The sequence below is a fragment of the Microcaecilia unicolor genome, chromosome 7 (genome assembly GCF_901765095.1).
Source record: "Microcaecilia unicolor chromosome 7, aMicUni1.1, whole genome shotgun sequence".
NCBI lineage: Eukaryota > Metazoa > Chordata > Amphibia > Gymnophiona > Siphonopidae > Microcaecilia > Microcaecilia unicolor.
The window spans coordinates 53,886,593-54,174,950 of NC_044037.1; the positions used below are offsets into that span (position 1 = coordinate 53,886,593).

Below are 288,358 nucleotides of genomic sequence, written 5' to 3' on the forward strand. Positions count from 1 at the left end.
TTTATCTATGTGTTCCATAAGTTTATTCTTATAATAGGTTCAACTATTTTACCAGGCATTGATATCAGGCTTACCAATCTGTAATTTTCCCTTATCACTACTGGAACCCTTTTAAAAAATTGACATTACATTGGCCATCCTCCAATCTTCAGGTACTAATAGCAGATCAGCAATGTCCATGTTTGAGTTCTTTCAGTACCCGTGGATGAATGCCATCCAGGTCCAGGTGATTTAACTCTGTTGCTCTGTAAGGTAGACCTTTTTAGCTGTGGTCAGCTGTAGTTAGATGTGATCCTCTTATCACACATTTTTATTGTATTTTGCTTTTTGAATTTTGCTCATTCCTTTCCATGGAAGCTCAAGGTGAGTTACACCCAGGTACAGAAGCACTTTCCTACCCACAGAGGGCTTACAGTCTTAAGGCTGGATTCATGAGTTCTCACTCATGAGCTCAGTATTCAAGAGGTTGTCACAAGCTGCCTAGAAGTAGTTCCAGTCTCAAAATGCATTGCAACTCAATCTGCCTTGGGTCAATTAGCATTGTTGCATCCAAACTGAAGGGCTATGGCAGCTACTAGCTAGGGGTGAAGGAGGTAGTGTACTGGCTTCTTGTGTTTGTTAAATGAAGAAGCACCAGGACAGATCACATGCAGTGTCCTACATAAAGTCTCCAAGTAAGACCAAAAAATGAAGAGAAAAAACAAGGAATAAGAAAGACCAACAGAGGTAAGAGAAAGACAGAGGAGTCAAGCTAATATTCTGGAGAAATGTAGGTAGAATGACTGCTTTAGAATATTGCAGAGTAGTAAAAGTGCAATTTTATTACTCAGCTCAGTACTAGGAAATTTAGAGAAGGCTCCCACACTGACATTGCCAATGACCATCCTTTCATTTGTTGGTGCTCATCACTGAGAGTCATCAGCGGTAGCCATTATCACCTTAGGACTTCGAATTTGAAAGCTTCAGAGGAAAACGTTGTACAGAGGAAAGCAGGTATGCTTTGAAATACAGACTACAAATTCTTCCTATTACCCAACTCTATTTTAAACTTTTTAAAACTTTTCAAAATTTTCCGACGGACATGTTTCCAGCTTCGATTGAGGAGACGGAACCTTGATACAGCACTATGTGCGAAACATGAATTCATGTCGGATTATATGTCTCCGCGATGAACGTTCGTTATGAGTGAGATTATAGAAAATATGAAGAAAAAAGCTCAGTTCAAGCTAAGCACAATTTTGAACATTGGATTAAGTTAAGTCGTTTGAAAATTTTGAAAAAAAAGTTTTAAAAAAGTTTAAAAATATGGATCAAATGACGAATACATGCCCACCATAAGACAGTGCATGGCTCACAACTAAAGCCAAAATGGTGGTGACATGAGAATCTGATAGATCCTAATCTCTATGTCCCTTAAAGATTGTATAAGTACTGTTTAAAGATATAAGTGGAGTTGGGTAATAGGAAGAATTTGTATGTGAGGAACCCCCTCCTTTAATGACTTTTGGGATACTGTGGAAGTTGAAATACAGACTAAGCATCTATAGTTTTGTTTACTTAATGGGGGAAAGCCTTAGTAAATCTGACCCTAAGTTACTGAAGGAAAAAAGTATGTACAATGATGTATTCACAAATAAATCAAAAACACAATGAGCATCCTACCATTGCAAAGGAACATACATAATGAAGGACAGCAGTATTTCTTCAAATTAAAGTTCAGTGCTTTCACTAGAAGCTTGTTAATCAGCTGTTCAGAAAATCTATGATGGCATAATCTGCCATAATCAAGTGCTTAAGGTACGCTTCATACTCACAATGTTCTCTACAAGCTAAAGTCTATTTGAACACTTCACTTATTGTTTGCTAGGGAATAAAAGTACACAAAGTCTGTCTTAAAATGTTTGTGTCATTCAGTCAGTTTAAAGCAAGTATTTATTTATTTTATTTATTTATTGCATTTGTATCCCACATTTTCCCACCTTTTTGCGGGTACAGTGTGGCTTACAATTACTATAATCTCAGGCTGTATATAGTATTGATCAGTTCAGGGCATGATTATATAGAAGAGCCCTGTATAATATGAAGATTTAGATGGACACAATTAAGAAGAAAGGAAGCAACAAGTTATCGAGTGCCAGCTAGAAGCAGTGCGTATTAGCACATTTCTGTTATCTCACTTCTCCTGGTCCCTTACGAAAACAATGCAGAATTGAGAGTGTTAAAGCCTGCTTCTGCCATGTTTTCTTGCTGTTTGGACAGGCTGCAGAGTGGTCAGACCTGCCTCTAGGGAGGTGAGATACTGGAAGTTTGTATGTTTGCTCAATTCAGAGAACCAAAATGGAGAGAGTTAAGTTTAGCTGCAGAATCTGGTTTCTCCCGTCTGTGAAGGAGCTGGACCTGAGTGCCTGCCTGGCTTTGTGGGGCTCTTAACAAGAGAGACAATTCCCCACCCTAGGGATGCAGCAGCCATTCTTCTTCCACTTCTCTGGCCCTGCACAACCCTCACTGCTATATCAGGGACTATGTGTCACACTGCAGCACCATGGGTACCTACAGCAAGTGCCCAGCTCCTCTGTGAAGAGTGGCAGCCTGAGCAGTTTCCCAATCCTGCCACATCCAGTTCTGCCATCCGCACAGCAAATGGGATGGTGTGAGAGAAAAGACAAGGCCAAAAATCAGCAGCAGTGGCAACATAACATATAACAGCTGCTACTCTGACAGTCAAGGCTGCCAAGCACCCCAGTGTAACAGTCAGTAGCAGAATGGCTGGCACTGTGCACACCTCACACTGACAAACTCAACCTATAACTTCCTCATGCATGTGTACTCACACACACCTTCCAACTCAGAAAAGCACTGGCTTACAAGCCTCTCGAGCATGCACATATAATACAAACAGATGGACAAAGCCTCCATAATAGGCACTTTTGCTTGTTGCAAAGTACGCCAAAGAACAGGCTAGGACATGTGAATTATTAAAAGGAAAAAAAAAATCAAATGTCACATCCATTTAAAATTTATTTACACAAACTAAATATGCTACAAAGCTTTCTGTCCACTTAACAGGGATTCAATTAATCACTTCCCATCTAAACATTGCTAAATCAGCAACAAGTACAAAAGTTAGCAAAAGCGTTCTTTTTATATTCCACAAATGGAAAATGAAAACATCCTACAAGTGACTCAAAACAAAATTTATGATATAAATCTTTCCAAATTTATATTTGTACAGTACAAAAACTTCCATCTCATTGCATATAAGTATTACATTTGGTCTGCCATCATTGTGTGGCATTAAAAATTCCTGAAGTATTCTTTTAAAGGGACCTGAGACAATGGATGTTGAAATGGACCCTACTTCCCTAAACAGTCCATTCTGAAACTAGAGTTACCAGATCAACATGTTTGGAATATGTACAAATGTTGGAGTTTACACAGCTTTATAATACTATTCTAATCTGTCCATAGATAGTAATTTATTAGTATAACTGTTATACATCTGAAGTACAAAATGCAATGGTTTGCACTACACTGAAAAAAAAGAGGGGCTTTTTATGATTAGGCTGCAGCTGCAAATCAAAGCATAAATATATCATCACATTCATCACAATTACTAATCATAAAATGAACCATCTGTCTTGGACAGGTGAGCCCTTCAAAAAAAATCCATACAAAGAATTGTCATCTTTAGCTACAAATTAATACACTTTATAGTTATAAGAGAAGCTACAAGATTAGATATATGTAACCATTTAAAAACATTTTATCTGCATGATTACAATGGGTAGATCATGCCCTCTTCAAATGTTTATTTCTCATTATGATATATGTGTGTGTAAAATATATAATAAAAGGACCCCTGAGTGTTCTATTTTTTTAAACACAAGCAGGAAGCAAGCATCAGTATACATTTAAACACACATAAATCATAATCATATATCATAATGAGAGATAAACATTTAAAGAGGGCATGATTATATATACTAGTGGAACCATGCCCATTTCCTCAACAATGAAATGGGCCCTAGGAAGGCTGTCATGTAAGCTTTCTTTTTCTCTCTCCCCTGCCCTCCCCTCCATGTCCAGCGATTCTTCCCTCCCCTCCATGTCCAGCGATTCTCCTCTTCCCTGCCCTCCCATCAGTGTCCTGTGATTCTCTCCTCTACTGTCCTCCCATCCCATCCATGTCCTTCAATTCTCCTCTGCCCTGTCCTCCCCTTCCCTCCCCTCGATGTCCTGCGATTCTCTCCTCCCCTCGATTTGTACCTGAAAGTTCTCTGGCTGGTTGGCGCTGGCTTCCATTCCATTCGTAACATCCCTCCTGACATCAGCTCACCTCCAGCATTCCCTTCCCTCTCACTGTTCCGCCCTCTGATGTCATTACGTCTTGATGTGAGGACGGGACAGTGAGGAGGAATGGAACGCTGGAGGCTGGCTGACGTCAGGAGATGTTACAAACCCAGGGAGCCAGACATGGAACATTAGAGGTGCAAATTATTATATAGGATAGGATAGGATATATATACAGTGCAATCCGCTTAAGCGCAAGGGTCTGGGTTCAAAGAAATACATGCAGTTACCCGGAGTGTGCACTTAACCATTGTGACAAAAAGAAGCTTGACATCTGATAAACATATGTACAGTACTGTTTATTATACGTACAGTATACAGTCTCCGTTAACTGATATAAGTACATAAGTAATGCCACACTGGGAAAAGAACAAGGGTCCATCGAGCCCAGAATCCTGTCCACGACAGTGGCCAATCCAGGCCAAGGGCACCTGGCAAGCTTCCCAAACGTACAAACATTCTATACATGTTATTCCCGGAATTGTGGATTTTTCCCAAGTCCATTTAGTAGCGGTTTATGGACTTGTCCTTTAGGAAACCATCTAACCCCTTTTTAAACTCTGCCAAGCTAAACGCCTTCACCACATTCTCCGGCAACGAATTCCAGAGTTTAATTACGCGTTGGGTGAAGAAAGATTTTCTCCGATTGGTTTTAAATTTACTACACTGTAGTTTCATCTCATGCCCCCTAGTCCTAGTATTTTTGGAAAGCGTGAACAGACGATTCACATCCACCTGTTCCACTCCACTCATTATTTTATATACCTCTATCATGTCTCCCCTCAGCCGTCTCTTCTCCAAGCTGAAAAGCCCTAGCCTCCTTAGTCTTTCTTCATAGGGAACATAGTAACACAGTAACATAGTAGATCATGGCAGAAAAAGACCTGCACGGTCCATCCAGTCTGACCAACAAGATAAACTCATATGTGCTACTTTTTGTGTATACCTTTCCTTGATTTTATCTGCCATTTTCAGGGCACAGACCATAGAAGTCTTGCCCAGCACTAGCCCCGCCTCACACCACCGGCTCTGCCACCCAATCTCCACTAAGCTTCCGAGGATCCATTCCTTCTAAACAGGATTCCTTTATGTTTATCCCACGCATGTTTGAATTCCGCTACCGTTTTCATATCCACCACCTCCCGCGGGAAGGCATTCCAAGTATCCACCACTCTCTCTGTGAAAAAATTCTTCCTGACATATTTCTTGAGTCTACCCCCCTGCAATTTCATTTCATGTCCTCTCGTTCTACCGCCTTCCCATCTCCGGAAAAGGTTCCTTTGCGGATTAATACCTTTCAAATATTTGAACATCTGTTTCATATCACCCTTGTTTCTCCTTTCCTCCAAGGTATACATGTTCAGGTCAGCAAGTCTCTCCTCATATGTCTTGTAACGTAAATCCCATACCATTCTTGTAGCTTTTCTTTGCACCGCTTCAATTCTTTTTACATCCTTAGCAAGATACAGCCTTCAAAACTGAACACAATACTCCAGGTGGGGCCTCACCAACGACTTAAACAGGGGCATTAAAACCTCTTTTCTTCTGCTGGTCACACCTCTCTCTATACAGCCTAGCAACCTTCTAGCTACGGCCACCGCCTTGTCACTTTTGTCGCCTTCAGATCCTCAGATACTATCACCCCAAAATCCCTCTCTCTGTCCGTACATATCAGACTCTCACCACCTAACACATACGTCTCCCGTGGATATCTACACCCTAAGTGCATCACTTTGCATTTCTTCACATTGAATGCAATACAAAAGTTGTCCCATCCCAGCAATCATTTTAGTCGCCCTTCGCTGCACCTTTTCCAATTCCACTATATCTTTCTTGAGGTGCAGCGACCAGAATTGAACACAATACTCAAGGTGCGGTCGCACCATGGAGCGATATAATGGCATTATAACATCCTCACACCTGTTTTCCATACCTTTCCTAATAATACCCAACATTCTAGTTGCTTTCCAAGCTGCAGCCACACACTGAGCAGAAGGTTTCAGTGTATTATCGACGATGACACCCAGATCCCTTTCTTGGTCTGTAACTCCTAACGTGGAACCTTGCATGACGTAGCTATAATTCGGGTTCTTTTTTCCCACATGCATCACTTTGCACTTGCTCACATTAAACGTCATCTGCCATTTAGCCGCCCAGTCTCCCAGTCTCGTAAGGTCCTTCTGTAATTTTTCACAATCCTGTCGCGAGTTAACAACTTTGAATAACTTTGTGTCATCAGCAAATTTAACTGATGTTAGGCTTACTTGAAGTAATCAGTCATAGTCCGCTGTACACTCTTGTCAGCATGTGCCTCACTGCTCATTTCATCATCTGTTTCATCATCAGCCGTTGCCTGCATGTAGGTGCATATCTGAACATCAGTGCTGTCGTCAGCTGTTTGTAGATCATAATCAACAGCTACGTAGTGATGAAACTCCTCTTCAGTAACACAGGCTGGGTTGTCAATAGCCTGTTCATCTGACGCGTTTGCAGCAGCTGCATCTTTCTTGTCCCTCTCCACATCCCCAACAAAGCTTACCTGCTTGTAGCAGTTCACAATGGTTGCCTGTGTAACATGATTCCAGGCTTCTTTCTGCATATGTAGGGAATCCAACAGTGATAGATTACGAGCCAGTTCAACAGCACGTTTATCCTTGCCAGTCTGGTCATCCATAATGCTCATCGCACGACGTAGCACAAGAACCCAATAATATTGTTTGAAATTGGCTATTATGCCCTGATCCATAGGTTGGATCAGAGAGGTAGTGTTTGGTAGCAGGAAGACCACCTTGACGTTAGACAGCCTGACATCATCACTGTGTGCAGAACAATTATCACAAAGCAACAAAATCTGAAGCTTTTGTGCCCGCATTCTAGTGTCTAACTTCTTTAGCCACTGCTTCCAAATTTCCCCAGTCATCCATGAATTTGCGTTAGCTTCATATGACACAGGAAGTCGCTTAACATTCTTGAAGCAACTGGACTGTTTGCTCTTTCCAATGACGAGTGGTTTCAACTTCTCACTCCCATCCATATTGCAGCAGAGGAGGATCATCAGTCGGTCCTTCGACGTTTTACCTCCTGTAGTTTCGGCTTGTTTGAATGCAAGTATTCCATCAGGAATCGCTCGCCAGTAGAGACCATTTTCATCAGCATTGAAAATGTCACAAGGTGCAAACTCATTCAAGATGGTAGGAAGAACCGAAACAACCCAATTTTCAGCACCAAATTCATCAGCGTCTTGTTTTTCACTATGCTGTTTCTTGAATTTTATGTTGTTCCTCTCCTTCCATCTTTCCAACCATCCAACGGTGGCTTTGAATTCAGTTAGTCCAAGACTTTCAGCTAGCTGATTAGCTTTCTCCATAAGCAGTGGACCACTGACAGGAAACTGTCTGCTCCTGACTTGAGAAAACCACCGAAGAAAAGCATCTTCTACCTCCTCAGCTTTTCCCGCCTGTTTCCGTTGTGGATTTGTAATGTTTTGCCAGTCTTCCAGAAGCTGGTCTTTCTGCTTCAAGATACGTAAACTTTGACTGGGATTGACACCATATTCTTTAGCAATAGAATCTTGACTTTGTTTGTTTTCTAATTTTTTAAGAACTTCTATTCGTTCAGCCAGTGTTAAAGTCTTACATTTGCGCGATGACGACGACCACAGTGTACACTCTAACAACATTCTTCTACTTATTCTGCCTGTGGCAGTTAAAGGGGCAGTAAATTTGAAATCTCGTTGGTTGTCACACGCCAATCAGCTTCCATATTCCATGCACGCGCTTATGTGGAGTCTTTCCTGAAGAGGAGCAGTCTTAAACCATGCATATAAGCCAATCTTGCACTTATCAGTGGTGTGCTAAATCAAAGTTTGTCCCCATAGAAATTCATGGCGCCAAAAACGGGACCAAAGTACAGCATGCAGTTAAACAAAGCATGCGCTTATCCGACATGCACTTAAATGGAGTGCACTGTATATAGATAGATAGATAGATAGATAGATAGATAGATAGATAGATAGATAGATAGATAGATACAGTGATACCTCTGTTTTCGTCGATAATCTGTCCGAAAACAATCAGCAAAATCTGAAACCGACGAAAACCGAGGCAATTATTGAAACAACGCCACACTGAGCAGGAGAACACGTGTTTTCGCAAAATTAGCAGCAAGGTCACGTGGGCACGCCAACAAAATCTGAGACAAATTTTTCCCAGAAAAAATCAACGAAAACCGAAACCAACGATAACCGAAGTCAACGAAAACTGAGGTATTACTGTAATTACACCATCTCCAAAGCCGCATAAGCACCTACGTGCATAGACGATTACCGCACGGTTATCGCTTGAGACCTTATCGCTAAGTCAATGGCTGGCAGTAAGGTCTCAGACCAAAAATGGACACAACAATTTTTTTGTCTTGTCACACATCCATTTTCGGCAAAAATTTTAAAAAGGCCTTTTTCACAGGCGCACTGAAAAATGGATCTGCATGCGCCCAAAACACGCGCAGCCCATTTTTCAGTACACCTTAGAAAAAGGACCCCCCCCCCAAGACTGCACTATCAATCCTAGAAAAAAAAACACCTTTTCATACATTATAAAGCGCTATGAGCTTGTCTTGAAAATCCTGTCTGCAAAAATGTGTACGGTAATACTCACAAAGAGGTCCTTTTACTATGCTGTGGTAAAAAGTGGCCTTAATGTGCCCTTATACTGGTTTTTCCTGTGCACTAAGGTAATTTTTGCCACACTAGTAAAATGGCCAATTTTCCAAATTTTGTATTAATGGCCATGTGCTAATTTTCTCAAAAAGTCTGACTATATCAAGTGTTTGTTACAGGAGGAAAAAGCCTCAAGAAGCTCAAAAGGTTGCTAAGAGCAACTTGAGCAGGACTGCTTCATCATCGGCTTTGAAACGGCCTTAAAAAATGTTGGATTATTTGTAGTAAATAATTAGCAGATTTTTATACACACAGCTTCAGCTTTAGAAATGTTAATTTCTTTTCTTCATCTCTCTCTCATACACCCCTGAATAATTCACTGCTGAGTCACTTTAAAGTTGAAGTAACAAAACATCTGTTTACTCACAGTTTGTAGTTAGATTATATTCAGACAGGCTTATATATATACATAATACTATACATTTGGATTATCAGCTCTTTCCATGTGCTTAGATGGTAATGGATGCTCACACCATAGATCCTCTCAGCTTAGGAGAGATCATGAGCTCCATGTGCTGTGCCTAACCCCCACAGGAAGTTGCATGGGTGTGACCTCTCTAGGAAATTCACATCAGAGGTCACAGAGTAATCACAGAGAAAAATTGGTGACAGACAATGCATGTAAAATACAATACATTATTCCAACAAACCCCTTCTCATGCATAACTGTCATGCAATTATTAATTCACACAAAGTCCAAGCTTTATACGCAGATTCTCAAAACGTTCTCTGGGTAACGGTTTGGTCATGATGTCAGCTGTCATCTCACTGGTGTGACAATAGTGTAGACTGATGACCCCTTCTTTCGCCAACTCTCGCACGTTGTGATATTTCGTTGCGATGTGCTTGGTGCGTGACTGAACCTTGTCATTCTGTGACAGTCTGATGCAGCTCTGATTATCTTCCATTATCTGGATTGGTCTCTGTTCAGCTATTCCAAAATCCAGCAAAAGTTTTTCAATCCACATCAGTTCTCTGCATGCTTCTGATACAGCCACATATTCAGCTTCTGTAGAAGACAGACTCACAATACTTTGTTTATGACTGGCCCATGAAATTTGTACATTTCCATACATAAACACATATCCACTTGTGGATTTATAATCAGAATGATCCCCTGCCCAATCTGAATCACAGTAACATATTAGTTTTGGATTACTATTGGCTGAAATCTTTAATTTACAATCAATGGTACCTTTTAAATACCTTACCATCCTTTTAACTGCAGTCCAATCTGATTTGGTAGGTGAGCTGACCCTTCTGCTCAAAATTCCTACTGCATTTGCTATATCAGCCCTGTATGTGGTAGTTAGATATAAAAGCTTACCTATGGCTGATCTATATTGGATGTTATCTGGTAAAGGTTCTCTTACTGTTTCATCCTTCAGAAAATCAGTGATCATGGGAATGCTTACAACTTGGGCATCTTGCATACCTAAACTTTCAATAAGCTCATTTATTTTCTGCTTCTGGCTTAGAAGATAAGAACCATCATTTTGTTTCTCAATTTCTATACCAAGATAGTATGACACATTACCAAGTTCTTTTATCTCAACATTCAGGTTTAAATATTTTACAATGTCCTTGTACTCTTGCTCACTTTCGCTTGCAATGAGCAGATCATCAACAAAAGCTAAAATGTATGCATATTGTCCATTTCTGCACCTAGTGTACAAGCATTTATCTGCTTCACCTTGCTTAAATCCTAAATTTGTCAATATTTCATGCAATTTGTCATTCCAACATTTTGCACTTTGCTTTAATCCATAAAGACCTTTGTTTAATTTACACACTAGCTGTCTTTGTTTTGTATTTATGAAACCTGTTGGCTGTTCCATGTACAAGTCTTCAGTTATATCTCCATGAAGAAATGCTGTTTTCACATCAATGTGGTTGACTTGCATGCCTTTTGAGACTGCAATGCTCAGAAGTGTTCTAATTGTCGTGTGTTTCACTACAGGTGCAAACACTTCATCAAAATCTTCTCCATATTTTTGAAGATATCCCTTTGCGACTAATCTGGCTTTATACCTTTCCACTTTTCCTTGTGCATTCCTTTTTAACTTGAATACCCATTTGCATCCTATAGCTTTCTTGCCAGGAGGTAATTTTGTAAGAATCCAAGTATTATTTTTATGCAATGCATCAATTTCTTCTTGTGCAGCTTTATGCCATTCAGCAGCTTCTTCTGCTGGCATTTTCTCAATCTCATCCCATGTTAAGGGCTCTTGAGCTTCTGCTGACTTTGTTAGGTAAGACAGTCTTGGGGGTGGAACACCTTTGTTTTCCCTGGATGAGCGTCTGACAACAGGTTGGTCCGACCTTTCCGCATCCTCTAAATCTGAGAGTCCTTCTCCAATTGATTCCCCTTCTCCAACTGTACTGTCTTCTGCAATGATCCTTTCTGTGTCTGCTTCCTCTGCCTGTTCCTCGTTAGATACAGGTGAGTTGCTTTCAGACATCTGCCTTGGTATGGCATTTATATACACTGGCATGTCTATTATGGTTCTAGTTTCATATTCTGGATGATAAGGCTCATCTGGGATAATCCAGCCTTTATCAACCCTTTTGTTTTCATCAAAATATGTAACATGTCTTATGCCAACAATGCCAGTTTTCAGATTCAAAATTCTATATCCTTTGTGTCCTGGAGCATAGCCAACTAAAATGCCCCTTTCTGTTGTGGAATCCAGTTTATGCCTTCTTTGCTTTGGTACATGAGCATATGCTGTACTTCCAAATGTTCTTATGTGTGACAGGTTTGGCTTCCTACCATGCCATGTCTCATGTGGTGTGCGCTCAGCGCCTTTAGTTGGCATTCTGTTTTGTAGGTACACTGCTGTGAGAATGGCTTCCCCCCATAGTCTTTTAGGGAGATTGCTATCTGACAGCATACATCTGGTCATTTCCACAAGTGACCTAAATTTTCTCTCTGCAACAGAATTTTGCTCTGGTGTATAAGCTACTGTTGTGATATGCTGAATGCCTTCTTGTTCTAGAAATGTGCGCATGCTTTGTAAAGTGAACTCACCACCATTGTCGGTCTGAAGAACCTTTGGTTTTCTTTCAAATTTATTGCTCACCATGGCTACGTATTTCTTCAGCATGTCTGTGACTTGACTTTTTTCTTTCAGCAAATAGGCCACACAATATCTAGAGAAATCATCCAAGAATATTAGCACAAATCTGTTATTTCCCAATGATGGGATATTAAACGGTCCACATAAGTCACTGTGTATTAAGTCCAGCACTTTATTACTCCTATTTCCTGTGTATGCAGGAAATGAGGGTCTTACACCTTTTTGAGTAACACAGTCTATGCATTTCTCCATTTTACCAGCATCTGCACTTATCTGAATGCCTGTGGCAAGTTGCTTACTGTAAAGATCCTGGATCACCTTAAAATCACGATGTCCCAGGTGGCGGTGCCAGATTTCCAGACTACATTTACCATCATTCTTCCTTACTTGCGCCAGATGTGAGGCTTCACCTGAAATGCTCAGTTTATAAACATCATTATGCATAAAAGCTTCAGCATACACTTCATCATTTTTAGAGATTGTGCACTTACTGTTTTCAAAATGAATCGCAAATCCCTTCTTATCTAATGTAGATACACTAAGTATATTGCAAACTGCTTGGGGAATATACAAGACATCACTTACAGGAATTTCTTTAACTTCATTAGACACTTTGCATTTTAAGAATCCAATGCCTTTTGCTTGGATCTGAGTAGTCCCTGTGTTTGCAGTTTGAAGAATACCTTCTTCTGGACTCATTTCCTGAAAGAAATCCTTACAATTGGTTAAATGGCATGTGCTCCCCGAATCCAAAATCCAAGTACTTTCATTTGAATTATTATTTACCATAGTCAAAGATTTTTCTACCATTAGAAAGCTCTTATGTTTATCATTGTCTTTTGTACATGTCCTGCTTGGAAAGTTCTTTTGTTCCATTGGCTTAGGTGAGCTAGAGGGGGTGTTTTGTGTTTCCTTACACCATTTAGATACATGTCCCTCCTTTCCACATGAATAGCAAATCAGCTTGCGCTTGGGTGGAGTTTTCCCATAGCTCCGCCTTCCTCTGTTCTTTGCCAAGAAATTTGTTTCATTTCTCTCTGACTGTCTTTGAGAACACATCTCTTCAGAATCATTAATTATGCATTCCTGCCTCAGTTTTGATGCTGCCTGTTCAAAAGATTGCCCTTCAATGGCTTCATTTACAGACCTAAAAACATCAAACTTCTTTGATAGTGAGGTAAAAAGAAATGCTCTTTTCAATGCATCACACATGGGAATTCCAGAAAGTTCTAACTTTTGAAATGAAGACATAAGATGCATAATGTGATCATTACACTTACTTTTATCCCTTAATTTGGTTTCATTCAACTCTGCCAACCAAATTGGTTGCTGTTTTGCATATGTAGTTGCATACATAGTTCTTAGTTTATATAAAATTTCACTTGCTGTATCCTTTGCTTCCAACAATATGGCTTGTTTCTCTGAGAGAGCTTCAAAAAACATGCACTTCACATAATAGTTTGCATTGTCCCATTCAGCCATATTTTCAGCTGTTCTGTTTTGGTCTAAACATATACTTAATTTCTTTGCTTGAAGGAGACATCTGAATCTTAGTTCCCACTGCTGATAATTAAATTCAGTTAATTTAGGCACCTTGAGAGAGTAGAAAAATGGTGAATTTCCTCCCTCAGCCATTTCTTAGCCTTCTGTCTGCTGTTTAGTGTGTGGGGGGAGAGAGAGACAGACTGAATCTTTCTTTTAAAACTTAAGAGAAAAATTTGGCTTTTTCACTGCCTGGTAATATTTCTCCCTTTTTCAATTCCTGGGCTGGGCCCATAACCCTTTTGTTGGATTATTTGTAGTAAATAATTAGCAGATTTTTATACACACAGCTTCAGCTTTAGAAATGTTAATTTCTTTTCTTCATCTCTCTCTCATACACCCCTGAATAATTCACTGCTGAGTCACTTTAAAGTTGAAGTAACAAAACATCTGTTTACTCACAGTTTGTAGTTAGATTATATTCAGACAGGCTTATATATATACATAATACTATACATTTGGATTATCAGCTCTTTCCATGTGCTTAGATGGTAATGGATGCTCACACCATAGATCCTCTCAGCTTAGGAGAGATCATGAGCTCCATGTGCTGTGCCTAACCCCCACAGGAAGTTGCATGGGTGTGACCTCTCTAGGAAATTCACATCAGAGGTCACAGAGTAATCACAGAGAAAAATTGGTGACAGACAATGCATGTAAAATACAATACATTATTCCAACAAAAAAAACCTCCTAATACATTCCACCTGTTATTCAATGTTATGGAAAGGTGTTGTGTTCTATCAGTATCGTTCTAAAACTCTATCCACAACAATAATCTGACAGGCTACTTAGCCTTGAGTCGATCTTCCTCATTCTTAGCTCTTCACACTCCTCTCAATTCAACCGTAACCAAAGGTGGCCAGCGTTTTGTCACCTGCATCAGGGTTCATTGGTCATATTCTGAGTATAGAGAGAGCCTGGCGTATTTCTTCTTACTAGGAGGCATGTTTACTAAGGCACGTTAGCGTTTTTAATATGCCTTTAAAGTTAAGGTGCATTAAACACTAATGTGCCAATACATTCCTATAGGCACTTGTGAATAAACAGTGTGTTTTAAGCCTGTAAAATGTATTGGATATTTCCCTGTTTTAATTATGTCTAAAGTGTATTTCTCCTATTTGGCCAGCAGATGGTACATGTTTATGCTTAAAGCTGTTACAGGGAACTGAGGGTCCTTTTTCAAAGGTGCAGTGAAAAATGGCTTGCAGTAGTGTAGGCACAGGTTTTGTGCGCACGCCGATCCATTTTTTAGTGCGCCTGTAAAAAAGGCCTTTTTTAAAAATTTTTGCCAAAAATGGACGTGTGGCAAAATGAAAATTGCCACACGTCCATTTTGGGTCTCAGACCTTACCACCAGCCACTGACCTAGCGGTAAAGACTCACACAGTAACCGGGCGGTAATGACCTATGTGCACCAAATGCCACTTGGCACGTGTCCATTACATGCGCCCGAAAATAAAAAAAAATTTTCAGATGAGCGTATTGGACCCACACCAAAAATGAAATTACCGCAAGAGCCACACAGTAGTCAGGCGGTAACTCCATTTTGATGCGCGCAGATGCTTACGTGGTTTAGTAAAAGGGCCCCTGAGTGTTCTTTTTCTTTAACTCAAGCAGGAAGCAAGCAGCAGTATACGTTTAAAACTTGTTGACTGGGCTCTGATTGGCCTGGAGTTTGAAATTACCCACTAGTGCTGACTGTTGCTTCAGTCTTAGCCTGGCAGAAGAGAGACAGATCTTTTTGCTAAGGCTCTGTGAACAATTATATGTCCTGATCTTCCCAGGTACTGTTTAGACAGTATGCAAATGTTTTAGTTAGTTTTCTAATTGATCCATCTTTCAGTAACTTGTTACTGTTTGCCAATTGCACATTTTTATCCACTGTTCCAAGTTCTGAGACTAAACACATTTGTTTGTTCATTCTGCCTGTCTGGACTGATAAAAGAATCCTGGTGGTTTGTGTTTTATTTATTTATTTTTGTTACATTTGTACCCTGCGCTTTCCCACTCATGGCAGTCTCAATGCGGCTTACATGGGACAATGGAGGGCTAAGTGACTTGCCCAGAGTCACAAGGAGCTGCCTGTGCCTGAAGTGGGAATCAAACTCAGTTCCTCAGTTCCCCAGGACCAAAGTCCACCACCCTAACCACTAGGGTCTGCAAGTGCTTTTTGGGAACTGTGGGACCACTGGGAGTGTGGCCCCAGTAACCTAGAAATCACTGGGGATAATTTAAGTGCGGGAGACTCGCCCAGAGGTGGTTGTGACCCAGTTGGTGGGAGGGGGGTGTTAGTGTACAGAATAAACAGCAGGTGGACCTGAGCTGTGCTGGGGATAGACCCTCTAAGTGGCTGCAGGGTAACCCAGGCAGGTGGCTAGGCGTTTCATGACAGCACATTAGTGTAATACGCATCAACCATTAATGTGTGTTAAAAATGCTAACGGGCCTATAGCGCCTTTGCAAACACAGGTCTTTGTGACATATGCTGAAGGAAACTTCTCCTCTCACAGAGTTGACGATAATGAGTAAATGGAAAGTTTAATATACGCAGATTCCTATTTTTGGACATTGCAGCCAAAAAATTCAAAGTGGTGACCTCAGTCTCCAACTTATTAACCAACTGTTCCACTGCTGTGAATCTGTTCTCCTGTTCAGGTACCTTCAAAGAGAAGACCTCCATGAGGGAGCCAAGCTGTGCCAATATACCATTTAAAGATTGTTCCATTCTACTAACCATCATCACATCTCTCAAAGATAGATCAGTGGTAGTAGTCCAGATGGGCCCTTAACCACCTGTGGCAATAACAACAATGAAATAGGAAAGTAGTTTTGCCTAGGCCAAAAAGCTCCTCAGATGGTATGCCCAAGATGCTGCCCACAAGTATGCCTGAACCGCACTTCTCCTCTACTCTCCGGTAGCACTTCCTCCCTTCTTGCGCCAATGTTTTTGGCATAATATATAGATCCTAACCCTTTGTTTTAAAATAACCTTTTAAACACAAAATGCAGAGTTCTAGTGGACTGAAGCTGGAGAAAATCGGATTCTTTCTAAGCTATGTTATTGCAGCATCCCACTCAAAAATATTTGCTGATATATATACGGCTAAGTGATGTCTACCAAGATCTTTGGTTTTGGCTGATTTTAACAGGCAGATTAAATTTTTAGTGTGGGAGCAATTTTTGAGTGATTTTTTCTTACTTGCTGTCATTTGTGTTCGGTTTTACATACACTATGTACCTACAGTGGTGGAAATAAGTATTTGATCCCTTGCTGATTTTGTAAGTTTGCCCACTGACAAAGACATGAGCAGCCCATAATTGAAGGGTAGGTTATTGGTAACAGTGAGAGATAGCACATCACAAATTAAATCCGGAAAATCACATTGTGGAAAGTATATGAATTTATTTGCATTCTGCAGAGGGAAATAAGTATTTGATCCCCCACCAACCAGTAAGAGATCTGGCCCCTACAGACCAGGTAGATGCTCCAAATCAACTCGTTACCTGCATGACAGACAGCTGTCGGCAATGGTCACCTGTATGAAAGACACCTGTCCACAGACTCAGTGAATCAGTCAGACTCTAACCTCTACAAAATGGCCAAGAGCAAGGAGCTGTCTAAGGATGTCAGGGACAAGATCATACACCTGCACAAGGCTGGAATGGGCTACAAAACCATCAGTAAGACGCTGGGCGAGAAGGAGACAACTGTTGGTGCCATAGTAAGAAAATGGAAGAAGTACAAAATGACTGTCAATCGACAAAGATCTGGGGCTCCACGCAAAATCTCACCTCGTGGGGTATCCTTGATCATGAGGAAGGTTAGAAATCAGCCTACAACTACAAGGGGGGAACTTGTCAATGATCTCAAGGCAGCTGGGACCACTGTCACCACGAAAACCATTGGTAACACATTACGACATAACGGATTGCAATCCTGCAGTGCCCGCAAGGTCCCCCTGCTCCGGAAGGCACATGTGACGGCCCGTCTGAAGTTTGCCAGTGAACACCTGGATGATGCCGAGAGTGATTGGGAGAAGGTGCTGTGGTCAGATGAGACAAAAATTGAGCTCTTTGGCATGAACTCAACTCGCCGTGTTTGGAGGAAGAGAAATGCTGCCTATGACCCAAAGAACACCGTCCCCACTGTCAAGCATGGAGGTGGAAATGTTATGTTTTGGGGGTGTTTCTCTGCTAAGGGCACAGGACTACTTCACCGCATCAATGGGAGAATGGATGGGGCCATGTACCGTACAATTCTGAGTGACAACCTCCTTCCCTCCGCCAGGGCCTTAAAAATGGGTCGTGGCTGGGTCTTCCAGCACGACAATGACCCAAAACATACAGCCAAGGCAACAAAGGAGTGGCTCAGGAAGAAGCACATTAGGGTCATGGAGTGGCCTAGCCAGTCACCAGACCTTAATCCCATTGAAAACTTATGGAGGGAGCTGAAGCTGCGAGTTGCCAAGCGACAGCCCAGAACTCTTAATGATTTAGAGATGATCTGCAAAGAGGAGTGGACCAAAATTCCTCCTGACATGTGTGCAAACCTCATCATCAACTACAGAAGACGTCTGACCGCTGTGCTTGCCAACAAGGGTTTTGCCACCAAGTATTAGGTCTTGTTTGCCAGAGGGATTAAATACTTATTTCCCTCTGCAGAATGCAAATAAATTCATATACTTTCCACAATGTGATTTTCCGGATTTAATTTGTGATGTGCTATCTCTCACTGTTACCAATAACCTACCCTTCAATTATGGGCTGCTCATGTCTTTGTCAGTGGGCAAACTTACAAAATCAGCAAGGGATCAAATACTTATTTCCACCACTGTATATGTTCTATTGTACCCTGCCCAAGGTGGGCTATAAATGTTGGTCAAATAAATAAAATCATTATAAGATATATGACCATTTGTTCTACTACAATGGGCAATGATTTCAGTTTTAAAATTGAGGTGTAGTAGCTATAATGCCACTGTATATGCAAGCAGAGGTTTGTGTGTAGGTGTGTATGTGTGATCATTTATAACTCACTAGTCTACTTCTACAGATGGTGAGAAACTGGAGGGAGACTTCCAGAAAGTATATTTTTAAATAATGGCTTAGGTTGTAACACTTCCCCCTTTATTTTCTTTTCCTTCTGTGATTCGCTGTCCTCTTAGGAAAAACATCATTGTGCTATGCCACTCCTTTCCTTCTATTCTGTCCTGTCTGTAACTTATGTTTAAGGTTTTTATTCCTTGTCCTGATGTTGTTTAAATGATTATATATTTGTACTGTTATTTTACCAATTATCTACCTCACAACCAAATGTACGAGCTATAAATTCTGCAAATAAATAAATAAAATTAGCAAACACCACGTGACTCCCTATGATGTAGATTTCTGATGTTAAGCAGTACTTTGATAATTTTCTTTCAAACCAGGTAGCTACAGCCTCTCTCATTCCCTCTTGCCTCTGTACAATTTCACAAACAATTCACTTTCATTTCCATGGCTAATATGTTTTTTAAAAAATCCTTATTTTCACAGCCCAGAACAGCCTTTTACTTAGCATTTCTCTAGACCAGTCCAGACATGTGGGTCTTCTGTTTCTGAGATTCTGGATTCTCTGCAGGGTATGAAAAAAGGTGTGGCCTTGGCATTAGCAGGATCCCTGAGCATGAGTTGCCAGAGGAAAAAATCCTCCAAGGGGAGGACCCTATAATGGTTACGATAATTCTTCATGATGAGTTGGCCTCCCTAATTACTCAGGGTCTGTCAGTGCTCTGGATTTCAGATTTGGAACTGGTGGAGAGTGTGAAGTCATTGGATCCTCTGCTAGAAAAAATTAAAAAATCCAGAATCTTCGAAACAGAGGACCAATGCATCTGGACTAGTCTGGAAGGACTAAAGGAAATAAAATTAGCAGGTAAGATGTAATTGTGTGTTGTGTTTATTTCACATCAGGTGCAAAACATAAAAATGAATATGACTGAGAAACAAGATATCTCAAATGTTGGATTTAGAGTCACTGGGATTACATTTAAGAGATTGTATGTGACAATTTGATTGTTCCATTTTGCACCAAATTTAAATCTATTACCCTGCTGATCATTCACCATATCACCTGTGATAGTTTCATTGCACTATACCGTTTATAAATTAAAGTCATTAGTCAGCAACAAAAACTTGGTATTTTTTATTTTTATTTTATTTATTGTATTTGTACCCCACATTTTCCCACCTTTTTGCAGGCTCAATGTGGCTTACAGAGTATAGATATGATAACGTTGTTACATGATTTAAAAACAGTCAATCTTAAGCAGAGGTGAGAGGATTTAGATGGAAGGTGTTAGGTAAGGTCGTGTGAGAGGTGTTCTTTGGTGTACTTGGGTGGTTTAAGGAATGATTTGTTTCATTGAGGGTGACTTTTGTAGGCTTTGTTGAAGAGATGTGTTTTCAAAGCTTTGCGAAAGCTGGTTAGATTGGTCATGGTTTTCAGGGCCATGGGTAGTGCGTTCCAAGACTGTGTGCTTTTGTACGCAAAGGTAGTAGCATAAGCCTGTTTGTATTTCATTCCTTTACAGCTGGGAAAGTTCAGATTGAGGAATTTGCGGGCCGATCTTTTGGCACTTCTGGGCAGTAAGTCCACTAGGTTTAACATATAGAGTGGGGCATCTGAAAGGGCCATGGGACAGAAAATCAAGGCCCAAAGGCAAGATTTGTCAACCTTTCCATTTTAGGAGGGAGCCTCACTTTAATGGACACAATCTAGTGCCTCCTTTCTACAACTGCCTTTTATATAAAAAATATTCCAGTGGAAGAATAAAAAACTTTTTCTTCATTTCCCAATTCTTCTTAGGAGCATTCAAGTAAGGAGATTTCTAAACAAAGAGCAATTGAGAGTGAATATAAAGAAAAAGGAATTTATTAGGTTACCACAGAGTACATTGACTGGACACTAGAGAATGACACGGGGACAAAATTTGTCTCCGTCCCAGCAGGCCCTGTCTCCATCCCCACCCCGTGGGCTCTCTCTTCATCTGCAGAAGCCTTGAACACATGATTTTACATTTAAATCTTTTTATTAAAGTATAAAAAGGAATATGCTGTGCAACTGTTGTGTATAAATTACAAATAGAGAACAATAATAATGAGCAGCTATAATAACCCTCCTTCCTACCACCACCCTCTACCCTTCCAACCTCAACAATAGATGATTCCTACTACACCAAGGAATCCTAATTCACTGTTAAAATGTCCAGGGGTATAAAATACTACCTGTTCTATATGCCCTAGAAGGGAAAAATATGCCCTATAAAGCACTGTTATGGTTTTTAAATCTGTGGATAAATAAGAAGTCATCAACACTCTCAGGATTCAATCTAGCGCTCCTGTCTTCCACAGTCCTTCCTGGAATAGAAGTTGTCTTCTTAGAAGATGTGCTGGTAGCAGGATGTACAGGATTCCCCCATGCAAATTTTACTAGTTGTGGTCAGTATGTTTGCTTGTTTTTCCAAAAAATCAAAATATCTTTGTAGGCATCACTTAAACATAAACAGTCCAGTTCATTAACAGGCTTCAAAGTAGAAAATGACACAGGGACAAAGTTTGTCCCCTGTCCCCATCCCGGAGGCTCTGTGCCCATCCCCGCCCTGTCCCCGTGGGATCTGTCCCCATCCCCGCCCCTGTGGGATCTCTCCACGCCCCGTCCCCATCCCTGCGGTTCCCCGTCCCCATGTCATTCTCTACTGGAAACACATCTTTTCTTCCTTACCATTCTGCTTTTTCCTTCTCTCACTTTCATCTGGGAAAGGGCAATGCTGGAAGGATTTCCCAGGTTTTTTTTTTCTTTCATCAAACTACGGGCCCTGTTTACTAAGCCGTGCAGGCACGTTGTTTTTAGCGCATGCTAAAAATTAGCAAGTGCTAACACTAAAGACGCCCATAGGAATACAAGGGTGTCTCTAGCATTAGTTAGTGCGTGCTAAAAATGCTTGCGAATCTTAGTAAACAGGGCCCTATATTTCATGTCAATTCATTCTGCTGGGTTCTTTTTTTAGATCTGCTAATGAAACACAATGATTTTATGCTGCAGTCCAGCAGAAATCACCCCATTGAACAATATTGCAATGCAATTACACACATTTTACTATCCACTAGCCTGTTGTCCGGAGTCATTGCAAGCCTAGCCAAAATAATGACACTTGTTTAAATTAAAACTAGGGTTGCATTTTGGAGTCCCTCAAAAGCAAAGGAAGCCACTTTCTGGAATCAAGAAAGAATTGTGGGCCGTTTGAGCTCCAAATATGATGATTAGTTGCATTCACAGTTAGAAATTAAAACTCTACTACCCAGTTCATGATTTCACATATCTGTGCCTCTGTCTCTATTATTTACAATGCCACATACAGTGGGGGAAATAAGTATTTGATCCCTTGCTGATTTTGTAAGTTTGCCCACTGACAAAGACATGAGCAGCCCATAATTGAAGGGTAGGTTATTGGTAACAGTGAGAGATAGCACATCACAAATTAAATCCGGAAAATCACATTGTGGAAAGTATATGAATTTATTTGCATTCTGCAGAGGGAAATAAGTATTTGATCCCCCACCAACCAGTAAGAGATCTGGCCCCTACAGACCAGGTAGATGCTCCAAATCAACTCGTTACCTGCATGACAGACAGCTGTCGGCAATGGTCACCTGTATGAAAGACACCTGTCCACAGACTCAGTGAATCAGTCAGACTCTAACCTCTACAAAATGGCCGAGAGCAAGGAGCTGTCTAAGGATGTCAGGGACAAGATCATACACCTGCACAAGGCTGGAATGGGCTACAAAACCATCAGTAAGACGCTGGGCGAGAAGGAGACAACTGTTGGTGCCATAGTAAGAAAATGGAAGAAGTACAAAATGACTGTCAATCGACAAAGATCTGGGGCTCCACGCAAAATCTCACCTCGTGGGGTATCCTTGATCATGAGGAAGGTTAGAAATCAGCCTACAACTACAAGGGGGGAACTTGTCAATGATCTCAAGGCAGCTGGGACCACTGTCACCACGAAAACCATTGGTAACACATTACGACATAACGGATTGCAATCCTGCAGTGCCCGCAAGGTCCCCCTGCTCCGGAAGGCACATGTGACGGCCCGTCTGAAGTTTGCCAGTGAACACCTGGATGATGCCGAGAGTGATTGGGAGAAGGTGCTGTGGTCAGATGAGACAAAAATTGAGCTCTTTGGCATGAACTCAACTCGCCGTGTTTGGAGGAAGAGAAATGCTGCCTATGACCCAAAGAACACCGTCCCCACTGTCAAGCATGGAGGTGGAAATGTTATGTTTTGGGGGTGTTTCTCTGCTAAGGGCACAGGACTACTTCACCGCATCAATGGGAGAATGGATGGGGCCATGTACCGTACAATTCTGAGTGACAACCTCCTTCCCTCCGCCAGGGCCTTAAAAATGGGTCGTGGCTGGGTCTTCCAGCACGACAATGACCCAAAACATACAGCCAAGGCAACAAAGGAGTGGCTCAGGAAGAAGCACATTAGGGTCATGGAGTGGCCTAGCCAGTCACCAGACCTTAATCCCATTGAAAACTTATGGAGGGAGCTGAAGCTGCGAGTTGCCAAGCGACAGCCCAGAACTCTTAATGATTTAGAGATGATCTGCAAAGAGGAGTGGACCAAAATTCCTCCTGACATGTGTGCAAACCTCATCATCAACTACAGAAGACGTCTGACCGCTGTGCTTGCCAACAAGGGTTTTGCCACCAAGTATTAGGTCTTGTTTGCCAGAGGGATTAAATACTTATTTCCCTCTGCAGAATGCAAATAAATTCATATACTTTCCACAATGTGATTTTCCGGATTTAATTTGTGATGTGCTATCTCTCACTGTTACCAATAACCTACCCTTCAATTATCGGCTGCTCATGTCTTTGTCAGTGGGCAAACTTACAAAATCAGCAAGGGATCAAATACTTATTTCCCCCACTGTATATAAGCTGAAAAACCCGTTATTTGAGAAACCATTAAAAAAAATGTCCAGAAGTGTTACCTATATTTCTCTAATTGTAGAACATGTAAGCACTGTTTAGAAAACTGAAACACAATGGTACAATAAACTACCTACCAAGATGATGAGTTCAACATCACAACCAGCTGCTTTCACGATGGCCAATGATGCCAAAAGCCCAAAGTCAATCCAAAACAGTCACAACTCTGCTCATTTATATAACTTGTAGTTGTGCAATCTATGAGTTATCAAAACATCTTTTTGTACCCCCCAAAACTTTTTTTTTCTGGGTGTACAATTATGTAGGCAGTTCATAGTGTTTATACCTCTTCAATGCTGTCGTATCTACCCAATGAAAATATGTACTATGTTTTTACCCACTTATTCCAGCTACACTGATAACCTAAGTAGGCTCTATTCACTACTGACTTCTGCTGCAGACAGCAGACATAAAATAGGAGAAAGTTTTTCATGAATAAGGTCACACATAATGAATCCAACAATGTCAAAAGATAAAAAGGAAAAAATATTGAGAAAGATTTTAGAAATTCTTTAATTTATAGAAACATAGCCATTTTCTACTTTTAAAAGGATGAAGGTATACGATTAAGAAAATACATAAGAACGCTCAATAGCGGAAGAGAGGCTTCATAATCCATGTGACGTTCAGCCTCCTATATAGCACATTTTTGTCTATATGACAGTACGTTATTATAACTCTTTTCCCTAACCATACATTTATATTCATCTGTCTTTAAATCTATACAAGACACAGATGGGAAATAGGGCTAGCTTACATATCTATTGTAGTTTTGATACAAATAATGTTTTTAAAAATTCTTAAATAATTCTTTTTGGAAATATTCACTTTTACTTTGGGGAGTGTTCAACATCTGGTCAACATAATACCCTGAAATATAGTAGTAGGAGATGCTACAGATTCCTCTGTACCCTTTTAAATTAATGCACTTAATAGTGGGTTCACAAGTATCTAATAATGCACTTTTGCCAAACTGGCCTTATTTTTCTTAAATAAACCCTACTAGAACTATCATGATTTATCAAAGCTGCATCTTTCATATTCAAATCTTCTCAGGTTTTATTCAAGCAGGATATTTCCATATTATATATTAAGGACATATATCACCAGTCCACCAACAAAGTACAACCATTAAAAAAAAAAAGAGAAGTATTTCTTAAAATTAATATCTGAATGAAGAGAAAAAGAAAACTAAAAAAAACACACAAAGAACTACTACTACTACTACTTAGCATTTCTATAGCGCTGCCAGGGTTACGCAGCGCTGTACAAGTTTAACATGGGGAAGGACCGTCCCTGCTCAAAAGAGCTTACAATCTAAAGGTTACGAACTATGTAGTCAGTGTAGATATCATGAGTGGGGAAGGTGGTTATGCGCCAAAAGCAAGGGAGAAGAGATGGGCTTTGAGTAAGGACTTGAAGATGGGCAGGGAAGGCGCATGACGTATGGGCTTGGGAAGGCTGTTCCAGGCATATGGTGATGCGAGGCAGAAGGGGCGGAGTCTGGAGTTAGTGGTGGTGGAGAAGGGTACAGATAGGAGTGATTTGTCCTGAGAGCGGAGGTTACGGATGGGAACATTCGGGGAGAGGAGTGTAGAGAGGTACTGGGGGGCTGCAGCTTGAGTGCATTTGAAGGTTAAAAGGAGAAGCTTGAACTGTATACGGTAGCGGATCGGGAGCCAGTGAAGTTACTTGAGGAGAGGGGTGATATGAGAGTATCGGTTCACGTGGTAGATAAGACGTGCGGCAGAATTTTGGACAGATTGAAGGGGGGATAGATGGTTAAGCGGGAGGCCAGTGAGATGAAGGTTGCAATAGTCAAGACAAGAGGTGACGAGCGAGTAGACGATGAAAGAAGATGCACTGAATAAATCCCTCATGCAGAGAATGCATTAATTTCCCCAGTTCCTGTAGAAAACCTTGCCAACTAATTTACATCAAACTACATTCATCTTACACCATAGTCAAGTATTGGTTTACTTTTATAAGATGTTTTATAAATGTCATGAAGATACAACATAAAAACATCACAAGAAAGAAAAAAATTATTCTGCCATTTTGCATCGGAAGGAAAAAAAAATCCAACAGAAGCAAAGAACATGGCTATTAACCACAGGTCATTTCCAAAATCAATTAATAACCTATCTTGCAATGAACCAGAGATTAAACACTACAAAGTCTACATCTTTAGGGTACACAAAAGAGGAATCTTAGAATAAGAATTTACATGTGACTTGCTTACAGTAACAATGATGTCACAAAGTACACCTAGGAATGTCAGTATCCTAAAACGCTAAACATTCCAGTTTCCAATCAATGTTGTCTTGATAGGAATTAATTCCAGATGGAAAAAATGCTGCTTTCAATTCATAACATAAGTCAAATGGATTAACATCCACAAGAGGTTACAAGTACAACCTTCCTTAGATAAGAAGAAAGCAAATTAAGAACTTAGGGGTCAATATTCAACTGCTGACAGTGAGCGTTTTGCTCACCACCAACGGAGTTATTCCTGGATATTCAAAGTTGGGCCCTGTTCGGTTATATTTGAGCCTGCTAACACATAGCCACTTAAGTCACTATTCAGCCCTTAAGCAGCCATGGGCTAGCGCATAAAGAAAGAACGGACTTTTATGCACAAACATGGCTCCTTAATATCAGCACTTAAGCGGCCAAGCACTGACTCCAGGCTCGGAATGCCCATAACATAGCCGGCTTTGAGTTAGGAATTAATCGCGAAATTCAGCTGCACTTAGCCAGTTAAGTGCCTCTGAAAGTCAGTGGCTAGCCTCGACCAAGAGATTTAGCTGGTCAGTGGCTGGCTAAATCGCTTTAAATATTGGCCGGTTGATTTTTAGGTGAAATAATGAGTGGTTAGACTGGGAATATATGTCTATGCTGTATAAGATATGAGCTTTGTATACCATAAGAGTTTGTATTATTTGTAGTAAATTTTAGGCATGGTGTTCCCATTTATCTTTTGATTCCTTGTTGATGTTAAGTGCTAAGCTAGAAATACAAAATCAAAAAGGCTAGTTTGTGCCACTCCCTTTTCTATAAATTAGAGAATGGGCTGGCTTTTGCTGTCTAATACTGATCAATAAAATGGCCTTTGTCCCAATATATTATTTTAGTGAATAGGAAAACATTAGAAGCCTTCAGTAGGGTTTCATTTGGTCTTTCACTATGAAGCCTGTGGATAGTTTTTCATTCCTATGTCAGCCATTGACGTTTCTAGACAAAGGGAAAATACAAAGTGGCATGCTAAAGTATAAAAGATAATCATCTATACTATGTCCCAAACATCAAATGATTTCATATATATAGAATGCTTCTTATATCAGTTAATTTCCTTCAATAGCATAACTCTCTGTGATGAACAGAATTCATTCCATCTATCAACTTCATTTAAACAAAATTTTCTTTACTTTATTCGGGGATCATCAGATGCTCCTGCTGCTCTCACCATATGAATGCAGTGTTCAAACAATTGAAAAATGGTTGAGGCACAAATCCTCATTGATCAACCCGTTAAATTTTTCCTTATGCTTCTAATATTTCAATCGACTTTTTTTTTTTCAAGACAAATCCTTTTATAGTTTTCTCAGTTTTGATTACAGAATCGTAGCAGCACTTATCTTTGAGTCGGCAGCATTTTTAAACAACAGGAGAACCTCCACCAACATGGCCAGGTTTCGAATATCTTCCTCAGGGAAGAGGTTCTCTAAAAAACAAAAATCAATTATATAATCCCCAAAATTGCACTTTACTTATTTCTTCAGTGTAGTAAACATTCTACATTATATCTTGTTCATTACTTACAGCACCAGAGTAGTCATGCTCCCGTAACAGTTTAGAAAAAATGGCCGCGGCTTGTCGGCACAAGTATCTGATTAATATAGTACACAGCTGTTCACAAACTCAGTGTTTTGATTGGATCATGAAAACTATCTATCATCCAATCAAACCAAAGACCACCAGTCCAGTTCAGCGTTAAGTCCTGCAGGATATAAGGTATTTAATTGAAATATCCACTGTTCTTTAAAATTTAAGAGTTCTGTCATATCACCACCCTTCCATCCGATGGTAGATCAAGCCGGTCAGCGTGTGCTCGACTAGATGAGCACAAATCTAGAATTAAAAATCAAGTGCTGACGGCATCATTAGTGCAACATTGGATAGATTGTCAACATTTTCTTACTGACATCAAATGGAGTATTCTGGATCACATACAGTTGGGATGGGAGGGTGGTGATATGACAGAACTCTTAAATTTTAAAGAACAGTGGATATTTCAATGAAATACCTTATATCCTGCAGGATTGAACCCAGAACTGGACTGGTGGTCTTTGGTTTGATTGGATGATAGATAGTTTTCATGATCCAATCAAAACACTGAGTTTGTGAACAGCTGTGTACTATATTAATCAGATACTTGTGCCGACAAACCGCGGCCATTTTTTCTAAACTGTTACGGGAGCATGACTACTCTGGTGCTGTAAGCAATGAACAAGATATAATGTAGAAAGTTTACTACACTGAAGAAATAAGTGCAATTTTGGGGATTATACAATTGATTTTTGTTTTTTAGAGAACCTCTTCCCTGAGGAAGATATTCGAAACTTGGCCATGTTGGTGGAGGTTCTCCTGTTGTTTAAAAATGCTGCCGACTCAAAGATAAGTGCTGCTACGATTCTGTAATCAAAATTGAGAAAACTATAAAAGGATTTGTCTTGAAAAAAAAAGTCGATTGAAATATTAGAAGCATAAGGAAAAATTTAACGGGTTGATCAATGAGGATTTGTGCCTCAACCATTTTTCAATTGTTTGAACACTGCATTCATATGGTGAGAGCAGCAGGAGCATCTGATGATCCCCGAAAAAAGGAAAGAAGATTTTGTTTAAATGAAGTTGATAGATGGAATGAATTCTGTTCATCACAGAGAGTTATGCTATTGAAGGAAATTAACTGATATAAGAAGCATTCTATATATATGAAATCATTTGATGTTTGGGACATAGTATAGATGATTATATTTGAGAAGTCCCCACACATAAAATAGTGGTCAGTCTAATTGAAAGTATAAAGGATAACAATCCTCCACTCACAAACATCAAAATTCCCCGACGTCCTCAGTGAATTTAGATCCTTTGGTTGAGGCTTCTGTATTGGCCCCAGACAAACATTACAATGGCACATTTTTTTAAGATTGATGTATTCTACTAGGAAAGAAAACTGTTCTTAGCACAGACACTCCCAAGAGCTCAAACATGGTCCTTGTCAACCAAAAGCATCAGAGTAAAAACTTGTGTTATACAAAAAGGGAAATCAAGGAGGATGCTATCAAGTGTCATTGAAAAGTCCAATACCTTCCGAACAATGCACCAGGAAGGTCCACTAAGTGCTTCTGCCACCATGACTGGACATGTTAGATCTTTTCTGTTGCTTCACTGATCAACATGAACACAGTCATCAAAGGCAGCAGACTTAATTTGATGTGGGAGGAAAATTGGGAAGCATTTTAGGCTTATAAAAAATTAATTAAGAACCAATAAAATTAGCAATGGTTGTAATTTTGTGTATTACTTCACATTTGCATCATTTGATGCTACACTTTGATTAAGTAGTTCAAAATACCAATTTCCTCTTAAAGCCCTATATTACCTCATTTGGAAGCTAGCCCACCTACTAGATACAGAATCGGTTGATCATAAATGCGAGACCTTTATATCTGAATAACCCTTTGGTGCACGATGTTAACAGTAGCTACATTAATATAAGAACATAAAACAAAACAGATGCAAGCAATGGCTGCACCTGGCAATTTCTGCCCAAAATTTCATAATTTTTTTTAATAAAGTTAATGCACACATTATGACATCACATCAAAAATCTGATACATATTTACAAGGCACCAATCCTTTCTCTCTTTTACACAGATGGAGAAACACTAGAAAGCAGATCAAGACCCAAAAGCTGTTGTACCAGTGTACATAAGTACAGTTCATGAATGTTTGGCCTGGGAAGATGAAAATCATCAAGATCCTCCATTAGATAAAGAAACTGTAAACATTTTATAGCTGCCATCAGGATTGGTATTTTGTGCAAAAATTTATAATTATTACTGTATCTGAGGAATCAAATTGCCCAAAACATATAAAATACTTTAAGAAGTTGTTCCTTTGTATGATACATAAAAAAAGGGTAAAACAAAACAGAGAAAACTAAAAACAGCAACAAAAATATGATGTTGTATCAGGATAGAAGAAAGACATGCTACTTCAGTGACAATGGAAGCTCCTTTAACACAACGGAACTGCAGTGTCTTTCTCTGGGATGGATCCTATAATTTAAGGCCTAATAAATAAGGCTTGCCATGTTCAATGAAGTGTGGAAATCTGAAGTCTCAAAATAAATGCATATTGGCATCATGTTTAAGCACCAGTATTAAAGGTGAGTGGAGTCTTCCACACAATTTGCTTGGTAGATCTTCTGGTAGAATCCCTGCAGTAGAAGGCCATTTTTAAAATTCCATTTTCCCCTTTAAAACTGTCCTGAAATTCATATTTATCAATAGTTCCAACCCATGAGATGGCTGACCCTGGCCTTTTCTGTCATTTTGCGGACCCGGCCTGACCTAGAAGTACCAAGGTTCAGGGGATCCTCTATGTGCACCAAGTTATCATTATCGGAATCATCATTGTACAATACAGTTCTCCGGCCCTGGTTTCTCGTTTTAATTCGAGGTTGCTTCCTAAACCGTGCAACAAAGTCACTCTCATCTTCGTCATCTGTAATCCGTGCACGCTTTATACCAGGACCCCTGCAGGCTTCCACAGCATAGCCACCTCCTCTCCCTTTCCACCTGCCCCTCCCTCGTCCTCTCCCTCGCCCCCTTCCCCTGCCCCTTCCCCGCCCTCTCCCTCGTCCTCTTCCACTTTCAATTTTTCGTTTTGTTTTGGGTTTTGTCCGCACTGCTTTACTGTAGTCATGATCACCATCAAAGTAGTCCTGATCTGACCTAGTGTTTGATTCAGAATCTGAACTAGATCTGGATTCGGATTCACTCTTAGAGCTCAGACTGGATCTTGTATTCCCACTTTCTGAGGACGAAGGTGATTGTGGTTTTTCTTTCAATTCCTTTGCGTTCACCTGTTTTTCACTCCCCTGTTCTTCTCCTAGACTTTCATTTTCTTCTGAAACATTCAGCAACCTTCTCTTTCCATTTGCAGGGATTTCCTCAGCACCATTTGTAAGAGGTCCATTGGCGTACTCTGCTGAGATGGGGAAAAAAAAAACAAGAGATTAAATTATTTGATAGTCTTAATAATAAAAATATGTTATCATTCCTGTCACAAGAAATCCAGTTCCAGAAACCTATTTAGCATAAACTATGATATTCTACAGAAAAAGGACTTTCATACAGACCATTTTTCATCGTTACTGTTAAATTATTTTCACTTATCCTTTTTATTTGAAGTCTTTGTAACACATACCTCACCTACGTATTACGGAATCTTTAATAACAGAAAGAATGTTTCAATTGATACTATGTATACAGAATTTTAATGCCGTTTCCAAGTCCAATCAGAAGGAAACCTTGATAATGAGCTCATGAGAACTGCCACATTTTCAAATTCGTGTCTCATCTCCCTTAAGCTTGGGTAGTACACCTTAATTAACCGATCTGTTGAACTACACTCCTTATTAGTAGCCCTACATTCCTTTCTTTTCTTTGAAACTATCTTTATTTTTAAAGTACCAGTTAATGTTGACAAATCGTTTTTCGCTGAGATATAGGGAAAATAGCAAACATGACATTAGTGATAAGCACTATTTAGAAGCACTTTTTTTTTTTTACCCTACCAACTTCCTGCTGCACAATGTGGGAATCCAAAAATAACATAACAATCCCCTATCCAGTGGTAAACCAATATCAAAGCTCAACAAAACCATGGAAAATATAGTCAAACTAATATGTGAAAATGGAGAAACCCTCTGATGAATGACTCACCCATGCCACGGTCTTCAAAGTTATAACCGTTAATCAGGTGGATTTTTTAAAAATTATCTTTCATAGGGCAAATTCCAACAAAATGTGCTTAAAGTTTATTGCTCTAATGTATCTTTCACATTCAATGAGTGTAAAACTATATATATGTATAAATGTACTTATCTTCCACCACTACTCTTGCAGCAAATTTTTAAGCTTCATCAGCAACTCCAAATCGCTCCCCTTCAATGCCCGATGCTACAGGTTTCATCTCAACAATTTCCTCAGGGACTTGGGTGAGCTTTATACTTCTACGATCCTTCTCCTTGGAGTCTTACAAGTACCCACGCAACAGGGATATTATGCTTCTTGCATTGCTAATGATGTGGCCAAACAGCACTGCTTTCAGTGTTTTCCATCTTAGTACCACATCATACCGACAGGGTTATGAATTCACACATTTCTCTGAACAGCAACTCTACAAAAGCTTTCCTGCTTAAAAGCAAGTCATTCAGTCTCCATGTAGTGGTTTGTCTAATATACTCTTCCACTTGCATCTCCAAAGTAACTGGATAGTGATCAGAGAAGTGACAGGATAAGATCTCACTCTCAATAATAGATTCTGGAGCTAGGAAAGCAAGGAAAAAGTACAGTTTGGTGCTGGGGAGAAACTTATTCTAAATGTCCTCTACTCCCAGACCCTACATCAAATCAAGTAGGGCCCTTGACTCCCCTTTCCTCCCTTCCGGGGAGCTGTTACATTAATCCCTCATAGAACCCCTCCCTCTCTGCATTAGGTCCATACATGCTCGATAGCACAAATTCTACACCATTCAGAGCAAAATGCAACAACATGCATCTTCCCTTAGCATCCATCACGCTCTTGTGGATCTGCAGGGATAGGGATTTGTGAATCAAAACACAACAGTCCCAAACTTTTAGAATTATGGTAAGCAGCAGCCACCTGGCCAACCCAATTCCTTATGTCTAAGCCTAGTAAGAGAGTCTCCTGCAACAGTACTAATTAGGCCTTTTTTTTTCTTAAAGTACTGCAACAACCTTGAAGATTTGATTGGGCTGACTACTCCCCTCACGTTAAGGGTAACCACATACACTTTCAATCCTGGCATTCCAACCCCATGCAAGACGTATGTGTAAGCCAATCACACTCTGCTTTCCTCTATGATTCAACTTAGCTACGCCATGATGCTCTGCAGATTATCCCTTTTGTAACTTTCTCCTCCTGTTGTGAAACATTTTGCAAACTCATAATCCTCCTTCCAACTTGATCCTCCACATCCTCTCAACACCTCTAGTCCCCCCTCCACCCATCTGCCCCAAGCTGTTTCCCTGTTATCACTGCTACCCCCCCCCCCCCCCCCCCAAACCAGGAAAACAGGACACTGGCCACCTCCCTATGAGAATGAGACGCCCCCAGTTGGAACTCCAGGTTGGGACCCATTGTGCTCATTCTCCATTAAACCACCTCTGCCTGCCCCACTCCCCCTTTGTCAAACTAACCATGAACTTCCCCCTCCCCTTTACCAAATACCCACCAATAAACTCCCAACCTCCTCCCCCTCCCCATGTTGCTCCAAAGTCCATTTTCAAAGTCCCAAAAGTCACAGATTCAAAACTTCCACTGGTCATCCTCTCCCAGGCCCTGCAACCATGTACTGCTCCCGGTGTACAGCTATTCCTGCCCCTCTCCTTACTGCACAGTCTCTGATGATGACGCCAGCAAGAAACTCTTCACAGCCACTGCAGAGTCAAAGATGTGAGGACTGTCATTAAACTGACCATGCAGTTTAGCACAATACAGCAGTGCATAGCTCAATCCCTTGTTAACGTCAGCAAAGCTCTCCCACTGCTTTTGTAGTTCCGTAGAGAAATCATGACAAAATTTCTTCTCACCCATTCACCTGGCCACATTCATAATCATATGCTTGTCTCTGAAATTGTGTCTCCTCCCTTCTCTCACTCAAGGATGCCCAACACATGCAAGTTGTTCCGGTGTCCGTAGTTTTCCATGTCATCCTGTTTTACCATCATATGGCCACCTTCTTCTCCAGTGTCCATGCTGGTTCATTGCAATGGCAAGGGCATCCTCCACCAAGCTGACCCGGCCTTGAACATCATCAAATCTTATCGATATGTTCCTTCACCACTGTCACCAGTTCCTCGATGTTGCCCACCACTGCTGCAAACTTATAATCAATGGTTGCCATGAGTCGGCCAGTCCTTCCATGACTCCACCACTTCCAATTCCAACATTCGTGCCTACCTCCTTGGACGAGTCAGTCTTGTCACCTATCTTCCTTGTGATTTGTTTCACTCTCAGTGGTTGCTCTCCCTAGAGCACCACACTTGAGACTGCTTTTGCCACTTTCTTTGGCAACAAGTTCAGAACTTAACTATTTGACAAGTACAAATGTATTTTCTCTGATTTTTTAAAAATGCAGCAAGTAACTTCATGGCATGTCCCTCACTCTTTGTACTTTCTGAAAAAGTAAACAGTCGATTTGCGTTTACCCATTCCACCCTACTCAGGATTTTATACATCTCTATCATACCTCCCCCTCAGGTGTCTCTTCTGCAAGCTGAAAAGCCCTAACCTCTCTAGCTTTTCTTCCTGTGGTCAGCCCAAAGATCAAGAGCTGGATTTGAAAGTTAACTCAGATCTCCTAACAGTGGCCCGTTGGACTGAGGTCAACCCTCTAGATACACTCTGAAAGCAGAAGAAATTTGAGAAACACGTCTAACGAAGTTGTTAAAATGCTTTTGCTCACATTTCAACTTGCCTTTCTTTTGAAATTTTTCGGCGTTTTTGAAGGATTCCCTCCCTGCCCCCTCCTAAGGTCTTGCACTGGCATGTTTCCTTCTCCGTTTCTGATTAGTGAATCAAATATAGGGACGAGCGCTCTTCTCACCCTTCCCCTTTAGCTATTTTCCATAATGCAAAAGTATCTGTATGGTTACAAACACTTTACAAAAAAGTACAATACCTACATTTACACAAAATTCTAAAACTGTTCTTAGAGGTAATTTTCTGCTAAATGAGAAACAGGCATGTGAGAGAACTGGCATAATAAGGAGCTTATTTTTTTTTCCAAACAAAATGCACGGCATGCTACCTAATTGTTGACTTTTATTCAGATTTGAATGGTCTTTTTTTCCTGGCAAAGTCAACAATTAGGTAGCATGCCGTGCATTTTGTTTGGAAAAAAAAAATAAGCTCCTTAAAAACCTATATCTAAAATAATTCTTGAAGCTGATCCAGTTTTACTAGCAGCTAAACCGATTAATAGCTAGAATTATTAATGTACACTGCCATGTTAACATACATTATTAGTAACTGGGTCCCACCACATGAAATGAGATCTATGGTAAACTAACACACAGCCTCAGCCTACAGCAGCACATGTTAGTCATTAGCTTCAAATAGTCTGAAAGGGAAGTGATTACCTTTCACCGGTGTACTTCTGCTCCTGGAGTTTCTAGCACTTACTGGATCAGTGCTTTGTTCACTTCTGTTCTGTGCATTGGAACCAGATGATGATGGCTGGTTATCCATGTCTTCATCATTGACTGACCCACAACGCTCTTCAGTAGTATCCGAAACTAAGAATATAAAGCAGCAACGTTAGGAAATGTAAATTTTCAAGGTTTGGAAACATGGGTGAAAGACAGAAAAAAGCCTATTAAAGAACTGGTGTACCATAGCTGCTAGCCTTCATATCACACATTAAACTTGATGATGGTGATGAACTTTTAAATTAATTTAACTTTCCATTCAACTGGGTGGCAGGTTGACCACCTGGTACTATTTCTTAAAAGCAACACCTTAAAATGCACATCACTGGACAAGGTTTTTATATACAACACTCTCGCGTTAAAGAAAATGTAAAGCCAAATAACTTTCTTGTAGTTTAGTGATTTAATCCAATTTTGTGTGTTCTGGAATTGTGTCCCAATTCATGCTCACATATGTTTCTCTGTAGTCTATTAATTCAAACATTTTTTGATTAAGCAAATGATGCATAAACTCTATCCTGTCCAGTTGCAGCCTATGTAACTCAAATCTACAAGTTTTCAAGTGTGCTAAAAGGTCCGCAGTGGGCCACTGGTGCTGTTTCCTCTCCAAATCTACTAACTGGGCATGAAGACGAAGCTCGAGCTGCTCCCTAGCTCTCTTTCTCCACGCACTCCATTGAAACAAATGCCCTCTCACCACTGCTTTCACAGCATCCCACAACGTACCATCAGTAACAGTTTCACTATTGTTACAGTCTAAAAAAAGAGTGTACAACCACCCAAATATCATCACAAATCTCCGGATCACCCAGTAGGTGCTTGTTAAGCCTCCAAAAAGTTTGGCGTCTCTCTCCATAAGTACATAAGCACTGCCACGCTGGGAAAAGACCAAAGGTCCATCAAGACCAGCACTCTGTCTCCGACAGCGGCCAATCCAGGCCCCAAGAACCTGGCAAAAACCCAAAATGTAATAATGATAAATGGATTTTCTTTCAGGAATCTGTCCAGACCCCCTTTAAACTCAGCAAGGCCAGCTGCCGTCACTATCTTCTCTGGCAATGAGTTCCAGAGTCTAACTACACGCTGAGCCCCCAGTTCAAACCAAACAGGAGCATGGTCTGAGATGTGTATGCTGTCAATGTGTGAATCCGCAACTTGACCCCATAAACTTCTGTTACACTACATTACATTTGTGTGTGTATACGTATCCTGAGTATGGGAACAGAAGAAGTAAGTTTGCTGACCTGCATGTTGTAAACACCAAACATCCAAGAGATCAAACATTTTAACCAGGTGAAATAGTTGCTTCTGGGACAGCAGAACCAGCTCTAGATCCTCCCGTCAAATGATTCCCAGTTGCCCCCCAGAGTTAAATTGAAGTCCCCTCCGAAAAGCACAGTACCCTGAAACAAATCAGAAAGGGCCTCTTGCAGGGAACAAAAGAAACCCCTTGCCCCATATTGGGTGCAAATATTATTAATCAGCGTATAATGGTGACCCCCGCAACCATACTCCAATCGCTAAACTTTGCCCCAGAAGGTTCTTATAAATTCCTTCCTGAACAAAGGGAGTGCCCCATCTAATGTAGAGTGCTAGTCCACCCCATTTCTCCCCTGAGGGATCAAAATGAGTAAAGCAATCTGAATAAGCTTTAGATTGCAAGAGATGTTGGACACAATTCCGTATATGTGTTTCTTGTAACATAACCACATCCCACCTGAGACTATGTAATTTGCGAAAAACAATACTACATTTCCCTGGATTATTCATACCATTGACATTTCATGTACCCACCTGAAAACCCTGCCCCTTAATTCCACCCAAGTGTCCTCCCTTTCCCACTCTCCCCCCCAATATTCCCCTTCCGTACCCCATCAGATCCCAATGGTAGCTGGCTCTGATCCGCAGCAGCCAGCTATAAGTAGAGGAAGAAACACATCACCAGGCCACTTAAACCACCCTCATATTATCACACCCAGCTCCCAAACAGCCCAACTATACCTCCCAAAAAAATTGCCCCCCTTAACCTGAAGCCACATAAACCATACATACAATCAAACCACACTCACACAGCAGTCAAAACCATGGCCAAACACATCAGAAACAATAACAAAATTAACAACAGAGCTTCAAAAGAGCTGGAATCCAGATCCCTGGGTTCCCCTATGATCAGGAACAAAATGAGAATCCAGAAATTCCAGATCCATTGAGTCACGTAGCAGGAGATCTCCCCGTAGATGATTCATCCTTCCAGCTCTCCTGCTTAGGGCACACTGACTGCCAAGCATGATTGTTGCGGCTCCCACTGGGAGATATGGACCGGTAAATCAGTGCAGCCCAGCTCTGCAAGGGCCTCCCACTCTTCAGTAATGGTAGTTTAGCCCCCCCACCCAGTCACCAACAAGTCAAAAGGATGTAGCCAGCGATATCTTAATCCAGCCACTGTAGATATTTTGTGATCTTGCACATTTCCCTACGCTTTACAAGGGTACTCCGTGCTAAGTCATGCAAAATCACTATCTGGCAATTATCCCACTTCATTTCTCCCATAGCATGAGCTTTGCGCCAGATTCGTTCTTTAACTCCATAATCATGAAAGCAGACTATTATATCCCTTGGAGTCTTATCTCTTTGAGGCCCCAGGCTCCTATGGGCTCTATCCAGAACCACCAAACAAGTGTTTTGTTCTGTAGTGTCACTATTAGGCCCCTGCAGTAACATCTCACAAATGTCTAACAACTTGCAGGCAATTGCGATAATTTTCATCTTTGGTAAGTCTAAGGTTGCAGCGCCTGGAGCGATTGTCTAAGTTCTCCAATGCTAGTTGTAACTCCTGGCACAATTTAGTTTCGCATTGAAATTCCGATTCAAGTGATTACATTGTGTCATCAATACCATCAAGCTGACCTTCAGCCTGTTCGATTCTGTTTCCAATGTCTCACATATCAGTTTTCAGGTCAGCTACCACAGCTTTAATATCAGCCTGCACTGCCAATAATTCTGCTTTAACGTCCTTAAACCAACTGGTTATTGTGTGGGTAGAATTTTCATCTTTGCAAGGAGGTCTCCGCGTGGCTCTCTGTATGAGTCAGAGTCTGCCAGTGCCATTTGCCGGCGGGGATTGCAACCCTCTGCGATGCGGGCTGAGTCTCTCCACCATGCTCCAACACAAATTTGAATTTTTCATTTCTTACATATCAACATGATGCTCAAAAATTAACTCTACGAAGAAGAGAAGGGCAAAATCCTCTGGGGAGCTGGGAAATATAGCTTTTATCAAAGGTCCTGATGGAGCTTCCCATAACCCAGCAGTGACGTCACTTCCTCCCACTATCCAGCATCTTAAGGGAGACAGCAACTCCCACAACCAGGACCAGCCCAACCATTAGGTAAGATTAGGTGATCTAGGGCAGCATCTTTGAAGGGGGGTAGCAAACAGCAACTGCAGTCAAGGCAAAGCAATGATCTTCTAAACAAATGTGCTTGGTGGTGTGGAGATAGGAACAAATTCTAAATACAAATGCTTCCACTCAATACAAAACTACAATAGTAATGGGGGAAAAGCCTCAAAGAGCTTCCAGATCAAATATCCATCTGTCGGAGCTAAAATAGACCAACTAGTCTTCTCTTCATCATAGGCAAAAACCCCTTATGTGCGGCCCCAAAAATTCTTAATGGACCGCAATTGTCTGGTAAATTCTATTAATAATAGATTTTTTTGAAATAAAGAATTTTTATGAAAATAACGTATTAATTTCTAGAACATACTCAATGTATAATGCAATACACTTAGCTTATTGCTTGGCGTTCAATATTACTGCTGCTTCATGCTGCGCTGTTCCCTGCTTTGTTACCCTGAGCTCAATGATCTTGACAGCCACACAGACTCAAAAGAACTATCAGCCTGTACTTTTATGCACAGGGAGAGTGGGACTTTCCAAATAATACTTTTACCCAGGTAAATGGCTGTTGGAAACTGTCCTCCTTAGGTATATACTAAAATACTTATCAGGAGACTTTTTCCATATATAGAAAGATGCCCCTTAGAGGTAGTACCGCAAGACTACTGCTAAGGGTAATGGTAGCCATTTTGTAGCCCAGCTGTGAGCTTGGCAAAAAAAAAGGGGACTGGTCCTGCCTGGCCACCACAGATCACCATAGACGTTTCCCAGGTTGGTCCCGGGGGGGGACAGCATCAAAGGAAAGAGGTTTTCTGGGCAGGGCTTTTGGACTTGATGGGGTTTATGTACAGGGGTGGAGGAGTAGCTTAATGGTTAGGGCAGTGGGCTGAGATCCTGGAGAACTGGGTTTGATTCCCACTGCAGCTCCTTGTGATCCAGGGCAAGTCACTTAACACTCCATTGTCCCAGTTACAAAAAATACCTTAGAATGTGAGCCTACTGAGGATAGGAAAAGTACCCACATATAATATGTACAGTGCTCTGTATGTCTAGTAGCACTATAGAAAATGATAAGTAGTAGTAGTGGATAGGACCTGTGAAGGGCCTTCATGGGAGGATCAGATGTGTGGAGGAGGGTATCAGAATAAGTGGGCATGTTGGGCTGTGGGGGTACAAGTGAAAGGGGTGCACTGGATATGTGGAAAGGACTGCTGCCATGGAACTAAGTTTTGACAGCAGCCATGCTACTTCACTGCTGTAACACATTTATTTATTAGCACTTGATGTACCACAAGTGATTCCTGATGCGACTATGCGGTTTACAATTTCTAATACAGGTATTTCACACTGTCCCTAATGGGCTCACAATCTAAGTTATATATTGTACCTGGGGCAACTTAGGGCTAAGTGACTTGCCCAGGGTCACACGGAGCTGTAGGGGGAATTGAACCTGGTTCCCCAGGATCTCAATTCACTACTGACCGACTGGCAGCAGCGGGAATCAAACCCGGTTCCCCAGGTCCGCAACCCACTGTAGTAACCATTAGGCCACTCCTCTACTCCTACAGCGCCTCCTCTTGAAGTGGTGCTAAGTGCCGCTGTGCTTTCGGCAGTCATGACAGCTAGCATGTAGCTCCAACTTCAGTACTAGCTGTTACTGCCATCCACTCCTCCACCCACCCAGGTCATGGCCAATTCTCACCCCTACCCACATTAAGCAGCTAATGTGGCGTTTTGGAACTTGATCTTGTTTAAATGCATGGTAGAGGTTACCGTAGTTCTGCACTCGCTTCTACTGACGGTAAGAACCGCACTAGCTACTTAATGCAGCTTAGTAAAAGAACCCCTTAACTAGTAACAGCTGTGAATAAAAGTTCTTACATAATACTGTAAATTATAACGTTTTTGTTTCACTGGATAATTAAAATATTATAGGAGTAATTTTATAACCGCCCTCACTAGTAAAAAGTATGACTACCAGGAAAATGAACTACACACAGAGCCATTTGAAGATGTGTAAGAGGCGCTTTTGAGGATCAACTTGTAAGACAGTGAATTTTCCTGAGGCAGTTCTACTACTTGGAATATGAATTCATGTCAGGATTTCTACAGGTTCTTTTCTGTGGCAGCTGAGCAGATAAGTTTATTTACAAGATTTACTTTATTTGAAGATTGCCACTTATTACATTTTTGGGGGGTGAATTCAGACAAGACTAGCTGGGCACATTACAAAGCAATTTTTGATGACAAAGTAGGATGTTTTGGACTTATGATTAGAACCTACGGTAGAGTTAAATCTTTAGGCTGTTAGGTCTGCTGCTAATCTCCCTTCTGTGAAAGTCTTCACACATTTATTTATTTTTGATATTTGTTTTTGCTGATACATTAGTCATTTTTAATAAGCTGTTTTGATATTTGTTTGCAGTTATAAAATAGGCACCCTTCTAGATTTTCCACAGAAACGCAGTTATAAACTTAGCCCCATATAGGTTGTATATTTATAATTTTGCCTGACCAGAGGGTGGACTATTTTAGGAAAACCCACTTTCACGGATAACCTAACGCTTTACCTGTGGAAATGGATTTGAAATTGCCCACTATGGGGGTAATTTCATAAGAGGGAGGTTCCTATATGAAATACCCCCAAAGACACTGATTTTATAAAGACGACAGAGACCTATGTGTCCTTACAAAATAGGCTTGTACAATAACCCCTAGTAGAATACAAATTCTCCTGCATAAATTTACACCTGCTCAGAAGCTGATATTAATGTACACATATACTCTGAAAGTGCAATTCTATAATCTACACCCCCGCATTTATGCATGCATTACACAGATAAATGTAAAGAATACGTACGAGCATATGAGCACACATACCCGTATAGATGCTAGCAGGGTGCCTATGCACTATTCCATAAATACCCTCTTAACTTGCACAGCACGTTTTTGTGCAATGCAGGTGTACACAGGGGTTCAGCATGGGCAGGACATAGTCAGGGCTCCCACTTACAGAATACTGCAAATTACCATCCTGCCACACTTAGGCACCTGCAATTACACCAGCTGTATGTGTAGTGTAATGGCGGGTGCCTAATTTTCAGGCATAATGGAAAGAATTAGGACGCAAACCCATACATACGACCCATGAACAGAAAAGCAAGAGCAAAGGGTCAACCAAATAACCTCCAGCAGTCGGTAGATGGCAAGCAAATCTTACTGAAAAAGCACCATACATCAGATTACGCTTGTATTCTGTACAGGAATCTGACTCTCAGGTTCCATTATACAACAGTCGCCTACTGTGTGGTCTCAGGGTGCCTAAACACTGGCGTCCATTAAAAGAGAGTTGCCTTCTATGTGTGCATTTATATTTTGAAACTGTACCACAGCTCTGCCCAAAATATGCCTCTTGGAAAGTCACATATATTTGACAATTTTATGAGTCCTCTTCTGCAAGTAGAGTATGTTTTATATGCAAAAAATGCTCTCTAAAATTACCCTCTGCATGGGTAGATGGTATGACCTAGTGGTTAGAGGTTGATGCTAGGATTTTGGTTCTGCTACTGTCTGAGTACAGTTTGAAACAAGATGGTAGTAACCTCCAAAATGTTAGAAAATACTATACTATACTTCCTATAACTTTAACACACTTTAAAATTCTGTACTCAAGGCACTTAGGCCCCAACTTACTGCTCAACACAAAACAAAACTTTAATTTGTGTCTGAATTTTTAAAAGGGTTTCCAAAGTTTTCACTTCCTTACCTTGAGATGAGACTGATGAATTTGTCCTGGTTAATGGCAGTGAGGTATTGTGGACAGGTTTGGGCTGTACCTTGGTTTGTTTCTGCTTTCCTTTAGGACTGGAATAACAAAAATATCAAGGCATTCTAGTCAGTTAGCATAATTCATCTCCTCTTTTCTTCTAAGGGCCACATCAAGTTTTCTAAAGATACCTTGATAAAGAGCCTCATGTGGCACAGTAACAAGCCAGAAAAATGTTTGTAATAATGTTACTAGAGACTATTTTAGTAAGCACCCTATGGCTGAAGATATGGTACCTGTTTCTGAAACTGTAAAAACAAATCTGCATAATCCATTTCATACAACAAAACAGGCTGAAAATGTAAATTACTACCATTTCTAAAGACAGGAAAAAAAAAGCTGTGTATTACAAAAGTGGCTGCACTAACTAGGAAAATCAGGCAAAAGGTGGTCAAGTTGACATGCCACTATATTCTCCTGAAGTTTGAACTCAAAGTTATATGGTAGGTCAAGCTGAAAGCAGCCAGAGGTTCACCAAGTCCAATTTTGTGAATGCAGGACTGCTCTCCCAATAAGGGAATCCTGGAGCAGGGTGAAAAACACTGCAGCTGTAAGAAATCCAGCAGCAATGGAAGCAAATTCCTTCCAGGCCCAAAACCTTGCTGCTGGTTCACAATTGTTGTTGAACTAGCACTTCTTCCTAGCATGTTGCTCTAATCATTACACCCCAGTATCTTTTTGTAACAAAAACTGTGCAATTTAAATTTGTATGGATTAATGTTTTAGGCACAGTTCCTTCACTTCTAATCCTTACACACAGATCACTTTTCCACAGCACACCACTCTTTCGCCAACTCGCTAATCACACATCATCTACATTAATGTCTCTGATCCTATACTGACAACTTCCTGTTTCTTCTGTCCCCTGCTTTAGTGCATCTTCATTTTACTCAAGATGCTGCTTTTTCTACCTTGCTCCTTCTCTTTGGACCCTTGCAACCTTATAGAATCAAGTAGTGTGACAATTAAAGAAGGATTTAAAACTTTTTTTTTCTTTGGAGCGGACATGGGGGATAGACTCTTTTGTGTTTGGGGGACGGAGTGATGCATGGGGCTCTTGGCAGTACAGTAGTCCATCCTATCTCTTTCGCCTTTTTCTTGTCTTTCTTTCCCTTTGAACATTATCTTTAAAGATTTATTTAATCTGTTTTGATGATTTATAGCCACAAGTATAGAAAGCATAGTAACAAACTAAATACACTGGCCTATGTGAAATAAATTAGCAAGTAAGGAACTTCAATTAAAAACTGTTTTGTCGGGCACATTTGGGACAGAAAATGCAAGTTCTTTCTCAGCAAGTTACATAGCGTGATAGCCAATTAAATATAACAGGGAGGGAGTGGCTCAGGGACTGGACAAGCATGAGGGCAACAGCGAAAGAAGTTGGAACCTGATAACAGATGACTTCCGCTCCTGAGCCATCCACTCATTTTACAGGAAGTGACATCATTATCTAATCCTAGGATAGAGCATATAACAACAGCGTTATAGAAGAACGCTATCAGCTATACTGCTGGGTTTTCTCTTTGGATGAAAAACACTGTTCTCATATGCTGTCACAGACATTGTCACATGAAATTCACTTATCAGGATCTAGTTGACTTGTTACCTCTGGTGCGTCACAAGTTTGATGAAGAGGACTCCTAAGGAAGGCTGGGAAGCCGAAACACGGCCGGTGCCGAGTCTCACTCTACTTGTGATTGTGTATCTGCACCTAGATCCATTTGAGATTTTGATCCTATGTGTGTGTGTTATAGCTACCGATAAAAGACTTGTAAACCATCTTGGATCATCCTGGCGTCTGACTATGAAAGGTTAGCCTTACGGAAGTACATAGCCACATTCCAAATGGGGAATGCTCTTTTGGATCCCTTTCGGAGCCCAAGCAGAGCTTAAGTGGAGCTTTTAAGGGAGTGATAGAGACAGCCTGGTGAATGACACTGAACTATCCGAGAATGGGAAAGAAGAAAGATAAAGAGAGCTCCTGATACAGCTAAGGGACCAGAGCAGAAGGTGTAAAGGATTCTTTTGTTTCAACTGCAGTTAAGAGTATTCAATCAATTGATTGCTCCACTTTGGGTCCAGTGGGAGAACAGTTTGATTTGTCAACTGAGGAAGCTTCTCTTAGCCCTGTCCTCCACCTCCCAAGCTTACTCTCAGCTAAGGTTGGAAATTTTTCTTCCAGGGCTGAAGGACCTGAGATAGTGTTGTCTTCTGGGACTCAAACGAACTTGTTAAAGGAGCTATCATGAAAGTTAATATTCCCCTGGTAACTAGGAATGTTGTTTCTTAGTAGCTTAACTGGAATGGGAAAGATCTTGTGAGGGAGGTCCCAGGATTCAATGCTTTCTTAAGGATCCACAAGAACAGTGCTCCTCAAGCCAGTCCTTGGGGCAGATCCAGCCACTCAGGTTTTCAGGATATCCACAATGAATATGCATGAAAAAGATTTGCATGCACTGCCTACTGGGTATGCAAATCTATCTCACACACACTCACTGTAAATATCCTGAAAAACTGAGTGGCTTGGTGTGCCCCAGGACTGGGTTGAGAAGCACTGCACTAGGATATGGGGGAGTGAAACCAGTGGGGTTTTTTTTTTTCACATTTCCAAGAGAAGTACTGAATTTGGAAATCTGGCATATGATGGCCATAACAGAGGCAACTTTAACATCTTGTTTTACTCAGCTTTGTTCCTTTCCTGGGAGACTGTGGCTAGACTGAAGAATGTAGATATGGAATGGGACAAGATTAAGAATGAACCACAATCATTTAATGATGCTTGGATTCAGTTCAGTCCATAAACATACTCTTGCAAAAAGGAATATTTCTTTGCAAAACAGGCTTGAAAGCTTGGAAAATTTGATCCAATTTACAACTTTGCATTTCCTTAACTTCCATATTCCTGTTGATATGTTAAAGCAATATTTCAGAGATGTTTTACAGTTTGTTACTATCACTTCTGGTCATCTCTAGAGCCTTTTATGTTTAGGGCTCAATGAGGAAATGAGGAGAAGAGAGGAAGGTTTGTACTATGCAACTCTGAATTTAACTTTACAGTTGGAGACCTCCCTAGAGGAAACTAACAATAGGGCCACTCTGGTGGTCTCTTTTGTGACAGCTTCTGATAGGGACAGTGTATTTCATTTTTTTCCCTGTTATGTCACCACAAGTTTTTCATGGATATGAAACATGTATCTTTAGTGATGAGTCTGTCAAAACACAGAAGATCAGGAAGGTTTCTTCAGCTCCATCCCAGGGCATTAGTTCTCCTTAAAATTTCCCAGGAAGTGTTTTGCAAGGTGTAGGATTATGTTTTCTCAGATCTAGACATTCACAAAACAATGAATGAAGATAATTGTTAAATAGGCCTTGTTAAGGTCCAATCAGATTACTGTCTTCATGTTTACGGTATAGAAATGTAGCTCGCTCTCTTTTTTATATAATACATAGCTTGGGTTGTTTATGATACATACTTGCTATAGATTGTTCCAGGATCAGATTATGAGCTATATGACCATTGCTGGAAGGACGTGATTTGAATTGTTTGTTTCCTTTTCTGTATTTGTTTAAAAAATGTTAAAAATAAATAAAACAAACAAACAAACAAGCCCTGAGCTGCACCTGTTCCTGTAGGGGACAGTTGCAGAAAGCACCCTACCTGGAAGCTCTGCTGCTCAACTGTGAACTGCTGCTGCTTCGAAGCCGTTTTCTGTATCTTGACCTTCTCCTCATCTGCCAAAACATGGCTGCCTTGTACTCAGAGATAATATTTTTAACATACGTTTCACATAAGGCAGACAATCTTAGGGTCATGCTGTAGATCTAAAACAGGAAAAATAAAAATCCAGTTATGAATGCTTTTAATGGACTGCTTGAAGGTTTGAAGTATACATTAAAATCAATGTTCTTGTAGTGAATTCTGTGTTGTCCCACAACCAAGAGATCCGCTGGATACAGATCAGAGAATCTAGTACAATATTCTCTTAAGGTCTGATCCCTAAAAATAAAGCACTTTATCTCATTGCTAATTACTGTCTGACTGGTACATTTCTATCTGGTATAATGGTAATGCTACAGAAAATCAGGCGGAGCCATTTTTCCAGCATTTGGGTTGTTTTGAAAAGCAAGAGAGAACTGTTTCTGTTTGTAATAAAGATTATACTTTTACATTATTTCCATGCAATAATCTATCAAATGTTATGGAATTAGAATTTAATATACATTAATCAGAATTACCAGTGGTAATTTCTGGATGTATTAAAGATATTTTATAATTATTGCCAAAATCTTGCACATATCATTGGAAATATCTAACAAAATCATTATGTAAAAGTACATTTTCCAATAAAGAGTCTTCACAAAGCTGTCTCTCTAGTTATCAAAGTGGGCTACTGTTATGCAGTGGCGTAGCAAGGGGGTTGGGGGGGGGGGGGCGGGAGGGGCGGTCTGCCCCGGGTGTCAGCTCGGGAGGGGGTGCTCTCTGCCAGCTCCCCCCCCCTCGGTGAATCGACCCCCCCCCCACCTTTAAAAAGAATATCGTGAGTCGCGCCTGCCCTGCACGTACAAGAAATGTGGACCGTCGGCTCTTCTCTCGCTCTGTCCCGCCCTTGCGGAAATAGGAAGTTGCGTCAGCGGAGGGAGGGACAGAGCGAGGGAAGAGCCGACGGTCCACATTTCTTGTACGTGCAGGGCAGGCGCGACTCCCGGTATTCTTTTTAAAGGTAGGTTGCGGGAGCTGGTCGTCGGGGGGGTGTCATTGTGCTGCACCCGAGGGGGGGGGGGTGCAACGGCGAACCGCCCCGCCCCGGGTGGCAGCCCCCCCTGCTACGCCACTGCTGTTATGACATGTTATTTTACTGTTAACCCAGTTATTAGTAACTAGGTCTCACTGCATAAAATGGGACCGGTGCTAAAATAGCATGAGTCAGTGGTAGAAAAACACATCTTAACAGTAACCCATTTTGATAACTTCCCCATTAAGGTGGTTATTTTGGAAGCAGCCCCATATGTAAACGACAGCATTTAAACATTTTGAGAGACCTGGATGTTTAAATGTCACTTCACATAACAGGCCATTTACATGTGGGAAAGCAGAGTACCTCTAGAGGGCAAGGGGGCATGGGTAGGGTGGAGGGAGTGATCTGGACAAGCCTATAATACAGACATGGATTCCCTATTTCACATAGGGAATCTATGCCTTTTTAGGGATACATGGAGAAATTAGATTTTACCTACTAATTTGTTTTCCTTTAGTCCCTCAGACCAGTCCAGAATGATGGGTTATGCACTCTTACCAGCAGATGGAGACTGAGAACGCTTGACTTCTGAGTAAGCATATAACTGTCCTCTGCACTCCTCAGAGAAAGTATTTTCATAACAAAGCATATACCTGATAGTCCCAACCTCTCCCTCTGAGTGCTCCACTCTCTTATTATTTCTCCTGTTGCTGAGTTAGCTTCTCTCTTTCTTTGTGTGCTTTTTTTTTTTTTTTAATTTCCCTCAGGAAATGCAAATCAAACTAAATACCTAGCAGCATTGTCAACATCTAACATCATCTTCTTTTCTCTATACCCAACCTATATACCAGATCACGCACAACATATTTGCTAAATACACATACCCAGGGTGGGTTCTGGTCTGATCTGGAGGGACTAAAGGAAATTAGCAGGTAAGATCTAATTTCTCCTTCCTCTGCGTCCCTCCAAACCGGTCCAGAATGATGGGAAGTACTAAAGGAGTGACCATCAAGGAATGAGCCCCTGCAATCCCTACAGTAAAGACATACATACCAAAGTCCGTTATTAAATGGACTTGGGGAAAATCCACTATTTCTGGGATAAGCAGTATAAAATGTTTTGTACTTTTTTGGGATCTTGCCAGGTATTTATGATCTGGATTGGCCACTGTTGGAAACAGGATGCTGGGCTTGATGGACCTTTGGTCTTTCCCAGTATGGAAATACTTATGTACTTATGTCCGCATCCTGCCTAGCCTAAACATACACTCGATAAGGTCTCACAAAGGAATGCAAAAAGGACCAAACTGCTGCATTGCAAATCTCCTGTGGAGAAACTAGTCAACTTTCCACATACGAGGCTGCCTGTCCCCTGAGGAAATGGGCTTTCAGGGCTTCTAGCAGCAACCACCCTTTTAGAATATACGCTGATACAGTCACTTCCTTTATCCACCCAGCAATAGTCACTTTGGATGCTGCTTCACCTTGCTTCCGACCACCAAACAAAACTATGTCCATACTCACTTAATGCTCTTCTGACATCCAGTCGATGCAACTGTCGCTGCTTCTCAACTCAACTGGCCTCCCCAATACCAGAAATGCAACAGCTTGGTTAATGTGAAACACCGACATTACCTTAGAGAGGAAGAATGGCACTGGCTGAAGCACTGTCTTTTTCTTGGAAAATACCAGAAATTGCTCCCTGTACTACAAAGCCTGTAACTCTGAAATCCTCCTGACTGACAAAATAGCAACCAGAAACAGAATCTTCAGGGTGAGATCTTTAAAGGTGCACTTCATCAAGGACTCAAAGAGAGACCTCACTAGAGCTGACAGGATGAGATTTAAATCCCAATATGGAACCAATGGATGGTGAGGCAGCCAAATAAGCTTAACTCCTTCAAGAAATGTGATCACATCCAGATGTGAAGCCAAAACCTTCCATCACACCACACCCAGAAGCATACCAGCAAGGCCAGACTCCTGTCTAAACCATCCTGCAAAGCTCTTTAAGACATCCACTACAGAAGACTTCAATGGAATAACCTGGATATTCTCACATCATGTCTCAAATACACGCTACATTCTAAAAAAAAGAAAAAAAAAGTGAATCTTCTCCGTGACCTCAAGATGGTAGAAATTACCCTACATGAAAAACCTCTTCTGCAGTCATGCCCTCTCAAGAGCAAAGCTGCAAGACAAAATGAAGACAAGTCCAGCATCCTCACCAGACCCTGCACTGATAGATTTTCTGACATTGGTAACCTCAACGGGTCTCCTCCTGCTAGCCAAACCAGGTCTCCATACCAAGGTCTCCTTGGCCAAGCCAAGGCTATCAACACCACGGGATCTCTGTGGAGCTCAATCATCTGAATGATTTCATCCAGCAATGGCAACAGAGGAAACACATAATGGAGGATATTGGTCAGCCAAGGCTGAGGCTGGGCTAGGGTATTGATGCCCTCCAACCTCAACTCTCTCCAGCAACTGACAAATCTGGACACCTTCGCATTCTCAACTGACACCACTAAGTTCATCATGGGCTGGACCCAAGCATGTACTATGAGGTTGTAGGTGTACTGTCCCAGACTCCATTCCCCTGGATCCAACATATTTCTACTCAGATCTGCCTACATGGGCCACTGACAGGTCCTCAAGGAGACATTCCACCCAAGACATGAGGAAGACCACTTCCTACACTACCTGGCAACTCTGTGTCTGCCTGGGGATTCACGTAGGCCACTGCCATTGCACTGTCAGACAGTACTTGCACCGCCCTACCCTCAAACAGGATTTAAAATGATTAACGCTAGACGGCTTACCCTGTCTCCAGTCTGCTGATCAATCCACAAGTCTCTTCTGGCACCCAAAGACCCTGCACTACATGCCCTAGGCAATGGGCACCTCATCCTTTCAGACTTACTACCATGGTCACAACTGTCAACTCTGCAGGGTCCAAACACATTCCTTTCTCCAAGATGGGAGTGTAAAGCCACTACGTCAGACTGTTCCACACTCTGCCCCAGAATGGAAACCTCTTCTCTAGGCCCTGCATCTGGGGAGACCACGGATACAAGAAGTCCTCCTGGAGGAGACACATATGGGCCCTGGCCCACTGCACTATTTCCAGCATCATAGCCATGTATCCCAAAACCTACAGGTAATCCCGAGCCTATGGATTCCTTGAGTTGAGGAGACAATGAATCTGACTCAAAAATTTCTGCTCTCTGGCTGCCAGCAGAAAGACGTGTCCCTGCTGTGTGTCAAACTAGACTACCAGATAATCCATCAGCTGCAAGGCCTCAGGATGCTCTTGGCCTGATTTACCATCCAGCCCTGACTCCAAAAACTGTACTAAACAACAGGTGGACCCAGTCGTTCTCCTGAAAGAACGTCACCCAAATCAGTCAATCACCTAGACAAAAGTGAACCAGGATTTCTTTTCTTCTGAAAGCAGCCACTACAAGGACCATCACATCTTGGAGAACATGCTGGGAGCTGTTGATAGTCCAAAAGGGAGTACACAGAATTGATAATGCTGCCCACAAAACTGCAAACTAAATGAATCTGATGCCCCTGCTAAATCGTAATATGGAGAAAGGCTTCTGTTAGATCCAGGGAGGTAAGATATTCTTTTTTCCTCACTGCCATGATAACAGAATGAAGAGTTTCCATGTGAAAACTGGGAACCTTAAGAGCCCGATTCATCCTCTTCAGATCCAGAATAGGGCAAAACGTACCCTCCCTTCTTTGGGATCACAAAGTAAATAGGATATCTCCCAGTACTTCTCTCTTCCTGCAAAACTAGAATCTCAGCTTGCAGTTGAACTCACCTTCCACCTGGAATGGCAAGGAGACTCCAGAAAAGCATACCCTTTGCAGAAGACTTCAAGAACCCACTGATGATCTGGGTTCATCTCTGATAAAAAGTCTGCAACCAGAGGATGGGTTCCAAGATCTTCAATAGGACCCATGGGCCTGACCAGAAGCAACTGAATCAGCATTCAATCTGCTTCACCAGCCACTTTCAAAGGACTGTGCCTGCTGAAAAAATCTGCTCCACTGACTTCCACTAACTTTATTGGAATGATAACATCAAGCCTCCTTGAACCTAACGCTACATGAAAACCCTAGCCTAGTGGTTAGTGCAGTGGCCCGAGAACCTGGGGAAGTGGGTTCGATTCCCACTGCAGGTCTTTGTGACTCCATTGCCTCAGGTACAAAATAAGTACCTGTATATAATATGTAAACCGCTTTGATTGATATTAATGCAACTAGATACATATAGAAGTTACAACTAGAGTCTGGTTATAATTATTTAAAAAGAACTGATTAGTTCTTTCTGAAACAAATGCTTGGTAAGGCTAATTGTAGCTTTGGAAGCTTTGCTGCATATACTTATCTGATGAGCTGATGCTGTGTAGGCACTAGATAAGAAGGTGCATTTGCATTTTGTTGCAGAAGGATAACATCATGGGGGGAAAAAGCAGGTACTTAGTAAGCCCCATGCATTTAATTAATGAGAAAATACAGGAAGAGAAAGGGAAACAGATTTCACTGCTTGAGCTTTCACAAAGAAATCAGGCAAAAAAAACAATTGAACAGGCTCTTAAAATTCATACCCTTGATTTCTTATTAGGTGTATAAGCTTTGGAGTTGCTGAATATTAACCTAACATCTTTGCCAAACTCCAGAGGGTTGGTGTAATTTCCTGCTTCCACATTTGCTTTCACAGTGCTGAAGTCCATTGGTGTTTCTATGATGTCTCTATAATCCTAAAATAAGAATTTAGAGTTATTACCATCCAGGCTTCTGGTTCCTGATAGAATAGAAAACATTCTTCACTTTTGCTGCAGATACTTTAGTCTCTTACATTAAAAAGAAAGAAATTGCAACCTTCTATTATTCTACAGTTTGCTAGAAAACAAATTTGCCTGCTACATTCAATTTTGAAAATAGGGTGTAGCTTATTTTTGGATAAAAATGAAGGGGTCCTTTTACTAAGGTGGGCTAATGGATTTAGCATGGTTAGTGTGTGATAAATGATAAGACGCCTATTATATTCCTATGGGCATCTTATCAGTTAGCACATGCTAAATCTGTTAGAGCATCTTAGTAAAAGGACACTATATGTGTATCTTATCTGTAATAAATTACATTTACACTGCTGTTCATTTTTTTTTTAACTATTAGAAAAAAAAACATATAGTGTTCATGTACTTAGTTTGCTCAAACAATGAACATGGCCCCTGCAATTTATTCTGTTCATTGTAAAGGCATGCAACTGTTTAAATTTAGGGAACTTCATTTTGTCAAAGATTAAAGAAAACAAATTCTGACTATGAAACCTGGACGGGTTTTACAAGTTAATATTTCACTGAGAGAGATTTTTTATGGTATGTATCATAGTATGTTACAAGATATTGCATTTTGCAAAGGTTGGCACAATCTTAAGTAATTTTTTTTTTTTTGGCAAACCAGCAGAAAATTAATAATTTCTTAAGATCCCAGATGTAATAGACACAGGGAACTTGGATAAACAAACAACACAGTTTTAAAATTATTTCATTTATCTAAGGAATAAAGTTATCCAACACCTATATCACCCATGTGAATGCGTAATTGCCCCCTAAATTTAATAACTGATCGCATCACCTTTAGCAGCAATAACTGCAATCAAATGCTTCCTATAATTTGGTATCAGGCATTCACATCGCTGTTGAGGAATCTTAGCCCACTCTTCTTTGCAGATCTGCTATAATTCATTCACATTCATAGGTTTTTGTACATCAGGACCTGCCATAGCATCTCTATTGGGTTCAAGTCAAGATTTTGACTAGGCCAATCCTTTTGTTTCTCCTAGCCCAGGGGTAGGCAACTCCGGTCCTCTAGAGCCGCAGGCAGGTCAGGTTTTCAGGATAGCCACAATGAATATGCATGAGATAGATTTGCATACCATGGAGGTAGTGCTTGCAAATCTATCTCCTGCATATTCATTGTGGATATCCTGAAAACCTGACCTGCCTGCAGCTCTCGAGGACCGGAGTTGCCTACCCCTGTCCTAGCTAATCAGATTTAGACATGTTTTCGTGTTTTGGATTATTGCCCTGCTGCATAACCCTTCAGTAACTAAGTTTTCCAAATCCTGAGACAGCAAAGCATCCCCACACCAACACACTACCACCATCATACTTGTCTGTTGATCTGATATTCTTACTGTGCAATAATATATTTGCTTTATGCCAGAAAAAAAACAGAATCCATGTTGTTCATTGACTCGTTTGTCAATAGAACATTCCTAAAAGGCTTGGGGATCATCCAGGTGTATTTCTGTAAATGTGAGACATGCACTATTACTCTTACATAGCAGCAGTTTCCACCTTTCTACTCTCCCATGAATTTCAAGTTTCTTTATTTCTATCACAGAAATAGAGAGAGAGAGAGAGAAAGAAAATACATTATAATTAAGAAAGGGTAGGGAAAAGGAAGGCATACAGGAAGAGATCATAATAAGTGGCTAATAGCCCAATGCTCCATCCAGCAGATCCCACATTCAAGGACTATTAATCGATGGCTAGAGTCATGCAGTACGCCCATATAATTGTTGAAACAAACAGGTTTTGAGGGCTGCCTTAAAATCTGGATGTGAACGTATTAAACGCATTAATTCCAATGGGAGATTATTCCAGTAAATTGGGCCTGAATCAGAAAACATCGTTTTCCAAAAGGTAGCAAGTGTCTCATTTTTGCCCAGTCTCTTTCTTATTGTGGAGTCATGAACACAGCGGATCTTAGATGAGGTTATAGAGGCTTGCAGTTCTTTAGATGTTCTTCTGGGATCACTGCATCCTTGAAGTAATTTGGCAGGCTGGCTAATCCTGGCAAGATTCACCACTGTTCCAAGGCTTCTCCATTTGGAGATAATGGTGCTCCCTGTGATTTGGTGTTGTTCAAGAGTTATAGAAATAGTTTTGTTACCCTTTTCAGACTGATATATTTCAACAACTTTTTTTCTCATCTGTTCTAGAATTTCATTTGATCAAGGCATGGCGTTCCTGTAGAAATTTTGTGATAAACACTTCATTGTCATGGTAAGATTCAATATATAGTAGTGATGTTTAGATTCAACTGCAATCAAACCTGGCTGTAATCAACCAGCTGAATTTAATTATTGTGACAGGAACAGGTGGCGCCTTATCACAGAGTTTTCACCAGTTGGGGCGCTCTAGCTCCCTGTTTCCCTGCTAAAGTTAAGACAGACAAAGGAAAGAGTGTTTCTCCTTAAAGGTTTGACAGGCACAGGAACTGTCAGGGTAAGAGGGTCACTGCCCATCTGAGAAAAGAAAGGGGAGGAGAAAGCCTAGCTGGGAGAAATATAGAAGTAGTTTAGAAGGGGGAGGGCAGGGAAAGCCTATAAGCCCATAGGAAGCACAGCCCATATTTGGAGAGCCTGGGAGGAGTAAGGTCCCTATCCTAATTGGGCAGGTTCACTTAAGGTAGGAAGGGTTTTAAAGCCTTTACACCCACAAAAGAACTCCCTAGAGTGGAAGCAGGCAAAAGGAGAAAGGGGGGGGGGGGGGGGGGGAGAAGAATGACCCACAGCCTGACCTGGAGAGCACGGAGATAGATACCAGGAGGTACGAGAGGAAAAAGTACCTACCTTTAAGACTTTAGTCACTGGCTTTGAAATCTGCTGTTGAACTGGAACTAACAGCTGGGGGTGGAGGACAGGATTGTAAGGTGAAGTTGAGATCTGTTATATCCAGGGTAAGGTTGCTATTGGACTGAAACTCCTAAACACTTTGCCTATAAGGAGTCAGTCCAGTATTTGAGTATAGTTTCAGGAAAGCTGGTCAGATAAAGTGCCAGGCTTTCCAGCTGAAACCCAAATTTGCCAAAGAGGTGGCATTTGAGAAACTAATTTGCATAAGCCAAGAACTTAAGCACTGTCTTTTGTCTGTGTACCTTTGCCAGAGGAAGTACCTATCATAGTGACAAAGGTATTGGCTATTCTCTAGTCAGGAACAGTATTTGTTGGTAGGAGAGGCCAAAGGAGTGGTGTGCTAGAAACAAAGACTACTGATGCTGTTGGATGAATTGAATGTGTAGTCTGTCTCAGATTCCCTTTTATTAGAGGCCAGGCCCTGTCCACTGCATGGAAGGCTAGTGACCAGCCTGTACTCCCCCCAAACCCCAAGGAAGGCAGGATCTGAAACTGCACTGAAGCACTGGGGTCCCAGGGCCTCATCACATTATCAATTAAATTTGGTCAGTTGGTTAATTAAGGAGGCAGTTACTTTTTCACAATGGTGATGCACTTCCTGAAAGATTCCGCTTAACACAAGACTCTTCAACCAGGCCTTTAATAACTAACCTGTTATTCTCTCACACACACACAAGAAGTGACGCAGGCTGCACATACTGCAGCAGGACATGTTTATCCACACCTAGCCTAGCTGAGATAATATTTAATCACCTCTCTTATGTGCAACTTTCTTTAAACTAGTCCCCTTATTTTCAAACTCCTCTTACTCTCTTACCTATATGTTCCATCTTCGCTTATACCCTACGCTGTCTATTAAAATGTTTTAGTAGGTATTGTGTTGACATTTAAGTAGTATACACCATACTTTGTATTGTTATTTAAATATTTTTCCTGCTGTAATTGTCTATTGTTTATGTTTGCTTATTCTTACTACACACCACCTCGAGTGAATTCCTTCAAAAAGGCAGTAAATGAATGAATAAATATGAATGTTAGATAAATTTGTACCTTAAATAAATGAAGTAATAATTTAAAAATTGCTATATGTTTACTCACATTCAGTCTGTCTAATATTACATTTTGTATATTCTGTGATATATATGCAATAACAGGGGAAACGAGGAGGGAGGGAAAAACTTTCACACATCACTTGTCAGCAGATAAAGACCATTTAGTTTACCTTGCCTGTCCTTTTATGCCTGCCTAACGATGCTATCACAAATCTTGTTCTACCTATGGTCTTCTCTTCCTCTCTGTGCGCCTGCTGTTAAGGTCTCTTTGTGTCTATACCATGCAACTATAAATGATAATCACAATCTATATTCAACATACAGGATATGAAAAAGGATTCACAGGTTGTCTAAAGGGTTCTGAGTCCTCCCGTTCATAGATCAGATTTAACAACTCCTTGCATTGTTCTTTCCAAGCATCAGGGTTCCCTCGGAAGGGCTTTTTCCTTTGTTGCCTTACCTTGAAAGGAAATAAGAGAATGAAATGAAGTTTATAATTTCAGGTTCTGAAGGGTAATTTTATAGCAGGCTGCCTATCTTGTGCATCATAAAACATGTATAAGTTGCATCAAAATTCCCTTTTTAAATGTTAGCTTTCAGAAAGTACCTGCTTTAAGGCATGCACAGATTTGCTGGTTTCTTTAGAATTTTTACCTACAAATTTTATAAAATACTTGCAAAAGTGCAAGCCATGCCCATATCACACTCCCAGGAATGGTTGTGACTGGGTCAAAGAAACTTATGTGCAAAACAGCATGTGCATGCATAACTTTAGGTATCTATACTCCAAGTAATTTTATAAAAGGCAATTTTTATTTTTTTATTTCTTTCCAATAATTTATATCCTGCTTAATCAACGAGATCACCCTAAACAGATTATATAAAAACAGGACAAAACATGCTTGGCCCGATAATAAAAAGCACTTATTTGTACAGCAGTCTAAGTGCTTTACCAAAGGGGTGGATAGTTGGTGATATTCGGCACAAAGGCTGTCTTAACTTAAAATGCACAGCTACGTGGACAGCAGCTGAATATTGCCACTACCCGTAGAGACAGTGATGGTCACCAGGGCCCATCAATATTTGGCACCACACATCTGGATAGCAGTGCTATATTTAGATGCCGTGGCTGGCATTAAAAAAAAAAAAAAAAAAGATTATTGTGGTATTTAAATATGGACCACATAGTTCACAACATATAGGGCTAGATTTAGAAAACGGCGTTAAAAAAAAAAACAAGCGCTGAGCACTATTCTATAAACAGAATTCCATGTTGGGTGCCATTTATAGAATAGCACTTGGCATCGGTATCCACGCCCAAAAAGATTTACATTAATTGAAACCTGTGTAAAATCCTCACACCTAACTTAGGCATGGACCCCACAGAATTCTATAATTGTATGTGCATCTTCAATGAACCACCCTGACTCACCCATTCTCCTCCTATGGCCATACCCCCTTTTTAGCTGCATGCTAAAAAAATGTACACATGTATCTTTATAGAATACCACCTAGTAAGATGTGTGTGTGAATTCAATGCCAATATTTAGTGCCCAATTATTGGCACTAATTAGCTTGTTACTCAATTAAATTTCACACATAAACTGAGCGCATGCCAAATCTACAGCAAGTAGACCAAATGGACTCAACAACTGATCTAAAAATCTGAACAAAATAAAATGCTTTATAGTTCTTCCTAAAAGCTAGATATGCACTCATTTCTCCAGACATCAGCTAAGTTCCTAAAGAGAGGTCCTGCAGTAAAAAAGTAGTTGTGTAGTTTCTCGCCAACCAGGCAATCTTTAACGACAGAACAGAGACTAGTCCAAACCAGTGGAAGCAAGTTTGGCTAGTGCAGTAGGAGGGTAGATTATGCCTGACTCTGCAAGGGTTGTGAGAGGGGTGGGGAGGAGGCAACCTACAACCCTCTCTCCTTCTGCTTGCAAGGGCCCCTCAAGGACCTGTGCCAGCTAAGAACAGCAAGCAAGAATCCATAAGCTAGTGCCTGGAGCTAGGAGGTTAAAAAAAAATAGAAACCTCCTTTCTTAACTGGGGTAGAGAACCACAGCCCAGTCCCCCAGGAGCTTAAGACCCAAGGACTCAACTGTTACGGATGCAGACCATGAAGTGTGCACTGGGAAATAGGCCTAACTTACCTATTGCTCATCCCAACTTGGTTCCACTAGTTTGGACTGGTCTAGCAGGACTCAAGGAATTCCCCTTCTAGACAAAATTCTGCACAGAGATTAGAAGGCAGCTAGTAATTCACATGGTTTTCTCCCTCCCTGTGGCACACATCCTGAATTTAAATTCCTCTTTCCCTATCCTATCCCATTTCCCATGGGAACCCAACCTCAACACAAATTGCTGTCAATATTTTGTGTTACATCTCCCCCAACCATCCTAATCTGAAGCCAGTGAGGAGGAAAGCAGCAGCATGTCACACCGTGTCCTTCTTCTCAATCACTCGGGCTGACGTTAGTATTTAAACTGTGGGGCTATATGGTGTCCCCTATGGTTTAAATACTACAGTTAATCCAGGGTAGTGGAGTAGGATGTGGTCTGAAAAACAGCCACTTTCCTCCTCACTGGCTTCAGCTTAGACTCAAACTCTGTGGGTAAGGCAAAATGTTTGAAACAGTCTGTGCCACAGAGATGAAAGCAGGGTAAGAGGGGCTGTTTGTGGGATGTGCAGGGGTAGGGAAAGAGCTGGAGGAGTATGCCCTGGAAGGGCTGTACTTTGGGGGGAGGAAAGGTGTGTGTAGGGAGCAGGAGGTGGGGCGAAGAATCAGGGAATGAAGAAACAGCTGGAGGAATGCCACAGCAGGATACAGGAGAGAAAGAGAGAGAGCTGTGGGGGATGTGTGTGCAAAGTGCATATCTGAGAAAGAGAGGGATGGAGAGAAAACTGGAGAGGGTGTTGCTGAGGAACAGGTAAGGGGAAATAGAAAACTGGAGGGCTTTCACCCTGGAGAGAGGGGGCAGAGAAAACATGGTTAAATGTGAGGGGGCAAGGGGATAAAACCTACAGAGGGTTTCAAGCTATCTTGGGATTGAGACTGTTGGTAACAAGAAATGCACAGTCTGAAAGTTCATAAAGACGACAAATGGATGGAATTGAGCAAAGATAGCTTTTTAGATCAGAAGTATGAGAGCTGTGGATGCAACATCCTGAGATTTTGGTTGAATAAAGGAACTCTAACTGCAGTATGGAAATAATGGAAAGCAAACATAGTTCTGCTGTCCTTTGCAACTACACACTGATGTGAGTCTAGATTTTTTTGTGCTTGGTTCTGAGGCTGTCAGCAAGATCTCCATGCTTAGCACTTAACAGATGATGTCTTCAGCAACCTAGAGAGGGGCATGGATTCATCAGTAGTGCTCCTTGATTTGTCAATAGCCTTTGACACTACGGACCACAATATTTTACCCAATTGTCCAATGGTTCTTAGTGGTGACAGTATGATCTTGAACTAGGTTATTTCATTCTTACAGCACAGGTTCCAGCTCAAATGTGAAGTGCTACAAGGATCTGTTCATTATACCGGTGGTTTCTAATGTTTTTCATACCTCACACTAACACTACCTTGCTTTTGTCTTACCTAGAATGTAAACCGCACTGAACCCTGGAAAGAGGATATTAGCGGTATACAAGAACTGAATTGACCCAACAAAATACCACTCAGGAGAAAGACTGTGATGTAACGAATCAAAGCCCTCCAAGAGGACTTCACCAACCTGCACTCCCAAAAAGCATGATAAAGAGTATTAGAAAATTCCTCACATTTAAGACAAAGAGAAGTTGCGCCTTACCCCATGGCATGAAGCCTAGATTGTGAAACATAGTCCTAAAAGAGTACCCAATATTGACATTCCCGAAGTTCCGCATCAACTACCCACAGTTGGACATGGCGAATGCATCTCAATAGGTTCCGAAAGCAAGGCTGATAGCGCAAGTCAGCCGACCAACGATTGGCTAAGACCCCAAGATCGTGGGGAGGACAAGCAGGGAGCAAACGTCAGTGTAACAAAGAAATTGAAAGAGGATCACCTGACGGTACCTCAGAAAAGTCCTTTAATATAGTAGCAAGATCTCTACAAAGGTGTGATGAATCTAAGGATGCAATATAATGAGGAAGTTGTTGGTAGGCAGAAGAAAATCCTGGAGAAGGACTGCGACTGACTGGCAAAAGCACTAATGAGAATGGAGTGGACAGAGCACCGTTCACTGAAGAGATTGTGTATGAACAACTTGAAAATCTAAAGGTGGACAAAGCCGTGGGACAGGACGGGATCCACCCCAGGATATTGAGGGAGCTCAGAGAGGTTCTGGTGGGTCCTCTTAAAGATTTGTTTAATAAATCCTTGGAGACAGGAGAGGTTCCGTGGGACTGGAGAATGGCAGATGTGGTCCCTCTTCACAAAAGTGGTGATAGGGAAGAAGCTGGAAACTACAGGCCGGTAAGCCTCACTTCGGTTATTGGAAAAGTAATGGAAGCGATGCTGAAGGAAAGGATAGTGAATTTCCTGGAAGCCAACAAGTTGCAAGATCAGAGACAACATGATTTTACCAAAGGGAAATCGTGCGAAACGAATCTCATTGAATTCTTTGACTGGGTGGCCAGAGAATTGAATCATGGACGTGCTATAGATGTAATCTACTTAGATTTCAGCAAAGCTTTTGACACGGTTCCCCACAAGAGGCTCTTGAATAAACTTGACAGGTTGAAAATAGGACCCGACGTGGTGAACTGGATTAGGAACTGGTTGACAGACAGACGCCAGAGGGTGGTGGTTAATGGAATTCGCTCGGATGAGAGAAAGGTGAGTAGTGGAGTGCCTCAGGGATCGGTGCTGGGGCCGATTCTGTTCAATATATTTGTGAGTGACATTGCCGAAGGGTTAGAAGGTAAAGTTTGCCTTTTTGCGGATGATACTAAGATTTGTAACAGAGTGGACACCCGGGAGTGGAAAACATGAAAAAGGATCTGCAGAAGCTAGAAGATTGTCTAACGTTTGGCAATTAAAATTCAATGTGAAGAAATGCAAAGTGATGCACTTAGGGAGTAGAAATCCACGGGAGACGTATGTGTTAGGCGGTGAGAGTCTGGTATGTACAGACGGGGAGAGGGATCTAGGGTTATAGTATCTGAGGATCTGAAAGCGACGAAACAGTGTGACAAGGCGGTGGCTAGAAGGTTGCTAGGCTGTATAGAGAGAGGTATCTATTCCCCCTCAAAAGCAGGTCACCTAAACGTAAGCACCACTTGCACATTTAAATTTAAAAGAGTACTGACATTTATGTGGGTAATTCTACACTAATGCCATAAATAGCAGTAGCATGCCTAACCAGTAATCTATAATTACATGCTAAAATGGCTTAGTCTACAATTATTAGGAGGACAATCATAGAGGAGAGGCATGGGAGTATCAAAGAACGGGCCAACATTTACATGAGCTACTTACAGAATGCTATATTTAGGAACACATATGAAACAATACAGGCTATGAACTACATGCAGATAATCCACAGGAGAATACAGACCAGAATGAAAGTAGAAATACACTCTTTATTAAAATTGCCTGACGTAGCTACGTTTGGCCTCCCAGAGGCACATATTCACATCAGCCATAGACCTGAAATAAGTATATGTGCCTACAGTTAGGCACACCAATGCTGGTTTATGCTAGTATTCTATAGAACACTTATGCACGTATAACAGGTTCACTGCCAATACAAGTATGGCACTTAATTGCTGGTAAGAAAGAGAGAGTACAAACCTAACGGTCAAAACAGTAATACCAAAGGAGTGAGGGGGAAAAACAAGGAGTCAAAACTCTCAGAATATAGGCCCTTTAATATGATCAGCAGTAATATGTAAAGTGCCCGACACGGCTGTGTTTTGGCTTATATGCCTGCCTCTGAGGTAAAAAAAACTTTCCACATATAGTAGCGCAAAAAATGGTCCTGTATAGATGCATGTATACAGAACGTGGTGGGTTCTCCCAGAGACACTACGCTGAATGCAGTATGAGCTCTCTGTCTACTTGCATCATCTGTACAGGACCATTTTTTTGCACTAATGTATGCTGAAGGAAAACTTAATTGTTAGTGCCATGTTAAATAGCAAATGCACAGTTTCCAACTAAACCAGAATAGTGCAGCACATATTCTACTTGGATTAAAATATGTAATATGTAATATGCACGTGAGTAACATGTAAAATAAGTGTAAAAATATAAAATAAAATACAGGGTACATTTTGATATGAAAGATAAGAGTTTGCCTTTCTGATGCTGCTGTAAGAGAAAAACTATAAATTGGTGCACAAGTTAAAACTCTGCAAGGAAAAAGGTACACTAAGTTTACAGCAATCAATCAAAACCCAAGAAAATTGAAGATGCCTGGCAAATGATTACTTAGCTTAGGAAATGCTGTAGGAGTATTTGCTGTGATCTCACCCACCCGGTGTGCACATGAGAGCACCTTTACAGCCAACATGGACGCTGCAACCTTTCACCTATATGTCTGACTACCAACTGTGCAGAAGTCAGCATTTCAGCTTGTAATAGATTTACTGAAGCCTGCACCACCTCCAAGGTCACTCTGTATCGGGGGAGAATGCATGTCCCTGAGAGAGAGAGAGCTTACGAGATAAGACGGACAATGGAAGCTTCATACAGATGCTGGGAGTACATGGTGGGATTATTTCTGATTGGCTCCCAGAAAACGGATGGGTCGGAGAAGCGGGAACAGAAGGGGAAGAAAGTTAGTTGGCGGGAAGAACGGAAAGAACAGAAGAAAAGAAGAGGAGAGGACTTGCATTTCTGCAAGCACCTGATTTACCTGAGAGACTTACTGATAATACCTGGCAAAGCTTTTCCCCAGGTTACAGCTGTCTACAGGATCTATACTGAGTCTGTATCATCTGTTGCTGAGCAAGACAAGTGCATCACCTAAGCTCGTGGGACCTTGCTGAGACATTCAGCTGAGGTATCGGAAGGAACCTGATCTGGTGACCGGAACGGTGAGATCATAGCTTACTTCTTTCAGGCTGGGTTAGATAATTGGTCTGTGCTCGGACCCCTCAGATGCGTGACGTCAGGATTTATGATCTCTACTCGCTGTTAGCCTAGTATAAGATTTGTGTGGTAATCATTAGGATCTCGGTATTGTGTTTATCTGTCATTACAGATTAGCCAATAGGATAATCATAGTTATTCTCTATATTTTTGGTATCATTGTGCATGCAATCAGGAATTGCTGATGCTATAAGCTGATAAGGATTTTTCTATATTTTTGTATATAACCCTGTATAAATAAACTAATATATTCCATTGGTCTGTCAGTTATTTTCCATGTAGCGAATGTCGGGCGGAGGCCACACCCCCTAGACATAAGCGAGTACGTATGTAGGAATTGGCCTCTTACAAAATCTATATAACCACCTACAATGCAAGGAGTGTATTTTTAAACAGTTTCCAAATATGAGCCCCTATGGTATCACACCAGCAGTGCTTGATGCATTCTGTTACTTACTATTCTCCCCGATGATGTTCCTGGACCATCAGACTCCACGTCAACTTCTGCCACCTAAAAGAGGATTAGTAATTAAATTCAAGTACATCAATACATTACTAGCTTTACAAAAAAGAGGAATCAGAGAAGAAACGATTTCAATGTGACCAAATAAAGTCTCAAACGAGACAGCCAGGGGACTACCCCCAGACATGGAAAAGCTTGCGCATGATAGGAGAACAACAAAAAAAAAAAACAAACATCCATTCAAGATACTAAGATGATGAACCAAAGCTTTCAGTTGTCACTCCTAAAGTCAGCGTAATCAGAAGAATTACTGGAGACGATAAAGATAAATTGATGATTTATATGCTTCTATCTATGCAGATTTCCAGCCATGATATCCATTTAAGTTTAAGCACTGATTATAAATGTAAAAGTTATCCATTTATAACAGGACAGCTATTTGTGTGATCCCACTTAAAATAATGAACAGAACTTAGTTTAAAACTAGTGACTACTGGATATATATTTGCATGTGAACATCTTTCATTAATATTAAAAATGCCTTAACATGCATTAAAATATATTTATTATGTTTTAATGCTGAATTAGCCTTAATACACTAATATATTTTCCCCTAAGTGCCACCTTCAATAAGGTAACCAACTAGGACACATCACTTCTTTGTTTTGCCATTTTCTAAATTGTGATCATTTTCAGACATCAGCAGCCCTGGTTACTCTCTGTTTTGGCCTCCATCATACCCTTCAATACTAGGTATGCAATTTTTCCTAGGATAACACAATGGTATAATACCACCACTTGTGTGTCATGCTTAAGACACACAAAATATAATGAATATTACACTGACAGCAGCAAAGCAACAGAGAAACAACACTATTCAAAGATAATTACTTGTGTCTACAGAGGGTTTATGTCTAATGCTTTCAAAACTGACAACAATGCACACCGATGAGGACATAATTAGGCAGAATACATCCTGAAATTGAAAAATAAGCTTTGATCTTTTTCTGAAAGCTTTTTATTTTCTTTCAATTATATCTGTTATCAGGTACAGAAGGTCTTTGAGATTAGGAGAAATTAGGTCTTACCAGATAATTTGTTTTCCATTAGTCCTTCCCACTATTCCAGAACCTCTAGGATAGTTGTGTCCATCGACCAGCAGGTGGAAATAGAGAACTGAAAACTGAGATGAGACATATCTCTCTTGGTATCCAGTCCAGCTCCTCAGTATTTACATAGACAAGCAATAAGGATAATACTCAGAATAAACACAGCAACCTAAAAAAACTCACTAACTTAACACTAACCAGACGGGCAAACGTGTAGATCGCTCTCATCTCTGGACAACTTGTAGAGAACAAGAGATATGCAGGAAACAACCGTACAAGGTGACATTATTTGGCCCATTAATTCACACCAACTAGACATCTCAGATACATTGGGCAGGCCTCTGGAATAGTGGGAAGGACTAATGGAAAGAAATCTATCAGGGGAAGGACTAATACCAGGGAAGAATTAATTTCCCCTTCCATTATGTAGCTTCCCACTATTCCAGAACTTATGGGATGTATAAAAGCAATCCCTAGAGTGGGTGTATCTTGGCGCTGCTGCCCTGAGGACTGAAGTCCCAAAACTGGTTTCTGAGCATGCTGTAAAGTCCACCTGGTAATGCTTGGCAGTGCTGACTATGTCACCGCCTTGAAAATATTAGTCGCAGACAGTAAGCTAATCTCCGCCCAGGATGTCACTGTATGCCTCGTAGAACAATCCCACAAGGCCTAAGGAGCCTGCTTCCTCACAAGCAAATAAGCTAACTTGATAGTCTCTTTCAGCCATCAAGCAATTGTGGGCTAGGAAGCCATGAGGCCAAGTATCTGTTTACAAAAAAGCACAAACAGTCTGTCCAATTTGCGAAACTCATTTGTGACTTCTGGATATCTAATGAGGACTCTATACATATCAAGAAGCTTCAAGAAAGAATACTGAGCCTCTTCATCCTCTCTGCAAAGGACGGAAGCTCCACAGATTGGTTGAGATGAAATGCTGATACCATTTTCAGAAGGAAGGAACAGTGCACAGGAAGACCCCTGCCTCCAAAAAGTGGAGAAAGGGATCCCGACAAGAGAGCCTGAAGCTCTAAAACACTATGTGCTGATGCAACAGCCACCAGGAAAGCTGTTTTTAGCTTAACATCTTTCAAGGAGACCCTTAAGAGTGGCTCAAAAGGAGTCTTCTGCAGAGCCTGCAGGACTAAATTAAGGTTCCACTCTGGAAAGTGATGCCAGAAGCAGCCTGCTCCCCACCAGCATTGAATTATATCCAGGTAAGTCACAACAGATGTCTTCTGTAGTTGGCCCCTGAAACAGGCCAAAGCTGCAACCTGAACTTTTAGAAAATCCAACGCCTTTCTGAAGGCCTGCCAGAATAAATGCTAGGATGTGAGCGATATGAGCAGAAAAGGAAAAAGTCCACATTTAGAACACCAGCCCTTGAATGTTCTCATATCTTCGCGTACGCCATGGATATAGAGCATTTCTGCCTGAAACAAGATAGCAATGACAGAAAAAATATCCTGTCTCAACTACGCCCTTTCAATGGCTAAGCCATGAGACCAAAAGGGCACAGATCTCCCATGAGCACCGGGTCTGCGGAAGACGGAGAGGATCCCCATCCAGAAGTCAAATCCGGTCCACATACCTTGGCCTCCACGAACAATCTGGGGCTGCGAGAATTATTCAACCCCGGTGCAATATGATCCTTTTCTACACATGGCTTACCATTGGCCAAGGAGGGAAGACATACAGGAGATGCATCTTCAGCCAGGGCTGCAGTACGGCATCGATCCCATCGAGCCCAGTTCTTTCCAATGACTGAAGAATTTGGGCACTATAGCATTCCATTTTATCACTATCAAGTCCTGACGTGGAGATCCCCATTGGTCCACTATCAGCTGAAAACCTTGGCTGGATAGATCCCATTCTGCTGGGTCCAAGGAGTGCCTGCTGAGAAAGTCCACCTCCACATTCAAGGACCTAGTGATGTGAGCTGCCGACAAGCTGAGAAAATTTTTCTCCACCCAACTCATGAAGGAGGCCACCTCCACCAACACTGGACGGCTGCAGGTCCCACACTTGTTTGTTGATATAAGCCACCGCCATTGCATTGTCAGAGCAAACTCTGGCTGGGGGCACCCACTAGAAAGGGAGCAAAGTTGTGCCAGGCATTCCACACTGCCCTGATCTCCAAGTGATTTATCGACCACTGAGACTCCTGTTCCATCCATGTGCCCTGTACCAAATGAAATTGTAATAAGCTCCCCAACCCAACTTGTTAGTGTCCATTGTCACTACTTCCCGTTGTGTTATTGGAAAGGGAGCTCCAATGGTCAAATTCCTGGGTGACAACCACCATCCAAGGTCATACTTCTGTGACACCGGAGACTGGCGGCTGCGAAAAGACTCCTGTAAAGGCCACATATAAGCCCTTGCACATGGCACCACTTCCATCGCCGCAGTCATAGTCCCAGACCTTAGGCATGCCATGACTGAGACTAAGATGAATCTGCTGAACCAGCTTCAACCTCCTGCATTCTGTGAGAAAGATCCTCTCCATTGCTGTGTCAAGTGTCTTTGATGGAGCTAATCTGCTCTTCTTGAAATTTATCACCCAAACCAACAACTGCAGAAGAGTAGGATGATGCACGAATGAGTCAGTCAAGATACGGGTGAACTCTGATTCCTTGGCACTGAAGGAAGGCCACCACCATAACATTGGTAAACGTTCTTGGTGATATGGTGAGACTGAAGGGAAAAGGCCTGAACTGCAAAACGTAGAAACCTATGATGCAGCATCCGTATGGGTATATGCAAGTATGCCTTCTTGAGATAGAAGGCGGCGAGAAAGTCTCCTGCTTGAACCAAGGTGAAGGCGGGAAACTCAGGAGGCAGTGGTTTAGAACTTTGAGATCTAAGACTGGACAAATGGCATCTTTCTTCCTTGGAAAAGCTTTTCCTACATGAGCACGCAGCTGTAGAATGCACTGCCACTTGACCTGAAATCTATTTACGACCTAATCAACTTTCGAAAATCACTAAAGACTTATCTTTTCAACAAAGCATACCACAATGATCAATAACAGGAATTGTATCGCATCACCACTTACCTACTATTCTGACTGTTTTCTTTTTATAATGGATTGCTTAACTCTATTATGTTATACTTGTTCTTTATGTAATACCAATTGTTTCTTTACTCTTGAATGGCGAACGCCATGATGGAATATTGTAAGCCACATTGAGCCTGCAAATAGGTGGGAAAATGTGGGGTACAAATGCAACAAATAAATAAAGTAGACGGAGTATCTACTTTATCCCTGTTCAGCCTGGGGAACTGGAACAATGGCCTAGTGCGCCAGTAAGGAATCTAACGTTCTGAAGAATACCCAGAACCCACTGGTCTAACGTGATTTTGGCACACTTCTCCCTGAACTCCTGAGGAAGAGAAGAATGGACCGGCCTTTGCATCATTGAGAAGCTTGGGAGGCACTGTGTACTCTAGATGACCGAGAAGAGGACTTCCTATCCACACGAAAGGAAGATTGGCATGCCTGAAAGCGGGACTTCTGACCATACTGCTGACATACGAATAGCCATACTTGAGTAGTAGTAGTCAGACCAATGGTCCATCTAGCCCAGTATCCTGTTTCCAACAGTGGCTTATCCATGTCACAAGTACCTTGCAGAAACCAAAATAGTAGCAACATTCCATGCTACCAATCCCAGGGCAAGCAGTGGCTTCTCCATGTCTATCTCAATAGCAGACAATGGCCTTTTTCTCCAAGAACTTGTCCAAACATTTTTGAAACCCAGATATGCTAACTGCTGTTAGCTCATCCTCCAGCAAGAGTTCCAGAGCTTAATTGTTGAGTGAAAAAATAATTCCTATTTGTTTTAAACGTATTGTCATATAAGTTCATTGAGTGTCCCCTGGTCCTTGTACTTTTTGAAAGAGTAAAAAACTGATTCACTTCTATACCAATCAGGATTTTGTAGACATCAATCATTTCCCATCTCAGCCATCTCTTTTCCAGAACTGAAAGCAATACTCAAGGTGAGGTTGCACCATGGAACAATACAAAGGCATTATAGTATTCTCAGTCTTATTTACCATACCTTTCCAAATAATTCCTAGTATCCTATTTGCTTTTTTGGCCACTGCTGTACACTGGGCAGAAGATTTCAGTGTATTGTCTACACCACCACCTAGATCTTTTTCTTGGATGCTAACCCCCAAGGTGGACCCTAACATCAGGTAACTACAATTTATTCTTCCCAATGTGCATCACTTTGCATCTGTCCACATTAAATTTCATCTGCCATTGGAATTCCCAGTCTTCCAATTTCCTAAGGTCTTCCTGCAATTTTTCACAGTCCACATGTGTTTTTAATAACCTTGAACAGTTTTGTGTCATCTGCAAATTAAATCACCTCACTTGTCGTTCTGACTTCCAGATCATTTATAAATTTATTAAGTAGCACCTGTCCCAGCACAGATCCCTGCGGCACCCCACTATTCACCCTCTGAGAGAAATGGCCATTTAACCCTACCCTCTATTTTCTGTCCAATAACCAATTCTTAATCCGCAACAGAACATTGCCTCCTATCCCATGACTTAAATTTTCTCAGGAGTCTCTCATGAGGATTTCTGTCAAAAGCTTTCTGAAAATCTAGATACACTACACCGATCAGCTTATCTTTAATCATATGTGTATTCATGCCTTCAAAGAAATGAAGCAAATTGGTGATGCAAGCCTTTCATTGGCTGAAACCATGCTGACACTGTCTCATTAAACCATGTTTACTTATGTGTCTCATAATTTTATTCTTTAGAATTAGTTTCCTCTATTTTACTTAATGACCAAGGCCAGTACCATCTGCTGTTTTGAAATTGAGAGCCTCCTGAAAACGGATGACCAGAAGCTTTCGGCTTATCCTCCGGCAACCACTGTGGCTTAGAGTCCTCCAGTTCTTTCGCTGAGTTATTGAATCTTCTCCAAATAGCCACTTGCCCTGAAAGGGCAGTTTAACTAGACATGATTTTGATGCTGCACCCACTACCCAATGCCACAACTAGAACTGCCGACTTTGACAGCCAAAGACATACTGCAGCTCATAACCTGTAACACGTCATAAATAGTATCCGCTATGTAGGCCAACCCCATTTCCAGCTGGGCATTATGGTGCTTGTCTTGTGTTACAGGCTGCTGATGCCACTTCAGATGCTCTTGAAACAAACAAACTGCACATTGTCGCTTCAAGACCTAAAGAGGCCTCTTCAAAGGCTGGTTTCAGCAAGCTCTCTAGCTTCTTATCCTGTAGGTCTTTTATGGCAATGCCCTCTTCCACCAGCAAGGTGGTCTTAGTCACCGTCGTAGCATGGGAGTCCACCTTGGGAAGCTGCCATTTCTCTATCTGCTCTTGAACCAACAGGTAGAGGCAAGCTATGGCTCATTCTACTTTCAGCCCAACATCTGTTGAGACTCATTCTACTGTAATCAGGTCCTGAATGTCAGGATGCATTTGGAAGGACCTCCAATCCCCATGATGATCAATGAAGATGGAACTCCTGATGCAGAAGGCTCCTCAAAGGAAAACACTGCCAGTTCCCTCAGAAATAAGAGTACAGAGCTCCTCTTTATGAAACAACCTCAGTACTTTCGGGTCTTCTTCCTCCTCTAATGGCTCCCACTGCCGACTACTCCAAGCTCACAGTCTTCACAAGTCTTAACCCAGATGAGACAGAATCAGGACTGATACTCTGAGGCATATTTTCAAAGCACTTTGGGAGGCTAAGTTCCATAGGTTTCTATGGAACTTTGGGAGGCTAAGTGCTTTGAAAATGAGCTTGTCTGTCTCACACTCTCCAGTAACCCTCTTTTCTTCTATTTTAGGTTGTGCTGGAAAGGAGAGCTCTACAGGAAACAGGGGAGAGGTGAAGGGAGAGAGGTGAAGGGAGTCTACAAACTCAAGCCACCCACAAAGATCAACCGAGGACCAGTTGACCAACTGGACTAGGAGCAAATCACTCAGAACCAGAGGATGAAAAGTGTGTCCATCCACATGCTGGAGATAGAAAATACTGAGGAGCTGGACTGATGCCAAGAGAGATATGTCTCAGCTCAGTTTTCAGTTCTCTTATCTCCACCTGCTGGTTGATGGACACAACTATCCCTCAGGCTCTAGAATAGTAGGAAACAATGTAATGAAATGTCTAATTACTTTAGGTTATTTTTCCAGCAATGATTAGGTTTTCATTTTTAAAAAGTAGCATTTGCCTGTCTCTGTGAGCACGCAGCCTCCTTCTTAATGCTCAGCCTTTATAGTTATTTGTGTGGAAGTCACTTCCTGATAATTCAATTTGGTTCCCTGGCTTTAGTTAACTTAGGGTGGGATGGGGTGGTTAGGACATTACACTTTTAGGATGGAAGGTTTGGGAGTTTACTGGGGAGACTTAGAAGAGTTAGGCTCTTCCTATGTTTGCACTATAAGAACGACATTTTAAGTGGAATGTAACAGGGTTGGATATGGTTTTAATTTTTGTTAGGCTGGGATTTGAGTGGGGGTAGCGTGATGGCATGTTGGGAAGTACTGGGGGTGGGGGACATAAGGTTGTTGATGAGTTGGGAGGCAATATATCGAACAACAGTATTTACTTGAGTCTGCATGTTAGCGATTAGCCATTTCTCAAAAAGTTTTACTTTTAATCGTACATATAACGGGTAGGGAAGGGGGGATAACTTTGGGAACAGGATGGGGAGGGAGGTAATGTTATAAAAGTTTGATGACATTGTTCAACATTTGTTTCCCTTTTTTTGTTTGGGAATTTGTTGATATTTGCAGTTTTGTACAGACTCTTGAATGTCTATATTATACTTGTCATCAATAAAATATATTGAACATAAAAAGTAGCATTTTAATGTATTAAATTTGTTAATTATCACTCTTTGGGGAATGTTTTTAGCTTGCTCTTCCAAATGATGCTCGGGGTGGCTTACAGCATTTTACAATTGAGCCACAATAAAAGTCTCTGCTTCAATACAGATTACAATCTAAGGGGTAATTTTATAAACCCTAGACTTGTAACTGGCAAAATACACAAAATCCGCTATTCTATAAAAGGTGCAACTTATAGATGTACTCTGCATATTAAAAAGAGTGATGTTCTGGATGGTCTTTCCTTATATATATGTATACTGTATATGACTGAGTGGAGAAGTAGCCTAGTGGTTAGTGCAGCGGACTCTGCTTCTGGAGAACTGGGTTCAATTCTTTTGTTGTCTGAGCATTATTTTGGTCTCAGTGTCTTTTCTTTTTTTTTCTTAACTCTTTCCAGAGTCTCCTGTCTGACATTGTTCCTATGTGTCCTTGTCCCTATGCTCCCTCCATGAACAGCATCTCTGTCCATCCAGCTTCTCCCCTTTTTCTTCCTTTCCTCGTGCACTCTCTACCTCGGAACCAGCATTTTTCTCTCTCTCTCTCATTCTCTCCTGTCATGCCTGCTCCTCACTCCTTACCGCGGGGCCAGCATCTCTCCCTCTGGCACCCAGACCCACTCTCCATGGTCTGGGATAACTCTCTCTCAGCGTCTATCCCCCTCTCTCCCCCCTCCTTTTTTACTACTACTACTACTATTTAGCATTTCTATAGCGCTACAAGGCATACGCAGCGCTGTACAAACATAGAAGAAAGACAGTCCCTGCTCAAAGAGCTTACAATCTAATAGACAAAAAATAAATAAAGTAAGCAAATCAAATCAATTAATGTGAACGGGAAGGAAGAGAGGAGGGTAGGTGGAGGCGAGTGGTTACAAGTGGTTACGAGTCAAAAGCAATGTTAAAGAGGTGGGTATTCAGTCTAGATTTAAAGGTGGCCAAGGATGGGGCAAGACGTAGGGGCTCAGGAAGTTTATTCCAGGCGTAGGGTGCAGCGAGACAGAAGGCGCGAAGTCTGGAGTTGGCAGTAGTGGAGAAGGGAACAGATAAGAAGGATTTATCCATGGAGCGGAGTGCACGGGAAGGGGTGTAGGGAAGGACGAGTGTGGAGAGATACTGGGGAGCAGCAGAGTGAGTACATTTATAGGTTAGTAGAAGAAGTTTCAACAGGATGCGAAAACGGATAGGGAGCCAGTGAAGGGTCTTGAGGAGAGGGGTAGTATGAGTAAAGCGACCCTGGCGGAAGATGAGACGGGCAGCAGAGTTTTGAACTGACTGGAGAGGGGAGAGGTGACTAAGTGGGAGGCCAGCAAGAAGCAGATTGCAGTAGTCTAAACGAGAGGTGACAAGGGTGTGGATGAGGGTTTTGGTAGAGTGCTCGGAAAGAAAGGGGCGGATTTTACGGATGTTGTAAAGAAAGAAACGACAGGAGTCGCTCTTTTTCCTCACCCCTCCCCACAAGGTCCAGCATTTCTTTTACTCTCTCACCTTCACCCATCCCCATGCAGGTCCTCTAACTCTCTCTGCTACTCCCCCTATCCTGCATGGGTCTGGCATCTCCTTCTGTCCAGCTCGCCATATTTCATAAAAAATACAGCATAATTAGAAAAGATTCAAAGAAGGGCAACCAAAATGATAAAGGGGATGGAACTCCTCTCCTTTAAGGAAAGGTTAAAGAGGTTAGGGCTCCTCAGTTTGGAAAAGAGATGGCTATGGGGGGATATGACTGAGTGGAGAAGTAGCCTAGTGGTTAGTGCAGCAGACTCTGATCCTGAGGAACTGGGTTCAATTCCCACTGCAGCTCCTTGTGACTCTGGGCAAATCACTTAACCCTCCATTGTTCCAGGTACAAATAAGTACCTCTATATAATATGTAAACCACTTTGAATATAGTTGGAAAAACCACAGAAAGGCGGTATATAAGTCCCATTCCCATCCTGAGTGGTGTAGAATGGGTAGAAGTGAATCAGTTTTTACTCTTTCAAAAAGTACAATGACCAGGGGACACTCAAAGAAACTACATGGAAATACTTTTAACACAAATAGGAGGAAATCTTTTTTCACTCAAAGAATTGTTAAGCTCTAGAACTCACTGCCAGAGGATGTGGTTAGCATATCTAGGTTTTAAAAAGGTTTGGACAAGTTCCTGGAGGAAAAGTCCATAGTCTGCTATTAAGATAAACATGGGGGAAGCCACTGCTTGCCCTGGGATTGGTAGAATGGAATCTAGCTACTATATGGGATTCTGCCAGGTACTTGTGACCTGAATCAGCCACTGTTGGAAACAGGATACTAAGCTAGATGGAGCATTGCTCTGACCCAGTATGGCTATTCTTAAGTTTTTGTGTAGCCTCTCCCACTCCACTGCCTCATTGCTCTACTTCCCATTTCAAATGTCTGCCATCTTATCCATCCATTCTATATGGCCCAACCAACTCCACCACTCGTTCAAATCCAGAGCCACCTACTTCATTCCCAATAGAATGTTCACCTCCCTATCTTTTTCCAGTAATCAACATCTGGGTAGCTTCAACACAGGAAAGGAGAATGACATATTGCAAGGGTGGGAACTCTGTGAGAATTGGATTCTGACTTCTGTGAAGTGAGATAAAGATTCTTTTACTGAGGATGTGTTTTATTTACCAAAAGGACAAATGTATCTTTTAAGGAAATGCAATATTTTTAATGTACCTTTTAGCAATTGTAACAAAATGACATATTCTGTATGATGTATTCCTGAAAAAAACAGTTCTTTGTACTTTGGGCTGCGAACCCCTATATAAATGCCTTCTCTGTAAGGTGGGGGGGGGGGGGGGGGGAGTCGCTGAAAATCTTCCTCAATTTGTCTCAGCAGACTAAGGAATGTGTGATCATTTTCATGGCAACTCCATTTATGCTCCCTCACTACCCTGTTTCTTATCTGCTGCTCCTAATTTTCTATTATTTCTTATTTTTCATGTTCTTGGGTAAGAATAGACTTTGGTAATGTGAGAATCTTCTTTTGTTTATAGTTGTTTTTGGTACTTATCAGGCTGGTGGTCCTAAGAAATCAGTTGGGGAATTTGTATGGGTGAGGTGTTGGGTTTTGGTTCCGAGGCCCAGCACCAATAGGGCCAAACACCCAGAGGCAAGAGGAACCCAGGGTGGAGGATATGCCAGTGTAGGAGCACATGAACAGGTGTGCGCAGGCATGGGCAGTGCTGGGACAGACCCTCTAGGTGGCAGCAGGTTTAACCCCAGGTGGGTGCTGGGGTAGTGCTTAGGCCAGTGGTTCCCAAACCTGTTCCTGGAGGCACCCCAGCCTGTCAGGTTTTCAGGATACCCACAATGAATATTCATGAGAGAGATTTGCATGCACTGCCTCCACTGCATGCAAATCTCTCTCATGAATGTTCATTGTGGGTATCTTGAAAACCTAACTGGCTGGGGTGCTTCCAGGACCAGGTTTGGGAACCACTGGCTTAGGAAAGAGGTTGTCACAGAATGCCTAAGTACTGATCAAGATGCTATCATTAGCAGTGTTGAATTTGTAAAAAATGTTAGGCTCCACAGGATTAAAAAGTTTCTACATGCTAAAGAATGAGTTCTTCAGATAGCCAAAGGAGTGGAGGTGTGGCCTAGTGGTTAGGGTGGTGGACTTTGGCCCTGGGGAACTGAGGAACTGAGTTCAATTCCCACTTCAGGCACAGGCAGCTCCTTGTGACTCTGGGCAAGTCACTTAACCCTCCATTGCCCCATGTAAGCCGCATTGAGCCTGCCATGAGTGGGAAAGCGCGGGGTACAAATGTAACAAACAAACAACAAACAAAATCCCAGTTCCTTTCATACAGCCACTCTTACCTCTTCTTCGTCAGTGCTGCTTAGATGTTCTGCCTTCACTTTATTGTAGATCTCCAAAATATCTGAGCAACTTTGGTCCCTACAAGCCACACAACATATCAAACATAATACACTAGAAAGTCCTGAGATATTGCTTACATGAAAAACAAAAAGCAGCTATGTCTTTTTCCTTAACCTCTCCATCCCCCTCCCCCCAAAACAAAAAATAAAAGAAAGCAGTGTGCTTACCCAATATAGTGCAGTAATACATCAGTTACAATCTTGGCTGCTTTTACTATAGGACTCTCTGGCTCATTGAAAGTCCTGGCATTATGCTCAATGTATCGAACCTCCCACATCAGTGCTGAGATTCTCCTGAAATACAATCAAGGAAGTTAGGATTCCATTAGTGTGGCTACTCTGTGCACTTGTTACTCATAGTCCTCAAAATAGCAAAAAGATATAAGTAAAAAGAAAACACTGCATATATGGGGCCTATGTACCAAAGATCTTCCTCCATTTTGTATTGATAAATGCTCTCTACACAGGACCTGTAATATTTGGGAATAAATCAGTAATAGAAGCAAACAGCAAGCTGAACATTCAGAATAAATGCCAAATTTGTGGTTGCAGAAACTCATTTTATGTTCAGCTTTTTATGCTTTTCTGTTCCTGCAAATGTAGAGAATGATGCACTAAAGGCAAAAAAGTTTAATTTATTTGCATCCATTTTTATCTATAGCATGTTAAACTGCTGCTTGGCTATTACAATGAATGTAACACCTCAACAGTGATTGGGGTCTATTCAAGCAAACAATTCAATAGTGAAAAAAAAAGGATAAACTTTTTGTTGAAGGTTCTATGGCTTCCCCATCCAATTTTCTGGCTTCTTGAGTTTATGTATCACATGGCAAGTAGACCATATAGATATAGAAACCTCAGAAAGGAATCTAGTAAGAGATATCATAAGATTGTCTTATAGCAACAGGCTTGCCAAGGGTTAAATCAAATGCAAAAATGCAGATAAAACCCTCACTAAAATGTGTTACTTTTTGGTGAACAGAAAAGAACATCCTTACCTATAAAACCTATTTTCAAGTCTCTTTCTGACTGTGCTAAGGTCAGTTGGATAAGCAACTACAGTGCAATACAGTGGATAGGCACTAAGGTCCACAGGAGCAGCAAATGGGCTAGCAAAATCTAAAGAGAAAATGCAGTACAGTAGATTAGAATTGTAATATACAATACTTCAAAAGGTAGTTATAATCATCCACAATCTAGATTCTGACATATCTTCATTTTCCTTTAAATTTAAGCAGTTCTTATGTAGTTTACCTGAACTATTGGGAGCAGCCATGCTTGCAAAAACAAGTGTTATAAAGACTACCTCACTGCATCAAGATGGCATTGGAGGTGGATGTGTTGCTCACAGCTCCGTGCGCTCGGTGTTTTCTTAGCCTACCTAGAATCTCCTTGTGGGTGTTTTCATGAGGAAGAGTAAGGCGAAGCTTTGGGGAGTTCCTCCAGCCCCAGTGCAGACCCTTTTACTGGGTCAGATGACGCTGGAGAGTTGTGTAGCTCAGAGTACTAAAGTTCTATTTGAAACTTCAGCGGCATCAGCAACGGCTAAGCAAAGTATTGAAGGGGTATCGTTTAGCCCTGATCAGTGACTAGCACTGCCAAGAGAAGCACTTCCTGTGGTACTGGAGGGCAGGTGAGTTTGCTGATGGAAAAATAACTAATCTCGCTTTTTATCTAAATTGTTGCAACCTGACTTCTGGATTCATCACCATCCAATATGCATACAATGAAAGCAGTGAACCTGGAAGTTGGGCTGCAGCAAAAAAAAAAAAAAAAAAAATTGGCTCAGCCTAAAAATAAACTTAGGTCAGCAGGGCAAAAATGGGGTAGTGGGAACAAGACGTGCTGGCACATGGAACATAGATAAGGAAGTAGGGGAGGCACATGGGAGGGGGGGGGCACCAGTTCTGGGTTACACCAGAGTGCAGTCTCTCCTCAAAATAAAACTCAAAGAACTGGAATCATAGTGCAGTAAAACACATGTAGCCCTAAGGTCTCAGTTTTACAGTGTGTTCTAGCTCCAGAAAGCACTTTTCACATGCAGAAGAATCTGAAAGGCTACTTTTTAAAGCAGCTTGTTTATGCAGCAGTGAATGGAAAACAGCTAACCTTTTCAGTGTGTGTGTAGGGGGGGGGGGGGGGGGGGGGAGAGAACTTGTATGCACCATCAAAGGAATTCCCTCCCCTTGCTGCTGGGATAAGCAAGAACTAACTTACATGGTCCTGTGGTGGTGGGGAGGTTGGGGAGTTGGTAACCCATGCTATACAACCACCATTTTCTAATTTCCCAGTCCTTTCAAATTAATGAATAATGCCTACTTAATGGATCCAGTCAAATGATTGAAGGACTTGGCTAACAAGCCTCAGTAGCACCAGATCACCTTAAGAGTGGTAATAGACAGAAAATGATAAGAGATAATGAAGAAAAAGACTGCTTTTAAGAACCCAGGCACAAACCAGAGCTGTACTATTTGTCTGCAGTACAAACGTACCCCAACTAGGGCAGACTCATGAATCCATGGCTACTGTGCAAGACAAGAGGAGGATTCTAAACCAAACTATTGTGTAAGTGGATACATGGATATTACTTTGCTGGGAAATTTGGTGACTTAAAGATTGGGATAGAAGAGAATTTGTAGTTATATTGATAAATAAAGCAAACAGTAGATAATAATTTGTTTAGTTTTATATTTAATTTTTAGAGCCCTGGAGCAGTAAAAAAGAAAAACAGTAGATATTAGATACTTATCAAGTCTAAATCATTTTGCCTTAAGTCCCCTGCCTCAACCTCCCCCTCCCCGCCACCCCAACTCTCATCCACCGAAGGCACATCTCTTAATTAGCAATAATCCCAATAAAGACAAGAGGGAAATTTGTTGCCACAGGGTATTGGCCCAAAACAACTATTTATTTGCAGTTCACTGAGAAGCACACACAAATTAAAGGCACAAAATATTCAATTAATCTTAAGATCCTTTATATTTATACCTCGACACATCCGAAAAACCACTGAACACCTACCCTTCCGAAAACTGAAGACTTACCTCTTCAAACAAGCCTACCCAAATGACCCGGCCTAATTCTCAAACATAATTCCACACCACTAGTATTACCCACACTCCAACCCCTTCCCCACATCTCTTACTATTGTCTTACTCTATGTAATTACGTAATCTCTACGACACTTTGTTCCATACTTTGTTCTATACTTTGTAAGCCGCACTGAACCTGCTATCGAGCAGGAAAGAGTGGGGTATAAATGCCACAAATAAATATTTAATTTAGCATCCCTACTCCCTTAGCAAGTTTAAATAACTAAACAACTCACCAATATTATGATGCAGTCAGCAATCCAGTAGAAAGATGGGTGTTATCTGGTCTTTGTACTGAGTGTCACATATATGATTATCTCCCAGCTGGTGAGAAGTCATAAGTGTGTACTTGATGCAAAGAGCTCCTAGTTCACACAGAACATGACCAATCTCTTGAGGCTACACTAACAGACTTGGAGGAACTGAGGCTGATAGAGAGGTATACTAACTTGTTAGTCTCACTCACACACACAAGGAGTGACTCGGGCTGCACATACTGCAGCAAGACATGTTTATCTACTCCTCCATGTGCAATTTTCTTCAAATCAGTCACCTTACTTTCTAATTCTTCCTACTTTCTTACCCATCTATATGTTACAACTTTGCCTTACCCTTCACTACCAGTTATAATGTTCTATTATGTATTGTATTGACATTGCTAGTATACCATGTCATACTTTGTATTGTTTTCGAATATTTTTACTGCTGTAATTGCCTATTGCTCATGTTTGATCTATTCTTACTGTACACCGCCTTGAGTGAATTCCTTCAAAAAGGCGGTAAATAAATCCTAATAAATAAATACAGAAAGACCTACAGGGACATAGTAGAGAAGTCCCACCTCCAGCCTGGCAGCCTTTGTGATGCCTTGAAGGAAGGAGATCACATAAAAGAACAGTATCACTTTGGTGGAGAAGGAAGCGATCCTGTAGGCAGGTTCTGCCCTGTTGGGAATGAAGTATCCTCTCGCACCAAGGAATTCAATATAAATTTCTGGTCTTCACTCATAAAACAGTCTATGCAGGCTGCTCCTCTTACTTCTCTTCTTACCGCTCACCTCTTCCATTCATCCAGCAGTCCACCTCTGCATTCCACCACCAGCACTGGGCACATTTGAAACTATTAGACTCTCAGCTTTCTTTTTTGATGTACCAATTTTTTGGGATCATTTGCTACCTGTGTTTCAACTCAAATCTTTGTTTATCAAATTTAAAGCAGCCTTGAAAACCCACCTTTTCACCCTGCCCTTTGAGAATGCCTAGACTGTGCAGGGAAACATGCACATGACCCAGTTTCTGTATTCCTTCCCAGTCTTCCTCTTCTCTGTCCTCTAAGTGTTTTCCTATTTAATGCACTGCCATTCTTTTCCATTTTCAAGAGTTTGTTGTAAAACCACTTTGTGTTGCTTCAAAAAAGCCAGTATATTAAGCTCAATAAACAAAACAAACACGTTGAAAGGAAAGAGAATACTGGTAGGGATATACCACCATCTGCCTGGCCAAAACACCCTGAAAGTTGCCTCTCTTTCTACCTCTATTTTGTTCTTCTACCTACTTAACACTTTTTTTTATCACGGTTTCTGTGCAGATTCCAGTCCACTGGGTTCATAGAAGGCTCTCTCATTTTCCTGCTACTCACCCACCTCAGGTAAGACTTATCTGCTGTTTCTCATAGAATTTTCCTGTTCCTTACTCCTCCAAAGCACTCAATTACCCTCCACTGTGAACAGGCTACTTAAATATTCGCTCCTTTCACAGCAATGCACATCTTCTTGTTATATTATCTCTAATCATTTGCATATTTTTTGCATGGTGTAAATCAGGCTTACCAACTCTGATACTGCTCATCCTGATGATTCCTGCCCCCTTGGCTGTCGTTCTGAATTTGTGACTCAGCTGGGTAAAAAGGGCAGAGGCCTTGCCTTGAGATCAGATCCATATTCTTGGGTCTCATCATCACATAACTTTTAAATTGTTGTCCAGGATCCTAGGGTCTTCCTCCCGGATGCTCTCCTCTATTATCAACCACCCCCTTTTACTCTTAACTCACTGCTCAGTTTACAATCTTTTCTCTTCCCAGGCCCTTTCTCCACAACCCTTTACTGTCTTTATGACTTCAACATTCATTTTGATGAGCCATATGATTCAGCTGGATTACCTTTCCCTCGGAATTGGGCCTAATCCAACTCATCTCTTTTCTAATCACTATCACTATACAGGACAATCTCTTCAGGCTTTATTGTTATCTTCTGCCCATTACTCTGGTATTAGTAACCTATCCTCCTTTCCATTCCCATGGTCCAATCATTCTCTTATCACCTTCACCTTCCACTGGCTCTGTCCTTTACACATCACTAGACTCCCCCTTTCCCTTAAGTACTTTGACTGTAAACCGCTTAGACAATCTGCCTTGATTTGCGGTATATCAAAATAAACTGAACTTGAACATATAAATGATGAAATATTAACAAAAATTAGGGAAGCTATATTTGGCAACACTATAATAATGAGTGATTTCAATTACCAAAAATTAAAAAATGTTTGCTCCAAATATATTGATGAAATAGAAGCATTGGCACCACAAACAAACACTACCAAAAAATAAAAAAAGCGTGAAGAAAAACATCAGTGAAAAAAACCAGCAGTTCTAAAAGAAAATACTATCTGGCCACATATCCACCACTGGTTTTAAAAGAAAAAAACCTCAACATTTATCAAGTGATCTGGTAGCAGTGATCAATCTTTCAAACATAAACAAATTTATGGTGAACAGCACAAAATTCAAAACATCAAAAAAATGACTCAATAGGGGTTATTTGAAAAGAAATAGATAACAAAATTTAAAATATCTGTATGCCTCTGTATATGATCCAATGTGCAACTGCCCATGGGTGCTAGATACAGTTCTGGTTGCCCTGTCTCATAAAGGATATAGTGGAACTAGAAAGTTCAGAGAAAGGTGACAAAATGATAAAGGGAATAGAACACTTCCCTTATGAACACAGGCCAAACCAGTCAGGGGTCTTCAGCTTGGAAAAGAGATGACTGAGGGGATATGATAGAAGCTTACAAAATCAGGAGCAAGGTGGAATAGGTAAGCAGAAAACAGTTGTTCAAATTTTCAAACAACACTAAAAGGAGAGAACACGAAACTAAACCACCAAACTGAAAAATTATAGAAAGTATTTTTTCATTCATAACGAAGTTGTGGAATTTGTTGTCTGATGATATGGTCCAGGCACCTAACATGTAGGGGATGAAAAGTTATTCTGATATGTTCTTGGAGGAAAAGTCCATAAAAATGATTAGCCAGTTAGAATTGGAAAAGCCAACACTTATCCTTTGAAACGAGCTATGAGAAACTCAATTAACATTTTGAGACCTTCCTGGTACTTGTGACCTAGACTGGCCACTGTCACAGCTAGAATGCTGGGCTCAGTGCACTTTTGTCTGACTCAGAATGGCTCATCTCATGTTCTAAAGTGATACATAAGAACATAAGAGTAGCCATACTGGGTCAGACCAATGGTCCACCTAGCTCAGAATCCTGTTTTCCAAACAGTGGCCAAGACAGGTCACAAGTACCAAATCGTGGCAACACTCCATACTACAAATCCCAGGGCAAGCAGTTGCTTCCCATGTCTGCCACAATAGAAAACTATGGCCTTTACCTCCAGGAATTTGTCCAAACCTTTTTTAAACTGTATAAATATGGTACAGCCAGGAGCCCCACCGGAAGGGTGGGAGAACTAAAACCTTAGAGTTCAGGCTATTAAACACTCTGGCCAAGTCAAAATTTTATAGCTAGCATTGCTAGGAGCCTGCTGGAAAAGCATGGCCTGGCTTTTTAGCTTGGATTGAGGCCTGAATAGTCAGAAATAGAAAAGTTAGGTCAAGAAACCTGAAATCAAAATGGAAACTTTGTCACAAAATGTATTCTCTTTCTCTTGTGTCTGAGTTAGAAAAAATTGTTTATCAGAAAAACTGACACCTGCAAGGAAGCGCAGTTGTGAAAGAGGGGGAGGATTTTCCGTTGCGGTTAAGCAAGTTTTGGGTAAACAACCTTTAACATTGAAGTCAATGAAAAGCCATTGGTTTTAATACAGCCAGAAGGGTATAAAAAGGGCAGCAAATTTGGGTGTGGCTGGAGAAGTCTCAGATGCTATCCAGAGATGCTGACGGTCAGATCTGAAGTCCTATTGATGTTCCTGATTGCCTTGTACTGCTTTGGTAAGGAATAAAAGAAATTTATCTCTGCAATCTATCTTCCCCATCTTTTTCTTATACAATATTTAAAGTGGTAATTAATCTTCGGGGTAAAAATGGTTAGTAAGAGAATACCTAAATACACATATATTGGTAGGGAGTCAGATAAGCGCAATCATATTGTAGATGAAAGCCTTCTAGGAAACCTCTCTGGTACGTGGCTAGTTTGCCAACCTACTAGAGGGGGACTTCATGGGTCTATTCCACCCAAATAAAATTCAAAACCCAGATATGCTAACCGTTGTTACCACATCCTCCAGCAAAGAGTTCCAGAGCTTCTATTCGTTGAGTGAAAATATATTTCCTATTCGTTTCTAAAGTATTTCCACGTAACTTCCTCGAATGTCCCCTAGCCTTTGTACTTTTGGAACAAGTAAAAAATTGATTTACTTCTACTCATTCTACACCACTCAGTATTTTGTAGACCTCAATCATATCTCCCATCAGCCATCTTTTTTCCAAGCTGAAAAGCCCTAACCTCTTTAGTCTTTCCTCATACGAGAGGAGTTCCATCCCCTTTATCATTTTGGTCACTCTTCTTTAAACCTTTTCTAATTCCGCTATATCTTTTTTGAGATACAGCAACCAGAACTGAACGCAATACTCAAGGTGCGGACACACCATGGAGTGATAAAAAAGCATTATAGTATTTTTGGTCTTATTCATCATCCCTTTCCTAGTAATTCCTAGCATCCTGTTTGCTTTTTTGGCCACTGCCGCACACTAAGCAGAAGATTTCAGCATATTACCTATGACACCCACATCTTTTTTTTGGATGCTGATCCCCCAAGGTGGACCCTAGCATCAGGTAACTATGATTTGGATTATTTTTTTCCAATGTGCATCACTTTGCATTTGTCCACATTAAATTTCATCTGCCATTTGGATGCCCAGTCTTCCAATTTCCTAATGTCTTCCTGCAATATTTCACAGTCCGTACATGTTTTAACAGCATTGAATAGTTTTGTATCATCTGCAAATCTGATTACCTCACTCATCGTTCCGATTTCCATATCATTTATAAATATGTTAAATAGTACCAAACACATCCCTGCAGCACTCCACTGTTCACCCTCCTCCATTGAGAGAAATGACCATTTAATCCTAACCTCTGTTTTCTGTCCAATAACCAATTCCTAATCCACACCAGAACCTTGCCTCCTATCCCATGACTCCTTAATTTTCTCAGGAGTCTCTCATGAGGAACTTTATCAAAAGCTGTCTGAAAATCTAGATACACTACATCAACTGGCTCACCTTTATCCACATATTTATTCACGTCTTCAAAGAAATGAAGCAAATTGGTGAGGCAAGATTTCCCTCAGCTGAACCCATGCTGACTCTGTCCCATTAAACCATGTTTGTCTATGTGTTCCTAATTTTATTCTTTATAACAGTTTCCACCGATGTCAGGCTTACCGGACTACAATTTCCCGGATCACCCCTAGAACCCTTTTTAAAAATCGGCGTCACATTGGCCACCCTCCAATCTACAGACAATTTTAACAACAGGTTACATATTACTAACAGCAGATCACAAATATTATGCTTGAATTCTTTGAGTACCCTTGGAAATATGCCATCCGATCCAGGTGACTTACCTCATATTTTAAACTTGCACAATAAGGGCAATTTTATAAAGTTTTCTCCGCATGTAAAGGGCTATTACAGAATTGTGTTTATGTATACACGTATAAAAAGAATGTGCCTACTTTTATATGGACTGCATGTAGGCATTCTCAAAAGGGTAGTTTGGGCACAGCTATGATGTACACATGTACTTTATAAAATGTGCGTGAACTTATTTACACCTATCTTGTGGCAGGTATAAATCTGTTCAAAAGAATTTGCGCCCTACTAGGACTAGTTCTGGGTGTTTATTTTATAAAGGCACACAGTCATCTATACTGAATTTATAAACTAGAAATAAAGTAAGCACCTTTGACATTCCAAGCTTTTCAGGCTATACATTGTAATTCTATTTTATGTAGTAAGCGAGGAATTTGAGTTTAGATAATTTGTTTGAGATAATGTGGGATATAAATGTCATGAGTAAATAAAGATGGAACAAAAACCCATGCATCAAATCCTCAACTACTTATGAACAAGACAACTATCACATTACAACTGTAAGTGGCACAGAGCTGCTTTATGAAATCTAAATTAACAAGAAATACCTCACTCATATAGAACACACATGTATGCCCTTGTGCAGTGGAAAGCTGGTGGCTTATGCAGTGGAGAGCTGGTGGAAAAATTATAGGGCCTTTTTACTAAGGTGCGGTAGGCCTACCACGCAGTAAAAGAGAACTACCGTGGGATGCACTGAGGCGTCCCGTGGTAGTGTTCTGCTTAGCTTCACTAATCCCACGCTGGAATATATATATTTTTTTCCTAGTATGGGAGGAGTGTCGGGGTAGAGAGCAGGCGTGTGTCTACACTAATCAGGTAGCATGGGCACATTACCTCGTGCTACCTGATTAGCATGGGAGCCCTTACTGCCTCCTAAATAGGTGGCGGTAAAGGCTCCCAGTGGTAATGGCTATACACTAATAGGGAAATTAGAGCGTGGCCATTACAAAAAGAACCCTGAACGTGGCCATTTTACTGCTGCGCTAAAAGTAGCCACAGCACGCAGGAAACCCACATGCTGACAGCAGAGCCAGCCACTTTTTAGAGCAGCTTAGTAAAAGGACCCCTATGTGTTTAAAAGCTAGGTGTGTTCATAGGGCAAAGGTTTCAGTACGTTTGGCCTTTATTCTCAATTTTCTGACATTTGTTCAGTTCATTTCACACATTCATCTCAATAAAAAATTAGCATGGATTAAAAATGCACAACAATTACTGAATATTACACTGATTTAGAATGCACTAAATTTAAGGCATAATAATGAACCAAATGCACATTAACAAACCCACATCCCTAGTAAAAGCCCTTTAGGGGATTTGCTTTATCTTACATTAAGCTGGAGCTCATGTCCACTATCTGACATCTTTGGGTTTGATTTTGTTTTTATGAAAGTTATTCAGTTTTTTAAATGTTCAACATACCAAGTGTAAGAAGCTGATCAACCCCACGAATGACTCGCTCACACTCCTCATCTCTAGAATGAGCGCCCCATTCTCCCTCTTGGGGTTTGTATAGCAGAGCTGTCAACTCCTCAGGGGAAACAGGAACTCCTGCACCAACCTCATCAGGAAAGGCAGCTACAAACAAACATGGACATTTCCAGCTATTAGTCGAGAACATTTGTATATCTAAAAATTGCAATTACTTATTAAATATTTTCTGAAGTATTCTCACTTCCTTCTGGGATAGGCTCCATGTCCCATGGGCTCATATTTTCTCTTTCATTATTGTCCCAGCTATTAAAGGGAAATAAAGAATACATTAAATTCATGACTGCACACAGAAACATCACTTTCTCTGTGGAAGCAAAATCATTTTCATAATGTGTGAAAAATAACATATCATGTCATATCATGGATCCAAGTATGTGGATATTAGAAAGGCAATTTTAAGACAAGCCGCCTATGTGTGAAGGCAAAGAAGGTGTCTATTTTAAAGTAAAGCAGCAGAAATTACACCCAGAGTGCAGCCACAAATATTTATACCTGCTTGGAAACAGATGCAAATGTTTGTGTGTACTGTATAAACAATTTGCATAAATAATGTAAAAGTACATACCTTCTTGTTACTGCTCATACATTTACATGTTTAACCCCTGGGGTAATTTTGTAAAAGCCTCTTCACATGTGAAAAATGCCTTATAAAATTACCTCCAAAAGGTGTCTGAGCACCAATTTTTACTTCTGTAAACCTTTTTGACAATTCTTTTGGGTTGCCTAAGCAATTAATACATTTTGTAAGGAGAAATGTAATTTTACCTGTTAATATCCTTTCCTTGAATCCTTCTATACCAATCCAGATGCATGGCTTTATGCCATTCTGCCAGCAGATGGAGAGAGAAAACCACAACTTTCCAGTGACATTATCATTGCCTTTTAGAAGACGTGAATACAAGGCATTTGCTATTTTATTTCTTTATATTGCTTTGACAAAAGTTGGAAGACACCTAAAAACTCAGACCTTGACCTGGAAAAGCATGTAACTGGAGCTCACTCACTCACAGCAGCCAGAGAAAAAGCTCAAAGGCAACAAACTTCTTAAAGATGTCCTGCACATGAATTGAAAACTCATACTAAGGGCCCTGTTTACTAAGCCGCCCTAGAGGCACATCAGAATTTTTAGCGTGTAGATGACCATAATATTTCTACGGGTGTCTACACGGTTAGTGCATGCTAAATTTTAGCATAGCTTAGTAAACAGGGTCCTAAGAGTAGAGAAAGTAGGACTGAAAAGGAGTGCAGTTGAATGCAACTCTGGACTGGCGTACTAGGATTCAAAGTAAAGGAATTAATAGGTAGGATTACATTTTTCCTTCCTTATTATTCTGCTAGACCTGTCCAGAAGCATGAGATGCACCCAAGTCTTTCCTAATGAAAGTGGAAGGAAGACAGGGATGCTCTAAGAACTCTAGCTCCAAAGGAAGCCTCATCCTTGGACTGCACATCAAGCTTGTGTTTCATGAAAGAATGCAAAAAGATCCAAGAAGCTACTTTGTAGATGCACTCCAGGAAAAAGGCTCTGAGCTCCCCCTAGAAAGAAGCTTCAGACCTCATCGAATGTATTCTGACTGACTTTTCACCAAAAATGTTGAAGTTAGATCCTCTTTCACTCATCAGGCCAAAGAAAATTTGGAAACAGCCTCTCCCTTTATAGACCACTGAAAAGGATGAACAGCATGTCAGATCTCTAAAGGAATTTGTGACTTTCAGATATCCAAGAACTTTCCATTTTATGACATTCTTCATTAGAACGCTGGTAAGGAAATGACAAGATTCAAGCGAAAAAATGCAATCACCTTAGGTAAGAAGGATAGCACAGTGCATAATGTGACCGACTCCTAGAAGAAGACCAAAATTGAGGTCTCTATAAGACAAAGCCTGTAATTTCAAAATGTGCTTGTCAGGGTAGGTGACCACCAAAAAGACTGTCTTACTACTACTACTACTACTTAACATTTCTAGAGCGCTACTAGGGTTACGCAGCGCTGTACAGTTTAACAAAGAAGGACAGTCCCTGCTCAGACGAGCTTACAATCTAAAGGACGAAATGTCAAGTTGGGGTAGTCTAGATTTCCTCAATGGAGATATAATGGTTATGTGCCGAAGGCGACATCGAAGAGATGGGCTTTGAGTAAGGATTTGAAGATGGGCAGGGAGGGGGCTTGACGTATGGACTCAGGGAGTTTATTCCAACCACAGGGTGAGGCGAGGCAGAAAGGGCGGAGCCTGGAGTTGGCGGTGGTGGAGAAGGGTACTTTCCTGCTTGCTTCGCTGCCACTATTCCCCCACTTGCTGGCGCCGCTGTGTTTCCAAAATGGTGGCCAAGACTTCCCACGGTAATTTCACGGGTCTTGAGTGAAAGATCCTTCAAGAATGCTTGTCTCATAGACTCAAATGGGGAACCTACCAGAATATGGAGTATCAGACTACAGCCCCATTGGAGGGACCAAAACCCTGAAGGGAGGACGAATGTTCCCCCTCCCCCCCAATCCCAAGGTTGCAGTAGGCTTTTCCTGCCTCCCACCATCAGGAGCAGTTATCTAGCTATCAGTCCTTTCAGCTTTCTGGCCCATACTATTTGCTGGTAACCATACTGTTTCCTGCCCATATATGTATATATAGGGCTTATTCATTGCCAGAACTTGGTCACTGTAGTATCTTCAACATGTGAGTCCTGATTCTCAGAATGCTCATCTCTTGTGAAGGCTCCTTGTCCAGTTTCCCATCTTCCAGTCTACTCAGGTTAGATCCTTGCTTAAGTCCTGCCAGCACCTGAAAGTCCAATATAAGAGGAAAGTACCTCTTTCTGGAGAAAAGACCTGCAACGTCTCTGGCCTGAGCCCACTTTCAACAATGGGGTTCACACTATCACCTGAATGTTGTGACAATATTGGAGTACCCTGAAAATGACCCTAGAAACAGGAGATGGCTGCACCCTTGACTCTAAGAGAATTAAGACCTACTACAGATCCTTGTCCACCCCCCTCTAAAGGAAAATGAACTACAATGTCCATTCTCTACAGCATGACTGCCAGGTCTTTATAGGCATCCTCAAAAACATACCAAACCACACATAACCCAATATGGTGTCAGCTCTGTGGGCTTTGAACAAGGCAGGTACCACAGCTGAAAAGTAACCCCTCTTATCTTATCCAAGCAAGAGGCGGAGATGGCTTGTTAGAAAGTATGCACAAAAAAGGATCTATGTGCCTTTATACAATAAAAGCGGTAGAAATTGTGCCTACCTTGCAGACATGGACACTTACACCTACTCTCAAGCAGGTGTAAATGTCCATGCCTGGATTATGAAAGCAGGCACGTAGATTAGCGTACTTTATAATCCATATGCATACTTACAAACTCCAGTTATGTTCTACCCAATTGCCACCCCTTTACAAACGTAATGGCAAAGTACATGCTATTATGTCATAGCACATACTTTTACACTGGCTGGTATTTTGTAAGAGATATTTTACATGTGAAAAAGGTTTATAAAATTACCCTCCAAGTATGCATAAAGGGGCAGACCTCTCTCATGCCCCTTCAGCACAACGTATCTGGGTAACATAGCATCTTCACCCCACTGTCAATGATGTCACCATGTGACCAGGGCCAATAGTTTGGCAGCAGCAATGGAGCAATACAGAAGTTCTGGGCTCTCATAGAATTTGACAAGGTCCTCAGCTTAAGGTAAAGTGCTTCATGCAATGGGAACCAAAAAGTCTTCTGTTGATCCTTTGAGTAATGGCAATGTCTTCACCCTGGTGACATTACAAAGCGGGCAGGCAATTGGTCTGGTAGCAGCAATACAGCCATCCTGGGCTTTCAATTGGCTTGAAAGAGTTGCCAGCCCCAGGTAACATGATCCATGCAGTGAACAGCAGAACTCTTCTCTTCCCCCTCTCTCCTCCAACAACTTTTATAGTGCTGCCTATGTCTAGTGCACTGCCTCCAAACAGAAGACAGCCAGGGGAAGAAAGGAGGTGGAAGGTGAAAAAGAGGAAAGAGGAGGGGGCTTTTAGTTGAAGTGGAACTGACCAGCCTAAAAGGTGGGAAGCTTAACTGGAAGACTTCTCTCAGAACAGCTCAAATCATTAACCTTCTTCCACTGGCCTACAGGAAGCAGAAGTTCTGGTAGCCTGATGAGTCAGTCCCCAGAGGAAACACTCAACCAGGGAAGTCAGTCCACAAACTGAACCTTTGGAAGCCTGACAACATGCTCAACAGAGAGAGTCAGGCCACAAGCTGCTGCTCTGGAAAGCCAGTGAGACCACTCAATTAGGAGATTAAATTCAGAGGGTGGCCCTAGGCAATAGACTGGAAATGTTTCAAACTGTAGATCCAAACTAGAGCCCAAGAAGCCTCTCAATCTTGCTGCATCAGACCAGCAAATGCCACTATTTGCTACTGACAGACAGGACCAGTCCAAAGAAGCAGAATACTCATCTGCTTTTAAATCTCTTTAATTCAGCAATAATATTCTTACACAAGCCTGATGTGAATCACGTTTCGCCCTATCCATGATAATTTATATGTTGCTAAATTTGAGAAGACGTTTCTTTTAAAGCATGAGATCATGGAACAACTTTTGATTTGGAAAATACATATTGATGACATTTTTATTCTTTGGGAAGGGACAGAGGAAGATCTTTTGAAGTTTTATGGATGGACAAAATCAGTGTGATCCGAATTTGAAGTTTCAAATTACTTACGATAGAAGGGAAATTCCATTTTTAGATATTGTAATAAAAATTAATGATGGATAGATTGAAACAAGCATTTATAGAAAGCCAGTTGATGTTAATAAGGTTTTACATTTCACTAGTTGCCACAGCAAATCCTTAAAAAGACAATTTACCATACAGCCAATTTCTGCGTTTAAAGCACTTATGCACTACCGATGATGATTTTCTTGAAAAATCAACTGAGAACACTTTTTTTTTTTTTTTGTTTTTTTTAGAGAGGGGATAAACTGCTGAAGGTATTAAACAATGTTTTAATAGAACACATCAGTTAGAAAGAAATACATTATTGAAAACCAGTAAGAAAAAAACCAAGAGATAATAAAATTGTGTGCGCACTAAGGGACCCTGGTGGGAGGGCTACCGCCGGGTTTGTACACAGCAAATTGGCCCTACCGCGGTAGTTCCAGGTCTGCCACTTGCTACTTCCAGTGCTAGAAAATATTAACCCCAGAGCCCTCACCGACTCCTAAATAGGAGGTGGTAGGGCTCCAGCAGTAAATGGCCACGTGGCAATTTTTAATTACCACACGGCCATTTACTTCTTTCTTAAAAAAAAAAAAAAAACAAAGAACACTTTTACCCACAGCAGTAAAAGGTGGCCATGGTGCATGGGAATCCCATGCATCGACATCACTGCAGACCACCTTTTACTGCTGTTTGGTAAAAAGGTCCCTAAATTTTAATGACTTATCAAAGATGTAGTAAAGATTCTTAAAAAACAGTAGCACATAATTCAAAATGTGGATGCATCATGACTGTGGACTTCTGGTGGCTTTGACCTGTCTAGGAAAGGCGGTAGAGAAAGTATCTTAATAAACTATATTTAAATTTTTTTTTAAAAATCACAATTTAAAAAAATTATTGGCACCATGAACACTTCCAAATAAATCATTGCAAGTTATGGAGAAGAGTGTATAGGACATTTTCCATGTGGAAGTGTTCAATCTGCAGTGTGAATCTTAAAATTAAATGTTTTTTATCACCTATTCCTAATGAAAGATACGAGTTAAAACACCTCTCTAATTGTAGGACTGAAAATTATCTATCTATTTATTTTTATTTATTTATTTATTTGGCTTTTGCTCACACCTTTTTCAGTAGTAGCTCAAGGTGAGTTACATTCAGGTACGTTGGATATTTCTCTGTCTCAGGAGGGCTCACAATCTAAGTTTGTACCTGAGGCAATGGAGGGTTAAGTGACTTGCCCAAGATCACAAGGAGCAGCAGTGGGATTTGAACCGGCCACCTCTGGATTTCAAGTCTGTTGCTCTAACCACTAGGCGACTCCTCCATTTGCCTCTGTCAGTTGATGTATGTAAGTAAAACTGAAATGGCACTCAATAAAAGGATTATAAAACATAAAAGTGCAATTAAAAGGAGGGCTATGGATATACCCTTGGTTGTACTGTGTGACAGCAAATCATAAATTTAAGGATTGTGTTTTATTTTTATTTTAAATCTGTAAACCAACATTACCATGGAAAGGTGGGGATATTGGCAAACGTTTACTACAGGCTGAGCAACATTTTAAATTGGTCACTCTAACCCTTATGTGTCTGAATCAAGAGATGGACCTTTCTGTCTTTTTAAAATGCTGTTAATGTTGTTCTTCAATATCCTGCTGTTTTATTTATGAATTTCTGTTTATGGGTTTTCTTTTTTGAGAGATTATTTATGAGAATGTCTTTAATTATGATTTTAATTAATTTATCATGATTTGATTGTTTTTATTAATGTTCCGACCCAGGAGGGGCTGAACCAAAGACTGCAGACTACAGGCTTGCTTAAGCCTCCTGTTATGACTTTCTGCCACCCCTCGACTCCTTCCTACTTAAAGAATTGCTTTGGATCGACCCTATTTCACTTATGTTTTGACATATGTTGTTTTGTATTCAGCTCTGGATAAGTGCGGAATATAAATGTTAATAAATGAAAAAAAAAATGGAATATCTATTTAGAACACCTTTCATGTGTTAGTGGCGCAATCACTCTGCCCCTGACAGGGCAGAATGTGATTCATGTAGGGCTTGCGTAAAAGTACTATTTTTGAATTAAAGTGCTTTAATACCAGATGTGTATTCTGCTTCTTTGGACTGCCTCGTGCTGCCTGCAGACTACAGTTTCCTCTATTGTGTTCTCCTACTGACAGACAGTACAGGCATGCCTCGTATGCACTTCCTCTTAAAGACAGTGAGCGTGTCACTAAAATGCTGTGGTTTTCATCTGCTGCAGGGTGGCACAAAACCTATGCATCTGAAGTAGTCTGACAGGATGACAATGAAATAAACATATTATGCATGAAATTGAAATCAATCTTAGGTATTCTCCAACTGAGCTTCCTACATCAATAAGAACAGACAACAGAACACAAAAATATACATTCAGAATAACTCCATATTCATTTCTTGTACATCACCTACATCAGAAATCAAAAGGATCTAGCTGGGTGACTGGCAAATCATGTTGTGATTAAAAACATACATGGTCTTTTTAGCCAAATGAAAGAGGGACATTCCCAATGGTAGGCTTCGGTCTGGGGAAAAGGGAGGGGGAAGAAGACCAAGAGTATAAAGTTGTATTTTTCAATACAACTTGTATGGCTGCATAGTTTGTGGGTTACCTGCAAACTATAGACTAGTTCTCAAAAAGGGAAAGAACAAACATACTTTCCCTTTAAAAACTGTCCTGAGAAAAAGAACCTGCACTGATTGGCATCTGTTTAATTTGCGGGCACTATTGTAACAGTAAGGCATTTACGACATTTATGTAAACAGTTCAGTACTTTTACTCGTTACTGAGTACATAAGACTGAGTACTTTTGCATGTAATGAAGTATTATCTGCACTAATTTTAAGTATTTTTACCTTGTTACAATATGGTTTCAATACAAGCAACATGGCAGCTGAAGAACTCAATTTTCCTCCCCCTCCTCAACTTCAGACAGATCTGAGGCAAGGGTGTAGCTATGGGCCCACCCAATCTCAGCTCAGGCCCACCCTGTCTCTGATCAACACCAATCAGGTGACTCAGGCACCGGTTACCGAGCACAGCTGCAGCACTGGCATTAGCGCTTCGGCAACATTTAAGAGGAAGCCTCCTATGAGCTGCCTGTGCCCTCTCAGTGCATTGCAGAAGAAGTTGTTGTTTGCTGCTGCTCCTCTAGGAGACTGCATGCACCACAAAACACAGTGAGCCAGTCCCAGGAGGAACCGGTGAAGAAACTTGCAATTGGGGAGTTCTGTTCAGTTGAACTAAGGCAGACAGACAGCAGTGCCAGGGCTGGGCTCCCGAGTACAACTTAGCATGCTGCCCCCCCCCCCCCTTCCCCACATCCATGCCGGTGGTGCTGGGTAGTAATGCTGCTGTCGCTGTGCTGAGAAATCCGGCCAGTGGGCTGTCACCAGCCCCCATCCTGCCAAGTCTACAGTTCTCCCCTGGCCCTGCAGAATTACAATGACTAGAAGCCAGCTTGGGCCCCTTCTCCAGCACTGCACCAATCAGCGTTTCATCAGGGCAGCAGACTTCTTCTGTAGGAAGCTCAACTCAATAGGTTTAAAAAAAAAAGTTTTATATTTAATGTTGTTGGTGGGCTACTGGGCTTCCCACCAGTATTAAATATAAACCTTTTAACTTGGGCAGTGCAGATCCCACCCCCACCCAGACAGAAGCAAAGCCTTCTGTCCTGTGTGGGGGTGGGATTTGCACTGCCGAAGTTAAAAAAAAAAAAAGGTTTACATTTAATATTGATGGTCTTCTGGGTGGGGGTAGGCTTTGCAGTGCCCAGATTTAAAAAAAAAATGTTTTAAATTTAATGCTGGTTAATTTACTGTGTTCTCTGATGATACAACTGCATTAGTGGTATATTAAATGTAATAAACACAAACATATATATTTGTAGTCACAGTACTTTTTACTCAAAAAGTATTATATTAGGCACTTACGATTTTACTTTTACTTGAGTAAATTTTAAACGTGTTTTTCATTGTACTTTTACTTTAGTGTAAAAATATGCATTTATATTTAAGTACTTTTTTTTTTTTTAACACATCTCTCATTTTAATTTTTTTTGGCTTGTCAAGTTGGAAACCAGATATATGCAGTATCAGTACAACACATGAAGGTGTACTAGGTGCTTGGCTTGGATAGGAGAGTTGCAATTTCATTCACTGAACTCTGCAGTACTTTGACCTAACAACACTATTACCCTTAGAAATTACACAGGTTGTTTTGAAACGATAAAATTATGTGCACTATTACTTCACCCAACCTAACTTTACCTCCAAGTCTACATACATTTTCAGTTGGTAAGTACACTATTATATTACTGTCAACACTATTTATCATTTCTACAGGCTACAGGACATACATAATCCAAGCGCAAGGAGGAAAAAAAAGGGGAGGGGGGGTCCTCAGCGTCCACAAAAGAAGCAAGCACAAACCAAGGGGTGAAAGCAGAACAAAGTCCAAATGACTAGCGCAAATAAGGAGTAAGAGCGTCCAAAACGTTTATTCACAAAAAGTCAACTGACCCAAAAGACCCAGTTGACTTTTTGCAAATAAACATTTTGGACGCTCTTACTCCTTGTATGCGCTGGCCATTTGGACTTTGCTCTGCTTTCACCCCTTGGTTTGTAAAAGACATACACAACACTGCCTCTCTTGAACAGATTGTAAACTCCACTGTACTCGCAAACAGGTGTATATGTGCAAACAGGTTAGGATGTTTCATTTATTATGGAGATAGTTAAAAACAACATATACGTATGAAGAGTAGAATATGTAGTTAGATTTAAAAGCTTCTTCAAAACGATTACCGTATTTTTCGGACTATAAGACGCACCGGACCACAAGACGCACCTAGGTTTTAGAGGAGGGAAATAGGAAAAAAAATTTTTTTCCTTTTTCCCTCCTCTAAAACCTAGGTGCTCCGGTGCGTCTTGTCCGAGTTTGGGATCGCCCTCCCCTACTCACGTCAGCGATGTTCCCTGGTGGTCTAGTGACGTCGGGGCAGGAAAGAGCCCCCTCTTTCCTGCCCAGCGCGCTGCTCTCCGTCCTCCTCCGTCCTCCTGTATGCTGCCTGACGGTCTCGGCGATATTCAAAATGGCCGCCAAGAGTCTCGGCAGCCATTTTGAATCTCGCCGAGACCGTCAGGCAGCATACAGGAGGACGGAGGAGGACGGAGAGCAGCGCGCTGGGCAGAAAAGAGGGGGCTCTTTCCTGCCCCGACGTCACTAGACCACCAGGGAACATCGCTGACGTGAGTAGGGGAGGGCGATCCCGAACTCGGGGGGAGGGCGATCTGGAATCGCTACCTTCGGACTATAAGACGCACCCCCCCATTTTCCTCCCAAATTTTGGGGGAAAAAAGTGTGTCTTATAGTCCGAAAAATACGGTAGTTTTTAGACTGCATTTGAATAGGGCTAGAAAGGGATAATGTACCCACTCAGGAAAGGTATTCCAGGTGTACAATGCATTAAGTTGAAAAGAATGGAGAGAAGGGCACAGATAAGAATGACTTAATTTGATGAGTGGAGTTCCCAAAGGTAGGTAATGAGGAGATGCAGAATGAACACACTTTTAGGCAAGTAAGAGAAGTTTGAGGATATGTGAAAAAGATCAGGGTCAATAAAATGACTTGAGAAAGAAGGGTTATATGGAATGCACCCATGCTGTAGATTCCCACACATACTTGTATATGCAGAAAAAGAAGGCAACTTTCTGACAATCAATTTACCTGGGTAAATGGCTTTTGAAAACCAGCCACCCAGTGCTGCTCTCCTTTCTCTGCCCACAGGTGCACAATATGTGGATACACTTGTATTCATATAAGCGTTACGTACATTTTCAAACTGAAATTTTCCAGTTAACTTTTTTTTTTTTTTAATTCACAGCAAACTGCATGCATGGAAGAGTACGCATACTCTGCATCAGCACAAGTTACTCAAAATTACCCCAAATATGTCTTAATGGCCCTTCATCAAGCAAATTTTAAAGCAACAGCTTTTAGATGGCCAATTTTTGAAATTTTCACTTCAACTTGGAGGGACAGATGGGACAGGAATTATGTATGTTTCAGAGTGTTCTAACATTAACATCTGGTGGAAGCAGTATGAATGATGGGCTGCAGGTTTTCACTGCAATCAAGGTGCTTCTTACTGAACGCTGTAGCACTGGAAGTAACTGTCTGGATACTCCGGCTGGAATGGTTGCTGGCTTTCAACTGTCCCAAACCACCAGGCATCATCAATTATGCTGCGAAAGGTATCCCCTGTAAGAAGAGAAACAGCATAATTCTACAATAGAAGTCCTGCTTCCAAAGTTATCAATTAATGAACCCTGCGGAACTTAAAACAAACAAAAAAAGGAATTGTACAAAAATCACTTGGATGTGCTCTAGTAACAAAAGAGCAAATTCATTTTTTTATGGCTCTAACTCGGAATACATCAGAACAAGAAGAAGCCACACAAACACCTCACCAACAAAGCACTATGTAACAAAATAGAAAAACATTACAAACAAATCATATGAACATTTTTATCTTTTGTGCAATAGTAAAACAGTATTTGTTTTTCAAGTTTGGACTAGGTCCAGAAGTTTTCTTGGAAAACATTTCTGTTTCAAAGCTTTATGTGGATCTGCTTATCTGGAAAATGTTTGCCATATGCTAAATTGCTGAAGCAATATTGAAGAACAAATTTCAGGAAAATATTTGTTTCTTCAACAAATTTGGGTTAACCTGAATCAGAACATAACATTGCAATATTTCTGTCACGCACGGTTTGGTTGAAATGTGTCTTTCACAGTCCACAAAGAACTATGTCGTATGACTCTGGTCTCAAAGCCAGTGGTAGATATAAAATTGACTTTTTTGTTTTGGTAAGAAAGGTCAAAAACATTTGTCAAACAGAAATAACAGTCTGTAACATGATCTTTCTGCTTTCTCCATATCATTGGAACAGCAAATGGTATGGTTAGCTGTGAACCTTTGATCCAAGCTCTCACTAGCCCATTAAATGGTTACTCAGGTAAAATTGGAGGGCAGAAAATTGCCTTTCCTTTTTGGGGAGGTGAATAGGGAAGGGAAGATGCTGGACACCTTGGAGTGCTAGGGAAGGGGAGATGATGGACTATAAGGGAGTATGTTCTTGAGCTGTCCTGGGGGACAGGATGGGGTATGGCTTCACCTGCACATCAGATACCTTGGGCCAGCCCTGGAACCTAAATTACATCCATCCACAAAGTTGTGGAAAAAAGGCCATAAAAGTCCCATACAACAGGAAGTCACTACTGCATATAAAAGTGGGAAACCTCAGTACCAGTAACTAGTATTAAATATTACTTTTTGATCTATGGCTGAAAAATCTGGTCACTACATTTGAGAATGGTACTTGAATTACCTACATCATCTGTGCACAAAGGGGGTCTTTGTTTTGCTCTACAGCAATCAGCCAATGGAAATCAAATAGAGATGATTATCGCCCTTATATTTGAAGCAGCAATGTCTCCAATTTGTGGCATGTTAATAGAAAAGCCCATTTAAAAAGGCATCTTTGTGGGTATCCTCAGTCCCCTGACTGTAGAAACATACATACAGATCATACTCCACATATGCTGTCTTAAGAGTGAAGTTCAGTACTGTTATTGTAAGGGCAAAACTAACCCCTTCATATTCTCACAATTGGGTGACACCGATCCGAATCGCCCAGTCCGGCATTCACACTCCACCACACATGAACAAGAGTCTTTCCATTTGTCGAACGAACATGGTCTCCTCAGTTTAATACTAAAGCAAAAAAATAAAGTAAAAATAACCAAGGAGACAGCTCCAAGGGGAGGTGGGAGGGATTGTGAGAATATGAAGCCTGCTGTCCTCGGAGAATACCTGCTACAGGTAATTATCTTTGCTTTCTCTGAGGACAAGTAGGCTTCTATCTTCTCACAACTGTAGAATCTCTAGCATCCAGGCTCACCCAAAACAACAAATATTGATCAACTGGGCCTTGCAACGGCGAGAACATAACACAGATTAACCTGAAACTATATACAATCTGAATGAGTGTGCAGCCTGGAACAGAATAAAATAGGCCTAGGAGGGTGGAGTTGGATTCTAGACCCCAAACAGATTCTGCAATACTGCCTGCCTTAATCACGTCGGGTATCTTGCCCCAAGCAGTAGTGAGATGTGACCCTCCAAGGCCAGCCCAGCCTGGGCCTAAGTGAAGGAAATGCAATCTGCTAGCCAAATTGAGATGGTGCATTTCCCAATGGCGACCCCCATCCTGTTGGGATCAAAAGAAACAAAAAGCTGGGTGGACCATCTGTGGGGCTTCATGTAGTAGGCCAATGCTCTCTTGCAGCCCAAGATGTGCAAGCTGCATTCACAAGGATGGGCATGAGGTCGGGGAAAGAATGTTGGCAAGACAATCGACTGGTTCAGATGGAACTCTGACACCACCTTTGGCAGGAACTTAGGGTGCGTGCAGTTGACTACTCTGTTGTGATGAAACTTAGTATAAAGTGCATCCACTACCAAGGCCTGAAGCTCACTGATCCTACGAGCTGAAGTAACAGCCACCAAGAAAACGACCTTCCAGGTCAAGTACTTCAGATGGCAGGAATTTAGTGGCTGAAAAGGAGTTTTCATCAGCTGGGTGAGAATGACGCTGAGATCCCACGACACTGGTGGGGGTTTGACAGGGGGCTTTGACAAAAGCAAACCTCTCATGAAGCGAACAACTAGAGGCTGTCCAGAGATGGGCTTATCTTCTACACATTGATGATAAGCACTAATTGCACTAAGGTGAACCCTTATGGAGTTGGTCTTGAGACCAGACTCTGATAAGTGTAGAAGACACTCAAGCAGGGTCTGTGTAGGACAAGTAAGGGGATCTAGGGCCTTGCTCACACACCAGACAGCAAACCTCCTCCATTTAAAAGAGTAACACCTCTTAGTGGAATCTTTCCTGGAATCCAGAAAGACTCAGGAGACACCCTCCGAAAGACCCAAGGAAGCGAATACTAAGCTCTCAACATCCAAGCTGAGAGCCAGAGATTGGAGGTTGGGATGTTAAAATGACCCCTCATTCTGTGTGATGAGGGTCAAAAAACACTCCAATCTCCACAGTTCTTTGGAGGATAATTCCAGAAGCGGCCAGTACGAAGCGATCAGAATCGTGGCTTTGCGGTCTTGCTTGAGTTCCGACAAAGTTTTTCCCACTAAAGGGATAGGAGGATACACATACAGAAGACCTGTAACCCAATTTAGGAGGAAGGCATCTGATGTTAGTCTGCTGTGGGCCTGAAGTCTGGAACAGAACTGAGGGACCCAGTGGTTGATCTGAGGGCAAAAAGATTCACTGAGGGGGTGGCCCCATGCTCGGAAGAACTTGCACGCCATGGCCATATGGACAGACCACTGGTGCGGTTGCATTATCCTGCTCAGCCTGTCGGCCAGGGTGTTGTTTACACCTGCCAGATAAATGGCTCAAAGGAACATGCTGTGTTGGGGAGCCCAATGCCACATCCGAACAGCTTTCTGACACAGAGGACGTGATCTGGTGCCCCCCTGCTTGTTGATGTAATATATTGTAACTTGATGCCTGTTTGAATAAGAATAATTTGATGAGACAGCTGATCTCTGAAAGCCTTTAGAGTGTTCCCAATCGCTCGAAGCTCCAGGAGGTTAATCTGAAGATTTGTTTCCTGGAAGGACCAAGCTCCTTGAGTGTGAAGCCCATCTACATGAGCTCCCCAACTCAGGAAAGATGCATCCATCGTCAGCACATTTTGTGGCCGAGGAATTTGGAATGGAAGTCCCAGAGTCAAATTGGATCGTTTGTCCACCACTGAAGAGAGCGTACAAGCTCTGGGGACACTTGAATGACATCTTGCAGACTTCCCGTGGCTTGATACCATTGAGAAGCCAGGGTCCATTGAACTGATCTCATGTGAAGATGAGTCATGGGTGTAACATACACTGTGGAAGCCATGTGGCCCATCAACCTCAACATCTGTTGAGCTGTGACCTGATGAAAGGCACGAACCATGGACGCTAGCGAGACAAGATTGTCCGCTTGCGTCTCCGGGAGGTAGGCTCAAATCCTGTGTGTGTTGAGCAGGGCTCTATAAACTCCAATCGCTGGACAGGGTGTAGATGGGACTCGGGGTAGTTTAAAACGAACCCTAGTAACTCTAGCCCCGAATAGTCATCTGCATGGACTCCCAAGCACTGTCCTCTGAGGTGATCTTCACCAGCCAATCATCAAGATATGGGAACACATGGACTCCTAGTCTGCGTAGCAATGCTGCAACGACCACTAGACATTTGGTGAAGACTCTGGGAGCTGAAGCGAGGCCAAAAGGCAACACATAGCCGAAATCAAAGATACTTCCAGTGGGCAGGAAGTATCGGAATATGAGTATATGCATCCTTTAAGTCCAGAGAGAATAGCCAATCATTTTTCTGAATCAGGGAAGGAAGGGTGCCTAGGGAAACCATCCTGAACTTTTCTGACTAGGAATTTGTTCAGGGCCCTTAGGTCTAGGATGGGACATATCCCCCCTGTATTCTTCTGCACAAGGAAGTACCTGGAATAGAATCCCAGCCCTTCTTCCCCTGGTGGAACGGGTTCATCCGCATGGGCCTTTAGAAGGACGGAGAGTTCCTCTGCAAGTACCGGCCTGTGCTGAGAGCTGAAAGAATTAGCAATCAGTGATCAATTTGGAGAGCCAATTAAGGGCATATCTGAGATGCACTTGTTGTTAATGTCTTGTCTGGAACAGGAATTTGGAATGGAAGTCCCAAGGTCAGATTGGACTGAACTGTCCACCACAAGAAAGGGAAATGGAATGGTACTTGATATACTGCCTTTGTGGGTTTTTTGCAACTATATTCAAAGCAGTTTACATAGTATATACAGGTACTTATTTGTACCTGGGGCAATGGAGAGTTAATTGACCTACCCAGAGTCACAAGGAGCTGTTAGGTTAGGGCTCTTCAGCTTGGAAAAGAGATGGCTGAGGGGGAGATATGATTGAGGTCTACACAATCCTGAGTGCTGTAGAACAAGTAGAAGTGAATACATTTTTCAATCTTTCAAAAAGTATAAAGACCGGGAACACTCAATGAAATTACATCAAAATACTTTTAAAACAAATAAGAGAAAATATTTCTTCACTTAACGAATAGTTAAGCTCTGGAACTCTTTGCCAGAGGATGTGGTAGCAAGTGGTTAGCGTATCTGGGTTTTAAACAAAAAAAAAAAGATTTGGACAAGTTCCTGGAGTAAAAGTCCATAGCCTTTTATTCAGATGGACATGGAGGAAACCACTGCTTGCCCTGGGATTGGTAGCATGGAACGTTGCTACTAATTGGCTTCCTGCCAGGTACTTGTGACCTGTATTGGCCACTGTTGGAAGCAGGATACTGGGCTAGATGAACCATAGGTCTGACCCAGTATGGCTATTCTTATGTTCTATATTCACTAGATTGCCAGAAGCCTGACACCATTGGGAAGCTGGAGTCCACTAAGCGTCTTTCAAATGAAGATGCATCATGGATGTTACTTATTGCTTATTAAAATTTACTATACCATCTTACTTGTGAACAAATCAAAGCAGTTTACAGATAAAATACTATTAAAAAACATAAAACTGAAAAGGAACATCAATTAAGATAACTGCCCGAGTCAATCAGAGTACAATCTTTCAAAATAACAGGGTTACAAACAACAAACGGAGTGGAGGAGTAGCCTAATGGTTAGTGCAGCGGACTTTGATCCTGGCAACCTTGGGTAAGTCACTTAACCCTCCACTGCGCACGATACAAAAAAAACTTGGAATGTGAGCTCCCTAGAGAAAGAGAAAGTACCTGAGTATGTCTAGTAGCGCTATAGAAATGATTAGCAGTAGTAGTAGTAGTAAAAAAGATGTGTCTTCAATAAAGCCCAAACTGAGGTATATGATGGCTCCAACCAGAGAAATTGTGGTAGAGAGTTCCATAGCGCTGGTGAGAGAAAATAAAAAGCACTGGTTCAAGTAGTTTCCCATCTGGCTTTAGATGGGAGCAGAAGAATTAGTCTGTTGTCATTTAAAGAACATAAAGTATGGGATGGTGTATATCATGCTTTCAATGTGGTGTCCCAGATTTCCACATTAGGTATTGGAATTGCAGATTTACTTGGCTGTGTCTTTCAAATCTAGAACCAGCAATTCAGGAAAAACTTGTGGACATACTTTGTTGAGGTGACAACCTTTTTGAGAACAAAGTAGAAGAGGCCATGGGCCTTGTCAACAAAAGAACTGATACCATGAAGTCCCAATCTCAGCCCACTACTACTGCAGGCTCCACTTCTTGGAGGTTTTCAGACAGGAACAAAGGAAGATCCTACTACTTTCAAAGGCACAGGTATACTCCTTTGGCCTACCATTCTCAGCAGTCCCAGGGGGCCCGCTCCAGACCTGGGGGCAGAGGAAGGCCCAGCCAGCTCCCCAGTCAAAGCAAAGGATGAGCTTTTGACTAGCTCTAAGAGAACATGAAAAACAAAAAATTGTGGAAACCTTTCACATCCCAGCAATGATAATAATAATGTGAAGTCCAAACAATATTCATCAGACAGACAACACTCTGTTGAAAAAAAAAATTGTTTGAAATTTTAATTTTAAATTTAAAAAAGGAGGAAAAAAAAGCCTTAGTAGTCAAAGGTAAAAACTACTGGCTGGGCATAACCCATTCAATTTTGTCAAACGCCAAGGTTCCATATGACTCAGACCAATCATTGGCTCAAAACCTCCCAGGTATTTTTATTTCAATTTTTACTCATTTGCTTCACTTTTCTTCTACTTTTAATTCACCGATTCAAAAGTCTTCTGTGATGTCATATTTAGTCACTGTCATAAACATTTCTTAACTCGCCATACATCATCACACAGCATGTAAAAAGAAGCACTTAACTTGAGCTTCAATCTTCGACCTCTCCAAGATAAGTGCTTCTTTTTTACATTCTGTGTGATGATGTATATGTCCTGTTTGTCCTAATTAGATTGTAAGCTCCATCGAGCAGGGACTGTCTCTTCACGTTCAAGTGTACAGTGCTGCGTACATCTGGTAGCACTATAGAAATGATAAGTAGAAGTAGTAGTAGAATATATAACAGCAATAATGGGGAACTTCTGAGCTCCTCTGCACAGCAGTAACTGTCGACCACTATCTTGCTCCGCCTCTTTAAGCTGGCATATTTTAACTTAAAAAATAAAGACAGGAATGATGCCGACGATGAAGGACGAATGAGCCTATCAACAACTGCCATCTCTGATATGAAAGCAGGCAACTATGGTACACCACTTTTCTCTGTGCTCAGCTTTCCGTTTCGTCTCGTTGCCAGATTCTGACCTCGCTTTTAATATCATTCCCAGTCTGCTCTTTGCTTTGCTCTGTCTTTTTCACCCTCTATCACACACCAGTATAAAATTAGCATTTTTCTCAGAATTCTTGCAGTCCAGATGGATTCTGTTGTGAACCTAGATTCTCAAATTTCTAGAGCGACTCAGGCTGCTTAAAAAGAAAATGAGTCCTCAGACAATTATGTCCACTTTGGACATTAAAGCCATGCTAGTCATTTCACAGTTAGACTATTGCAGTGATCTGTTATATGGGCTTGTCCGCCGAAGCCTTGTGCAGGTTTCAAGTCAAACAGAACAGCAGCAACAAACTTTTTTGTGTTGTCCTAAGCAAAACGTTTTGCACCTTTGCTTCGCACCCACGCATAGAACAAGTTCTACTCAGCGCAGAATGTAGATCTCATGGTTGCTAGTGAGGTTATTTTCCACGATGGCACCTGTATTGTGGAACAGTATGCCAAATATCAATTTTTAGTTGTTTACAGACAGAGATCTAGGTTTTTGCTTCTGTTGTATAATTTAGCCATTGTTTAATTTAATTTGGCTGATAAATCTGGTCTAAGTTAGGTGACCTACAAGATATGGAATTTACAGTAGCTTGATAAGAAGTCGATTTCTACTCTGACTCTGGTAGAAACTAAACGCTTCTGGCTGGATTGTCTAAGGGCCAATTTCTTCAAATGGGTTAGTTTTGCACATACAATGACAGGAATTAACCTCAGTCCTAAAGTCATGGCATGTTGCGTATGATCTCAGTCTCTCAAACTTACTGCTAATGCTCGCCGAAGTTGCATTGTGCCAAAGAGAGCTTCTTTCTGAAGTTCATAAGATGTTAACATGTATAGGCAACTTACAGAATACAAGTGCAATGGGAAGTTCTATTCGATCAAGCCTGTGGCACCCAAAACAATGGGAAATATATCTGTATCTTTCTGCTGCATTTTCTTGGTCTCAGACAGCATTTTTTGGTACTTGAAGATTTTTCCTCTCTCCATGTGAATCACCGACTAATTGCTTGGGACAGACTCCTCTATAATCAACACCGTTCCGAAGCTTTTCTTTCACCACTATATCTGGTTTTCTGGCATACAAATGTTTATGCTATGAAATCAGGTAATTGCTTGGGTTGCCTTGACCAATATGTCCATGCCTTAAGTTTGTATTTATACACCTGCTTGTTCAATTGGTTTATGTACATCTGAAGGGCAATTCTAAACAGCAGACATTTATATTTACACATGCATTATATAGGTAAATGTACAGAATGCAGACATTTACAGGCATTTGTGCACATATGTGTATAAATGTCAATAATACCCTAAGCATTATCCACTTAACTTACACAGTAGGTATTTACGGGGTTACGGGGGGGGGGGGGGTGTACAAAGGGGAAGACCACTGGCAGGACATAGGTGTCTCTCTCATTTATGCAGGTAATAAACTCATAGCATAAGGTATGATGCGATTCAGAATACTGCAAGTCCCGCATGTCTCTACCACATCTAGCAATTAGTCAGCACTTATACCAGCTCTACGGCTAGTGTTAGGTGCAGGTGCCTATGTTAGGTGAATCAATACCAGGCTATGCTTGTATTCTATAATGGAACCTGGGTGCCCAGGTTCTTTTATAGAATAGGCTCCTAACTGTGCAGCATCAGGATGCCTAAATGGAGACATCTAATTATGGCACTGCTTCCCTAGTCCCAATTATTTATGTCACTCTATAAACTGCCTTGGACAATCACTTGATCAGGAAGGTGATCTAATAATACATATTAATAAGCAAATGCCACAAAAACACAAAAGACAGATAGGTCTCCTCGAACAAAGCAAAATGAAGGCTGGCAAAACTAAAATACAGTTCTGTTTATATGTGATGCCCTGGTCTCGGAACTTTATGATAGTGGTATTGTAAGGTGGAAAATGGATATCAATAGAATTGCTTAACTTACCAATCTGCCAGTTCCTTTCTTTTGCCTCATTGTAGAACTGATGCAGGACTAGAAAGTCAATAACATCTGGCATGTCATGGTACCTGCAAAAGAAAATTTGGAAGAATTCATTTCAAAAACAGGACATCAAGTTTTGGGTACATGCAACCCAAGCACATACGATTCAGAAGGCTGATTCTGAATACAGTTCATCCACAGAAACAGGACAGCAATGGCCTTCTAAAGAATGCCCGTAAAACATTCTGGAAGAATCCACCCAATAGTGGCAAACTATTAAAATCCCAAATTTGCACAAAATTAGCCACTCACTTGACAGAAAAGGACTCCCCGGTCATTTTTCCTGAGATAGGATCCAGAAATGCGAGCTTCAAGCAGCAGAGCGTCGGTGGTCCAACTTCATACTTAATTCCTACAATCTTCACAAATTCTTGTTCCTGGTTGTCAAAGATATAGTGACCAGCTTAATATATTTAACAGCTCACCACTGGTTTGGCACAATTTAAACTCTTCATGAAACCAAGATGATAAAACATATGAGGCTCCATACATGTTGCCATTAAACAAATCCTACAAAACTGGAAGGACTTTTCCAAAATAGAATTCCACCATTGTATATATTCTATTTGCCTCTTCTCAAAGTATGAACATGTTGCAGCTGAAAAAAATGGTTCTTTAAGATCTTATGACAAAATATGGGCTCCACTGCATGAATAAACTGCTGCCACATAGATTTATTTTATCTGAGAGTAAATTGTTGCTATGTGCTACATATAATTTTAAATACACATACTGTACTACATTGATGACTGTATTATTTCCTGACTTACCTGACACTCACTTCACTCTTGATAAATTTTATTGTCCAATATTTGTAGACATATGTTCTAAATTTGGCTTACATATTTGTTCATGTTATTATTGCAAAACTTAATAAAATCTATGAATATATATATCATCCTTTATTCAACTGCTTTAGTGATCAGAGTGAAAACGGAACGCCAGCATTCACTGAGAGCATTTCACATGCCTAAAAGTGGGTTAGAATTATTTTAAAGGCATATACACCCACTTTTAAAATGACTGAAAGGTGTTCAACTATTGTGCATTCTAATAAGCAGCCTCTCAACTAAGGTCATTTTATAAGGAATTTCCATGGGTACACCAGTGTTTTACATACAGAAATAACTTTTTCTAAAATTGCCCATTGCCCAAAGTATATGCATGTGCACTGTACATATACACACAAGCAAATCCAACCTGAGTAGAAGAGGGGCTGGGGAGGGCTTAGTATTTACATGCATACTTTATAATAAACTGGATAATTTGTGCATACTAAAGAGCAAGTATAAATGTGTGCATGTATTTTCCTCTGGATAATTTTCATAGGAAAAATATGCACATTTTTTCCCTAGAAAATTAGCTTCATTTATGCACATATTTCCAGCACAAGTTAGGTCACCCTGTTCTAAAATTACCCTCTAAACCAATTCAAACCTCCAAAAATACCCTTAATATAGCTGAATAACTCAACAATACAGAATTAGATTGTAATTAAGTAACACAGCATGACAATGTTTATGCATTATTAAAAAGTCACTGCCTAATAGAGAATTCCTAATGTAAAAAGATTCAATTTCAAAGATATATGATTACATCTACTTAAAGAACATAAACAAATCAAACACACTAGCTGGCACCTGCTGAAAATTCAGAGGACTTTTTAAGTTGCTGCTGAAGACACTGTGAGGTGATTCTATATGGAGCTGCCTAACCTTAGACAGCAAGTATGCGAATGTAAATGCCAGTATTCTAGTCAATAACATTTTCTCCATCTCCTGAGCTTCACTGGAAGAGTCTTGATGGTCACGCTACTCCTCCTCTTTGTTTTGTCTTATTAAATAGCAGACACGATGGTCAATAAACTACATCATTAAGCATCCAGTTCATACACATATATATGTCTCTTCTCATATGAACAAATACGTCTCTTTGGATATAAATAAATGTTGATCTGTCCTCCGAGCCGCCGAGACACAAAGCCAGGCCCGGGGCGGAACCACCCCCCCCCACCCAGGCCACCGCCGCCACCATCCCCACCAGGTCACCACTACTGCCTCTCACTGCTGCAGGTCCCCCCCCCCCCCCCCCCAGTCACTTATTGTGTCTGCTCTCTCTCTTGCTCCTGTGTGACGGGACCCAGGTTATCGAATTAACACAGCTCCGCTACCACAGGTCCTTCTTACTGCCGCATCCCCTCCCGCCTATATGGAAACAGAAAGTACTTCCCATAGGAGGAGGCTGGCCAAGGCAGGAAGATGGACCTGTGGTGGCAGAGCTGTGTTAACACATTAACCTAGGTCCCAGGCACACAGGAGTATGGGAGACAGACCAAGGGAGCAGAACTTTCTGCCTGTGAGCGAGTCTGCCTGCCACCAGAAACGATGTCGGCACCAGGCTCCCCTTGGAGGCCGGGCCCAGGGGAATTTTGCCCCCGCCCCAGCGGCCCTGTCTCTCCATACATAAATAAATGTAACATCCATAAGCACCACTGAAGTGATATCTCACAGCTCAGACCCTCCAAGAGTCAACATTTCTTCCCTTCTCTCCATGGTCAACATCTCCCCACTTTGTTTTTTTCATCCTGTATTTCTAGCATCTGCCCCTCTCAAACAAACCCTCCCTGGTCCGGGCAGGTGAGAGAAGCAGCATACCTTCAGCGATGCAGCAGATATTTTAGTACAGTGGGGAGGAAAATGGAGCAATGCTCGACAAGGGTGAAAGACCTGCCATTAACATGCGTTAAAACAAATGCATGTTAAGCATTTAACACTTCAACCACGTTATGAACGTGTTAAATGTGCAGCCCTAACTTTTTTCATCTCAGAACCGTATCCTCCTGCTTTGGGTCTTGGCTCAATCCATAACCCTGCTTGACAAAAAGTGGTTGAGTCAATAAATCTTAAACTTTAAATGATTAGGTGGCATACTCAAACTCAGGCTTTAATATGCCTCTGTGAATCCTGGACAAATCCTTGTCTTGTTTACCTTCTATTTTGTTACTTTTGTTAAATATTTTTTTATTGAAACGTATGCAGTAAAATACAGTTAGTTGTAACACTAACAATGGAAATACAAATAGGGATGCATTGTTAATTCAATAATCAACAAAACAAATATCCCAAGGAACTATACTTTGCCCTCCTCTGCACAAGAAACCCCCCTCCCAAACCATGCTACAAATAGAGAGAACAATTGTGCCAGAGGCCTGTATTCTTATAGCCTCTTGCAAGATCAAAACACCCCCTCCCCTACAGATCCACAATTAAATTAATTCCCCTATACCTCCCCTCCTCCTAAATTCCCCCAAGTCCCCTTATCACCTCCACCAATCCCCCCTTCCCCCTAAGAGCTATGAACAATAATATAAAGCTCATCCTGTTCATAACTGCAGTTCTGTCTTGTTTCTTTTAATCAGGGGAGCGGCACACCATAATGCCCACAGTGAAGTACAACAGATGTGACATTTTTCTGGTTCCTTTATTTCTCCTTCTTTTCACTAACATTTACACAGACATAACCTCTATGTTCCTGTTCTCCAGGGTTAAACTTACCCTGAGATCCATTTTGTTCCACGGCTGCTTTTGTAAGTTAACATTGTAAATTTTTGCCTTCTTCAATGCCCGTACATAAGCTTCATGCCCCTGTCTAAAATATATAACCTTAGGGAAAAAACAAAAATGAAAATACTGTGACATTTTAGGCTATAATTATTACTGAAAGCATAATGCCACTATGAGAAAACTACACATAAGTACATAACATAAGTACACAATCAGTTAGAATGAAATGGAGTAAGTGATCATCTCGTCGCTTTAACTATTTCATCTAGAGAAGAATTCCAGTACAGTGCTCAGTTTATATCTGGTCAGCTAAGTTTATTCCAGCTGGATTTAGGTAAATTTCAGCTACAACCTAGCCTGCACTGAGATAACTATCTAATATAACCAGCCACTAATGAAAATTAGCACTATGTGGGTAAATCCCAGATTCTTACCTACAGTGGGTGTTCTCCAAGGACAACAAAATACAAATCCTTATAACATAGGCAATATCATCTCATGGAGCCCCAAGAAGGATCTTTTCTCCAGAATGAGCTGCAAAACTTTTCAGTCAGTTCAACCATGCGTGTGTGCCATCTCTCATCTGCCAATATTGTGCAGGACCAGACTAGCCCATTACAAGTTTAAGAAGAACAAAACTGCTCAGAGAGGTGGGAAGGTATTTTCAGGATTCATATCCTGCTGTCTCTAGAAAGCAGTTGCTAGAGGTCACTAACTGTTTTCTCCAAGGACAAGAAGGATACTATAATCTTCACTATATGGGACTCCCTAGCTACAGGTTGCCTTTAACAGAAACAAGGGACGTAACACAAAAAGCAGATACCAAATTGTTTTTGGTATCAACAAGCCTTTATGGTTTCTCTCTCTCTTTTTTTTTTTAATAAAGGTAGCCTGGAACGGAAAGAAACAGACCTAGAGGGGATGGAGTTGGACTCTAATCCCTAAATAAATTATGGAGTCCTATTCTAGGCAAAACTGCAAGGAGAATCTGTGGAAATCTCTTCTATGGAGGCCAGTCTTAAATGGGCTGCCGACACCTCCATACCTCTGATGTTATGAGCTGACACATGACCCTCCAGGGATAGGCCTACTTGGACATAAGCAAAGGAAATGGAGTCTGCTAGCCAACTGGATGGCAGCCCCCATCCTGTTGGGGTCAAAAGAAACAAAACCTGGGTGGACTTTCTATGGGCTTTAGTCCACTCTAGATCGAAAACCAAAGAACTCTTCAATCCAAAGTATGCTTTCACCTTTGTGAGCATGACATCTGGGGAAAAATATTGACAGAACTGACTGGTTAAGATGGAACTCTGACAACATCTTGGCAAGGAACATTGGATGAGTGAACAGACCTACTCTGTTGTTGAAAAACTTACTGTAAGATGAAATCAGTTAGCTCTTTTACTCTACGAGCTGAAGTAATCACCATCAAATACAGAACTTTCCATTTAGGAACTTCAGGAACTTTCATCAACTGGGATACAACACCAAAGACCCATGGCCTGCGGTTGGCTTGATGGGAGACTTCAACAGAAACAAGCCTCACGTAAACAAACAACTAAAGGCTGTGCAAAGATGGGTTTACATTCTACCCAATGGCACTAAGGTGTCCCCTAATAGAGTTTGTGGGGGATGTTGAAGGCATTTGAGAGATTTTGTGTGGGACAGGAAAAAGGATCTAGTATCATTCTATCAGGTCACATGGCAAAGCCCTTTCATTTAGTTCAAACTTTTTACTGATGACAAAGTAACATGAACAGAACAAGCAAATCTTCAATCAGGTATTAGTCATTAGGAAATTTGACATTTTCAAACCCTACCTGCCATCCCCCCTTTCAGCCCCATCCCCATACTTCCTTCCTAGCTCCATATAACAAGGAGATCCAAAATCTAAACAATCCTTACCCCCCCCCCCCCCCAACAACCACTCCCTTCACGCATGTCATATACCATTAGCTGTAAATAAACAGAGACATCTGGGATAACATGAAAGGCACAAAAGGAAACAAGTCACAATACAAAAACCTCTAACAAGCAGTGCAATAGTAACATGTGCGTAGTAGCCCTTTCATTTAAAACTCTATGCCCTGACAAACTGTTTGCTAGGGTTTCACTATGTTGGCTGTCTGTTTTGACTCTTAGACTGGGTAGATTATTGGTATCAGGTACCTTACTAAGTCATCATTAACCAGTGTTGCATTCTATAATAGAGGGTTGGGCTCGGAGGGTTTGTTGGGAGTTGAATGATATAACATTGTTAAAAGTCTGATGACCTATCATATCATTTATTTTTATACTGCGAGTGGTGATCTTTGACTTTTTGTATCTTATTCACACAAAGATTGTGTTTACTTTGTAATGCCATCAATAAAACAGTTGAAATATAAAACCCTATGCCCTTATGAATGCTTTGTACATATCGGGGGGGGGGGGGGGGGGGAAGGAGAGCAGAGCAAGAAGAGAAGGGACATTTCAACATTTCAGTATACAATCATGGACTGTTCTTTGTTACTCATGAATGTTCAACTATGTAATAATTTGGTGGCTGTGAACTGTTTAGTTTATTATTGGAATTCCAAAAAAAAAAAAAAACAACAAAAAAACATATTGGGGACGATATTCAGCCCCTATATCACTCGGTCAGCGTTGCCCGGATATTCAATGTCAGGACATTTCCGGTGATCAGCATTGAACATCAGGTTTTTTTTGTTTGTTTTTTATTGACCGCTTTAAACATAACAGGCTAAGTTAATATTCAGTGCTGGATGGTTTATAGCAGCCAAAGATAGCCCTACTATTTCAGAGGCTCAATTTGGCCACTTAACTTGACTGGTGAAGCACTGAATATTTGCAGATAGCCAGTTATATTGTGTGATATAGTCGGTTAGCTGCTACACACTGACCGTGAATATTCAGGAGGAGATAACCGGCTACCTCCCGCTGAATATTCATGGATAGCCAGTTAAATAGCACTATCGGCCATATTAAACAAAAAACTGTATGACCTTCTAGCAGAATCTGTTCTGGAAACTAACAAGCCTTGGAAACACTGTCAGCCAAGTTCACAGAAGCCAATGATAACCTCTCAACATACAAGCTATGAGGGCTAGGAACTCAATGCTCCTTTGATCCTGCGTGATCAGTGTGGGAAAACATTCTGGTCTCATGGATTTCTGAAGGACAGCTTCAACGAAAGAGAGAAACACAACTGTCTTGGTCAATATAGGCTATTGGAATCATGGTTCCTTGGTCTAGACTTTCAGATGAATCTTTGCTATTAGAAGTATTGGACAATATGCATACGGAAGACCCTGTCCTCAATGAAAGAGGAAGGCATCTGAGGCTAGTTTGCCATGTGTCTCCTTGGTCTTGACTTTCAGATTAATCTTTGCTATTAGAAGTATTGGACAATGTGTATACAGAAGCCCCTGTCCTTAATAAAACAGGAAGGCATCTGAGGCTAGTTTGAAACGTGTCCTTATCCTAGAACAGAACTGATGGCCCTTCTTGTTGAAAGGAGTGGCAAAAAGATCTATAAAGGAGTGCCCCACTCTTAAACTTTCTTGCGAATGACCTCCTTCTCTAAGGACCACTAATCTAGAAGAAGGATTCTACAAATCAATAAACATGGATATTTTTTGAAAAGCTGCCATCTGGGGCAAAACATATTAAGACAGCTTGGTTTAAAGCCATATTCTAGGAGAGCAAGATGATCATAGGGTTAATTGTGTTGGTGAAGAGGACAACATAGGAACCAGTTTGAAAAATGAATAGTGAAGATGGAATAAGACATCAAGACAGATTTCTATGCACTGTATGTGGAAATAAAGGCTGTTGATGTCATGAAGGACAACTCTTGAAAATTAGTCACAAATGCACCGAATTAATCTAGTGCACAGTTATCACCCACAATGTATTTGCTGATCTTTACTTCTTTAAGTTGTACTGAAAATTTCTGTTCTAATTTAAAACTTAAGTTATGAAATGGCTGATCAGCAATTTGGGTTCGCACTCCTCTATGGAATTCAAAGCAGAAGGGTAATACCCATAAGATAAATAATACTGCAGAATGCAAGAAAGCTTTTATAAAGAGTTCTGAACATTTATTTATTTACTTATACTAATCTGGAATACTACCATTGACACCAAACAACCAAAGCACAGTGGTTTACAATAAAGAGGTGGGAGACATTAATTTGAAATAAGATCAATACAGTAAATGCAACTCTATTGTCTTGGGGATACTGTCTCTAAATGGGATTGTTTTAAAAACACCATGACAGTAATAAACCTTGTTCCTAAAACAAAGTATACTGGGTATGATCTCAGTCTCTCAAACTTACTGCTATAACACTTTTCTTAATAACTGCACTATGCTATAGAGAGTCTTCTTCTGGAACTCATAGGGTGTAATAAGAACATAGGGTGTAATAAGAACAGGCAACACATTTAAGACCAACTTACAATTTTTAACATAATATTCTGCTTATCCTGCAAAAAGTCTTTTATGCATGTAAGATTTCTAAAGTGACCCAGCAGGGTCCATTTTCTGCCTTTCCTCTGCAGAAGACAGGACTGACCAAAACTTTAGGCATGATAAGGAATAATTTGATCAACCTCTCTCAAACTGTATATATTCAGTCCAAATCTAACTATGCTGATTTCTTTTACAAACTACAGCTGTTCGAATTTTTCATTTTTCACCACATAGCTCTGCTGCTGGATTTAATGAAAGAGATGTTCATTATAGTAAAATCATCTCCAGATACTTTAATAGAAGGGTGTTTCCCTCATTTAGAAATAATCTCTCTAAAGACTGGTGCAGTCTTTGATTTGTTTAGAGAAGAGAGCAAAGATGCATCATTCCAGTCCAAACATTGTCAAAGGAAAAGCAAAATTACCTCATCACCCATCTGTGGGACAAAGGGTGAACGACGTGGTATGGTGTCCTGTATCCACTGGGGAGGAAGCCATTCTTCACCAGGCTCCCCATCCATGGCCGGCAGCTCACTTGGTTTCTTCAACAAAAAAATTGAAGGTAAAAAGGAAACTGTTACTATCAGTATATGCTAACACCAGAAATAACAAGGACCTATAAATGCTCTTGTGTACGGCAGAATGAGTTGTGACAGAGAGGACCTATTCGTCACCTAGTATGCTATAATCATGCTACAGAGGTCCTGGGCTCTGGCTCTCTGGCATTAAAAAAAAAAAGGCATTTTTCCCTTTAGATAGTAACTCCTGCTGGCAAACAATGATACTGAAGGGGTCAATCTCAACCTTTCCCGACCAATCTTTGGTGTTGCATGGGTGCTCATCTTGGGGAGGTGAACAAATGCCATTTTAAAAAAATAACAAATAATTTTCACTACCACTGCATAACACTGTGTACCCCCAAAATACTTAAGAAACAGAGCGAGAAAACCTTAATGTAATTTCTATTCTTAAAGGAGAAAGTGATCAAAGGAGAAATTAAGTCTTACCTGATAATTCTTTCCATTAGTCCTGCCCACTATTCCAGAACCTGTGGAGATAGTTGTGTCCATTAACCAGCAGGCAGAGATACAGAACTGAAAACTGAGCTGAGCATATCTCTCTTGGCATCCAGTACAACTCCTCCGTATTTACATAGACAAGCATACGGAGAAGCTTAGAATAAACACAACAAGCTTAAACAACTCGCTAACCTAACACTAACCAGATGCGCAAATCATGTGTGGACCGCTTTCATCTCTGGACAACCTGCAGAGAACAAGACAGATATGCAGGAAGCACCATGCAAACTGACATTTGTTAACTGACCCATTACTTTGTACCAACTAAACATCTCAGAAACATCGAGTGAGCCTCTGTAATAGTGGGAAGGACTAATGGAAAAAAAATTATTAGGTAAAAACCTAATTTCACCTTCCATTAAGTAGCTTCCTACTATTCCAGAACCTGTGGGATATTCAAAAACAATCCCTAGAGTGGCTGGGATCTTGGCGCTGCTGCCCCGAGGACTGAAGCCCCAAAACTGGCTTCCGAATACAGCGTAGCATCCACCCTGTAGTGCTTGCAAAGGTATCCAGCATCAACCATGTTGCTGCCTTGCAAATATCTACCAGAGACAGTAAAGGATGTTGCTGAATGCCACATAGAATGAGCTCACAAGGCCTGAGGAGCCTGCTTCAATGCAAGCAAATAAGCTGATGGGATAATCTCCTTCACAGATCTAGCAATTATGGGCTTGGAAGCCATGAGGCCAACCATCTGTTTACCAGATATCTATTGAGGACTCTACGCACATCGAGAAGCTTCAAGAAAGAATACGGAGCCTCTTCATCCTTTCTGCGAAGACAGAAGCTCCACAGATTGGTTGCGATGAAATGCTGATACCACTTTCAGAAGAAAAGAAGGAACTGTGAACCGGGAGACTCCTGCCTCCAAAAAGAAAAGAAAGGGATCCTGACATACAAGAGCTTGAAGCTCTTAAACCCTACTTGCCAATATAACAGTTACCAGGAATGCTTTCTTTATTGTAAGATCTTTCAAGGAAGCCTACTGGAGCGGCTCAAAAGAAGGCTTATGAACAGCCCGAAGGACTAAATTAAGATTCCACTTGGGACATGGCATATCATATCAAGTCACATCGAATTCAACCACGTCTGCTGCATGGACACCTGAATGTGGAGTACCACAAGGATCACCCCTCTCACCAACTATTTTCAACCTAATGATGATCCCCTTGGCAAAACTCCTATCAAACCACAACCTCAACCCATATATATACGCCGATGATGTAACAATATACATCCCTTTCAAACAAGACATTAAAGAAATCTTCAATGAAATCAACCAAAGTCTACACATCATGAACACCTGGGCAGATGCAATTCGCTTGAAACTAAATGCAGAAAAAACTCAATGCCTGATACTCACTTCCCAGTACAACACGAATGACTTCACCGTTATAAACACACCAAAACAAACCTTCCAATCTCAGAAACGCTAAAAATCCTTGGAGTCACTATTGACCGCCACCTAACACTCGAAACTCATGCAAACAACACAACCAAAATGATGTTCTACTGCATGTGGAAACTGAAAAGAATAAGACCATTTTTCCCAAGATCCGTCTTTCGCAGCCTAGTGCAATCCCTCGTACTCAGCCATCTGGACTATTGCAACTCACTATACGCAGGTTGCAAAGAGCAAATACTGAAGAAACTTCAAACAGCCCAGAATACAGCAGCCAGACTCATCTTCGGAAAACCAAAATATGAAAGTGCAAAACCCTTACGAGAAAAGCTACACTGGCTCCCACTCAAGGAACGCATTACTTTTAAAGTATGCACATTAGTCCACAAAATCATTCACGGTGAAGCTCCAGCCCACATGTCTGATTTAATAGACTTACCACCCAGAAACGCTAAAAGATCATCCCGAACTTTCCTCAACCTCCACTTCCCTAATTGCAAGGGCTTGAAATACAAGGCGCTGCACGCGTCAACCTTTTCTTACATGAGCACGCAGTTCTGGAATACACTGCCGCGCAACCTGAAAACGATCTACGAGCAAGCCACCTTCCGCAAACTACTTAAGACCCATCTTTTTGAGAAAATTTACGGAAAGAACCAAAACACATAAAGCCCACACTCACTGTTCAGTAATGCATCAATACAGCCACTTCTGAATTCTCATCCCCCGTAATCTCACCACATTCATACCTTTACTGACAGAAAATGTATACCAAAGGTTTTCCTATTATTATATATTGCCCCTTTTTGTCTCCGTTATTTCCTTCCAATGTTTTCAATGCTCTTTTCCACTACTATATTCCTTAACGATACTTTGACTATGTCTCGCATAATTCATCACAATGTAATCCATAACCGAGTTGTAACAAATTGTATTTCCATGATTCATAATATATTGTAAGCCACACTGAACCCGCAAAAAGGTGGGAAAATGTGGGATACAAATGCAATAAATAAATAAATACGATAGACAGGTGCAAGTGGCCCACTCCAAAAAGAATCAAATGATGTTCAGGTGAGCCACAAGAGAGGTCTACTGTAGTCAGCCCCTGAAACAGGTCAGAGCCACAACCTAAACTTTCAGAGAACACAACACAAATCCTTTCTGAAGGTCTGCCTGGAGAAACGCTAGAAGTACGCAATCTGAACAGAGAAGGAAGAACAGCCGCCCTTGAATTTCCTCCACACCCTCGCATACGCTATGGATGTAGAGCGTTTCTGAGCCTGAAGCAAGGTAGCAATGTCCAAATCAGAATAATCTTTTTGTCTCAACTGAGCCCTTTAAATGGCCAAGTCATAAGACCAAAGGGGCACAAATTCTCCATGAGCACCAAACCTTGCTTCAGTAGGTCATGTACCTGCTGCAGACGGAGAGGACCTCCATCCAGAAGTTGAATCAGGTCTGGATAAGACTTCTGCAGCCAATTCAGGCCTACAAGAATTATTCGACCACAGTGCAATGTGGTCCTTTTCAATATGAGGCCTACCATGGGCCAAAGAGGGAAGACATACAGTAGATGTGTCTCCAGTCAGGGCTGCAGTAGGGCATCAATCCCGGTTCTTTCCAACGTCTGAAGAACTTGGGCACTTTGGCATTCCTTTTCGTTGCCATGAAGTCCAGAAGTGGAGAATCAAATTGGTCCACTATCAGCTAAAACCCCTGGCTGGATAGTTCCCATTCCCCTGGTTTAAGAACTGCCTGCTGAGAAAGTCTACCTCTACATTCAAGGACCCCGTGATGTGAGTTGCTGACAGCAGAGAAGATTTTTCTCTGCCCAACCCATGAGGGAGGCTGCTTTCAAGCCACTGGACAACTGAGGGTCCCACTTTGCTGGTTGATACAAGCTACCACCATCACATTATCAGAGAAAACTTGAACCAGAGCCCCACCAGAAAGGGAGCAAAGTCATGTGAGGCACTCCACACTGCACTGAGCTCCAAGCGATATCGACCAATTCGACTCCTGCTCCTTCCAAGTGCCCTGTGCCAGATGGCTCCCCAACCCAACTTGCTTGTGTCCAATGTCACTACCTCCCATTGTTTTATCGGAAAGGGAGCTCCAACGGTCAAATTCCTGACCGATAACCACCACTAAATACTCCACCTGGCAACCGGCATTCCAGGAAAATTAAGATTGTAGCTCTGAGACACCAGAAACCAGCGGCTGAGAAGAGATTTATGTAATGGTCACATATGAGCCCTTGCCCATGACACTACGACCATCGCCACTGTCATTGATCCCAGAACCTGGATGTACTACCATACCCTGTGCCTGCCTTCCCTGAGGAAAAGACTAACTGGTTGAACCAGTTTCAACCTCCTGGTGCTCCATGAGGAAGATCCTCTCCCATGATGTATTGAATAGAATGCCCAGATACTCAAACGTCTGCGATTGAGTTAGTCTGCTCTTTTCAAAATTGATCAAATTGATCACCCAACCCAATGACTGCAGAAGATGGACAATCACCAAGCTATCTCAATAGGATGGCACATGAATGAGCCAGCTGTTGAGATACAGGTGAACATAGATTCCCTGGCACCAAAGGAAAGTTGTCACGACCACCATAACCTTGGTAAATATTATTGAAGCTGTGGCGAGACCGAAGAGCACAGCCTAGAACAGGAAATGATGGTCGAGCAATGCAAAACATAGAAACCTCTGAAGCAGCAGCCATATGGGTATATGCAAGTATATCTCCTTGAGATCAAGGGTGGTGAGAAATTCTTCCACTTGACCCGAGGTATGACTGCCCTTAGTGTCTCCATGAGAAATCGGAACACACAGAGGCAGCAGTTTAGACTTTTGAAATCTAAGACCAGACAAAAAGTGCCTTCCTTCTTTGGGACAATGAAGTAGACAAAGTATCTGCCTTGTCCCTGTTCGGCCTGGAGAGCTGGAACAATGGGCATGGCACGCCAGTAAGGAATCTACAGTGGCCTGAACCTCGAAAGCCTTGGTTCCCTTTTGACAAGGAAACTACAACACAAGATGAGCAACCAGGTGGGAGAACTCCAACTTGTAACCTTCTGTAAGAATATCCAGAACCCACTGGTCTGATGTGATTTTGGCCCACTCCTCCTGAAACTCCTGAAGACGTCCTCCCATCAGAGGAAGAGAAGAGTGGACAGGTCTTGCATCATTGTGAAGCTCTAGAGGCATTGGGTGCTCTAGGTGACAGAGAAGGACTTCCTTTCCGAATGAAAGGAAGGTTAGCATGCCTGAAAGTGGGACCGTATTGCTGACAACCACACCGTTACAGTCTGCTGTCTCAAAATCATGATCGAGAGCCCCCTGAAGACCGATGACCAGAGGCTTCTGACTTATCCTTCGAGAACCACTGTGGCTTAGATTATCCCAGTTCTTTTAAGTTCCTGATATCTTCTTCAAATAGCCATTTCCCCCGAAAGGGCAGTTTAACTAGATGTGACTTTGATGCTGCATCCACTGCCCAATGCCGCAACCAGGAGTTGCTGATGTGCTGTGACAGCCAAAGACATACTGCAGGCCACAACCCATAACATGTCAAACAGCATCTGCCAATTAGGCCAACCCTGTTTTCAGCTGGGTCTTTTGTTGTCGACTGCCAATGCCACTTCAGGCATCCTCTTGCCACAGAGGAGCTGCACACTGTCATTTGAAAGGCCCAAAGAAGCCACTCCAAAGGCTCGTTTCAGTGAGCTTTATGGCTTCTTATCATGTAGGTCTTTTAAGGTAATGCCCCCTTCCACCAGCAAAGTGGTCTTCTTAGTCACCGCCATAACCAGGATCTCTAAGCTCCCTCATGATCGACAAAGATGGAACTCCTGACGCCAAATCCTCAATGAAAAGCACCAACAATGCCTCAGAAATAAGAGTACTGAGCAACTCTTTATAAAACCATCTCAGCACTTTCGGATCATCCCCCTCCTAAGGAGGGAGTTCTCCCTCCTCTAACAGCTCCTTCAACAATGGCTCCTCTGAATAGACCAAGGCCGCATCAGATAAGGAGGGAGAAGCAGAGATAGACTCATCTGCCCACTCCTGGAGATCTAAATGAGATCTCTTAGGAGCTGGAGGGGCAGTGGGGCGAGAAACTGAAACACCCTGCAGCAACTCTGACTCTCCCTGCTTCAGTAAATAGGCCTGGTGTAAGAGAAATATAAACTCAGGAGAAAACAAAGATCCCGATCCAGCCGAGTGCTCTGTCGAGCCCTGAGGCTGTAAAATGGAGGCTGTGCTCCACGCGTGATCAGACAGAAGTTGCTCTAGATTGAGGAAGGGAATTGTTTAATTTAATTGCATCAAGATATTAGGAGGCCATATGGCAGTGACAAAATAGTGTCCGTTCCCATGCTCTCCTACATCAAACTGTGCTCCGGCCCTCCCGGAGAATCCAAATACCCCAGCATATTCGGATGCTGCACCATATCAGAAGATGTTCTGCCACCAACAGTTTCCTCTGTGTTCCAGGGGATTCCTGGCTTGCATGCACTGCAATGCCCCAACACATACAGTTTGCTAAAAAAGACGGTCCACATCTCCTTAAAGCACAAAATACTAAAATCAAACATCTAAATTGTATTCATGGCTTAATTGGGAGCCAATGTAGCATAGTCACCAGTGATTTCTGCAGCTTTTGTGGAGCAATTTTGTAGAGACACACAGAGGCATATTTTCAAAGCACTTTAACCTATGGAACTTTGTAAGTCTAAGTGCTTTGAAAAGGAGCCCCATAGGCAGCTATGTCTTTATAAGATAGGTTTAAAACAGGCACCAGTTTGGCCTCCCAATCTAGACGACCTATTATTACTTTTAGTGTACACGGTATTTTAATTTCTCACTTCCAAGATCAAAACACAATACCACTATCTACAAAGAAAATTAAATTATATAAGGAAAGCCCAGAGAAATAGCTCACAGTTCCAAAATATGAACAGTAATTTATCAAACACTGATTCAGTATATAACATGTTAGAAAGAAAAAAAATAGCAATAATATCTGTAAAATGTTCAAGGAATATCTTATTCTTATGTGCAAGAAAAAAATAACCCCAAATCTTTTGGAATTGGCACCCATGTGGACCAAGGGAGAATCGAATGCATTGTCATTAGCAGACTATGTGGTATGGCCCAAGGCAGAAGGAAGAATGTCCATGGTCCAGAAGGGTTAAGGGAGCAGGAAATGTCAGTGGCATGTACAGGTCACAGATAAGGAGGTAGTCACAGCACCGGAGGCTGGCTAAGGCTGAAGAGGACACCAGCCAGGCCCTAAAAGAAAAGAACTGCTACCTGCATGTGGTAGAAGAGGGAGGCATGAATGCTGAAGGTGATGTGAGTGAGAGGAGAAAAGTCTGATGTAGCATGACCCAGTACATTTTTTCTGACCTCTTATATTGTGGGCTTGATAACAGGGTTATGTTTAATTTCTTCTCATCTTTTGCCGTTGATGGATATTATGTTTCTTAATTATACTCTCTTTCTCTACAAGCAGAGCTCGGATGTTATACCAGAAATCTGATAAATTAATCACCCCCAAGCTTTAAGAAAATGAAAAGGCAGATTCTGCCACATTTTAATAAACTGTCATCACTCATTTTCAACAGCTGTTGCTAGCAGTAAGGAATGCTTTATTAAGAAAAGAGCCCAGCTGTAACAACCACTTTGGGTCAATCTCTTCATAAAAGCGGTTAATAAACCCCAATAAATAAACAGCTTTCAACTATCGCACCGTTGGTATTAGCGCTTTAGAAATGATAAGTAGTAGTAGTATTAGGAAACCGTGTACAGATTTCACTAGGATGCAACAGGACTACTGATTAGAACCACTTGAGAATCTGAACCAAGATATAAAAGTATAAATTTCTATTTTCTCTCAAAACTTTAGAATCAATGCAAAACAGAGGTGGCTAACTGAATGACACTGCTTGCTTGGATTGGATAAGATCACAGAAAGAAAGCTATCATCTGAAAACTCCAACCTTTTTTTTAGCCTGCTTTGGTTTCCTTCGTTTTTCATCCAATGCCCCTTCCTCTTTCGCATTCTCATCTTCAGAACTGCTGCATATCTTTCGAGACGTCTGCCTGGTTTGTCTCTTGGGAGGCTGCAGATTAATGCCAGCATCTGCCGTCCAGTCAGAATATTCACTCGATGAATCACTGTGAACAGCGCAGAGCTCTCTGATATCTCATGTTTAAACAAAACAAATCAAATGGACACACATTTTCAAATGTCTGCAGTCAAAATGTAAATAAGTACCTCCACCAAGTTTTGGTCAGAATGTTGCATCCTCTATTAGGAATAACCTCCTGTGAGTCCCTGATAAAGGCTCCTATAGCTACTGGTTGCCATTAACTAGAATATCGTAAATGATGGTCTATGATGCATTTCTTTTTTTTCTTTTTTTTTTTTGGGGGGGGGGGGGGGGGAGGCTGGCAGTTCTCTTCTACTCTGGGGCTTCAGCACTAAAAAGACAATTCTTAACATAGATGCCAGTTACATGACTATTAGGCATGTAAACGTTTAGAATAATAGCATTTATGCATATGTGTATACATATGTGTGAAAATGCAAAACTTCTGCCAAAGTGCTATTCTGTAAATACATGATTAACTTATATACCAATATTTAACATGGTAAATGACGGCAGATAAAGACCTGTACAGTCCATCCAGTCTGCCCAACAAGATAAACTCATTTTACATGGTATGTGATACTTTATATGTATACCCAAATTTGATTTGTCCTTGCCTTTCTCAGGGCACAGACTGTAGAAGTCTGCCCAGTACTGTTCTTGCACTAAGTTCTGAAGCTAACGCCAAAGCCCCTTAAAATTTACACTCCAGCCCAATCCTATCTATTCAGTCATGATCAGGGAGTACACCATAAGTCTGCCCAGCTCCCGTTTTGTTTACCAATTACTGACGTCGCCACCCAAGGAGGCATACATATGGGCAGAGCCTAGGCACATTTCTTTATAGAAAAGGCTCCTACTAGGTGCCCTGTAAGAGCCTTCATTTGTAGCCGCCCAGGGAGTTTATTCCCTTACCTAATATTCTCTCTGCTCACCTAGTTTAGTTACTGCAATGGCAGTCCATGACTGAGACCATATACCAGGGCTCCTTTCTCTGCAATCATGAGTCCTCAGACCAGCTACTAGGTGTGAGCACCATGCATGGGGCCATGAGCAACCCATTGATCAAAAGACCAGACTTAAGTATCAAACCCGGGGCTCCCGGCATGGCACTGTACTGCACTGCTGCTGCTGAGAAACTGGGTCCCCTAAAAGCTGGTATTCTGACGTCACAAATGACAGATACCAACACAGGAGCTCTCAAGGCAATCAAAATGAAGAAAAACAGAAAATACCTCTGGAACTGAATACCTCTCACATAGAAGTGGTCGTTTTATAAGGGACTTGAACATGTAGAACAGCACTATACACACTCAAGTAAGTGGTGATAAAATTACCTGAAGTATATGTGCAAAAACGTAGGCACAGAGAAAACATAGTGGCTACTTTTATGCAACATTCTCGAAGGTGTTCCCAGAGGCAAAGAACAGGCAGAGCATGGACAGAATTTGCACTTATGCGCGAATTTTTATACTACATGTCTTCCTACCAATTCTTACTGGCACAAACACACAAACTTCTGATCAAGCAGGTATAAATGTGTGAGCCTACGTTCCCTGGGGTAATGTCATAAAAGGTACACAGACACCTATGTCACTTTTATAAAATAGGTGCAACAGATGCACATAGGTAACTTGACAGCCTAGGTACCCCCATATGGGGTCATTTTATAAAAGGGCACCAAGGTGGAATATTCAAAAAGGTGTCCATTTTATGGTTAGCTTGGCAGAGTTTAAAAAGGGGTTAGACGGTTTCCTAAAGGACAAGTCCATAAACCGCTACTAAATGGACTTGGGAAAAATCCACAATTCCGAGAATAACATGTATCGAATGTTTGTACGTTTGGGAAGCTTGCCAGGTGCCCTTGGCCTGGATTGGCCACTGTCGTGGACAGGATGCTGGGCTCGATGGACCCTTGGTCTTTTCCCAGTGTGGCATTACTTATGTACTTATCTATATATATAAAACTCACCCTCAACGTTCTATTGGCTGCTGACGTCACTGAAGCCAAGGTTCGTATGTTCGAAGCTCTGAAGCCTCGAAAATCACAGTCTCTGGGCCCCGCCCTCGCGTCAAACGTTATGACGTTAAGGGCGGAGGCGGAGCAATTCACCGCCCTCGCGTCAAACGTTATGACGTTGAGGGCAGAGGCGGAGCAATTCACCCACATCGACGACGGGTGGGGGGGGGGGGGGGGCCACAGGAAAGCCTTGCTAGCGCCCGTTTCATTGGCTCCAGAAAGGGCATTTTTTTTACTAGTGTCTTTATAAAACAGGCACCTAGAACCAGTCCACTTGATGACCAAATCCTCACACACATTTATTATTTTTAGTAGATTTCACGCAAACCTCTTTTGGTGCTAGGTCAAAGCTGACTTACATTCAGGTACACTAGGTATTTCCCTGTCCCTGGAGAGCCCACAATCTAAATTTGTACTTGAAACAATGGAGGGTTAAGTGACTTGCCAAAGATCACAAGCAATAGCAGTGGGATTTCAACTGAGCTTCCCTGATTGTTAGCCCAGTACTCTAAACACTAGGCTACTCCTCCACTCCAAAGGTGTAAAATATGTGCATGTATTTGCACATTTTATTGGTTATACATTACAACTGTACCCCTGCTCTGCCAAAACCATGCTCAAAGAATGCCTACGCACCATTTATTCAGCCCACTATTTATGAGCTATATGCGCACATATAGCCACATAATTGAGACATTTTGAGCATATAAAACATGAGGAAAAAACGTTTGAACATTACCCCTCCCCCAATACCTAACTTAGAGGAGGTTAGTTTTAGCACCAACTGAAGGGTTCAACTGTAATCTTTTTCAGTTTGCACGTCTCCCGTGTTAACGGCTTTTATATGCAACAGAAAAAAACAAGTATGTCCCTCTAGTATAAGGGTGTCCAAACTTTTCATGAGGACATTTTAATTAACTAAAAGAGCAAGAAAGTGTCCCTGCAAGGTTTGTTGGGTAGAGATGTGGAAGCGTCCTGCCTTAGTGCTTGGCGAGTTCCCACATAATGAAAAATGGAGAGAAGAAGCAACATTTACAAGCAAAGTGTCAGTAATAACATTCCTAGATTGTTTGTAAGCTGGAAAACTGTCACATAACCACGAACCTTGCCATTTGCCATGCATCTGCCCCCTGGAGAAGTGGAAGGAGGTGTTGGTGTTGGTTTGGAGGTACAGCACAATCCCTCCCTTCTCTCACCTATCTGTCCTTCCCACTGCTCTCTTTCACCCCTTTCCTCCCTTCCTTTCACTCTGTCTCAGTCCTCTCCTATCTTGGGCACCATCTTCTTACAAGTGAGACTGGGAAAACCCCACACGCCTTTTTACTGCCTTTATGGATCTACTTCCACTTCAGTATGCAGGGCCAGGGACCCACAGCCAAACTTTCTGCTGCCACTGCATAGGAAAACTCTATAGGCTGGATCTTACCTGCCAGCCCTAGTTTGGGGGTGGAGGGGGGGGGGGTACCTCCTATAGTATATGGTAAGTGAGCTTCCCTTTAATATTTTCCTCATGATTCAGATCACACCAATATAATCCAATAAGAGAAAGAACAAAAATCCAAGATGGGAATACCTAGAACTGCTTTCGCTTTGCCATACAGCCACAGTTTCTTGTACAGATGCATCACTTGTACCCGCCGTCTCATCTTCCTGTGATGAAGACAAAGAAAGAACACATAGAAATCACAGACACCAGATCTTTCAGTGTAAAATCTATGGATTTGTTCACTGGGGCATGACATACTCAATATGCTCAAAGAAACTGCATTTTTACATTAACGGCCATGTTTACTAAATTTTAGCTCGTGCTAACTACCACCATGCTCACGTTATTCTTATGACTGCATTGGCAGGGGCAAACGTTTAATAACCGTGGCCTTACGTTTCCACACTCTAATATAACTATAGACAATGCATGGCTTTGAGTGTGCTGAGAGTAATTTCAATTAAATTGGATAGTCCAAGAATCTGAGTAGCTACAGTTGAAGCTCACATTTCAAATATTCACCAAGTCAACCTCCTTTTGCATTTGGTACTATGGGAGAAAGTCTATAACTGAGAACCTCCATTTAGGCATAATCTGCATCAGTGTGCCTAAAATTTAGGCACTTGCACTTACATCAATCGTAAGCCTAGTGTAAGTGTGGGCGTGTAAATTTATTCATTCAAGACTTGATATATACCGCTGAAACTGGCGGACAGATCACAGCGATTTACAAACAAAACAAAAAGCATAGAAAAGAACTGCAAAATGTTAATAGGAAAGAAACCATGCACACATCACATTCGGGGCTAAGATTTATACCTGCCATCTCCCAGGTACTCACACCTGAAAAGGGCAACCTCACTCATGGGAATATGCCTTTTGGAAACGCCATGCCTTTAGAAGTGCCTTAAAAATTTTTTTAATGACTTTTGATGCATATAGTCAGAAGCAGAGAATTCCAAAGTTGAGGAGCAACAAAGAAAAAAGCACTATGATTTGTGATCTCTAGCTGGGCAGAGCGTGGTCCTCTTGATAGTACCATACGGTGGTCGTTAACAGATCGCAAGACATATGCTGAGGAGTACGTTACGGTCAGCGAGGAAAGATAGAAAGGACTACCCTGACAAAAAGAAACAGGGATGCTTATACCTTAAAGTGTTCTGTAAGCTACATACCTAAGAAGGAGCCCTGTCTATGTCCTGCCCATGGTTTGCCCCTGGGTACCCCACCCCCTTACAAATATGCACTACGTAAGTTCAGTAGGTGCCACAAAACGCCTAGCACCCACATAGGGTTAACCCTGCGGCCACCTGGAGGGTCTGTCTCTAGCACTGCTCAGGCCCATCTGCAACTGGGCACGTGCTCTACACTAGCATCCTCCTCCCACCGACTGGGTCCCACTTGCCTCTGGGCTAGTCTCCCACTCTAAAGTTATTCGTCATATTGCGGTTAGCAGAATTTTTTCCCCAGGTCTGGGGCAGTGTCCAAGAGTTCAGAGAAAGGATTTCATGCCAGTTTTGCCTTCCTTTGCAAACAGAAGCAGCGCCTACAAGTTTCAAAGGCAGGCAGGAAGTAAACATGTGCACGTGTCCAAAAAAAAAAAAAAAAGTAAAAGCACACATTGGCAGCTGTTCTTCTGTGTCTAAAAATAAGCCTCACAAAATTATTATGTGTAAGAAATTTTTGCAAGGCTTATATTTAGCACAAAAGGAAATGGCACCCTTGTGGGCTGGCACTTCTATTTTCCTTTGGCCATGTGCCCAAAGAAGCCACGCTTACTTGAAAACCTTTTGTGCATATTATCAGGCACGCTTCCCCCAATTAGCCGCAAGTTTTCCATGCATGCATACATAAAATTTAAATATGTTTAGCTTCTGCATAACACAGCATTTTGGCTGCAGTAGAAGCCGCACATTCAGACATCTGCGTGCGGTTCCAACACGAGACTTTCTGGATCAGCCTGCTGCATTGTATCCCAGTTAGAACCTCAACTGAGGGGGTTGGCAGTTATAACAACTTTATAACATAACATAGCATGTTTTAGACACACTAAAAGGCTGATTTACTGAACTGTGGTAATTCATGTTATCATTACCACAGGAAACTGTAGAAGTTGTCTACCCTCTTATTTTTATGGAACTGACTTACTAAAAAGAAGCCAACAACAGTCAATCTCTCCCTGAGGGAGAGCAATTTTCAAACTGCAGATTAAACAGGGTTAAATGCTTTGAAATGGCTTCTCTAATAGCTAACATTTGGGGTTTTTTTTCAATTTGTGTAATATTTACTATTGATGGCTGCTGATGACAATAAGCAGGTAAAGAAAAGTATGATTTTAATCCATTAAGTTGCCTTGGAGTAGTTTAAACGGTTTTACTTAAATAATAAAATAAAAAAAAGTTAACAAAAAAAAAAAATCACTGAATACATAACAGTTCTCTCTTCAGAAAGCTATATCATCATGTTAATGCTTTACACACCAGAAAAAGATAAATGCCCATATCTCACCTCCGAGGAGCTATCAGACGCCTCCTGTGCACCTGCATTCTGTCTTGTTGCCTGGGGATTATACTCAATGGTGGAACGCGTCTGATAGGCATGCTGGCGTTTACGTTGTGTTCTTCTCAGAGCACGGCCACTACAAGTTTGGTATTCATTCTGTAGTAATGGGGAAAGGATTTTAAAAGCATACAATTTAATTTCAGCAATTTCAGAAAAAGATTACTGTAAATCAAAAATATTAGTCATATCAGTAGATCATATACGCCACTGACGAACAAACATATGATAAGCAAATTGATCTTTCTCCTTCATCTCCACAGATCTGCCACTGTTGGGCTGACTTAACTCAGATATGAGTTGTACCCCAGAGGCACTGGGAAGTCATACTCCTTCATTCTATAACTTGGTGCTTACTATTTTGTGCCAAGTGCACACATAGTTTACAGAATGCTAGCACTTACACATGTCTTTCCTATCTTAAAGTTTGTAAATTGTCTTCATATTTAAGAAAGGCAGTATGAAAAAGTCCTTATTAACAAATAGAAAAATAAAACCTGACCTGGTCCACATTTCGCCCAATCAGAGTTGCTTCAGGGGTATACAACCTGCTAATATACATCCACAATGAACTGCAATTAAAAGAAATTCCACCAGTGGTTGGTATAGAGAGCAGTAAGCAATCTGTGAGCTGGCACTGTTCTGCTTTGAACTGCTTTTCCAGATTGACAATTATTTCAAGGTAAAATCACTGATGGGACTTCTTTAAATTGCAGCTCATTGTAGATGTATATTAGCAGATTGTATACTCCTGAAGCAGCCCTGATTGGGTGAAACGTGAACCAAGTTGGGTTTTTTTTTTCTATTTGTTAATAAAGGTCTTTTTCATTATAATCTTTGGACTCTTGAGTCACTTTTTTTGTGTGTGTGGTGTTTCTGCTATGGATTTGGGAAGCCTCTTTTGTGTTACACTATTCTATAAAAGTACACACAAGCACGAGGGGGCATACATGTAGGCTGAGCATGGCAATCCATAGGCATGTTACCAAGCAACAAGTACAACTTATAGAATGCTATCACTTGCAAACATTGCATGGCACACTTGGGCACGCCAATTTACACAAGCCTTTGACCTGTTGAAAGGGGACACACCTAAATGTTGGTGGACCAATGTGGCTTTGTGCTAATATATCTGATCTTGGCTGGACAGATTCTGCTTCAGAAGTTGGGGAACAAGGACAGTGCCAGGCAGAATTCTACGGTCCATGTCCTGAAAATGGCAAGGACAAATCAAGATCAGGTATACATATGAAGTATCACATACCATATGTAATGAGTTTATCTTCTTGGGGAGACTGGATGGACCGTAAAGGTCTTTATCTGATGTCCATCTACTATATTACTATGTTATTCTATAACAGCTTAGGTGCACCTGTGGATTCTGTAACTTGGCACCAAGTTATAGAACTGTCTCCATAATGACTACAATTCAGCAGCAAACCTCACAGCCATTTACAGGGTTATCTAGGTGAGCCACCTTCCCTCAGTTCCTGCTTTCTGATTTACTCATGAACCACTCAACAATATCAAAAGATCTGAAGATGGGAAAGAAGGAAGAATTAAATAGTGAATCCATGGAGAAGGTCATCCCTTGAAAAACCAACAAGGTATAAAAGTAAATCAATGTAATGCAATTTCTCCACCATTTTAGTACCTTAAAAATAGAATTCTTTCCAAAGAGCCCAGTGGAAGTTGCCAAAAATTTCTAGGATCTAAAAAAAACAGATTCTGTAAATACTACCCTAGGAGACCTGGCCTTCTTGTATATTCCAATTACAAAATAAGGTATTTCTTGTTCATATCTTTATCTTAATGCCAGAACTAAATTTAAATGTGCACTAAATTCCCTTAAACTCTGGAAAGAAAAAAAAATCGGGACAAGGCAGCATAGGAGAAGCAGAAATGAGATGCTGTTGTTGGTAACTTTATCATCTCTCACACCTGCAAGTCTCACCAAGAAAAATATTTGGACACACGAGCCGACATATGCAATGGGCAAAAGTTGAAATGATAAAACAAACTGAAAATAAATGGCATCTCTTTTGATAACATTAGACTCAATTATGGAAACAGACATCCTATTAATCATGCGAAATGTCCACACCCATTTGATAGGATGGAGTGTAGCAAGGCAACTGCAACCACCTTGGTTACTATAAAAGGAAAAATAAATGCCAATGTCCTGAAGACCAAAATTCAGAAGGGTGCCAACAAATAAGGTGAATTTATGTATAGCACCTCACATAGTAAAATTTACACTGGCTCTTCCTCTACAGAAAATGGAAATTGCTTTTGGGTCACCCGTGTCAGTTTGAAAAACAGCACTGGTGCTGTAGGAGCAATCATCAGGGATTGTTCCCACTCATAAAGAGAAAGAGAGCCCAAAAGGGTTATCGGTTTTCTTTTTTGCAGTGGGGGAAAGGCTTAAAACAGGAACGCTATAACTGAAATCTGGTTTGTTTGGGTGACACGTAGAACTGAGGTTGCAGCTGCACACCAGTCACACATTTGCTTCAAACCCTGGGTCCACAACAAGGTTTATTGATGGAAAATGAAGGAGCAATTAGATCTTACCTGCTAAATGGCTTTTCTTTAGTTCCTCTAGACCGGCACAGATGGGTTATGCACTCCGACCAGCAGATGGAGACTGAGAACAAACTGAGCTTTAAGTGAGCCTATAAGGGGGATGTGCAGTCCTCAGGAAATCAATCTACAACTAGCAAAGCAGAGGACCCACAGGACTAAACAACAAAGAGAAAACACTCCAAAAGGAAATCAAAATCTCCATCCAATTTCGCCACCTCGATCCCCTGACCGAGGCTGTCTGCACTGCTGCTGCCAAATAGGAGGAACAGCATACACTAGCCCCAACCACCTGCAAGAAGGCTGGTAAGGGGCTCAATCCCAACACTCCCCTGTGTCTACATATATATATATACATATATATATATATATATTTTTTTTTTTTTTGTAGAGTCCCGAAAAAGAAGCGACAAAACATTTTTTGAGACCACCAGCTACAAACCCCCCCCCCCCCCCCCCCCGAAAATGATGAAACTACTGTCCGCTTGGAGGGCTCTATGCTAGTCTAGAGGGACTAAAGGAAAGCCAATTAGCAGGTAAGATCTAATTGCTCCTTTCATAACGTCCCTCTAGAACGGCACAGATGGGAAGTACCAGAGCAATGACCATCATGGGTGGGACCCACGGAGCCCTGCTGTCAGCAAAAAGGCAGGCCGGAAAACCCCAACTGAACCATAAGTGTTCCAGTTCACTCTCCAGGTCTGCTCTCAATTAGCTGCTTTTTTTTTTTTTTTTTTGCAATGCTCAGTGGCAGACCCCTTGCACTCAAAGCCAGCTGTCTAATGTCAAGCAGAGGAGCATGGCTGAGGCAATGCTAGAACCCAGGCCCAAACGGAATGTGTGTGGAAGTAGGGAGGGATGCAGGCTTTCGAGTGTGGCATCCCCAGGGCAGAAGAAGCCCCCCATGGACCTCAGCCCCTATCTAGCCAACTAAGGAGCTAAACCAGCAATGAGAGGAAACTATGCCTGATACAAGAGCAAAGCCTGGAGGTAAGAATGCACCGCAACACAGAATCTAACCTGTGGTCCTCTAAGTGCTCCTTTTTTACTCACATGACTGGAGATTAGAAAGTATAAGTGTTATCAAAGTGACTGCAGTGTAGACCACCAGAGTGTGGGGTAACACAAACTGATGCCTCTCCAAGGTCTCATAGCTAGAACAATAAGCAAGCTGATCCTGTCATTAGAATTGAAGGGCATGTTCTTTGACCTCCAGAAGAAATGCTCTTGCTACTTAAAAAAACATGTAAGTAGACTCTGATTAAGATCAGAAGCTGTGTGAGTTTGAGCAGATTTAAACTTGTTGATAAGTATAAAGCATGGGGAGCATCATGGCTGGAAATGATAGAGCTGAGTTTGCAACTCATCAAAGCGTAGGTAAAGGATGGACTTTCCCAGTCAAAAGTAGGTACCATATACTTTCCAAGGTGATGCGAAAAACACCAGGACTAAGGCCTGAGCTGGCTTAATGATGGAGTGCAAAACAGCCCAGAAAATGGAAATCAGCGCAGTATTTTTTTTTTTAATGGAACTGTGTGAAAAAAAAAAAAAAAACACAACCACCATTCCCCGCTCAACTGGGAAGGCTGTGTAGCTGCTCCAGGAGCCTGAATGCCTCATTAGTTCAGAAACTGCATGGCCGGTCCACTACCATCTGCTGGAAACAGAGAAATACTGAGCATTCTAAAATGCACAGTGTCCTTAAGGAGCAAATCACACAGAACTACTTTGCTTCTCTGCCTTCATCCACTGGTCAACAGGCATAACCCACACATTGAACTAGTATGATATGGATGCTAAGGAAAACTAAGATATATATAGGGAGGGGACAATAAAGCTGAGAAGGCAAGTGACTGGAGAGTCTATCAAGAAGGGAAGAACATCCCTGTTTTATTTCTAGTTAGACTTCTAGTGGCCTGTAGGCTCTAATGTAGGAGAAAAACAGGGAAAGCAGCAACATGGCTGGTGGGATAGGAGAGAGAGAAAACATCAGGAGAAAGAGGAAAGGAAACCAAACAGTATGGGTTAGGAGGACAGAATTAGAGCTGAAAAGAGAGGCACAAAGGGGTTGATACAGACTGAGGCAAAGAAGTAGCCTGGAGAGGAAGAAACAGAGAAGGCAGTGCAGGGCCAAGGGACAAGACCATTCAGCACAGGGTCTTTAGTTGTCAAGGTGGGTAGTGTAGAATCATGAGCACAGGTCAGCACCCCAGCACAGGTCAAAAAGGGCAGACGCTAACAAGCCGGTGCGACTCTGGAATCTATCAGAGATTGAGAAGCCTGTAATTTATTAAAGAACATGAGCCTGTATAAACTCAGGAATTTATGATCTATTATGATATGATACCCTTATGGGAAAGGTGCAATTATGGATGGACAGAAGAATGTGATTTAGCAACTTAAGGGAAAATAGATGGTGAGAACAGAGAACAGAATGATCTCTGAGGAAAATACGTGCTGAAGTAATGTGAAGCACTGCTTAACAGAAAAGGTATAAAAACAACTGTACCAGAGCAGTACGTTGGAAGAGACAGTCACAGATTACATTTCTATGTAACAGTGCTGCTTTCCCATATGAGAAAATACCAATTTGTATCTGTATCTTGGTAAATAATAAAAGAATTGCTTTTCTCATACGGGTGGCCTTCCTAGTTTTTTATCTCTCTAAATTGTGGGTGGCTGGTGAGTACTAATTTGGGGCGGTGGTAAAAAGACTAGTAATACAAAACAGTAGCAGGATGAAGGCAGTTATCCCTGAATGGGGGGGGGGGGGGTAGTAACGTGTCTCCCCATCCTAGAACCTTATGTATGTGTGTGTGAACTATGGTGACCCCCCTCCAATTTTTGGTCATCTGAAAATAGCAAGCACAGCACCCCTTCGTATTCAGAGTCTATTCTATTAGAGTTTTATATGCCACCTGTTTTCCAAAGGATTCACAGCAGTTTACAAATCTAGAAGACTCTACAACAGAGAAGAATAACAAAGTCTAACATACAACAACATAATATAATTAGAATTAAAAAAAAACTCCAATTATTGATTAAATAAGTTTTCAAAACTTTCCCTAAAAGACAAATAAGAGGGCTGATTTTTCATTTCCATAGGCAACATATTCCACAACCTTGCCCCATAAAAGGGCCCGAGTCAATTGTTCCATTTGCCAACTCCTAAGGAGACCTCTGGGAAGAAAGGTTGGGCTGAGAAGGGTAAAGATGGTGAGATGGGCACACACAGGGGGAGATGCACAGATGATAGAAAGAGATGAAACAAAAGAAAAACAAAGCTAAGAAATAAGAGGAAGGCCAAAAACTGAAAAATATTTGAAAATAGAACTGAAACAGAGAAATAAGGAAAGAAAGAACAAACAAACAGAGACAGAATATAAATCAAACAAAACAAACAGGGGAATAAATAAGTTTTGTTCCTTGAAGACAAAATCTGTAGGAGTTGCTTTAAAATTAACAGGTGGCTTGGCTTGTACCTTCTTTCACAGAATGACTGGCTAGATCTGAACTCAAATCTCCTGCACTACAACAGTAAGACCAGATGATACTGTTTTATCTACCTCTTTATTTATCTCAGCTGCTGTTCGATTCTTAGAGCACAGACTCCTCAAATTTGCTTTATCTCTCCTAAAAACTTCAAGCCCCTTTGTATTTTTCATTCTGTTTGAAGCTGGTAAGCTGAAACATCAGACATGGCAAGATTTCCTCTTAACAACTAATCTACAAACATGAAACAAATTAACTTAGGCATAATCAATGTTTTATGATTATGATTAAAATACTAAGAAAAATTCTTTTAATGTTCTTGCTCAGTCTCATGTTCACCTCCAGTGAAAACTCCTCACCCTCTGTATGGTATATGATGGTTTTCTCTTCTTCTCAAGGCTATAAAGATGAATTTCAGTATCACCTTTGGCAGCTCGACATTCTTCTTGGACTCTACAAATAAACACATAAATCATCTTAAATCACTTTTGGTACAAGCAAGCAGAATAAGCACACTTAGGCAAAGCAATACTAAAAGTCTGGTTAATAATCTCATCCTATTTGTTCATGCATAAAAGGCCTCTTATGAAATTCTTTTGAGTGTAAAAGTACATGTGATGCAATTAGGCATATACATGACTTTAAAGCAAGCATGTTCAGAGGAGGTGTTTAGGTGGAGCATGGTCAGCGTTGTTTGAGTGACAGAGTGTTTGAAGTAAACTGGACATCAGAGGAATTTATCTGCTTGGTATTTATAGTCTTGTGGTTAGATGTACTGGTGAACAATCAAGTCCAGTAAAGTATTTCTATAATTATTTTAATTCTTATTACTCTAATTTATTTTTGATATACAGCTACATATTATGGAGCTTTTGTAAATACGTTTTTTTCTATTTTCCTTTTATGGTTCTTTTTCTTCTGCCTTTTGTTTTTATAATTCTAAACTGCTTTGATTTCATTAATGTTGCAAACTGCTTTAGAACAAATTTTGTGTTAAGCAGTATATATCGTCAATAAATCAAATTTCAAGAAGGACAGTACAGAAAAATGTTAATAAACAAAACATATATTTTGTCAGTGGCTTACCAAGGGGGGGGCAGTGGGGGCGGTCCGCCCCGGGTGTCAGTGGGTGGGGGGGGGGGGGTGCTCCGTCAGCGCTGCAGACTGCAGGCAGCCCTCGTCTCCTGCCTCCATCCTGCTGTGCCTTTAAAGAAAAATCTGAAAAGCGGCATGGCAGGCACGCTTCGTGTCTGCCCTGCCTGCTTGTAAAAGAAAGCGGCAAATCTCCTCGTCGACGACACAACGTCGACGAGATTTGCCGCTTTCTTTTACAAGCAGGCAGGGCAGACACGAAGCATGCCTGCCATGCCGCTTTTCAGATTTTTCTTTAAAGGCACAGCAGGATGGAGGCAGGAGACGAGGGCTGTCGTCTCTCCACGAAGGTGGTAGGTGGGTCGAGTTGGGGGGCTTAGATGGGAGAGGACTGGGGAGGGGGTTTTCAAATGAGAGAAGGGGACTGGGTAGGGGGGCCTCAGATTGGAGAAGGGGACTGGGGTGGGGAGGGGGGGGTCTCAGGTGGGAGAAGAGGGAAGAAGGGGACTGGGGTGGGGAGGGGATCTCAGATGGGAAAAGGGGGGTGGGGGGTCTCAGATGGGAGAAGAGGGGACTGGGGTGGGAAGAAGGGGGGTGGGGGTCTCAGATGGGAGAAGAGGGGAGAAGGGGACTGGGGTGGGGAGGGGGATCTCAGATGGGAGAAGGGGGGCGGGGAAGGGGCCAAGCGAGAAAATGGGAGCCATGCCTGGGGCTGGTTGGAAAATGGGTCTGGGGCTGAAAAGGGGTCCCTAATGCAAGGCATGTGGATGAAGGGGGCTGGAACTAGGGGCTGAAAAGGAGGGTAGGTGGGATAAGGGGGCTAGTACTGGAACTGGGGGCTGAAAAGGGGACAGGGAGAAGTGGCTGGGGCTGAAGCTTGGGACTGGTGAGAGAAAAGGGCTGGGGCTGAAACTGCGGACTGGTGGGATAGTGGGGCTGAAAAGGGGGGGGCAAGTGGGAGATGTGGGCTGGGGCTAGAACTAGGGGCAGGTGGGATAAGAGGGCTGGAACTGGGGGCTGAAAAAAGGGGCAGAGAGAGGGGACAGACGATGGATGGATGGATGGATGGATGGGAGAGGGAGAGAGGGGACAGACGATGGATGAATGGATGGGGGGGAGAGGGAGGGCAGACAGTGAATAGAAGGGGGAGAGAGAGAGGGCAGACAGTGAATGGAAAGGGCAGGGAGAGAGGGCAGACATTGGATGGCGAGGACAGCAGAGAGGGCAGACACTGGATGGCAGAGAAAGAACAAAGACAGATGCTGGATGGAAGGAAGACAGTGAAAAGAAGATGAGGAAAGCAGAAACCAGAGACAAACTGTAAATAAAATACATATATATATATTTTTTTTTGCTTTAGGATAAAGTAGTATTGTAGCTGTGTTAATAAATGTTTATAATAGAACATGTAAATAAGGTAATCTTTTTATTAGACTCATTTTAATAAATTTTGACTAACTTTCGGAGAACAAAACCCCCTTCCTCATGTCAGGTTAGGACACTGTAACACACTATACTGTATTGACCTGAGGAAGAAGGTTTTGGCCTCCGACAGCTAAATGTATTAGTCCAATAAAGTGGTATTTTATTTTCTATATTTGTTTTATTTCTATTTTTTAATTTGTAAAGTGGTGATTGGTATTTATTAGTTTTTTTCAAATTTACATCTGCTGTCTTTATATTTTGCACAGTACTAGGGGACATTTTCTGTTTCTGTGATGTTGCATTGTATGCAGAGTCTGGCATCTTGGGGGTTCAGTTTAATTTTTCTCTAAATAGAAAATTTATGATTACTTGTTCTATAGTGGATTAGGGTGTATCTGTGTTTGTGAAAAAGACATGACTTTCAGTTGGCATTGACTGTGCAGGATTGCCGATCTGTACTATCTGTCTGGTTTCGTTTTACAATAGGTGAATTGATGTTCTAGTGCTCACTGTAGTGTTTAAGATGCTTTCTTTTTCCTTGTGTGACTCGTAGAAATGACTGCTTATGGTATGGTAGAATTGCTCTATAGGTCCTGAGTGTTTTGTATTTTCGGTATGCCTAGTACTGGATTTTGGAGGGGGTGTTAAAAAATGACCAGCCCCGAGTGTCTACTACCCTAGGTATGCCATTGTATTTTGTAAAACACATGCTTGCGCATATACTTTACACACTAACATTTATGTCAGCACCCTTAATCTAGGCCAGTGGTTCTGAAACCTGGTCCTGGAGGCACCTCAGCCAGTCAGGTTTTCAGGATATACACAATGAATATTCATGAGAGAGGTAGTGCATGCAAATCTCTCTCATGAATATTCATTATGGATAGTCTGAAAACATGACTGGCTGGAGTGTCTCCAGGACCACGTTTGGGAAGTGATCTAGGTACTATTTCTGCAGGATTTGTGCTAGCATTTTATGCCACATAGGTGCCAATGACGGGAATAATCGAACGGCGCCGGCGAAATTGATGTCCGGCCATCTTCGGGACCGGCGCCAAGCGTATTTTGAAAATACGCTTGGCACCGGCCAAATCGCTCGCCGGGTTTAGAACAGGATCGCCGGGTTTAGATGAGATGGCCGGCTCCGATTTTCAACCATAATGGAAACCGGACCCGGCCATCTCAAACCCGGCAAAATGCAAGGCATTTGGCCGTGGGAGGAGCCAGCATTTGTAGCGTACTGGCCCCCCTGACATGCCAGGACACCAACCAAGCACCCTAGGGGGCACTTAAAAAATCTTTAAAAAAAAAATTAGCTTCCAGGTGCATAGCACCCTTCCCTTGTGTGCTGAGCCCCCCAAATCCCCCCCAAAACCCACTGCCCACAAGTCTACACCATTACCATAGCCCTAAGGGGTGAAGGGGGTCACCTACATGTGGATACAGTGGGTTTGGGTTTTTTTTTGAGGGCTCAACATTAACCACCACAAGTTTAACAGGTAGGGGAGGGGATGGGCCTGGGTCTACCAGCCTGAACTGCAGTGCACCCACTAAAAACTGCTCCAGGGACCTACATACTGCTGTCAGGGAGCTGGGTATGACATCTGAGGCTGGGAAAAAATGGTTTAATATTTTTTTGTGTGGGAAGGGGTTGGTGACCACTTGGGGAGTAAGGGAAGGTGATCCCCGCTTCCCTCCGGTGGTCATCTGGTCAGTTGGGGCTCTTTTTTGGGACTTGGTCCTAAAATACATGGACCAAGTCCGCCCTGCGAAATACTCATTCAAGCCGGCGTTTTTTTTTTTTTCATAATAAGGTGAAGCCGGTCATCTTGTAACCCCGCCCCGCTCCGCCCCCTTCGCTACTCTATCAACATGCCCCCTTGAAGGTTGGCCAGCGCCGCAACGAAAAAGCAACTGGGGCCGGCCAAAATCGGCTTTCGATAATACCGATTTGGCTGGGATTTAGAGATCACTGGCGATCTCCCGATTTGTGTCGGAAGATCGCCGGCGATCCCTTTCGAAAATAAGCCTGTATGTGTGTCTATAAAATAGGCACTTTTTTTGCCCTTCACAAATAGGCATCTTTTACAAATATTACCCTTTAAGGGAGTGCTTCTCAACTATATAGCTGCATAGGAATGGGGATAGCTGCTGATCCTTTCGCCACCACCACCACTTATTTAAGATGGCTGCCGAGACTTCAAGCGGCAGTCTCATGATGCTGCCACTTGAACTATTGGCAGACATTTTAAACAAGCGGTGGCGATGAGAGGATCAGTGGCAATGGCAAGGAAGCGTGGGGACCTTTCCTGCCCAGAAGCAAGCCACTAGACCACAAGGGTGATGTGAGGTATGTGTGGGGAGGACATCCAAGGCTGAGAGGTGGATGGGGGGGGGGAGGGAGGGAGTTGACGACAGGGTTGTCTCTGTTTCCCCTTCCTTGTGAAGCCGTCATTGCCGTACACGCAAAAAAAAGCAAACAAATCTATGAGCTGCTGCATCCACGTTGTTCTTTACTGTTGGTATGATTTGTACTTATCACCACTTATATTTTCAAACATACTGACTTGTGTAACAAACAGATGTACACAGAGGACGTATAATAACGGAATAATATTTCATAGGTAGAGTAGTAATTTGTGATTTATAGTAGTAGTAGTAGTTTATAAATTATAATCAGTGTGTCATTTGGCGGAGCTGTTTAAAGGGACACCCTAATACTGATCCAGTATAGCTATTCTTATATTCTTAACAACTTTCATATGATGAAAAGACTAAAGTGGTTAGGGATCTTCAATTTGGAGAAGAGACAGATGAGTGGAGACATGACAGATGTCTATAAAATATTGAGTGGTACGAAATGATTGTTTACTCTTTCAAAAAGTAGTAAGACTACATGATATGCAATGAATTTATAAAGCACTGCATTGAAAATAAACTGGAGAAATGTTTTTTTTTATTTAATCATAGTTAAACTCTGGAACTCACTGCCATATGGTGTGGTAAAAGCAGTTTGTGTAGAAGAGTTAAAAAAAAATTATGACACATTCTTGGAGGGGAAGTCCATAAACCCTTATTCATGTAAGCTTTGGGGGAAAGAGGGGTAAGGAGCATGGAAAGAAAATCTACTTTTCGGGATCTTGCCAGGTACTTGTGACCTGGATTGGCTATTGTTAGAAAAAAAGATACTGGGTTTGATGAATCTTTGGTCTGACCTAGTACAACAATTCTTTTGTTTTGTTTGTTGTATGTGATACAGACCTTATGTCTGTCATTTTTTTCGTTTTTAATTGTTTTAGTTTTAACCCCTGATGAAGATTATATCAAAACATGGCCATGTCGAATTTCTGCTGAATTAGACTAATAAAATTGGTTTTGGACCTTTTAATCAATGATGATCTGGTTTCTTCTGGTTTAGATCCTCACCTCTTCTTGCTTGTGGCCTTTCTGAGAAGACTTGGAACCTGAAGAGGTTCCCTGCCCTCTGTCTCTTGGACTCTGCTTGCTTCCAGGAAAGGATAAATTCTTGACCGTGCCCCTATTCCACTGGTCATATTCTAATCTGGCTAGACAGAAATGCTTTTGTCTCTCTCTCTTGGCTCCTCAAGGCCAACAACCTTGAGGAGTCTCCAAATTGTCTTCTGGAAGCCTTGGAAACTTGGATTCTGCTACATCCTTAACTAGCTTTTCCAGCACCTCCTCAAACACAAGCCCTTGAAAAGAAGCCTTGGAGGTTGCATCCACCGCTCAGTGACAAAGCCAAAGCAAAGGGTGAGCCAACCAGCTACTGCCATAGATTTTGCAGAAGTTTTGAACAAATTATACATGTCCGCTAAGAAGGCCACTTCCAACTCCAAGCAGCTGCTTTTGAATGGCAAGTCCTGGACTCCTCTTCTGAGAAGCCATCCTGTGGGTGAAGGAGCAAAACCCTTGCAACCAAGCAACCACAAACTGCCCCCTACAAACCCAAGCTAGCCGTTTCAAACTCCAGTTTCAGCAAGGATTCCATCTTGTGATTCTGAAAGTCCTTTAGTGCACTGCCACCCTCAAATGAGATGGCAGTCTTATGGGCGACAGCTGTGACTAACACGTCCTTCCTGCCCAATTTTAAAAGATTATCCAGGTCCTCCCTTGGAAGCAGATAAAGCTTAGCCATAGGCCAGGCATCTCAAAATGGTTGCAGCCAAAGAAAGGCCTTAAATTGCTTACAAATGCCAGTGAGTATTGGGTCCATCTTAGTCCTCCTTGGACTAGTCCTCCACCAACTGTACGGAGCTGACCGTCTCTGAGCTATACAAAGCATAAGCTCCTCCTTACAGAAAAGCTGCACCAGTGCTGAGTCATCCTTAACCAATGGGACACTCTCTCCCTTCTTGAGCTCCAAGGCAAGTGAATCTAACAAAGAGCCTGCCCTTGCCTCAGAGTTTCTCTCTGAAATCACCAACTTGAGATAGTCTTTCTGAGAGCTATTCCATGCCCTACACAGGTGTGGCATCTTTGGAGTGGACCTGGGGATGATCTGGCACTGCCTCAGACAGGGGAACTAGTCTTGCCCTGAAGTCTCATGGATCGGGCCCTATCACATCATGCAATATGCTCTGTGCATCATAAGAACGAGCTCATTGGAAAATTTGACCTGCAGGAGAAAGCTTGAAGCTCCAAAGACTTCCACTGTAAAACACTCCATGATGCTTCTAAGGGACTGACTTGTCTATCAGCCCTCACATCAAGGCTAGTGCTCAAAAATGCAGGCCTTCACATGCATGCAGCATTACTAGTTGTGTTCTGCAACCCTGAATACTGCATGGAGTGAAGACTGTCAAAGGTACATGGCATCAGGTGAAGATCCCCACAGACAGAAACTGTCTCTCTTTGCAGTGGCGTACCCCAACGCTGACCTTACAAAGCACCACACTCACAATAAGTCCTAGACTTTGTGCACACGTATTTCAAAACTTACATTGCTTACCCATGCCAGCAACAATCTTACCACCAATGGAGGTTTACTTCTTGATTGAAGCGCCTGGTGGCAGAGGCATTAAAATGTTCTGTCCTCTTTTCATTTCTCCTTCTTTTTTTAAGCAACACAAACTTTAGAGACTGCCTAACAAAAAGGCTACAATGGTCCCAATCAAAATGGCAGCCTCATTGCTCCTTGCATTTCCTGGTCAGGCCCCTACTGTTAACCTGAACCCCAAGTAACCTGCAGGCATCAATCCACAAGGGTTTTCCCTGGAATGGAGGACTGAGAAAGCATAAAGCAGGCCCTTCAGTGTGTTGCCCGAAAGTCCCTTGACCTTGATTGCTGCAGAGATGGTGAAATTTAAAAAACCTTCTGCCTAGTTATATTAACTGATGTACCAGATCAAATCACACCAGACATCTACATCCACCTACTAAAGACAGAGAAATACTGACTAGGGCAGCAGCAAAACCAGATTTATAGGTGGAGGAGGGAAGTTTCTGTCCCCATCTCCTGGCAGGGAGCATTGACTCTGTCTGGACTAATGTAATAATGACAATAAGGAAATTACATTTGGTGCAGGAAGAACAAAGAAAAGCATGAGCCTGGGTCATTTTATCACTTATATGTAACTCAGAAAGCACATGAATGAGGTGCTCAGTGCAGTCTTCTGGCCTACCTGCTAATGCCTGGGGGTAACTCATTCACAACAACTCGTCTGCTCCAAGCCATGAGATCCCTTTCTGTAGCCAGCTGGCTCCGTGGAGCATTATGATGCATTTGTCGGACACCTTCAATCTGACCACTGCGTCTGAGACCAACATTAGGAGGTGATGTTACATCCAAATTTGGACTCCGGAGAGCTACAACAGACAGTGGAGAGATTGGCATACAGTCTTTCCAAAACAATGAGGTAATACATGTCCAGTGAATCAAAAGTTTCTATTACTTTTAATGCAAACAGACTTACACATTTTATCTGAACACATTCCTATGAATTTCTATTAATATGACTAAAACGTAAAGTGAAGGCATGTTTCACCTCTGCCATTTCTCACCTATATATTCTGGAAAGAAGGAAACAAATGTTAAAAATCAAGTTTATGAGGAAATTGTGATAAGCCAAGGCAGTGCTTCTGAACCCTCTTCTGGGGGCACACTTATCCAGACAGGTTTTCAGGATTACCACAATGAATATGCATGAGACAGATTTGCAATATGTCTCCAATATGTGCAAATTCATCTAATGCTTATTTATTGTGGTGATTATGAAAACCTGACTGGCTAGGTATGCCTCCAATCCTTGTGGATCTTGGGCAAGTCACTTAACCCTCCACTGCCTTCGTTACGAAATTAGATTGTGAGCCCTCCAAGGACAGAGAAATACCCAGTGTACCTGAATGTAATTTGCCTTGAGGTACTACTGAAAAAGGTGCGAGTAAAATCCAATAAAATAAATAAATAAAATAGTCTCTTGTGCCCAGTGGTGGTGCCCAAAAGTCCTGCTTCAAGCCTGCTTGCACCCCTATCCTCCTGGCTCATATTTTCTTCCTTTCCCCAGCTTGCTGTCCCCCCCCCCCTCCCCATTTACCTGATTCTGCTGCACCTGCTTGTCATCAAAGAAATTCACTTTTTTTTTTTACATCCAACATGAACACCTTCACCACCATCTAAAGATTCAAGTGATTTTTTTTCATTCTCCAACATTTCCTCTTGTATACCTCAAGGATGAAGTGATTTACAATATCTGAGGTAGCCACAGGGCCACTTGGATGATTTCAACACTCAAGGTCATGGAAATAGGTGATTAAAATGCTGACTACTCACCGCCATTCAAAGATTGGGATCTGCTATTTAGCAGGTTGGCCCCAGCTTCTCTATCATTTGTATGCCTCTGATCTTGTTCTCTCTGCAGCTCTCGAATCATGCCATCGAGAATGCTCTCCTCATGGTCATTCGTCTGCTGGCCAATAATTTGCTCTACCACTTCGCCATCACCTGAACAACAGGAGACCCAAGACAACAACAATCAAAAGAGGGATCTACTGTCAGGGTTAGCTAGAAGTAAGAGGGAGATACAGCTGGGTTTAAAGAAGGGCTAAAAAATATACTTCTACCAAGACTACATATGTGGGAGTAGCTTAATCCATTTTTCCCTGGAAATGCCATAAAAACATTAGAAGCAACCAAAAGAAAAATGACCTCCCTTTCCATTAAATATTCTGAACCATCTCATTTAACTAACCTAAGCCCTAAACTACAAAATCTTCAATTACATCTCAAACCATTTTGTCATTTGTCTGCCGAAAGATGGTAACAGGAAGACAGACGGATGGACACAATTTCCACATTAGGAGTCATTTTCTTTAATTTGTAAAGAAATGCCTAAACATCAGAGACATTTAAAAAGGGTGGTGTAGGCTATCTGTGCCTTCCAATGTCCTATTTTGTAACATTGTTAATAGTTTTTCCATCTATCAATGCAGATAAATAAATTATTTCGCCAATATTTTTGCTTTCTCTACATCCCCACAGGTGCAGCCCTGTGGTGGTTTGTTTCTTGATTTGGCTTTATTACTTTTATCATCTTTATGTTTTAACATTTTTATTGATGACAACATAGAACAGAGTAATACATTCCGGCCTGAACAAAAGAGGCCAACATCAAAATCCGAAATCGAACTATATGATAAGATCTGTCATCAAACATTTTACCCTTTTCATCCCAACCCCCTTCCCCTCCCCTTTCCCTTCTCCAACACATTCATAATTCGATATGTTTTGCATATAGGTCAAACAGTAGCGTACAACTCTGAAATTCCTACCTCTTACTTCAGATCTTTTAATATACACTAATGCAAATCATATAAGAATTACTATCAACACAATGTTTCATGTTTCTTCCCCCCTCCCTTATCCCTTCCCTCTTCTCCATTCCCTCTTTTCCCTTCCCCCCTCCCTTTATTCTCTCTCCCTCCCCCCCGCCACCTCAGGAACAAGGCTCACATACAAAACGGGTCATTGAAGGAACAAAAAAAAAAAAAAAAAAAAAAATCACAGATGGTTGAGCAATAGACCCCTACCCCGTGGGCTCAGCCCTTGTATATATGGGCTACTTTTATCATCTTTAAAGAGGACCGAAGCCATATTACCATGTTAAAGCTCGAAGTTGAGCTCATAGCTCACTGCTGATGTGTAAGCAACAGAGGTAGACATAAGTTTAGAAAAAAAGTAGAGAGCAGTAAAAAATTGAGAATCAAGGAAAATGTCTCTTAATTTTATCACTTTTCTGTATATATATTTTTTTTCCTGTTGTTTATTAGTTCTTTTCCATATCTTGTCCTTTGGTTTTTTTTTATTTTTAGTTGTGCTTTTCTGAATCTTGTGTGCCCAGGTAGCCTGCTCCTGGAATTGTTCCATCCCTGAAGCAGCACTATATTACCTAAAGAAATATGATCCCATGTAAGATGGTATGGCAGTGCTATATCAGTAGTAGACAAAAAAGATTATAAATTACTTTTTAGTTTACATGTCATTAGAAGTTACTTAAAATTATGAACTACAGTTGTAGGATCTGAGACAATTTAAGAAGAAAAGCACAAATTTTACTCAATCTGCCTCACCAACGAAAATGCAGTGTAGTAGTTATCTAGTGGTTAGAGCAGTAGGTTGGGCACCACGTAAGTTTTACTTAAGAACCCACTTATAGAATTGCCCCCTATAAACAGGTGTCCAGAGGGCACCTAATTTCCTTTATAGACTACTGTTAAAAAAAAAAAAAAAAAAAAACAACACAAAAGGCTCTCAAGAATGGGGCAAATGTACCTCATTAATACCCGACACGAGCTGTGTTTCGGCGTGATCAACGCCTGCTTCAGGAGTCAATCAAGCAACAATAGATATGTGAATGGTTGCACAAATGATAGGTGTAGTGACTCAATATAATAGTTGTCCACTCTAGACTAAGACAGTGAAAACACACAGTGATTCCAAACGTCGAGAAATAGTGCCAAAGTGTTGTTTGAATTGACCCCTGAAGCAGGCGTTAGTCACGCCGAAACATGGCCCGTGTCAGGTCATTAATAAAGTACACTTGTCCCATTCTTGGGAGCCCTTTGTGCTTTTTTTTTTGGACTGTCTGTGTTGTGTACTTTGACCCTCTCCGTCGCATGCAGCTTTATAGACTACTAGCATAACAGGGGAAATATGCACCTATAAGTTAGGCATGAGCCCTTCTGCCAGCCATTGAGCAGACATATGTGCACCTAAGTGCTGCCGATACATGTGTAACTTATGTGCATAACTTACAGAATAAATGTGAGTTCAGTTCCAGACTCTGCCTACGTGTACATCCTCCTCTAAGATTCACACATATTTACAGAACAGCAGTTAGGCAGCATTTTGGTGTTTAAACACATATGTACACACATGCACACATATATGCCATTCTTCTAATGAATAAGACACATAATCAGTGCATGAACTATTAACACATACTTTATACAATTTCCCTTAACCCTCCATTGTATCACGAACAAAAATGGTAAGCCCTGTTGAGGTATTCAGGCACAGTATTTCTCTACCCTCAACTCCCCTTATGCTCCTATCCGTAACCTCCGCTCACAGGACAAATCCCTCCTCTCAGTACCCTTCTCCACCACCGCCAACTCCAGACCGCCCTTTCTGCCTCACCTCACCCTATGCTTGGAATAAACTCCCTGAGCCCATACGCCAAGCCCCCTCCCTACCCATCTTCAAATCCTTGCTCAAAGCCCACCTCTTCAATGTCGCTTTCGGCACCTAACCATTGTACCTCCATCCAGGAAATCTAGACTGCCTCAATCTTGATTGACTGCACTTTTTGTCCTTTAGATTGTAAGCTCCTTTGAGCAGGGACTGTCCTTCTTTGTTAATTGTACAGAGCTGCGCAACCCTGGTAGCGCTTTAGAAATGTTAAATAGTAGTAGTAGTAGTACTGTACCTGAATATAACTCACCTTGAGCTACTACTAAATCAATATAAATCTTTCACAAGGGAACAGATTGGCAAGCTCATAAAAGATACCATTAGCGATGTATCCAAGTTGTGGTATAAGCTGTTCATCTTTGCAGTTTTCCCGCCCAGGAACCAGCCGCTGGCATTGTGTGGGATGAGGGTTTCCATCTACATCTACCAAGAAAGGGGGAGGCATGAGATGTGGAGCCTGCTGTGTCTGTTCATCCAGAACATAGTTATTCCCATCACGGATGAGAGGTCGATAGTCTGTATGGAAGAACATCTGATCTGGAATCTACAAGAAAGGATACATGAATGTGATGCTCAACGCATTTATCATTCAGTTGTAGGTTAATTTACCAAAAATGCTGGAGAACCAAACAGTCAGCCAATAACAGAGACCAAACTGGAAGGAGGTAAACCTGTGTCCTCCTCCTGGATCTAGAGGGTTTCTAGATGGTAAGAAGGTGATTGGAACATAAGAAGACAGCTGAAGAGCGTTAACTGGCCATATTTATACCTGTGATTGTAAAGCCTAGATTTAGCCAGCCAAGTTCAAACTTTAGTGCATAGAATCAATGCTAGGCACTTAAGCTGCTTCTCTTGATCCCACCATCTTGTACCATCCATTTTCTAGGCATTTAAATTTTGGCCCTCAGCTCTAGTCAATATTCAAAAGGTACTTAAAATTAAGTTTTGAAATCCTCTGAAAATTATCTTAGCTTTCCCCTAGTTCTACTAGCATTTTCATGCCAGATACATGATTAAGTCAACAAAATAAATGTCATATTGTATTTATGTAGCAGTATTTGAATATGTGTATCAAATATCCTGAAAAAACTGTAAATATACATACAGTATAACATGAAGAAAGAAACTACCACTAAGCAGTGCCAAAAATAATTCACACAGTATTTATGAAAAGGGCTCACAGATATATGCTGCTTATTTTTTGCCACTACAAGAGAAGGCCTGTAAAATATAATTTGATTATATTTTACAGCCTCATGCATTCTGCTTCAAACTTATCTCCCTGCTCCTTCCAAATAGTGGTGCAGCATTAAAATAGCAGCTAAAGCTACAGAAGTTGATACATGAGGAAGGTGTGGTTGATTCATCTATTGTACTTAGGTTAAAGGACTACAGAAAGAAGTTACCTTCTCCTCACCCCAGTAGCGAACCTGCTGATTGAGAGTAGCAAACATCACACCATTTTTGCAAAAACTTCACTGGCTACCAGTACAATACAGGGCTAAATTTAAAACTCTATGTCTGATCTTCAAGGCCCTTAAAGGAAATGGCCCCGAGTACCTGAAGAATAGAATGATCCTCTACACACCGCCAAGGACACTAAAGTCTACTACTACTATTTAACATTTCTAGAGCTCTACAAAGTGTACGCAGCGCTGTACAAACACAGAAGAAAGACAGTCCCTGCTCAAAGAGCTTACAATCTAATAGACAAAAAGTAAAGCATTTAAATTAAAAATATTTAAGCAGTCAAGCACAAGACAACAGTCACAGAAGGACTGAAGATGTTGAAGGGTGGTCAGTGTGATTAGGTGTAACTCTGGTTGGAGTAGTGGGAGAAGGTGATAGAAGAATAGAAATGGGTGAAGTAAAAGTAATGAGTGGGTTGATAGGGAGGTTATATAAGACATGTCACTCTAGGGGTGGGCGAGACTAAGTCTAAAGCAGGAGAAGGTATTCTCTGCAGCCTATCTGTGAGATGGAAAATGCTCTCTGAAGCTGCTGCTGCTATAAGTTGTTAGTTTTCTCTCCCTGAAAGAGATCCAAGCCACACCCACGAAGTTCAAACTGTCTGAGGGAGGGTGAGGGGAGGAAATGGCAGTGCTTGATGAAAAAGAGAGCCAAGGACACTAAAGTCCTCTCAAGGACTATCTTTAAGCCTCTCCAAAAGGCATTACACGATGTGATACCCGCAAGCGAGCCTTCTTCTGAGTAGCCCCACGCTCTGGAATGCACTCCATGAAAGGCTCCACTTAAGACAAGACTATCTCTACTTCAGGAAGCAGGTGAAGGCTTGGCTCTTCAACCAGACCTTTAATGGAAGAAGTAACTAACACACACAAGGAGTGACAGGGGCTGCACATACTGCAGCAGCAGGACATGATTATCCACTCCTACCCTAGGTGAGATAATAATTAATCATCTCTCTGACCTCATGTGCACCTTTCTTTAAATTAGTCCCCTTATTTTCTAACTCCTCTTACTCTCTTACTTATCTATATGTTCCATCTTTGCTTGTACCCTACACTGTCAATTGTTCTATTACCTATTGTGTTGATATTGTAAGTAGTATACTATGTCATACTAATTTCTAAAATGTAACTGTAATGTATTTATTTTAATTGGTTCATTGTAAGCCACTTTGGGGCTGCAACACTGTGGCAAAAGGCGGGGTATAAATGTACTGAAATAAATAACTAAATAATTTGTATTGTTATTTGAATATTTTACTGCTGTAATTGTCTATTGCTCATGATTGATTTATTTCTTACTGTACACAGCCTTGAGTGAATTCCTTCAAAAAAAGCGGTAAATAAATCCTAATAAATAAATAAATAAAAGCTAATCTCCACCCTGCTCTCACTTCCAGCTCCCTAACAGCTGAAACTGTGTCACGCAGCACAGAACATGGACCTATTGGCCTATCTTCTTCCACTGTCTATACCCATCCGCAATCAACACATCTGATTCTGTTCACCCACCTTTTCATAAGGTTTATTGCATCCAAAACCAAACAGTAGCATGTGCCCATGAGAGTCTGTACAAGCAAAATGCTGTCCATCTGGTGAGAATTTGCAATCAAACACAGCACCATGGCCCTGGCCTTCAATCTGTAACATACAACATCCAAAAGCAGCAATTATGGTCAGTTCCATTAATTTACTGTCCCAAACGTGTACAAAACTGAAGAGTATCAAATGCACCTTAATTCAACCATATTCTAAGTGTGGAATACTTCCTATACAATAGAATATCAGGCATCACACTGGGACAAATTAGCTTAATTCTGCAATCACTTTTCTTAAAATGTTTTGATACAAACTGAATATGTAAAACAGAAAAAAAGTGTTAGGAAGGCTTTATGAGTGGCTTACAAGGGATAAAATGAACTAGAAAGACAGACGAGGCAGATATCATGTGTGTTAAGTGGTGCTTAGATGGCAACTCTAGCTGCATCAGCTAAGGCCGGTACTGGGCTGGTTTGTATGGTCCAAGTCCCACATATAGCAACCCAGTTTAGGATAAGCTGAAGAGAGCTTTGACGGAAACTCCAGTAATTTGGAGAACAGTGCCAGGCAAACTTTTATGGTGTTTGTCCAGCAAATGACAAGATGGATTTGGATAGGCTGGAGTGGGCTTTGACAGCAACTCCAGTAGTTGGAACACAAGGACAGAGCCAGGCGGACGTCTATTGTCTATGTCCCAGAAACACCAAAGAAAGACCGTGATCAAGTATATAGTATCATGTTCGTTGTTGATTTAAATCTTGAAATGATAATGAATGTGTTGTTGCAGTAAAAGAGACACTTAAGCTTTCTCTATGTGTAAGGGGGGATGGGAGGGGGAGGTGGAGAGGGGGGGGGTGTTATAATAACTGTTCCATTTTTATATGCAATTTACTATAGCGCTGGAAAAATTATCTAATTGGATATTTTGTCATATGGTTTGTTTTTTCTGTTGTAACAAATCCAAAAATAAATATATATATATAAAAAAAAAGAAATGATAATGAATGTGACTGTTGGGAAGACTGGATGGATCATTCAGGTCTTTATCTGCTGTCACTTATTACGTTATTGCGTTATTGTACTGCTGATTAGGTAAATGGAAACCTTCAGTTCTCTTCTCCGAGACCAAGAAAAGAACAGGATCTACTAAGCACTATTTCCTTTTTTTAATCTCAGATGGGCCTGACCACCTCCTCAACACAATGTGAAGCCTGCAGCAAGCAGGAGAATGTGCCAATTTCTATATCCACAAGGAAACACTAGGGGTTTGTATTCGGCACAGCTACCAGCTGAAACCAGGACACAACAATTGTGCAATCTGTGTGCCAAACACTAAGTAAACACACAAATGCTGTCTCTAATATAAAGCATATAATTCATGTTATTATGAATATGAATAATTTGGTTTTTCTACCAAAGATTTACAGGGTGAGGATCAAAAGCACTTTATCAAGTACAAGGGCTGCCTGAAAATTACCCCTCTTAGCTCACCTAAAAGTAAGCACCAAGTCAGGTGTTAACACGTTAGGCAGAAATCCAGGAAGGGATCCCAAAGCCAACAGTAGGCTGTGCAACCCTGAGTAGGCTTGGGGGATCCCTGTGGCCTGGGGGCCCAGTGCAACTGCCCTTGGTGCAAACCTTAATGCCAGGCGTTCACGAGGTACCACAGTGTGTTTACTTTCAGCTGAGTTAAGATGAGGTCTTCTTTAAGGTGGTATTTTAGGGGGCTTTAGGAAATGGTGTGTGCATACTGGATTTACAAATATTTGTGTGCTATTTTCCAGTCAAATTTAGTCCATTCAAAAAGCTTGTGCAAAGAGTGTGAGCCAGCTGTAACCATGGGCAGATTTCTAAAGGAAAATATATATATGAACTTTCCCTTAGAAATTCTGTAAAATGTGCCAGGGTGCCCCCTTAATACCATTAGTCTATTATGTTTATTTATAAGTTGATGAGATTGCCCTTAATGGCTCTGGGAGCTTTGAGGCCTTAATTTCACAATTTGATTATATTTTACAGCCTAATACATTCTGCTTCAAACACTTACCTAGCAAACTTTGTTTTTCTTTTCTGTTCTCTGGACACTATAGAGACTCAACTTAAACCAGTCTAAAGTACCTCGCTTAGTTTTGCATGTCTTCTGTTAAATATTTTGCCTTTTCTTTTTTTTTTTTAATGTCACAACCAGCTGAATAAAGAAAACATACCCAAATAATAAGCTATTTACAATAAAACCTAGTTAAATGAAAAAAGAACTCTATTAAACAAAAGGAAAGATACCAAATATTCCAAAGAGACAATCAAATAGTAAGGTGACATTGGCTGTAGGCATTCCTAAGTGCAGATACTGCCCAGCATATGAGAAAATACAGTTTCCATTGCACTCAGTACAGTGGCAATTCCTACTTATTTAAGATCATGGCTCCCTAGCCTGCTCTTATTTATTGCATTTGTATCCCACATTTTCCCACCTTTTTGTAGGCTCAATGTGGCTTACAATACATCATGAATGGTGTAAATATATTAGGAAATAGACATTTAGTGTTACAGAAGAATCTTGGGTAACATGATAATGATAAAACATGATAGTAATATAACAAGCAGATATTATAAGACAGTTCTGAATAAATGTGGAGGAGTGGTGTATGTTCACATTCGTTGATCTTTATGGTATGCCTTATTAAAGAGATGGGTCTTCAGTAGTTTGCGGAAGTTGGTTAGTTCGTAAATCGTTTTTAAGTTGCGTGGCAGTGCGTTCCATAACTGTGTGCACAAGTAGGTAAAGTTTGACGCATGCATTAATTTGTATTTTAGACCTTTGTAGTTGGGGAAGTGCAGATTAAGGAATGTGCGGGATGATCTTTTAGCATTCCTGGGTGGTAAGTGTATCAGGGCTGACATGTAGGCTGCTGCGTCTCCGTGAATGGTTTTCTGAACTAGGGAGCATATTTTGAACGTGATGCGTTCTTTAAGTGGGAGCCAGTGTAGCTTTTCTCGTAGGGTTTTAGCACTTTCATATTTTGTTTTACCGAATATGAGTCTAGCTGTAGTGTTCTGGGCTGTCTTAGAGACTCCCAGTCAGGTTGAAGATATCTATGAAGCATATGCATGAAACAAATCTGCACGCAATTGAGGCAGTGCATGCAAATCTCTCATGAATATTCATTGAAGATAACTTGAAAATTCAACAGCTAGAGGTCCCTCACATAACAGACTTGGGAACCACTGATCTAAAACAACCAACAAAAGCAAATATTTTTTAATACGATTCTGGTTCCTTTTGTGAGATATTAGTACCCCCCCCCCCCCCCAAACAAAAAAAAGGCTGGAAAGGGACCTGCGTTCAACATCAAAGAGTTCCCCAGCACAGTTTCTGTTGCGGACTTACCATATTAAAATAATTGCGAATTTTGGTTCCTTTGTCAAGGTCCCAAATAAAAATGTTCCCATCGTGACCTGCAGAAAGTAGGATCCTTTGGTCATATGGATGAGCCTCCAGCACAAAGACTTCATCATCGTGGCCCTGGAATAAAGGTAAATTAGCCAAGACGATCAGCAACAGCTGCAGATGCTTTCCACACTGCTCCATTTTCAGCTTCACTCACTACGCTTTAGGTTCTAATTTTAAAAGAATTGCCTCAGAGGTGCTTCTTGCAAGATGTCTTTTAAAACGGAGAGTTTACAGGGAGCTCCAGAAGTTATACCACCTCCTTACTGCACAATTTGAACCACTGCATGCTCATTTTGCACCAATACACAGAGGCTGCAGGCTCCCCGAAGCCAAGTGAGCAGGCCTTCAAGGTGCTCCGAAGGGAGAGGAGGAGGATCGGAGGCACAGATAGCAAAGCAGCAGTCCCTAGAGAACTGCTAGAAGTTTCTCTCTCACTTTTCTTTTCGGCTAGGCTGGCAGTGAAGAAAAAAAAAAAAGCTCAGTGAAGACAAACAGCACTTAAGGCTCCAGCGACCACCGAAAGCCAAGGCACAACAGTCCTCCACGAGGTAGAGGAGAAAAGGGAGGAGAGACCCAGCCACCCGGGTGTTAACAACCACGGGGATCAAGTGACCCCTGCGGGCCAACACCCCAAACATGGGCAGGTAGAAGTTCAAAGAACAGCCTCTAACAAACATTTTTTTTTCAATTGGTAACCAATCCAAAATTAAGCTGTACAATTTAGAAGGCCCCTCCCCAGGCCTACCAGACCAATTGACTGCACAGGCTTCACGGCCACAATCTCTACTGGAGACTGAGAACATACTGGCTGCAGAGTAGCTGCACAGGACTAATATACAGTCTCAAGTTTAAGTGGTCTCTGTCTCCATCTGCTGGTAGGCATCCATAGCCCAAGCGTTAATATCTGGACTGGTCTGGAGGGCTGACATTTCTATATTAGCCACAACATGAGCAATTTTCAAAAGCCATTCACCTGGATAAATAAGCACTTATAAGGATAGCAGGGCTCTCTGAAAATTGCCCATCCTCAACCTGGGTAAAAGTACATGCAGGAATCCAGAACATGTGTAATTTTAACTGCATTTGAGTAAGGCATTCCTGGTGGTCAGGCGAGAATAATAGTGTGCAGAGCTTACACGTTCCAATTTACTCAAGTTATTTGCCATGGAAAAAGTACAGAAAATTGCAAATGTAAACATCTGTGAATACTTTCTCATTACAAAATGGTTAAAAAACTACAGGTAAGAAATACCCACAGACTTTGCAACAATACAAGCAGTTTGAAAATAGCCTTCTTTTCTCCCACCCCCCACCCCCCCCCCCCCCCCCCCCCCCCCCCCCCCCCCCCCCCCAATAAGCTGGTACTATATAGGAAGACCTAAAACACAATCCCCAACAGCAAATCCTGGAGAAGTTCTATATAGGTAATCACTCCTAAAAAAAATGAATTTTCTCTTCAGTGAAATAATATCTAGGGTCTCTGTGTTTATTTTTCTACGCAACTATCAACTGGCTTGATCAATAGTGCAAAGGCAGTTTTAAAAATATGCATATTTATGTTCTCTCATCATTCTTGAATTTACAGAAGTTATACAAGTTTGAAGTTTTGTAACTCACAGATAAGATATGAAGAAGTTGCCCACTGTACGAGTTCCACACTTTCAAAAGGAAATTGTTGACTGCAGTGATGACACTTGTGTCACAGCGGTCCCAGGCAACCATAGTGACCTTTAGCTTAGCCACCTTGTCCTCCAGAGAGACCAGGCTGTTCCTAGAACAAGCAAATTTATTTAGCAATGCTGAATTAGAGGCCCAGTGGTAGAACTATGTGCTAACCCATGAGAGTCCTGGGTTCAGTTTCCAAGCTGGGTTTCTGCTCCTCAGGAACAGGGGATGATGCTAAGACAGTGTTCACAGCCTCCAGCCACTGCTTACCAGAAACACCTGCTGCAGAGGGGAAGGATGCACGTTACTAAGAGAACCATCGGTGCGGTCTCTTAGGGACTGCATCCCTTTCAAAAAGCCCAGACCATTAGGTCACACACACCTAAAAGGTCAGCCATGTTCTTAAAGAGAAAACAGATAGCCTGAGCCTCAATTCTATGAAAAACAAACCATGAATAGAGGCAAGTCTCCAATACCCAGAACCACTCAAACATTATTTTTTTTAGCAGACAATAAAGAAAGTGTGCCCTAGAGTGAATCTAAATAGTCAGACATTTACCCGATTCTCAAAGATTATGTAGAACCAAGGGCTTAGGGGTAGAAACCAAAAGACAGCCAAAATGACTGGTGAATTTTGTCTGGATGTTCAGCTTCACCAAATCCGCTAATGTTGTGGCTGAATATCCATTTGAATCTAACTGTCCAAAACTATTGTGATTAGGTTTAAGATGGGTCATTTGTGCAGTTACACACAGGGGCCGATGCAGAAAGCCTCATGCTAGAGCCATGGCTCTACCTCAAAATTAGTACTCAAAAACTACCATAGCATGCTATAAGCAATAAGCATGCTAATTACAGCTGCATTAAAATCATGGAAGTAATCTTCAGCTCACTGCAAAATGTCACTTTTCTTGTCAGAGTCTGAGAAATGACCAGCTCAAGCACTGACAAAAAAAAATAAAATCATGGTGGTCTGCATCGGCTACCTCAACCCATACCCCGACAAAACCACCCCCTCAAACCCAGACAAATGTATCCCTGATATTAAGCACACCCCTCACCCTTCCCTTGGCCCCAACCCCGACTGTAAACAAAACAAAACACACCTCATCCAACTACCAAATAAGGAAATAATTTCCTTATATAGCAGATTGACCTTGCCCACTGCATCCAAGGATGCACCGCGCAGGGCTGGACGCTGCCATTTTTCAAGATAGCAGCACTGGAGACAGAAGTGTGTAATCATTGCTCCTGCCGCCTTTAAAGTATGAGCTGGGGGGAGGTTGGAGGTAGGGAATGCACTAGACACCAGGGAAAGGTTAATTTTACAGTTGGGAGTGGGGCAGTACACTAGACAACAGGGATGCATTTAAATCGGGGGTTTGGGAGGGGGGGTGTTGTTAGGACACAGTCCTTTTAGTGCCTGAGCCAATCACTTCTCGGGCACTGAAGGGAAAACTATCGGAGCAGGAGGCTCATGTTGGGCTACACTGCCCCGAATCTGGCAAAAAATATCTTGCAGTAACCGCACATGTTCGAAGCCCCCTTTCTTTCTATATATAGCAATGGAATGTTTTATGGCCTCATTTGCATCCATTTCAATGCACTGCATGGCTATGTCTTCAACATGAATTAATACCCCTCTCAGCATGGCTTGGCCAGTAACATCCAATGGTAATCGCACAGCGAGGCTCCCAGCAGCTTTCTGTATCGGCCTCTAAGATAAATGTATCTGTTTAGCTCTTAATATTGCATATTACACTGACTGGCTAAATTTTAAAAACCCTTCTTTTTTGCTCCACTAAATCTGTGCATGCAGCAATTTGTGTAGACATATTTTAGTCAGGTGAGATAAAGATGGTTAACCAGTTAGACTGTTTTATAGATTTGAACCCCCTCAGATCCAGCAACAAGGGTGACTTTTAAAAAGCATTTCTATGAGTTACAACAGTGTTTTACACACAGAAATGGCCTGTTACATAACAATCCCGATATGCAGGTAAACTGACACATATACAAACTGTACATGTGTAAGTGTATCTGCTATTTTAAGAGGCATTCATTCCTGAGAGTGGGGTTGGAACAGCATTAGCATTTATGTGCAAAACGTTTGAAAATTCAAGCACAGGCAAGTAATTTTACCCAGAAAAACTGTGCACACCCAAATTGCAGGTGTAAATATAAATGAATTATTTTCTTGGGTAATTTCCAAAGAGCAAGTACATGCATACTTTCGCTTTCAAAATCCATCAGAAGTCCTTACACTATTTTTCACCAGTGTACGTTATAAAATTATCCTTTTTATGTAAATTGTGTCTAACAATATCAAATTGTTTTAAAGCAGTTAAACTGCCAGAGCAAGTAGACACAACTCTCACTTTATGGAAGTAATTTTCAAAACCTTAGGCACCATTTGCACATATAAAAAAAGTACTTATACATGTGAAACAACATATACTTATATTTAGCAACTTCAGAAGAAGTCTCCTCAAACACGCAGATGGCAGCAAGCAAGGTCTTAAATGTACAGAAAAGAGGCGTGGTCCATGTGGTCCTTCCAAGAATACACGTATACTGTGTTTTATCACAAATACAAGTACAGTAGAATGCCGATTATCTGGACTAACCTCTGCAGAGAACAGTCCTGATAATGGAAAATCTGGATGATTGGACATTCCTTTTTGAAAAGAGAACATACTTTTGAGTGTTACTTTTTGTTTCCAATAATAAATGGGAAAAATATACCTAACATTTTTACTGTATATCAGGCATAATGTGATAATGACAGCAAAAAACAGAGAAGTGGGAAATAGACCAGGCAATCCAGAGACAAACGAGGAGACTTTAGTCAATTTGGAACACTCACCAATAGTGTTCCAAATTGACTGAAGTCTCCTCATTTGTCTCTGGATTGCCTGGTCTATTTCCCACTTCTCTGTTTTTTGCTATTGTTTCCCCGTGGGACATCTGTGTTCCCCTGCCTCAGTGGTCTTTCACCATAATGTGATAATGATACAGATAATTTACGATAAAAAGTAAAAACATAGAAAACATCATAACAGATGTCGGATAATCGTCATTCTACTGTAAACCTCAGCACTTTTGCCTGACTGCATTTATACCTGCTCAAAGCCAGGTATCACCCCTAACTAGTTTTTCTTTTGAACCTGTAAAAAAAATATCGTTCACCTCTCCATCAAACCTACTTCGCCTGTGACAGAGTTCATCTTTCTGAAGCTCTCCTCTTCACAACTGTGTGTGCACATTTCTAAAATTCACTACAGTAAATTATAAAATATACATAAAAATGTCCCTCATGCAAAGCAGCTCTTTATTTTGTGAATGCGTGTTTATAAAAATGGAGCGATCTGTTGTGCATAGCACCATACATACAGACATCTTTGACATTATACCACAGCACTATATACTTTATAAAAGGCTCAGAACTATACTAGCCTACTTTTCCATGTCACTTCACTATTTAAACAGGTCATTCTTCGACAGACAGACAGGAAAAAAAAAAAGCAGACTTGAAATAAGAGCTGTGAGCCACCAATGAACACAAAGTGTCAGGGAATCTGCTCACCCTGTCATTCTGGTATTCATATCCAGTACTGTACTCTTCCATTCCTGCTGCTGGTACTGCCAGATCCGAGCTGTGCCATCTCTACTCCCACTTACAAAACGAAGGCTGAGGGGAAATATGAGAAAAAAAAATCTAATTATCTGTCAATGCTTCTTCAGAATTTTTTTTATTTCTTGGAAAGACAGAGGGCTCAAACTATACAAGAAGCCTTTCCCCTTTGTGTCTATGACAAAACAAATCACCAGGGAGCAAAATTCTCAGGCACATTTTATCTTGTGTGAAAGAGTGGAACATAAGGATCACATAAAATGATACTTGATGAATGGCACTGATGATAGAAGTGTCAGTGCCAAGTGACTATTCTGTACATCTTGTGGACAGAGAAAACACTCTCAAGTACCAAGAAATGCAGTCCGAGACCAAGAAAATGTGACGGAAATATTTCCCATCAGGCAGATTTTAAAAAGGTCTGATTAAAAGCTATTTTCCAAGCAATTTCCAACTTGATAAGACTGTGCTTATAACCCACAGAACCTGGCTAAGGAGTAAGGTTTACTACTCTTATGGTATGCGAAAAGCTAATGTATTTGGAGATATTACCCAAAGACACTTCAATATCAATCACAATTATCCAAAGACATGGAAAGGATCTCCTCATATAAATTAATGAGGGTGGATATAAATCTTCACTTTCCCCATTCCCACCCAAGGTTATTGTAAGGCACTATCAAATGGAAATCCAAATTGGGCGGGTGGGAATGTCACACTGCCCTTTTGAGTCAGTGTGTAAATATACAAGCTTGAAAGTGAAGGAAGATGCCAAAGGCAAACTCAGCCCTGGCATCAATTTTTTTCAGCAACTGCCCTGTCCCCATCTTCTTTCTATAACTTCCCTTAGGACACGTCCATCCCTTGGCCTCATAGTCCTGTTCATGAATTGTAAACATTTCTGGTAGAACTTCTGATAAATTTAACAAAAAACAAAAAAAACAAAAAAAAAAGAGGTCTGTAGAAACACAGAACTTTGAAGAAACTTCTCAACCAAAGGTATTCTAAAATGGGTAGCACACAAAAGGAGTGAATGTGAGCAAAACTTTTAGAAAGACCACTGAATGTCTAGCCAAAAATTATCCATTTAGAAGGAAAGGCCAGGACAAAAGTTACGCAAGTGCCAATAGTCAGTACTATCTGGATAACTTTATCTGTTTTAGTACTACCATAGTAGCCATCCTAACTTTAAACTGAGAGTGTAACTTATAATCCATATAAAGATAAGCAGGTAAAGGGGATGGGATGACTGAAAATGATAAATGGAATGGGACGACTTCCCTATGAGGAAAGTCTGAAGCAGCTAGGGCTCTGCTGAGGGGAGATATGAGAGATGTATATAAAATAATGAGTGGAGTGGAACGGAATGGGTAGATATGAATCATTTGTTAACGCTTTCCAAAAATACTAGGGCTAGGAGGCATGCAATGAAGCTACAAAGTAGTAAATTTAAAACAAATTGGAGAAAATATTTCTTCACTCAATGTGTAATTAAACTCAAATTCATTGCCAGACGATGTGGTAAAAGCAGTTGGCTTAGCGAGGTTTAAAAAAGTTTGAATAGCTTCCTAAAAGAAAAGCCCATACGCCATTATTAAGATGAACTTGGGAAAATCCACTGTTTATTTCTGTTGCCAGGTACTTGTGACCTGGATTGGTCACTATTGGAAACAGGACTTGATAAACCTACAGTCTGTCCCGATATGGCAACGACTTTGTTCTTATGCTAAATCACTTAGTTTATGTGGTGGCTACTCCACTGAATACTGACTGCCTTCCATCGAGAGAGAGAGAGAGAGAGAGAGAGAGAGAGAGAGAGAAACATACCTGTATCTACACATATAGATAAGATAAAGATATTTGTATAGATGCAGATACAAACATATGCCCATATCCAGAGACAGCAATTCTATAAAAGGGCACCTAATTAAGGGGTCCTTTTACAAAAAGGTGTGGTAGGGCTACCTTGTGGGTAGCGCCAAATTGGCCCTACCTACCTCCAGGGTATTGCAGGAACCTGTGGTAATTCTATGGCGCGTGCAGTTTCATGCGGTAGAAAATGTTTTCTATTTTCTGTTGCAGGGGTGTTCCCAGTGGTAATTACCAGTGTGGCCACATTGCCGCGTGCTGCCCGATTACCATGGGGTTAGTGATGCGCCCTTACCACCAAGTAAATAGGAGGTACTAAGGGCTCATTCGGTAAATGGCCAGGCGCTAATTTAAAACTTAGCACCTGGCCACTTACCGTATGAGCCCTTAGTAAGTCAGCTTTTTGGCAGATGCACTAAGAGGTATGGCCTGAGCGAGCAGGAAAATTACCCACTAAAAACTAGCGTAGGTCACTTTTTAGGACATCTTTGTAAAAGGACCTCTAAGGCTTTCAGCAGAGTTACCATTTCATCACTGCACTGTTATGAGCAGATGTGAACTATGTGCAGTCATTAGTATGTATCAGGTTAATTAGCACACCATAAAAATTTTAACATATACAAAACTGATTTAACATGGCTTAGAGAGTCATTTTCAAAGCACTCAGACTTACAAAGTTCCCTCCTGAGGCTAAAGAAGCATGGGGATTGCCACTGAGGCCGTAAGATCCATGATCAGTGTTCTGCAACAGGCAACTATTGCCTGAAAGGCATCATCTGCCAGAAACCTCTCTCCCGGATCTATCCAATATCTGATCAGAAAATAAATCTCCATGTTCATGGTGGCCTGTTACATCAGTCACTGAAAGAGCATGTAGATGGAGCTCCACCCAGGCCAACTGCCTACTCTTCCTGCCCCCTTGGCAGTTGACAGAGGCCACTGTTGTGGCAAAGCAAGTAGTGGAAAGCTAGAAGGGCCAGATGAAAGGCACTGGTCTCCAACAGATTGATGGGCAATTTCTTCTCCTCCAGGGACCAGCAGCCCTGCACAAGCTGCTCCTGAGAATGAGCCCTCCAACCAAAGAGATTGGCACAGTGGGGCCAGCGTCCCCCGGTGCCTCCAAGTCCATCCAGATGACTCCTGTTCAACCATTACTGGAGATCCTGACGGGTGGCAGATGAAAGAAGCAGGCAAGCCTGCAAATCGTTTGACTGGGGTCTCCAAGAGACCAGGAGAGCCCCCTGAAACAATTTCATGTATGCCCTCACCCAAGGCACCAACTCTATGCTAGCTGCCATCGAACAGAGCACCCGAAGGATGTCCCAAGCAAAGGGTCAGACATCCTAAAGAAGGGCTCCGATCTGGGCCTGAATTTTGCATCTTGGCCAAGCTGGAGTAGAACCGCACCCCAAGGTACTGAGAAGAAATTAAGGAGCACTTGGAAAAATTCACTACCCAGTCTAGGTGTTGCAGACATCACCTGAGCCGTGGCCTGCCTACTCTCCACGTTGGACTTTGCCCAAATCAACCAGTCGTTAGGTGGGCTTTATGACTCGCAGGCAGGCACTGGATAATGTGTGGCAAATGGTAGATTTGCTTTATTACACTAAACAGGAGAAGCTGTCCTTGTGCCTTCTTGGTTTGGATGCCGAGGCTTTTGATAGGGTTCATTGGCCTTTTATGGAGAAGCTTATGGAGCGCTATGGGGTAGAGGCTTACTTTCGGGGATGGATTCAGGACTTTTACTCCTCTCCCTGGGCATGTGTGCAAATTAATGTCCCCGATGCTCTTTGCTATAGTGATTGAGCCTTTTGTGATGGCAGTGCACTCTAATTCGGATATCTTGGATACTCGTGCAGGGGAGCACGAATTTAAATTAGAATTCTTTGCCGATGACGTTTTACTTTCCCCGACTCGCCCTTTGGTCTCTTTTCTCAACCTGATGAAGATGATTGCAGAGTATTCGGAGGTCTTGGTGACCAAGATTGAGACTATGGTTATTGGTGTTCAGGGGGCAGTTTTGGATCAGCTACAGTCCTCGTTCCCTTTCCAGTGGTACAACATGGGATTCGGTACTGGGTGTTACTTTAACCCCGTCTTTCACTGATTGTTTTCTCCCAACTAACCTGGGTTGGTCAAGGATATCTATAGGGATCTAGAGCACTGGGATTTCTTAGACTTGTCTTTGGATGGATAGCTACGCTGAAAATGAATGTTATGCCCCTCTTGATGTATTTGTTTCAAGTCTTACCCTTTGCGATCGTCTGAAGACCGCCTGATTCAGTTTATTTGGCACAATAAGAGACCCAGCCTTCCACGATATTTTCTTTATAAGGATCAGAAAAGGGGGGGCTTGGGGGTTCCTAATGTCTTACAGTATTACAAAGTTGCTCAAGCTGCCCTCAAATGGTTTCAGGCTCAGCACCATATGATTTGTGATCATATGGAGTAATTCCTTGTGGGGCCTCGTTTGCTGCATTATTTAATGGTTTACTTGAAAACTTTGGCAATTGCCAAAAGTGCTTTGCCCCTCCATTTCTACTATGTTTTCCTACTGGGATGATCTGTTTGTTAAGCCTGACCTGGTCCTATCCCGTCTTATCCCTATAGCTTTCAAACACATTTTTTCCTCCGGGCCCTGTTCCTGGTACCTTTACCCGTTGAGCCTCCTTGGGGTTGGCCACTTGGGGTCAGCTCTTTGATGATGATGAGTTAGTCCTTGTCTCAAAACTTGTTGAAGATTATCATCTTTTACCCACAGAGATTTACACTTATACCCAATTGTGACAATTTTTGACTGCAGCTTCTATAAAACAAAGGGTATTGTGGGAAGATTCCTTCCTTGAAGAATTTTGTGAGGACTCTACAGGTACCAAATGTTTGATTTCTTGTTTATATAAATATCAATGGAAGTCCTCCCACCCCTATATTTTACATCACAACAATTGGCATTCTGAATTGGGAGTTTCTCTTGCGGAGGATGATTGAACACTTTGGAAAAAGCCTTCTTAAGTGTCCATTTCGGTACCTTTTAAAGAAAATGCTGTTAAAAGGTTTTTTGTTTTTTTTATTATTCAATTTACATTTATGCAATTAACATAAATTCACATAAAAGTAAAAAAAATTACATACACATTATCATATCAAGAAAAATCTTTTAACATTAGTCCTCATAATGTGGATCCAAGAAAAGGAAATTCAAACAAAACCCACTTAATATAAAGATGAATTACTTCATATAATCATCAGACAGAGTAAGGAGTGTCGCTAGCCGGTTAAACGCTGTGCAATCAAGGACTGCTGCAGCATTATTCCTTTGATACTATAAATTCTTTTAACTTCTCTGGTTCAAAAAAAATATAATTAACAGAATTCAAAGAAACACAACATCTACAGGGGAATCTTAACAAAAAGGTCCCTCCTATTCACAACATCCTCTCTTTTAACAACAAAAACTGCTTTCTTTTCCTTTGGGTTTCTCGAGCAAAATCTGGAAAACCTGAATTTTTGAGCCAAGGAAGGGTGAATTAGTGTGGCGGAAATAAATTTTGAAAATATTATTCCGATCTAGTTGTAGAGCGAAGGTGACCAACAAAGTAGTTCTTTCAGTTATAGCCTCAAGTGAAGATTCTAGAAATTCCGTTAAATTTAGTCCAGATTGGGGGTCAGGAGGCAATTCTCTCCCTCCAATTCCTGAAATATACATTGCTTTAGTAATAGGTGGGTATCCCTCGGAAGGAGTAGCCTAGTGGTTAGGGTGGTGGACTTTGGTCCTGGGGAACTGAGTTCAATTCCCACTTCAGGCACAGGCAGCTCCTTGCGACTCTGGGCAAGTCACTTAACCCTCCATTGCCCCATGTAAGCCGCATTGAGCCTGCCATGAGTGGGAAAGCGCAGGGTACAAATGTAACAAAACAAACAAGGGATACCTAATACTTCTGTGAAATACTTTTTAAGCATGTCTATCGCTGGAATAAGAGGGGATTTAGGAAAATTGAGAAAACGTAAATTATTCCCCCTAATCTGGTTTTCTAAATATTCCAATTTGCGTTGTTGGAGGCTAGTGTCTTTTATCAACACATTCGTCAAGGAGTTCACCGTTTTTAATTCTTTACCAAAAGACTCCATTTTTATAGATTGTTCTGCAACTTTCATTACCAAATCACATTGCGATTTCTAAGTCCGCAACCTCACCACGCAAAATACCTGAAATTTGCTGCAGGTTGGAATTCAGTCCTTGTATTGCATCCCATAATGATTCCATTGTAACGGTAGCAGGTTTCTTTAAAGTTCCAAGACTAATGGAAGGTTCGTCAGGATTTCTTCCAGGCAGCAAAACTGTCTGAGCTGGCAAACTCACTGGCATTGACGAGGCAGCGGAGTCTCCACACGCAGTCGCTGGGGACCAACTTCCGGACTCAGCGTGCTGTTCACTCGCGCCCGTCGTTTCTCTTCCAGGTCTTGGAGGGACCGTTATCGAGGGAGGGCTCAAAGAAACTCCCTCAGCGCTCTGGTCTGCTTGCTCTCCCGGACCTCCCGAAGCGAACACTCCAACTCCCGGCATCCGGAGTCTCGACTCCTCCAATGTCAACTGTCTCAAGAGAGGGGGTTCAACCTTGCCCGTGGAGGTAGGCACTCCAGGTTTCCCCTTCCTCTTTCCCATTACGGGTCCAAAGGATCTCAATCGAAGCAGTTTTCGACGGGTAGCAGGAGCTCCGTCCCGCACGTCTGCTCAGGTGGCCATCTTGGATCCTAGTCCCCAGTCGATTGGGTCTGCTGTTAAAGTTTTATATCGATGGTATCTTACACCCCTGCCCACCTTCACCATATGTTTTCTGGAACCGCTCCTTTGTGTTAGAGAGTGAGTGGGGAACTGGGTTCGATGGGTCATTTATGGTGGAGTTCTGTTAAGATTCGGGCCTACTGGAAAGCTGTTCAACATCAGCTGTAAATGATGGTTAGCAAGACCACTCCCATGGACTCCATTTATTTTTTTTGTTTCCTACAAAGCCCCAGGTCTCACTCGCTTTCAAGTTTTGTTTGTGCATCATGCAATGTGTGAAGTACGAGTGAACCTAGCGGCTCACTGGAAGCAGCCCATGGTGCCCTCATTGGTGAAATGGGTGACTAAGTTATGGCATATCTGTGAAATGCAGCGTTTGTTGGCTGTTCACAATCATACCCTGGCTAAGTGGCAGAACATTTAGTCTCCTTTTTTGACTCACTGTTCCTTTTGATTTCTGTTCTCTCAACAGGTTGAGTGTGGAGGGAAGGGAGCTACTGAATTGGGGGGGGGGGGGGGGGAGAGGGTTATTTTGTAACAATCACAAAATGTTTAGAGGTTTATCTTGCAGTTAAACTATTTTTCCCAGGCTGATTACTTCTTTGATGTTAAGTTTGCTGGGTGTATTTACCTTGTAATTGGTGCTTGGATATCAATAAACACTTCTCGAAATAAAAAAAAAAATAAAAAAGACAAACAGCCAATATCCAAGTTAAATGCTCACCTGTCACCATTGTTGCAACACTGGATAGCAACAACTTTATCCTTAAAAAAAATAAAAAAAAAAGAACTGTTAAAAACATTCTGCTCATAAGTTAAAGTTGTCTGCAGAAAGAATGAAATTTGACATTTTAAAAACAGAGTGCTTCTGGTGAAAATCAGTAGCCTACTGCCCAAGAATTTTATTGCACGAAAATGACAACAGTATAAATCTAGTTTATTAAGGCCTAATACATAAGGAACACATAAGATGCAATCATTGCCCCACTGAAGAAACGTGATTTGAATTTGTACATTTTTAAAGTTTGTGATGAATAAGGTATGGGTGTGTTGTCCTCTTTTGAATGATTCTGATGGCTTTACTAACCTATCAAATAATGGAGTTCATTTTCCTTGTATATTGTTGTTTGCTTTAGTGATTATAAACCACTTTGACTTAATTAGAGGCGGTAAATCAAGTAAATATACAATAAATAAACAAACTTGAGAATTTGTCATTATTTTCAGAATTTAAAACTGTGTAATAAATGAAGTCATTTGGAAGCAATAGTAATAATAATAAAACCATTTATATGCAAAGTATTTTTCAGCTCCCTTACCATATGTGACTCTAATTCAGCAATTTTCTCAGGAGGTTCAGAACCCAAGTAGTATATTCTTATCACGTGGTCTGTGCTACCTGTTACTATGAACATACCACCTGCAAGGCAAATGCCGACAGTTATAAAACATCGAAAAGAAATCCATAAAAAAGTCAAGCACTTCTCAGGAAATCAGATCAATGTAAATTAACCACTGATTTAAACAGAAGTGGTTAGGCAAATTAAGCAGCTCTCATCCAGGTCATATCCTCTCTTAGACTTCTGGATTCTTACCGTTGCGTTAAAAGTCTTATATAATTCTGAGGCCACTATACTTCCAGCAGACTAGGCCTTTTTATTTTTGTCTCCCTCATAGGGATTGAACTAGATCCAAAATGTTGGTTATGACAAGAGGAATATGGAAGAATCTCTCTCTCTCTGTATCACTCTTTACCAGCTTTTCACTCATCCACCATGTTTCAATATCTACACAGATTTTTGTTGTTGTTTTTAGTTCACAGTTATTTCCTTACATACAGGAACAAAACAACAAAAGCAAACTAACAGTTAACCACACACAGCAACCATGTACAAAGCCACAGAACCCAAGATACTGAATACCATACTTCAAGATGTGTTACCTGGTAACCAGTCGACTAAGGGCCAAATACTATATATTGCACTGAAAAATCACTGGTGCCAATTAAAAAATCATCAATGCCAATTAGACACGATTAGCGTGATTCTATAAAGAGTGCCCACAACTTAATTGAACAAGCTAATCAGCGCTAATTGCATGATAATTTATCAGCACTAATTGGCAATAATTAGGATTTAGGTGCTTATCAAATTCTATAATGGATTGCAGCTAAATCATATCACGTATAATTTGGGGGCGTTCCTGGATTTTATGAGCATTGATACAGAATCATTCTAAGCCTGACCCATTATCAACAATGATTTTTAAGCACTACTTATAGAATTTACTCTAAGTTTATTACAACACTTTAGAAGCAAACAATTCATATTTTACAAGTATTACAAACTAAACCGTCATTATCTTAAGGTGTAGACACTTATCCTTTCAATATATGTTTGAGGGACAATGATATTGGAAGATCTAAAAGTCATGTTTACTCGATGGTAAGTACAGTTCTCATACCAACCTTATAAGTAAGGTTTCCTCAAATTCTGAAACTTTTACAGGTAACAGCACTGTTATCACAGTAAAACAGCATATGAGAAAGTATATCAGCAGTCAGGATACATGGCCCAGCATTTATCTAATGTCCCCCTTGGAAAGCCTGGATACAATAAAAGCCTGGTGCACAATAAAGAACAGGGGTCGATATTCAAAGTGATTTAACTGGGCAGGACAGGCTCTTACTTGGTTAAATTACCTCTGAAGGACTATCTGCTGATATTCAGCAGCACTTAGAGGCTCATTTTCATACTATTAGGCTTATTTTCAAAGCACTTAGCCTCCCAAAGTTCCATAGAAACATATGGAACTTAGCCTCCCAAAGTGCTTTGAAAATATGCCTCTTTGTAACTTTGTAAGTAAGTGCTTTGAAAATATGCCTCTTAACTGGTTGGTGTCACTGAATATCAGAACTAACCACTAAAGCCACAGCCTGTGATTTTGCGGGCGATGCGGGGGCATTAAGTGCCAATGCAGCAGACAATATGGCACAGTTATTTACCCTTGCTATAGCTGACTGCATTCTGTGCTATTGGCTGTGCTGCTAATGTGTAATAGCGATCACTGCTCTGCATTGACTGTATTTCCCCAAAGTGCTGGGTACACCTAAATGGTTAGCACAGAGGTTACATTACATTAGGTCTTATAGCATAAGTACATAAGTATTGCCATATTGGGAAAGACCAAAGGTCCATTGAGCCCAGCATCCTATTTCCAACAGTGGCCAATCCAGGTCACAAATACCTGGCAAGATCTCAAAAAAGTACAAAACATTTTATACTGCTTATTCCAAAAATAGTGGATTTTCCCCAAATTCATTTAATAACGGTCTATGAACTTTTCCTTTAGGAAGCCGCCCAAACCTTTTTTAAACTCCACTAAGCTAACTGCTTTTATTACATTCTCTGGCAACTAATTCCAGAGTTTAATTACACGTTGAGTGAAGAAATGTTCTCTCAGATTCGTTTTAAATTGACTACATTGTAGCTTCATTGCATGCCCCCTAGTCCTAGTATTTTTGGAAAGCGTAAACAGACGCTTCACATCTACCTGTTCAACTCCACTCATCATTTTATAGACCTCTATCATATCTCCCCTCAGCCGCCTTTTCTCCAAGCTGAAGAGCCCAAGCCACTTTAGCCCGCTACAACCGACAAGTTCGGAGCGCATAACAAGAAAAGCAACATACTCCCAGAAGTTAAACAATCACAAACATTAAAGCTCAAGCAGAATATTTATAAATTACGAATTACTAGTAAAAAAAGGCCCGTTTCTGGCAGAAATGAAACGGGCGCTAGCAAGGTTTTCCTCGGAGTGTATGTTTGAGAGTGTGTGTGAGAAATGGAGACAGAGTGTGTCATAGAGAGTGTATGTGAGAGACAGAGAGTGAGTGAGTGCCCCCTCCCCCATCCCTTTATGGTCTGAGGCCCCCCTTCCACCCCCACCTCCTCTCCCCTGCCCCCCTCCAGCCACCCATGTCCTGCGACCCTCCTCTCCCCCTGCCCCCCCCGCGCAGTCACCCATGTCCAGTGACCCTCCTCTCCCCCTGCCCCCCCTGCAGCCACCCATGTACTACTACTACTTAACATTTCTAAAGCGCTGCTAGGGTTACGCAGCGCTGTACAATTTAACATAAAAGGACAGGCCCTGCTCAAAGAGCTTACAATCTAAAGGACAAGTGAGTAGACGATACGATGGGGGCAGTCAATTTGGGGCAGTCCAGATATCCTGAAGGTAAGAGTTAGGTGCCGAAGGCAGCATTGAAGAGGTGGGTTTTAAGCAGAGACTTGAAGATGGGCAGGGAGGGGGCTTGACGTAGGGGCTCAGGAAGGTTGTTCCAGGCATAGGGTGAGGCGAGGCAGAATGGGCGGAGCCTGGAGTTGGCAGTGGTGGAGAAGGGTACTGAGAGGAGGGATTTGTCCTGTGAACGGAGGTTTCGGGTGGGAACATAAGGGGAGATGAGGGTAGAGAGGGGCAGCAGATTGAGTACATTTGTAGGTAAGAAGGAGGAGCTTGAACTGAATGCGGTAACGGAATGGAAGCCAGTGAAGTGACCTGAGAAGAGGGGTGATATGAGTATATCGGTTCTGGCGGAATATAAGACGTGCAGCAGAGTTCTGAACAGATTGTCCAATGACCCACCTCTCCCCTGTCCCCCACCCATGTCCTGTGACCCTCCTCTCCCCCTGCCCCCCCAGCAGCCATCCATGTCCAGCGACCCTACTCTCCCCCTGCCCCCCTCCAGCCACCCATGTCCAATGACCCTGCTCTCTCACCTGCCCCTCCTTCATCCACCCAGGCTGTGTAACCAATTCTTCGGGGCAGGCAGGAAAGATCTCCGGTCCTGCCTGTCCGCTGCTGCCGCTGGTGCTGGCACTGATGCTCTCCCGCTGCCAGATCGCTGTTCAAAATGGCCGCCGAGACTTCCAATGGCGGACTCACGAGACTTCTGCTGAAGTCTTGGAGGCCACCCTTGCAAGTATCCTCCAAGTGGATTCCATTTACCATCACCCTCTGCCACCTGTGGGTCAACCAGTTTCCTCTCCAGTTCACCACTTTCGGTCCCAAGTTCAACCCTTTCAGCTTATTCACTAGTCTTCTGTAGGGGACTGTATCAAAGGCTTTGCTGAAATCCAAGTAGCTTACATCTAGTTCTTTGGTCACCCAGTCAAAGAAGTCAATAAGATTTGTTTGGCAGGATTTTCCTTTGGTAAAGCCATGTTGCCTCGGGTCCTGTAACCCGTTAGCTTCTAGAAAGTTAACTATCCTTTCTTTCAGAAGTGACTCCATTATTTTTCCTACCACCAACGTGAGGCTTACCAGTCTGCAATTTCCCACTTCTTCCCTGTCTCCACTTTTGTGAAGAGCGACCACATCCACTTGCCTCCAATCCCACGGAACCTCTCCTGTCTCTTGGTCATCTAGCGATCCAACTGATTCTTTTACCAGCTTCTTGCTTCTAATATACCTAAAAAAAAAGTTTTTACTATATGTTTTTGCCTCCAACGTAATCTTCTTTTCAAAGTCTCTCTTTATCTTCCTTATCAGCGCTTTAAATTTGACTTGCCATTCCTTACGCTGTTTCCTATTACATAGTAACATAGTAGATGACGGCAGAAAAAGACCTGCATGGTCCATCCAGTCTGCCCAAGAAATGTGCCACTTTTTTGTGTATACCTTACCTTGATTTGTACCTGTCTTTTTCAGGGCACAGACCATACAAGTCTGCCCAGCACTATCCCCGCCTCCCAACCACCAGCCCCACCTCCCACTACCGGCTCTGTTATCCAATCTCGGCTAAGCTCCTGAGGATCCATTTCTTCTGAACAGGATTCCTTTATGTTTATCCCACGCGTGTTTGAATTCCGTTACCGTTTTCATCTCCACCACCTCCCGCGGGAGGGCATTCCAAGCATCCACCACTCTCTCCGTGAAAAAATACTTCCTGACATTTTTCTTGAGTCTGCCCCCCTTCAATCTCATTTCATGTCCTCTCGTTCTACCGCCTTCGTATCTCCGGAAAAGGTTTGTTTGCGGATTAATACCTTTCAAATATTTGAACGTCTGTATCATATCACCCCTGTTTCTCCTTTCCTCCAGGGTATACATGTTCAGGTCAGCAAGTCTCGCCTCATACGTCTTGTAATGCAAATCCCTTACCATTCTCTATTATTTTCAGTCAGATCCTTCTTCCATTTTCTGAAGAATTTTCTTTTTAGCTCTAATAGCTTTCTTCTCTTCACTTTTTAACCATGCCAGCTGTCATTTGGTCTTCCTTCCTCCTTTCTTAATAAATAAATATATCTGGTCTGGGCTTCCAGGATGGCATTTTTCAACAGCATCCACACTTGATGTAAATTTTTGACCTTTGCAGATGCTCCACTACTGTTTCCTTTTTTTTTTTTTTCTTTTAAACCATTCTCTTCATTTTATCATAGTCTCCTTTTTGAAAGTTAAAATGCTAATGCATTGGATTTCCCGTGTGTACTTACTCCAGAGATTATATCAAATCTGATCACGTTATGATCACTTATCAAGTAGCCCCAGCATCATTGCCTCCTGCACCAGGTTTTTTGCTGACAGTGGCTTCAGTGATGCGAAGGACATTACATACTTTTTCTCTTCCCGATTGGAAGTGAGACAGAGTTCACTGTAGACACTTTATTTTCCCGACTAGAAGTGGACTACATTTATTGTAAGTCATCCAGTGGAACATAGAGAAGACTTCTTTTATTATTACCATTTAAGAGTTCTGCAATTTTAGTGACCCCTGATGCAGGAGATTCGTCGCCGAAACACTGACAGTGTCGGGTCTTTTCAGAATGTTCAGAACGCTGCCGCACGTCTTATATTCTGCCAGAACCGATATACTCATATCACCCCTCTCCTCAAGTCACTTCACTGGCTTCCAATCAGATACTGCATACAATTCAAGATTCTCCTCCTTACCTACAAATGCACCCGGTCTGCAGCTCCTCACTACCTCTCTACCCTAATCTCCCCCTATGTTCCCGCCTGTAACCTCCGCTCACAGGACAAATCTCTCCTTTCAGTTCCCTTCTCCACCACTGCCAACTCCAGGCTCCGCACTGCCTTGCCTCACCCTATACTTGGAACAATCTTCCTTAACCCCTACGCCAAGCCCCCTCCCTACCCATCTTCAAATCTCTGCTTAAAACTCACCTCTTCAAGGCTGCTTTCGGCACCTAACCTTTCGTGAAATATATTATGCCCTATCAGACGGACTCTACACTTGTCTTTTGACTGTACACTTGTCTTTAGATTGTTTAGATTGTCTTTAGATTGTACATCTGTCTTTTAGATTGTAAGCTTTAGATTGTACACCTGTCTTCTAGATTGTAAGCTCCTTGAGCAGGGACTGTCCTTCCATGTTAAACTGTACAGCGCTGTGTAACCCTAGTAGCGCTTTAGAAATGTTAAGTAGTAGTAGTAATAAAGAACTCTTCATTGTCCTTTTTCTGGAGGTCGACGTGTGCTTTTCTTTTTTGTATTGACCTTTTGGTGTACTTTCCTACCCTCTCTTGATTAACTGATGTTACAGCTACCCAGTTAAGCAATCTCCGATGTAGCTCCCACTCTCTGGAATGCACTGCCTGAAAGGCTCCGCTTAACACAAGACTATCCGTACTTCAGGAAGCAGGTGAAAGCTTGGCTGCTCAACCAGGCCTTCAATGGAAAAAGTAACTAACTTCTTAGTCTCACTCACACATACAAGGAGTGACCTGGGCTGCACATACTGCAGCGGGACATGTTTATCCACCCCTACCCTAGCTGAGATAACATTTAATCGGTATCGGCCTGCTTATCCGACATTGCTGCATGGATGTCCAACCGCCAGCTGAAACTGAACATGTCCAAGACCGAGCTTATCGTCTTTCCACCAAAACCCACTTCTCCTCTTCCTCCACTCTCTATCTCAGTTGATGGCACCCTCATCCTCCCCGTTTCATCTGCCCACAACCTCGAAGTCATCTTCGACTCCTCCCTCTCCTTCTCTGCGCATATCCAGCAGATAGCCAAGACCTGTCGCTTCTTTCTCTTTAACATCAGCAAAATTCGCCCTTTCCTCTCTGAGCACACCACCCATACTCTCGTCCACGCTCTCATTACCTCTCACCTTGACTATTGCAACCTACTCCTTACTGGTCTCCCACTTAGCCATCTATCCGCCCTTCAATCTGTTCAGAACTCTGCTGCACGTCTTATATTCCGCCTGAACCAATATACTCATATCACCCCTCTTCTCAGGTCACTTCACTGGCTTCCAATCAGATACCGCATACAGTTCAAGCTTCTCCTTCTTACCTACAAATGCACTCAGTCTGCAGCCCCTCATTACCTCTCTACCCTCCTTACGTTCCCACCCATAACCTCCGCTCACAGGACAAATCCCTCCTCTCAGTACCCTTCTCCACCACTGCCAAATCCAGGCTCCGCTCATTCTGCCTCGCCTCACCCTATGCTTGGAATAAACTTCCTGAGCCCTTACGCCAAGCCCCCTCCCTACCCATCTTCAAATCCTTGCTCAAAGCCCACCTCTTCAATGTTGCTTTCGGCACCTAACCTTTATACCTTTCAGGAAATCTAGACTGCCCCTATTTGACTGATTGTACATTTGTCCTTTAGATTGTAAGCTCCTTTCAGCAGGGACTGTCCTTCTATATTAAATTGTACAGCGCTGCGTAACCCTAGTAGCGCTTTAGAAATGTCAAGTAGTAGTATTAGTAGTTAATCATCTCTCTGACCTCATGTGGAACTTTCTTTAAATCAGTCACCTTACTTTTTTTTTTTTTTTAATTCTTTATTTATATCATTTTACATTTATTTACATGATATAAATGTAAAGGAAATACAGAAAATACAAATTAAGAAAAAACAGAATTATAAGGCAATAACAGTTCTCTATAAACTTTGTCCACTATTAGTCAGCTTACTTTCTAACTCTTCTTACTCTCTTACCTATCTATATGTTCCATCTTTGCTTTACCCTTCACTATCCATTAAAATGTTCTATTACGTATTGTGTTGACATTGTAAGTAGTATACTATGCCATACTCTGTATTGTTATTTGAATATTTTTACTACTGTAATTGCCTATTGCTCATGTTTGATCTATTCTTACTGTACACCACCTTGAGTGAATTCCTTCAAAAAGGCAGTAAATAAATCCTAATTAATAAATAAATAAAATCAACCATTATTATGTTACCCAGTTTCTTAGCCTCTCTAATTTCTGACAACATTTCTGCATCTGTCTGTTCATCCTAGCCAGGTATACGGTAGTACATTACTATCACTATACTTTTCCCCTTTACATGTGAAATTTCTAACCATAGTGACTCCAAGATGTGCTTTGTGTCCTGTAGAATTTTTAATCTATTCAAGGCCATCCTTAACATATAATGCTACCCTTCCACCAATTCGATCTACCCTATCTCTACGATACCACTGGTTATGTACCTTTCACCAGGTCTCAAAGATGCCTATTATATCTATCTTTTCATTTAGTGCAATATATTCTAACTATCCCATCTTATTTCTTAGGCTTCTGGCATTTGTATACAGACATTTCAAAACAATGTTTGTTGTTCCTATTTACAACTTGCTCAGCAGTGGACAGTGGTAATTTGCAATCTTTCAAATCTGTCCACTCTTTATTTAAAGACACCTGGTCTACTATGGTCTTGCTTGCAGCCTTGATATCGGGATGCCCTATCTTCCCTGTTTTGGTGATTCCAAACCATGCGCTTTTTGATTTACTGTCAGCCTTCCCCAGTTTCTAGTTTAAAAGATGCTCTATCTCCTTTTTAAATGTTGATGCCAGCAGCCCGATTCCAACCTGGTTAAGGGGGAGCCCATCTTTCCGGAATAGGCCCCCCCTTCCCCAGAATGTTGCCCAGTTCCTACCAAATCTAAAACCCTCCTCCCTGCACCATCACCTCATCCATACATTGAGACTCTGGAGTTCTGCCTATCTCTTGGATTCTGCGCATGGAATGGGGAGCACTTTTAACAATGTAACCCTTGAGTTTCTGGATTTAAGCTTTCTACCTACGAGCCTACAATCATGAAATGCCTAGCCACCCACCTAGGGCCACCCCACAGCCACTTAGAGGGTCTATCCCCAGCACAGCTCAGGTCCGCCTGCACCTGCAGCTTGTGCTCTACACTAGCACCCTCCTCCTACCAACTGGGTCCCAACTGCCTCTGGGCAAGTCTTCAGCTCTCAAATTATCCACAGCGATTCCTACAGTTCCTAGAAAGCACTCACAGACCCAACACACAAACCACCAGGATTCTTAGTCAGTCCAGATAAGCAGAGGCAATAAACTTAAAATGTTTACTGTTTTGAAAAAATTAGAACAATGAACAGAAAATGTGCAATCAGCAAAACAGTAACAAGTAACTGAATATGAATCAATTATAAAATTATCTAAACATTGTTTACTAACTAGTACCTTGGGAGTTCAGGACATATAGCTGTTCACAGGTTATCAAATATAACTGTTCATAGGGCCTCAACAAAGATCTTTCTCTCTCTTCTCCCTGGCTAAGACTGGGGCAAAAGCCAGTACATTCTAGATGAATTTGAGCTCCTGGGCCAATCAGAGCCCAAAACAACAAGTTTTCAAAAGTATACTGCGTCTTACTTCCTATCTGTGCCAGACTAAAGAAAAAATGGTCATTACTCTAACAGCATTACGATTCAACATTTTTTATTGATGACAATACAAAAGAAATACATCCAATTATATGAATACACATAGACTGAAAATACACATGTACTCCTTAAACCAAAATGGTACAATCCGTCATCAAACTTTTTAACATTTTAACCCATTTGTTCCCCTCTGTTTTGTGTTTATGTTTCAACGCTTTTTTATTGATGACAGTTCATAATACATTTAAGTGCAATCAAGGTGTATGAACTCGCAGGTATATCAGAGCTATCAATTAAATCAGTGAACAACATGCCATCATCAGATTATTAACATGTGCCCCCCTTCCCCACCCCCATCACTCTCTGTTAGTCCCCTTATCTATAAACTCTTCTTCAACTAATCTTCCCCCCCATTCCCCCTACTCTAACAGCATTAAAGTAAGGAAACATCACCTGCTGGCCAATAGGAGAAATATACTTCAAGAATTAAGGCAGTTTTACAGGCCTAAAAACCCACTGTTTTGTCAAACCTACATTTGGCTTCCAGAACTCCCTCCCACATTTTCCTATGTCATCAGTACTCATGTACCAAGACAGTATAGTCTAAAATCATATCTAGGTGACACATGAGGTCCACCACCTTCGCACCAGGCAGGCAAGTGTCCAAGGGATCCTTACGTCCACCAGCCACCCAGCTATCTATATGTCTAATGATCGAATCTCTAACTACAATGGCCATCCTAACCCTTCCTTCCTGGGCAGAAGTTCCTGGAGACATATCCTTGGTGCGAGAAGATATTGCATCCTCTGGAGGGCAGTTCCTGGCTACAGGATCACCTCCTGCCTCTCCACAGTGATACCCTTCAGGAGACCTTTCTCCTCCATGGCAGCACAGAGGTTGCCAGACTGGAGGTGGGACTTCTCTCCTATGTCCCTGTAGGACTCCTCTGTAAACCTCTCTGTCTGCCTCAGCTCTTCTAAGTTTGCTATTCTAGCCGCCAAAGACTGAACCTGTTCCCCAAGTGCTAGGAACTCTTTGCACCGAGTGCACACATACAACTTCTCACCAACTGGGAGATAAACAAACATGTGACACTCAGTGCAAAAGACTGGATAGCCCCCATCTCTCTGCTGGACTGCTGCCTGCATCTTATTATTGATAATTTCTTAATTAAGTTGCTAATTGAGTAAGAATATGTACTCTTGTCCCCTAAGATTGCTAGTTGTATGCTAGGCTATGCTAATATTTAGTTGTTATTATTATTTTTGCGTGTTATTAGTAGATTCCCCTCTGTGGCTCTAAGTAGACTGTATTTCTAAGAGCTAATTACTGGCTGATAGAGATGCTCCAATTAAATATGTAGCCTTCTAATTGGTTCAAGGGCCTATAAATCAGAGATCAGGCTAGGGGTGGCCGGGAGTTTGGGGTGGATGGGTGGAAAGGAATCTATGTCTAAACTGAGGCTTCCTATGCCCGTTAGCGGTGCTTTATATTGATAGTACAGTAACAAAAAGAATTGAACTGGACAGACTAAATGGGCCTTACTGTCCTTATATAAAATCGTATTTTATGTTTCTATGAATATTTCCATTTCAGTGAAGCTCACTGTGCTCCAAATGGTAATGGACTGGTATACATACCGGAGCTGAATGAGGAACAGGAAATCTGAACCCCAGGCCTGGATCTCTCAGTAAATTTCAGTGGGCGATCCCTAAGATCAAGAAACATAAAACACATTTAACAAGCCAGGATTCAATAGACATGTATCAAATGAAAAGAATCTAGATACAGTACAACCTTTCTATTTTTAAAAGGCAAAGTAAATTTCCTCCACTAAAGTATGTGGATGCTATGTTAAATTTATTTATTTATCCCACATTTTCCCACCTCTTTGCAGGCTCAATGTGGCTTACATTATGCCGCTATGACAATCGTCATAAACAGTATGAGAAGAACAAAGTATTGTTACAATTAAGGTATTTTAGATAAAGAAAATTAGAAATAAAGGAAATCATTAATACATATCGGATATGCAAAATGTAAGGTAGAATATAGCGTTAAATAATAACAGTGTGATTAAAGTAACCAAATTAATAGATCAATGTTGATTAGTTCTAATACAGATGTGATAGTGAGTGTATATAAATGGTTACATACAGACTTTCAATCCCTAATCCTTACCTGTTAAGCAGTGGACACATAATTTTATTTATCCACGACCTAACTAACTTTCGGAGATCACTAAAGACCAGCCTGTTCAAAAAGGCATACCACAACGATACAGCCTAACTACCAGACAACGAAACTCAAGCCTGAACTGGATAAAGCCCAGCTCTCTATACTTGACTACCAAAGTCTACTCTACCATGAATGAACTTTAACACAATATCACTCTCTCTCTAATTCCGAATATGAACTCTTTATACTTGTCTGTTTAATCTACTATGCCAATCATGATCTCTAATGTAATACCACTTGTATCTCTCACTCCGGAAATGGCGATCGCCATGATGGAACAATGTAAGCCACATTGAGCCTGCAAATAGGTGGGAAAATGTGGGATACAAATGCAACAAATAAATAAATTCTTACTGTGCTAGCAAGTGCTAATTCACGTACTAACTACATACCTTGCTATGGGATGTGAAATGTGTGGTTATAGGTGGAGGATAGGGGTACTTTAGCATGCAGAATCACTGTTAATACGCTTACTGCGTTTTAATTATTTGTTTTCTGTGTAGTAAATTGTAATGAAAGATGCTAGGAACACTCCCAACACTTACCATGTGAGAACTGCAAAAATTTATCACACTTTAGTAAAAGAGCTTATTAAGAATATTGAACGTTCCACCTATTTCCCGATGTTACTCTTACTGACTTAGCGGTAAGGTCTCTCGTATTAACCATACGGTAATTGCCTACAAGCACAAGCAATTTTTGTCATGCACCAGAAAACAAAATATATTTTCGTGCACACATAAAAAATGAAATTACTGCACAGGCCACTCGGTAGCCAGGTGGCAACTCCGAATTGGCGCGCGTAGGCGCCTACATGGCTTAATAAAAGGGCCCCTTAGTTAGCACACAGATAATAGGAAGTGCCTGCAGTGATGTAACCAGCTATTTTCAAATGTTGTTGTTCTGGGATCTGATTGGCCTGGAATTTGAAACTACCCAAGAGTGCTGGCATTTGCATCAGTCTTAGCCAGGGAGAAAAGAGACAAGATCTCTTTGCTGAGGCTCGATGAATTGTATGTCCTGATCTTCCCAGGTACTTTTTAGAAAGTAAGCAAATGTTTAGTTAGTGTTATAATTGATCCCTATTTTAGTTACCTGTTATTGTTTACTGATTGCACATTTGTTGTCCACTGTTCAAGTTCTGACAAACATTTTCAGTTTGTTGACTGCCTGTCTGGACTGATAAAGAATCCTGGTGGTTTGTGTTGGGTCTGTGATTGCTTTCTGGGAACTGTGGAACTACTGGGAGCATGGCCCCAGTAACCTAGAATTCACTGGGGATAATTTGAGAGTGGGAGACTCGCCCACAGGCGGTTGGGACCCAGTCAGTTGGAGGAGGGCGCTAGTGTAGAGCACAAGCGACAGGTGCAGGCAGACCTGAGCTGTGCTGGGGATAGACCCTCTAAGTGGCTGCGGGGTAACCCCAGGCGGGTGGCTAGGCGTTTCGTGACAGTATTAAGTCATATTTTTAGTGCTATTAATTGTTAGTTTTCAAGTATATAATGTTATCCACCATTCAGGATTACCATGGGTTTTGTTAATTTGTAAAATCGCATTGAACCCTTGCTAGAGGGAAATTGCGATAAATAAGTCTTACATTGACAGGTAGTGAGCTTATTCTATAATGACTCTTATTCACGTAAGCACCCTTAAGAAATACTAGCTTAAACCTGACAATCGGCATGCTAAATATAGGCATGCACATTTAAGACAATGCAATGGCTCAAACAACTGTTAGTGCCTAAATGTGACATTACACACACAATTTGCAATACTCTGTGTAAAATGTCAGCCCTGCCTATGCCTCCATGCCCCTTCTCCTGTGAATTCCCTATAACAATTACATGTATGTAATTTAAAAACATAAATTAGAGAATAGCACTAAGCCATGGCTGCCATTTACGTGTACACTCAGTGGTGTGCTGGAGCCGGCTGTTATCTTTTCCAAAGCTTTGCGAGCCGGCTGTTAAAATAGGGACCTGGCTCTGTCAGCAGCAATTGCAAAAGGCTCTCTCTGGCCAGCCCTGGGTCCTTCCTTCTGGTGCAACTTCTGTTGCCGCGTGGGAAGAACCCAGCAGAGGGAAAAATCTGGAGCAGCTAGAGGGAGTCTGATGTGTTCTACCTCCCTCTGCAGCTTCACACTCGGAGAAACCGTGGAAGGGAAAGGAGGGAGGAGAGAAAAAGTAAGAGGTAGGGAGTCAGGCTAGGATACAGAGAAAAGTCAGAACTAAGCTCTCTGATTTGTGCTGCCCCTCCTGATGGGTTTTGCATGTGTAGTGGTCTTCTTAGTGTACGGGAGTGTCTCCACTTTGCTTGCCTGATTTCACAGCCCTGAACCGAGCCCAGGATGGGAGGGTAAGCAGTCAATGCAAAAGGAGGCAGCCTGTAGGAGTGAAGCAGCAGGGAGCCCGACCAGACTACAGAAAGGGCAGTGGTGTTCACAGATCCAGCGGACTGGGCTGCTGGTGCAGGGTTTTGCACTCACTCCGTGCCTACACAGGCAAAGGCTGCACAAACCCTCCGGTGCCCCAGCTACCACTGCCCAGTGAAGGCCATGCAGGTTAGGGAACATTTCTAATGGATATACTGGGGGGAGGGGGAAATCAGTGGCACTTTGCATAATGCAAGCCAGTTGGTCTCCAGAAATTAAGGCCCTAGAGATCTGGCTCCCTCCAATATGGGACGGCAGCAACATGGCTGGGAATCCCTCTTTCTTCGTGCAAGAGAGATTAGGTGTGCAGGGAAAAATTGTCCCAGAAGGGATTGGGGCTCTGTGCAAATTTCCCTTCTGTCCTGCCTCCCATGAGTACCTGTTTCCTGCTCTCACTGTCTCCTATTTCTTTTTAGGTCTACTTTAAATATCAAGATCCGTGAGACAAGGATTGCACTACTGTAGTGAGAAAATGCCTATGTTGACATTTTGGGAGTTTAAAGGGCTAGTGTTTAAAGATAGCTGGCAAATGTTTTATTGATCACATGTAATGAATGCATATTTAGCAGTCTTTAAAAGAAGAGGTGCCTGTGTTGAGAAAGTGTGCCAGGGTTTGTGCATTTATGTTGAGGTGTCAGGTTTTGTTGGATTGTGTGGGGAAAAGATGTGGGAGATTAATGTTTACCTCTGTAGGCATGTTACGGTTTGTGTGCTCGTGTTTGCAATGGTGAGGAAGATTGTCAGATGTGCGTATTTCTTTTAAATATCAGGATTTGTGTGGGTCTGTTGGGCTAGAGTGCCTGTTTCTGTGTTGAGAAGTGGTGTCAGTGTTGGTATGCATGGGGAAGTGGTGTCAGTGTTGGTATGCATTTGGACTAGGAGGAAATATGAAATTGTGTCAGTATTTGCACATTTCAGTTGGTGTATCAGGAGCTGTTCCTTTTTGGGGTGACAGCAGTTGTGTGCTTGTATTGGGCAGGGATGCAAGGAGTCATGTCGTTGAATCTGTACATCACGATTTTTGTTATTTGTGTTGGGGTGTAAGCTTTAGGGTATCAGTAATTCAGGGCTCCATTGCATCTCATTTCGCCCAGGAAACACCCCTAGGAGGGAAAGAAGGGGACAAGCTGCACATGGATGGAAGGGAAGGGAGAGGAGAGGGGGACATGCTGTACATGGAGGGAAGGGTAGAGAAAGGGGAGGAAGAGAAAAGGGGGAATGCAGCACATGGATAGAAGGGGATGGTGAGAAGAGGGAGACATGCTGTTCATGGATGAGAAAGGGGGACATGCTGCTCATGGAAGTTTGCTTTATTGAAAATGTACATATTTTCTAATTTTGTATATAGCAGAGTATGGAAGAAAATGCATTTCTGTTATTTTTACTAGTATTTTCAGTATTTCTGGCTTTTTGTGGGAGGCCTCCAGTTTTTGTCTGCATGGTTTGGTTTTTTTTTTGTGGCTCCCTACTCTGTATAAGTTGAGGGTCTGTCCACATTCTGCATGTGCGACTGAGGAGAAGGATTCTGCTAGCATGTAGAGTCTGTATAGGAATCTGTACCAGTCCAGCTTGTTCTAGTTTCCCAGTAGTGGGTTGAGAAATAGTCTGACAGAATCATATGTCAGATTTAATGTCAATAAATTTATTGGGGATGCGAGTATGGCAAAAATCAACCAAAGAATTCTGTGAAAATCAATTGGCCATAAGGAATTTACAGTAAAGAATATTGTATGTTTTAATATTATTTGTAAATTGGCTGCTGCCTACTCATACGCTTCATACCAATAAAAAGTATAATACAGTTATGTACATATATATGGTTTGTTTGGGGGGTTTTTTTTATTTGGAGAAAAAGCCCGTTGTTAAACATTTACCAGCACAACACTGTTGTACACTTAACCCCGTGGATGACAGTATTCTATAAAATTTAAGCATGCAAAAGGCGCTTACATTTAGGCAACCTGTTACAGAGCGAGAGGGATGATGTCTTGCCCCTTTTTCACCACCTCCAAATAAAGCAGTTATAAAGTACGTGGAAACTTTGTCAGCGCATGGATCTGATGGGCAATTTTTGAAGGAAAGCTATTTGTAATGCTTCCCTTTGAAAATCCACTATAAATAATACCTGCGTGCTTTGCTACCATGTGGGTGGGTCTATGGATCACTTTTCTGTACTTAAAACTTCAAGGAATCGTCATCCCACTGTCAGAAACAAACTGTTTAGCACCAGTAGATGTGAGGTACTTTCACGGAGAAAGTATGCAAATACTTTTGCTTTGAAACTTGCTGCAAATATAAAGTTTGTGAAGTCACTCACCTTTGTTTTGCATAGGTATTTTTATTTTATTTTTGTTACATTTGTACCCCGCGTTTTCCCACTCATGGCAGGCTCAATGCAGCTTACATGGGGCAATGGAGAGTTAAGTGACTTGCCCAGAGTCACAAGGAGCTGCCTGTGCCGGGAATCGAACTCAGTTCCCCAGGACCAAAGTCCACCACCCTAACCACTAGGCCACTCCTCCACTTGAAAAATACATGTGGAGATTTACTACTACTTAACATTTCTAAAGCGCTACTAGGGTTACGCAGCGCTGTACAATTTAACATGGAAAGACAGTCCCTGCTCGAAGAGCTTACAATCTAAAAGACAAATGTACAGTTAATCTGAAAGGTCAGACAGATTGGGGCAACCTATATGTTCGAAAGGTTAGGTTCCGAAAGCAGCATTGAAGAGGTGAGCTTTAAGCAAGGATTTGAAGATGGGTAGGGAGGGGGCTTGGCGTAGGGATTCAGGAAGACTGTGACTTTTCTCCACACCAAGACAATTTTGGGGAGGGATTTTAGTGTATGGAATGGCATTTTATGCATTCAATTGGGCTCTTACAAAATTGTCCATTGATATATGTATGTACAAAATATGCAGACAGACAGCAGGCATTCCAGAGGGTAGGACTGGCACTTATAAGCATACTTTATCAAATATTTTATTTATTTTAATTTATTTGTTACATTTGTATCCCACCTTTTCCCACTTATTAGTAGGCTCAAAGTGGCTTACATAGTTCCGGAGAGGTGGTATAGGAGTACTATTACACTGACAAGTACAGTAAAGAAGTAGTGGTAAATAGGTTGGGGGGGGGGGGGGTGATTCAGACAAAATGTTAGGGTGTGATCATGCAATGGGGTTGAAAACTGTCCGTTTCCTGATTAAAATGGTGAAATTAGGCCTTACCTGCTAATTTTCTTTCCTCGAGACCCTCCAGACCGGTCAAGACGCGTGGGTTATGCTCGCCTACCAGCAGAGGGAGACTGAGAACACTAACTTCAACTATGTACATATAACCTGTGCCCATCCCACAAAAGCCAGTATACACTTAGCAAAGCAGAGAAAACCCCCTGCAACCTGAACTCTTAAATGTAGAAAAACCCCTGTACCTGGAAAACCAATAGACAACACCAACAGTGTGCTCAGACAGACGGAACGTCAAGCGCCCCGCTCTGTCAAGTATTATGGACGAAGAAAAACTCTCCGACCCAATGAAAGATAAAAGGAATAGTCATAGCAGAACACGGCTCAAATACTTCTGATACGAACAATATCTCTGAAATCCACAGGGCGGGCTCTTGACCGGTCTGGAGGGTCTCGAGGAAAGAAAATTAGCAGGTAAGGCCTAATTTCACCTTCCTCATCGACCCTCCAGACCGGTCAAGACGCGTGGGAAGTACCAAAGCAGTAGAAACTTAAGGGTGGGACCCTCGAAACGCAGAAGACAGCACAGCCGCTCCAAAACCTGCATCCTCTTTTGCCTGAACATCAATCCTATAATGCTTAACAAAGGAATGAATGGACGACCATGCCGCTGCTTTACAAATATCCTGCGGAGGAACAAAACTACTCTCCGCCCAGGAAGCGGCAACCCCCCGAGTTGAATGCGCCTTAAGCAATGGGGGCACCGAACGCCGCCTCAACAAATACGCTGAGGCAATAGCCTCCTTCAACCACCTAGCCAGAGTCCCCTTGGAGGCCGCAGCTCCTCTCTTAGGACCTCCAAACAAAACGAACAACCTATCCGAATCCCGGAAATCTCGCGTTCTGCTCAAATAGGACCGCAAGGCGCGCCGAACATCCAACTTAGCCAACCGACGCTGAGAGGCATCCCCCGAACGATCCCCCAACACCGGTAACGAAATCACTTGATTCACATGGAACGCTGAAACCACCTTAGGAACAAAGGAAGGAACCGTCCTCAAAGTCACTTTCTCTTTCGCAAAGGACAGAAAAGGCTCCCTACAAGACAAGGCTTGCAACTCTGATACTCTCCGAGCGGAAGCAATGGCCACCAGAAAAACTGTTTTCAAGGTAAGATCCTTACATGTGATGGACGCCAATGGTTCAAACGGAGGACCCACCAGAGTCTCCAAGACCAAATTCAAATCCCAAGGCGGAACCATTGGACGACGGGGCGGCCGAATCAACTTCACTGCCCTCAGGAACCGCCCTACATCCGGAGAAGCTGCTAAGGAGACTCCTCCAACCTTACCTCTAAAACAAGACAAAGCCGCAACCTGCACCTTCAGGGAAGAAAGGGAGAGCCCCCTGTCCAAACCATCCTGCAAAAACTCCAAAATCTCCATCACCGAAGCCCGCAAAGGGACAACATTCCGTTCAAGACACCAACTCTCAAAGATGCGCCACACCCGCACATAAGCCAACGACGTGGACTTCTTACGCGATCGCAACATTGTATCAATGACTCTGGCCGAGAAACCCTTCTTTCTCAATCTGTGCCTTTCAAGAGCCAAGCCGTAAGCAAGAATGGAGAGGGGTCGGCCATCTCGATCGGTCCCTGCACCAGTCTCACCTGAGACCCCAGGGGAAAAGGACCCTGCACTAACAACCGCATCAGATCTCCGTACCATGGCCGACGAGGCCAATTGGGCGCTATCAGAATCACTAAGCCGGGATGACGACCGATCCGCTGTACCACGCGGCCCACCAGCGGCCACGGCGGAAACACATAGAGCAACTGCTGAGTCGGCCACGGCAGAACCAACGCGTCGAGACCCTCGGCTCGAGCATCTCTTCGACGACTGAAGTACCGCGGGACCTGCGCATTGTCGGCCGATGCCATGAGATCCAACACCGGCCGACCCCACTGCAACACTATCCGTTCGAACACTGAGGGATGGAGGGCCCACTCTCCGGGATCCAACATGTGCCTGCTCAGATAATCCGCGTCCACATTGTCCACTCCTGCTACGTGGCCTGCCGAAAGAGCCTGAAGATGGGCCTCTGCCCACCCCAACAACTCCGCCGCCTCTACAGCTAATCCCGGGCTCTTCGTCCCCCCCTGCCGATTCACATAAGCGACGGCCGTGGCATTGTCGGAAAGAACTCTGACCGCCTTGCCCTCTAGCAGACTCTGGAAAGACCGAAGAGCCAACCGAATTGCTCGAGTCTCCAGGCGGTTGATGGACCACGCCACCTCTACCGACGTCCATCGCCCTTGGGCCACCTGCCCTAGACAATGCGCCCCCCAGCCTAACAGACTCGCATCCGTGGTCAGTACCACCCAATTCGGCACCTCTAGCGGCATACCCTTCGCTAGATTCGGAGTGTGAAGCCACCAGCGGAGGCTGCGTCGAACCCTCTCCGGCAGCGCTAACCGCTCCTCCAACTCCTGGGATTGAGGGGACCAACGAGTCAACAACGAACTCTGCAACTGTCTCATGTGGGCCCTGGCCCAAGGGACTACCTCTATAGACGCAGCCATCAGACCTAACACCTGAAGATATTCCCGCGCCGCAGGCGCCCTCTGAGCTCGGAGCTGATGTATCTGAATCTGCAGTTTGGAAATGCGAGGAGCCGTCAAAAACACCCGGCCTCGCTCCGTGTCGAACCGAACTCCCAGATATTCCAGCGACTGTGACGGAACTAGGTGACTCTTGGCCAGATTGACAACCCAACCCAGCGACTGCAAAAAGGTCACCACCCGGGCGGTAGCCTCCTCGCTCTCCGCCTGCGTTTTGGCTCGAATTAACCAGTCGTCGAGATACGGATGCACCAAAATGCCCTGCAACCGTAAAGCCGCTGCCACGACCACCATCACCTTGGAGAAAGTGCGAGGAGCTGTAGCCAGGCCGAACGGGAGCGCACAAAACTGAAAGTGACTCCCTAACACCACAAAACGAAGAAAGCGCTGGTGCGCCTCTAGAATGGGGATGTGTAAATAAGCTTCTGTCAAATCCAATGAAGTCAGAAATTCCCCTTCCTGAACCGCTACAATGACCGAGCGCAACGTTTCCATCCGAAAGGAAGGAATCTTTAGAGCCGCATTGACCCTCTTGAGGTCTAAAATGGGCCGAAAAGAATCCTCTTTCTTTGGCACCACGAAGTAAATGGAGTAACAACCGGTACCTCGTTCTTCTGGCGGAACCGGCACCACAGCACCTAAATCTACCAGACGTGACAGAGTGTCTCGCACTGCCCTTGCCTTGCGCCTTGAATGACAGGGAGAGACGAGAAAGAAATCGGACAGAGGACCGTCGAACTCCAGCGCGTACCCGTCTCGCACTATCTGCAGCACCCACTGGTCCGACGTGATTTGGGCCCACCTCTGGTAAAACAAGCGTAAGCGAGCCCCTACACGAACCAGAGGCTGGACCCCCAAACCATCATTGCGACCCACGGGACGTACTGGCCGCTCCAGAAAAGGCAGCTCGCCCCCCCCGGCGGCCCCCACGAAAGGGCTGGGTTCTCTGAAAATAACGACCCCGGAACCCCCCCGAGGGCCTACCCGGCCGATACCGTCTAGCTTCCTGAAAACGGCCTCGCACCGCCGCGCCCCTAGACGCCTTAGGCCGAAGCTCTGGAAGCCGCGGGATCTTAGTGTCACCAAGACCCCTAACCAACTTATCCAATTCGTCTCCAAAAAGCAAAGCGCCCTTAAAGGGAAGCGAACACAACTTTGCCTTGGACGCGGCATCTGCCAGCCAGCCCCGCAACCACAGGGCCCTTCGAGCCGCCACTGCAAGGGTCATGTTCTTCGCCGATGCACGCAACAAATCATATAGCGCATCTGCCAAGAATGACGAGCCCATCTCCAACTTTGCCAAATCCTGCACTAAGGCAGCTCTATCAACCTGCGGAGCATCTAGCAGCCGCTCAGCCCAGCGGAAACATGCTCGAGCCACCAGACCTCCACAAACTGAAGCCTGCAAAGCCAGCGCCGATAAATCAAAACTGCGCTTCAGAAATGTCTCCAATTTCCTGTCCTGAGGGTCCCGCAAGGCAGCCCCTCCATCTACAGGAATTGCAGTAGCCTTGGTCACCGCCGTCACTACGGCATCCACAGTTGGGGGCTTTAAAGAGTCTCTATCTTCCTGCGGAAGGGGATAGAGCTTAGCCATGGCCCGTGCCACCTTACAAGGTGCCTCCGGCGAGAGCCATTCCTGCGTTACCATCTCTCTAAGATCCGCATTCATAGGAAAGGTCCGAGATACCCTGCGGATCCCCTTAACCAACGGGTCCTGCTTTTCAGAGGGAGCCGGATCTACTGCCGGGACAAACTTGAGCATAGTAGACACCTGCTCAATAAGATCCGCCAATTCCTCCCTGTGAAAAATGCGGACCACCGACGGATCCTCCCCGGGCACTGTCTCTCTATCTGGTCCGGACAAGGACCCCTCCTCCTCCTCCAGGGGACTAAAGTCGCCCTCTGACTCTGGAGGAGAAAAACAGTCCAGGTCTTCAGCCCACTCAACACGTGGCCTCTTAGCGCTCAAGCCCGCCCCCGGACTAAGGGGCTCCGTGCGCGATGGTCCGGCCTGCCAGGCTTGAAATAAGGACCAAACAAATTCAGGAGGGAAACCCATCCTTCCCGAAACGTCCCCTCCCGAAGCACCAGCCACCGGGCTGCCCTGAGGGCCGCTGACTAAATCCGGGATTCTCGGGCCCGAATCCAAAATGGCGGCGGTTCCCGCCAAAACCGGGACCGCCGCTGAACCGCTAGCCGAAGCCCCTGCAACCTCCTGCAAGGCTGGCGCGGGAAGTTCCGCCGCTAACACCGGCGGAGCGGAGGCCTGAGTCTTCGGTTCCCCGCAAAAGCGGCAGGAACCGCCAATCGCGTCGACCCCCCGACGAGCGCAAAAACGACAGCGAAGCGGCTTCGAGGACATCTTCGCGCCAAAAACCTCCCCCAAAGGTAAAAGAACTGGGAACTCACCCAAAGAAGCCACTCACAGCTCAACTTGAACGGCTGCCCAGCTCCGGCACTCAGGAGTGCAGCTGCACAGCTCTCCACAGCGTCTGGGTCTTTTTTTTTTTTTTTTTTTTTTTTTTTAAACTTTATTGCAGCACCATTTGAGCCCTGCTGCTATTAAATCCCTGGCACTCAAGGCTGCAATATAAAACTGCAGCCGAGGCACAAAGCTGCCCAAACTGGAGAGCTAGCTCTGGGGAGGGACCCGGCCACCCGGGTGTGACACCCCAGGGGGGACAATGGCAGGCCCCACCGGCACCGCCAATCCCCAGCACACAGAGTAGTCCAGGCACAGGGAAGTTCCTCAGGAATGATCAATAGACCAGCTAAAACTCTCAACTGATCCCTGACTCCTACCAGACCGGACAAGCTGCACAGGCTGCCTGTCTACCCTCTGCTGAGACTGAGAAAATACTGGCTTTTGTGGGATGGGCACAGGTTATATGTACATAGTTGAAGTTAGTGTTCTCAGTCTCCCTCTGCTGGTAGGCGAGCATAACCCACGCGTCTTGACCGGTCTGGAGGGTCGATGAGGAAGCCATATTTCATTATTCGGTGTTTATATGGGGTATGCCTTCTTGAACAGGTGAGTTTTTAGGTTTTTTTTCAGAATGCTAGATGATTATTCGTAGATTTCAGGCGGTTTGGTAGAGAATTCCAGAGCTGTGTGCATATGTAAGAGAAACTTGACATGTATATTGATTTATACTTCAGGCTTTTACAACTTGGGAAGTGAAGAGTTAAGTACATTCTGGCTGATTCAATTGTTTCTAATTGGTAAAGTTGATTAGTTCAGACATAGCTCGGGGCTAGACCATGTACTATTCTGTGAACAAAGGTACAAATCTTGAAAGCGACACGTTCCTTGATTGGTAGCCAGTGTAGTTTTTCCCGGAGGGGTTTTGCGCTTTCAAATTTAGATTTTCCATAGATAAGCCTGGCTGCCGTATTCTGAGCAGTCTGTAGTTTCCTTAGGATTTGTTCCCTGCAACCCACACATATGTGCATGTGTGCCTATTTTTTCCAGCACATATGCACACAATTACACCTACCGTGGAAAAGGTACTGATGTGTGCCCCTACTTTTCCTTGTATAACTTTAGAAAGGCACACAGGCGCACATTTGCCTTTCTGTGCAGCTGCCATGTTCTAAACTCACCCTCATTGTGAGTGAACAATTTCAAATAGCCTATTTCCTTAAGCAAATGCTTTGAAACTGGGCCTTGTTATGATCAGAGGTCTAGGACCAAAGATAGGAATCCTGTCTTAACATTTCATTTACTTTCACAGTTTGAATCACCCCACTCAGACTCCAAATGGGATTACTGAGCACGTCAGCTGTTACATTCTTTGATGTAATCATCTACTTAAAATGAAACTGTTCACAATAAAATATTCATTCATCTTTTTCGACATCTTTCAGACTGCTAATGAAGCAGGTCCTATTCTCATGTACCAACCTTAATGTAACCCCCTTAGCACAAATTAAGTGACATATGAATCATCAAGTGGTAAGGGGCTGGGTTCCATCGAAAGGCAAGGACGGTGAACATCATCACAAAGATACCAGATAGATCTCATGCTTACTTGAACTTCATGGAGTCAGCATTCCACTGCCAGAAACAAATTGTTCCATCAGCACCAGTAGATGTGAGGTATCGAGTTGTTCCTTTTGTTGCTGGGCAAAACTAAAAACAAAGTAAAAAATCTATGTCATACATTGGATACCTTGCAGGTTTTGTGTGCAGATGCCTGAAGCATACAACACCAGGTACTTCCAAGAAGCAGCTACCAATCATTTTCCCAATTACTCTACATAAACACTTTCAGATCAATATCTTCTGAAATTACAGCTGAAGCACCATTACAAAGATGAAGACAATACTGCCTCATCATTTTACCCTATCTTTCTGAGTCTGTAAAACTAAAATGTTCCTCCAAGGGTAGGCAACACTATTATGCACACCTTTCAATGAAGAAATCACATTTAAATGAAATATAATTCTCAGTCTTTAATAGGACTGCTTCTTGATGGCCCTTCACCCCTTATTAATCATTTCAGTGCTGAAAAGGCATCCCTGGTTGAAGATGGGTCAAGGGTTTATAAAGCCACCTTGGAGAAGACCCAAATACTGGAGAGAATAGTATTTATTGTTTCATTGTCATGCTTCTATCTTGGAGAAAGCATACTTCAAAATAGAAACTGGCAATTTCACAGCCCCCACCCAAAAAAACGTGCAATTTTCACATGTTGGAACAGGTATAGTATTCAAAAGGGGGGAGAGGGAATTGCTACCGTGGCTTTGTAAACGAAGCCCCAAATACCTTTTTCCATTAGCACATGAAAATAGAAAGCTGTCTGGTGACAAGTTTCTGGCATATAAAATACTCATTTAGGAAAGAGGACAATTGTTTCTACACTCAAAAGCATTTTATAGCTACTTTCAAGTATTTTTATAATGCAGTCTTATAAAGAAATATTTTGATTACTTTGACATTGCAAAAGGATACTTAAAAAGCTCTGGAATCTTAGAGCAGCAGAGGGAGTTCAAATAGAAAATTACAACATGCAAAAATGAATGTGCTGTAATACTAAGGCACGCATATCCCAAACATACAGTGATGTGAAAATGTTTCTCTCTCCCGTTACTGCATATATGTTACACTGAATGGTTTCTGATCTTTAAACAAAATGTAATATTAGACAAAGGGAACCTGGAGTAAACACATCTTAATTTATTTAAGGAATAAAGTTATCCAACACCCTTCTCACCCATGTGAAAAGTAACTACCCCCTTAATTACTCAATAAACATATTTACCAAATTTAACTGATTCAGCTGACTGCAGCCAGCCCTGCCTCAATCTAAACTAGAGACTGACACAGGGATGGGTACACGCAGTTAACCATGGGGCCAGGGACAGAGTCAGAGCCTGCTGGGACGGGGACAAACTTTGTCCCTGGCCTCATGTTCTCTAATGCAGATGACGATGTTTTGATTTTTTGAAAAAACAAAAACAGCAGCGGCAAAAGTGCTTGCCAAAACTGTCTGCACAGGGGCTCCTATGCATTCCTGCTACCAGCATGTCTTCTGATAGGATATTTTCTGTTGTGGGAAGGACTGTGGAAGACAAGGATTTGAAGGCACCCTTCACACTGGAGCCCTAGGTGTTGACAGTCGGTTGACATGGGGCTCACAAGTTAAGTACATTTACTTATTTTCTCATTGCCACAAAGATGTTATGATTGAATTTTTGGGCTGGCTCAGTTGGTTTACAAGGGCAAACTGCATTTATTGTTTAAAAGGGGTGCATTATTTGTACTAACATTTATACACGTTATTGCACATTAAAGTTCATGAGAGAGCTACCCCATGAAGTGCAAAGATTCACCCATTAGTGATCTGTATAAGACTACCACAAAGGTGTGAAAGTTTCTGAGAGAGCTCCTCTTTCATGACTATAGACTTTCTTTACAAATGGACCACAGCACTGGTGTGCTGACTGCAATGATACATTACGAATCCTACTGATTTTAGGGTTGGGGGGGGGTGGAGTTAGTGTTTACACACATTATAAAATAAGCTGGGATAATTCTGAGTACTAAATATCAGGTGTAAATGTGTGCATGTAATTTCTATGGGGTAACTTTCAAAAAGAAAATATGCATATATTTTCCTTTACAACAGGGTTCTTAGCCTAGTCCTCAAGGCACACAGTGATTTGGGTTTTCAGGATATCCATGAAATAAAAAAGCTAACCAAGGAGACAGTGCATGTGAATCTCTCTTATGCATATTCATTATGGATATTCTCAAAACCTGACTGCCTGGTATGCCCCAAGGACTGGGTTGAGAAGAACTGCTCTAGAAAACTGCTAAACCATACAAATTTTTGACACCAGTTAGCCTATTATAAAATTACCCTCTTGGGCTCCAATTTCTTATTTCTAATACAACTTGCATCCCTACGTTTTGTGCTCTAGTCCTTGGATGTGCTAACAACTCTAAAAGACTCCCTTCATGAGGCACATCAATATCCCAACCCTCGATATCGTGCTAACACACAGAACAGACAAGATGCACATATGTGACCTCTTCAAGATAGGTAATTCTTAAAGCTTTACCTAAAGCACCAAGAAGATGATTTTAGAAGATTTACACATGTGAATCAGAATACACATATAAGCAGCAATTTTAGAACAGGTGCTAAATAAAGGTGCATAAGCTCGGCAGCATTTTATCTACTACTACTTATCGTTAACGCCACCACAAAGAAGATGTTTTTCTTGCTGTGGAAACTAAAAAGAATAAAACCGTTCTTCGAGAAGTCTTCCGGAGCCTCATACAATCCATCGTACTATGCCACCTGGATTACTGTAACGGAGTGTATGCGGGATGTAAACAGCAACTACTTAAGAAGCTGCAGACTGCCCAAAACACAGCGGCAAGATTGGTTTGTGGTAAGTCCAAGTTCAAGTCTGCCACGCCCCTTCGAAAGAAGTTACATTGGCTCCCTGTCACAGAACGCATCACCTTTAAACTTTGCTCTGTAGTCCACCAAATCCTTTACGGTGAAGTACCTGGCTATATGATTGATCTCATCTCCCTCCCGCTCCGGAATACGTCCCGGCTCTCCCACTCGTATCTTACCCTTCACTATCCAAACTGCAATGGAGTCAAGTACAAGACTGCGTACGCTACCTGCTTCTCTTTCATTGGGACTTAGTTTTGGAACTCTTTGCCGAGGTCCATCAAAACCACTACAGATCATCTAACTTTCCGGAAATCACTGAAGACCATGTTATTCAGAAGTGCCTATCCTGCGGGCTCTCCCAGTGACTCCACTGCTGGAAACACACCGTCCTAAAGACATTTGGACATATCCCCCTTCCCTCACAATTTGCCCTCTATCTTCATCCATTTCTATTCTTCCCCATTATCTCTTGTAGGTTTGCTGTATTAGTTTCATTTTACTACATTGGCGCCTGCCTCTGTGGTGCATTGTAAGCCACATTGAGCCTGACATTGTTGGGAAACTGTGAGGTACAAATGAGATAATAAATAAATAAATAAATTTCTAAAGCGCTACTAGACATATATCTAAAGAGGAGACCCTGAAAGTATACGTATATTCCATATTTACAACAATACATATTTCCTCACCGGCATTTACATCTGTTTTAAGTCACACTTAAGTGTGAAAACTTGTTTGGGCCTGGGCTTGGCACAGTTTGAGAGGGGAACTGTGCTTACACCTCAAAATGCCAAAACATTGCGTTTCAGAGCACAGCCCCCTAACTGATTCATCCTGTACAAGTGATTTGAGAAAATCTGCCACTTACATTCTTTTCTTTTTGAAAAACAGCCGTTCCCACCGTATACTAGCAAATACACTAGTAGCACTTTTATGTGTATTTTACAAAAAGATTCATGCTCAGTGAGCCAAGTACAGTGCACATTTTGAACATCCCAATTTATATGTCCCTTTCCAAATTTAAGTGTCCTACACAACTGAGCTTCTCTTGTACTGAGCTATGATGCATCAGCTGTGCAACAGCTAAATTTATCTTGAAGGCGAGAAATATCTCAATTCATTCCCAAAGTACTTTGTCAAGAGGTTTAAAAAAAAAAAATCACTGACAACAGAATACAATTCTAGAAACCAAAAAAGGTTTCCTTCACTTTGGTACCATCAGTATCACAATTACTGTACCCCATCCCCAGTGGCTGACAAGTGGCAGTTCTGCTGTCTTACCTGTATGGAAGTGATAGAACCTGAATGGCCCTGTAGCACCGCAACTGGTGCACAGGTTCGAAGACACCAGACTCGGACCACCTTGTCACAGCTGCCAGCAGCAATCAGAGTGTTTTCATAGTTTACAGCCATGTCAGAGATTTCAGCTGAATGGCCTCTCAACGTGGAAAGAAGACGCCCATCATCTGTTGCCCATATTTTCACCAAACAGTCATCTGATCCCTAACATTTGACAAGGAATTGAAAATGAGATGTCAATTAATGTTTAATAATAAATAAATAATACCCCCAATATATTTTCTAAAAACTGAAATATCTTTCTACTATTGTTTGTATAACTCTAGATTTAATGTCAAAGAAAATACTCAACACAGACACATTTACACCAAGTAAGAAGGTTAATAAAGGAAAAGACTTATTGAAATCAATTACAGAAATATCAAGAAGGAATTATCCACAATTTTTAATCAAATTGCAAATTTTGTTGGCTCATTAATTTCTTCCTGCTCCTCTGGTCCCATTGGCCTTCATTCGTAAAAGCACAGGATTTTGGACCTTGTTTCACTTCTCTCACATAACTAGTCCAGTCACTGCAGAGAAAGTCCAGAGCAATGTGACAGGATCAAACTGGGAATCTTGTGCATGGCAGTGCATTGCACTTGTCATTTGCACCATAAGGATGGTACAGCTTGCAAAATTCCTTTGTCATTTAGCACAAGTTACAGACAATGGGCTTTATTCAAGAACGGTTTTACTGGGCATTCTATATGATCACATCAATACTCAAAAGCTGTACATCAAATGCATGACCTCTAACTCAAATTTAAATGGGACCCTGTGCTAAAATAGCACAAATTGTGGTAAAATAACCTGCCTTAACAGTAGCCACATTGATCAGTTCCCCCCTTAGAAAAAAAGTTGAATACATAAACCATATAAACAAAACTACTGCCATAAGAAGTTCTATCTTTTAAGTAGACATAAGCAGCTTTGGTTTCAAAGAAAAAAATAAGAAACATTAGTAGTCTGTTCTGTTTGGATACCTGCAATTTTCTTCCTTGTCTGTCTTGTCTTCTTTAATGGATTTAGAGCTCAGCAAAGGTCCTGAACTGAACTTACCATTTAGTTACAAAACAGATAAAGCACAGCCAGCAGAAATGGAAGCTTTGCCATGCTGTGCTGCCAGCCAATGTGCCTTGTCCTTCAAGCATGAGGATGCCATGTAGGCTTCAGAGCTTTGTAATCTTTACCCTCCCTGCTGAGATTGCCAGTAAGAGCCAAATTCAGGGAGCTGGCTTTTTTCATGTGGACTCCCATCCATTGGGACTTAAGAGAACTCACCATCTCATGTCACAACACAGGCTGTCAAACCAGATCTGAACCAGTGTACTGCTGGTGAAAGACTCTATACTCATATGAACTTCATTTAATCATATAGGGACCCTTTTACTAAAGCTTAGCGTGCGCTAAGTGCCATGCAGCCCATAAGTATAAAATAGAGACACAGCATTTAGCGCACACTAAGTTTTAGTAAAAGGGCCCTATCGTCATATGAGTCATACAGTAATCTGATTTTGCTCCATCCTCTTAGCAATAACTCCGATTTCTGACACAGATGTTTCATATAATTTTAGAAAAAGTTGAGATTCAGAGCATTAAATACACAAACCACAGATCAAAAATAAATGTTTATTGCTTTCCTCTTTAAGTGTGTTTAGGATTTACGTGTCAGTGCTACACAGCCTAACTAGAAGTTCAACTTAATCTACTTGACTCAGACAAGTATATCAGGCTGCTTATGGCTTTTTAATGTTCCTATAAAAGTGAACAAAACAACATTTTTATTCAGTCCTATGATTATAGGAAATTAGATACCTACTGTAAATATTCGCCTTCCAGTACGGTCAAAGGTTACACAATATACTGATGATAAATGTCCCAGAATCCTCTTATGCATCTTCATGTGTTGATAGGCAGATGCTGGGAACAGATGACTGAAGCGTCCAAATCCAGTTAACTGCCTGGCAGAAGTGATATTAACTAAAGAAAAAGAGGGAATTACATTGTTTGACTACAATCACTACAAAAAAAAAACTGAGTAAATAATGGACTGTGCAAATTTTCAAACATGCATATGGGACGTACTGTAGCAAAATACACCCCAAATCAATTATTCTCTCTCTTTCAGGAGTCCTTTACACACTCCCTAGCATTTCAAGGGGCAGGGGGGATTTGGATTTAGCTCAACCTTTTCAGCAGTAGCATAGGCAAATTACATTCAAGTACAGGAGGTATTTTCCTATCCTCAGAGGGCTTACAATCTAAGCTTGTACCTAAAGCCATAGAGGGTTAAGTGACTTGCCCACAGTCATAGAGTGCCAGTGAGATTTGAACCTTGGCCTCACTGGGTCTCAGCCTGCTGCTCTAACCGTTAGGTTTTCTGCACACTCACAGTCAGAAAATGTGTCGCAATTCCTTCACAAACACCAGATCCAATATGTCATTCCAGTTATGATGGGCTATGCTATGACAACACAAATGCTGCCCTTTCCAATCACAAACATTGCTATGCCATGTCATCAGTAATGTTGTTTCAAACACAATTGCTTTTGGAGAATAAAGGGAATGACAAAGATGTATACAAGGTGAAAATTACTACTTGCAATGCAGACTTCAGAAACATCACACGGAGGTATAAACCTTAAACGTCAAAACTCATTTTTAAATATGTAGCTGTTATAACACTGGCTGTCAGTTATGGGTTTACATATATATGTACTTGCCCTCATAAGGAAAAGGAAATATATCCAACCAATTTCTTGGGTACAAACCTCCAGAAACTAAGTACTTTAAAAGATTTTGCTCATCAAAAGAAAATAAGTTTAAATAACTCAGAATGACATTCATTCTCAGAAAACAAAGAATATCACTCACTGCAAATGTCTTACATGGGGAAACTTTTTTTAAATGTATTTGCTGATTTTTTCAAATGGACAGCAACACTTACCCACATTCGGTGGCTTGGCATAGTTCACAGGTAGTTCGGGAGGCCGGCCTCTGTGTAGGGCTGCAAAAGCCGACCCCTTCCATAGTGTGTGCCTACAGTCTAAAGCAAGAATAAGCAAAAGTCAGACAAGACTAAGGAGCATCAACAGCACACTGCCTGCTCTAAGAACATGTCACATACTTCAGCAGGGACCAACTTTACAACTATTACTCTGCATGGATGAAAAGCTTGTGTATTCAAAAAATCTGTTCTCACACATTCCTTAGTCACTACTTAGGGCCAAATTCTATAAACGGTGCTTTGAAAAATTGGTGCTGAAAAACCACTTGCTTAGCACGATTCTATAACTACGCCTAAAGTTAGGGATAGTTGTTCTTGGGACTAAAATTTAGGCACACATTTCAATTTACGCACCCCACATTATAGAATATGCCTAGAAAGTTATGCACGTAAATTCTAATTAAAGCTAATTAGTGCTGCTAATTGGTTAAGTACCAATTATTGGCGCTCACTGGCTTGTCAATTAAGCTGCACGCACAATTTAAACATGCAGCCAAATCAGCATACACAACTTAAGGTGCCATTTTTAGAATTTGGGGTTAAGGGTCAATACAGAAAGTCAGCACAGGCAGAATCATGAGCTCAGGGGGATGCATACATGCAATTTTATAGCTGCATAATGAACAGAAGTGTTCCACTCATAACACTGCTAGAATCCATGTGTAAAACACTGGCACACAGCATAAAACAAAAGGTAATGAGACTACAAGCTATTCAGCCCCACTGCAGAGAAGTACCCAGAAGACTAAGGCGAGCACAAAGCTAAAATTTGAATGTCAGGTCTGAGGAGGCGTGGAAGGGTTAATTGAGAGGATATAATGAGTTTTTTCTTTTTCCATCAGCTCAACCCTACCCACAATTTTTAAGATAGAACAGGAGATGACCATTCTACCCACAGGTCCAAACAGGTCCACTTTAGGAGTCAGCACTCAAGAAAAAGATCTAGATGTCATTGTAGAAAATACATTGAAATCGTCTGCCCAGTGTGCGGCAGCAGCCAAAAAAGCAAACTGAATGCTAGGAATTATTAGGAAAAGGACAGTGAATAAGACCAAGAATATTATAACGTCTTTGTATCACTCTATGGTGCGACCTCACCTTGAGTATTGCGTTCAATTCTGGTCGCTGTATCTCAAAAAAAAGATACAGTGGAATTAGAAAAGGTTCAAAGAAGAGCGACAAAAATGATAAAGGGGATGGAACTCTGCCTATATGAGGAAAGGCTAAAGAGGTTAGGGCTCTTTAGCTTGGAAAAGACACAGCTAAGGGGGTTACGACTGAGGTCTACAAAATCCTGCGTGGTGTAGAACGGGTAAAAGTGAATCAATTTTTCACTCTTTCAAAAAAGTACAAAGACCAGGGGACACGCAATGAAATTACATGGAAATACTTTTTTACCCAAATTGTGTATGCAACTTAATTAACAAGTCAATGAGCGCCAATACTTGGTACTTAACTAATTAGTGGCATTGGCTTTAATTAGAATTTACACACACAACTTTTTAAGTGAATTCTATAATGTGGGGCGCATAAATTCTAATGTGCGCAGCTGAAAAGGGGGCATGGAACTCACTGGAAGAGGAGAATGTGGTAACAGCGCTTAGCGTATCTGGGTTTAAAAATAGGTTTGTACTAACGATGAACAGTGCTAATGTATACAGTGCTAATGTTGTATGGTATCACGGAGGAAAAAGCCTCAACAGACTCCTACCATTGGCTGTGCAGCTCATTAGTTACTGGAGTTCTGTCATCATAGGCAAAAAACCTCCTGTATAATCTTTAATACTGAATAGTAAGTCACCACGGCCGTGGAGAGGACAAACTAAGCGGCAGTCTTAACAATAAGTTATTCAAAGTTGTTAAATTGCAAGAGAAATGTGAAAAATTACAAGAGGACCTTATGAGACTGGGGCATCCAAATCAAAGAGGACACTTAATGTGAGCAAGTGCAAAGTGATACATGTGGAAAAGGGAAACCTGAACTATAGACACTTGTCCAAGGTTCCACATTAGGAGTCACCAACCAGGAAAAGGATCTAGGTATCATCACTGATGATACATTGAAACCCTCTGCTCAGTGTTCGGAGGCGGTTAAGAAACCAAATAGAATGTTATGTATTATTAGGAAAGGAATGGAAAACAAAAATGAGGATGTTATAATGTCCTTGTATCGCTCCATGGTGCGAGCACACCTCAAATATTGTTTGCAATTCTGGTCACCGCATCTCAAAAAAAGATATAGTGGTATTTGAAAAGGTACAGAGAAGATCGACGAAAATGATAAAGGGGATGGGACAACTACCCTATCAGGAAAGGCTAAAGCGGATAGGGCTCCTCAGATTGGAGAAAGATGGCTGAAGGGAGATATGATAGAAGTCTATAAAATAATGTGTGGAGTGGAATGGGTAGAAGTGAATCACTTGATTACTCTCCAAAGATACTAAAGACTAGGGGGCACACAAGGAAGCTACAAAATTGTAAATTTAAAACAAATCGGAGAAAATATTTCTTCACTCAAAGTGTAATTAAACTCTGGAATTTGCTGCCAGAGAATGTGTTAAAGGCAGTTAGCTTAGTGGAGTTTAAAAAAGGTTTGGATAGCTTCCTAAAAAAAAAAAAAAAAAAGTCCATAAGCCATTATTAAAATGGGCTTGGGGAAAATCCACTGCTTATTTCTAGGATAAACAGCATAGAATGTATTGCACTGTTTTGGGATCATACCAGATACTTGTGACCTGGATTGGCCATGGTTAGAAACAGGATGCTGGGCTCGATGGACCTTTTGTCTATCCCAATATGGCAATACTTACGTTCTTAACACATGCTTTCAGGGGGTGCACGTAAGTAGCACTGCATGTAAACTAAGAGGGCACACACCTGGGTAGATAATAAGCAGGGCTCCCACTTATGCACATAACTTACCCTTTTAGTATCTCTCTCTGAGAACCTGCTGCCCCCTTATTTTCACATAAGAAAGTTCAGAACATTAGGATTCCAGAGAAGGAAGGCAGAATTAGCATTCCCCATAACTCACTCTGAATAGCCAATGCAGTATTTTGGACTACATGGTAGTAAGATTCAAGGCTAGAGTGAGCATTTACCTTTGGCTCCCATGTCACAACGAATCTTCAAGCCTGCTTAAAGCCATACAGCCTGTTGCCAGGCTTTGGTGTCATTTTGCAATGGGTTCAGCACTTGTAACTCTGATCCAGGTAAGACATTACCTTTTGCTGTCCTTAATAGAGACTGTCGGCCCACTCCAAGTAAAATCTGCACCCCAGGAACACTTTGTGGGATTTCTTTGTCTAACAGGGGACCAATCCGTTCACATATTCTAAGCAGGTAGTCTGGAGGGATGTGTGCATTGGCAGCCACCTAAAACGAACACAAATCCATTTAGTTTCCAAAAAGTAAACAGTGTCAAAATCCAATACACATAGCTGGGCAAAATTTGTAATTTTCCTGTGCTTTATTGTTGGCATAACACATGGAAATTTTTGTACAAGTTCAAGTTGCTTGACAATAGTCTTATGAACTTATATATAAATAAATAAAATATCCCCCCCTTCTGCACATAAAAAAATAGATTTAATTCCATTATTAAAGCGTGGACTCCATGTTTGGACTCTTCGACAGATTGCATAGTGAACTTTTAAATGTGCTCCGATGTTGATATTTGGAGCTGGGCGCCACTTTCCTATTAGGTTTACTTTTTCTTGTATTATAATGCTCAGTAACATATTTCTTGGACTCAGTTAATCACTGGAAGGGGAGGGAGTTCTCTTTTCTTTGTTCCATTTTCTTTTGTGATCATTTCCATTTGTATTTATGTTTAAAACCTAATAAAGATGATTTATTTAAAAAAAAAAAAAAACACCCTACTAAATGTTAAGAAAAAGAAAAGAAAAACCTAAAGTTCTGTACAAACCAGACTAAGAACTTTCAGACCTGCCAAGTCTCCCACATTCACAGGTCATCTCCAGCACTCCCACCAAAGCGGAAAAGTCTCCTGCTGAGACACAGTGTGCACAAGGGGATTCACTGTCGTTGCTGCTACCACTGCTGCTTCTCTTGATGAGCAGCAGCGGCCATGGCAAATAAGAAAAAAAAAAAGCACGGGGCCGCAGCAGCCTTGAGGCATGCACAATCGGCTCTGCCAGTCCTCTGACCCCAGAACAGGAAGTTGACATCAGCGGGGGGGGGGGGGGAGGGGGAGAAAGGACAGCAAAGCCATCTTTGCATGCCTCAAGGCTGCTGTGGCCCCATGCTTGCTTTTCTTGTTTTGCCACAGCCCCCTGCTGCTCATCAGGAGAAGCAGCAGTGGCCAGGAAACAGAGAGAGAGAGACAGACAGACAAAGAGAGAGAGAGATGTGGAAAGATGGGGACATAGAAAAGAGTAGGAGAGAGAGAAGCTGCTGTGGAGACCCTCACTGGTCAGATGGAGAGAGGAGAAATGCTGGATGAAAGGAGGGGGAGAGAGAGACAGAAAATGCTGGAAGGAGGGGGCAGAAAGAGGGAAGACGCTGGATGGAAGGGTAGGGAAAAAGAAAAGACACAGAAAGGAAGGGAGGGGAGAGAGAGGGAACATGCTGAATGGAAAAGGGTAGAGAGAGACACACACTGGACGAAAGGATTGCGAAAGAGGGCAGATGTTGATTGGGAGAGAAAGAGGGAAGACGCAGGATGGAAGGGTAGGGAGAGAGAGAGGGGAGATGCTGGACAGAAGAATGCAGAGAGAAAAGGGAGACACTGGAATGGGGGGAGAGAGAAGGGATAAGCTGAATATAAAAAGAGAGAGAACTGACTAGAAAGAAGGGGAGGCAGAGGGAGACACAAGGTAGAAGAATGAGGAGAGAAAGAGGGAAGATGCTGAATGGAAGGATAGGGAAAGAAAGAAGAGACGCTGAATGGAAGGATACAGAAAGGGGGGAAGACACTGAAAGAATGGGGAAAGAAAGAGGGGAGATGCTGGTGGAAAAGGAGAGAGAATAAAGTTAATGAAAGAGTGGAGAATAAGAGGAAGGGGCATGGGGAGAACAAAGGTAAGGAAAAGATAAAAAGCCATAGGTAGAGGAAGTAAAAAAAAAAAGAGAGAGAGAGAAAGAGAAATTAAAGAACTGACTGTAAGAATGAATTAAATCTGGACAGAAGGGGGCAAAAAATAAATTGAAGAAAGCAGAGAAAAATGACAAATGGACAGCAAACCCTGGCAAGAGACGAAGAAAAGCAGAATCAAGAGACTGGGATCAACACAATTAGAAAAAGTAAAAGGTCAGACAACAAAGGTACAGAAAATAATTTTATTTTTGATTTAGGATAAAGTAATGTGGTAGCTCTGTTAATAAAAGTTAAAATATGTAAATAAACACAAAATAGAAAATAATGTGATACTTTTATACATTTTTGGTTAGCCTTCAGAAGACAAACACTTCCTTCCTCAGGTCAGGAGAGGATACCATAACAGTGGTACACTGTCCTGACCTGACGCAGGTAGTTTTGACCTGTGAAAGCTAATTGAAAAGGGTAATAGGCTAGTACAATAAAAAGGTATCATCTTATTCCATTTTCAAGTGCCTGAACTGATCATATGTGGGAGGGCCAGCATCCCAACTGCTGCACTGCTCAAACAGCACAGTAGGAGGCTCATGCAGTGGACCTCAACTAGCAGGGCTTGGGCAGCTCCACCAGTGATTCAACCAGTGCCACAATTTTGTTGTGCGCTTAAACTCAAAGGGGGGGAGGGGCGGGGAGACCCCTTGTGGTTATGTCCCTGGGGGAATAGATGCTGGATAGGGGGTGTAATAGAATGAACTGAAACACGCCCTCTTACACATCCCTGCTGTCACTGGCGTAAATAAAATATGTGCTGGAATGGCCATGGGATCGAGGTGTGCCGGGGGGGGCGGAGTCATGAAGTAGAGTGGGAAAAGCCAAAGTAGAGTGGAGAAAGGCTGGGGCTTGTACTGAAATTTCCCTCTCAAAAATCAGGGCCCCTTGGCAGCTGTGGACTCTTCATGTGGACAGGCTTACCTGGATGCATTCTGGCACTTATGATCTATCTTGCTCCATCATTGGCAAGAAATAGGAAGGCCCGTTTGCTAAAGTGCAGAAAAGTTTTGAAGTTTATGTGCTTTAGTTACAAAAATTAACACGCATTAACTGCAAAGTCTGTGTGGTAGCTGTTGGGGGTGTGGCCAGCATCTGCTCTGCATTCACCTCACAGGGTAGACATTTACTACACAGTAAATGCATCAGCAGACAGTATGGTATGTGAATCTGTGCTATCAATGCAGTTACTGCAACTGATGAGTTAAAAAAAAAAAAACACACCTGAATCCCAAGCATTACCCCTCATCCCAAATCCACATCAGCATGACCCCATCACTACTTATCAGGGATGTCTCTGGTAGGTTAGCGGCAGGGTAAGAGCAATCACTACACACTTCTGCCCTGTTGCCACACGGTTCAAAATGGCAACTCTGATCCCCAACATTATTTATTTATTTGCAGCATTTGTATCCCACATTTTCCCCACACACAAGCAGGCTCAATGTGGCCAGCAATTACTATAACTAGACCCCTAACATTGGTTGTTATAGAATAGGCCCCCACTGCGCAGCCTCACAGCGCTTAAATGGAGGAGGCAAGTTATAGAATTTTTCCCCTTATGAACAATTGAATTTATGGATGGTAATTTAATAATGGAGTGCCTATGGGGCTCATTTTCAAAGTACTTAGCCTTCCCAAGTTCCATAGAAACCTATGGAACTTTGGAAGGCTAAGTGCTTTGAAAATATGCATGTATTTGTCCTAATAAAATACCAGTGTTACTGGTAAAACATTGTGTCTACATTGCAGGCATGGATATTTACATGTGCCCGACAGCAAGAAGCATAAGTTGCATGGTGCATAACAATGGGGTTAAAAATCAGAAACTCCCCACATCACAAAAACAGCCTCAGTGTTGAAAATAACATGTATAATATTTTAGAGTACAGTTCCAAGGCCCCAAAACAAGGTTTGTGTGATCTCTGATCAATTCCAGAAAGAAAAGAGCGCACAAAACAATCTGGCTTTTTTGTATGACTGGAGGCCATCTGCTCAGGCAGCACAGCGATAATTAACTCTACCCCCAGGAGAGGGCCATCCTTCTCAGCCAGCCTTTGGGTCATTCACTGGCAGGACAATATGTGGAAGCTACACTGGTTACAGCTGCTCAAACAGCTAAAAAGAAAACATGAACATGCTGACCCTATGTTACTGCTCCAAACACAGCAAATGAGAATTTCAGATGCCAGGCTCTCCTTCTGGAAGAACACATTCTCAGTGGTATTACACTCACCAAGCAACATACCAAGCCCTCCATCCTCCCTCGGTAGGGGTGGAGAAGCAGAGGCTGCAACTATAACTTGGGTACAGGATTGCCACAACCTCAACGTTAGCCTGAATTTGCGGTGAACTTCTCTCAAAGTATATCAAGACCAAATGTTTCCAAGGGCACATGAAATATTTTAAACCAAATTAAAAGAAAATTCCAGCCATGCTTCCTTTGCTTTCTTCAAAGCCACTACCTCCTCCCAAGGCTTGGTGCCAAGATAAAATCTTTAAAAGCGTGGATTTAATAAAATTAAGGTATTTTTTTAATGCTCCCAGCAGCAGCAACCCATAGACTGTTGATTCCGATTCGCAAAAAGCTGGGTAGCCCTGATAAAACATCAGTTACATGTTATTAATGAAGAAACCAGGCGAAAATATTTATCTTTGAATCAGCAGTGACTGGCCTCGCAAGATGTGGCACACAGACATATATAAAGAATTTATTTTTTTATTGGGATTTATTAGCCGCCTTTATAAAGGGATTCACCCAAGGCAGTGTATAGCAGGTACAGTTTAACATAAAACTGTGAAAGATGAAAACTTGTTAACTGCATAACAACAGTAAAATGAACACGTATAGACATACACACTGTGAAAGATGAAAACTTGAAAGCAGCAAATTGAAACCAAATAATAGGACTACCATGAAACAGGATAAAAAAAATACACACATTTAACAGCACTGAATATTCATTGGCAGTGAAACAAACAATGATTTTTGTCAAATATTTAAATATTTCACTAAAACAAACATGTCCTAACTTAATTACTACTATATTGCTAAATTTCAGCAGCTTAAAATGGATTTGTAAGGCAAAAAAATATTGCTTAATTTTTTTGGTAAATGTCCCTTAAAGAGACAACACATTTTCTTGGTGAAACCGAACATGGGAAAAAAAAATCATGTTATAAAAATAAGGCACTCATTTGGCCGACGATAAGAAGAAAACACGAGCACTAGAGGCTATTAGTGCCATACTAACGCCGTTTGCTACCACCCCACAATAAGAGCCCTCGAGAGCGTGAAACACGCTTATGGGCTCTGACCGCAAGTAGAATGCAAATGCATGCTAAACAGGGTTCTTAGCTCAAGTATCATGCACATGCATGCTAAACATATTCTTCCCCAATGGCCAGCGGGCAGCACGCCAAACATTGGCGCTCTGCACATGGCAAACCCTACACCAGCTCAGAGCTGGAGTTAGGGTTTGCAGAACATTGGGGGGGGAATGGAGAGCCCTATCCAGCATGCATTCGCATGATAGCAGGCCCCCCCTATCCCATTCCCCCCACAGGAGCCCCAATTCCCCACCCCAATCCAGTAACACGGGGGCTGGAAGTCTGCCCCCCCCCCGACATAAGCCGATGACACAGGGGCTGGAGGTCCAGTGGACCTCCAGCCCCCCCAACAATTTTACCCCCCCCCCCAAAAAAAAGCCCTGTCAGCCAGTGGCTGCAAACTCAAGCACCCCCCCCCCTCTCCCAAATGGTGGTCTAGTGACCCGCCTCTGGTACCTTAATGGTGGAAGAGGGAGTATAGTAGTACACTTCCCTCCTCTTCCAGTGCCACCTTGAAAATGGTGGCGCCCAGCTCTGCCCAGTGCATCCTGGGATGCGCCGGCAGGAGCTTCACAAGCAATGGGCAGGGCTGGGCACCGCCATTTTCAATGCAGCACTGGAAGAGAAGGGAGTTACAGAAATATTCTAAAAGTAATTAGGAATAAAAAACCAAACCTTCTTCACACCCTTTGCCATAGCAAACCCAAATTAAGGCCACTTAGGCCTGTATCCAATCACTGCAGCTGAGGTGATTTGAGAATCAAGCTGTTTCTGTTGCATGAGATGGACTTAAAGCAAAGGTCTAAGTATGCTGAATGTGGGGCAGTCAGTTGAAACAACTCTGGGATAAAGTTATTCAAAATAACTTTTTCTTATAGCCTTCTAATCTATACATGGTGTTTGAAAATACCTTGGGGTACCATCAGGCCCACCTTTGTAAAGTGGAAATAGTTTGACATTACTAAGACACTGTCTCAATCAGGCAGCCCTTCCAAAGTTAGTAAGGAAAAGAGATTTTGGATTTAGCGCATGCTTTTTTTTAACCATCTCCCCTTGTTCCAATTGAAATGAAGCTCCGGAATAAGGGCCATAGGATGAAGGTGAAAGGGGAAAGACTCCGGATTAATCTAAAGAAATATTATAGTATAGTGTGCCACTTATAATGTTGACACAATATAATAAAACATCTTAACAGACAGCATATGGTGTAAGCGGAGGTGAAATATACAGACAAATAAGATAGAGCATCAAGGAACTAACAAAGAAAATTGCATGTGAAGTCAGAAAGGTGCATGAATATGATCTCAGTTACAGTAGCAGTGGATAAGAATGACCTGCTATAATATGGACATCCAGTGTTAGTCCTTGTATGTGTGACTAGCTAGTGGACAGATATGGATAGGCAGAGGGATAAGCCAATGGTCTTTATCATCATCATTATTTTATCTCTCTATGAATTACATTTGGGTACAGAAGGTTATTTCCCTATCTGTGAGTTATGGAAACTGCTGAAGATGATCACTGTGAAACCTAAGATTACTTAAAAGAACTACAGAGGACTGTGGGTGACACTTGGGAAAACACAGACACTTTCAACAATTTCAAGATTACTACCCAAGCATGGTAGCAGGAAACCACTTGGAAGAAAAAGGTATATGAAGTGCCACACCGGATTTGCAAAAAAACAATTAGGTGCATGAATTTGAGTAAAGGATTTATGGTCCAATTTGATCAGAGTTAATCCTTATGGTATCAATGCTAAAAAAATATGCGTAACAAAAAATAAATCACAGTCCTTCACCCTTCTAACAGCATCCCTCAGTACAGCATTGTGGTGGTAGCATCTTGTCAGATGTTTTGAAACAGTGTGAACAGGGAAGCTTGTGAAAACTGAGGGAAAGTCGGACAGTGCAAAATACAGGCAGATGCTGGAGGAAAACCTGTTCCAGTCTGCCGGACCCGAGACTGGAGAAAAGATTCACCTTTTAGCAGGGGGTGGGGAGTAACATAGTCAAAGCAGTGAGCAGAGTGAAGGAGTTTAATGGCAGTGGACTGGATGAGTTGAAGACTTTTGAGTAAACCGAGAGGACTACCTTAAAAGCCCTGGTGGTCTAGTGGCCTCTTTGAGGCAAGAGTGATCACCAGTTGCTCCTACCCATGCTGGCTCTGCAGTCAAAATTGCTGCTGACACAGAGTCTAAGTATGAGACTTTACAGGTGATTTAAACTTCTGCAATTACGGACAGCTTGGTGTGTCACCATCACTTGAGATACTGTTTAGAAAAGGGGTTCTAAACCCAGTCTTCAGGACACACCTAGTCAGGTTTTCAGGATGCCTACAATGAATATGTACAAAATAAATCTGTATACCATCTCAATTGTATGCAAATTTCTCATGCATATGCATTGTAGGTATCATGAAAACCTGACTAGCTAGGTGTGTCCCGATGACTACGGTTAAGAACCCCTGGGTTAGGCAATACCTCCAAGAAGCTCTAGTTCTATCAGAGTCTGACAAAATATTGCTTTCTTCTTGTTATTATTTACCAAAAACACGCTGTTCAAGTTTCATTGAGGGATGGTGAGCCAGATAAACTGGCCTCATTAGAATCTTCTGATTTAAATAAATTTTTAGAATCATCTCAGAATCAATTTTCTGAACAAAGCCACCCTTTTGGTTTCTTTTGTGAGTGAAATGGATAAGAATGAATTGATGAGGTCTTAGTTAAAAAAAAAGACTATTTATTTTGTGTTGGAAAGAGAGATTTCCTGATGTGGTGCAAGCTACACAATGCCAGAGGACATCCTTTTTGCAGTTAAAGTCTTGTGTACTGTCTTTCTTCTATGTTTGTGCAGCGCTGCGTATGCCTTGTAGCGCTATAGAAATGCTAAATAGTAGTAGTAGTACCTGAAATAGCAGCAACACTCTGCAAGTGCATTTTGAAGTTATCTGGTTCAACCTATATTTTTTGAACCTGCTCAGTTAAGAGTTTTTTTGTTAGGAAAAAAAGTAAAATGATTTTCTGTTGTCAGCTAGGTGTGGGTTTTTATTATTAAAGGTCTTAATTAATTTAGGTGCTAGTGAGTGTAAAGATGGTTTAATCTTTGAAGATTTCCTTCCAGGTATTCTTTTTCCTTAAATGCATATCTCCACCCTTCCCTTGATGTGGTCTTGATGTTTTTTCCCCCCATTTACATTTATTGTATGTAAATTTGTTAATTAAATTGAAATAAAAAAAAATTGCTGCCAAGACTGCTGCAGGAGTTCATAGCAGCCATTTTGAAACTGCAGCCAGCATGGGCAAGAGGGACTAGGAATTGTTCTTGGCGATGCCAGTTCCAGTCTCAAAATGGTTGTCATGAGAATGACTGCCGGCACCTCACGGCAATCTGACTGCAAAGCCAGCTTGAGTAGGAATGACTGAGGATCCCTCCTGCCCGATGAGGCAACTAGCCCACCAAGGCTTCTAAGATAGGCCCAAGGAGGAGAGTAGCAGCTTTTGTCCATGATGGCTTTCGGGGGGAGAGGGGGTCTGTGCAGCCCACTTTTGGTGGAGGGGGGTTGGTTTTATCTGAAAATGCACTAGCATTTTTTTGGCCAAAACTGAAACATGGACGAACTATTTGCACATGTAAACGTGCATGAATGTGTTACTGCCTAAGTTATAGAACTGCGTGTTGGTGTCTACGGAAAAGGAATATCTACTCCCCTTAGCAGCTGTTCCATCTTGCTCACTCTCCTCTCCCCTCCCCCGTTTAAATCTTATTACAGTCCATAGCCACATCTATTTATTTAAGCTTGAAAAGTGATTGAATAAAATAGCATAAAATAAGCATGAAAAGAATTGCAAAGCAATCTGCATAAGTGCTTTTTTTCCTAAAATTATTTTCTCATTTTTCAATTGTAGGCTAGATACATAAGATTTATGGAAATATATTATGTTGCTTTCTAGCCTTTATGGAGATACACCCGTCCTAAAAAATTAGGTTTCTCTAGGTTAAATAGTTCAGGAGATAAGCATGCAGCCAGACCAATACAGAGACAAAGAAAAATACATGCACTACCCTAAAAAACAAGCTCTAAAAAGGTATATTAATCTGTAAAATGTAAAAGGCACTAGAAACTGTAGAGAGGCCTTGAAATTGCAGAACATCTGAATGCAATTTCCCAGTGTCCATGTCTATGACTTCCAGATTGACTGTTTAATTCCTTCTCCCTTTTTAAACAAGAGCAGAGAGAATAACTCTCATTCTGAGCAAGTCATATTCAGTGAGCAAGAATGCAAAAAAAGAAAGTACTCTATACGGAGAACAAACATCATTCTGAAGACACAAGAACCATGTTACTCATCAGTGGAGAGGCACTCTATACAGTTATAATAATTTACCTGACATCATTTTATATGTTTCTTTCTTTAAAAACTATATAGCCTATTCAGTCTTCCCACCAACTTCTAAGCTCTACAATCCCTTCCTCTCCCTTAGGAGATCCTCTACGTTTGTCCCAGACTTTCTTGAATTCAGATACAATCTTCAGCACCACCATCTCTGCTGAGAGCCTATTCTATGAAACCACTACTCTTTCTGTAAAGTAGTACGGTATTTGATTCAACTACATCCTATGCCCCCTCAATCCTAAGCTTCCTTTCAGTTGAGAGAATTGCCTCCCCTGCATTTATGCCATGGAGGTATTTAAAGGTCTTCCAATGTATATATTTCAATGTCTAAGTCTCTTCCCATATGCCTTCTGATGAAGGTCAGAGACCCATGCCATTTATATCTTTTCAAAGGTGTAGTCTCCAACTGTACACAATATTCTAAATGAGGTCTCATCAGGAGATTTATACAGTGGCATTATCACCTCCTTTTCCTGCTGGTCATTCCTTTCCCTATGTACCCAAGCATCCTTCTGGCCTTTTCTGTCAACTTTTCTATTCGTTTGGCCATCAGATACAATTATCCTCAGGTAATGCTCTTCTTTCATGCACAGAAAATACTTCAGCCCAAATGCACGACCCTGCATTTTTTGCATTAAATCTTAACTGTCAAATTCTACACCATTCTTCAAGTTTCACTAGATCCCTCCTCATGTTCTCCATGCAACTTCTGATCCACTTTGCTAGTCACCACCCAAATTTGTCCATCATTAATATTAATATTAGGAAGCTTGCATCATATACAAATCTGTTTACAAGTTGTTACAGGTGAAAAGAAGCTGCATCAGCGCAAACTTTAGGGTCCTAATCAGCACAACAGACCACAGCACATCATCATTTTCAAAGTCTGTTTAAATGAAATGATTAAAAATTTCAAAATAAACAATTTAAAAAAATTGGCAGTTGGACAAAAATATTGAGTTGATTCAAAAATCCTTCTTTCACCAAACCACTTAAAAGTCAATGGAAACTTAAAGGAACCATGTTTCAAATAATGGCTGTAATTCAGATAAATACAAACATTTTAAAAACATGTACCCAATATTAGACCTATTGTAAGATGCAGAAAGATGTTAATGAAGAGCAAATACATCTCTGTGAAACATAGATGTTCACATTGGTTAAAGGACGGAAAAAAATTAATTACCTGATAATTTTCTTTCCTTTAGTCCCAAAGGATCAGTCCAGACAAATGGGTTGTGACCATCCGCCAGCAGGTGGAGATAGAGAACTCTAATGAGCTGTGCCTCATAAGCTCCTGCACTTAGCAACCAAGTCAGTATTCGATAACAAATCAGTGAAAGAGTGACTTCCAGAGAAAAAACTCCAGCCTCTAGATAGAAAAAGAACTATAAATAAAGGGAAAAAAAACTTGTGCCTTCAAAATAATGGAACCAGAACAATACAAAATAACTGAAATTACACAGAATCCGGAAAAACCGAAACCATCACAGAAGGGCAGGCTCTGGAGTGATCCTTTGAGACTAAAGGAAAGAAAATTATGCTCAGGTAATTAACTAATTTTTCCTTCCATTACATTCCAAGGATCAGTGCAGACAAATGGGATGTACAACAGCAATTCTTAAGAGGGGAGAGACTGTGCTATCCCTGCAGCGAGAACAGTGGCCCCAAAAAAAGCATCTGCTCGAGCAGACATCCAAACAGTAATGCTCAACAAAGGAATGAGAAGAAGACCAAATCGCTGACCGACAGATCTCTGCCAATGAAATTGCCGACTCTGCCAAAGAAGTTGCCAAAGACCTGGTAGAATAAGCCTTGATCTACATGGAAGCAGATCTACCCCTCAGAACGTAAGCCAAAGAAATAGCCTCCTTAAGCCATCAAGCCACTGTCGCTTTGGAGGCCGGCAAACCCTTCCGTGGGTCCCAAAAGAGGACACAAAGATGATCAGACTGCCTGAAATGATTGGTAGCGGTAAGATTTCACATAAGGATGCGCTTCACATCCAACGGTCACAGGGAAGCGTATTCTGCGGAACAGACCTCCCTAGAAAAAGAAGAAAGAAACAGTCTGACATGAAAAAGAGATAGTACAATCTTTGGCAAAAAGGACTGAACTGTCCATATGTAAACTCCCAAGTCAGAAAAGTGGAGAATAGGTTCCCTGCAAGAGAGAGCTTGAAGCTCTGAAACTCTCTGTACCGACAAAATGGCAACTAGAAATACTGCCTTTAAAGATCTTTGATAAGTTGCCGAACGAAGAGGTTCAAAGGGGGCCGACTGAAGAGCCTTAAGAACCACTTGAAGATTCTACTGAGGACAAATACTGTGGAAAGTGGGATGCAGATGAGCAACTCCCTTAAGGAATCGCACTGTATCAGGGTGAGCAGCCAGTGAGGCACTCTGTATCTTGCCTCTATGACACTCCAATGCTGCCACCTGAACCTTGAGTGAATTGAGAGCCAAGCCTTTTTTTTCTAAATAAATGCAAGAGAAAAAGAGAAGGGAAGGCTGAGAAAGAGGTAGAAATTGGCAACGGGGAAGCAGGGAGGGACCTAGACCACTAGGTCCTGAGGCACAGGATATTCTCAACCCCAAACTCAACTGAACCTGCAAGCAGGACAGGAGACCAAACATAAGCCACCAAAGCATACAGGAACTGCTATCCCACCTGCTGGAGAGAGTTGTACCTCATAAGCTCCTGCGTTTAGCAACTAAGCCAGTATTCTCTATCTCCACCTGCTGGCAGATGGTCACAACCCATTTGTCTGGACTGATCCTTGGGACGTAATGGAAAATAATCTTTTCAGTAGATTGAGAAAAAAATGCTATATGTGCACTAAAAAGAGAACAAAATCTCCATTAGGTAAATAAAGGAGACACAAAATACACCAAAGATGAAAATCTAAGTTAAAGAGAGAAAGTGAACAGATGGACTGGCAGAAGGTAAAAATCTTAAGTTCTTTTGTTCAGAACTTACAGATGAAGGGAAAGTGTTGTACGGTGGTAACCGACACTCACAAACATAAAATAATTATAATCCAATCACAGAGGAGGAGTTCTTTGGAGTATTTAAACAAGGGTAGATAAGGCCATGGAACTCCCCCCCCCCCCCCCCCCCCCGGCACAGGAGTTCCACCTCCAATGTCACCGCCTAGCTCCTGGTGCCACCCAGCTTTTTGATATAGACTACTACCATGGCACTGTCCAACATCACTCGGACTTCCTTCTGCTGAATCACAGGACGGAACAATTTCAGAGCCAGGTGTACCACTCAGGTCTCTAGGTGGTTAATGGACCAAAAGGCTTCTTGCAGAGACCACTTTCCTTGGGTCATTCCGCAATGGGCTCCCCAGTCGAGGAGACTTGCATCTGTGGGGACAATAAATTCAGGGAATCCAGCGGAACTTTCCCCCTGCAGGAAGTGAAGAAAACTGTCCCACCCAGATCAGACTGGCTTTAACCTTGGTCGAGAGCAACAACTGGATCTCAAAGTCATGAGACCAGACTCCGGTAGACAGAAGGGCTGATGAGGCCATATGTGTGCTCATGCACAAGGCACCACCTCTAATGTTACCACAGAGCTCAAGAGCTGTATGTAGTTCCAAAACCTAGGAACCCACAGCTTGCATACTGTGCTACTTGGCCACTCGAACCTCCAGGTGAGAAACTAGACCCTATGCTGTAACGAAGCAGACACCCAGGTACTCCAGGACCTGAGAAGAAAGAAGGTGACCCTTAACATGATTCACCATCCAGCCCAGGCTCTCTAAAAGGGCTGGCCTCCACTTTGGAGTTGGCTACAGCAAACTATTTGTCCAAAGAAGGACAGACCCCACATGCCTAGCCTATATGCCTTAGATGCGCTGACCTCTACCACCACTGCCTTGAAAAATGTTTGTAATGCCGTGGCTAGCCCAAAGGGAAGGGCCCAAAATTGAAAAAGGCACCCAAAAATAGAGGCAAATTGTCAGGTTCTCAGGTTCAGAGCCCGCGGGACTGGGCTCTGGAGCAAACGTGAGCCCTTGGGCTGCTGACGAGGAGCGACAGCAGCAGGCAAAACCCACCAACCAACACTGGGTAAGCACACCGGCAGGGACTGCAGACACTGCCCAGCGAACCGGAACACATGGACTGGAATCCCCCGGACTGGAGGACACAGAACTGGAACACTGGACTGCAATCCCCCGGACTGGAACACACACCGGACCGGAACACACTGGACTGGAGCACACTGGACTGGAGGACACAGGGCTGGAACACGGGACTGGAGCACACTGGACTGGTCCACACAGCTTCACCTGCACTTAGCTACTAAGCCCCCCAGAAGTTGAGCTCCTGGGTTCGAGTAGCCGACAGGACTTACTGGATACCGGATGACATAGGGACCAGGACTGGAAACAGAAGTGCTCCTAAACCTAAACTGATCTACGTGCTCCCAAGCCCTAAACCAGCAGGAGTGTTCCTAACAGTAAACTGACAAAAGGACTTCCTAAGCCCTATACTAAACAGGAGCTCCTAATCCCTGCTCAAGAAAGGGACTTCCTAAGCCCTAAACTAACAGAGCAGGGAACTAAACACAAAGCTAACACAGGTGCTACTAAGCACCAAGCTACAAGCAGAGCTTTACACTAATAAGCTGAACACAGAACTAACCAGCTACCTAAGCACTGCTCTAGCAAGCTAGATACAACTAACAAGGTGCTTCCCAAGCACTACTCTGGCAAGCAACCAGAAGAGCTCCTAGCACTAAAAGGGAAGACAGGGGAGCCACAAGGAAAAAGAAGGGAAGCTAACACATAAGCCAAAAGTGATTCTAAATCACCCAACACCAACAGCAAAGACTGCAATGCTCCCACTAGCACAAACACCAGAAGTACTTCTAACAGCAAACTCTGCAGTGTTCCTAACAACACCAAACCCTGAAGTACTTCTATCAGCAACAGAGCTTCCAAAGCCCTACACATAGCAATGCTTCCAAAACCAAGAGGGAAAAGCAGGGGAACCAAGGGAAAAGCAGGAAAGCTAAACACACAAACACCAGTGCACACTGCACTAACACTAACCTGGCCCTTAGCAAAAGCAAGCAGGGAAACTAGACACAAAGTCAGAAATGCACACTGCACCACCCTACCTAAAGCAAACACCACTGTTGCAAAGGCTCTGAAGGAAACAAGACCACTTCCTTATCAAGGCCCTCCCTGATGATCACACTCCCTAGACCTAGGCAAAAGCACACTGACCCAGAGAGGCCCAACCCACACCAATGCAAAACCGTGAAACACTTGAAGCCAGCACACCCAAATAGAGTTAGAGCAACTCAGACTACCCACACAGGTGCAGTATAGTGAAACTAATTAGAGCCCTGCTGCTGGAAGCTGCCAGCACAGAGAGACAGAGCCAGCTCAGAAAGGACAGACAAAGAAACAGAAGCCAGCTAAGAAGCTGACCCCCAGGAAAGAGGTAAGTTTGAGAGGGGTTCAGACCCCAATCATAACACAAATGTACTACTCGGATGTCCCACAAATAAATATGTAGATAGGCCTCCATGAGGTCCAAGGATATCAAGAAGTCATCCGGGCGCACCGAGGCAAACACAGATCAGAGGGTCCCCATCTGGAAATGCTGTAACCGATGGCAAAAACTGACCCCCTAGAGATCCAGAATAAGACAAAATGAGCCTCCCTTCTTTAGGGCCATGAAATACATGGAATAACAGCCCAGACCTCACTCCACTTCCAGAACAGGTTCTATCACCCCCAGCACTAGGATATGCTGTAAAATAAGAGCAAATCAAAATCATGGGTATAAATAATGCCACTCTCAACATTCCAAATCCCAAAAACAATGAGTGGTAGACAAAAACCCACACTGTTCTAACTCATCAAAACATGATCATAAAGTGATTTGTGATGGAGATATTTTCGTGATCTCAAGTTACGGAAAGACGACTCCAGAAGCAGGCACAGCTATGTGCTGAAACACCATGAAGGCTTTAGGATTGTGCATATGTGGGCGTTGGACACCTATAGAAACGACAGCGGCTGCACATTCGAAAACTAAGTGCTTGTGTTTTCATCGCTATTTGCAATGTTACACATAAGTATATTTCGTCGTTTTAGGTTTTTTTTTTCCAAATAAAAGTGAATAGAGAAGTGTAAAAAAAACAGAAGAGTAAATGATTGAGAAGTATGTGACTGTAGGTTGTGGTTTGAAATAGGATGTCCCATAAGAGGCCTAATAACCTGTTTTAAATCCATGCTAATATTCTGATACTCTTCTGTGGTTTAGAGGAACTTTTTGATTGTGTGCCTTAGAGATCATGGGTTTTTGCATACCACTCTATTGTTTTGGGGATTTAGTAAAGTAACAGTGACAGCCTGCCGCTTTAGCTCTGAGCCATAGGGAGACATTAGAAGGCATCAGGGACAGAACAGGTCAGCCTGAGGGAGAAACTTTTCTTGACCACCTCCAGGACCCACTGATCACCTGTGGCAAAACAGGGACAATCTGACACTCATCTGAACCACCGAGAGGCCTGGCACACCCCCACTGGACAGGCAGAAAGATGTGGCCCCACTGGCAGAACCAGAGACTCCAGATCTCTTGGGACTATGAAGGAGCTAGGCTGAAGGGCCTGACCACAGCAGCAGCTGGAGCTGCCAAACATCTGTCCACCCAAAAATGGTCCACCTTCCTGTGGAGACCTCCCAGTCACCAAGGGAACTCCGAGAACCTTTCTGCTTGAGGTCGGGAAGCCAGAGAGGCCAAGCCTCATCCCACCCATGTCCACCACTAACTTTTCCAAGTCCTCCCCAAACAGCAACTGCCCTTGAAAGGAAATTGGCTGAAGGAAAACTAAGAGGCTGCGACAGCATCCCAGTGGTGCCGCCAAAACAAACAGCGAAGCACCACTAGGCTGCCACTGAACAGGTGGCCAGCCATTCCCTGCTCACTTGCATGTACTCCAAATAAGTTTCTTTGTTTCTTCTTTCAAGGGTGAAAACACGACCTTTTTTTTTTTTTTTTTAACAGCTCTATTTCCTGCACCAGGGAATAAAGCTGAAGCAGACAGAAGTAATGAAACTGCCTGAAGGCTACAAGGAAGCCTGAAGAAACAACACCCAAACAGGGTATATGGGCAAGGAGGGGAGAGGGATAGAGACCTGCGGGGCTGAGCCAACACCATACCTAGTGCATGCTAAGAAGCGCAACTGGGGGCAGCGGAGTCAAGCTCCATGCTCAACCAGATCCAATCGGCACTGGAGAACCTGGGAACAGCTGGCTTTGCTGGCTGTGGCCACAGCCAGCAGAGTGGGAAGCCAGGCCAGGGACCGGAAGCACCAGCCTGAGAGACCTACCATAGGCTAGATGTGCAAAAAAATATGGGGTTTTCCTCTCAGCACTACATATACTTGTGAGGTCACTGGAAAGATATTTTTTTTCTCTACTTCCACCTCCATCTGCTGAGGGATAAAAACCACTTGTTTAGATATTATAATTTAATCCCCCTCTCTCCACACAGCTCCGCACTATATTTCAGTGAGTCAACATCAAAGGCCTCAATTCTACACAATTCTTTAGCCAAATAACCAAATATCTCTAGGCATCTGGTCTGCACCATTATTTTCTTGTATACAAAAAAAAAAAAATTATCCCTTTTTTGATGGAACAGAATCAAAAGCTCCTTCTTTCCTCATTTGCTGCTCTGCACATTTTTTTCCGAGTTTCTCAGAAGAAAAGATATTTTGACTGTGTGCCATGACTCAAGGAACCACATCTAATGAAAACCAGCAACCAATTAAATCCTCCTGGTCCTATACATCATTCACATAAATACCCTTTAGCATCTTTGTCACACATTTAATTAATGCAGATTCTACAGTCATTTATTCTGCATTCATGAACTGTTCAAAAAGCAACGGACAGCAAACTGAACTTAGTAAAAGGTTCTGAAAATTCTGTCTGGGGCTCAAGTTTTCTAAACAACTGTCCATCCCAGTGTACAACCAACAAACATGGGATATGGGCATGCCAGAGAACACATTTCAGTACTCATTAACACCACATTCAAGACAGTAAATAAAACTGATGCAGGTTACCCTTTGTGTCTGATGTGCCTAAAGGAATAATACAGTGCATTAGCCCGTTTTGTGAACAAAATTAAGTGTACTGCACAGCTTTTAGAAGGATGCCTCAGCAACAATGTAGATTTCATGGAGACACCCTATATTTTCAAATCGGAGATTCACAGGATGCATGTATAGCACCCAGTCGATTTTTTCAGGTGGGACACAGACCATGTTTCAGAAAAGTCTACTGATGTATTACAGATGGTGTGGCTGGGCCCTGTTTACTAAGGTGTGCTAGTATTTTTAGCACACGCTAACGCTAGGGATACCCACATATTCCTATGGGTGTCTCCAGCGTTAGTGCTCACTAAAAACGCTAGCGCACCCATAGCGCGGCTTAGTAAACAGGGCCCTAACTCTTTTTTAAACGAGTTTTCATTTTTTCTTGTAAACCACTTTGATTTTCCCCTAAAACTGATATAGTAAATACATTAACATATTAATGGCATTCTCCAATATTGGCTTACTTTCTAAACTTCTCAACCCACGGTTTTGATTTTTGCCAATCATACAAACACAAAACTTAACAAGGTGCATTAAAGGATTTAGCGCACACTGATGAATTAGTATGCGTTGTGTCATGCAGCCCTTAGATATACAATAGGCTGCGCAGCACTTAGTGTGCATTAAATCCGTTAGCACACCTTAGTAAATGTTCCCCAAGTCTTTCCTGAGCCTCAGATCATTTTAGCGCGGTTTCCACTATCACCTTTACCAGTTTCACCAAAAAAATTTAAAAATCTATTATCATCTGTACTTATGACAAAAGTCCAAAGATAATGTGAATGCCTCAATAAAACAATTCATTTGTCAAAGGGCACCAGTATATGGACTGTGACCAATTTACTCAGCTGGCCATGATAGGGATATCAGAGTTTCTGTGGGTGGGATGAATTTTCTTACCCTTCACCATGTATCCCCCAGGTAGTACCTGGCAAACAGCATATCTAAGTCCACTCCTACATAAAGGCTGTGGTAACGTATGTGACAAATAATAGTATGAAAAATGGATATAAACCACAACATTGCAATGGCAGCAGTTTCATATAGAAAAACTTGAAAGCTACAAAAACTAAGCTCAGAGACCTTAGCATCTATGGAAAATAAGTCATTTCTTTCAGCAAATCAGTCCTGAAGGCCGTGGATCAGGCTGTAGCTCCTGGGAGCTCTGACAGAAAAGTATCTTAAAAATTAGTCCTTATTCTCCCTCTAAATAGTTAGTTAATTTCCCGGTTCCCAGCTTTATTTCCCAGAACTGCAACGGACAACAAAACTAAATCTCAGCGCAGCACTCCACATTTCATATTTTCCACAGAAAGAGTAAAAAGCTGATTTAAAAAAAAAAAACATATCTAGTTCGTGCACGCACCGGCACTGACCAATCAGACACAAGGTTTCATTTCCAAAGTCCAAAACATCAACTATATCTGCGTTACGATTGGCCAGCATTCGGGCATGCGTCATCTCCCCACTGCATGCCCTTAGATAACCCACCATCCTCTCACACAAGACATTTAAAGGTCTAGAGACGAATACAAAACACCAGTATAAAGTCCCTCGCACGCTGCTCCAAACAGAAGCCACGAGGAACGCTGGCAGGCTGCTGGGGAAAGGAAACCCTGCCTCTCTAAACCTTTTTCCGCTCGTATTTGGGAGAGTTTAACAACACAAAATGTAAAGCCCCTCCTAGAAAGAACGGAAACTCACCAGATCCTCAAAACTTCTTTTATGTTCTTTTCCTTCCCAATCCAATCGCTTCGGGATTAGCTAGAGGGAAAGATGGGACGGAATAAAAACAGTACATTATTAGCAACAGACCTGATCTGATCCGATCCTATAATTTCACTTCAGACGCTGATGCGTTTTTTATTATACCCCCCCCCCCCCCCAAAGGGTCGGTAGCAGAAAGACACTGAAAATATATGAAGGAGAGGGGATGGGACCCTGTACCTGGTGCTCCTCCAGCTCCTCTACCAGCACCTGAAGCGTAAAGAAAGAAAAACAAACGTTAGGTAGGGCAAAGCACTGCCACTATGGTACCTTGCAAAGACTGGAAAAGAGAAGAGAGACGAGGACAGATGACAACCACAATTCCTGCTCACCTGGGCCGATTTTTTGCAAGGGCCGTACTGCAGAAACCTGGCAATTAGGAAATAGAGTTCTGTGAGGAAAAAGAAAAAGCAGAATGAGATCCGGAACGGCATAAAACGCCAGCAACCAGGGGTCCGAGATCCGTCGCTGTCGGCAACTAACAATAACTGTTGCCAGTACGGGTTTTTTTTTTCCTAGCAAAAAAGGTGCCGGTACTCAAATGCCAGGCCGCCCTTCGGGGGTGGGGTTATCACTGAGGGACCCACCCCACAATAGTCAGGCCCCCTGCAACCGATCACAGAATCTAAGACAAGGCAAAATTGTTGTGTAGAGCCTGAGCTCATTCATTAAAACTTGGGGGGGGGGGGGGGCATGGGTCAATTTTAGCAAACAATGGAAAAGGTGCCGGTACTCACTACCCCCTCAAAAAAAGCCCTCTTGCATTCCCCATCATGGGCCCCGCTGTGTCCCAGTCCTCCGGCGACTAGTGAATACGCTCTGCACCCCATGCCCTGCAATGCACCACCTTCGGCAATTACCAATATTCTTCTCCATCCTGCACATCCCGGGCCCCGCGATGCCCCACCTCCGGCAATTACCAATACTCTATGCATCCTCCCCATCAATGTCCCACCTCCGGCGACTGGTGATACCCCCTCTGCATTCCCCCCATCCCGGGCCCCGCCATGCCCCATTTCCGGCAACTAGTAACCCCCCCCCCCCAATCCCCCACTCTATCTCGGGCCCCTGAAGTTGCACTCCATTAAGATAACCAAATACCCTCTGCACCCCCATTCCCATTTCCGGCAACTAGTAACCCCCCCCCATCCCCCACTCTATCTCGGGCCCCTGAAGTTGCACTCCATTAAGATAACCAATACCCTCTACACCCCCAATCCCAGATCCCGTGACACCCCACCTCTGAAAATCAATACAACACTTCCACCAACCGGTACCCACAATCTCCCACTGGCAATTAGTATCCCTCGCCCCATCCTAGGGCCCAAGGGATGCCCCCACCGCTGGCACCCACCACCCTCCCCGTCATTGACCCCGCGATCCTCCACAGACGTCCATTAATTTCTCCCGATCCCGCGATGCAGTTTCCACTGGCAACTAACATCCCGATTCCCCGCGATTCCCTATCACCGGAACCCACCCACTCCAGGGCCCACGATCGTCCGGGTAAAGATAAAACTCCAGAACCTCCACAACTCCCCCAGGACAGAGCCACGCTCAGTCCCGTACTTTCCCTTGGCACGGAACCGCTCGGAGCACCGCACTCTTCCCCGCCCGGGGCACAGAGCCGCTCAGGGTCCCGCACCTTCCCTGCCGGAACAGAGCCGCTCCGGGCTCCGCACACAGACACCCACCGCCTTCCATCTGTGTTGGGCCCGCCGTTGCCATGGCGGAAGCTCCTTTCCAAGCCCGGTCCCGCTCCCACCACCGCTCCCGGCTGCGCTTATTGTCCTGCTGTCCCCATAGACGGGGAGCAGCCGCGGTGTTTCTTTGCTTCCCTCCTCGTCCCAGCTTCGCTGTTCCTCGGCTTCAATTGCATCACGCTTCGCCCCATAACTGGCTGGGCCAGCCGGAGAGAAGAGGTAGAAGAGTGCACATTGTTTCTCCACGCGCTGGGGGGCGCTGTCCTATTCCACCCAAAGTCGGCGTGAAGACCTTTTAGACGGACTCGTTGTAGTAGGCAAGGAGGTTACATTGAGAATCTCCTTGGTTGTAGGGCTATAGGATGGTGTGGCGGCGCTCATGCGACCGGAAGTAAAACTCGCTGGTGGTTCAGGAAGTGTAAAGTTGTTGCTTTTGTTAGTGGAAGGATTGTGTAAACTGAATGCGGAAGTGATGAATTTCACTTCAGCTTGTTTTCGGCAAGGCTTTTTGTCTTGTTAAAATGTTATACAACAGCAGGGGCAGAGGAGCACACTTTTGGTTGGAGGTGCCAGTGTCAAATAAATTAATCTCTGGCCCTGAGTTCTGTAGTTGTTTATACCGTGTTGGGTTGAATATTGGTTAGGCCATGGCCGCAGTTGCCCCCACTTTATTCCACTGCCTACGCACTGCAATTATCATGCTTCTTAGGTTATTGAGCTACGGACGAGTGAGATTCTGTGACATTATTTGCCACTGGGATCTTCCTATGAGAAGGCGACGTCCTTCATTGAGACTGAGATCAGAGCGCTGTGCAGTTTATTTTAATGTGTGGTGGTCTCCTTTAGATACTGTTTGTTTTTTTTAATGTATTATGAATCAAGTAAGGTGATTGCAAAATGTGGTTGTTTGGAAAATGTATCAAGCTTTAGGCTTTGTGGCAGTAGTTCTGTAACTTTGTATACATCTTTTATAATAGGTTTTTAATGTTGAAACTTAGAGCATAACTTTAAAAAGTTGATTTTGTTTCAGTTATACTTTTTTTATCCAGCTTTGTTTCTGCTTCTGATTTGAAGGAGGTTGACCTTGATTCTCATTAAGGAGGCCACAAATTATATATGAGGCTTGGCACTTTGCGTGTGTATTTATTTATTTATTAAGATTTATTTACTGCCTTTTTGAAAGACTTCAATCAAGGTGGTGTAAAGTAAGACTAAATAAGCAATAGAGAATTTCAGCAGTAAAAATATTTAAATAACAATACAAAGTATGGCATAGTATACTACTTACTATGCCATACTTTACATATTGTAGTAGTATAGTATACTATTACAATATGTAATAAAACATTTTAATAGCGTAGTGTATAAGCAAAAGTGGAACATATAGATAGGTAAGAGAGAAAGAGGAGTTAGAAAATAAGAGGACTAAGTTAAATAAAGTTGCACATGAGGTCTACTACTACTACTACTACTATTTAGCATTTCTATAGCGCTACAAGGCATACGCAGCGCTGTACAAACATAGAAGAAAGACAGTCCCTGCTCAAAGAGCTTACAATCTAATAGACAAAAAATAAATAAAGTAAGCAAATCAAATCAATTAATGTGAACGGGAAGGAAGAGAGGAGGGGGTAGGTGGAGGCGAGTGGTTACAAGTGGTTACGAGTCAAAAGCAATGTCAAAGAGGTGGGTTTTCAGTCTAGATTTAAAGGTGGCCAAGGATGGGGCAAGACGTAGGGGCTCAGGAAGTTTATTCCAGGCGTAGGGTGCAGAGAGGTGTAGCAATTGCTTTCTAGAATAACATTTTATTGTGCCTACATTTGAATTTTATTGGGCTTTATAGAATAAGTCTGATTATTTTTCAGCATAAAAAACACAGTTAAGAAAACCATAATTCTTTATCATCTTGAAGCAGCCTGTATTTGATAATTGGTAACATGGTAAAGTGTCTGGGTTTTAAGGGAGCCTGCCGATTCTTGCAACATTCACCTAAACCTGATGTGCATTTGGATATTTTTGCTTTTCCCCTATCCTTTATGAATAAGGGAGAGATCTCCTTTGAGGTCTTCCATAACTCCTTAGTGTCTGATTTACTAAAACTGTTTTCCTATCCTGTGTGTAAGGGAAAAGAAAAAAATCAGATCAGGCCATTAATGAAGGATACTGTAGAAGTACATAGTTCTTAGCCCTACATTATTATTAGATTCTTGTTATACCACATTTCTTTGGTACAACCAAAGCAGTTTACATATTACATACAGCTACTTTTCCTAGTGGGCAAACAATCTAAATTGGGTGCTCATTTACCAACTGAAATTGAATGGATAGCTGAGTTAGCCAGAGTCAAGCTTCCTGACAGAAATTCCAGTGCAGGATTTTTTAACTCAGGTTGTTTATGCAATGGACAAGCAATTTACCAATTGAATCATGATTTGCCCCCACCCTATCATCTTTTAATCTCTCTTATCCTCTGATCCTGTTAATATCCAGTCTCTCATCCACCCAGCCTGTCATCATCCAGTCTCTCTCACGCTCCCATAAGAATAGCCATACTGGGTCAGACCAATGTTCCATCTAGCCCAGTGTTCTGTTTCCAGCAGTGGCCAATCGAGGTCACAAGTACTTGGCAGGAACCCAATTAGTAGCAGCATTCCATGCTACCAGTCTTGGGGCAAGCAGGCCCAAGATTTATTGAGTCTTGCCTTAAAGGATAATGCAGTTAGGTTTTCGAAAGTGGTGTCTGTCAGGGCCAGCAGCTTTTTGCTATCCTTTACATTATTTTGTAGTTCCTTTCCATTAAGTTTTGTTTTAGCATTGTACACCACTTTGGTTTAACTAAGAAGGGTGGTATATCATTATTTTTAAACATTACACATGAGCACCTGTTGACACATGCATCCCGTTAGTCCAGCAAGCATATGGGATGGAAGAAGGGCTTAATGCTTGGAAGACATTGGGCTGTACAACCTTGGAGAATGTGGCTGTACAGGCTGGCAGGGAGCCCTGCATGGTGGGTAGTCAATGGGCTGCATAGAATCCTAGAGCAGTTGCAAACAACGGGGAGTGTTTCAACAAGTGATAGCCAGTGTACTAATAATGTTAACAGTTTTGGATCAGTAGCCATAGCTGCTTTTTGATAGGGAAAATTGGCCCAAATTGGAGTGGGGCCAGATTCAAAGGGCTGCTTTGTGTCTTCACCTGAATTCCCTGAAGTCTTGATCATCCCTCCCCAACTATGCCATGTACAAAGCTCTTGTTCCCCTCCTCCAGTAGGTCACAGGAGGAATAGTGTTAGAGAACATATTGGTTTCATCTGTTGCATGGGGCCAGTCTCTTAATTCAAGCCCTAAGATTGGCTTCATGCGACAGTGAAATCTGACATGCTGCTGAGTTCTGTTTGTCCTCCTGGCCGCTGGGAGAGTGTAGCAAAGTACAGCTCTATATTTGGCAGGGGAGAGAAGATTGAGAGTGGTGTTGATCAGGAGAAGAGGGAGTAAGGAAATTACCTATGTGGTAGGAGAGAGGACAGCTACACATGGGATGAAAAGGGGGAGGAAGAATACACATGAGATGAATTGGAGTGAGGTGAGAGGCAAGAAGAAGGAGACTGCATGGGGTAGGGTAGGAAGGAAAACATGATTTAGAAGGGGGGCAACAAGTAGAGATATAAGAGAGCTGGCAGGACAGATGGCAAGTAACAGAAAAAGACATGGGAGTTGGAGAGAGATCTTGGGATGGTTAGGAAGGGGAGGATAAAGAAGAGAGGGTCAGATATGGGTGGAGAGGAAAGGTTGAGAGGATCTAAGGAGAAGGATGACAGGATCCTTGATGAATGTGTGTGTTTGAAAGAAAGAGAGAACCGTAAATAGAGCAAAATGAAGATAGATGAGGGTGATGGAAAGCAAAGATCCAGGAATGGGTGTGTGTTAGAGAGAGCCAGAGTTGGCAGGGAAAGGAAAGGGCATAGGAGCCTGGGTGAAGGGAAGAAGGAGAAATCATGGGAAGCAATTAGGAAGAGGCATGGAACTGAAGAGAAAAGGAAAAGCTGAGGAGGAATGAAGAAAAGGAAGCAAGCAGAAAACACAGGAAAAGATAAAGTATAAAGAAACAGGTGAATGAGATGGAAAGAGAAACTATTAAAGTACTGCCAAATAAAAAAAAACAAAGATAAGATAGAAATGAAACAAAACAGAAAAACAAGGCAAACACCAGAGATCCATAGAAAAAATGAATAAACAGAAAAAGAGAAAATTATGGCCTATCTGACTCCCATCTATACCATCTACTATCCCTTCCTCTCCTTCAAAGATTGTATGTGCTTGTCCCAGACCTCCTTGAATTTTCAGATATAGTCTTTATCTCCATCACTTCCACCGGAAGACTGTTCCATGCATCCAGCTCCCTTTTTGTAAAGAAGTGTTTCCTGAATCTATCCCCTTTTACCTCCATCCTTTGTCCTCTCATTCCAGAGCTTTCTTTCAATTGAAAGAGACTTGCCTCTTGTACCTTTATGCTATGGGGCTATTTAAATTTCTCTATTATATCTCCCCTCTCTTGCCTTTCTTCTAAAACATACATATTGATATCTTTAAGTCTGGCCCCATATGCTTTATGATGAAGACCACTGGCCATTTTAGTAGCTGCCCTCTGGACTGACTCTATCCTGTTTATGTTTTTGAAGGTGTGGATTCCAGAACTGTACACAGAATGGTCTCACCAGAGACTTAGCAAGCAAAAAAAGGAGGAGGAAAAGTCCTTCACGTAAGTGTGAGCAGCAAACAACATAGTGTTATGGACTCAAGGAGGATGTCAAAAAATCTTTAATCCTAAGAAACATAAAAACGACCTGACATCCATGTTTTGGCACAAAATGCCTGCCTCAGGGGTCAAATGGGTCTAGATAAGAATAGAAATTGCAAACATAAATAAATGCAGCGCACATAAAGTCAATTGTGCATTAACAAATTTAAAAATATTAAAATATGTAAATTTAGTGACACTAGAATAGAAAACTGTCTTTGAATAGATATAATAAAGAATTTTAAAACTGATAAAATTGTAAATTAAGTGACACTTAAAAGACTATCTGTGAATAAACATAATAAAGTGGCACAGGTAGAATTTTGAAACTGACAAAATTGTGCATTATGAGAAATGGAAATGAATTTAATACTCATATGTTACCAGTGCTTTTTTTTGTGCCGGTACAGCGTACCGGCACCTTTTTTTTAGGTCCAACGGCACTGGAGCCAGCTCTCCGACATTGTGCTGGAGCCGGCTCTCCTCCCTCCCCCGAGCTAGCCTAGAGGCACTCCGTGCCGCCAGACGACCCTTCTGCCACCCGACCCGGTCGGTACCTGACCCAGCATTTAAAAAAAATCTACAAGCGGCGGTGCGGTGCCTCGCGTCTGAGAGTAAAAGAAGAAAAATCGCTTCGTCGGCCAGCCTTCCCTCACTGTGTCCTGCCCTCTGATGTAACTTCCGCAAGGGCGGGACACAGTGAGGGAAGACCGGCTGACAAAGCGATTTTTCTTCTTTTACTCTCATACGCGAGGCACCACACCGCCGCTTGTAGATTTTTTAAAAATGCTGGGTCAGGTGCCGGCCGGGTCGGGTGGCAGAAGAGGGTCGTCTGGTGGCACGGAGCTGGTAGGCAGGTGGGGACTGGGTCGGGGAGGGGGGGCTCAGATAGCTCAGGTGGCTGGAGGGAGGGGGAGCAGGGGAACGAGGAGAGTCGCTGGACATGGGTGGAGGGCAGGGGGGACGGGGGGGTAGCTTGCTGGACATAGGTGGATGGCAGGGGAGGGCAGGGGGGACAGGAGGGTCGCTGGACATGGGTGGATGGAGGGGAGGGGGGTTTCTGGACATAGGTGGATGGCAGGGGAGGGCAGGGAGGAGAGTCGCTGGACATGGGTGGATGGCAGGGGAGGGGGTTTCTGGACATGGGTGGAGGGCAGGGAGGACAGGAGGGTCGCTGGACATGGGTGGATGGCAGGGAAGGGGGTGGGACGGGGGGGGGTTGCTGGACATAGGTGGATGGCAGGGGGGACAGGAGGGTCGCTGGACATGGGTGGATGGCAGGGGAGGGGGGTTTCTGGACATAGGTAGATGGCAGGGGAGGGCAGGAAGGAGGGTCGCTGGACATGGGTGGATGGCAGGGAGGACAGGAGGGTCGCTGGACATGGGTGGATGGAGGGGAGGGGGTTTCTGGACATAGGTGGATGGCAGGGGGGACAGGAGGGTCGCTGGACATGGGTGGATGGAGGGGATGGGGTTTCTGGACATAGGTGGAGGGCAGGGGGGACAGGAAGGTCGCTAGACATGGGTGGATGGAGGGGGGTTGTTGGACATGGGTGAAGGGCAGGGGGCAGAGGAGGGTTGCTGGACATGCGTGGATGGAAAAAAATTGCATTATTTTTTTCTCCTATACTAGTATAATATTTTCAGTGATGTCAGTTTATATGCGCTATGACTGGTATAAGGGGTGTGGCTGTAATAGGGATGGAGTCATATGTGGTGACCTCACCCACAATGAGTACCGGCACCTTTTTTTATACAAAAAAAGCACTGTATGTTACTAAACATTGGTAAAGATGTATGAATAATAAAAAAAATGTTGCTAAACATTTCTAAAGATATGTGAATAATAATAAAAGCAACCATATAGAAATATGAAAAATGAATATAAGAAAGCGCTCATACAGTTTCAATTGTGAATGAAAAGTTATGTTCTTTTGTAATTGTTGACCACAAAAACATAAAAAAGAAGAAATATAGGTGCAGTCTGTCGAACCTCAGTATAATCTAAATAAAAACATAAGATAACAACTAAAAATACTACTGAAATGGATGAACAAAGACAACTGGAGATGATGTGCAACATGTGATGAAGATTAAATTGTCCATAAAGGTACACTTCTCTGTGGTCCTTATGGTCAGGAAAGTTGTGATTAAGGATTTTTTTTTTGTAACAAAAAGAAAAATGTACATGTTCAAATTTGTACTCATTACACTGAGGTGAATGGGTAAAAAAACATCGGCAATCCAGATCACAATTGCTTATTGAATTCAGTGCTGAAAATAATCTGGATTATGAAGTGCCATGGAGCAGCAAACTGTGTTGTGAAGAATGTGCTATGTTGTATTATCTTTATTCCAAAAAGCCTTCTGTGAGAAGGTGAAGCATCATATGAAATGATTAAAAAGTGAAAAAAAAATTATTAATTGCCTCTGGTATATGAATGATAAAACTGTCAAAGTAAGATAAAGCACAGCTCCGTTGGTGAGTACAGTTACAATGTTTTAAGCTAAAACAGATTAGTGTTCTCTATATACCAAATATCGGTGATAGGCTTAACTAAACCCATGCTGACGTGATCTAATAAAAAATAGGTGCCAAATAAGTAGAAATGCCGGCAGTGTCATCAATACTACGGCTGTGAATACCATAAGGATAATTTTAAAAAAAATCTTAAAAAGTGTAAATTAATGAGTTATATACTCAACGTGATGAGAGAGAAAAATGGCTCCAAATAAAAGTAAGAGTGTAGTAGGTGGGCCGATCTGGTCTATATACAGAAACTTATACAGCAGTACTATCACCTCTTATTTTCCCACTAGTCATACCTCTCCCTGTGCACCTGAGCATCCTTCTGGCTTTTGATACAACCATCCCCAAGTCCTGTTCTTTCATGCACAAAAGTACTTCATCCCCTATACTGTGCCACTGCTTCAGGTTTTTGTACCCGAAATGCATAACTCTGCATTTTTTAGCATTAAATCTTAGCTGCCAAATTCTAGACTGTTCTTCAAGCTTTGCTTCTTATGTTATCCAAACCATCAGGAGTGTCTACCCTATTTCAGATTTTTGGTATCATCCACAAAAAGGCAAATCTTACCAGACAGCTCATTCACAATACTTGCTTACAAAAATGTTAATAGAACCAGTCCAATAACCAATTGTTGTGGAACTCCAGTATTAACATCCCTTTCCTTAGAATGAATTCCATTTTGTACTACCCTTTGTCACATTCTACTCAACCAATTTCTAACCCAGTTAGTCACTTTAGGGCCTATACAAAGGGCACTCAGTGTATTTATGCTAACTCAGATCTGCTAAGTCTCCCACATTCAGCGGTACATCTCCCGCACTCCCTCAAAAGCGGGAAAGTCTCCCGCTGAGACACTGCGTCAAGGGATAGCTTTGTCCCACATTAGCACCACCGCTACTGCTTCCTCCGATAAGCAGCAGTGGTCACAGAACAACAAAAAAGGCAAGCGCGGGGCCGCAGTAGCCTTCAGGCATGCACTGTTGGTTATGCCGGTCCTCTGCCCCCAGAACGGGAAGTTGACGTCAGCAGGGGCAGAGGACCAGCAGAGTTGACAGGGCATGCCTGAGGGCTGCTGCAGCCCCATTCTTGTTTTTTTTTGTTGTTGTTGTTTTGTCGCGGCTGCTGCTGCTCATTCAGGAGAAGCAGCAGTGTCCAGGAAACAGATACTAAGGAGAAGGGGGAGCAGGAGGTGCTGAATGGAGAGAGCAGAGGGAAGGAAAATGATAATAGAGTGGAGATGCTGGATGGAAGATGGGTACAGAGAGATAAATGGCTTGATAAAGAGGGGGGGTCTTTATTTTTTAGTCCTCAAAATTCATGGCATGATTAACCGCAATTAGTCATGCGATTAACGTTTTTAATCATTGCCCACCCCTAATTTATTTGATCTGCTTTGTTATGTTAGTTTTGTTAAGGATTTTATTGCATCTGTGCTGTACATATGTTCATGACATCATTTCCTGCCTTGAAGCATTTTATAGGAACTTTGGGCAGTGTCTGATTCCCATTTTCTGCAGCATCTTTGCTGTTTGTTGCAGCTCATTGCAGCCATATCCGAGTCCCTGGAGCAGAAGATTTCAAAACCCGGGGGGGGGGGGGGGGGCGGTTCTTAGGGAGACTGTGGAGAGAAGCGATTGTCAGCAGGAAGCAGCGTCTGCTGATCCTACATAGTTAAGACACTTTTGCTCCAGTGCGTCCAGGTAAACAAATTTTCTGCATGGCAGCAAGAAAAATGCTGTATTTCTTACATTTTGATATTTGGATGTTTATAGCATGTTTAGTCTTGTTGAAATAGTGATAATACACAGCATTTATGTGGGGAGGTGAAAAATGAAAAAAGACTTACTGCATTTGATAATTTGGAAAATCATTATGAAATGTTGTATGAATGTTAATCATAGAGCTCACAGTGTTTGGGAATTTGTTATTTAATTGTTATTCTGGTACAATGCTGTGTGGAGGTGTGGTCAGATAGAGGGCCTGGTTTTGGCAGTGTAAAGACCCAGTGAATGAAAAAACACATCTATCCTCTATAGCAGCCAAGTTTTTTGGCCAGCTGCATGGGTGAGTCTAATTTCTGAGGGTCTTCTTTATTCCACATGTGGTTATTTTCCTTCACACTGGATACTCTGTTAGAAGAAATTGTTTGACTTTGTTTCCCCAGTTAGACTTGTGGATTTCTTTATGTATTGCCAATAGACAGTGTCGATTAGCTTACTAGTAGACATTTAAAATAGTAGAATTTGTTGCCAGGGATTCTGATTAAGGCTGGTAATACAGCTGGGTTTAAAAAAAATAGATCTGTCTTCCCGGAGCTTATCTAAATAACAGATATATCCATGTAGATTTTAGGATTATCTTGTCTTGTAGGAGTGAGTAACTGGGGATGGGTCTCTCTCTGTTCAGATCTGCTAAGTACTTTTGGCCCCTGTTGGAGACATGATGCAGGGTTCAAAGGATCATTGGTTTGAACCAGCATAGCACTAATGTTGATAAATACTTATACCTCCGATATTCAGCACTATTTAACTGGCCAGGAACAGCTCTTACCGGCTATCTGGAAATATTCAGTAGAGGATAGCCAGCTATCCTCTGTTGAATATTCGTGGCGAGCACTTAGCAGCTGTTACATTCCTCACCTGGCTCCGGCCTGCGCGGCCGATTCACCGGCGAGTCGTGGTCCGGCGAAGATAGCTGGCCATCTTGGATGTGGTTTCTCCAGGATAGGTCGGCCATCTTGGGATGGGCATCTCTGCTTGTGGCAGCCATCTTGGAGTTGGTTAACTTCAGGAAGGAAGCCCATATTTGGACGTAGGGCATCTCTGCTGATGGGGGCAGCCATCTTGGATCAGCTGCACATGTTTGAGATTGATTCCTACACTATTTAAAGCCCTGCCTCCAGTCCTTCATTGCTTCGGCCTCAATTGTGTTTGAGATCCACGCCGGTGCTCCTTGTCTTTGGTTCCTGTGTTCCAGACCTTGGTTTGTTCCTGGACTACGCGTTGTTCTGCTGCCTGCCTTGACCTTGGACTGTTCTTTGACTATTCTTTGCTTTTATTCTTTGCTCTGCTGTTTACGGGCTCCTGGGCTGTGTTTGTTTGTCAGTGGTCGTGCAACCCCGCGGGTTCCGGAAGTCCTGCCGGCTGCTTGAACCCAGGGGCTGAACTCCTAGGGAAGAGTGGCTAAGTGCAGGTGAAGCTAGGGGTTGTCTGGCTGCCTGACCGAGTGCGGTAGCACTCCATCCTCGCCGTGCTCAGTTGGTGCACAAGGGCTCACACATCCCCAGTCACAACAGTAACTAACCAGCTATATCACACGATATAGCCAGTTAGATGCGATTATTCAGCAAATCTGCTAATTTTCACAGCCAAAATGGGCCACCCAAATAGCAGGCTTGTCTTTGGCTGCTATAAACTTAACTGGCCAGAGCAAAATAAAAATAAACTGGATATTCAATTGCCAGTCACCAGAAACGTCCTAGCGTTGAATATCCAGCCTCACTGCCAGCTGCGGGAGTTAGCTGGGCTGCCTCCCCACAGTCTGAATATCGGCACCATAGAGTCCATTTTAGATAGAATGTATTTATGAGGAAAGACACATCTTACTTCTGTGAACATGAAGGTAAGTGTAAAATGCACGTCTCTTCACCCCCCCCCCCCCCCCAAAGAATGATGTGGGGGAAAAAAATACTTGGAGCAGCATCCATGTGTAAATGTCTTGAAATAGCCAATGTATCCATGTATATAGACTCGTGTCTAATGTTGCATCGGGGGAGGGGGCAAGGAGTGAGATGTGGGTGCTGCATCGGAGGGGACTGAGGGCAAGGATTGAGAGGTCAGTGCTATATCAAGGGGGAAGGAGGTTCAAGGATTGAGAGATCAATGCTGTATCGGGAGAGTGGAGGAGTGCAAGGTCGGTGCTGCATCGGATGAGAGTGGGCAAGGAGTGAGAGGTCGGTGCTGCTCAGCTGGAGAAGGGGGGCAAGGAGTGAGAGGTCAGTGCTGCATTGGGTGGGCAAGGAGGTGTTGCATGGAGGGACAAGAAGGGAGGGAGGTGCTGGACAGGTAGGGAAGAGAGATCCAGGAAGGCGATGAGGAAGAAAGAGGGCATGGAGAGGGAAAGAGGTGCAAGACTTGGGAGGGAGGAGGAAAAGGAAAGAGAGAGCTACCAGGATCTGTGGGAAATGACAGGAAAAGAGAGGTACCAGGACCTGCGGGGAATGAAGGAAGAGAGAGAGGTGCTGGTCCTGCAAAGGGGAGAGAACTGAAGCAAGGTAAGAGTGGACCCCTGGGGGGGGGCAGAGGGAGGGAAGAGAGAGAGAAAGAGAGATTGGCCCATGGGGGTGGGGGGGGGGGGGGGAATAGGGACACAGAGAGGGAAGACGCTCAACATGGCGGGAAGATGGGTGATGCTGGGTTATATGGATATGGATGCAGAGAGAAGATAGATGGTGGACATAGAAAAAAATTACCAAATGGACAAGAAGACTCTGGCAAGAGAAGAAAGAAAAGACCAGGACCAACGCAATAAAAAAAATGAAATGACCAGACAACAAAGGTAGAAAAAATAATTTTATTTTTTATTCATTGATTGGAAAATGTCAGTTTTTGGAATTAGCATCTTCCAGGACTAGTTTTAGATATGGCTGGGGCCTGCAAGAAAAATCTCACTCATTTGGCCTTCAATTTCCAGCATTGTAGTGGTAAATCTCCAGCACTGGGATGGGCCACTCTTGGTGTCTCTGATATTCTAAATGAGGACACACCAGAGTCCTCTAACAACCCCACTCCTTTCCTTTTCAGGCTATCCAAATAAATAAGTGTTTATTGTCCTTGCCTGTTGTAGGCCTCTTTTTTCTTCTTCTTCTTCTTTATTTTGGACAACCTGATAACTATGGATTCCCATCAGTCAAAATAATGACATTCTACTTGTCTTTGGAGAAAGCAAAGTTATCACCTATAGCAAGTGTTCTCTGAGGACAGCAGAATGCTTAGTCTGACTAACTGACTGCCCACTTCCTCTTGATGTTTTATTCTATAAGCTATAGAAATAGCCTAACCTGGTCCTGCATGATGACAACAGGAAGATGTGTGTATGTACAGTGCATCACTCTCAAACACCTCTAGAAAGTTTATTTATTTAATACATTTATACCCCACATTTTCCCACCTGTTGCAGGCTCAATGTGGCTTACACAAAACTGCAGGGTAGGCTATGGTTCAGAAAGTATAATTAAACATTGTAGCAGTAGGTTATTAGCATATTGGTATCATTTAAAACAACATTTGATAAGAAAAGATAGTAAAAAAGTCCATGGATTATGCTGAAAAACAGGTGGAAGTAAATTAGGTTGAGTCTGTAAGGTATGCCTTCTTGAACATGGTGAGCTTCAATAGTTTTCTGAAATTTAGATAGTTCTGGGTTGATTTTAGGGTTCTAGGCAGTGCATTCCACAGTTGTGTGCCTATGAAGGAGAAGTTGAATGCTTAGGTAGATTTGTACTTCAGGCCACTGCAATCTGGGTAATGTAAATTTAGGAAGGATCGGGAGGAATTGAAACTTTCTGGGTGGAAGATCCACCAGATCTAGCATATAATCGGGAACTTCTCCTTAAATGATCCTATGAATCAAGGTACAGATCTTAAAGGCGATACATACCTTAATGGGAAGCCAATGTAATTTTTCACGAAGGGGCTTGGTAGAATCAAATTTAGATTTTCCAAAGATCAGTCTCACCACTGTGTTCTGGGCGGTCTGAAGTTTCTTGACTAAATATTCTTTGCAGCCTGCATAGATTCCATTGCAGTAATCTAAGTGGCTTAATACCATTGATTGTATTAGATTGCGGAAAACGTCTCGTGGAAAGAAAGGTTTTATACGTTTAAGTTTCCACATTGAATAAAACATTTTCTTTGTGGTGCAGTTTACTTGGGTTTCCAGGGTCAAGTGCCGATCGATTGTGACTCCAAGTAGTTTTAGGCCATCCAAAATGGGAAGCAAGTAGTTGGGAATATTTAAAGTTGTTGGGGAGTGGTTACCTCACTGGATTCTGTCAGATGATGTCACCCATTAGAATAAGCATCCTGCTGCCCTCGATGTGCTCAGCTTAGGAAGGGAAGGGAAATGGGACTTGATATACCGCCTTTCTGTGGTATTTTGCAACTACATTCAAAGCGGTTTACTTATATACAGGTACTTATTTTGTACCTGGGGCTATGGAAGGTTAAGTGACTTGCCCACAGTCACAAGGAGCTTCAGTGGGAATCGAACCCAGTACCCCAGGATCAAAGTCCACTGCACTAACCACTAGGATAAAATGCATTTTGCTTGATGTGCTCAGAAAATGGCAAGGGCAAATCAAGATGAAGTATGCATATATAGTATCACCTCATACCGTACGCTATGAGTTTATCTTGTTGGCAGACTGGATGGACCTATCTGCAGTCATCTACTATGTTCTTGTTTTGTAGTTTTGCACTGTATACAAATTTTGAGTTCTTGGGGAATTCACTTTTTGTCTGTACATTTGGCATTTGTGGATCAGTATTGCCTATTTGGTTTATAATCTCCAAGTATTACACAACTGAGGTTGTCAAGCATGTAGGGATCTGTATGTAGGGAATGTTTGTTGTGCATTTCTAATAGAGGGTATTGATATTCTGGACCTGGTTTAATATTTGTAGTGTCACCTTTTCACAGGCAAGGTTTGTGTTCTTGGAGAAAGTGCTGCTCTAGGATTCTGTAATATTTCACAGTGTGCCTGGCAATAAGTGTTTCAATTAGAAAAACTCCATAATATAATCAATATAAATCAATTATTAAATGTCCAAAATGACTAGCGGATCAGAGAATCAAAATAGAATCTTTAGAGATGTTTTCAGCAATGAGCATAGCTTTAGTTGTGTCCAAAGTACTTAGTTGATAGTGCAGTTCATAAACAGTCATCTCAGCACCAGCCAACAGCAGCTCCGTTTCACATAGGAGCTGCTTCAGGGGATTCACAGCCTGAGACGAATAAACAAAAGAGCACATTTAACACATCTTAGTCTTTTAACTTAACGTCACATCTCTTCGCCGATAGTCTCAAAATGGCCGTATATGAACAGCATTATGAGCAGGATCCATATGTCTGACGCGCGGCAGCTACGCGTGTCAAGTGTAATTTGTCATGCGCAGACCATTACCACCCAGTTACCATGACCTTACCACTAGGTCAATGGCTTGTGGTAAGGTCTCAGACCCAAAATGGACACGCGGCAATTTTCATTTTGCTGCACGTCCATTTTTGTCCCCCCAAAAAAGACATTTTTGTAGGTGTGCTAAAAATAATTTTGCGCATGCCCAAAACACGCGTCTACGCTACCGCAGGCCATTTTCAACGCATCTTAGTACAAGGACCCCATAAATGGTTAAGAAGAGGAGAACTGAAACCTAAGTATGAAGGATTGATAGCTGCATCTTAGAACAGCAGAATATGGATGAGTGAGCGTAGAACAAACTGGTGCAACAGGTATCCCCCCAAAAAACAATCTGAAGTTACAGTTGCATTGTGATCATCATATAACTGGATAGAAGAGAAAGAGCTCAGAAGCTTTTGCAGAGATTAATACTGAAATAGTTCAGCAGATTAGGCTAAATGTTTCTTTCATTTGTCATAAACAAAACTCACAGAGTCGTCATTATATAATCTTTCAAGTGCTCTAATTCCCGCACTCACTTTTTGTATTACTAATAAGTGTACTTTGAAACTTGAATTCCAGTTCCAAACTTTTCTAATCATATAATATATGATCAGTGACCACCATCAGGCTTATTTTCAAAAGAGAAGGGTGCCCATCAGTCCTCAACTGCTTTCCGTCTCGGGGACAACCAAAGTTCACAGGGGCATGTTGGCACCGTAGCGAAGGCAGGACTGGGGCGTGATTAAGAGATGGGCATCCTCGGCCAATAATGGAAAAAAGAAGGGTGTCCCTGACGAGCACTTGGCCAACATTACTTGGTCCATTTTTTCTTGTGACCAAGCCTCAAAAAGGTGCCCGAACTGACCAGATGACCACCGGAGGGAATCGGGGATGACCTCCCCTTACTCCCCCAGTGGTCACCAACCCCCTCCCACCCTAAATAAAAAAACTTTAAAAATATTTTTTGCCAGCCTCAAATGTCATACCCAGCTCCATGACAGCAGTATGCAGGTCCCTGGAGCAGTTTTAGTGGGTGCAGTGCACTTCAGCCAGACGGACCCAGGCCCATCCCCCCCTACCTGTTACACTTGTGGTGGTAAATGTGAGCCCTCCAAAACCCACCTGAAACCCATTGTACCCACATGTAGGTGCCCCCCTTCACCCCTTAGGGCTATTGTAGTGGTGTACAGTTATGGGGAATGGGTTTTGGGGTCTCAGCACCCAAGGTAAGGGAGCTATGCACCTGGGAGCAAATTGTGAAGTCCACTGCAGTGCCCCTAGAGTGCCCGGTTGGTGTCCTGGCATGTGAGGGGGACCAGTGCACTAGAATTCTGGTTCCTCCCATGACCAAAGGGATTTGGTCGTTTTTGAGATGGGTGTCCTTGGTTTCCATTATCGCTGAAAACCGGGGACGACCATCTCTAAGGTCACCCATCTCAACATTTAGGTTGACCATTTCTAAGGTCGACCTAAATGTTGAGATTTGGGCGTCCCTGACCGTACTATCGAAATGAAAGATGGACGCCCATCTTGTTTCGATAATATGGGTTTCCCCACCCCTTCGCGGGGACGTCCTGCAAGGACGCCTTCATGAAAACTTGGGCGCCCCGTTCAATTATGCCCCTCCATATCACCCAACAGCATTCTGGCTTTTTCAGGGGTATAAACCCAACTCTTTCATTTTCTTATAATTTTTCATTAAACCAGCATATTTTCTACTCAGAAAATTTTTTTTAATTAGTCTAATCTGCTGAGATATTTCAATGTTAATCTCTGCAAAGGCATCGGAGATCTTTTTCTCCCAGTTTTATGTTGATCACATTGCAACTGTAATTTCACATTTTTTTTTTTTGGGGGTGGGGGGGGTCGATTATTTTTCAATCTGACTGCCTTCTGGTTTTCAACTGCTATCACTTGGGACATCCCCATCTTGATAGATAAAAAGCTGGATGCAAGAAAATCGGACATAGTGACTGAAGAGAAAAACATCAGAATGGTATTACATAAGTACATAAGTAGTGCCATACTGGGAAAGACCAAAGGTCCATCTAGCCCAGCATCCTGTCACGACAGTGGCCAATCCAGGTCAAGGGCACCTGGCACGCTCCCCAAACGTAAAAACATTCCAGACAAGTTATACCTAAAAATGCGGAATTTTTCCAAGTCCATTTAATAGCGGTCTATGGACTTGTCCTTTAGGAATCTATCTAACCCCTTTTAAACTCCGTCAAGCTAACCGCCCGTACCACGTTCTCCGGCAACGAATTCCAGAGTCTAATTACACGTTGGGTGAAGAAAACTTTTCTCCGATTCGTTTTAAATTTACCACACTGTAGCTTCAACTCATGCCCTCTAGTCCTAGTATTTTTGGATAGCGTGAACAGTCGCTTCACATCCACCCGATCCATTCCACTCATTATTTTATACACTTCTATCATATCTCCCCTCAGCCGTCTCTTCTCCAAGCTGAAAAGCCCTAGCCTTCTCAGCCTCTCTTCATAGGAAAGTCGTCCCATCCCCACTATCATTTTCGTCGCCCTTCGCTGTACCTTTTCCAATTCTACTATATCTTTTTTGAGATACGGAGACCAGTACTGAACACAATACTCCAGGTGCGGTCGCACCATGGAGCGATACAACGGCATTATAACATCCGCACACCTGGACTCCATACCCTTCCTAATAACACCCAACATTCTATTCGCTTTCCTAGCCGCAGCAGCACACTGAGCAGAAGGTTTCAGCGTATCATCGACGACGACACCCAGATCCCTTTCTTGATCCGTAACTCCTAACGCGGAACCTTGCAAGACGTAGCTATAATTCGGGTTCCTCTTACCCACATGCATCACTTTGCACTTGTCAACATTGAACTTCATCTGCCACTTGCACGCCCATTCTCCCAGTCTCGCAAGGTCCTCCTGTAATCGTTCACATTCCTCCTGCGACTTGACGACCCTGAATAATTTTGTGTCATCGGCGAATTTAATTACCTCACTAGTTATTCCCATCTCTAGGTCATTTATAAATACATTAAAAAGCAACGGACCCAGCACAGACCCCTGCGGGACCCCACTAACTACCCTCCTCCACTGAGAATACTGGCCACGCAATCCTACTCTCTGCTTCCTATCTTTCAACCAGTTCTTAATCCATAATAATACCCTACCTCCGATTCCATGACTCTGCAATTTCTTCAGGAGTCTTTCGTGTGGCACTTTGTCAAACGCCTTCTGAAAATCCAGATATACAATATCAACCGGCTCCCCATTGTCCACATGTTTGCTTACCCCCTCAAAAAAATGCATTAGATTGGTGAGGCAAGACTTCCCTTCACTAAATCCGTGCTGACTTTGTCTCATCAGTCCATGTTTTTGTATATGCTCTGCAATTTTATTCTTAATAATCAAAGAGGTGTTGGTCCCAAGTGATTATTCTGTGAATCTCATGAAGAGGGAGAAGATCCTGAAGTACCAGGAAATGCAGTTTGAGATACAGAAACATTTCCCATTGTTTTGGGTGCCAAAGGCCTGATCAAAAAGAATTTTCAAACACACCTGGATAGGTTGTTTATACATGTTACATCTTATGAACACCAGTCGGAAGATCTCTTTGGCACAATGCAAGTTGTCAGTAAATTGACAGCTGAGATCATGCCCATATGCCCTAGCATAGGAGTGAGGTTCATTCCTGACATGGTATGCGCAAAACTAAGCTAAATAAAAAAAGTAGTGGAATGGCCACGATGTCTGCTCTGGGATAAAACAGATAAAAATTGTATTCACAAGTGCAAAATCTCAAAATGAGTTCATCCAGTATAGACGATTTTCTTGTTCTCTCTTTTTTTGGCACCATCTTTTTTTACACCATCCTCTTTATCCCAATGGCGTAACATACACATATATGTAATTAAGACTAATGTAGTATTTTCGATTGCCAATTTTACGCAACGTTTTTTCATAACACTTCACCACGGCGTTTGAACCAGCAGCACATCATCACTTCATATTTCACTTCATACTCGCGTCCATATCTTTTTTTAGTGCCACCTTTTAATTCTAATGTGATGACAGACAAACACATGTATTTATTTATCAAACATATAAACGGCGAGTGACCGTACTCACTCGCAAATGCGCAGTAGAGACTTCCCTCTCTGCCCCGCCCCCCGCTTCAATACGTGATGATGGGGGCAGGACAGAGAGGGAAGTCTCTACCGGCATGCTGCAGACGTCGGAACTGCTCCCCCCTCCCCCGGAGTCACCGCCGCCCCTCCATCTGGCACATCAGCAAAGCTGCCGTCAGGCTTCCTTCTCTGCCTTTGTCCCGCCCTCGCCAACGTTACGTCACATGAGGGCGGGACACAGGCAGAGAAGGAAGCCCGCCCCGACGGCAGCTTTGCTGATGTGCCTGCTGCTGCGTGCTGATGCAAGTTTACAGTGCTGCTCGGGCCGGGTGGAGGGGCGGTGGCAGCGACTCCAGGGGGGGGGCTCGGAAACCCCCCCATTCCAAAAGTAGCCCGTTTTCACGGGCTCAACGGCTAGTTTATATATATATCAACGAAGGACTTCTTTTGCCAGATCGTGCATTAAATTTCTTCGGTATATACTACAATATCAGGTACCACAATAACTCCATTCACCCATTATTTTGTCCAACATCACGTTTAAGGTTCATCTGTACAGCATATGTATTGTAACTTTGAGACTGTGCACCTGCCGGCCTGTTGTATGTACTATATTTGATGAACTCATTTTGAGATTTTGCACTTGTGAATACATTTTTCTGTTTTATCCTGGAACAAACTTACTGTTCCAGGATAAAACATTTCCATTCCTTTTTTTGTTTGTTTGTTTATGCTTGCTTATTTTGTGGAAGTGTTTGGTTTTCTTTTCTTCTTATGTGCAGAACTAACCCATTTGGAGAAATTGCCCCTGAGACTATCGCAGAACACTGCATCAATGACTTTATGGTCAGAATACTAAAAGGAAATTCTAAAACAATCCAGGAGTGTAAGACCCTTGAAGTTAAAATGACAAAATATTTTGACACCCACCAGATAGGACTTAAAAAAGATCAGGGTTTCCTAACATATTATAAACCATAAAATTAGACTGCTTTGTCACTCTCTGATCACCCATCCATCCCCCCTCCCTTTTCCCTGTGAAACTGTCATTGGAATGCTTTTATGTTTCACTTATTTATTCTGATATTTATCATCTCTTGCCCATTTCTGACCTGAAGAAGAAGATATTGCCTTTGCAGTCTAGTTAAAAAATACGTTTAATTGGACTTTCATCTTTTTTTTTTTGTTTGCTTTATTTCTATTCATTCCTTGCAGACTGAAAAAACTACCTATTCAGATCTCTATACCAACTGCAAACTCCATGTGCATCTTGCCTGTAGATGGAGCCCTCCGCTAAGATTTATATTTAATACTTATCTGCAGCAGTGTTTGTCAAGAAGTAGCTGTAATCAAGCAGGCATCCTTTTGTTTTCAGATCCACAGTTTCCTTTCTCCAGTTCTTTCTGTGTGGTACTGGTTATATGACATAATGCATTTTCTTATTTAAAAAAATATTTAGTCTTAGAAATTGAAAAAGCTATGTGCTGTCACACCAGGCACCATCTGCATGGAATGCACCATCTGTTGTGCTGAATTCCGAATTGTGTCTCGAGATTTATGTGGCAGCCATTAATTGGTATTAAAATTAGTGCCTAGCTCATCTGTACAATGCATGAAGAACAAATATAACATGAGAGCTATCCTTTGACTTGTGTTCTACATATGGGAAAGGTGATTTTATGTTTCCATACTAAAATTTAGTCTGAAATGATGTTGTATGTATTATAATAACATCTAGGATAACTGTAAAATGCAGAATTGTGGAATTAGAAATTTGTAAAAATAGCTCCAGAATCACTTTTCCCATTGGAACCCAAACTACAACCTATAAATATAGGGATCTTTTACTAAAGTTTAGCTCGAGTTATCTGCAACAGGGCCCATTTTATTCCTATGGGCCCTGCTGCAGATAACTCGAGCTAAGCTTTGGTAAAATACCCCCATAATGAGACTGTAAAAATCAAATGTTCTGAATTATTCTCATAGCATCATGTTTATGGACAGTATAAAAAGAGAATGTCTGTTCTGCATGTGCAGGGCAGGATGAAGGCATAGGCAAACCGAAGGGCCCTCCCAGATATGTAATTCAGTGGCTTGCAAGGCAGATTTTGTTAAGTAATCTGCTGTCAGAAAAAGGGGGGGGGAGGGGAGGACAGTCACTGCTGAGGTTTGACTGTTCTCCCCACCCCCTTGTATGAATTAGCCATCAGTGCTTCATATTTGCTGCTTCCTCTGCTGGTTGTGGGGGGGGGGGGGGGGGTCCCATTTTAGGGAGTTTTAAATTTTATTTTATATTAAAAAACGGAGGATCCAATGAACTTGTTTGCCAAAGGCCCACAAAAAGATTAATCGTGCATTTGTTCATATGGCCAGTTCTCCTAGTAGATCTGATACCCACGTTTTATTTACATCATTCTTTAGGATAGTCAGTGTATTTTGTTTTCCTAGAACTGCCTGTATTTTGATTTGTTTATAAATGGGGAGATTGAATTTTCAATATTTGTTTATGCAAACAATGCATGTTTGATTATGGTCACAGAGTGCAACTGCTGTAAACAGTTCAATATATATTTTTAGTGGCACAGATGTAATTTCAGTGGTGCTTTTCTGTCTTCTAATTTTCACCTCCCCCTCCCTTTTTTGCACTCTGTTGTGAGTTCCTTGAAGTAAAGAGAGAAAGGGGTAAGGATGGATCCACTTAACTGTACTCATGTTGGCATCCCGTCTCTCAAAACTTAAATTGTTTTTATGTATCATTTACCAGTACAGTGGATTCAGCCATAGTGTTGTCGTTTCTCTCCCATTCTGGGTTTTAAAGAGTAACCAAACCTGCACATTTGTTTTTCTTTCCTTTTTTGAAAAGAAAATGAAACTGCAACTTTTAAATTTCACATTTTGTTTCAAAAGCACATCCATGTTACAATCTATATTTACAGGTTACACTTATATGAGTGGACAGCTTTTATATACTAACCATAATTAACACATATAGGGCTCTGTTTACTAAGCCGCGCTATAGGCACGCAAACATTTTAGTGTGCGCTAAAAATTAGCATGTGCTAACGCTAGAGACACCCATGGAAATATAATGGGTGTTTCCATTGTTAGCGTGCACTAAAACGTTAGCATACCTACAGCGTGGCTTAGTAAACAAGGCCCATAGTTTACAAACAGAAAAAATGTTAGAATATAAACATAACCATAGCCATATTGGGACAGACCGAAGGTCCATTGAGCCCAGTATCCTGTTTCCAATAGTGGCCAATGCAAGTCACAAGTACCTGGCAAGATCCCAAACACAGATTTTATGCTGCTTATTCTAGAAACAAGCAGTGGGTTTTCCCAGGTGCATTTTAATAATGGCTTATGGGCTTTTCTTTTAGGAAATTATCCAAACCCCATTTTAAATCCTTCTAAGCTAACTGTACATCAGTAGTTTCAAAGACACCAGACAGCATGTGTTCATTTTAGAAACTGTTTCAAATGTGTCATTTTCAACTGAAACTTGGATGAAGGGAAGTGGTAAAGGAATCACAGTGAAAAACAATTTGCTACACTGCAAAAATAAAAAATAAAAAAGATTTTGAATGCTGATGCTTAAAAATTGTTTACATCATGATTGTCACTCTAGTATGGATATCAAATTTTACCTGGATGTTAGGTGAGCACATATTAAACTGTTAAGAAATGACCATGCACATACCAAAATATCTTTAGCGGTAGTAGTACGCTGTAAAGTTTGGTTTATTTTTTCATTGGTAGCTGTAGGTATTTTAATTGGCATCTCTGAAAGATTTTATTGGATCAACAGAAACAAAATACCAGACTATATGCATCAGCATGGATTAATGAGACAAAGGCAACACAGATTAAGTCAAGGAAAATCATGCCTCACTGATCTACTACATTTCTTTTGAAAGGGTGAATAAATATGTAGATAAAGGTGAGCCGGTCAATATTGTGTATCAGGATTTTCAAAAGGCATTTGACAAAGTACCTCATGAAAGACTCCTGAGGAAATCAGAAAATCATGGGATAGGAGGTAATGTCCTATTGTGGATTAAAAACAAAGAATAGGGTTAAATGGCCAAAATTCTCAGTGGAGAAGAATAGGTGGTGGGGTTCCCCAGGGGCCTGTGCTTGGACCTGTGCTTTTTAACATATCTACTATAATAAAACTCACCCTCAACGTTCTGAAGACAACGTTCTGAAGTCACTCAGTCACTCCCTGAAGGGTTCATGGATTCATGGTGGTGAAACCACAACACTGACCATGTCTCTCTGCCCCGCCCTCGCATGACGGGCCAATCAGAAGAAACACCCTCAACATTCTGAAACACAAAGGACCATCACAACACTGTTCCCAGGCAACACTAGGCAACGTAAGACGGACCAATCAGAGGAAACTACGTGACAATAAGGGAGGAGCATTCCCCAGCAGAATGGCTCATTATTTGTGCAGCACGGAGAGCACAGAACCACCGCTGGAACGAGAGAAGAATATTCCTGCTGTGGGTATGTGCAAAAATAGACCGGGGGGGGGGGGGGGAGAAATTTTTAAATGCCTAATGCCAGTACTGAAGAGTGCCAGAGGGCCCATAGCAAAGACTATATTTGGGATCGCTTGACATGGAGTCAGAGGAGCCGGAAAACAACATGCCCCTCACCATCTGGGACGTGGGCGAACAGGACAAGCTGCGGCCCAGCTGGAAGGATTACCCGCGACCCAGCCAGCAGCAAACAGCGACCAAGGAAGGGGGAGGAGTAGGGAAACACGCGGAACGTGTTTCTCTACTCCTTCCCTGCCTAGGAATCGCTGGAGACTGGCTGCCAAACTAACGAAACAACCGCACACCGACGCACCACCTCCATCATTCAAAAGGCATCCACTCTTTGTTCAACAGAAATGCAAACTAATAATACAAAACAAAAAATACCCGTTTTCTCACGCAGCTACAGGTAACTCCCCACACCCTTCCTCTTCCCCTTTTGCCAAAGCGGCCGTGCCCAACCATCCCCAGCCTCAGGCAAGCCGTCTCCCACCTCGGGGATTCCCCGAACACCCGGAAAAAGACGGCGCAGCTTCCCGCAGCGCATGTTCCAGCATTCCCCTGCAGCTGGCCTGAAATGGACCGAACATACCGGATCACCACCCGATGGCCCGAGACCGTGCTCCTCCTCCCTTCCGCCAACTTAAAATAACCATCCCCGTCCTCAGGCAAGCCGTCTCCCACCTCCAGGGTGCCCAGAACCCCAGCCCAACGGAAAAAGACGGCGCTGCTTCCCACAGCACATTTCTCTTCCAGTGTTCCCCTACAGCAGTCCTGAAACGGCCAAAAAATACCGACAGATCAAGAACGTGCTCCTCTACCTTCCGCCCATCTAAAACAACACTGCTGCCTCAGCACAACACAAAAAAAAAAAAAACGGAAAAAACAATCCACCACTCAGCAAAGGCTGACCCCCTTACAACCACATTTACATTTCACCAACAGAAAGACCCCCCTCCACAAACCTCCTTGACAGACAAAACCACACACACACTATACAACAGACACACACACTCAAAGCCACACACCAATCCATCCCACTTTGCCAGCATATCACAGCACATCCCCCAACCCCCCAAGCAAAAAAACAAAAAAAAAAGACACATCAACAACCTGCACACACACACACACACAAAATAACTCTGTGACACATATACACACACACACACAAAAAAAACCACATGCTAGCGCCCGTTTCATTGGTTTCGGAAACGGGCCTTTTTTACTAGGCAGCCGGCCTGAAATGGACCGAACATACCGGATCACCCCCCGATGGCCTGAGACCGTGCTCCTCTCCCTTCCGCCAACTTAAAATAACCATCCCCGTCCTCAGGCAAGCTGTCTCCCACCTCCAGGATGCCCAGAACCCCAGCCCAACGGAAAAAGACGACGCTGCTTCCCACAGCACATTTCTCTTCCAGCGTTCCCCTACAGCAGCCCTGAAATGGCCAAAAAATACCAACAGACCAAGAACGTGCTCCTCTACCTTCTGCCCATCTAAAACAACACTGCTGCCTCAGCACAACACAAAAAAAAAACCCGGAAAAAACAATCCACCACTCAGCAAAGGCTGACCCCCCTACAACCACATTTACATTTCACCAACAGAAAGACCCCCCTCCACAAACCTCCTTGACAGACAAAACCACACACACACAACACAACAGAAACACACCCTCAAAGCCACACACCAATCCATCCCACTTTGCCAGCACAGCACATCCCCCAACCCCCCCAAGCAAAAAAAAAAAAAAAAAGACATACATCAACCTGCACACACACCCCACCCTCACACAGTCACACAAAATAACTCTGTGACACATACACACACAAAAAGAAAAGCCACATGCTAGCACCCGTTTCATTGGTTTCGGAAATGGGCCTTTTTTACTAGTTTATAAACGATCTAGAGGTGGGAATAAATAGTGAGGTAATTAAATTTGCTGAAGACACGAAGGGCCCCTTTTACTAAGCGGCGGTAAGCCCAACGCGGGCTTACCGCTCGCTAAAGAGGAAGTACCACCCCTAGCGTGTCATATTTATTTATTTATATTTATTTTTGTAGTGCCAGAGTGTATCTAGTGGTTACCGCCAGTTTAGCGCGGGAGCCCTTACTGCCACCTCAATGGGGCTACCCCCAAAATGGCTGCAAGGCAAGTGCTTTACTTGCCACACAGCCATTTCCTGCAGGAAAGAGAGACTTACTCGCTGCAGTAAAAGAGGGTCTCGGCCAACTTGAAAAACACGTGCTGACCCCAACGCAGGCCCCCTTTTGCTGCAGCTTGGTAAAATGGGCCCAAAGTTATTCAAAGTTGGTAAAGTGCAAGAGGCTTGTGAAAAATTGCAAGAGGACCTTACGAGACTGGGAGACTGGGCATCCAAATGGCAGATGATGTTTAATGTGAGCAATTGCAAAGTGATGCATGTGAGAAAGAGGAACCCAAACTATAGCTAAATGATGCAAGGTTCCACATTAGGAATCACTGCCTAGGAAAAGGATCTAGGTGTCATTGTTGATGATACGTTGAAACCCTCTGCTCAGTGTGCAGCGGCACCTAAGAAAACAAATAGAATGTTAGGAATTATTAGGAAAGGAATGGAAACGAAAAATGAGAATGTTATAATGCCTTTGAATTGCTCCATGGTGCAACAGCACCTCGAATACTATGTGCAATTCTAGTCACCGCATCTCAAAAAAAAAAATACAGCGGAATTAGAAAAGGTACGGAGAAGGGCAATGGAAATGATAAAGGGGATGGGACAACTTCCCAATAAGGAAAGGCTAAAGCGGATAGGGCTCTTCAGCTAGGAGAAGAGACGACTGAAGGGAGATATGATAGAGGTCTATAAAATACTAAGTGGAGTGGAAAGGGTAGATGCGAATCAGTTGTTTACTTTTTCCAAAAATACAAGGACTAGGGAGCACAGAATGAAGCTACTAAGTAGTACATTTAAAACACACTGGAGAAAATATTTCTTCATGATACATGTAATTAAACTCTGGAATTTGCCAGAAAATGTAATAAAAGTAGTTAACTTAGATGGACTTGGGGAAAATCCACAGCTTATTTCTAGAATAAGCAGCATAAAGTCTGTTTTGCTGTTCCGGGATCTTGCCAGGTACTTGTGACCTGGATAGCCACTGTTGGAAACAGGATACTGGGCTTGATGGACCTTCAGTTTGTCCCAGTATGGCAACGCTTATGATCATAAGTGTGCTTTCAAAGCTACATGGAGCCTTTCTATGTTTCTATGTGATTAAATTGATTTATTGATGATATGAATTTCTGCTAACAAGCAGTATTAACTGAAGCGTACAAGTAGTGATGCCATCTGATGGCACTAGGACAGAACAGCCCTCCTAGAGCTCAGCACAAATAGGCCAATGCAAAAGGTCAGATAGTAGAGCTGCACATGCAGGTTCTACCATGAGACTAATCAGAAAATATTCCACAGCAGTGCAGTGAACAAATGAGATCTATATTTAAAGCATGCTGAACTTGGTCATTAATCAAGGAAAGCCTGCACAGAAGTTCTGCATTGAAGAGTGCCTTCTCTGTCTGTATGTCTGATGAAAATGAAAGTACCAACACACATCTGCACATGTTATTTTGGGCATAAATATTAGCCTCGCAAAAATTTCTTGCACATAAGATTTTTGCAAGGCTGATACGTATGTGCAGAACAACATTCCGGTTCATACAGTTCAACTGCTTAGTCCTCATTCCAACTCTTAGTAGCTACTCTTCCTCAACCTAAACCCCAAGTCTCCCCTCTGCCAACCTACCCAATCACACCATTCAATCCCTGAAACTCTTCTCTCAGTCCTCAGCTAATGTCTGAGTCTGCCACCTTCTGCTCTTTTTCTCAATCCCTGAGTCCTTACCTGCGAGTCCCAGTTCTATCCTCAACCCTATATCCCCAGTATTTTGTCTCTTGCCCCCTCCTCCTTTCCCAGCATCCTTCCTATTGCATTTCCTCCTCCTTTCTAAGCACCTATTTTTCTCTTCCTTTCCTCCTCCAGCATCTATCACCGTGTCTTCCCCCTCCACCAAGAAACTGATAAGGATGAGACTCTGACAGGATTCTTTCACACTTCCCTGAGAAGACATTGTGATGGTTTTCTTCCTAGATAAAGTTACAAATCTGTACCGGTGATTCATCTCTACAGCTATTATGCCTCTCACTGCAGAAACTGTGGACACTACTTCTTCACCAAACCAGCTGGTTATCTAGGACACCTCGTCTGGGATTTTGCAGTTTGGTATCTCCAGTCCTGACATAACTCCAACCGCCCAGTCCTCGTGGTTCAGCATTTAATCAAGTCTCTCCCATTGACTTGACTAAAATATCTTCCTTATTACGTCCAACTACTTGTGATTATGATCCTATGGTTTTGACATTGTAACGAATGGAGTGAATTTTATAGCAACCTTTTGTGTTATCTATGGTGAGCTCCAGTTTGCAATCAGGTGAATTGCTTTCAGGCCTGAAGAAATCTATGATCAAACTAATCTTGAAGGGTAACCTGGACACTTCATCCCCAGCTAATTATATACCAGTTTCCAATATCCCTTTTCTAGCTAAACTGGCTGATTTCGTTTCAGCTGAAACCTAATTTGATGAAGTGTGAATGTCTCTGGTGTAGTAAACCAGTTAATTAATGGGTACAAGTTCATGAAATAAAGTAATGAAATATCTGGGGCTCCATTTAGATGCAGCTCAGACCTTTAACTTGCATATGTCCTTTGTTTTCTAGCATAGCGCCAGATTCTGCGCTTAAGGCCTTTTATAGAACCATCTGATCTAGCATCTGTGATTTACGCCCAACTCATTATTACAAGGGTTGCCTGGAAAGTTCTTTGAAAAGACTACATTTGATACAGGATACAGCTGCCAGGCTACTGGTTGGGAAGAAGCCCTGGAATCATATTACTCCCATTTTAAAAGATTTGCATTGGCTCCCTTTCTCTGTTAGAAAAAAATTTAAACTCGTTTAGATTATATACAAGGTGTTGCAGTAAAGGAATCTTACATACTTGTGAGTGCTTCTCCAACAAGATGTCTGCAACTCACCTTTTTAAACTCAGATATGGGGGGAGGGGAGAGGGAGGCAGGAGGTGCTGAATGGAGACAGCAGAGGGGAGAAATGACTGAAGGGTGGGGACGCTGAATGGAAGAGGGGTACAGAGAGAGATGAGTGGAAAGATGGGACATGGAAAAAGGCAGGAGAGGGCAGTTGGAATTCTTATGTTTGCCTGGACCAGCAGAAGTCAGATTGGTATTCATAAAAAAGCAAGCTTCTTGATTTGTAGGTCCTCAGCTTTGGAATGCAGTACCTCATGAAATCTGTTGTAAAGGTTCTATGTCAAGGTTTCATGGATTACTGAAATCCCAGCTATTCTGCTGCTTTTGGTTGAAGTTTTTCTCAGGTTGCTGAAATGGGGTTGGTTTTAAGATGTTCTTGTTTTGTGTTTTGTTTTTTGTTTTTTTATAATATTGTATTCAATCTATGGGGATGATTTGCTATATATTGCTGGGGTTTGGATATAAACTGCATCTGAAAGTTGACCTTTATGGAGATAATTTTATAAAAAGGTGCCTATAAAAAGAATTCTTAAAAATGTTTCTATTTTATAAAGGCAATTTAGACACCTATATGTCTTTTTAAAATCTGCTTGTACAATAATCCCAGTAGTACGTAAATATTCTCACATTGAGGCTCCTGTCTGTTTAAATCACCTGTGTCTACCTAAACCCTGATATTCAGCGTCATTAAACCAGACAGTACCGCTGAATATCAACACAGACTGCCTTTGCAATCTGTAGGAGGAGCCAGGCCTTAATCAGTTAGCAGCCATATTCAGACTGCTAACTGGTTAAGTAAGTGGCTAAAGTGGAGACAGCAAAAAAAAGCTGTCCTAACTTCAGCCACGAGATTAACTGGGCACCAGTCTGAATATTGGCTAGTGCCTGGCTAGCTTACAGGTAGCAGCTTCCAAGTATCTGGTTCCCCCCTCCCTTCTTTCCAAAGATGATGTGTCAGGGCAGAGCCCCTACCCCAGGCCTACCTAGAAAGCCCCTGGTGGTCTTGGGGGGGGGGGGGTGTAAATCAGCAGAAGTGATGCTCACTCCTACCTGTTGTGGGTCTGGCCACAAAATGGCTGTGCTATGTAAGATAGGCACGTATTTACAGAATAACCCTTAGACGGATTTTCAGCATTTAAACAGTAGGAGGGAAATTCTATAAATGGCACTAAAAAATAAAATTTTTATCTGTTTTATCCCAGAGCAGACATCGTGGCCATTGCACTACTTTTTTTGTTTAGCTTAGTTTTGCGCATACCATGTCAGGAATGAACCTCACTCCTATGCTAGGGCATATGGGCATGATCTCAGGCTGTCAATTTACTGACAACTTGCATTGTGCCAAAGAGATCTTCCGAATGGTGTTCATAAGATGTAACATGTATAAACAACCTATCCAGGTGTGTTTGAAAATTCTTTTTGATCAGGCCTTTGGCACCCAAAACAACGGGAAATGTTTCTGTATCTCAAACTGTATTTCCTGGTACTTCAGGATCTTCTCCCTCTTCATGAGATTCACAGAATAATCACTTGGGACCAACACCTCTTTGATTAATACCATTCTGATGTTTTTCTCTTCAGTCACTATGTCCGGTTTTCTTACATCCAGCTTTTTATCTATCAGGATTGGGATGTCCCAAGTGATAGCAGTTGAAAACCAGAAGGCAGTCAGATTGAAAAATAATCAACCCCCCCCCCCCTCCAAAAAAAAAAACAATGTGAAATTACAGTTGCAATGTGATCAACATAAAACTGGATGAGAGAAAAAGATCTCTGATGCCTTTGCAGAGATTAACATTGAAATATCTCAGCAGATTAGACTAATTAAAAAAAAATTTCTGAGTAGAAAATATGCTGGTTTAATGAAAAATTATAAGAAAATGAAAAAGTTGGGTTTATACCCCTGAAAAAGCCAGAATGCTGTTGGGTGATATGGAGGGGCATAATTGAACGGGGGGCCCAAGTTTTCATGAAGGCGTCCTTGCAGGACGTCCCCGCGAAGTCTGCGTTCAGTCGGGCAACCGAGCAACACCGAGGCTTCACCTGAGAGGACCACCGTTCCCCAAGGGTTGAGCCCCCAGGTGCAGGTGGCCAACAGGACTTCTGGATACAGACAGGGGTCAGATGGCCACAGGCAGCAGGCAATGGTAGAATAGATCCAGACAATAGCTAGGGCTAGACCAGGCAGCAAGCAGGGGTTAGTTCAGGCAACAAGCGGAGAGTAATCAGGAACGAGCAGTAGCCCAGGCAGGCGGAGAGTGGTCAGGACCAAACCCTAGTCAGGCAGTGAGCAGAAGGTAAGCAGGTTCCAAGCAGAGGTCAGGCAGCAATGCAGAGAGTAATCAGGTTCCAAGCAGAGGTCAGGCAGCAAGCAGAGAGAAGTCAGGTTCCAATTAGAGGTCGGGTCAAGCAGCAAGCAGAGAGCAGTCAGGTTCCAAGCAGAGGTCAGGTCAGGCAGTTGAGCGATTAGCAAATCAAGAATCCACCACCAGCAGCGAAACTACTGAAGTAGAAGCCGAAGCAAAGCCAGTGGAACAAACTTGCCCCTTAAATAGTACCTCCCATCAGGGAAACACGAGTCAGCTGGCAGGGGCAGGGAGACGCGGAGACCCAGCTCCCGCAGTCAGCAGGCCATGAAATCCGGATTGGCCAGCTGGCGGACGGAGGTGGAGTTTGGTTGTGCATGGCCAATCCAGGGAGTCAGGGCATGGCTAGCATTCCCGGGCTCCGTGCCCAGAAGGAAGTGATCCCGTTCGAGACGCCGGCACTACTGCCCCAGTCGGCGTTCCGGGACGCAGGAGCAGTGCGCTGATGCCACCAAGATGGCAGTAGAGTGACCAGGGTAAGGTGTGGAGCATGGGAGCGTCGGCCAAGCAGAAAGGCCGGTGCTTCCCGCTACTTGGACGGAGCTGGAGAGTGGATTGGCCGCGAGGAGTGCGCTGCAGCTGAGGGACGTGACGGGGAGGCTGGGAAGAAAGAGAAAGAGGGGACAATGGGAACGTTGGAAAGGAGGTGAGAGGGACATGGGGATTGCTGGTAACACAGTAAATGACCCACACGGTCCATCCAGTCTGCCCAACAAGATGGTCAAAGCCATGTCTGCTACTCTTTGTGGGCCCCAGTCACCCATGCATATAGGCAGCCAAACATGATGTAGTCTTGGTTAGAACCACATATCATCTCCAAGTATTGCTGACAGTATTCAACTTACCAGCCAAGATGTTTTCCCCTCCCTCAGCTGCACAGCCCCTCATTCACAGAACATAAAGTGATCTACAACACTAGAGTTGTTGAAGCTTCACCTGTCTTTTGCCAATTTAAAGACACAGACTGTAGAAGTCTATCCGGCATACACCTCGGTTCCCCCCAGTGCTAGAGTTGCTGAATCTTCTTTCAGTCTTTTGCTGTTTGTTTTACACAGACCGTAGAAGTTTGTCCAGCACTGGCTTCAGTACCTACTACTCTTGCCCAAGATAAAACCTCAACAGCCATGTTGTGTTTCCATCCCCTTTTCATTTAGGCATCCCGTGTCTATGCCATTCATTTTTGATTCGCTCACTGTTTTTGACTCTACCACCTCTCCTTGAAGGGCATTCCAGGTATCTACTACCATTCATGTCCTCTAGTTCTACTACTCCTTGAAGAGGTTTGTTTGAATATTAATACTTTATATCATGCTCATAAATATGATCACTTTTCTTCATTACTTCAAAAATGCCATTGGCTCCCTATTGAGCAGCAAGTAATTTTTAAACTCCTCATGCTCACCTTTAATGTTCATAGAGTCAGACTCCCTCACTATTTGGCTACTCTTACCATAACATATTCCCCTACTCATGTCCTCCATTCAGTAAGTGGTCATCTCCTGATCCTCCATAACCCCAAACTTGCTTAACCCTTTCTTTTGGAATTCCCTTCCTCTTATCATCCATTCTGAATTATCATTTAAGTAGGCATTTACCCCTTCTTAGGTAGTTCACAGAGGCATTATGGCTAGGCTGACTGCTTTCTCCTTTTTCCACTATCTCCCTCATTTCCCCTCCTTCTTTTCCTGGTAGATGAGTGTGAGTGTTCCTGGATGTGTATGCAGAGCACTTTCCTATCTGATATTGTAGTTCCTTTACCTACTTTGATATTTGTTTTTTGTCTATTAAACCGCTTAGGTCTGCCAGTTAGGTTAGGCGGTATAGCAAGTATTAAACTATTACTATAAATTTTCAAGTATTTAAATGTCTGTATCATATCACCTTTCTACTTTTCTCTAGCATATACATATTCAAGTCCTCTAATCTCTTCTCATATGTCTTGTGGCACATTTCTGTCATCTTCCTGTGAACCACCTCAAGTCTTTTTATAACCTTGAAGAGATACGGCCTCCAAAACGGGACACAATACTCCTGAGTGGGGCCTCACCAATGACTTGTACAAGGACATCAACACCTTCTTTCTTCTACTGGCTATACAGGGTAACATTAAATGGGTGGATATAAATGCAGAGATGAGAAAAGTAAAAAAGGCCACCTGGGATGTAATACAAGAAACTGTAACTTAATAGATCTATGAGAGCACATATTACCTTATATCAAAAGTTCATACAAAGCTTATCTGCCACATGAGATCCAGATTATTTGGCCTAGAAGTGGTTGAGAGAGTTCCAATCCTTTAATGAAAAGATTCACCTGATCTGCTGTCCTTCAAGAACAACAGGATACATTTTTGACTAGATTATATGCTTCTCCTTGACTAGAACATTTGGCTGGATTTTCATCTGAGGGACAGTGTTTGCAATGTTCACATTTGCATGCTAACTTAGCTCATATGTGTTAAGATTTGTTCCTTTTGGGAGTATGTTCTCTCCTACCTTAAAGTAATAATGGGTTTGCCTTTAATTTTTAAGTTGGACTTATTATTTGACAATATATGACCAGCTGTTCATATGAAAAGGGGTATAAAGATTGATTCAGAAGGCTTGTCTCTTAGCCAGAAAACACATTTTTGTATAATTGGAGATCTCCAGACTCTCCTTCCGTAATGAAAAAATGAGCTTTATCAATTTATAAAGCTGGAAAAATTGGATGCAAAAAAATGCTACCCCTAAAATGTGGAAGCAGTTTTAAATTACATGGTCTCCTGTTTGGCAAGTACTCCCTTATAAAGTATGAAGTGCCTTATTGAATTTGTAGTAGGGTCTTGGAATCTCAGAATCAGAGCACCTGGGAATGTGAGAGAAGGGGTGGAGGGGCATTAAGGGTGGTGAATGGAAAGCTTGCTAAGAGATTTCTTCTTGTCACTGTGGCTAAGAATCAACCCATGGTCACAGTTTCAGATTTTGTTTGACCTGGTATATGGTAAAGATGTATGGAAAAATTACACCATTTAATTATCTTGGATTTCTGTGATAATATCTATTAATTCTTGGTTTCACCAAATGTGTTTATATCTTTGTCTTTGTAAGTCTTTTGGTGTTAATAAATAATACATTTTAAAAAGGCAGGGAGAAAAGAAAATTATTAATACTTTTTAATGATTGGGATGGTTCCATTTTGGGAAATGTACATCTTTTCTATTTTTATATTTTGCAGAATACAGGAGAAAAATAATAATTTCTCTTTTACCAATAGCACTGCTTATGGAGTCTAGCTTTCTAGGATGGTGGGGGGAGGAAATCATCTCCATTTCAGTCTTTGTCTGCTTATTTTTTGTTGTCTGTCCATTCTCTGCATGTGTGACCTAGGTGTAGGATTCTGCTAGCATGTAATATCTGTGGCATCTCAGGACCTGCAGAACCAGAAAGGCACCAAGAGTGGCTAATGATGCAGAAGAACCAAAGCCAATGGCAGAGGGGTTTAATTGTTCACCAGTGGTTCATCTAACATCATTGTGGGGCATCCATACTGGGTGCTCACCCCTGCAGGTCTTGATGATGCTTCCAGAGGCAATGGAGAATGGACTCCTTCCACCGCCCAACAGTCACGAGGTACACCAGCCCGAAGTCACAGTAAGACCATGACACCACCTTGTATGAAGAGATTTACCCGAGGTCATGTCATAGTTTCTCTTTAAGTCTTTGGCTGGCTGAAAACAAATGTAAAACTAATAGGCAAAGTGATCCCATAGATACAGGGCTCTCTTGGAAAGTAAACTAAGTTTAAACAGAAAGAGTATCACAACAGCGCATCCACAAGAAAATCGCAAAACATGAAAGGAAAGAGAGACTCAAGAGATCTTTATCAATTCTTTTTTCTCAGTTTGGGAAAGACTTTATCTGATTCACTGGAGGCCCTTCCTGTACTAGAAAACTCTTGTTTAACAGCACAAAAATACCATCTTAATTCTCTAGGGGTCCCTACATGTGTGTTTATGTTCTGATTTTCAGGAGCTTCTTTCTTGATGGTGGTTATTGTATGCCATGTAGGGACAGTCACCCGTTTCATCCTTCTTTTACTTTTGTGATGCTATGTTGCTTTGGTTTAAAGCTGTCTGAGCTGTTAGGCAACCCTAGCATTGAAAAGATAGTTTGGTGCTATTCATGAAAAGGTACATTTAATCATTTGAGTATATCACATTAACCCTTTCTGACCTTAACAGCTTTTCTTCTTCAGATAAAATGATGGTAGAGTGGGGCTTGTATACATGTTTGTTCATATGATGCTTGTTACTGTCCCAAGCCACTGATGGTAATGATTACCATATAATAAGCATTTCCTTATGTAAAGTATAGCAAGAATACCTTATGGGGACATCATGTCCATCTATCTGTCTATGATCTAGCATCACAGCAAAATGATAGGATGTAGGAGCTTATGATTTGGTCTGATATGAGTCTGGCGTACTTGTTACCATTGCCAAGTTTCACACTAGTTAGTTTAATAAATCTACAGGTACAAAAACACCATTCCTACAGCTATGTACTCTTAGTGGAAGCTTACGTTTTGTACTTGCATTTTTCTTTTGTAGTTTTTAACTGGAAGTGCTAGTGTTTTTCCTATGAAGACAGGGTGAATAAGTGTTTTGAAGACTATACAAATGAGGCGGTGTGGTGATAGAAGCATGGGGAGTAGTTTTTGGTTTCTTGCTTTTAGATTATCTGCTATTACAGTCTGAACATACTCGGTGTAGTTTCCTTGCCTTTTTCTCTAGAGGACCAATGTCATCAGTGCAACTTTGCATGCTTGAAAAAGACTAATCAGGCTTCTGGATATGAAAACCAAGTATTTAAGCATTTTGTGCCTTGGAGCAGAGCCAGCTCGATGTTTCATTAAATGCCCATTTCTTCCCCTTAATCACCCTTATTATATTTCTTGCCTAGCCTCTGCTTCAGCTTTAAATAGTGATAATGTAGCTGGCCTTTCACTAAAGGGTGAGGGTAAGTCTAGAGGCTCTGGACAAAAGAAATAATCTAGGTGGCACTTTCACTTAAAACAGGGAGAAATTAGAAAACATAAGACAGTGCACTAAAATCAATGTAAAGGGTTTGGGTGAATGGGAGAAGGAAAGCTTAAGGCCTAAGCTAGAGTAAGAAGAAAAGACAAAATTGCAAACAGAAACGAGCACCCAGCAGGTTTGTTAAATAAAGCACCTTGATTGGTGATTTCTTCAAATTCAGTTCAGAAACGGAAAAATAAAAATAATACTAATCGATTTAGTAGCGAAGTTTCTCTGCTTAAATCCTTCTAGAGGCTCTAAAGAAAAGCAAATATATTATGCTGTTTTTCTTATTTGCAAAATACTACTACATTTAAAATTTTCTAAATTTTTATGATGGATGCACTGTCTGAAAAATCTCTTTTAGCTTCAATCTCACTGTTCAGGTGGTAAATCACATTCTTCGGGATGGTTCATGCTTGCAATCTGCCTGAAATACTCCTTGTTTATTTATTTTTTCTCTTCTATTTATCCTCTTTCTTGGGTCTCAGTCTGCACACTCATTCTGGTTCTCTTTCTGTAACATATACCGTCACAATAGCCTGTTACCCAAGTCAGGCACCACTAGTGTATAATGCTTTGGACAAACTTCTAGATCTCAGAGATTTATATCTCTTATGTGAAAATATAGTTATGGAGAATATTTGATCTGCTACCCAAGAGGGCAACCAATTTAAGAAAATACCAAAAAGCATATCCAATAACTGGGAGATGTGGGATGCGCCAAGGAGATAGGTCCCTTCTGCCTCAGTGCTAGATCTTCTTAGATGAGAAACATGGGATACAGGACCTACAAACAGCTCTGAACTTCTCTGTTCTTCTTTCCTGGCATCTGGAAGCTCAGTTACTTATCCCTTCTGTACTGGACTCTGCAGACTCTGTTCTTACAGCTTAGATTCCCATGGATCGTAATTTCCTTCTTTATTCCTTTTTCATCTTGAAGCTGGGTCAAGCCTAGCTAGCTTGAGAGATAGCTGCAATCTGTTGTATGTGGTCTAACTGACCATTTCAGATGCAAGACCCTTGGATGTACTACCACCCACCCATTGGCTTTGATAGCTTCTGCTACCATGGACTCCTTTGCAGGAAAAAAAGACCCTGGGCTCCTGAATACAAGGTCCTTTATGCCTCTCTCCAAAACCATAGGGTTGACGACTCCTGTCCAGTCACTGACAGGCAAGTCTATTCTCCATTTCCTCATACTGTAGGCAGGTCAGGATAAGAGCAAGGACTCCAGAATGTACTCCTTTTTGGACACAGAGGACACATTTTGGTGATCCAGATACAATGTATTTGTATTCCCCAGCCTGGCCTTATAACCTTTCACTTCATCTGTTTTATCTGTCTGGAGGATGAGCAAATCAAAAGTCATAAATAATCAGTTGTAGAGAATCGGGGGTAAAATTTGGTAAATCTGAAAGAGTTTCTCCTCTTATTAAAAAAAACTTCATTGGCTGCCAATAAAATCACACATTGAATTTAAAATAGCTTGTTTAGTATTTAAATCCTTTTCTGGTCAGAATTCAGAAGGACTTATTCATCTCAATTTTTTTAAACCATCATATAATTTCTTGATGTTTACAAAAATTAACTTTAGCTTACCCCTCAGTAAAATATGTTAGATTGATCGTAGACATGAGAAAAAAAAACAACAAAAATAAAAATAAATAAATACATTGAGAAGTCATTTGCATATCAAAGTGCAAAGGTTTGGAATAATTTACTACATCAGATTAGAAAAAATAGTACTTATTCCCTTTTTTTTTTTTTAACTCTAAAAATGTATTTATTTTCTATACTCAAGGTTGACTGATCCTATAGATTGATGTGATAACTGCAATATTGTTTGGGAACTTTTTGTTGCAATTCTCTTCTATTGTTGAAGACTTCTTAACATGTAATCCGTGTCGAATCCGATGATGAAAAACTGTGGAATACAAGACACGCTATAAAGTTGTACAAGAAAGTTATGCATTTCTTAACATATTGTTTTGTCAAGCTACAATAAAAATGTAACTGAGTAGATGGCTTAGTATTCAGAGAAAAGGAGGGGGGGAAGGTAGGATTGAGATTCTTTCATGACTTATAGCAATGTGACACTTTTGCCTAAAGGCATTAACGTTAAATTCTAGGTGAAGGCTCCAAAGTGTTTTCTGGACCAGATTTTATCTCTAAATTAAATTTTCTGTGGGAATTGTTCTCTTTCAAAAGTTGCAAGAAATTAAATCCTGGGGCGTAAACCCCCGGATTCTAGATAGTTCACTTACATTTAGGCACTGAAATTGGCACGGATGCTATAACACCGTGTGTAACTTAATTGGCTTAACAAGCTAATGTTAAGATAGACTGTACAACCCAGACGACCAGAGTCTCAGAGAACAAGTTGCAAGGCCTGGCGCAGAAGATCCTTGATGTCCTCCATTCACACAAGATCACCCTCTACCAGATGCAATCTCTCATTGGCTCCCTTAACTTTGCCTGCAGGGTTATCCCAATGGGTAGAACGTTTGTACGCAGGCTAGCGGTTGCTACTGTGGGCAAAACGCACAAACACCACCACCTGCGTATAACGCTTCCCATTAGGCAGGACCTGCACATATGGCTTCACTTCCTACGGGATTTCAACGGAAGAGCACTAATGCAATCGGCTACAACGCATTGCGTTCAAGATTTGTACGATTGTACACAAAATCATTCACGCAGACGCCCCTATCTACATGCTGAACCTAGTGGACCTACCACCCAGAAACACCACAAGAACATCCCGCAAATTTCTCAATTTGCACTTCCCCAGCTGTAAAGGACTAAAATACAAGCTGATGCATGCTACCACCTTCTCTTACACGAGCACGCAGATATGGAATGCTCTACCCACAGATCTGAAATCAATCGTCGAAACAAATAACTTTCACAAATCTCTGAAGACACACTTCTTCAACAAGGCCTATAAAGAGAACCAACAGCTTCACTGACCCACTTTACCAACCCAACCAGCTATGAAAATCCACTTCCACTATCACCCGCCTAATCACTCCCTCTTTCCTCCCTTACTCAATATCTGCACACTACTAACTGTATCTGATATTTTGGAATAACAATGTCATAACAAAACTATGTAAGCCACATTGAGCCTGCAAATAGGTGGGATAATGTGGGATACAAATGCAATAATAATAATAATAATAATGAGTGCTGATATCAGCACTTAACAAGCAATAATGAGCATTAATTGGCACTGATTAAAATTTAGGCACACAACTCGCTAAGCGTATTCCGTAACGATGTGTGCCAAACTTCTAATGCGTGGAGGCAAAAAGGGGTGTGGTTTTGGGCAGGGAAATGGACATTTCATGGGCATTCCAAAATTTAGGCGCCTAGTTATAGAATATGGTCCAGTGTGCCCAAATCTATGCGCTGAGATTTTCATTGGCGTAAATGAATGTGCACAAATATTGGCACTAAAATATCAACTAAGTGTATTCTATAATCGGTGCCTAAATCTAGGCACCAATTATAGAATACACTTAATTGGCACTGATTTCAGCACCAATTTTTTTTTTTAGGTACCATATATAGAATCTCCTGCAAAATGTGGTATTTCAAAATTGTTCATGTGAACTGTCCTGCAAGTTTTCTGCCCAAAAGATGTATTACATTTTTGGGGAAATAATTTAACTAATAATTGTAAAACTGTTATAGGGTTATTTTAATTATAGAACATTTGTAGCGATCTTATTTTTAGTACTGAACTCTCACCAAACCTGGAAGATAATTATTAACATGAGAATAAAATAATAAAATAAAGAAGCTTGGAAAAACCTGTAGCATGCTGTACTAATGGAGAATCACAGACAGAGCTATGCTTCTGGCTGAGGCCTGCAGGAGATTAGAATCAGTATAGAATGGCTGGTTCTTTAGAAAGGTAGAGAAACCACACATCATGTCAATTAAACATTAACACCCATACAACATAGGGCTAGATGCACTAAAGTTAACGAGCCAGCAACGTGGGTTTTAAACTGGTTCTAGCCAGTTTAACATGCAAGTAGTAAACAGGGACATGCATAAAAGGGCATTTTCCTGTCACGGTAGCAGCTAACGAAAACAGAATGCAAATGATCCAAAGGCTATTATAAATGAGATGCACTACCGTTTTCCGAACCCCTTACCATGGAAAACCAAATGGGAGGTCTACACCTCTCGTTGGGGCAAAGGACAGAATCAGAAGAAAAAAATGTCGTCAGGGACGTCCTTTTTGGACGTCCTTCACTGAAAAAAAACCCCTCTAAAAAGACGTTCTTTTTGGACATCCTTCATTTATTATAATAATAAAAGTGTAACGGAAGGTCTGTACCTCTCGTTGGGGCTTCGGGATTTATTCACCTCTAAAAACTTCTACTATAAATTTAACAAAACAAAAAAAATTGGGGAAAAAACCGTCCAAGTGCTCGTCAGGGCCGTCCTTCTAAAGTGCCTAACATGGACGTCCTTCACTCAAACAAAAAAGGACGTCCCTGACGAGCACTTGGACGTTTTTCCCCCCAGATTTTTTTCCTTTGATTTGCCTATCCATGGTGGGGTTAGGGGAGGGGGGAAGTTAGCCTGCCCAGCACTCAGCTCAGCAGCCCCTCGCAGATGTTATCTCCCCCTAACCGGAATCTTTTTAAAATCCAGCCCTCGGGCTGCTGTGCACTGGGGAAAGAGCAAGACAAGGCGAACCAGCAGCAGCTGCAAAGCCCCGGGAGCAGGCGGCAAGAATGTGGCTGTCCGTGCAGTGCACGGTGCTCCATGTGTCCCGGCCAGCGCTAACCCAGGAGGGTTATCTTTAGGAATAAATTATTTTTTTTAAGTGAAAGAATGTCAGACCCACTACTGCTTATCATTGGGATCTAGTTTTAAACACATACAAAGCTTCTGATGGTTTATTAATCTTGCAGCATGACACATTAATGTATCTTTTATTCTCCGAGGACAAGCAGGCTGCTTGTTCTCACGACTGGGTTGACGTCCGCGGCAGCCCCCACCAACCGGAAAAAGCTTCGCGGGACGGTCGGCACGCAGGGCACGCCCACCGCGCATGCGCGGCCGTCTTCCCGCCCGTGCGCGACCGCTCCCGCCAGTTACTTTTTTCCCGCGACTGAGAGAGTCGTGTTTTTGCAACTCTCTCGTTTCAGCCGCCGGAATTTTCGACCGCGTTTACGCGGGTCGTCGCTCTTGGCCCTTTTGGCCTCTTCTTCTTTCAGTTTCGTTTGTTATCCAAAAAAAAAAAAAAAAAAAAAAAAAAGAATTTTGCGCGTGTGGAGCACGCGCTCCTCCTTTTTCCCTCGCTTTCTAGCGGGGACGCCTCGTTGCGGCCTAGTGGCCGCTCGGTCGGTTTCAATTTTCGTGGTGTGATTTTAGCCACCATTGCCGACTTTGACTTCGCCGACGCGATTTTTCCGTCGATGTCCTCGAAGGTCCCGAGTGGATTTAAAAAGTGTGGTCGCTGCGGCCGGCCGATCTCGCAGACCGACACCCACGCTTGGTGCCTCCAGTGCCTCGGGCCGGAGCACAATCTCAAGTCGTGTGCTTTGTGTCTCGGTCTCCGGAAACGGACTCAGGTTGCGAGGCAAGTTCTGCGGGACCGTCTTTTTGGAACTTGCGCCGGCCCCTCGACGTCGACCTCGACGGCATCGGTATCGAAGGCCGGTTCTTCGGTACCGGTATCGATGCCCGAGACATCGGCACCGATGGCAGCGACCCCAGGAGAACAGGTCCCGTCGGCCCGCCGGTCCGCCGGCGAGAGTGGGGTAGAGAGACCGCGTGGGCAGTCGGCCCCGGTCACTCCCTCAACTCGTGAGCCACGGGACCGAACCCTGTCGGACCCGGTACCTCGAGACCGAGGGGGATCGACCTCCTCCTCCTCCATGCCCTCCGGCACCGGTGACGTGCACCGGAAGAAGGACAAGAAGCGCCGTCACCGGGAGCCCTCGGTGCCTGAGGAGGTGTCGACGCCGAAGCGTCATCACAGAGAGGAGAGATCTCCGTCGGTGGTGGAGGTACCGACGCGTCGGGGTTCCGGCACCTCGGTGCCGTCTCCTGGCCCCCAGCAGCTTCTGGCACCGACACCCTTGCCGGCCCCACCGCCTTTCTCGGCAGCGGGCCTGGACGAGTGCCTCAGAGCCATCCTTCCGGGGCTCCTGGAAGGGCTGATGCGCCAGGCTGTGCCGGCGCCGGGGGTGCTTGCGCCCTCGGCGCCGATGACTGTGGCGCCGGCGAGCTCTAGCCCGGCGCCGGGGCAGTCGACACCGCCGCCGCTTGCGGTGCCGGTCTCGACAGCCACGCAGGTGGAGTCCCCGTCGACGTCGATGGAGGGAGCTCCGTCCCCGCCGGCGCGGGAGTCCACCGCTCGACGACACCGAGGCCTCGGTGCCTCGACGTCGAGCCGGGCCCGGTACCGGACTCAGCTACATGAGCTAATGTCCGATACCGAGGATGAGGACTCGTGGGGGGAAGAGGAGGACCCGAGATATTTCTCCTCAGAGGAGTCTACGGGCCTTCCCTCGGACCCCACGCCGTCACCGGAGAGGAAGCTCTCACCTCCTGAGAGTCTCTCCTTTGCCTCCTTTGTGCGGGATATGTCTATAAGCATTCCCTTTCCCGTGGTCTCTGTGGAAGAGCCGAGGGCCGAGATGCTCGAGGTCCTCGACTATCCATCACCACCTAGAGAGTCCTCCACGGTACCGCTGCACAATGTCCTGAAGGAGACGCTGCTCCGGAACTGGGTGCGACCATTAACTAATCCCACCATTCCCAAGAAAGCAGAGTCCCAGTACAGGATCCACTCTGACCCAGAGCTCATGCGGCCCCAGTTGCCCCATGACTCAGCGGTCGTGGATTCTGCTCTCAAGAGGGCACGGAGTTCGAGGGATACCGCCTCGGCGCCCCCGGGGCGGGAGTCTCGCACTCTGGACTCATTTGGGAGGAAGGCCTACCAGTCCTCCATGCTCGTGACCCGCATCCAATCGTACCTGCTCTATATGAGCATCCACATGCGGACCAATGTGCAACAGCTGGCGGACCTGGTCGATAAGCTCCCGCCGGAGCAGTCCAGGCCTTATCAGGAGGTGGTCAGGCAGCTGAAGGCGTGCAGAAAGTTCCTGTCCAGGGGGATTTTTGACACCTGTGACGTGGCATCTCGTGCTGCGGCCCAAGGTATAGTGATGCGCAGGCTCTCATGGCTGCGTGCCTCTGACCTGGACAACCGCACCCAGCAGAGACTGGCCGACGTCCCTTGCCGGGGGGATAACATTTTCGGTGAGAAGGTCGAGCAGATGGTGGACCAACTGCATCAGCGGGAAACCGCTCTCGACAAGCTCTCCCACCGGGCGCCTTCAGCACCCGCCCCCACGGGTGGGCGTTTTTCCCGGGCACGGCAGGCTGCACCCTATTCTTTTGCAAAGCGTAGGTACAACCAGCCGGCCCGAAGGCCTCGTCAGGCACAGGGACAGCCCCAGCGCGCTCGTTCTCGTCAACAGCGTGCGCCTAAGCAGCCCCCTGCGCCTCCACAGCAAAAGCCGGGGACGGGCTTTTGACTGGATCCACGGGAACATAGCCGCCCTACAAGTGTCCGTACCGGACGATCTGCCGGTCGGAGGGAGGTTAAAATTTTTTCACCAAAGGTGGCCTCTCATAACCTCCGACCAGTGGGTTCTCCAAATAGTGCGGTGCGGATACGCCCTGAATTTGGCCTCCCTGCCTCCAAATTGTCCTCCAGGAGCTCAGTCTTTCAGCTCCCATCACAAGCAGGTACTTGCAGAGGAACTCTCCGCCCTTCTCAGCGCCAATGCGGTCGAGCCCGTACCACCCGGGCAGGAAGGGCAGGGATTCTATTCCAGGTACTTCCTTGTGGAAAAGAAAACAGGGGGGATGCGTCCCATCCTAGACCTGAGAGGCCTGAACAAATTCCTGGTCAAAGAAAAGTTCAGGATGCTTTCCTTGGGCACCCTTCTGCCAATGATTCAGAAAAACGATTGGCTATGTTCCCTGGATTTAAAGGACGCATACACTCACATCCCGATACTGCCAGCTCACAGACAGTATCTCAGATTCCGCCTGGGCGCACGGCACTTTCAGTATTGTGTGCTGCCCTTTGGGCTCGCCTCTGCCCCACGAGTGTTTACAAAGTGCCTCGTGGTGGTAGCGGCCTACCTACGCAAGCTGGGAGTGCACGTGTTCCCATATCTCGACGATTGGCTGGTCAAGAACACCTCGGAGGCAGGAGCCCTCCGGTCCATGCAGTGCACTATTCAACTTCTGGAGCTGCTGGGGTTTGTGATAAATTACCCAAAGTCCCATCTCCAGCCAACTCAGTCTCTGGAATTCATAGGAGCGCTGCTGAATTCCCAGACGGCTCAGGCCTACCTTCCCGAAGCGAGGGCCACCAATCTCTTGGCCCTGGCTTCGCAGACCAGAGCGTCTCAGCAGATCACAGCTCGGCAGATGTTGAGACTTCTGGGTCATATGGCCTCCACAGTTCATGTGACTCCCATGGCTCGTCTTCACATGAGATCTGCTCAATGGACCCTAGCTTCCCAGTGGTTCCAAGCCACCGGGAATCTAGAAGATGTCATCCGCCTCTCCACCAGTTGTCGCACTTCACTGCTCTGGTGGACCATCCGGACCAATTTGACCCTGGGACGTCCATTCCAAGTTCCGCAGCCCACGAAAGTGCTGACGACGGATGCATCTCGCCTGGGGTGGGGAGCCCATGTCGATGGGCTCCACACTCAGGGTCTGTGGTCCCTCCAGGAAAAGGATCTGCAGATCAACCTCCTGGAGCTCCGAGCGATCTGGAACGCACTGAAGGCTTTCAGAGATCGGCTGTCCTGTCAAATTATCCAAATTCGGACAGACAATCAGGTTGCAATGTATTACGTCAACAAGCAGGGGGGCACCGGATCTCGCCCCCTGTGCCAGGAGGCCGTCGGGATGTGGCGTTGGGCGTGTCGGTTCGGCATGCTCCTCCAAGCCACATACCTGGCAGGCGTAAACAACAGTCTGGCCGACAGACTGAGCAGAGTCATGCAACCGCACGAGTGGTCGCTCCATGCCAGAGTGGTACGCAAGATCTTCCGAGCGTGGGGCACCCCCTCGGTGGACCTTTTCGCCTCTCAGACCAACCACAAGCTGCCTCTGTTCTGTTCCAGACTTCAGGCACACGGCAGGCTAGCGTCGGATGCCTTTCTCCTCCATTGGGGGACCGGCCTCCTGTATGCTTATCCTCCCATACCTTTGGTGGGGAAGACCTTACTGAAGCTCAAGCAAGACCGCGGCACCATGATTCTGATAGCGCCCTTTTGGCCCCGTCAGATCTGGTTCCCTCTTCTTCTGGAGTTGTCCTCCGAAGAACCGTGGAGATTGGAGTGTTTTCCGACTCTCATTTCGCAGAACGACGGAGCGTTGCTGCACCCCAACCTTCAGTCTCTGGCTCTCACGGCCTGGATGTTGAGGGCGTAGACTTCACTGCGTTGGGTCTGTCTGAGGGTGTCTCCCGGGTCTTGCTTGCCTCTAGGAAGGATTCCACTAAAAAGAGTTACTTTTTCAAGTGGAGGAGGTTTGTCGTGTGGTGTGAGAGCATGGCCCTAGAACCTCGTTCTTGCCCTGCACAGAACCTGCTTGAATACCTTCTGCACTTATCAGAGTCTGGCCTCAAGACCAACTCAGTAAGGAATCACCTTAGTGCGATTAGTGCTTACCATTATCGTGTGGAAGGTAAAGCCATCTCTGGAGAGCCTTTAGTCGTTCGATTCATGAGAGGCTTGCTTTTGTCAAAGCCCCCTATCAAGCCTCCTACTGTGTCATGGGATCTCAACGTCGTCCTCACCCAGCTGATGAAACCTCCTTTTGAGCCACTGAATACCTGCCATCTGAAGTACTTGACCTGGAAGGTCATTTTCCTGGTGGCAGTTACTTCCGCTCGTAGGGTCAGTGAGCTTCAAGCCCTAGTAGCTCATGCTCCATATACCAAATTTCATCACAACAGAGTAGTGCTCCGCACTCACCCAAAGTTCCTGCCGAAGGTGGTGTCGGAGTTCCATCTTAACCAGTCAATTGTCTTGCCAACATTCTTCCCCAGGCCGCATACCCGCCCTGCTGAACGTCAGTTGCACACATTGGACTGCAAGAGAGCATTGGCCTTCTACTTGGAGCGGACACAGCCCCACAGACAGTCCGCCCAATTGTTTATTTCTTTCGACCCTAACAGGCTAGGGGTCGCTGTCGGGAAACGCACCATCTCTAATTGGCTAGCAGATTGCATTTCCTTCACTTACGCCCAGGCTGGGCTGACTCTTGAGGGTCATGTCACGGCTCATAGTGTCAGAGCCATGGCAGCGTCGGTGGCCCACTTGAAGTCAGCCACTATTGAAGAGATCTGCAAGGCTGCGACGTGGTCATCTGTCCACACATTCACATCTCATTACTGCCTCCAGCAGGATACCCGACGCGACAGTCGGTTCGGGCAGTCGGTGCTGCAGAATCTGTTTGGGGTGTAAATCCAACTCCACCCTCCAGGACCCGAATTTATTCTGGTCAGGCTGCACTCTCAGTTAGTTGTTCTTCGTAGGTCAATTTCTGTTGTACCCTCGCCGTTGCGAGGTTCAATTGACCTGGGTTATTGTTTTGAGTGAGCCTGAGAGCTAGGGATACCCCAGTCGTGAGAACAAGCAGCCTGCTTGTCCTCGGAGAAAGGGTATGATACATACCTGTAGCAGTTGTTCTCCGAGGACAGCAGGCTGATTGTTCTCACCTTCCCTCCCTCCTCCCCTTTGGAGTTGTGTTTCATACTTTATTGCTTGTCATTCAACTGGCGGGAGCGGTCGCGCACGGGCGGGAAGACGGCCGCGCATGCGCGGTGGGCGTGCCCTGCGTGCCGACCGTCCCGCGAAGCTTTTTCCGGTTGGTGGGGGCTGCCGCGGACGTCAACCCAGTCGTGAGAACAATCAGCCTGCTGTCCTCGGAGAACAACTGCTACAGGTATGTATCATACCCTATCCAGGAAAGGCCAAAGGTAGGATGCACACTCTAAGAAATAAGACATAAATAGCAAGAGACAGAAACAAATCAAATACAGATCCAAACATAAGCTATTCTAGACTTTATATTCATAGATCAATTCTGATAAATTTCAAAAACGAAAAACAAGTCTGAAAAAATGTGGAATATATTATTACACTAGATTGGGGATAAAAACAGATTTAGCTCCAAACTAAAGACATATTTTAAAATTCCTGGAAAGAAAATAAAACATGGCTAAAACTACAGATCAATTTTAAAGGGTAAAGAATCATGGATTTGATATTATTTAATTTATTTATTAGGATTTATTTACCACATTTTTGAAGGAATTCACTCAAGGTGGTGTACAGTAGGAATAAATCAAACACAAGCAATAGACAATTACAGCAGTAAAAATATTCAAATAACAATACAAAGTATGGCATAATATACTACTTACAATGTCAACACAATACGTAATAAAACATTTTAATAGACAGTGTAGAGTATAAGCAAAGATGGAACATATAGATAGGTTAGAGAGTAAGAGGTGTTAGAAAATAAGGGGACTCTGTCCCTGATGGACTCACAAGCTAAGGGCCCTGTTTACTAAGGTGCTTTAGCATTTTTAATGCACCTACAATTAGCGTGTAGGCATGTACACAGTTAACGCACATACATGGTTAACGCGCGTTAAAAATGTTAATGCGCCTATAACACAGCTTAGTAAACAGGGTCCTTAGGAAATGGAGGGTTAAGTCAGTGGTTCCCAAACCTGGTCCTGGATACTTCATTTCTGTAGTACAACCAAATTGGCTTACATTTATTATATGCAGGTACTTTCTCTGTCCCTTGTGGACTTACAAAGATTTTATTTGTTTGTACCTGGGGCAATGGAGGGTTGAGGGACCTAAGCCGCGTAAGCGTCCACGTGCACCCACATGGAGTTACCGCGTGGCTCTTGTGGTAATTTCATTTTTGGCGTGCGTCAAATATGTGTGGCCAAGAAATAATTTTTATTTTTGGATGCATGCCAAGTGGCATTTGACCCGCGTATGTCATTATTGCCCGGTTACTGCATGAGACTTTACCGCTAGGTCAATGGCTGGCGGTAAGGTTGCAGACCCAAAATGGACACGTGGCAATTTTGATTTTGCCGCATGTCCATTTTCGTTAAAAGTTTTTACAGGCACACTGAAAAATGGATCGGCATGTGCCCAAACCCACGCCTACACTACCGCAAGCCATTTTCAGCACACCTTATTAAAAGGGCCCCTAAATGACTTGCCCAGGGTCACAAGGAGCCACATTGAGAATTGAACCCACTGTACTACTCCTTAATATTTAAGGCTAATCTCCACTTCATAAGCAAAGTGGGTGTTGAACACCCTCAATATTGAGCAAGCTCTTTCACTGTGCCCAGGGAGGGGTTATTTTTTTTTTTGTATTCAGCACTCCAAATCATTTGAAAGTTGGCTTCTATGGCCTGGTAACGTCTGTGGTAAGGAGGAAAGGCTAGCCTGATCATAGCAGAATCATAGCTTATTTTTCCTTACTGGTTTTTATTTGAACAAGCAATAATGATACTGTCAGCTATGATACAGCTGGCTGATTTTCAGAGAACTGGTGGCCAGTGGTGTAGCTAGGTGGGGCCACGGGGGCCTGCCCCCCCCCCAATTTCATCTGGACCCCTGGTTTTACAGACAGGGGTCTCTAACCCCCACCAGCTGAAGCCTTGTCCAGTACCGGTCTCCAGCGCCGCCACGTTGCCTGCCCTGCTCTTTCTTCCCCCTTACGTCCTGTACACTCCTTTTAGTAAAATTGAGCATAGTTTCACTAAAAGGAGCACACAGGACGTGAAAGGGAAGAGAGAGCAGACTAGGCAACGTGGCAGCGCCAGAGACCGTGCTGGAGAAGGCTTCAACCCCCGCTAGCCAAGGTATTTGCTGCTGTGGGGTGCGGCATGGCGGTGGGGGGAGCAGCGAGGTGGTGGGGGGGCAGCGGTGGGGCAGCAGACTAAAATGTGCCCCCCCACCTCGGGCTCTGGCCCCCTCCCACCGTGAGGTCTGGCTATGCCCCTGCTGGTGGCACAATCAAGTATTTTCATACTATAAGTAAAAGATCAGAAATATATTGAGAGAAAAAAGTATGAATGTTCCTGTTATAAGAATGAAGCTTTGTAGCACTGGTTCAGCATTCAAAATATGTTCTGAATTTGCAGAATTATTCATTGCTCAGGAGACATGTGCTTGTTGACTTTTGCAATAAGAAATATTATATTTATGGATAAAATATGTGGTTTTCACTAGTGTAAAAAGGAGTGCAAAACCAAGAAATATTTGAGAGCTGAGAAAAAAATACAGTGAGACGAGTGTCCCAAGATATTTGGCCATATGCATGGCCAAAGAATTTTACAGAATTGAGGCCACAATGTCTAGCAAATGAGAGATATTAGAAACACTTATCGTGCAGCTGCCGATGCTGGACTAGCTCATTAATGTGCACAAAAGCCATAGACTCTCTATACAGAAAAAAAGGGAATACTTGCTATTGGCACTTTACTACCCAAGACCTTTATTCTGTTCAAACTGAGAGAACTGTGCTTGTTCAATGAGGAAAACTGATTTACTTCATTTCCAGTTTGACTCTCCACTGCCGAATCCGTTAATACTGCAATCCATGCATGGGGTCAAAAATAGAACAACTGTTTCCGTGCCCGACCCCCTCCTTCTTTTCTTTGTACCATCTGCCATTGCTATGACACTGCTTTGCTTTTCATGCATCACTGGCTTCAGAGGATATTCAAGGTAATGAGGGCTTATTTTTTTATTTTTCAAGGCAAGTAAAAATTGGACTGATGAAATTATAGAGCACTGTTCACTGTCTTTTTTTTTTTCTATCTTCCATTCACATTTTTTAAGTCTTTGAAGGCTTGTGTCTGCCTGACAGTGTACAGGGAAATTATCTTGAATGAATAAAAGAAATTTCACTCATACTTACTTTTCATACTAAATTAGTGTATGCTATCCAGCATAGTAGCTGCAGACACTTGCTGTTCCAAACAGGTGTAAGAGGCTCTTTTTATAGCACTGTTATAGGAGAGAGAGCAATCCAGCATATAGCCCAGGCCACAGTTATTCAAGCTACTGAAAAGTGGTGCTAAGGAAGTACTGTAATATGCTCCTGTTTACAGCTGCATGGTATTGGGCAGGGCTAAAGTTCAATAGAGGTTAAGATGCTGTCATTGGGTAATGCTGTCTTGATCGGTTCATGTTTGCTTACAGGGGCTTACAGACTGCAAGGGCATTGCATTACTACTGTCAATAACCAAAGAAGCCAGACCTGGTAATTTTAAACAAAGCATTCGTATCTTCACCCCCCTTTATACTCCACGACATTCAGAAGCATCGGCAATGATAACATCATAATTGGATGCTGTGGATGCTGCATAATTCAAATGCAGAAAAAGCTAATAACATATGAGCTGGGCTGAATAATAGTGGGTTTCCTGCACTTACTCAAACTGTTTAAGAAACCTTTGTATTATATCATCAGTGTGAGGGTATTGCACTACTGACCTGTGCTAATCATGATGTGAATTTTTGGTGTCACGCTAATCACAGTTTTCTATTTTTTTTTTAATTAAACATTGTCTTTATGATTTGTTGTAATGCACAGAGATGTCTATCAAATATAGTATATGGGACAGGATTATAAACTTTCAATGTTTACTTGTACCCATTACAGCAAGCAGCTCATAAAGCGAAGATTCTTACCTGTAGCTCCAAGGACAGCAGGCCTTATATTCTGACAAATGGGTAATGCAGTGCCACATTGTCCAGGGCAGAACTTATGCTGAATCCCTCGACACCCTGGAGCTCCCGGCACCATGTGTCAAGGACAACCAATGTCGATGCTTCTTGGCCTTCGCCCAAAGCTCGGTGTTGAGACTCCTGATGCGGTGTTCAACACTGCCGCCGCTGACCTCAATGCCAGTGTCAAGGACTCAGGCCTGGGCCCAAAACTTTTCTCACGTTGAGCCTCTCAACACCTGAGTCCTTTTCTTCATGTCTGATTGCACCAGGTACAGTGCTTAAAGCCACTTTAATGGACATGGAAGGGAAAACTTCTTCAGCCAAATCAAAAGATGCGACGGTGCCTGAAGAAAGGGCAAGACACCAGAAAAAAAGGGAAAGACCCGACCGGAGACTAGGCCTAAATGCAGCCTAAATCACAGAAAATAAAGGAAACTTGAAAAAAGGGCAAAATAAACTAAAATAGTGCGGGAACAGAAGGGGACTGAAGCCCAGGAAAGGCACTGCAAAAAAAAAAAAAAAACTGTGAGAAAAGCCCAGACCGGCAGTGATGAGAGAGCCAAAATGTGACCTCTCCTCACCATGGTAGAAAAACAACTGCGGTAACTGTGCCCTTGCGGTGGGTGGGAAGGCACTCGCACATGTGCGGTGGAGTGTGTCACTCCAGAAATCTCTGAAAAGCTTGTCATAAGCTCTGGACCAGGCAACACGGCGCTGTGTTACCCACTTGTGAGAATTAATAGCCTGCTGGTCCTTGGAGAAAACTCATTATAGCACTGATTTCCATGAACTACACACAATGTATCATTTATTTATAAAACAGCACAATTTTATTTAGTCATATGGGAGGGTAATAAGGTTCATCTAGAGTGTTTTAGCTTTGGGCCCTCTTCCATTCAATTTTCTTTCAGTCTCCTCGTCTTTCTTGCCACTGGCACTATTCAGTCAGTGCTAGCAGTCAATGAAGGTCTCACCCAGCCCACCATCTTCAACTGTCTTGGCCAGCTTCTTGATGCCTTCCTTACCTACACCTCACACTATATTACCTTTCCACTGTTGCCCATACCCTCCAGAACTGCATGGCTCAGTTCTACGCCATAGACTGTTCCCCTCAGTCATTGGCATCATTGCACACACATTGCACTCAGAATCCCCCCACCCCCAGGGCACACAAGGAGACCTATAGGAACAGAAAATCATATCACTCCATGAACATGCAGGTTGTTTGTGATGCCCAGGGGGGAGATTGTGGACGTATGTACTCGGTACCCAGGGTCCACCCACGATACATATGTCCAGGATCATCCTGGAATTTACCGCAGGTTTGACTGAGGGGAGATCACTGGCGGATGGCTCCTATGTAAGCAGTACTGGAATTTCTAACCCCCATACCTCCCCTTCATCACCACCCTACCTCCCTCAAGATGCCCCCAGAATCTACACCATGACCCGCATTCCACAAAGTCCACATACAAATATACAGTCCAGATCTTACAGGAGCAAACACAACATCTGAGTCCTCTGTGGGGCTCCTACTGCCCTTAGAAGCATCAGGAAATGCAGCTGCTTCTGCTGCCCCATGGAAATTGAGCCATCTAGTTATATATGTGGCTGAGTTGCTGCTGAGCCCAGCACCCAGAAAAGCAGTGTGTGCTACCCCAGAGGGACCTGGCTGCAAGGCAGCCCCAATGACCTGGGAGTCCTGTGAGTCCCATCCATGCCCACTTTGATGCCGGTTGCTTGGCCAGAGCTGAGGAGGTTGCTGTGAAGCTGGGCTAGGTGGTGTGGGCTTTGGTGCCACTTGCGGCTGGTGTGGAGGGTGGTCCTGCTGGAATGTTGGCCTCACCAGTACCCCTGGGTCAGGCGCCTGCTGCAATGTGCTGGACAGTGCCTCTGTGTAATCATGCAGATCTTACCGGATCCTGCAACACTGCAGCAACTTATTGTGCTTAGCATCCCTTCTCTCCAGCTGCATCATACACAATACCTGCAGGCAATCTTCTTCTTGGGCTAGGAACCTCTGCTGCTGAACCTGAACCCCCTCATGCAGCAGCTGTAACTTCTGGTGCCAGTAGTCAGTCAGCCAGTTGCACGTTTTGGGCAAGGAATTTGTTGGTCAACCACACCTGCCGACTTTGGCTCCTCAGCTTCTACAGGGGCATCTGGCATATCTTGGCAGGGGGTGTGGGTTCAATTAGTAATTGGTCCTATTCTTCCTTCCCTGCAGGCAGCTCCTGGCTGGTGTCTTCAGAAGGCTCTTCTGCTGGCACAGTGCCTTCCTGTGCCTCCTCTGCTGCTAGTGACTCCCCCTGGGGTGCCTGCTGGTTCCAGCCTCTCTGCCTTGGAGTCTTTGCCTGCATACAGAAAGTAGAAGAAATGTGCTGTGGCACTAGCTAACCTCTCAGTCTGCTGCAGCCTTCCCCAACCTATCACTCCATGTGCACTCCTATACCACAGGTGATGACTATCATTGTCATGCTGCTGTACTATGGATGCCTCCACATCCCATAATGCAGGAGCAAAGGGGTACGGTACACTGTGAACCTCAGAAACCATGAGGCCAGAGAGGCGCACAGCCAGGTGGGTAAAGGATAGAGCACAGTGAGAGGATCACAGATGCCTTGAAAGCAGGAATAGTCACAGCAGGACTCAAAACCAGTGACCTGAATGCTCCTAGACCTAGCCACTAACCACTACTCCATGCTGATTTGTTAGGACATGGTCCCTGATCACCAGCATTTCTGTCTGGAGTCTGGAGTACCTTCTTCCCCGTTCCCTCTCTGTGAACTTGTAGTACATATGGGTTTCCTATCAGCCCCCCCCCCCCCCCCCCCCCCCCCCCATATCCTGGACAAGCTTGCTGGAGAGAGGGTGAAACAGAGCAGTCAGCACATTTTTATTCCCCAAACCTTACCTGATTCCCTAGCCTGTGTGGAGGTGTCCTGGGTTCCCAGGTCATGAATGCTCTCCTTCAGAAGGAGTCTGCACACCATGTGCTCCATAGGGGTGAGGTTCACAGGGTCTGCATCCAGCTGGTTGGCTCCAGCCTGGTGCTTTGCAAACCTCTTCAGCTGTCTCCATTTCCTCTTGATGTCCTATATATCTCGATATTGTTGCCCATTCTTTATGCTTGGTGTAAGTACAGATAGTTTGCCCCTTGGGAGCAAACAGATTGGCATGGAGTGGCACTACCTCCTTCACTAGGAGCTCAGAGGCCTTGTCCAGCACATTGCAGCAGGGGAGCCAGTGAGGCTAACATTCCAGCAGAACCACCCTCCACACCAGCCACAAGTGGCACCTGTGCCATACCACCTAGCCCAGCTTCACAGCATCACAGCATCACAGAACCTCCTGCTAGGGCCTTCTTTTTAAATGCCATTGCAAGTGTGGGCTATGGAGCTTTGAAAATCCCAAGATGCACATTTTTATAAGAACATACTGGGTCAGACCAATAGTCCATCTAACCCAGTATCCTGCTTCCAACAGTGGCCAATCCAGGTCAGAAGTATCTGGCAGAAACTCAATTAGTAGCAACATTCCATACTACCAATCCGGGGGCAATCAGTGGCTTCCCCCATGTCCATCACAATGGACTTTTCCTCTAAGAATTTGTCCAAACCATTTTTAAACCCAGATACACTAATGGCTGTTACCATATCCTCTGGCAACGAGAGACAGTGTATACAAATCAAGTTCATAATGTGTTATATTCATGATCAGACTTGTTTGCTTGTGTTGAATTTGTTAATATGACTATGCATTGTTTTATTTATCAGCGATACTATTTTACAATCTGCAATTTTGATATTTTCACTTGTCTGTGTTCACATCATATTTGTTCCTATATAGATGGATGATGTCCCTACTTAATAGTCTCTCTTTATATGTCAAGGGTATTAATAACCCCATTAAGCATAGAAAACTCTTATACTTTAAGAACCTGAACCTTTCAGTTGTCTTTATACAAGAATCACATCTCACAGCAACAGAAACAAAGAAACACAAACAAAATGTGAGTTAATGACTGTCATTTTTCACCTGCTAAAGGTAAGAAGAATGGGCATTATAACTTTTCTTAGCTAAATCATTACAGTACTGTGTTATATCTCAGTTATCAGATGAAGAAAATAAGTAAATAAATAAGAAGGCAGATGTTTACTTCTGGTCATACAAACTGCACAAAAGAAAGTTGCCTTCCTAGATGTATACACTCCAACTGTGGGAAAAAATGAAGGTTGATTCAACTGTCACAGAAACTAGCTCTCTCTGATGTCAACAGAATTACAACACTTGGTTAACACGCAGAACCTTGTTGATACATAATTTATGTTTATGATTTCCCCCTCCCCCTCCCCCTCCCCCCCCCCTTTCCTCTCCTGCAGCAGATCCAGCACCAATTTCTTCACTTCCTGTAAGTCCAGTGACCCCCACCCCAGTCCACAAAAACCTGATTTTCTTTGCTGGTTCTGGCAGCAGTAACAAGAACAAGCTGTCTGGACCGAACTGGTCCTTCCCTCTGTAGCATCCTGCCTGCACATAAGCAAGAAGTTACAGCAGAGGGGAGAAGGAAGGACTAGTCGGCCCAGACAGCTTGTTTCTGTTGCTGGCACCAGCAAAGAAATCAGTCTTTTTGACTGAGGACTGGCCTGAGGTGCAAGGCTGGAGGGGGGGGGGGGAGGGAAGCAGGGGACAGGTGCTGGACTAAAGGGGAGGGAATGAAGTGGTGCTGGATCCACAGCAGGAGAGGTGGAAACAGAGCTGCTGGGCTATAAAGGAGAAGGGGAGACAGGAGATGAGAAGTGCTGGACCATATGGGTGGAGGGGAAGGGAGAGGGGACAAGTAAATGTTGGATCATAAGGGAAAAGGGTGAGGAGAAGGGACAGGGAGTTGACGGACCATTGGGGTGGAGGGGATGGGAGAGAATTGCTGGACCTTAGGGGTGAAGGAGGGAAATGTTGGATTATAGGGGTTGAGGGGACAGAGAGTGCTGGACCATGGGGGAAGGAGAGGGGACAAGGAAATGCTGGACTATAGGGTACAGGAGATAGAGGGGTGGGCAGGAAATGGAGATGTGCTACAAGTGTGTGTGGAGAATGAGAGAGAGAGAGGAAATGTTGGGGTAGAAGAGTGTAGGTAGGAAGAGGGAGGGGAGATGCCTGAACCATGTGGGAGACCATCTGGGTTCTCAGGGGAGGTGAGTGAGAAGAGGATGGTGAGTACAGAGGGTAGAAGTGAGTAATCAGAGGGGGGCATGGTTGGGAAAAGGGACCAACTGAACTGGTCTACCCAGGACCCCACAATTGCTAAGACCAGCCCTGGGTATAGCACCTGATTATATGCAGACTCTGATAGATCTACTGTTTTGAAATGATGTTGTGGGCACTAGAGATTATATTATGCTTCATTTTCCCAGCTGCAAGAAAATAGTTTATAAATCAATCTTTGCTTCTGGGTTTACTTATCTGGGTACTAAGTGGTAGAATTCACTTTCAAAGGAAATAAGATATATGAATGACCCTTGATCTCATTTTTTGACAATAGTTTGTTTTGAAATAAATATATAGATATACATTCAATGAGTACTTCAGTGATATCTATGTCCTCTTTTACACCACATCATGTTTTTGACCTATTTTGTTTTGATGTATCTTTTTGCCAGTCATTTCGAGTGGATGTTTCAGTACAATCCAAGATGTACTTATATGCTTCATTATATTGTATACATGTTGTTTATCTTCTCTGTATTTGTGATTCCTTGTTTGCAAGATATTATGGTCATTCATCTGGATTACTGTGTCAAAGTTGGCTATTTTTCACTTTTATGTTTTTGACCTTATGATGTTTTAAATATTTTTTAATCTTTTATTTTAAATGTATTTATTATGATATATATATATATATATATATATATATATATATATATATATATATATATATATATATATATATACAGTGGTGGAAATAAGTATTTGATCCCTTGCTGATTTTGTAAGTTTGCCCACTGACAAAGACATGAGCAGCCCATAATTAAAGGGTAGGTTATTGGTAACAGTGAGAGATAGCACATCACAAATTAAATCCGGAAAATCACATTGTGGAAAGTATATGAATTTATTTGCATTCTGCAGAGGGAAATAAGTATTTAATCCCTCTGGCAAACAAGACCTAATACTTGGTGGCAAAACCCTTGTTGGCAAGCACAGCGGTCAGACGTCTTCTGTAGTTGATGATGAGGTTTGCACACATGTCAGGAGGAATTTTGGTCCACTCCTCTTTGCAGATCATCTCTAAATCATTAAGAGTTCTGGGCTGTCGCTTGGCAACTCGCAGCTTCAGCTCCCTCCATAAGTTTTCAATGGGATTAAGGTCTGGTGACTGGCTAGGCCACTCCATGACCCTAATGTGCTTCTTCCTGAGCCACTCCTTTGTTGCCTTGGCTGTATGTTTTGGGTCATTGTCGTGCTGGAAGACCCAGCCACGACCCATTTTTAAGGCCCTGGCGGAGGGAAGGAGGTTGTCACTCAGAATTGTACGGTACATGGCCCCATCCATTCTCCCATTGATGCGGTGAAGTAGTCCTGTGCCCTTAGCAGAGAAACACCCCCAAAACATAACATTTCCACCTCCATGCTTGACAGTGGGGACGGTGTTCTTTGGGTCATAGGCAGCATTTCTCTTCCTCCAAACACGGCGAGTTGAGTTCATGCCAAAGAGCTCAATTTTTGTCTCATCTGACCACAGCACCTTCTCCCAATCACTCTCGGCATCATCCAGGTGTTCACTGGCAAACTTCAGACGGGCCGTCACATGTGCCTTCCGGAGCAGGGGGACCTTGCGGGCACTGCAGGATTGCAATCCGTTATGTCGTAATGTGTTTACCAATGGTTTTCGTGGTGACAGTGGTCCCAGCTGCCTTGAGATCATTGACAAGTTCCCCCCTTGTAGTTGTAGGCTGATTTCTAACCTTCCTCATGATCAAGGATACCCCACGAGGTGAGATTTTGCGTGGAGCCCCAGATCTTTGTCGATTGACAGTCATTTTGTACTTCTTCCATTTTCTTACTATGGCACCAACAGTTGTCTCCTTCTCGCCCAGCGTCTTACTGATGGTTTTGTAGCCCATTCCAGCCTTGTGCAGGTGTATGATCTTGTCCCTGACATCCTTAGACAGCTCCTTGCTCTTGGCCATTTTGTAGAGGTTAGAGTCTGACTGATTCACTGAGTCTGTGGACAGGTGTCTTTCATACAGGTGACCATTGCCGACAGCTGTCTGTCATGCAGGTAACGAGTTGATTTGGAGCATCTACCTGGTCTGTAGGGGCCAGATCTCTTACTGGTTGGTGGGGGATCAAATACTTATTTCCCTCTGCAGAATGCAAATAAATTCATATACTTTCCACAATGTGATTTTCCGGATTTAATTTGTGATGTGCTATCTCTCACTGTTACCAATAACCTACCCTTCAATTATGGGCTGCTCATGTCTTTGTCAGTGGGCAAACTTACAAAATCAGCAAGGGATCAAATACTTATTTCCACCACTGTATATATATATATATATATATATATATATATTTGTAACAGACTCCTGCTGCAGGCCTTGTTGGCTGAAACATAGCTGTGTCGAGTCTCATTTGTTCCACAATAAACTTTTAGAGCATCTGAAGCATCGCCCGAGTCATCTTGGCTGTTGTGGTATATATTTCCTATCCTGTGAGGATTTGCTTCTCCTGTGTATACATCAGCTTTCCCTTTGGAGAACAACGATGTCTTTTGAACCATGGGAAAATGTGTTCAGTTACAATAAGGAGAGGTTACAGTGACTCCTACAAGAAGAAATACGAATTGAAGAAACAGATCTTCAGGATGTACAATGCTTAGAGGATAAATGAATCGAAGCCATTAATTTAAACAAAAGTGTCATACAAAATGAATTGCATTAGATAACTATATGTTACAGTATTTACATAACAAGCGCATTCCCGGAGGTTTAGACATCATGACGGAGTCTCGGCTCTTTCCTAATGATGCAGACTTCCTCAACCTCTGGTATGCCATTTTAAATAAATGTGCTTTAGATCTCATGATTCTCATTGTGGAAACATCTATAAAGAAAAATGAGGCACTTAAACTAGTTGTTGAGGAAAAACTGAATGCACTGAGAAAGGAAGACCCAGTTATTCTGACTGTTAACAAATGTCTAGACAATTTCAAATAAGAAATAAGGAAGGTGAAATTGAATAAATTATAGAGAGACAAGAATGATTACAGGGCAGACTCAATATATCCCTGGTTTAAACCTAAAGTATTTCATAAAGATAATAAAAATAAGCAATCTTTTTCTCCAACAATGGGTTATAGATAATCAACAAATAGTTACCAAGCAAGCAATACTCACAATGGCTACCACTTCAGTGTCTACACAATAGAAACAGAAAAGGGATTTGTAGTGAATCAGGAGAACATTTCACTTCACCACCCACTAGTCCAATTGCTACTGTCAGAGGTGGCGCAACAGAAGATTTTTTAGAACATATAATACCCGAGAAACCACCTTTTCATGGATACAGAGATGGAGTACCTTCAATTTCCAACAACAATTATCGATACCAAGGACACAATTTCCAGTACAGTAGAACATTCTATCCAACTGGGGCAGGGGGAGAAGCAGAAGAGATTACAGAGCAAACAATGGTAAGAGAGACATTTGAAGGTGCACAGGAAGAGATACCAGTTTTTAATCTGTCAAGGATAGATCTTACAGAAGGTTCAAATTCAAATCTTACTGAAAGGCTTGTCATTTCTGCCCACTCCACGCTATGATCCACACCAAATTCACATTGACCTTTTTTGTTTCTATCAAAAACTACAAGTCAATCATTTTTTGGGGGAAAAGGAAGCTTCTCAAATTCTACCATTATGAAGAGGAGCACCAAGTGGATTCCACCTGGGTTACCTGATCCCACTATCTCAACTTTCTACAAATGCATTTTGAAGGTTATTCAAGCAATAGAAACCAGTTCAAAACATAAGAATTTTCACAATCTCATGCTGGATGAATTCAAAGAACTCACATCATTGTCAAGAAATACCAACCTAGTTATTAAGCCCGCTGACAAAGGTGGGGGAATAGTGGTGATGGATAGACAAGTATGCTGCTGAAGTCAACAGACAAGTTACAGATGAGAATTACTATGTGCGTTTGGAAGAAGATCCCACATCAAAATTGCAGGAAGAGGTTCTTTTGTTGGTCCATGATGCAGATTATTTGACAGCAAAAGAGAAAGATTTTCTATTAATTCCATATCCGGTTTTTCCCACGTTATATGTTCTACGAAATGTACACAAATCACTGACTGATCCCCAGGGACATCCCATTGTATCTGGCAATGGGTCTCTTCTTGAACCTCTCTCACAATTTGTTGACTATTTTTTACGCCCATATATACCTCTAATGCAATCCTAAGTAAGGAGCTCTTCCCACATAGTTACATTATTGGAAGAATTTGATGGAGACCTTAATGACATTATATTAGTAACTCTAGACATAGATGCGCTTTACACCAACGTCCTGCAACTTGAAGCTCTCTCCATAATTCAAAATACTCTAAAAGATAGGAAAATATTACGCCGTATTCCCAATTTTTTGATAATTACTTTTGCTTCCTTTGCCTTGACTCAAAATTACTTTGAATTCCAGAAAACATTCTACCAACAGATACGCAGCATGGCTATGGTATCAACAATGGCCCCGGATTTGGCTAACCTGTATGTTGCCCATTTTGAAAATAATTTTTTGAAAAATCATTCATATGAATCTGAGATAATATTCTACAGAAGGTACACTGATGTTTTTTGTTATGGAAGGCAGAAGAAAGCAAATTGTTGGATTTTTATGGTTGGCTTAAACAGGATAAAAATTTACATTTCAAAATACAATATGATAGACAACAAATTTCATATTTGGATATTTTGATTACCAAGACTCCATACCGCTTTATCACAAATATATACAAGAAACCAACTGATAAAAATACGTATCTTCATTTTCAAAGTTTCCATAACCATAGTTTCAAGTCTAATCATTCATACTCACAATTTCTAAGACTTTGACGCTTATGCACAAATTTCAAAGATTTTGAGATCCAAGCAGAACTGATGTCACACGTTTTAGGAGTAGAGGTTACCTGAGCGATTGCATTGAAAAAAATAGAGCAAGAGCACAAGATAGAAGTCGCTTACTTATTCCTAAGAAACACAGAGATAAGCCTGATCTGATCTGTACCCTAAAATTTTCTCAATTTTCAAACCAGTTTCATAAGGTGATAGTGAACAATTGGCATATTTTGGAAACTTGCCCTTGTTTCAAACATAGGCAACCAGCGATAGCATACTCCAGGAATAAGAACCTTAGAGAGTCCTTGGTCCCTTCAGTGCTACCGGAAGAAAAGTCAGCAAATGATGTATTTTGGGGGCACACAACATGTGGTAAGTGCACAGTGTGTAAACACAGTTTGCCCTTGAGTAAATTTGTGCATTCAAGTACACAACAAATTTATCACCTAAGACACAATACAGACTGAAATTCTACTTGAATGATCTATATTTTGATTTGTCCCTGTAAACTTCTATACGTTGGGAAAACAATTAGGATGGTAAAAACCAGACTTACAGAACATAGATCATGCATTTGTAGGAATGTCCAATCAGCACCGTATCACATTGGTACGAGGCAAAAAAAAAAAATACTATCAAAGACCTTAATTTTTTTTGTGATCAAACAAGTGAAACCTAGATGGAGAGGAGGTGATGTAGAAAACTTTTTATTAAAAGAACAGCGTTTCATTTTTAGACTGAATACTGTCACCCCTTATGGTCTTAATGCAGAACTACATCTTATGCCTTTTCTATAATGTCATGAAAATTTATAGTGCTTATTAATACTTCTTCACCATGTAATTATTATTTTTTGACAAGTATCATTACTTGTAAAGATTCACTCTCATGAACACATTTGTCTATTAGCGTATTTTATTTTTTGACCTCTGTTTTTTGGTCTCTCTCTTAAGAATGTCTTTTTGATACTTATAATGTTGGAAATATTCACTTTTGGCACTTATAATCTAATATTCTCCGAGGACAAGCAGGCTGCTTGTTCTCACTGATGGGTGACGTCCACGGCAGCCCCTCCAATCGGAACACTTTACTAGCAAAGGTCTTTGCAAATCCTCGCACGCCGATGCGCATGCGCGGCCGTCTTCCCGCCCGAAGTCGGCACCCAGTAGGCATCGGCACCGGGAGGACCGCTCACCCTCTGTTCAGGTGTCGATGCGCTCCACCTTGGACAGCCCGGAACAGCCTCCACGCCCGGAACAGACTCTGACTTCGATGCCTGCATCGGCTTCCATGTCTTTCTCCACAGCCACTCTGCACGAGAGTCTCCGGCCCGTTCTCCCAGAGATCCTGGGAGAGCTGTTGCGCCCTTCCCCTCCGGTACCGGGGGTGCTTGCGCCACCGGTACCGTCGAGTGAGGCGCCGGCTGGCCCCTTGCCCGGGGTGAGGTCTCCGACATTGGTGCCGCTTGCGGTACTGACTGCGGTCGCCTCCCAGGAAGGCTCCCCGACGACGTCGGCGGAGGGAGCTTCGCCGGTGCGGGCGAGGGAGTCTACCTCTCGACGCTCCCACCGTGGCCGTGTTTCCACGGAGTCGAGTCGGGCACGGCTTCAGACGCAGGTTCACGAATTTGTGTCTGATACCGATGGTGAGGCCTCGTGGGAAGAGGAAGAAGACATCAGATATTTCTCTGATGAGGAGTCTGATGGCCTTCCTTCCGATCCCACTCCCTCCCCTGAAAGGCAGCTTTCTCCTCCTGAGAGTCTGTCTTTTGCGGCCTTTGTCCGGGAGATGTCTACGGCCAGGGCTGAAATGTTTGAGCTCCTGGACTATCCTTCTCCGCCTAAGGAAGCGTCCACAGTACCCATACATCATGTCCTGAAAAAGACATTGCTGGCGAACTGGACCAAGCCTCTAACTAATCCCCACATTCCCAAGAAGATCGAGTCCCAGTACCGGATCCATGGGGACCCAGAGCTGATGCGCACTCAGTTGCCTCACGACTCTGGTGTGGTGGATCTGGCCCTAAAGAAGGCTAAGAGTTCTAGGGAGCATGCTTCGGCGCCCCCGGGCAAGGACTCTAGAACCTTAGACTCCTTTGGGAGGAAGGCCTACCATTCTTCTATGCTCGTGGCCAAAATCCAGTCTTACCAGCTCTACTCGAGCATACATATGCGGAACAATGTGCGGCAGTTGGCGGGCTTGGTGGACAAGCTCCCTCCTGAGCAAGCCAAGCCATTTCAGGAGGTGGTCAGGCAGCTGAAGGCGTGCAGAAAATTCCTGGCCAGAGGGGTATATGATACCTTTAATGTCGCGTCCAGGGCCGCTGCTCAAGGTGTGGTGATGCGCAGACTCTCATGGCTGCGTGCCTCCGACCTGGAGAATAGGATCCAGCAGCGGATTGCGGACTCCCCTTGCCGAGCGGACAATATTTTTGGAGAAAAAGTCGAACAGGTGGTAGAGCAGCTCCACCAGCGGGATACCGCTTTCGACAAGTTCTCCCGCCGGCAGCCTTCAGCATCTACCTCCTCAGGTAGACGTTTTTATGGGGGAAGGAAGACTGTTCCCTACTCCTCTGGTAAGCGTAGGTACAATCCTCCTTCTCGACAGCCTGCGGCCCCGGCTAAGCCCCAGCGCGCTCGCTCTTGTCAGCAGCGTGCACCTCAGCAAGGCCCCTCGGCTCCCCAGCAAAAGCAAGGGACGAGCTTTTGACTGGCTCCAGCAGAGCATAGCCGACATCAACGTGTCAGTGCCAGGCGATCTACCGGTCGGGGGGAGGTTGAAAGTTTTTCACCAAAGGTGGCCTCTCATAACCTCCGACCAGTGGGTTCTCCAAATAGTCCAGCAAGGATACACCCTCAATTTGGTTTCCAAACCTCCAAATTGCCCACCGGGAGCTCAATCCTACAGCTTCCAGTACAAGCAGGTACTTGCAGAGGAACTCTCCGCCCTTCTCAGCACCAATGCGGTCGAGCCCGTGCCATCCGGGCAAGAAGGGCTGGGATTCTATTCCAGGTACTTCCTTGTGGAAAAGAAAACAGGGGGGGATGCGTCCCATCCTAGACCTAAGGGCCCTGAACAAATATCTGGTCAAGGAAAAGTTCAGGATGCTTTCTCTGGGCACCCTTCTTCCCATGATTCAGGAAAATGACTGGCTATGCTCTCTGGACTTGAAGGATGCCTACATGCACATCCCGATACTGCCAGCTCACAGGCAGTATCTGCGATTTCAGCTGGGCACACGTCACTTCCAGTACTGTGTGCTACCCTTTGGGCTCGCCTCTGCGCCCAGAGTGTTCACGAAGTGCTTGGCTGTAGTAGCAGCGGCGCTTCGCAGGCTGGGAGTACACGTGTTCCCCTATCTCGACGATTGGCTGGTGAAGAACACATCCGAGGCAGGAGCTCTACAGTCCATGCAGATGACTATTCACCTCCTGGACCTACTGGGGTTTGTGATAAATTATCCAAAGTCCCATCTTCTCCCAGTACAGAGACTCGAATTCATAGGAGCTCTGCTGGATTCTCGGACGGCTCGTGCCTATCTCCCAGAGGCGAGAGCCAACAACTTGTTGTCCCTCGTCTCGCGGGTACGAGCGTCTCAGCAGATCACAGCTCGGCAGATGTTGAGATTGTTGGGCCACATGGCCTCCACAGTTCATGTGACTCCCATGGCCCGCCTTCACATGCGATCTGCTCAATGGACCCTAGCTTCCCAGTGGTTTCAGGCTGCTGGGGATCTAGAAGACGTGATCCACCTGACCACGAGTTTTCTCAAATCCCTGTATTGGTGGACGATTTGGTCCAATTTGACTCTGGGACGCCCTTTCCAAATTCCTCGGCCACAAAAAGTGCTGACTACGGATGCGTCTCTCCTGGGGTGGGGGGCTCATGTCGATGGGCTCCACACCCAGGGAAGCTGGTCCCTCCAGGAACGCGATCTGCAGATCAATCTCCTGGAGTTACGAGCGGTCTGGAACGCTCTGAAGGCTTTCAGAGATCGGCTGTCCCACCAAATTATCCAAATTCAGACAGACAACCAGGTTGCCATGTATTACATCAACAAGCAGGGGGGCACCGGATCTCGCCCCCTGTGTCAGGAAGCCGTCAGCATGTGGCTCTGGGCTCGCCGTCACGGCATGGTGCTCCAAGCCACATATCTGGCAGGCGTAAACAACAGTCTGGCCGACAGATTGAGCAGGATTATGCAACCTCACGAGTGGTCGCTCAACTCCCGAGTAGTGCGCCAGATCTTCCAGGTGTGGGGCACCACCTTGGTAGATCTCTTTGCATCTCGAGCCAACCACAAGGTCCCTCAGTTCTGTTCCAGGCTTCAGGCCAACAGCAGACTGGCATCGGATGCCTTCCTCCTGGACTGGGGGGAAGGTCTGCTGTATGCTTATCCTCCCATACCTCTGGTGGGGAAGACTTTGTTGAAACTCAAGCAAGACCGAGGCACCATGATTCTGATTGCTCCCTTTTGGCCGCGTCCGATCTGGTTCCCTCTTCTTCTGGAATTGTCCTCCGAAGAACCGTGGAGATTGGAGTGTTTTCCGATCCTCATCACACAGGACGAAGGGGCGCTTCTGCATCCCAACCTCCAGTCTCTGGCTCTCACGGCCTGGATGTTGAGAGCGTAGACTTTGCCTCTTTGGGTCTGTCAGAGGGTGTCTCCCGCATCTTGCTTGCTTCCAGGAAAGATTCCACTAAGAGGAGTTACTTCTTTCTATGGAGGAGGTTTGCCGTCTGGTGTGACAGCAAGGCCCTAGATCCTCGCTCTTGTCCTACACAGACCCTGCTTGAATACCTTCTGCACTTGTCTGAGTCTGGTCTCAAGACCAACTCTGTAGGGTTCACCTTAGTGCAATCAGTGCATACCATTACCGTGTGGAAGGTAAGCCGATCTCAGGACAGCCTTTAGTTGTTCGCTTCATGAGAGGTTTGCTTTTGTCAAAGCCCCCTGTCAAGCCCTCCTACAGTGTCATGGGATCTCAATGTCGTTCTCACCCAGCTGATGAAACCTCCTTTTGAGCCACTGAACTCCTGCCATCTGAAGTACTTGACCTGGAAGGTCATTTTCTTGGTGGCAGTTACTTCAGCTCGTAGAGTCAGTGAGCTTCAGGCCCTGGTAGCCCAGGCCCTCTTACACCAAATTTCATCATAACAGAGTAGTCCTCCACACTCACCCTAGGTTCTTGCCGAAGGTAGTGTCGGAGTTCCATCTGAACAAGTCAATTGTCTTGCCAACATTCTTTCCCCGTCCTC

At 42.7% G+C, this 288,358-nt stretch overlaps 1 protein-coding gene across 2 annotated transcripts; it reads right to left on the reverse strand.

Moving 5' to 3' along the window:
* Window positions 1-27,392: 27,392 nt before the first annotated feature.
* BRWD3 (bromodomain and WD repeat domain containing 3) lies at window positions 27,393-222,698 on the reverse strand. 2 transcript variants are annotated; one of them, XM_030209053.1, is made up of 40 exons: window positions 222,421-222,698; window positions 221,059-221,117; window positions 220,907-220,936; window positions 220,664-220,723; window positions 201,217-201,367; window positions 197,933-198,031; window positions 196,805-196,965; window positions 194,926-195,147; window positions 190,758-190,858; window positions 177,882-177,952; window positions 166,875-166,975; window positions 166,280-166,320; window positions 158,856-158,960; window positions 155,222-155,375; window positions 153,542-153,676; window positions 150,127-150,255; window positions 147,464-147,689; window positions 144,227-144,397; window positions 143,079-143,262; window positions 135,279-135,372; window positions 128,794-128,943; window positions 126,373-126,449; window positions 122,627-122,804; window positions 114,551-114,667; window positions 109,641-109,748; window positions 106,339-106,463; window positions 106,030-106,112; window positions 96,835-96,946; window positions 86,107-86,168; window positions 85,854-86,009; window positions 76,444-76,564; window positions 75,614-75,739; window positions 75,386-75,464; window positions 63,549-63,602; window positions 56,331-56,468; window positions 51,856-52,008; window positions 46,157-46,320; window positions 42,436-42,533; window positions 35,200-35,355; window positions 27,393-31,015 (listed from the first exon to the last, which is right to left on the reverse strand). In XM_030209053.1, the coding sequence occupies exons 1-40, from the start codon at window positions 222,452-222,454 to the stop codon at window positions 30,312-30,314; spliced, it is 5,289 nt and encodes a 1,762-aa protein (XP_030064913.1). In that variant the 5' UTR covers window positions 222,455-222,698; the 3' UTR covers window positions 27,393-30,311. The 2 variants fall into 2 exon arrangements, with proteins under 2 accessions (XP_030064913.1, XP_030064912.1); XM_030209052.1 differs by having other exon boundaries at window positions 27,393-31,018.
* Window positions 222,699-288,358: the final 65,660 nt, after the last annotated feature.

What these genes read in the sequence shown, in the direction of transcription:
- BRWD3 (XM_030209052.1), bottom strand. Translation starts at nt 222,454, where the DNA reads ATGGCAACGGCGGGCCCAACACAGATGGAAGGCG. An exon ending in AAAGAAGTTTTGAGGATCTG is followed by an intron (nt 201,368 to 220,663) that starts GTGAGTTTCCGT and finishes TGTTCGTTTTAG; the next exon opens with GTGGCTGCCAATGCACACAT. An exon ending in CACCTAATAAGAAATCAAGG is followed by an intron (nt 46,321 to 51,855) that starts GTATGAATTTTA and finishes TTCCTGTTTTAG; the next exon opens with ATCTACAGCATGACCCTAAG.